The sequence below is a fragment of the Lissotriton vulgaris genome, chromosome 7 (assembly GCF_964263255.1).
Source record: "Lissotriton vulgaris chromosome 7, aLisVul1.2, whole genome shotgun sequence".
Lineage (NCBI taxonomy): Eukaryota > Metazoa > Chordata > Amphibia > Caudata > Salamandridae > Lissotriton > Lissotriton vulgaris.
The window spans coordinates 389,867,872-390,156,229 of record NC_141695.1 but is presented as its reverse complement, the minus strand read 5'-3'; the positions used below and the strand labels follow the sequence as shown (position 1 = coordinate 390,156,229).

Below are 288,358 nucleotides of genomic sequence, written 5' to 3'. Positions count from 1 at the left end.
GATAGGATGGACAACCTGAGACCTATTTCCCTTCTCCCTTACATGGCCAAGGTAGCAGAAAAGGTGGTCAATCTTCAACTTATGACCTTTGTGGATGAATCCAATCTTCTCCACCCCACTCAGTTTGGATTCCGCCCACGCCACTCTACGAAGTCTGCGTTGCTCCTGGCCACTGAGACCATCAGGCAAGGAGTAGATGAGGGACAAACTATGGCACTCATCCTGCTCGACCTAAGTGCCGCCTTTGACACTGTAGCACATTCCATCTTGCTACAGTGTCTTAATAAGGGCGGAATCAATGGGAGGGCACTCAGGTGGATACAGTCCTTTCTGACAGAGAGAGGCTTTCAGGTTAGACAGGGTGAACACTACACCAGGAGGTGCAATCTCGATCAAGGGGTTCCCCAGGGCTCTGCCCTAAGCCCCACCCTGTTTAACCTTTACGCCTCCCCTGTAGCCACTATTGTGGAAAGATATGATATCCAACCCGGAATTGCGGCCGCCGACTTCAGTGCTTGCATGCAGGAGCTAGCCTCCTGGATGTCTAACAACTGTCTGAAGTTGAACGGCTCCAAGACCGAAGTGCTCGTGGTGGGGGGGGGTCCATCTGTGTGGTCCTCAGCATGGTGGCCGGACTGTCTGGGCCCTACCCCTGTGCCATTTCAACAGGCCAAAAATCTCGGAGTACTATGTGACTCAGAACTGTCATTTGTGCCCCAGATTAATCGGGTAGTGGGACTGTGCTTTGGGATACTCAAGACCTTACGTAAGGTCCTTGACCTGCTCCCTGTTGGTGACAGACAGACCCTTGTGCACGCCCTGGTAACATCGAGACTCGATTATGCCAATCTCCTTTACTTGGGCAGTACGGCCAGCAGTCTCAACCGCCTCCAAGTATTGCAGAATGCGACAGCCCGGCTGGTGCTAAGGCTTCCTAGGCGAACTTCATCTAAAGCTGCTCTAAAGTCCCTCCATTGGCTGTCGATCCGTGAAAGGAACAATTTCAAAGCCCTTTGCATATGCCATCGCATCCTGGGAGGTAGAGCACCTGCCCCCCTTAACGCTCTTATCACCCCCTACAGATCAGAGCGGATGCTCAGATCTTCTGGCACTGGCCTGGTCGCAGTCCCTAAAATCCGTAGAGCCCGCATGGGGGGCAGATTGTTCAGACTTCTTGCAGCCAAGAATTGGAACCTATTACCGACTGCATTACGCCGTGAACCCTCTGAGGCCAAATTTCGCAGAGCCCTCAAAACACACCTGTTTCGCCTAGCATTGCCTTAAATTTCCACCCCAATCCCCCCCCCCCCCCCCCCCCCCCCCACATACCCAATCTCAGCGCAGGGACACGCCGGAGAGCGTAACTAAGCGCTTTATAAAATTCCAAAAAAAAACCAACAAAAAAAGAGTATATTGGATGCTTTGTTTGCTTCATTGTTGATGCAGCAATAAAAACACATTTAAACATAAATCAGTAGAGAGGTAAAGCTGCCAGAGGCCTCAATGTCATCACTATCACCATGTTCCAATTACAAGCTGTCCTTTTTTAGGTTGAGCCTGTACAGCGCTTGCGCTGTCAGGCAATCTGTTGTAGGTAGCTTGTGGGGTCTGACTCCTGTCACGCATTGGATTGTCTTTCGTGTGTTAAAAAACAGAAACCTGCAAATGGGTGTATGTCCCTCCTGTTTTTTAAAGGTTCACTCCCACGGAGTATTGACGCGGGAGTGTGCAGCCGCCTGCATGTGTCTGCTCAGGCAGGACGTACGCTCTTCTACGACATCTCCCCACTCCAGGAATAGGTATTTCTGTGGGCTGAACACCAGCGCTCGTTAAGGACTTGTGCCCCGTGTTTACTTGAAAACAAGGAAGTATGTTTTATTTCTTCGGTTTCTTGTTGTCTTTGCAGCCATTACAACATTCTAGCCTTATTTTCGTGACTTGAGCGTGGCGCCAATAATAGTGTGGACGGAATTTGTGCCACGAAAGCAGTGGAGAGGGGCATTGATCCCCGTAGCAGTGGAGAAGGCCTGCTGGAAACTAAACAGGGCGATCAGGGTTTTTTGTGCAACAAAGGATATTAAAGTGATCTCTCATGTGGGGCTCCGGCTGGGGGACTCTTTGTTGTTCAGAGATGATGGGGTGCACCTTTCGCAGCTTGGGAACGCATATTATATGATGGAAATGCGGGATATGATAAGCAAAGTGTGGAATGAGTCAATCTGGTGTCGGAGGGAGGTGAGAGAGTGAGAGCGAAAAGTGCTCTGGTCTGACGGGGGGTCAGTAACCTCCCTAAAAGTGGGTTCCCTGGTTGGCGGTACTTTGGAGGGGTGGGGAACAAATGAATGTCCAACGATCCGGTCCCCGGGCCTCCCACACAACCTATGGAAAGAAAAATATGTTAGTGCACGAAGTACGTCTGTCACCCTCCTCCTGACCCCCCACTCATGCCCTCAAAAAAACCCTGCCTACTTGTGCACATACCGCTCACAGCATTAGGATCTTCACCTCCCAATCTGACAAATCCTCTCCCATGACCATCCAGTGTGGCCACCTCAAAACGAAAGGAATGCCTGCCGTACTTCGCCCGATCCCTACTCAGGTGCCTCAATGCCAACCGCAGTCACCTGCACCCCGGACGCATGACAAAATACCACCCCCAAACACCTACCAAACATATGCAGGAAACCGCGCCACTCAGTCACTGGACACACACCCTTGCAACCACTCTCACAGAACCACACCCATTTCCCCTGGCCCACCTGATCCATCTTAGACTGTCCCAGCCAAATCCCCAAACGAGCTACTTCCAGTAGTATGTCATCAAACGTTCTCCCCTCCCGCCCCCGCGATCCCAACAAGTCCAAAACTTGAAACGCCCCGAAAAAACATCCACACCATACATAACTAAAAACCAAGACCTCAGAACTGTCTGAACAACAATCGGGCAACACCCGTAACAAACTTTGAAGCAACTCAATCGGAATCGCCTCTCTAAGTGCAACCCCACCCTCACCACCCCCTTTCACACCCCCAACCCTTCAGCATCCAACAGCCTACGCCACCAGCAATGGAAAGAACTCTAAGAAGGCAATGCGCCTCCCCTGTTTCACCCAATGTGCCGGCCACTCTTCCGCGTACCATCGGCCATCCCCAAAAATGCCAAAACCAGATGCTCCCGCCCCGTCAGAAAAAAATGTCACCTGCCAAATCGCCCTGTCATCATCAAAGTCCAATGACACCCCATTGAAGTCGGTCAAAAAGGTCTGCCACACCCTCAAATCTGCCCTGACCCCAATGAGATCCTGACCCTGTGATGCGGCAGCACCGCCCCAGACATGGCCATGCCAAGGCGCCTGCAAGAATTCCTCCCAGTTCTCCCCACCTGGCAGGCAAAGTTCAGGAAGCCCATGAGCTGCTGTACTGCCTGCAGATCAATCTTCTTTTCTATGATCACCCATAGTAGAAAGGCCTGAATGTTACCTTTGCTGCTGGCCACTGAGCCATCCACTCGATGCTCAGAAAAGTCAACTTACAGCTGGGCCCAGCTGTTTTCTCTGGCACCAGGGGAACTCCAAAAACGTGCACCATGTCCTGAAACTGTGTGTCAATGCTGCCTCACACTCCCCAGAACCTACCCTGCCGATAAACAGGCAATCATCCAGATAGTCAGATACTGCCCGATGACCACTGATCTTCACAAAATCCCACTGCACGAATGTGCTGAACATCTCAAACAAAGCACATGAGATTGCACAGCCCATAGGCAGGACCTTGTCCACAAACTGCATCCCCAGCAATGAGAAATCCGTGGGTGTATAGGAAGCAGAAGAAAGGCAGATTTGACATCACATTTTGCCAGTTCCGCCATGCCCACACACCTGCACTAGGTGGATCGCGTTGGTGGTCTACTGAAGCATACAGCACCCTAGAGTCCTCCCTCGCAATGAAGTCATTTACTGACTTCCCTTCTGGCCATGATAGGTGGTGTATCCTCCGGTACTCACCGAGTTCCTTCTTGGGGACCACACCCTGCAGTGAGATAATCAAATCGTTGACAGGCCAATCGATAAATGGGCCCGCTATCCTGCCTTCTTCGACCTCTTTCTTTAATTTGGCGGCCACCACCTCCGGCAACTCTTTAGCTGACTTCAAGTTGTCTTCCCAACTTTTTTCCCATGGACCTTGGTACCCCACCCGAAAACCTTCCATGAAACTCCATTCAATTTTTAGCACAGCTTCTCTATCAGGGTATATTGAGAGCCACAGGTCAATGGCCCCGATTCTAACCGGGGTAGGAGTCCTTCTAACCAGACTGTCCTCTGCCCTTAGTTGCCTCCCACTGTTCCGATGCAGTGGCCAAAGTGAAACACTACGTGAGCGCATGTCGCCCCCCACACTTGGAGCATTTGTGCTTGAATTTGCAAGGATAACAGGAACAGAAACCTTTGTTGTAGTTCCAACAGGCACTTGCGTTACCCCCCCTTGCTTTGGTGGTGGCCCTGTATTGCTAGTGGTACTTCCTCCCGCCCCAGCCTGGGCGGGCAGCGCAGGAAAAGACAGATATGTCACGGGTAGGCCGCTAGCTGTGTGAGTTGAGGCGAATGACTGCATGGATGACATCCAGAGCTCCTGATCCACCTCCCCCCAAGGCTTGTCCAGATTATTACTAATATGAGCCCTGAACTCCTCATCGTAACTTAGCCAGGCAAACCCCCAAATTGAGTCTTGTCTTTTCTGATAATGTCCATGTACTTCAACAAAGCTATGGCCCTGTCCTGATGCTTCTCGCAATATAAACTTGCATATATCAAAAAGGCAAAAGTCCAATTTTCCATGTTGACTGGGACCCTAGGTCTCCTAGTTAGTACCCATTCCTCCTCTTTTGACCCTTCTTTCGCCTGGATCTCTCTATGTAGAAGTTTGAACACGTCTACATATTTGTGTCACCAGATCTTGCCTCTCGTTTTCTCTGACAAATGGGACCCTAACGGAATGGCCAGCCCGATGTAAGGCAATTTTTTGTGATGTTTGTCGTCCCCTTTGTCCTCTTTCCCCTCCGTCCCTACCATCTTGTCAGTCAGTCGGCACGCTCGCCACTACTAACTTCTTGGACCCATTCTCCTTCCCCTCTGCCACTGTCGCTGCCGCCATGCCAGATAGCGCCCCCAGGTCCCTCACGGATCCCTCTCCCACACCTACCGACTGGTAGGCCTTTTTCCTTCCTCCTTTCGGACCGCAGTCCCAAGCAGCCCATCAAGCACCCTCACCTGTCAGGTTTGCTTGGGTCTCTCCATCCTGCTTCTGCACCACCGTCGTCTTTGAGTTGGCCAACCTTATTTTTCCTGGCACCTCACTGGGTTCCTGCACAACACCAATGTGTCTGGCTGCCTTCCCCCCTGCCCACCGCACGTCTCGCCACACCATCATCTTAATGCAACTCACCCTCTTCCAGATCCTCACTCTCCGCACCATAATCCAAAAGCAACTCGGTTTCACACTTTGCAGGCGCCCACAACACCTCCCGGACCGCTCTCTTCACATCTTTTCCTTTTGTGATATGCACACCATCAACTGCACACACCGCCGATGCCCGCTCCCGCGACAGAGGGAAGGCTGCCGCGGACCACCCAGCTGCTTCTCGCCGGCGTCTCGTAGCTGTCTTGTGCCCCCCGTCCTTTTGCCAACTACTGCTGGCTTGGAACCCCCCAGGCTGCTCGAACCTGGGTGGGACCCAGCGCCATCAGGTCTCACCGCCGTCATGGCTGCCCCTGACCCCGACCGGGGGTGGCTGCCTTCATCAACCCAAGCCCACTTCCCTTTAAGGTCGCCCACCTGGCTCTCCTGCTCTGCCCAGGTCTCCTCCTCCGATGTAGGCATGGGGGGGCCCTCCACCTCGTGGCTCCACCCTTCCCTGGCTGAGCAAAGCTCTCTCCTCCTGGCCTCAGTTTCCTGAATGATCCTCCTCTGGTCCCTTATTTTGTCCTCCAGGGACATGCCCTCCCACCTGTGCAAAAGAGGGGGGGGCAGTAGCGCCCTCCACCACAGGCCACACCCCCTCCAGACCCATGGCCACCCGCCCCTGACAAACGCCTGTGGGCCCATACCCCCACCCTTTCCCAACTGCGGGCCCGGTGCCCCCGTGACAGATCCAAGGGGGCATCGTCCCACTGACCTTCAACCTCATCCATGTGGGCTAGCATGATAATTTTTGTTCCAGCAAGCTCCTGGAATATTCCCCCGTGTCCCCCCTCCTGGAAACGCATGCCTACCCCTTCGGCGTTCCTCTTGACCAAATCCGCCGGTAATGGAAGGCCCAGCCCCCTCCCACTGCACACCGCTGAAGACTGAGGCCACTGATCCCCCTTGTGCTGCTCCCCCAGCCCTTCCGCCTCCCCAGCCAGCACATCCGGTGCTACGCAGCCTCATTCAATCACGCAGGTAGGCTCCGACACCTGCCCCCACACTTCGTTCCCTCTGACTTCACCAGGCCACACCCCCACCCAGACGTACCTGCTCCTAACGGTGGTGGCTCGTCCATGCACGCCACCACCGCCGCAGCTATGCCAGCCGACGCAGACCGGGGGGGGGGGGGTCCGCACCATCCCGACCCAGGCTTAATCCAATACGCAAGGCTGGAGCAGATCCTCCCGGCACACACGCCCAAGCACACGCAGAGCCTCCTGCATGGCCTGTGCGCCTTGGTCCCGCCATGAGTGCACTCCACAACATTTTTCACTGCCCCACCAATCGTCCGACTGGTTCTGAAGACTCTGCTGGCCTGATCTACCGCTAAGGTAAGCTTTATACCAAATTCCTACGACCCTCAAAATAAATCTCACAACCCTCCCTGATGGTGCTAGGATGCAGGAAGAGGAAGGGCCTTCCTCCCCTGCACCCTTATACCCCTCCCCAACTCCACCCCTTGACCTCCCAGCTTGTACTTCCTGCATGAAAACCCCGGGGGAAGACTGGTCTGCAACCCTGCTTCCCCCCGGGGGCCATCATTGTACCTTGGAGCCGCTCCGGAGCCCTCCGTGGCAGGCAGGTCAGCGCACAGACCAGTGGTCACCTTGCCTCTTACAAAGGCTGGCGCAGCTCTGCAGAGTTACTGCCCGGGGTGCTCCCGAGACGAGGGCTAAAGGCTAGGAGAATGGAGCGGAGGTTAACTCGAGGGCCCAGGTCATCTTTGCACCAGCTCATGCGCTTGAAATAGAAAGAAGGACGGGCGCCTAGCCCGCGGATGCCTACTAAATGAATCCTCTATATTCCCGACCTGGAGTCCATCGTGAGGTCCTAACCTTTTCCCTCTTGCTGGCACCCCTAAACGGGGCACCGCTCTGTCCGTCGGTACCCCGGGCGTCCCTCTGGGCTGTTGTGGGAGGTCCCACGACAGCCCAGAGAGACGCCCCGTTTTACTTGCGCTGTGTGCCAGGTGAGGTGGGATTTCTCTCTCCTACCGATTGGCCAGGAGAAAGATAGTATCACTGGAATTCAGGTGATATCTGTTTATTTGTTTAATTGTTCTCTTTAAAGTAGTAGCGTTTTGGTCCTGAAGAAGCAGCTAGATACTTTGTTGATCCTGTTAGTCTGCAGAAACATGTCGACCTCCTTTTTCCAACAGTGGTTATTTGTTTAGACCACTACGCACTCTTGTTTTATCTTTAGGAGTGAAGTGATTCTTTAATAAATTATCCCTTTTCACTTCCCTACCTAATTTTACATATATTCCTTTTCACCATTGCACTTTGCACCTCACTTTTTTAAGCACTGCTTTCGGTCACCATTTCTGTCGGTTCCCCTCATTTGGGACTCCACAGGCGTGATTAGGTTTCCAACATCTGACCAGTCCACTGTGGGTCCTACTTTTGTCTCTGAGGGCGACTGATCCCAGATGATGAAGGGCGGAATCGAATGGTGACTGATGGGAACTTTTTCCCTCAATGAGACTAGTGGCCTCATGTCTATCTCACTTTATACACATTGTTAGTTCTTCTCCTTAATTCCTCTGAGTCACCATATAGGGTTTTACTTAGTTTGTGTTGACCAATTGCTACCTTTTGTTGTTATAATAGTTTCTGGGGATAGTAGCATTTTGGGGTCGTTAAATTATCCCTATAGACCCTCTCCCCCCCTGGTTTATTGATTATTCAAGGGAGCAGCCAGAAAATAACGCTGACAAAAATTATTTATTTTTTGTAAATATTTTTGGGCACTCTCCAAGAACATCCTTGTAGATCCTTTCCTTCAATTTAAAACGCAAGATTGATTGTGCTTTCTGCAGCAGATTGTAACATAAAAGGCATCAGAACAGCTTTTGAATATGTTCATAATTGTACCAACAAGAACTTGAACAATAAAGCAAAGTCCAGTGATGACTATTACCTGCGAGTGTGCCACCAGTCCTGTGCCAATCCAGGCATCACTGTATGGGCAAATATGAGTATCTTGAACAAGCAAAGTAAACTCCAGGGTTAAATACTGATATTGATACCAAATAGCATAGCATGTTCCCCAAGAGCGTGTTTGTGCACTCCCCTATCTTGCACAACACCCTATATCTCACCAGCTAGGAGACAGTCATATATGCTCTTATGATCTCTGCAATCTTCTTTAGTCTCTGAGGCAGAGCCTATGATAGTGAACAAAATCAATGTTGTTTAAAAAACATTTCTAGGGATAAACTACTCGTTTGTAACATCTTACAAGTAATAGCAAAATGAGAACCAAAAGTATGTTTAAGAGAACTCTTTTAAATTGCACTCCTACCTGCTGTCACACTGGTGTGAGTGAATAATACAGTAAATATACTAAATGGTTTATGCTTCCAATATTTTCCATTTGTTGATTTTGATATAATTCATATGTTTTAACACCAAAAGGAACAACCTATAAGTAATGAGTAGCATTAATCAGAAAACCTCCATATGTTTTAGAACAACACTTCCTCATTCTCAGAACTCTAGACAGTGCTGCAGCTGTTGTCACAGTGGTGATTTCTCATTCTTAGTCCTCCAGACAGTGATACAAGCCGCTACTCTAGTCCTGTCGCCATTTCCCACATTTTAACTCCTCTAGACAGTGCTGCAGCAGCGTCTCTGGTCACAGTGGTAATTCCTTATTCCAAGTCCTCTATGCAGTGCTGCAGCTGCTTCTCTGGTTCCATCAGTGACTCCCCCATTCTAAATCCTCCAGGCAGTGCTGCTTGTGAGAAGTTGGCCTGATATGTAGTGCTCACTATTCTAGTGATCACTGTGTAGCATTCCAAACGACCCTTATTGATGATTGGTTGTAAGTCAACCTTATAGACCAGCTATCCTAGTAGCATGGACAAGAGCAGTCTTTAGGCTAAACTCTAGAGGGCGTGTTAAGCCAGCTGTTATACCATCACATATACCCCTTGAACACCAAGTGAAAGGACACCACACAAGTTGTTATGAAAATAAAAGGATATTTATTTATAACACAACAGCCCTGGACTCTTTATGAGGACAGGGCGCTAAGCACAATACAAAACTCTTAAAGAAATACTACAAGTCGCACAGTTTACGCAAATGCCAGAGGGGCACGAAAAACTATATACTACAAAAGTGGAATGCGAAATTACTAGCAGGTAAGTACTACTCTCAGAAACTTTAGAATCGCTAGGCCTACAATGCTGAACCCTTAGATTAGGAGCAGGAGGCCTAGGAACGTCGTGTGCAGAGTGGGAACTCTCACGCGTAATGCGGGGCAAAGTCTATGGATACTAGTAAATGCAAAAGTTAGTGTTCTCGGGCGAACCCGACTAGGTAGGTCAAAAATGAAAGTGGATCTAGACACTTAGAGAGTTGTTCTACGCTGGAGCACCGGGTACTCGGTTTACCTAGCCCAGGGGCTGCGGCTGCATAGGGTTCAAGTGTCGTCGGGAATCCTCGTTGACGAACTAGGAGCCTGAAGTGGAAGTTGCTGGCAGGCGACCAGTGAAGATGTTCCGGGCTGATCCGGGGACGGATCAGTGAAGAAGAGTACCTGTAAGTAGAGGGGACCAAGTTCTGAATCACTAGCCAGTGATTAGGTGGGCACCAGGATGAGGTCACTCAGCCAGGTGAAGAGGTGACACTGGATTCTGCTGCTGCACGGACCAGGGGCGCTGATGTCGACCAGGCTGGAGGTCTGCGAGCTGTCCCACGTCGGATGTCTGCTGCTGGCGATGCTGGATCCGGTGAAGGAGGCAACAAGCCTTGGCTACGGCAAGCCCGCGTGGCAACACAAAATGGCGTCTTGAGTGGACCAGGAGGGTCCGAGGAAGGTCCCCTGCAGGAGGAGACTAGGGCCAGTCTAGAGGAGCTAGACCAGCGGTGAAACAAACGTATGACGTCCTCTGGAGGGTCACTAGCCAACGGGCAAGTGACCGGACAACGTGGCAAGCGACACAGAAGCAAAAGGGCCCCACGCAGATCTGGTGGATGCTGGGGGGCTGGTCTTCGGTGCTCGTGCTGCTTTGGGTTGGGGCTTCTCTTACCCCAATGCACCCACTCGAGGGTCCCTCGGCGGTCGTGCTGGGTCAGTGTCGTGCTGGTTCCGATGGTCACCGGGTCCTCTGGTCTCGTCGCACCCACGGTTCTCAGCTGTGCTGTAGAGACAGGTAGAGGTCGGAGAGGGCAGGGAGTCCGGGTCTCGTCGTGCTGGTCGGTCTGGTTCCGGAGGAAGGACGTCTTAGCCAACCGCAAAATACTTAGTTGGTGCCTGCTGCTGCAGGGTGACTACTCCTTAGTCACAAGGGAGAAATCTTGAGAAGAAGTCGAGAGTTCCTTTTGTAGAAAGTAGTGTCAGGATTCAAAGATGATCTAATTTGGAAGGGTCCCCGCTCCCACCTTTATTCTAAAGAAAGGGGCTGGTACGCAACTAGGTCCTGCCCATGGGTGGGACCAGGAAGGGGGGTGGTTACACCCCTCTCTCCTGTCTGGACTTTCCCCAGCTCAGGGGCTGGTGTGCCCCTGGAACTGGTTCAAGCCGGCAGATGCATAGTGAGCACCGGGGTGCCACTTGCAGTCACCTTCCTATTCAGTTCTGCCTACCTAGGATACACAAAACCCTGTCTGGGATGGTGCTAGCACCGCCCCTGACAGGAAACCCTTTGTCCAAGCTCTCCTCGCTGGAAAGAATCCCAGCAGCAGGAGGTCAGACTTGTGTCTGTGGTGGCAGCATCCATTTTGTGATGCTGAGGCTCGAGTTTACTTTAACCGGGGTTCACAGTTACATACATGTCGTGTCCCTCTAGAAGGGTGGAATGCTAACCCCGTCACCAGAATTGGCGAGGGGTTAGTATTCCAATTCGTATGACACCTTACTCGACATGTTTTGATAAAGCGATACCAAAGATAGCAAATAACCGCGAGGATTATAATGCACTTAAGAGTATATGGTACGCGTTATCATAGAACAGCTATTAGGACTTGGTTCCGTAAGCTGCAGACGGGCTCAGCTCATGCCAGAGCGCCATCTCACATAATTCCAAGCACTCTGCCTTCAGGATTGTTAAGGCCTGCCATAGGAGTGACTGATAGGAATACATGTGTCCATTTTAGGGTTAGATATAGGTATACTATATCTAAAGCAAAGGGTGATTACACCACCTTGCCCCAGCTGTCGTGCAGCCAGTTGTGTCAGATTTAGATGGCCAGCCAGGGGTGGCATAATACATGCTGCAGCCCCTGGTAGGCCCTGGGTACACCTATGCCCTGGGTACAGGGACTGATAAGGTGGCCCAGTACCAATTGGTAAATGCACCTAAGGTACGTGGAATCCATTTTACAGAGAGAGCAGTAGGCCTGGGGCCCTGAATAGCAGGGTCCCAGGTCAACTAAATCGAAAAACCAGCAAAACACCAGGTAAAAAGTTGGGGGTAACCATAGTCGGGTATCCACCTTCCTACATAACCCCCCCCCCCAAACGAAAGGAGATAAGGCTATCCTTGGCCAGGTAAGCCTATATTGCCTGAGTGGCCATATGAGGTGATACATGCACTGGCATGGTTACCCCCTGTATTATGGTCCACTAAGCAATCCCTCACCCTAAGGGTATCTGAGGGTCTCCACCTTAGGGAATCACTACCTGTGGTGTGTTTTGGCAAAGTAAAAGGCTGGTGCTGGGATGGAGTACTGAAGTGAGGCTCCACTAATGTTGGACTCAACTTCCTCCAATCACTATCCACCATATGTGCCTTTCTTTCCATGACTGAGTTGCTGTGAGCTCTCAGGGTCAACCTCTGGCTACCTAAAGCTGGAGGCTGGGTCCCTCTGTTTGGCTTACTGGAGGGACAGGTCAGGTTTGGGGTTTTTAGGCCCCAGGTTTGGCTGTGCCCAACAGTGTCCAGCTGTGGGAGGTCCCTAACTAAGTTTAAGGGGGATCCCTCAGGAGTCTGTTTTATTTTCACTTGGCTAGGTCTACTAGCTTCAGTGACCCTAATCTGCTGATTGGGGAGTTATTTTGGTCAGGGGGGCCTTTGGGGTTCACCACTGACCACCCTGACCTCTACAGCCCTGGGCTGACTGAGGCAGGGTAGAGAGGGGCAGGTTACCTGCTCCAGTATGGGTCCCACCTTGGAAGGGTCCACTGACATCAGGGGTTCTGCCAGGCTAGGCCTGACTATCTCTGGGGCAGTTCCTTCACAAGGGGTCAGATCAGTACCCTGAGGAGGCTGATCCTTTCCTAGAGTCTGGTGGGAGGGAGATTTCTCTTCCTCCTCAATGCTCTCTGTCTGAGTGGAGTGATCCATAGTTTCAGGCTTCACAACACTATTATCTGTCTGAGTTTGAGCTGTGGCCCTCACAACTCCACCAACCTTTTCAGAAAGGGACTCAGTTTGGGTATGGGCTGTGACCATCACAGCCTTGCCAACCTGTTCAGGAAAGGCATCTTTCTGGGATAGGGCTGTGACTGGCACAGCCCTCCTGACCTGTTCAGGGAGGACATCTTGGACTGGGGCTGTGGCTATCACTGCCCCACTAACCTTACCATGGAGGTTTACCATTTTAAAATGGGTTTCTTGCTCTACCTCAGCCCAGGCTGAGATCTCTAAATCATTCCCCAGTAGGCAATCTGCAGGCAAGTTTGGTGACACTGCCACTCTCTTGCGGCCAGTGACACCTCCCCAGCTGAGATTTACCACTACTATGGGATGATCTCTCTGTACTCCATCAATCTTAATTACCTGGTATGTGGCTCCAGGTACAAGTTGCCTTGAGGGGACTAGGCTCTCAGTCACCATGGTGATGCTAGCCCCTGTATCTCTATAGGCTTCAACTTTTGAACCATTGATGAGGGGCTCCTGTCTGTACCTGCCCAAAGTGTTGGGACAAGCTGTGAAGTTGGCAAACCCCATGCCAGTCTCACAGACAAGAGTATCTAAGTCTGGGGACCTGGTTAGGCCAGAGTCCCCAGGAACTCCCAAAGTAAATGCACCCAGATTCTTGGGGGCACTCCCACCACCTGGGGGATTACTACTAGTAGTAACAGGAGGCTGGGAAGCTTTACCTGGGGGGATGTTCTCCTTATTGTTGTTGGCCTTTGGGCAACTGCTGTCACTTTTGTAATGGCCTACCTGTTTGCAGGTATGACAATAAGGTTTCATTTGGGTATTGGAAGGATTTTGGGACCCACCCTTTTCAGAGGAGTTTTGGGGCCCTGGGGTTTGATCAGAAGATTTATTCCCACCCTTCTCTTGAGGCTTGGTTGATTCCTTCTTTTGGTCACCACCCTGGTTCTTAGGCCTAATCCTGGTTCTGACCCATTTGTCTGCCCTCTTACCCAATTCTTGTGGAGAGGTCAGATCGGAGTCTACCAGGTGCTGGTGTAATAACTGGTTCTGACAATTACTTAAGACTTGCTCTCTCATAATTAGATTGTACAATCCTTTGAAATCAGTAACCTTACTTCCCAGTAGCCAGCCTTCAAAAGCCTTAGTGGCACAATCAACAAAGTCAGCCCAATCCTGAGACTGAGTTTTCTGGGTGTCTCTGAACATCAACCTGTACTGTTCAGTTGTTAAGCCAAACCCATCAACCAGTGTATTCTTCAGGACTTGGTAATTGTTAGCATCCTCAGCTCTAATAGTGAGGAGCTTATCTCTACCTTTGCTTTCAAAGGAGAGCCACAAGATAGCTGCCCACTGACTCTGGGGGATGCTCTGGACAGTGCAGGCCCTCTCCAAAGCAGTCATCCATTTGTGGATGTCATCCCCTTGTTTAAAGGGGGGCACTATCTTACTCAGGTGTCTAGTGTCTAAACTCCTGTCTTTTTCTCTAGGTAAAATGCTGCCACCAGTGGGGTCTGCCCCACTCAATTTCTGCTCTCTAGCAAAGGCAAGTCTCTCTTTGGCCAGGGCAAGTTCTTCCCTTTCAATCCTCAGATTGACTTCCCTCATCTTTGCTTCATGCTTTCTTCTCTGAGGGGATGTCATCCCTCTGTGAGAAGAGGTCTGAGAGCCATTGGTTCGAATGGATCTGTTAGAACCTCTGGGTAGAGACCTAACTCGTCCATTCCCAATGTTAAGCCTGCCTGAGAGTGGGCCTGGTAACACAACAGCCCTGGACTCTTTATGAGGACAGGGCGCTAAGCACAATACAAAACTCTTAAAGAAATACTACAAGTCGCACAGTTTACGCAAATGCCCGAGGGGCACGAAAAACTATATACTACAAAAGTGGAATGCGAAATTACTAGCAGGTAAGTACTACTCTCAGAAACTTTAGAATCGCTAGGCCTACAATGCTGAACCCTTAGATTAGGAGCAGGAGGCCTAGGAACGTCGTGTGCAGAGTGGGAACTCTCACGCGTAATGCGGGGCAAAGTCTATGGATACTAGTAAATGCAAAAGTTAGTGTTCTCGGGCGAACCCGACTAGGTAGGTCAAAAATGAAAGTGGATCTAGACACTTAGAGAGTTGTTCTACGCTGGAGCACCGGGTACTCGGTTTACCTAGCCCAGGGGCTGCGGCTGCATAGGGTTCAAGTGTCGTCGGGAATCCTCGTTGACGAACTAGGAGCCTGAAGTGGAAGTTGCTGGCAGGCGACCAGTGAAGATGTTCCGGGCTGATCCGGGGACGGATCAGTGAAGAAGAGTACCTGTAAGTAGAGGGGACCAAGTTCTGAATCACTAGCCAGTGATTAGGTGGGCACCAGGATGAGGTCACTCAGCCAGGTGAAGAGGTGACACTGGATTCTGCTGCTGCACGGACCAGGGGCGCTGATGTCGACCAGGCTGGAGGTCTGCGAGCTGTCCCACGTCGGATGTCTGCTGCTGGCGATGCTGGATCCGGTGAAGGAGGCAACAAGCCTTGGCTACGGCAAGCCCGCGTGGCAACACAAAATGGCGTCTTGAGTGGACCAGGAGGGTCCGAGGAAGGTCCCCTGCAGGAGGAGACTAGGGCCAGTCTAGAGGAGCTAGACCAGCGGTGAAACAAACGTATGACGTCCTCTGGAGGGTCACTAGCCAACGGGCAAGTGACCGGACAACGTGGCAAGCGACACAGAAGCAAAAGGGCCCCACGCAGATCTGGTGGATGCTGGGGGGCTGGTCTTCGGTGCTCGTGCTGCTTTGGGTTGGGGCTTCTCTTACCCCAATGCACCCACTCGAGGGTCCCTCGGCGGTCGTGCTGGGTCAGTGTCGTGCTGGTTCCGATGGTCACCGGGTCCTCTGGTCTCGTCGCACCCACGGTTCTCAGCTGTGCTGTAGAGACAGGTAGAGGTCGGAGAGGGCAGGGAGTCCGGGTCTCGTCGTGCTGGTCGGTCTGGTTCCGGAGGAAGGACGTCTTAGCCAACCGCAAAATACTTAGTTGGTGCCTGCTGCTGCAGGGTGACTACTCCTTAGTCACAAGGGAGAAATCTTGAGAAGAAGTCGAGAGTTCCTTTTGTAGAAAGTAGTGTCAGGATTCAAAGATGATCTAATTTGGAAGGGTCCCCGCTCCCACCTTTATTCTAAAGAAAGGGGCTGGTACGCAACTAGGTCCTGCCCATGGGTGGGACCAGGAAGGGGGGTGGTTACACCCCTCTCTCCTGTCTGGACTTTCCCCAGCTCAGGGGCTGGTGTGCCCCTGGAACTGGTTCAAGCCGGCAGATGCATAGTGAGCACCGGGGTGCCACTTGCAGTCACCTTCCTATTCAGTTCTGCCTACCTAGGATACACAAAACCCTGTCTGGGATGGTGCTAGCACCGCCCCTGACAGGAAACCCTTTGTCCAAGCTCTCCTCGCTGGAAAGAATCCCAGCAGCAGGAGGTCAGACTTGTGTCTGTGGTGGCAGCATCCATTTTGTGATGCTGAGGCTCGAGTTTACTTTAACCGGGGTTCACAGTTACATACATGTCGTGTCCCTCTAGAAGGGTGGAATGCTAACCCCGTCACCAGAATTGGCGAGGGGTTAGTATTCCAATTCGTATGACACCTTACTCGACATGTTTTGATAAAGCGATACCAAAGATAGCAAATAACCGCGAGGATTATAATGCACTTAAGAGTATATGGTACGCGTTATCATAGAACAGCTATTAGGACTTGGTTCCGTAAGCTGCAGACGGGCTCAGCTCATGCCAGAGCGCCATCTCACATAATTCCAAGCACTCTGCCTTCAGGATTGTTAAGGCCTGCCATAGGAGTGACTGATAGGAATACATGTGTCCATTTTAGGGTTAGATATAGGTATACTATATCTAAAGCAAAGGGTGATTACACCACCTTGCCCCAGCTGTCGTGCAGCCAGTTGTGTCAGATTTAGATGGCCAGCCAGGGGTGGCATAATACATGCTGCAGCCCCTGGTAGGCCCTGGGTACACCTATGCCCTGGGTACAGGGACTGATAAGGTGGCCCAGTACCAATTGGTAAATGCACCTAAGGTACGTGGAATCCATTTTACAGAGAGAGCAGTAGGCCTGGGGCCCTGAATAGCAGGGTCCCAGGTCAACTAAATCGAAAAACCAGCAAAACACCAGGTAAAAAGTTGGGGGTAACCATAGTCGGGTATCCACCTTCCTACATAACCCCCCCCCCCCAAACGAAAGGAGATAAGGCTATCCTTGGCCAGGTAAGCCTATATTGCCTGAGTGGCCATATGAGGTGATACATGCACTGGCATGGTTACCCCCTGTATTATGGTCCACTAAGCAATCCCTCACCCTAAGGGTATCTGAGGGTCTCCACCTTAGGGAATCACTACCTGTGGTGTGTTTTGGCAAAGTAAAAGGCTGGTGCTGGGATGGAGTACTGAAGTGAGGCTCCACTAATGTTGGACTCAACTTCCTCCAATCACTATCCACCATATGTGCCTTTCTTTCCATGACTGAGTTGCTGTGAGCTCTCAGGGTCAACCTCTGGCTACCTAAAGCTGGAGGCTGGGTCCCTCTGTTTGGCTTACTGGAGGGACAGGTCAGGTTTGGGGTTTTTAGGCCCCAGGTTTGGCTGTGCCCAACAGTGTCCAGCTGTGGGAGGTCCCTAACTAAGTTTAAGGGGGATCCCTCAGGAGTCTGTTTTATTTTCACTTGGCTAGGTCTACTAGCTTCAGTGACCCTAATCTGCTGATTGGGGAGTTATTTTGGTCAGGGGGGCCTTTGGGGTTCACCACTGACCACCCTGACCTCTACAGCCCTGGGCTGACTGAGGCAGGGTAGAGAGGGGCAGGTTACCTGCTCCAGTATGGGTCCCACCTTGGAAGGGTCCACTGACATCAGGGGTTCTGCCAGGCTAGGCCTGACTATCTCTGGGGCAGTTCCTTCACAAGGGGTCAGATCAGTACCCTGAGGAGGCTGATCCTTTCCTAGAGTCTGGTGGGAGGGAGATTTCTCTTCCTCCTCAATGCTCTCTGTCTGAGTGGAGTGATCCATAGTTTCAGGCTTCACAACACTATTATCTGTCTGAGTTTGAGCTGTGGCCCTCACAACTCCACCAACCTTTTCAGAAAGGGACTCAGTTTGGGTATGGGCTGTGACCATCACAGCCTTGCCAACCTGTTCAGGAAAGGCATCTTTCTGGGATAGGGCTGTGACTGGCACAGCCCTCCTGACCTGTTCAGGGAGGACATCTTGGACTGGGGCTGTGGCTATCACTGCCACACTAACCTTACCATGGAGGTTTACCATTTTAAAATGGGTTTCTTGCTCTACCTCAGCCCAGGCTGAGATCTCTAAATCATTCCCCAGTAGGCAATCTGCAGGCAAGTTTGGTGACACTGCCACTCTCTTGCGGCCAGTGACACCTCCCCAGCTGAGATTTACCACTACTATGGGATGATCTCTCTGTACTCCATCAATCTTAATTACCTGGTATGTGGCTCCAGGTACAAGTTGCCTTGAGGGGACTAGGCTCTCAGTCACCATGGTGATGCTAGCCCCTGTATCTCTATAGGCTTCAACTTTTGAACCATTGATGAGGGGCTCCTGTCTGTACCTGCCCAAAGTGTTGGGACAAGCTGTGAAGTTGGCAAACCCCATGCCAGTCTCACAGACAAGAGTATCTAAGTCTGGGGACCTGGTTAGGCCAGAGTCCCCAGGAACTCCCAAAGTAAATGCACCCAGATTCTTGGGGGCACTCCCACCACCTGGGGGATTACTACTAGTAGTAACAGGAGGCTGGGAAGCTTTACCTGGGGGGATGTTCTCCTTATTGTTGTTGGCCTTTGGGCAACTGCTGTCACTTTTGTAATGGCCTACCTGTTTGCAGGTATGACAATAAGGTTTCATTTGGGTATTGGAAGGATTTTGGGACCCACCCTTTTCAGAGGAGTTTTGGGGCCCTGGGGTTTGATCAGAAGATTTATTCCCACCCTTCTCTTGAGGCTTGGTTGATTCCTTCTTTTGGTCACCACCCTGGTTCTTAGGCCTAATCCTGGTTCTGACCCATTTGTCTGCCCTCTTACCCAATTCTTGTGGAGAGGTCAGATCGGAGTCTACCAGGTGCTGGTGTAATAACTGGTTCTGACAATTACTTAAGACTTGCTCTCTCATAATTAGATTGTACAATCCTTTGAAATCAGTAACCTTACTTCCCAGTAGCCAGCCTTCAAAAGCCTTAGTGGCACAATCAACAAAGTCAGCCCAATCCTGAGACTGAGTTTTCTGGGTGTCTCTGAACATCAACCTGTACTGTTCAGTTGTTAAGCCAAACCCATCAACCAGTGTATTCTTCAGGACTTGGTAATTGTTAGCATCCTCAGCTCTAATAGTGAGGAGCTTATCTCTACCTTTGCTTTCAAAGGAGAGCCACAAGATAGCTGCCCACTGACTCTGGGGGATGCTCTGGACAGTGCAGGCCCTCTCCAAAGCAGTCATCCATTTGTGGATGTCATCCCCTTGTTTAAAGGGGGGCACTATCTTACTCAGGTGTCTAGTGTCTAAACTCCTGTCTTTTTCTCTAGGTAAAATGCTGCCACCAGTGGGGTCTGCCCCACTCAATTTCTGCTCTCTAGCAAAGGCAAGTCTCTCTTTGGCCAGGGCAAGTTCTTCCCTTTCAATCCTCAGATTGACTTCCCTCATCTTTGCTTCATGCTTTCTTCTCTGAGGGGATGTCATCCCTCTGTGAGAAGAGGTCTGAGAGCCATTGGTTCGAATGGATCTGTTAGAACCTCTGGGTAGAGACCTAACTCGTCCATTCCCAATGTTAAGCCTGCCTGAGAGTGGGCCTGGGGGTCCCCCAAATCCATTCTCATGCCTACTTAAGTTGGTCCTGGTGAGTCTACTGACTTCTACCTGACCTTTGTCTGCCTCATCCCCTGATAACTCCTGATCCTCTTCCTCTCCTTCACTAACTGTTCCATTGAGTTGGAGGTCAGGGTCCCCAAGGGTTCCCTCTAAAGGGGGCATGGTCCCATCTGGATTAGGAGGGCCTGTGTTAGAAGCCCTCCTGGCATCATAAGTCTCTAAGAGACCAATCAGGAATGGGATTGTAGGGATAGAACCCTGTTTTAGCTTCCTGGAGGTACACACTTGTCTCATCTCCTGGAAGATAAGAGCTGCATATCTTGAAATGACCTGTGGAGGGTCAACTGACACAAGGGGGGCCTCTGAGTTCCCTCCTTTGTCTGACATGCTTTTCTAGTGAGGTGTAAGTGGTGCACTTACCTACACTATTTGTTTGCCTACTGATCCCTTGCTAAGAGTTGTAGTCAGGGTGTGCTAGGCCCTGTTGAACTACAACAGCTGGTTCAGTAGAACTCAGAGTATTCTAAGCTAAGTTATATGTACCTTGGTACTTATGTGATCTTTCAAATGATATTCTTAGGATACGTGTGGTAAAACAACAGCAAGCTCAAATCCCACCCGCTGCTCACCAATGTGAGAAGTTGGCCTGATATGTAGTGCTCACTATTCTAGTGATCACTGTGTATCATTCCAAACGACCCTTATTGATGATTGGTTGTAAGTCAACCTTATAGACCAGCTATCCTAGTAGCATGGACAAGAGCAGTCTTTAGGCTAAACTCTAGAGGGCGTGTTAAGCCAGCTGTTATACCATCACATATACCCCTTGAACACCAAGTGAAAGGACACCACACAAGTTGTTATGAAAATAAAAGGATATTTATTTATAACACAACAGCCCTGGACTCTTTATGAGGACAGGGCGCTAAGCACAATACAAAACTCTTAAAGAAATACTACAAGTCACACAGTTTACGCAAATGCCCGAGGGGCACGAAAAACAATATACTACAAAAGTGGAATGCGAAATTACTAGCAGGTAAGTACTACTCTAAGAGACTTTAGAATCGCTAGGCCTACAATGCTGAACCCTTAGATTAGGAGCAGGAGGCCTAGGAACGTTGTGTGCAGAGTGGGAACTCCCACACGTAATGCAGGAAAAAGTCTATGGATACTAGTAAATGCAAAAGTTAGTGTTCTCGGGCGAACCCGACTAGGTAGGTCAAAAACAAAAGTGGATCTAGACACTTAGAGGGTTGTTCTACGCTGGAGCACCGTGGTACTCGGTTTACCTAGCCCAGGGGCTGCGGCTGCATAGGGTTCAAGTGTCGTCGGGAATCCTCGTTGACGAACCAGGAGCCTGAAGTGGAAGTTGCTGGCAGGCGACCAGTGAAGATGTTCCGGGCTGATCAGGGGACGGATCAGTGAAGAAGAGTACCTGTAAGCAGAGGGGACCAAGTTCTGAATCACTAGCCAGTGATTAGGTGGGCACCAGGATGGCACCGGACGAGGTCACTCAACCAGGTGAAGAGGTGACACTGGATTCTGCTGCTGCACGGACCAGGGGCGCTGATGTCGACCAGGCTGGAGGTCTGCGAGCTGTCCCATGTCGGATGTCTGCTGCTGGTGATGCTGGGTCCGGTGAAGGAGGCAACAAGCCTTGGCTACGGCAAGCCCATGTGGCGACACAAAATGGCGTCTTGAGTGGACCAGGAGGGTCCGAGGAAGGTCCCCTTCAGGAGGAGACTAGGGCCAGTCTAGAGGAGCTAGACCAGCGGTGAAACAAACGTAGGACGTCGTCTGGAGGGTCACTAGCCAACGGGCAAGTGACCGGACAACGTGGCAAGCGACACAGAAGCAAAAGGGCCCCACGCAGATCTGGTGGATGCTGGGGGGCTGGTCTTCGGTGCTCGTGCTGCTATGGGGTTGGGGCTTCTCTTACCCCAATGCACCCACTCGAGGGTCCCTCGGCGGTCGTGCTGGGTCAGTGTCGTGCTGGTTCCGATGGTCACCGGGTCCTCTGGTCTCGTCGCACCCACGGTTCTCAGCTGTGCTGTAGAGACAGGTAGAGATCAGAGAGGGCAGGGAGTCCGGGTCTCGTCGTGCTGGTCGGTCTGGTTCCGGAGGAAGGACGTCTTAGCCAACCGCAAGATACTTAGTTGGTGCCTGCTGCTGCAGGGTGACTACTCCTTAGTCACAAGGGAGAAATCTTGAGAATAAGTCGAGAGTTCCTTTCATAGAAAGTAGTGTCAGGATTCAAAGATGATCTAATTTGGAAGGGTCCCCGCTCCCACCTTTATTCTAAAGAAGGGGGCTGGTACGCGACTAGGTCCTGCCCATGGGTGGGACCAGGAAGGGGGTGGTTACACCCCTCTCCCCTGTCTGGACTTTCCCCAGCTCAGGGGCTGGTGTGCCCCTGGAACTGGTTCAAGCCGGCAGATGCATAGTGAGCACCGGGGTGCCACTTGCAGTCACCTTCCTATTCAGCCCTGCCTAACTAGGATACACAAAACCCTGTCTGGGATGGTGCTAGCACCGCCCCTGACAGGAAACCCTTTGTCCAAGCTCTCCTCGCTGGAAGGACTCCCAGCAGCAGGAGGTCAGACTTGTGTTTGTGGTGGCAGCATCCATTTTGTGATGCTGAGGCTCGAGTTAACTTTAACCGGGGTTCACAGTTACATACATGTCGTGTCCCTCTAGAAGGGTGGAATGCTAACCGCGTCGCCAGAATTGGCGAGGTGTTAGTATTCCAATTCGTATGACACCTTACTCGGCATGTTTTGATAAAGCGATACCAAAGATAGCAAATAACCGCAAGGATTATAATGCACTTAAGAGTAGATGGTACGCGTTATCATAGAACAGCTATTAGGACTTGGTTCCGCAAGCTGCAGACGGGCTCAGCTCATGCCAGAGCACCATCTCACATAATTCCAAGCACTCTGCCTTCAGGATTGTTAAGGCCTGCCATAGGAGTGACTGATAGGAATACATGTGTCCATTTTAGGGTTAGATATAGGTATACTATATCTAAAGCAAAGGGTGATTACACCACCTTGCCCCAGCTGTCGTGCAGCCAGTTGTGTCAGATTTAGATGGCCAGCCAGGGGTGGCATAATACATGCCACAGCCCCTGGTAGGCCCTGGGTAAACCTATGCCCTGGGTACAGGGACTGATAAGGTGGCCCAGTACCAATTGGTAAATGCACCTAAGGTACATGGAATCCATTTTACAGAGAGAGCAGTAGGCCTGGGGCCCTGAATAGCAGGGTCCCAGGTCAACTAAGTCGAAAAACCAGCAAAACACCAGGCAAAAAGTTGGGGGTAACCATAGTCAGGTATCCACCTTCCTACACTGCTTCTCTGGTCACCTTGGTAACTCCTTCATTCTATGTCCTCTAGGCAGTGCTGCAGCTGCGTCTCTGTTCTCAGTAGTAATTCCTCATTCTAGGTCCTCTAGCCAGTGCTGCTAGCTGCCCCTCTGGTCTCATTGGTAATACCTCATTCTCAGTCCTTTGCGCAGTGCGGCTATCTGCTTCGCTGGTCCAGGTGGTAATTCCTCATTTTAAGTCCTTTAGACAGTGCGTGGTTCTCATATCATACATCCACTATACTCCAACCAAAACACATAGAGAAAAGACAGTCATTTATAATGCCAATAGCTGTAACTCTGACAAATGCGAGACCTATTGCATTACAAAAGCTTGTCTAATCTCTGTTTTAACTTATTTTAGTTTGGTTTCGTTGGTTAACATTCACATTGCAGTACGTTTTGTAGAACACATCTCATCACTCTCTTTCTCGCCAATCAATAACTACTCATCCTTCTCTCAAGTCACTTCTCTATACACACATTTTCCAGTTACCTTGATGTCACCCTTCCCTATTGGGCTACACTTCTACTTCACATATCTGTTTGTATCATGACTCTCTCCTTTCATCACTTCGCCTGGTCTACCACTTCCCTCTCTCTTTATCTTTTTTCCCTACCTGTCTCTGCATCACTGTAGGAAGGGGGAGGCTCTAGTTGGCGCAGTGGCGACACTAGCGACAAGCAGGGACTTTCTCTTCCTCGTCAGGGCTGAGGGTTACCTTCCAGATAACCTCTGCTTACCCTCTAGGTAGTGTGGCTTAAGCAGTCATAGGCTAATCTTTGGGGCACATAGGGTTAAACACTTGCAATATTACACCGTCACAACCAACCCACCACACAATGAGACCAAACTGTATTCGTTGAAAATATATCTCTTTATATAAACTTCAAGCAGGTAAGTGAATACAGTTATCAGACTTTAAAATAGCGGTTTCAAGTTACTTAGTTCAAGTTGCCACAGTTCTTTCGAGCAATAAGTGTTCTTTCGGGCCTTCTGGCCGGTTCAACCAAGTTCTTGTAGAACGGGCGGCTTCCAGGGGAGCTGTCCCATGTCGCGTTGCCTTCCCGGGGTCGCTGTTCGTTGCGGCTCTCAGCCGAGCAGGTCACGGGTCATCCGGGGCAGCGGTGCTCTGTGGCGGCAGGGTCCTTTCCTCGCCATTCGCTCCGTCCCTGTAGGTGGCGGCTGTGGGGTGACGGCAAGTGGCAGTACGGTCCTCAAGTGCAGGACGTACCCAGCCAAGTGCCACTGCAGCTGTGCGCTCACAGCTGAGCTGTCGGGCAAGTTACCGACCCAGAGGACTCTCACAGGGCGACTGTCCGTCTTTGCAAGTGGATTGGCTGCTCGTGGCGCAGTCAACTCGAGAGCTCGGACCGGACGGGTCCTCCTTCGCTTTGCTCTCGGGCTCCCGGTGCAGTTGCGGTCACGGTGTTCGGGCCAGCGGCGGCTGGACCTCACTTTGCTTTCGCGGTTGCTTTGGGCCCCGGTCACGGTGGTCAGGTGGATGTCGTTGCCTTGGAGGAGATTCCTCCGTCGGTACTGCGGCGATCAGCAGCACCCACAGTCGCTTTCTTCAGGGGGTAGCGCCCACTGGTCCTGGGGCGCTGGTCAGGGGGCAAGTTCAGAGCAAGCCCTTGGAGATCGTTTCAGCAGAGTTTGGCACAAAGTCTTGTCAAGTAAAAGTCTTCTCGTAGTCTTTCCTTTTTCCTCTCCTTCGGCAGCAAGGCACCGGACACAGGCAAGAGACCGTACCCTTCCTTGTCCTTCACGGTCCTTCTCGTCGGGCAGAGTTCCTTCTGTAGCCCAAACTGGATCTAACTTTCAAGGAGCAGGGCTCCTTCTTTTATATGGCATTTCTTTTGTTCTCGCAGGCCAGGGGGGCCTTTGCATAGCCACTTTCAGTCCTTGAGTACTCTGGAGGGTGTACTCCGGCTTCTGCTTTCAGTGTGAGGGGCAGGCGCATCAGACGCCCCACAGGAGGTGGAGCCACCATTGTGTGGACAGGGGCAGCCAGAGTACCTTGTTGATGGGGGCTTCGCCCTTCCTGGGCCAGGTGTCGGCTGAGTCATCAGTCGCTCCCCAGGAGGGTGGAGCTGGCATTGTGGTGGTAGAGCACAGCAAGATCAAGAGCCACTCCTACCTCCCACTACGGTGTAATCTGTGCATTCACCACCTGTCATCCCCCCAGCCCTGTCACTCACACATCCCAGACAGTCAGATACACATACCAGCAGAGGCGGGCTGAAAGGGTTAGGCAAGCAAATGCTAACTTTCTAAAAGTAGCATTTGCAAACCCAGGATACTAAAATAAACTTGACTACAAGAAAAATTTTATCATCCTGAGTTCAGGCATACTAAACACGACGCGCTACCATGCTCCTTGAGCCTGCTGGGATTATAGGGTGTAATAATTCCAGCAGCTAAGTCTGGCCTAATGGAAGCAGGTAGCCTTCAATAGTGAGATACGATTTTGGTTGTAAGTCACTACTAGGACATGCCACACATATCAGGGCCTGTCCTACCTTACACCTACAACGCACCCTGCCCGCAGGCCTACCATAGGGGGGACTAATATGTAGTCCAGGGAAGGTTCGGGCTGGCAAGTGGGTGCACCTGCCCAGCTAGCGTGACAGTACGAGACCGCACGCGGGTTCTGCGGTCGCAGTTCCCAGACACATCTTTACGGCTGCTTCGGTGGGTGGCGCAACCAGCGCTGCAGGCCCACTAGCAGTATTGGCATCTACCAGCCCCGGCACTTCTAGTGCACTAACAGGGACTAACAGTAAATCCAATGAACCAATCATGGATACCAATCGCATGTACAGTTTACAGTAGGGAGCACTTGCACTGCGGCACGGGTCAGCCGTGGCGCAGTGCCCTGAGTATCGGAAAACCAGCAAAACATCGGAGGCACATCAGCAAAAAGTGGAAGGGAAAGTCACGCCAAGGTGCCAGGTCAAACATGTGTCCCCTCCAGCTGAAATGTGGGGGGAACTACCCTTCCCCAGGGAGTTCCACATCACTAAGGCGGAAAAATCTGGACAGACCGTCAGCGTTGGCGTGATCGGTGCCAGGGCGGTGTTCCACCGTAAAGTCCATACTCTGTAGAGAAATGGACCACCTCAACATTTTCGGGTTCTCACCCCTCATTTGCATCAACCATCTGAGGGGCCTGTGGTCCGTCTGAACTCGGAAGTGAGACCCAAACAAGTAGGGTCTTAGCTTCTTCAGCGCCCAGACCACAGCAAATGCTTCACGCTCTATTGCACTCCACCTACTTTCCCGTGGAAGTAACCTCCTACTTATGAAGGCTACGGGTTGGTCAAAGCCCTCCTCAGTCATCTATGAAAGAACAGCCCCTACACCATGCTCTGAAGCGTCTGTTTGCACTATGAATTCCTTGGAGAAATCAGGAGCCAGGAGCACGGGCGCCGTGCACATGGCAGTCTTCAGGGTGTCAAAAGCCTTCTGACAGGTGTCAGTCCAAATCACATTCCTGGGCTGCTTCTTCGAAGTCAGCTCTGTCAAGGGGGTCATGATCGTGCCATAGCCCTTGACAAACCTCCTGTAATACCCAGTGAGCCCCAGGAAGGCTCTCACTGCAGTCTGGGTCTTGGGGGGTTCCCAAGCCAGGATGGTCTCGATTTTGGGTTGCAAGGGTGCCACCTTGCCACTCCCCACTTGGTGTCCCAAGTACACCACTGAACCCTGCCCAATCTGGCACTTGCTTGCCTTGATTGTGAGGCCTGCTCTGCGCAGGGCCATCAACACTTCCCAGAGGTGTCGCAGGTGTTCTGGCCAGGTGCCACTGAACACCGCGATGTCATCCAGGTAGGCGGCACTGAACTCGTCCAGCCCAGCCAGCACCTGGTTGACCAATCTCTGAAAGGTGGCAGGGGTATTCTTCATCCCAAATGGCATAACCCGGAACTGGAAATGCCCATCTGGTGTCGAGAATGCCGACCTCTCTTTTGCCCCATCGGTCAAGGCGATCTGCCAGTACCCAGACGTCAAATCAAACGTACTGAGGAACCGGGCAGCCCCCAGCCAATCAATGAGCTCATCAGCTCTGGGGATGGGGTGCGCGTCAGTCTTCGTGACTGAATTGAGTCCTCTGTAGTCCACACAGAACCGGAGTTCGGGTGTGGCTCCCGGCGCAGCAGCCTTTGGGACCAAGACCACGGGGCTGGACCAAGGACTGCTGGAAGACTCAACCACCCCCAGGGCAAGCATCTTGGAGACCTCCTCCTTGGTGCAGGCCCGGACCCTGTCAGTCACTCTGTAAGCCTTATGCTTCACAGGTAAGCTGTCTCCAGTGTCCACATCATGGACGCACCAATCTGTGACACTCGGAACCAGGGAGAACAGATCTGGAAACTGCCCCAGCAGCTGGCGGCAGTCTTCCTGTTGTTCGGGGGTCAGGGTGGGTGAGAGGTTAACTCCATCCACTGACCCATCTTTCTCACAGGCCACTAAGAGGTCAGGAAGAGGCTCAGATTCCTCCTCCATTCCATCATCAGTTGCCAACAACATGCCCACTTCGGACCTTCTTAAGTGGGGCTTGAGGCGGTTGACATGTAGGACCCTCAAAGGGTTCCTGGGCATCTTCATGTCCACCAAGTATGTCACGGGGCTCTTGCGCTCCATGACCTCAAATGGACCTGTCCACTTATCCTGAAGGGCACAGGGCTCCACTGGGGCCAGGACATACACCTCTTGTCCAGGCTGAAGCTCGACCAGAGTGGCATTCTGGTCGTACCACCGCTTCATCTCCTCCTGGCTTGCTTCCAGATTTGCCTCGGCAAGTTGTCTGAAGCGTCTGGTTTGGTTTCTGAAGGCCAGCATGTAGCTATATACATTCTGGGGAGGTTTCCTGGGAGATTGCTCCCAGCCTTCCTTTACCAAACTCAGTGGTCCTCTCACGGGGTGACCGTACAGCAGTTCAAAGGGGCTGAACCCTAGGGACTTCTGTGGTACCTCGCGATATGCAAAGAGTAGGCATGGTAAGAGGACGTCCCACTTACGCCTCATTGGACCTTCCAGGCCCATGATCATGCCTTTCAGGGTTCGGTTGAATCTTTCAACCAACCCGTTTCCTTGGGTATGGTAAGGTGTGGTGAACTTGTACGTTACGCCACACTCTTGCCAAAGGGACTTCATATACTTGGATATGAAGTTGGTCCCCCTGTCGCTCACCACCTCTAGAGGGAATCCTATTCGTGAGAAAATTCCCATCAGTGCACGTCCCACCACCGGGGCCGTCACTGTCCTCAGAGGGATAGCTTCAGGGTACCGGGTGGCATGATCCACCAAGACCAGGATGAACCTGTTGCCAATGGCTGTCTTGGGGTCCAGAGGCCCAACGATGTCAATACCCACTCGCTGGAATGGCGTACCGACCACAGGGAAGGGTTGGAGGGGAGCCTTGTTCTTCCCTCCGGTCTTCCCACTTGCCTGGCAAGTCGGGCAGGTTCTACAGTGAGCATCTGAGCTCTTGTGCATTTGGGGCCAGTAAAAGTGGGTGACAAGCCTGTCATAGGTCTTGTCCATCCCCAAATGTCCTGCTAAAGGCACATCGTGAGCCAGACCCAGTAGGAAAGCTCTGAACTTCTGGGGTACCACCAGCACACGGGCTGACCCAGGTTCAGCAGCTTTAGGCTCTGAATACAGGAGGTCGTTCTCCCAGTACACATAATGTGTTTTGGCCTGAACACCATTGGCCTGGTCTGCAGCCTGCTGCCGCATACCCACGAGAGAAGGGCATTCTTTCTGCTCCTTGCAGAATTCCTCCCTGGAGGGTCCTCCTTCTTGCTGCCAATGGGTCAGCTCAGGCAGGTCCCCCAGTTCGGCGATCTGCTCCCCTGTAGGCTCCAGGGCATCCCCCTCAAGGTCTGCTTCCTCCTGGACCGTGGGAACTTCAGGGGCCGGTTTCCCGCGCCCCCTGCGCCTTCTCCCTAAGGCCGGTTCCTGGGCCTCTCCTTCAGGCCCCAGGACCCCTTGATCACCCCTACTGGCTGCCATTGACCGGGTAGTCACGCACGCCCAGTCAGGCAGACCCACCATCCGCAGGTGAGTCGTTTTCTCCACCTTTTCCCAAGGGGAGTGCTCCAAGTCATTCCCTAGCAAACAGTCAACAGGCATGGTTTTCCTTACACAGACCTGCAGAGTACCAGAGACCCCCCCCCACTCGAAGGGAACTTGAGCCATCGGACACTGACTCTCTGAATTATCAGCGTTGATAACCCTACAGTAGGCATGGGGTACAACCTGCTCTTGAGACACCAGGTGCTGCCTCACTGCAGTCACACTGGCTCCTGTGTCTCTAAGAGCCTCAGCTTCCTTGCCATTGATGATCACCACCTGCCCATATTTCTTAGTGTTAGAGGGCAGGTAGTTCGTAGGGATCATCTCACTGTCTCCTAGCGAGACCAGGGTCATGTGAACGGGATCTCCACCCCCCGGGACCATCACTTCTTCTCTTAAGTGAACACTAGTCACTTGACGGGGCGGAGCACCAGTGGGTGCGGGTTTTCCAAACAGGCGACACTTGGGGTCACTGGATATGTGCCCAGGCTCGCCACATTTGTAACAATTGAAGGGCCCCTTTGGAACAGGTTTACCTGTCGGGGCCCCATTCTGCTTCGGGGGTGGGGGAGGCTGAGAACCCTGCTGCGGATTCCCCTGGGAACTACTTTGGGGGCCTTTTTGGAACCCTTTCTGTTTTCCCCCTTGTCCCCCCCAATCTTCTGCTGGGGACCCTGCCCACTCTTGGCGGAGTCTCCCACGGGACCCTTGTGGACCCTGGTGCTGAGCCAGCGGTCCGCCTCCTCAGCAAGCTTCCTCGGGTTGGACAGCTTGCTATCGATCAGGTGTTGGCGTAGCTCAGGAAAACAGTGATCAGACAAGTGCTCCCATGCAATTAAATCAAAGAGACCTTGAAAATCATTCACTTTGCTACCCTTCACCCAACCATCCAGTGCTCTGCAAAAGTAAGTCACATACTCCACATACGTATTCCCAGGCCGCTTAGTACATCCCCTAAACTTCTGTCTATACATTTCAGGGGTAAGCCCGTACCTGTTCATTAAAGCTTCTTTCATGTGGGAATAGGATCTCTGATTTTCAACGGGCAAATCTAGCAAGGTATCTCGCCCTTCGCTAAGGAACCTTCCCCACAACCCCGCTCCCCAATCCTTGTCAGGGACCCGGTGGGAGGACATGGCTACCTCGTATGCCCTAAACCACTGTCCTATGTCATCCCCCTTAAAGAACTCCTTAACTACGTCCTTCGGGATGTGCACTCTTGACTCTACCTGCACTGGCGATGTGCTGCCACCAGAGGGAGGGTGATCCAAGCCTCTTTCTTTCAGGCTCATCTCCCTTATTTTCACATCGTAATCCATTTGGTGCTTTCGCTCTTCCAGCGCCATTCTTTTCGTTTCAAGCTCCAGTTGGATTTTTAATTCTGCCAGCTTTCTCTCGTGATTCCTTGTTTCTTTCCTATCTGCCAGCTCCTCTGGCGACAGGCCTTTTCCAAAGCTGTGCACGCTGTCTTGCCTTTCGAGATCCACCAGATCCCCAAGTGCATTCTGCTCCTCCGTTGCAACTTGCTCCGCAAGGGCGTCTTGATCTTCCGGGGCCTTTCTGGACTCTACCCAGGCTTTCAGGGCCTTGTAGAGCTCTGGCTTATTCCGGCAACCAGTGTGCGGAACCTTGAGTTTCCTGCAAAAAAACTTAAGCTCCGTTCTGGAGTGCGTATCCAGCTTCGCGGCGTCCCACTCGACCTCCAACACCTCCGAGGTCGTGGACTCCGCTCCATCCAGGCTCTTCGCGCCCGGCATGGTTCTCACACTCGGAATCTTCTTTTCGGCAAAAAGCAAAGTCTGTGGCTAAGTAACCGGACTGTAATCACTGTGCAATGGTCAGAAGCTCAGGTATAAATATTGCAAATGTAGATTCGAAAAATCCTCACCGCTGCGTCCAATGTAGGAAGGGGGAGGCTCTAGTTGGCGCAGTGGCGACACTAGCGACAAGCAGGGACTCTCTCTTCCTCGTCAGGGCTGAGGGTTACCTTCCAGACAACCTCTGCTTACCCTCTAGGTAGTGTGGCTTAAGCAGTCGTAGGCTAATCTTTGGGGCACATAGGGTTAAACACTTGCAATATTACACCGTCACAACCAACCCACCACACAATGAGACCAAACTGTATTCGTTGAAAATATATCTCTTTATATAAACTTCAAGCAGGTAAGTGAATACAGTTATCAGACTTTAAAATAGCGGTTTCAAGTTACTTAGTTCAAGTTGCCACAGTTCTTTCGAGCAATAAGTGTTCTTTCGGGCCTTCTGGCCGGTTCAACCAAGTTCTTGTAGAGCGGGCGGCTTCCAGGGGAGCTGTCCCACGTCGCGTTGCCTTCCCGGGGTCGCTGTTCGTTGCGGCTCTCAGCCGAGCAGGTCACGGGTCATCCGGGGCAGCGGTGCTCTGTGGCGGCAGGGTCCTTTCCTCGCCGTTCGCTCCGTCCCTGTAGGCGGCGGCTGTGGGGTGACGGCAAGTGGCAGTACGGTCCTCAAGTGCAGGACGTACCCAGCCAAGTGCCGGTGCAGCTGTGCGCTCACAGCTGAGCTGTCGGGCAAGTTACCGACCCAGAGGACTCTCACAGGGCGACTGTCCGTCTTTGCAAGTGGATTGGCTGCTCGTGGCGCAGTCAACTCGAGAGCTCGGACCGGACGGGTCCTCCTTCGCTTTGCTCTCGGGCTCCCGGTGCAGTTGCGGTCACGGTGTTCGGGCCAGCGGCGGCTGGACCTCACTTTGCTTTCGCGGTTGCTTTGGGCCCCGGCACGGTGGTCAGGTGGATGTCGTTGCCTTGGAGGAGATTCCTCCGTCGGTACTGCGGCGATCAGCAGCACCCACAGTCGCTTTCTTCAGGGGGTAGCGCCCACTGGTCCTGTGGCGCTGGTCAGGGGGCAAGTTCAGAGCAAGCCCTTGGAGATCGTTTCAGCAGAGTTTGGCACAAAGTCTTGTCAAGTAAAAGTCTTCTCGTAGTCTTTCCTTTTTCCTCTCCTTCGGCAGCAAGGCACCAGACACAGGCAAGAGACCATACCCTTCCTTGTCCTTCACGGTCCTTCTCGTCGGGCAGAGTTCCTTCTGTAGCCCAAACTGGATCTAACTTTCAAGGAGCAGGGCTCCTTCTTTTATATGGCATTTCTTTTGTTCTCGCAGGCCAGGGGGGCCTTTGCATAGCCACTTTCAGTCCTTGAGTACTCTGGAGGGTGTACTCCGGCTTCTGCTTTCAGTGTGAGGGGCAGGCGCATCAGACGCCCCACAGGAGGTGGAGCCACTATTGTGTGGACAGGGGCAGCCAGAGTACCTTGTTGATGGGGGCTTCGCCCTTCCTGGGCCAGGTGTCGGCTGAGTCATCAGTCGCTCCCCAGGAGGGTGGAGCCGGCATTGTGGTGGTAGAGCACAGCAAGATCCAGAGTCAAGAGCCACTCCTACCTCCCACTACGGTGTAATCTGTGCATTCACCACCTGTCATCCCCCCAGCCCTGTCACTCACACATCCCAGACAGTCAGATACACATACCAGCAGAGGCGGGCTGAAAGGGTTAGGCAAGCAAATGCTAACTTTCTAAAAGTAGCATTTGCAAACCCAGGATACTAAAATAAACTTGACTACAAGAAATATTTTATCATCCTGAGTTCAGGCATACTAAACACGACGCGCTACCATGCTCCTTGAGCCTGCTGGGATTATAGGGTGTAATAATTCCAGCAGCTCAGTCTGGCCTAATGGAAGCAGGTAGCCTTCAATAGTGAGATACGATTTTGGTTGTAAGTCACTACTAGGACATGCCACACATATCAGGGCCTGTCCTACCTTACACCTACAACGCACCCTGCCCGCAGGCCTACCATAGGGGGGACTAATATGTAGTCAAGGGAAGGTTCGGGCTGGCAAGTGGGTGCACCTGCCCAGCTAGCGTGACAGTACGAGACCGCACGCGGGTTCTGTGGTCGCAGTTCCCAGACACATCTTTACGGCTGCTTCGGTGGGTGGCGCAACCAGCGCTGCAGGCCCACTAGCAGTATTGGCATCTACCAGCCCCGGCACTTCTAGTGCACTTTACTAGGGACTAACAGTAAATCCAATGAACCAATCATGGATACCAATCGCATGTACAGTTTACAGTAGGGAGCACTTGCACTGCGGCACGGGTCAGCCGTGGCGCAGTGCCCTGAGTATCGGAAAACCAGCAAAACATCGGAGGCACATCAGCAAAAAGTGGAAGGGAAACTCACGCCAAGGTGCCAGGTCTAACAATCACTATGTGCCCACCTCAATTCTCAAGCTCAGCTCTGGCTCGCCTGTCTACCTCACATCTTCTGCAATATACCTCACTTTGTCCCACTTCTGTCTGTCTCTCACATCATCTTTCTCTACTACTCTCTACGCCTAGATTTACATATCTACTCCTTCTATCTACCCCAGCTCAATAGCCCACATCTCTTTACACCTGACTACTGTATCCATCGTACGTGCCTGTATCTCTCCTCCATCTACTTCCCCTCTCTCCCAGTTTCATCTCTCAACATCTCTCTAAGCCCCACTTATCTCTACATCTACTCTGATTCCCTCTGTACATTACAAACGTTTATCTCACTGCTCTCTCTACCTGACCCCTTTCTCTCTCTGCATACCACTCTCACTGACTCGTCTATTTCTTCCCCACATCCCTCTCCCTCACTAACCTCTCAATTTACCATTCATTCACAACCTCTCCTCCTGCCCTTGCTTGTCTTGTCTCTATTCCCTCTGCCTCGACTCAAAATGTACCTTCATTCTGTCTCTTTCTCATTTTTATTTTATTTTTTCTTTACTTCCATTCACACTCACCATCACACTCTTCTTTCTATCTCTATATCTCTATATGCCACCCTAGCTCACCTCTTTGTTCTGCCTCTCCCTCACCTTCACCACATTCACTCTACGTCAGCCTTTGACTCAACTACACCTCAGTCTCTCCGCTTCATCTCCGTCTAGGTCTATCGCTGGCTATATGCAAAAACAACAGTTGATGGACAAAATGCAGAACAATGTCATACATTCACCCCAGTACAGAGATCTGGGCCTAAATCCATCGTTTTTTTGCTCACCATGCCATTCCAGTTTGAACCCAGCCACATGCAAATCAGTCTTGACCCTGTGCCCCAAGGGAATAGTCCATCCCGAACTGCCAAGCCAGGTCCTCCCTGGACTGGAAACAAGCATCCTAGGACGGGTTTCGGGCTTTCAGCCCTCATCAGCCAGGATAGCTTGATTTCAGTGGCATGGAGAGCACAGGACTCACGTCTGTGCACACCCATCCCACTGGGTGTGACAAATGCAAAAACAACAGTTGATGGACAGAATGCAGAACAATTCACATTCACCCCAAGACAGAGATCTGGGCCTAAATCCATTGTTTTTTTGCTCACCATGCCATTCCAGTTTGAACCCATCCATGTGCAAATCAGTCTTGACCCTGTGCCCCAAGGGAACAGTCCAGCCCGAACTGGCAAGCCAGATCCTCCCTGTACTGGAAACAAGCATCCTAGGACGGGTTTCGGGCTTTCAGTCCTCATCAGCCAGGATAGCTTGATTCCAGTAGCATAGAGAGCACAGGACTCACGTCTGAGCAAACCCGTCCCACTCGGACAGTGACAAATGGAAAAACAACAGTTGATGGACAGAATGCAAAGATATCCCGCCCTTCTTTATACCACTCAAGTCTCTTCATACCTTTATTTCTGTTGTACTACTCTCTTTTCCTGGCCTGTCTTTCTACAGCCCCTCCTCACTGTGTCCCGCTCTTCACTTCACCACTCTCTTCCTCTCTCTACTTACATCTTTCAATACCTCTCTCGCTACCTCATCTCTCCACTTGTCTACCTTTAATTGTCTGTGCATCTACCTGCAAGAAATCTTTTTTCTCCCTTTCCTGTCTCTTTTGCCTCTCAGTGTAGCCCACCCCCTCCCAACCTCAACATTTTCTCTTTCCTACTTCTAGCTCTCTCTGCCTCTCTAAATCACCCTAAAGTCTTACCTATCTCTCCACATCCATTTCTCTACCTACCTTATTCTGTGTATCTTTCTTTTTGATTATGTCTCTTTTGTTACTTTATATTACATCTTCCCCTACCTCAGCTCCCCCAATACTTTATCTCTTGTCTCAGTCTCTACCTTCCTTCTCTCTCATTTTACCACTCTGTCCTTCTGCTGACCACTTTCATTTACCTTAATCGGCAGACCCGGGGGTCACCATGTAGCCAGTGAAGTGCCCACAAGGAGAGGAGGAGGTACAAGGTGCAGAAAGAGGCTTAAGGAGAAAATAAAGTATTCTGTCCCGCCCCACCAGACAAAGCAGCACTAAGGCATAGAGGATATGGCCTAGCATCCAGAGCGGTCGGCCTCGAAGATGGGGAACAGGGTTCAAATCTCTGCAGGGATGTTCAACATCCTGCGATTCTGGGCAAATCACTTAATCTCCCACCAGTGCTTAATTTGTAAAGAAAGAACTGCAGGTGCTGAAAATTTTGCCAAGAAGGCCACAGCTCACTTCTTCCTCGGGTGAGCCCCACTTTCAACACTCCCACTGCCTTAGTCTCTATCTTCTAACCTTGATCTGTTGTCTGTCCCCTAAGTCTTTGCTCTAAGAGTCTATCCTCTCACCTCTCTAATCGTTTTCTATCATCTCTGTCACACCTTGTGGGTTACCTTATTTCCTGTATTTCTGATTTGCCCTCTATTCATTCTAGCCCTGTCCCTTTTCCTCTTCACTTTTATCCATGCTCTGCTCTCTCTACCCTCGATCTTAGCTCTTTACGATCACTCTTCTAACAGTGATTAGCTGTGTTACCATTTTATCATTTGTCTACTATTTTCCCTCATTCCTGTCCTCTACATCCTTTCATTCTATCTTCTTTCTTCTTAATGCTCTCTTCTCCATATCATGGCTGCTTTCTCTTTGTACCTGATTTGCTCTCCTTTTCTTCTACTTAGCTCTGTCTTATCTCTCTCCTCTCCTATTGTTTCTTTCTCCTCTTTACTCCTGCTCTCTCTCTCATCTATAACACTGCTGCTGCCTGGGACCCCTGTTGTCAGCCTGTACCCTGCTATTTTGAATTCTATTACAGGGCCAGAGGCTTCGTATTATGCTTCTCTTTCTTTTCAATGCTACACACAGCAGCCAATTAAATCGTTGTATATGTAAAACAAACTACATTTTCCATGATGCAAACATACATCACTTCCTGTCATAGCCCATAAGAACTAGGCAACACCGGATATAGTCCTCTTTCTTTGCTGCTCACGCAGCCAGTTAAGTGCCTTTACCCTCTATCTGAGTAGCGAATTAGTATTTAAGTTGTTATTACTTATATGCTATTGTGTGGCATTGTGGGCGCTTTGTCCCTCGGGACTGTGTGTTTTCTTATGCTCGCGCTGCAGCGCGCTATTGCTTTTGGTGCCTAAATTGCTAGCACTCTCCGGCACCGGGTGACATCGCGCCTCTCCTTCGCTTCAGACGGAGGCCGCGATCTCGCCGGGTCACCGCGCGGGTGCTTCGGGAGCAGCGCTGACGATCGCGCCTGCTCCCGTGAGAGGCTACGGTGGAGTTACACTTGCGCTGTAAGGCGCGGTGGTAGCGGCGGTTGCCGATTACTTCTGGGGCATTTTTGGTTCGATGTTTGTGTTGGGCACGGTACCGACTCGCCGACGGCGAGATATTATAGCATTATGAGCGCGTGGACCCCCTTATTGGACTTTGATGCTCGGAGCTGGTTTTTAGGGTTATTTCGATAGTTTCAACGTGCGTAGCCCAATTGGGCTAGTTTCTAGTAGGATTGGGCTACGCACATCGCTACTACCAGTTTTTTAGCTAGTTTAGTTAGTTTTCAGGCAGTTTGGGGATCTCTTCCACCGGAGGAGGTTCAGTGACGCTTGGCAAGCTGCAAGAACTGCTGGGCCTAGAGGGTGCACACCTCTTTGGACTTGTTTATTCTTCCCAGAAACGTTTTGGCTCCATTTGACGCCTGTGGGCTGCAATAACTTCATACAGCCTTTGGCTGAGGAGCTAGGTACCTGGTTGCCCACTTTACTCCCTCTTTTTAGGTCTCGGCGTCAACGCGCGGAAGCGCGTCTCCGCCGAGATCTTTTGTCAGCGACTATGCTTCCCAGGAGACAGTGTCGGCCACGCGCATCCTTCGAGGCGATTTGTAACTGGAACGCGCGCTGTGGCCAGGCGCTGTCTCCTGGGAAGCGCAAGCACCCCACACGCATGCGCATACACACACACAAGCGCCCATGCACGCACGCACATACATACATACAGAGACTCCCCCCCTGACACATACACACACGCGCGCACACACACACAAGTGCACCGAGGCCCCCCCCTCCCCTCCCTCCCTCCCTCCCTCCCCCGCCGTCACCGTCGCACGCATACATACACACACGAGCATACACGCACGCACACACACACACAAGTGCACCAAGCCCCCCCAGCCTTTTTTTGAACTTACCTGGCCAATGTCGGGGACTCTGCTCAGCACGCGGCGCCCAACCTCAAGCTGGCGCGGCCCCGGGGCTCCACACCGCTCACAGGAGCCCCGGGCGCGAGACGCATTTCACTCCGCCTGCCTCCTCTTCCGGTCTGGACGTGGCCCCGCCCCCGTCACAGGCGACCGTGCCTGACTTCCGTGGCGGCCGCGGCGGCATTCCGGGGGCATACTCAATTCTATATTTAAAGTGCCTCCTACTGTGTAATGTGACAGGCGGCCTGAAATTATGTTTTGCGAGACATTTTTATGATGTAAACTTTTAAAAGATCTCTTTGAAAGAAGAATTTGCAGACTAAACAAAACGACGGCATTGGAGACAAACAGGAAATGTACCAGAAATTTACAAACAAAAGACGAAGTATGGAACGAAATAGTGACAAGGAAATAGAACAGTCTCTCACAAAAGTATGCAGAAAACGGTGAGACCTATTAAATGAGTGCAGAGTGAGTGCAGAGTGGTAATGCAGAGTAGTGAGTAGTGAGTGCAGAGTGGTAATGCAGAGTAGTGAGTGCTGAGTAGTGAGTGCTGAGTAGTGAGTGCTGAGTGCAGAGTAGTGAGTGCAGAGTAGTGAGTGCAGAGTAGTGAGTGCAGAGTAGTGAGTGCAGAGTGCTGAGTGCAGAGTAGTGAGTGCAGAGTAGTGAGTGCAGAGTAGTGAGTGCAGAGTGCAGAGTGCAGAGTGCAGAGTAGTGAGTGCAGAGTAGTGAGTGCAGAGTAGTGAGTGCAGAGTAGTGAGTGCAGAGTAGTGAGTGCAGAGTGCTGAGTGCAGTGTAGTGAGTGCAGAGTAGTGAGTGCAGAGTAGTGAGTGCAGAGTAGTGAGTGCAGAGTGAGTGCAGAGTTGTAATGCAGAGTAGTGAGTAGTGAGTGCAGAGTGCTGAGTGCAGAGTAGTGAGTGCTGAGTAGTGAGTGCAGAGTAGTGAGTGCAGAGTAGTGAGTGCAGAGTAGTGAGTGCAGAGTAGTGAGTGCAGAGTGCTGAGTGCAGAGTAGTGAGTGCAGAGTAGTGAGTGCAGAGTAGTGAGTGCAGAGTAGTGAGTGCAGAGTGCTGAGTGCAGAGTAGTGAGTGCAGAGTAGTGAGTGCAGAGTAGTGAGTGCAGAGTAGTGAGTGCAGAGTAGTGAGTGCAGAGTGCTGAGTGCAGAGTAGTGAGTGCAGAGAAGTGAGTGCAGAGTAGTGAGTGCAGAGTAGTGAGTGCAGAGTAGTGAGTGCAGAGTGCTGAGTGCAGAGTGCTGAGTGCAGAGTAGTGAGTGCAGAGTAGTGAGTGCAGAGTAGTGAGTGCAGAGTGCAGAGTGCTGAGTGCAGTGTAGTGAGTGCAGAGTAGTGAGTGCAGAGTAGTGAGTGCAGAGTAGTGAGTGCAGAGTGAGTGCAGAGTGGTAATGCAGAGTAGTGAGTAGTGAGTGCAGAGTGGTAATGCAGAGTAGTGAGTGCAGAGTAGTGAGTGCAGAGTAGTGAGTGCAGAGTAGTGAGTGCAGAGTAGTGAGTGCAGAGTAGTGAGTGCAGAGTAGTGAGTGCAGAGTGGTAATGCAGAGTAGTGAGTAGTGAGTGCAGAGTGGTAATGCCGAGTAGTGAGTGCAGAGTAGTGAGTGCAGAGTAGTGAGTGCAGAGTAGTGAGTGCAGAGTAGTGAGTGCAGAGTGCTGAGTGCAGAGTAGTGAGTGCAGAGTAGTGAGTGCAGAGTAGTGAGTGCAGAGTAGTGAGTGCAGAGTAGAGAGAGTAGTGAGTGCAGAGTAGTGAGTGCAGAGTAGTGAGTGCAGAGTAGTGAGTGCAGAGTAGTGAGTGCAGAGTGCTGAGTGCAGAGTAGTGAGTGCAGAGTAGTGAGTGTAGAGTAGTGAGTGCAGAGTAGTGAGAGCAGTGAGTGCAGAGTAGTGAGTGCAGAGTAGTGAGTGCAGAGTAGTGAGTGCAGAGTAGTGAGTGCAGAGTAGTGAGTGCAGAGTAGTAAGTGTAGAGTAATAAGTGCTGAGTGCAGAGTAGTGAGTGCAGAGTAGTAAGTGCTGAGTGCAGAGTAGTGAGTGCAGAGTAGTGAGTGCAGAGTAGTGAGTGCAGAGTAGTGAGTGCTGAGTGCAGAGTGCAGAGTGCAGAGTGCTGAGTGCTGAGTGCAGAGTGCAGAGTAGTGAGTGCAGAGTAGTGAGTGCAGAGTAGTGAGTGCAGAGTAGTAAGTGCAGAGTAGTGAGTGCAGAGTAGTGAGTGCTGAGTAGTGAGTGCTGAGTAGTGAGTGCTGAGTGCAGAGTAGTGAGTGCAGAGTAGTGAGTGCAGAGTAGTGAGTACAGAGTGCAGAGTGCTGAGTGCAGAGTGCTGAGTGCAGAGTGCAGAGTGCTGAGTGCAGAGTAGTGAGTGCAGAGTAGTGAGTGCTGAGTAGTGAGTGCTGAGTGCAGAGTAGTGAGTGCAGAGTAGTGAGTGCAGAGTAGTGAGTGCAGAGTGCTGAGTGCAGAGTAGTGAATGCAGAGTAGTGAGTGCACAGTAGTGAGTGCAGAGTAGTGAGTGCAGAGTAGTGAGTGCAGAGTAGTGAGAGTAGTGAGTGCAGAGTAGTGAGTGCAGAGTAGTGAGTGCAGAGTAGTGAGTGCAGAGAAGTGGGTGCAGAGTAGTGAGTGCAGAGTAGTGAGAGTAGTGAGTGCAGAGTAATAAGTGCTGAGTGCAGAGTAGTAAGTGCTGAGTGCAGAGTAGTGAGTGCAGAGTAGTGAGTGCAGAGTGCAGAGTGCTGAGTGCAGAGTAGTGAGTGCAGAGTGCTGAGTGCAGAGTAGTGAGTAGTGAGTGCAGAGTAGTGAGTAGTGAGTGCGGAGTGCAGAGTAGTGAGTAGTGAGTGCTGAGTGCAAAGTAGTGAGTAGTGAGCGCAGAGTAGTGAGTGCAGAGTAGTGAGTAGTGAGTAGTGAGTAGTGAGTGCAGAGTAGTGAGTAGTGAGTAGTGAGTGCAGAGTAGTGAGTAGTGAGTGCAGAGTAGTGAGTGCAGAGTAGTGAGTAGTGAGTGCAGAGTAGTGAGTGCAGAGTAGTGAGTAGTGAGTGTGCAGAGTAGTGAGTGCAGAGAGAGTGTGCAGAGTAGTGAGTGCATAGTGAGTGCAGAGTGGTAATGCAGAGTAGTGAGTAGTGAGTGCAGAGTGGTAATGCAGAGTAGTGAGTAGTGAGTGCAGAGTAGTGAGTGTGCAGAGTAGTGAGTGCAGAGAGAGTGTGCAGAGTAGTGAGTGCAGAGAGAGTGTGCAGAGTAGTGAGTGTGCAGAGTAGTGAGTGTGCAGAGTAGTGAGTGCAGAGAGAGTGTGCAGAGTAGTGAGTGCAGAGTAGTGAGTGCAGAGTAGTGAGTGCAGAGTAGTGAGTGCAGAGTAGTGAGTAGTGAGTGTGCAGAGTAGTGAGTGCAGAGAGAGTGTGCAGAGTAGTGAGTGCAGAGTAGTGAGTGCATAGTGAGTGCAGAGTGGTAATGCAGAGTAGTGAGTGCAGAGTGGTAATGCAGAGTAGTGAGTAGTGAGTGCAGAGTAGTGAGTAGTGAGTGTGCAGAGTAGTGAGTACAGAGAGAGTGTGCAGAGTGAGTGTGCAGAGTAGTGAGTAGTGAGTGTGCAGAGTAGTGAGTGCAGAGAGAGTGTGCAGAGTAGTGAGTGCAGAGTAGTGAGTGCAGAGTAGTGAGTAGTGAGTGCAGAGTAGTGAGTAGTGAGTGCAGAGTAGTGAGTAGTGAGTGCAGAGTAGTGAGTAGTGAGTGTGCAGAGTAGTGAGTGCAGAGTAGTGAGTAGTGAGTGCAGAGTAGTGAGTAGTGAGTGCAGAGTAGTGAGTAGTGGGTGCAGAGTAGTGAGTAGTGAGTGTGCAGAGTAGTGAGTGCAGAGTGAGTGTGCAGAGCAGTGAGTGCAGAGTGAGTGTGCAGAGCAGTGAGTGCAGAGTGAGTGTGCAGAGCATTGTGTGCTGTTGAGTGCAGAGTGCTGTGTATTGGCAATGTTAATGACAATGCCATTTATTTTTGAATTAAAGAAAAAAAAATGTCATGAACAATGCCGAGACCATTGCATTGCAAATGCTTGTTTCTTGTGCTGTGGGTTGGTTCCCCCCTTTTTACTTCTCTGATATTGCTCTTGGCTGCCCCATGAGCAAGTCTATGTATAAATTTGGTGCCACCATGGAGGACTTGGTGACATATGATGCACAGAATGTCTATACTGGGGAAGTGGTCACTCCCCCTTCTGTTGAAGAAAAGATTGTTGAGGCTCTGGACGCCTCGGTCCAAGATTCCGTCAACAAGGCCCTGGAAAAGGCAATTCCAGGAACTGTTCAGCAGGCTCTGGCTAATGCTCTAAAGCCAATCAGTAAACAACTGGAGAAGTTCGTGAAAATGCATGGTTTTACCTCAGCTGGTACTGCAAAGAAGGGCGCAGCTGCCTCTCAGGCACCTTCGGAGGCTTGGCCTCATTCGGATTCTATGTCCTCCCTGCCTGCTCCAGACTCGGGTATGAAATCCCAGGCACATGACACAGATACCGACACGGATACTGCTACTACTAATCTACCCAGTCTCTGTCCACTCACTTTACTTTCGACCCGGCAGATATTGTCCACCCACGATCTTCTGATTGGCTTCCAGCACCAGAGGTCGCAGCCTATATTCATGACAACCTCCGCAAGAGTTTCGACAAGGAGGTCAGAAATAGGCTCCGTTCGGAGTGCCCGCGTCCGGACATTACCGACAAGGTGGCGGAGACTCCCGATATTGACCCCAGCATGCTAACTTTCCTTAAAATGTTTGCGAAGGACCCTAAGAAGGGTATAGATCGCGCATGGAGCTGCTGCCAGGATAAACTCATGGACGTGGTCGGTCCCCTAGCCAAGATCCTCGATATGGCTTTGGAGGCCCAGGAATCCGGTTCGACTATGGATCCGCATGTTTTGGTGGGCTGGACCCAAAGGGCTATCTGCCTATTGGGCAACGCAAACTGTGCAAATTCCACAGAACGGCGCAAGTCCCTCCTCATGAGGATGGATGCAAATCTCACTGAGCTTGCCACCGCAGAACCTGGCCCCCTAGCGGATGGCAATTTATTTGGCGACCGCTTTGTCAAGGATGTGGTGAAGTATGTGGGTACTTTCACTACTTTAGATAAGGCTCAATCCGGTATCAAGCGTGCCCTGCAGGCTGGTGTTTTTCACAGGGCCGGACGAGGCCGGGGACGCTCGTTTGGCCATCAGCAGTTCCAAGCCCCCCATAGAGGCGACTTTGGACGTGGCAGGGGCGAGTGGGATTCCACAAGAGGGGGAACCTTCTACCCTACCAGGCAGCGATTCAACAAACGACGGTTCAACAAGGAATCTTACCGTGGTGGCTTCCAGGCCTCAGAATCAGGAGGTGAGTGCTCCGGATGTTTACCCATTGCCTTTGGGGGGTCGTACTCGTACTCGTACTCGTACTCGTCACTTCTTTCACAATTGGGTTCAATTGTCTCAGGACTCTTGGATCCTGGAGACTGTTCGAGGTTTTCATCTGCATTTCTTTCAGGTCCCCGTGCAAGACAGGTTTCCCAGACAGCTGTTTTTTTTCCTGAGCAGAGGGCGCTTTTATCGATTCAGAAATAGGAGAATTGCTGCGGAAACGCGCAATAGCACGCTGAGACGCGGGCCCTCGCGGTTTCTGCAACAATAATTTTCTAGTACAGAAGAAAGGTGGAGGTTACAGGTTAGTACTAAATTTAAAAACCTTCAATCAGTACATGGTTTACAAGCATTTCAAGATGGAGGGCATCCATCTTTTGACGGATGTGTTGAAGCAGGGAGACTGGATGGTCCGTTTGGACCTGAAGGACGCCTACCTGTCCATTCCGATTTTTCCCCCCCATCGGAGGTTTCTGCAGTTTCAGTGGAGGGACCAATGGTACGAATATTTGGTCCTGCCTTTCGGTCTCTCATCAGCTCCTTGGTGTTTCACCAAGGTGTTGAAACCGGTGATTGCGTATCTCAGGGAGCAAGGGCTCTGTATGATAGTGTACTTAGACGACATCCTGATCATGGCCCAGGCGCGAGATGTGGCATCCCAACATCTGCGCTGGACCATTGCTACGCTTCAAAACCTAGGTTTTGTCGTCAACGAGAAGAAATTAGTTCTCTGCCCAACCCAGAGGATAGACTTTCTGGGTTTTGTCATAGACTCGCAAAAGGCTCAGTTGAGCCCCCCTCTGTCGAAACTGCGCGACATCCAGAAGGAGTTGCGCGTCCTGTTGTCCAGAGTGTGACACTGCGAGCTATTGCCAGGGTGGTGGGTCTCCTGGCATCATCTGTGCAAGCAATATTTCCAGGGACCCCTTCATTATCGGGCCCTTCAGAGGTTGAAGATTCGGCATCTACAGGAGGGTCTCTCGTATACAGATCTAGTTCCTCTGAGGAAATATAAATTTTTGGTCAAGTTATGTTCCCTATCGTGTACCCCACCGTCTCCATGTACGAGTTAAAGTGCATGTAACTTCCCTCCTGTGCCAGCTATGAAGACACAAATACATTTGCGTCCAACGTTAACATGTCCTCTTTCAGACCCACCCTGAATGGGTTGGATAGTCCGTTCCTAAGTATGCTATGCCAACGTCTTTTTGTAGTGTACTCTACATGTTTTTCAGCTCTGGCAAAGTAGGCCCAGAATTTCTGCCATCGAGCCTTTTCCTTCCTTCTGACTCTGAAAGCCTCAACCCAGGCTGCCCCCGTACCCGTGAACTCTGCCTTACTTCCAGCGCGGCCCACCACGCTCAGCTCAGCCTGCTGCCTGCCAAGACTGACTACAACCTTCGAGTTATCTGTTCCGCTCCTCGAAGATACATTCCTGCCTACTAGTTTCAGTAAACATTCCCCAGCTGCAGAGCCAAAGGGCCGGCCTGTCTCCGTGCAAGTAATTCATAGCCTCTGTTACCATGCTCCCATGGAAGGCCCATGCCCCCACGCTTCTCATACAGACACTCAGGCGCTTATACACGCACTCACAGTCAGTATAGAATAGCTTCTGCCCCAGAGACCTTTCCGCCCAGAAAGCTCAGTTCCTAAACATCAGATATCAGATATGATAGAAGCACAAGTCGATCTGACATGCCAGACTTCTGTCTCTTTCTGTCATTGCAAATGTCAAGCCCCCTGCACCCTCCAGTTTCACGCCAAATCACACGTCATGCAGCTGCGCGCGCATCCAAGCTTCCGATTTCTGCTGACATTGCAACATTTCTGTTTTAGTGCCACCCACATGTGACACCTACCTGTGACGTTTCTAGAACACACCTCCAGTTACGCCTAGTCCACGCCTTCTGATTACGTACTAGTAACACGTGGATGCTGTTATCTTGTCTACTCTCAGCTGTTACGCCTACTATATTGCTTCCTATGATGTAAATTAAGTATATAAGCTATGTATTGTCAATAAAACATTGCTCTATCCCTTCCTGAACCCCGTGTGGTTGCAGGAACATGATATCCTATTCCGGAATAATTCCTTTTTAAGGAATAAAACCCCTAAGAACTCTAACACCACGGACTCTGTTTTCTTTCTTTCCGATTGAGTTATTATTGATTAAGTACTTACCTGCATAGAAATTAAGATAGTAAATTAAATATTTACGACATTTTGGCGCCCGAATAGGGACCCCTCCCCCACCTCACGCGCCGGTTGGTGCATTGCAAGCTCTGTCCCCTGCCATCAGTTAGAAGGAAACTACGCGTACCGGCAGGATTTCCTGTATCTCCCTCTGGCCCACGGAGGTGACGAAGATTACGATCAGTACCCAGACGAGGCGGTGAGGAGTGCGGAGGATCCCGACCAGAGCCTAGCCGAAAGAAGCAAGGTCCGAGGTGTCAAGAGGCCCACCAGTTTTCCGAAGTATCCACGTGTCGAGTCGAGTCGAGTCCGGTCCAGTCCAGTCCAGTCGAGTTTTTCCGAGGCCTTCTGTTTTCCGTGCTTCCCGGTGAGTACCATTGCTGGGACGTATCTAGACGGGTTTGGGTACACAAGTCCGGTCTGCACTGTTTTAGGCAGTGTATCTGTACTGTTTAGCAGTACATCCGATGATTCAAGTTCTTGCACTGTTTTCAGCAGTGTGTCTGTGCTGTTTAGCAGTACATCTGATATAGGGGGTAGTCGTATATGTCGCAAATGTCTTTTTTTGTGATTAATGTCGTGGTATGAATGTGACTGTTTTTATGTGCATTATTGTGTTCTTGTATAACTAGCTGTATCTAGTATTAAGTAGCAAGGATTGAGCGTTCAGTATCGAGTAAACAAGATGCCGTTTTTCAACAAGTTAAAGCAGATAGGAACTAGGAAAGGGATACTAGAGGAAGAAATCCCTATCCCCCCTAAGGATACTCCTGGAAACTTTATGTACCACAAGCATGGCATAGATGCCATAGTGTATCTAGATTTATGGGCCGACTATACTAAACATCTAGACGAGAGACACAGATGGCCAGTTACTGGAACATGGGATGCCGAGTGCATCATGAAGGTAGAGGAAGCATTATGGAAAAAGAAAGCCAGACAATCTCAGAAAGACGCCATAGAGTTTTGGCGTAAGGAATCACGTAAGCGTGCTGAAAAAGAACTACGTAGAGAGGACAGACTTAAAGAATCAGAGAAAGCCCGAGAAAACGAATTAATTACTGAGGGGATCCGAGTAAAGTCAGAACAGATAGACCGTGCACGAAATAACCTCGTAAACGGTATGTATCTCGCGGCCGAGGGTTCGCCTGAGGCCATTTCAGAAATACCGAAAAATCTACCGTCACCATTGGTTCCAACTAAAGTAACTCACAAGACTACTAAAGACATATTCCTGAATTCCTATCTAGAGGATGTAGCACCCGCTTACACCAATCTGCCTGTCCGCGCCCTGCCTAACGACAGGGATGGGGGTGGTAACCCGCCCCAAGATCATATTCCGCCTGTTCCACCCCCTCCACCGCCTCCCATACCTAAAGTTAATCTACCGAAGCCACGTTTACCTGACCCTACTAAAGGACAAATTCAAGTACCGATACAGACTCCACAGAGAGATAATGTCCAAGCTTCCGCCTCAGGGGGTGCGATGGGGGGTCACCAGACCCCGCCATTAACACGCAGGTTACAGCTCGGGGACTTGCAGAGTCCCTACACGTACAAATCACCCCGTCTCGATATATTCAAAGGACAACTTACAGTTTGCAGATATGATCCAGTATCCGGCAAAGACGATAAAATGATAATGGCATCACTACGATTACGATCTGCTACTGATTTCCTGCTGATGTTTCCAGGAATGAACGAGCACCTAGATAGAATATATCAGTTTATTCAGACTGGGAAAGACCCCGACAGTATTAAGGATGCCATGGAGCATCAGAAAGTTGACGTTCAAGGACAGATACTACGCTTTTTCATAAATTGCCTAATAAGAGAACGAGACAGGCCTGAGACAGATCAGGGTGAATTAGATGCACTCAACAGGTGGGGTCAAAATATATCTGAAGGAAAACACGACAAGGGGACTTGTATAGCCAGTATGTACAAGAAAATAAGAAAGGCAGTGATAGACGTACACAAAGAAGAGAAAGAAAAGGCTTCCTCCGAGGGGGAAGAAGAACCTGAAGAACCAGAAAAGACTACAGACACTATAGCGTATGTAGGTAAGGGAACTTATCTTAGGAAAGGCATCCGTCCAGAAAGCAAGAGAGTTCTTTTCTCTGCCTTGACAAACCCGAATTCTGCTGAACATCAGTTCCAGGAGACTGATAAAAGGCTTCGAGATCGAGTAGGGTACCATGTACTCAATTCTATGGATGAACAAGAACTAGCCCGGTCAGCCATATTATGGACTGAAAATCCGGATATATACGATGATGACACCGTAGCACAGACATTCTTGAACCTTTCCCCAGACGAGCAGAAATTATCAGGTGTATACATGATTCAGCACCTTCTCACGAAATACAGAAATCAACATTCTGATCCAGGTCCCTTACACGAAACATTAGAAGAACTACTCATGGACAGATGGAGAGGTTTAAGTACCAAATTAATTCAAATAATTCTAGAACAACGCCATAGATATGACACATTCATAAGCTCCGAATATGTCCCCGCCCCGCCCCCAGAAAGGAAAATGTATCATATGGAACATCGGCATGGCATTGAAAGTCAGAACCCCTTACGAGAAGTGCCCCCAGTTATGGGTGACGATCATCACTTGAAACGAGTGTATGTACACACGCCTCTGACTAAGTTAGAACTGTTAGAAATGAAGAAACTAGTCCCGTGCCATGATAAAGACCCTGCAGGTTTTCATAGAGAGCTTAAAGACATGTTACTGATGGGGGATTATACGTACGAAGATATCACGAAAATGTTAAAGGTATTGCTGCCCACGGGCATTTACGAGAAACTAAAAGAAAAAGAATGGGAGGTGGGAGAGAAAAAGATTGTATGGACAGAAATAGAAGACGAAGAGAACAAACGGGTCCCAGGGGTAGGCCTTGGGGAGAAAACTAAAGCACTACCAGGTCTGATAGTACAGGTTCTGCCAAGATTATTGACAACTAGAAAGGAAGACTGGGATGCAATATCAGCCTGTAAACAGAAACCCGACGAAGATACTAGTGACTTCTATTCAAGATTCGAGAAATGTTTCATTATTAATAGTGGTCTAAAACCAAGTAGCGAATCGTACCCGCATCTTTTTGTATCAAAGTTAGTCGAAAATTCCCTGTTAGCAGTTAAAAACCGTGTATACAAGGTCGAGAGTACATGGCAAGCCAATACGCCATCCCAGATGTTACAAATGTTACAATATCATCAGAACAGAATTAGAGAAGAGCAGGATCAGGAGCAGAAACGTATGAAAGACACGAAAATGAAAATGCTAGTAGCCCAATCGGTCCCAACCGATGGCCACAGAAAGGGTACGACCCAGACAGGTCACACGGCAGCTCCCGTTAAAGGGACATGCAACTATTGCAAGCAGCCAGGTCACTACGTACATGAATGCCCAGTTCTGAAACATAACATAGCGACAGGTAAAACTAAAGAAAGACCGCATCCGCCTAGACAAGACCATAACCAGCATCAGTCTTCACAGAATATGCAGCCCATGCAGAATACACAGCCTACGCATGCTTCATCACCTACAGCACAGACAGTAGCGGTATCACAGCCACAGCCCATTGCCGCGTCTCAGCAAGTTTCACAACAGATGTACCAGTATGCCCAGTCCGCTTACCCCGATTATCCACGATATACATGAAACAGCCTAGAGAGGGAGGGTGGCTTGCCTCTTATTGAGATTCCTGTAGATCAAGAGGGTCCTTATGTACACAGTCAAGTATTGGGAAAAGACAGAAAGTTTTTAATTGACACAGGGGCAAGTCGCACCACAATCAGTCATGAGGAAGTTCCAGGGGCACCCCTCTCAGGCTCACAGAATGTTTCCCTTGGTTTTTCAGGAAAGCCCATTGTGAATGAGGTATCAGAACCAGTTCCCCTGGCTGTGGGTCCATTATCACGTGTTACAGACTTGTTACTTACGAAATCATGTCCAGAAAATCTGTTAGGAATTAAAACATTGAAGGCTCTAGGAGCCGTGATCTGCTGTTCCCCAGAGGGAGTCAGACTCTTTTTGCGGGATTTCAAGGGTCATTATATGTTGCGTGAGTTTGATGTCGGATTGAAAAATGTACCAGACCACCTGTGGGCAAAAGGCCCAACTGATGTAGGTTGTATGCACATTACCCCATACCGTGTTACACTCAAGCAAGGTGTAGTTTTACCCAGAATCAGACAATACAAGTTACCACCCGATGCTGTAGTGGCTTTACTGGAAATCATTGAAGAGCTCATTACCCAGGGAGTGGTCGTAGAGACCGACTCCAATATCTGTAATTCACCCATCATTCCGATTCTTAAACGTACTGATCCCAATGCACCGCCAGTATATCGGCTGGTGATTGATCTAAGAGAACTGAACAAATGCATTATTCCACAATACCCTGTGGTTCCCGACATCTCATCCTTATTGACTGCTATTGATTCAGAAGCAACGTTCTTTACTGTAATTGACCTCAAGAACGCCTTCTTCAGCGTACCTATTGATCCAGAGAGCCAATATCTCTTCGGATTCAGTTTAAATGGACGCAGTTTCAAATTTTCACGCGCACCTCAAGGATTCACAGAAAGCCCCAGCATCTATAGCCAAGCACTGAAAAGACAACTTGATTGTATCACAATGCCAGTTAACACCGCTTTACTGCAATATGTCGATGATCTGCTGATCACCGCACGAAGTGAGCCCGAATGTGAACAAGCATCACTGACAGTTTTACATTTTCTGGCCGACAAGGGACACAAGGTGTCCCCTTCGAAGCTACAATTCTGTGTTCAGCAAGTTGTGTACTTGGGTCACTTGCTGTCCAAAGTGGGGAGACAGCTCACTCCCGATCGCATTCAGTTAATTGCAAATATGCCACAACCTCAGACAAAAAAGGAAGTGCGGGCCTTCATAGGCCTCACCTCGTACTGTAGACAATGGATTCCTCAGTATGCATTTCTAGCCAAACCACTCATTCAGTTAACAACACAGGAGGCAGCGACTTCGACTGTCCTTCCCTGGACTCAGGAACATACACAAGCTTTTGAGGAATTAAAGAAAGCATTATGCCAAGCACCAGTTCTAGCGACACCATGTTACAGCAAACCTTTTACACTTTTTGTTACAGAACGTGAGGGTACAGCACTGTCTGTCCTCACTCAAGACCAAACAGGTTCATATAAGCCTTGCGCTTATTTTTCGAGTACATTGGATTCAGTAGCCCAGGCACTCCCTGCGTGCTTAAAGTCAGTAGCAGCAACAGCATTAGCAATCAGACAGAGTGATTCAATTGTTTTAGGACATCCATTAACAGTTCAAGTTCCACATTCTGCAGAGGTTCTTTTAAACAGAACCCAGACTCAACACTTGACCATAGCACGATTGACAGGTTATGAATTGACACTATTCCAGCCACACATAGAAATCAGACGCTGTAGCATCTTGAACCCCGCAACATTGTTACCTGCAAGTATGACCGATCCAACACCGCATGATTGCATAGAGATCATTAATACAGTAACAAAACCTCGACGAGACCTAACAGATGTTCCACTGACAAATCCAGACCTGACACTTTATGTGGACGGTTCATGCATGAGAACAAGTACAGGAGAATTAGTGGCCGCATATGCAGTGACCACTGAAACTGAAGTTAAAGAAACACACCGTATTGACACACTGTCTGCTCAAGCAGCAGAGCTCATCGCTCTGACCCAAGCTTGTATTCTAGCAAAGAACAGAAATGTTAACATATACACTGATTCCCGCTATGCGTTCGGAGTCGTACACGACTTCGGCATGTTATGGCAAGAAAGAGGGTTTTTGACCTCTCATGGTGCCAAGATTCAACACGGTCCCCTCATTCAAGCATTATTAGACGCAATACATTTGCCCTCAGGCATATCAGTCATGAAGTGTAAAGCACATACTAAGGTTACAGATTCTGTTTCCCAGGGCAACGACCTGGCAGACCAGACAGCGAAACATACAGCATTGACTCACACCCAGACTACTGATGTGACAAAGACAATAGTACCAACTCAGTGTATGTCAGTCAGGGATCCCACCCTAGACGTAATCGATATCCAGACACATGCCACTTCAGATGAAATAAAGAAATGGACCGAACTAGGAGGGATCCAGACAGATCAAGGATGGGTCACAAAGGGAAAACCTACATGGTTCCTCCCCGACTCCATGGTTCAAATCATGATAAATACAGCACATAGTCCTGCACATCTAGGAGAAAAAGCTATGTTAGACAGTTTACAGAATCTCTGGTACAACAAACACGAGCAGCAGCAAAACAGAAAGTGCGTACTTGCATGATCTGTTGTCAGTTCAATCCAGGTAAAAGCGTCCCCGTAGAGCAAGGTGGATTTCATCCTCCCGATCACCCTTTTGAAGTCCTCCAGATGGATTATATCCAGATGGACCGTTGTCGAGGATTCAAATATGTCCTCGTAGTTGTTTGTGCACTCTCTCGTTGGACCGAAGCCTACCCAGTCTCAGATTACACTGCCCCAACCACTGCCAAGCAGCTGGTTCGAGAATTCTTCCCACGATACGGCCTGCCTCGTGTCGTGTACTCAGATAACGGACAGCCGTTCTCATCCGAACTTATGAAGCATGTTTCCCTTTTTGCTAGGATATCAGTGGAAATTCCACTGTGTCCGACATCCCGAAGCCGCAGGCCTTGTAGAGAGGCATAACCAGACACTCAAGATACGCCTTGCTAAAATATGCCAGGAGAAAGGGGTCGACTGGATAGTCGCCCTGCCAGTTGCGCTGTTCTATATGAGAATGGTTGCACATTCGAGATCAGGATTATCCCCGTACGAAGTGGTCTTTGGCAGACCACCGAATATGTGGGGGACGCCCATTCCTAAGAAAATTACCGATGTTGATTGTAATATGTTGACAGATTACCTTGCCTCCTTGATGTCTGCACTCCAATCATGTCGTTCACAGGTTGCCGCAGCATTTCCTGACAACACTGATGTAAAGCCACATGATGTCCGTCCTGGCGACATAGTCCTTGTGAGGAACTTTGACAGGAAAAGCCCGCTGGAGCCCCGCTGGAAAGCGCCGAAGACCGTCCTTCTTACTACGAGGACCGCAGTGAAGCTGGAGGGCAGAAAGGGGTGGGTCCACACGAGTCATATTAAGTTATGCAATGAACTGAAACCAGACCTTGACTCGCCCACCCCCACCAAAGACTGTATTAAACCTAGTGACTTTAAATTATCTGAACGAGAGAAAACTCCCCAAGAGGAGTATGTTTCTGCTGAACATTCTTTTAGCGAGTTACCTCCACATGAACTTTCTTACAGACTTGCGCTGCGCAACAACACATTCATTAGTATGTTACATCACTCCCATCAGACTAATAACGCTACAAATTGCTGGATATGTGGCCGACTCCCTCCCTACCAGAATTACAAGGGAGCTCTGCCCCTCTTTCCGTACCCGTTCACTCATAACGGCTCCTGTGGTGCATGGTTCAAAATAATTAATTCCTTAGATCCTGATATTGCTGTTCTCGACGGGAACTGGGTTTGGGGAAACCTGAACTTAGTCCTGCTCAACGTCTGTTACCCTGATAAGGAGGGACTCCCCATTAGAATAGGAACTGATCTAGAAAATGAAGTATATGGATTAAGTAATTACACAATTAACCTTATGATTCTTACTGTTGAATCCGAAGCTGCACCAGTTCTGCCCGCTATGTCAGTATTACCAGTCACTGGTGAATTATGTGTCAGAAAGAAAGGTTCAGTACACTTAGGTCATAGTAAATGTACTACTGTGGTCGAATTCAGTGATCATGGTAAATCATCCTTTAAAGCTACCCGTCATTCTTATTTTGTTTGTGGTCATACCGCATACATACGTCTGCCTCCAGATTGGGATGGTACCTGTTATATTGCATTCCTTCTGCCACCTGTTTTTCTAGCCCCTCCTGATTACCACAGGAACACAAATCTAGTAAAGAATAGACTCCGAAGAGATCTCCCGCTTGTCGACTATACAGAAACGGCATGGGAACAATACACCGATTTTAATAAAGGATTCTTTTTCTTTTTAGGCCCCGTCCAAAACAGTAAATTAATACGTAGATTAACTAGAACCCTTGAAGCTGTAGTACATGAAACTGCCTCCGCCTTAGGTAACCTAACAGAGGAACAGTCCGCCATGCGGGTTGTTGTCCTTCAGAATCGTCTTGTTATTGACGTCATCTTGGCAGACAGAGGTGGAGCCTGTAAGGTCATCGGGTCAAGTTGCTGTGTTTTCATTCCAGAAAACGCGCCATCTGTATACAAAGCTATTACACGTCTTCACAAAATTGCAAGTTTAATACATCAGACTCCAGGCACCTGGACTTGGTCCGGTTGGTTCTGGACAACGTTGTCCGCTTGGGGATGGAAGATCCTATCCTTCCTAGGCTTCGGCCTTGTCATAGTATTCAGTTGCTGCCTGTGCCTACAGTGTGGGCCGGCGATATGTGGACTGTGTGCCACATCGTGCATTGAACATTCCAGTTTTCTCTCAAACAGACAACGGAAGAGAGACGAACAAATTATGTTACAAGAACAGACTGATCAATTTATGATGATCGATATATCATGAAGGGTCCGTAGGGAACAAGGAGGGAATGAGGAAATATAAATTTTTGGTCAAGTTATGTTCCCTATCGTGTACCCCACCGTCTCCATGTACGAGTTAAAGTGCATGTAACTTCCCTCCTGTGCCAGCTATGAAGACGCAAATACATTTGCGTCCAACGTTAACATGTCCTCTTTCAGACCCACCCTGAATGGGTTGGATAGTCCGTTCCTAAGTATGCTATGCCAACGTCTTTTTGTAGTGTACTCTACATGTTTTTCAGCTCTGGCAAAGTAGGCCCAGAATTTCTGCCATCGAGCCTTTTCCTTCCTTTTGACTCTGAAAGCCTCAACCCAGGCTGCCCCCGTACCCGTGAACTCTGCCTTACTTCCAGCGCGGCCCACCACGCTCAGCTCAGCCTGCTGCCTGCCAAGACTGACTACAACCTTCGAGTTATCTGTTCCGCTCCTCGAAGATACATTCCTGCCTACTAGTTTCAGTAAACATTCCCCAGCTGCAGAGCCAAAGGGCCGGCCTGTCTCCGTGCAAGTAATTCATAGCCTCTGTTACCATGCTCCCATGGAAGGCCCATGCCCCCACGCTTCTCATACAGACACTCAGGCGCTTATACACGCACTCACAGTCAGTATAGAATAGCTTCTGCCCCAGAGACCTTTCCGCCCAGATAGCTCAGTTCCTAAACATCAGATATCAGATATGATAGAAGCACAAGTCGATCTGACATGCCAGACTTCTGTCTCTTTCTGTCATTGCAAATGTCAAGCCCCCTGCACCCTCCAGTTTCACGCCAAATCACACGTCATGCAGCTGCGCGCGCATCCAAGCTTCCGATTTCTACTGACATTGCAACATTTCTGTTTTAGTGCCACCCACATGTGACACCTACCTGTGACGTTTCTAGAACACACCTCCAGTTACGCCTAGTCCACGCCTTCTGATTACGTACTAGTAACACGTGGATGCTGTTATCTTGTCTACTCTCAGCTGTTACGCCTACTATATTGCTTCCTATGATGTAAATTAAGTATATAAGCTATGTATTGTCAATAAAACATTGCTCTATCCCTTCCTGAACCCCGTGTGGTTGCAGGAACATGATATCCTATTCCGGAATAATTCCTTTTTAAGGAATAAAACCCCTAAGAACTCTAACACCACGGACTCTGTTTTCTTTCTTTCCGATTGAGTTATTATTGATTAAGTACTTACCTGCATAGAAATTAAGATAGTAAATTAAATATTTACGACACCTCTGTCATCGGAGGTTCGGCAGGAACTCCAGTGGTGGTTAGGTCACGTGGAAGTTTGGAACGGCCGGGCCGTCTTCGGCTCCGTTCCAGAGGTCATCATAGAGTCCAACGCCAGCCGTTGGGGCTGGGGAGCGCGTTGTGGAAATATTTCCTCCGGCGGCAGGTGGTCTCTGCAGGAGCTAGAGCTGCACATATATTGTCTCGAGCTGCTTGCCGGTTTGTTCGCAGTCAAAACTCTGGCACCCAGGAAGGTGTCCTGTTGCATCTTCCTCAGGATGGACAACGTATCGGCGGTGCGCTATATCAACAAACTGGGGGGCACAAGATCCTCCATGTTAGTAGAGATAGCGAAAGATTTCTGGCATTACTGTCTGACCCATCAGATTTCGGTCACGGCAGAGTATATCCCGGGTCAGTCAAATGTTGTGGCGGATCGGCACTCGCGTCACCTGAAGGACTACAGCGATTGGCAACTCAACCCAACGGTGGTGCAATGGTTGCAAAAGGTGTGGGGAACGTGTCAGATCGACCTGTTCGCGTCCCGAATGAATCGTCAGATGCCTCTGTTCTTCAGTTGGAGGCCGGATCCGTTGGCTCTTGCGACGGATGCTTTTTCTAAGGACTGGTCTCAGTCGCTGAATTATGCGTTTCCCCCCTTCATTCTGATTCCCCGGTTGTACTCTCGGGTACTGCGTCAGAAGGCGGAATTGATTTTAGTGACTCCCCTTTGGAAGTCACAGCCGTGGTTCCCGAGCCTCTTGGAGCTGTGCTGGGACCTTCCCAGGAGAATCCCGGATTCTCCGACGCTGCTCCAGGGCCCTCTGGGGGATATGCACCCGATGGTACTGTCGGGGCATCTAACTCTGATGGCCTGGAGACTTTCAGGAAACGTTGGCAAATGCCGGAGTTTTCGGAACAAGCTTCAGCCTTCATTGATCAAGCCTGGGCTCCCTCCACCAGAAAACGTTATACTTCCGCCTGGAAAGGCTGGGTTCGTTGGTGCGTGGAACAGCACGTGGATCCCGTAGGGGCAGGACTGCATTATAAATTTTCTTTCTTCGAAAGCGTCAGAAGGGTTAGCTTATCGTTCTGTTAATAACTTCCGTTCCGCGATTTTGGTGGGCCATTCCAGATCGATGGTAAGCCGGTAGGAATGCATCCTATGGTATGTAACCTCTTAAAGGGGATTCAGGTTGCGAATCCACCTAAGCCAAAATATACGTCCTTGTGGGATGTCTCTAGGGTACTCGATTTTCTCGCAAACTGGCCCCATAATGGTGAACAACCATTACAAGGAAACTTTTACAACGCAGTGCCTTTACAACGCGGTATTTACAACGCAAACCATTACAGCGCATTGCGCTGGGGGGGCGCTCTAGGATAGGGAATAAGTTTAATTTACTATCCAACACCTTCCCTAGTGTCCACGGGGACTGGTGTTGGAATAGTAAATTTAACTTTTCACTATCCAGCACCCCAAAGCGCTATGCGTTGTAATGGATTGCGATGTAAAAACCGCGTTGTAAAGGCATGCGTGGTAAAAGCATGCGTTGTAACGTCATACATCCCCCATAATGATCTTTTGTCCAGGAAACAACTTTCGGCCAAACTCGCTATGTTAATGTGTCTGTCGGCTTGCCGACGTTCTTCTGATGTGAAGGCCCTGGATGTTACGGGTAGAGTATTCACCCCTGAAGGGGTTTCCTTTAATATAACGGCCAGAACCAAAACAATGTCTAGATGTGTTGATTACTATGCTTTTCCTAGCAATGCTACACTTTGTGTGGTTCAATGTCTCAAAGCATACGAAGAATGTACAAAAAATTTAAGACCTCAGGGTGTTTCGCAATTATTGATTGCTTTACAGAAGCCTTTCAGACCTGTTACTGCGGCTACTATAGCCAGGTGGTTAAGATATATCATGCAGGAGGCGGGCATTGATACCCAAGTGTTTGGGGCTCATTCTGTTAGGGGCGCCATGGCGTCTAAAAGTTTTATGCTGGGTTGTACTATTCAAGATATAATACATTTTTTTTTTTTTTCAGCTGATTGGTCTTCCGAATCCACTTTCAAACAGTTTTACTACATGCCGGTGGGTGATATTTTCTCTGTAGTGTTTCAAGAGCGTTAAACTAGCATAATGCGAAGCCTCCGGTCCTGTAATAGAATCAAAAATTAGCTAGCTATCGTGCCAATAATTTACAATTCTATTAAGGACACGGAGGCGAGGATTATCCCATCCGGTTGATTACATGTATTGTAATACTATCACCACCCTGATATGATCTGTTTGACAGATTTTACGGGCGTATTTTAAATTTTTTTCCAGGATCTGAAAAGAAGATGTACTGAATGTCTTGCGGATTGATGGAATTCTTTCCAGTTGGCTGTTCTTCCACGTTGGAGGCGATTCATGTTGGATCAATGTCATTAATTGACTCATGTTCGTAGCAAAGAAAGAGGACTATATCCGGTGTTGCCTAGTTCTTATGGGCTATGACAGGAAGTGATGTATGTTTGCATCCTGGGAAATGTAGTTTCTTTTACATATACAACGATTTCATTGGCTGCTGCGTGTAGCATTAACAAGAAAGAGAAGCATAATCCTCGCATCCGTGTCCTTAATAGAATTGAAAATTCTTGGCGCGATAGCTAGCTAATTTTTGACAATGTGTTTTCCTGTTGTCATTCCTAAAGAAGTGGAAGATGACGTGTTTTACTTTCATACCTACACTGAGTGCAAAAAAAAAAATGTACACCAAATGAAAATGCTTTTTTTGCATATATTAATCAGTGTGGTATGACTGGGTTTATTGCGGAACATACGGCTGCTCGAGCACAGCAGGTGATGTCACTGCTAGTGCTGCCTGTAATTAGTAGGTCTAGGGATGGCGATGGCATCGGTTCAGCTTGCTGTGACCCTGCCTGCTACAGCAAAGGCATTGTCCCCAGCTGCAATGCTGCCAATACCGGTAAGTATGGCTCTGGTGCCTACTGGACTCAAGCACGCTCAGCAATTACCGTGCTGGGGTGCAGCGCACAGATTCTACAGGTGACGCCATGGCGCACAAAAGTTGTGTTGGTCCACAGCCGCATCGAGCACGTTGAGGATAGCAGCAATGCAGGGCTGCAGGATATGCTACTCTGGCTACGCAGCAAGTGGAAAGTCCACACTTACTTTCATTTATTCTTCCTCAAGAGCCCTCACTCCCAAGTTCTAAATGCGCTCTTGCAGCTTCCTTGCCTCAACTCTGTCATGAGCAAGCCCCCAGCTACAATTATCCAATGGGAGGCTTAGACTCAGGCAGTGGCAGGGTGCAGTAGACTCGGGGAATAGAATGCAAGCCATAGTTTCTCGAGGACGTCTTGGATTTGTGATCAGCGTGATGACATCATCACTAACGTGGTGATACACAATCATGCGTGCCTGGACAGTCGTATGCTGGCCTATGAACATTTACCAGCAAGTCACCATGCAATATATGTCATTCTTTTTATTTTTAATTTGAACAATTAATATTGAGACCACCACCTGCAGGGTCAGAAATTGTAGCCCCGGCCTTGTAAAAGAAGTTCTGATGCTGAGCACCAGAAAGCACCTGCTCAAATTAAGTCCCCATACCTAACAAAATGAATGTGTTATGTTAAGCTCTCTGATACCTTGGGGTCGATTTCGCACTAAATAAACTCTAAAAACAATTGTAAAAAGTTGCAGTCACTATGGATCTGTTTGCCTTTGGCACAGTAGGTTAGCTACAGTAGCAAGGACCCTACGTGCCTCACTTCAACTAATGCAAGCGAATAAAATGAGCCCCTCTGGCTGAGACAGACGTAAAGGGTAAGTTTCCTAAAACCCTTTGGGCCCTGGTGGCACTGCGCCTGCTGCACTGATGGTAGCCACGGCTTGGCTGCCAGGTTTCCCAGGGCCCCACGAGACCAGCTGCTGCAGGACATCCATTTCTCTTTGCATTCAGGAACGCGTAGCCCTTGTTTTGTAATGATGCAAATAAATACACAGGTCCCACGATGCAAAGGATAAGCCTGGATTAAAAGTAGCCCGGGCAAAAATATTCAAAACAGCCCGCTCATTTCCTTTCTCTTTTCATTCACAGATTTGCTCTTTCTGCGCGCGCTCGCTCTCTTTCGTTCTGCATGCGGCTGTGAGCAAGCTGGAGCAAGCTGGAGCTACGAGAGTGAACTTTGACCATCAGAACTGGACTCAAGATTCTTCCAGCGGCTACAATCTTCCTCCGCCCACGATCCCTCCCTCGTCTCCGCCTACGACGATCCCTCCTCTGCCCAGGAAGTGCTCCAGTGAAAAGTTAAGCCATTCCCGACCCCGAATACTGTTTATGTTGAGACTGTTTAGGTTGAGCGTCAAATAAACATTGTGCGTGCTAAAACGAGACACCACTGTACGGTTATTCAGACCCCCCTCCCCCCCCCCACCATCACTTGCCCGGGCAGAAAGAAGTATGCCACGTTCGGGTAAACAGAGGCTGACTCAGTTATCAGGCCTCTCGTGTGGTTAAAATCTGATTCCTTTTCTTTGAAGTCAGCCCAGGGACTTTCACTATTACGTCACCTCGGTGCGGGGAAAGGGGAAGAGCAGGTTTGCCTGCGGCTCTAACTTCCCACAGTGCACACAGCCAGGGCCTGCCTGAACACAACCTCCCGCGGGGCTGCTGCGGGCGCAAAACTACAAGGTAAGAGCCGCAATACAATCTCGCTATTTATGTCTATGCTGTGCCTCCCGTCGAGCCCTTAGAAAATACACTCGATACATAATCAATGTGCTGCAGCTCCATAGCTCGTGGTGTAGCCCTCCGGATCGAGCGTTCCTTTAATAACCTACTGCACTCTGGGAACTGTAGTCTTAGTCAACTTCGGCTTATCCACGTGAGTTAAGTGTACAATGTTTAATGACCAAGAAGCCTTTACTGTAAACCGAGTGTCCAGGCCTCATGAAGCCAGTGAGGTGATCACAGCATGGGTGTAGTAATCACCCGTGGAGCGCAGAGTGACTGGCTTATTGTGCGCTCTTCCTGGGTATTCAGTTTAAATGTAAATGTAAATTGATACTTGTATAGCGCACTACTCACCCACAAGGGTCTCAAGGCGCTTGTACGAATACCGCTGTGGAACCCATCCTGGCATTCCCTGTGAGTCGTCCACTCCTGGGCACCCCCAAGGTGGAGGCCAGGCATCCTTAGCGTTGTGGGGGCCGTTGTGGAGATTAAGCAAGCTATTGCCCAGAGTTGCACTCCATGATTGGAATAGGCACCGAGGCAAGAATTATCAGGTCCGTGGAATTTTGAGCCCAAGATCCGCCTAGGCGGGGAATTGAACCCTTGTCCCGGGCTAGACCTCTGCATCAGGGTCTGCCGCTCTAACCATTGAGCTACACTTCTCCCGTGCAGTCACTCCTGTAAGTAACTGACTTTTATTTTACTTTACCATAAATTATTCGGAGGTAGACTGATTAATTCTTGTAACATAAATTACTTTACTATTTAGGTGGTGAGTAATGCATTGGTTGATATGATGCAGGTTTGGTAGTCAGATGACTATGGCCCGAAGAGTATTTTACAAATAGGAGGGAGAATAGAGGGGGGTTTGTCCTCCTCAAACTATACACATACTAAGAGAGCCCTACTCTACCATATGGACTGTGTAGGCTGCGTTCGAAAGCGAACAAAAAAATGCTTATTTATATATGTATAACCCTCACCCACCGGGGTTGCCCCTTGGTGGCATGCTACCCTCACCCACCGGGGTTGCCCCTTGGTGGCATGCTTCTTCACAGGGTTTCTTCCCGTCCTGCTGTGAAAAGGGGTGCGCTGCAACCATTTAGCTATAAGGGAGCTATCGAATTATTTGTAAGAGGATAGGAGTTAAGGGCGGGGGGATCTTTTATGTTAAAAATACCTGATTGATAGCAACTCTTACATTAATCAATGCTCCTGTTGGTATGATCAGTTAGTATGATTAACACGCGCTGGTAAATGCAATAGGTTTCACCTATGTGATTAATATTTTTTTGTTGTTGCAATTTTTAGCTTGTTGAGCAGGTGTAAAAGTGATATGGTAAACTAATAGTTGAACGGGGGTACATAAATGCCAGGCACTATGTTATGTGGAGAGAGAAAGGGATAAATAACGAGAAAATGAAATAAAAGGTAATCATGAAAGAAGGAGGGACTGAGGAAGGAAGCAAGACGATGTGTAAGTATTTTAGAAAAAAGAAAGGGAGGGTCAGTGAGCAAGTTCCAAATCAAAAAGAAAAGAAATGTATGAAATCTGGATAGTGAAAAAGAAAGAACAGAAATGTAGAGTTTTGGATGAATCAAATAAAGGTTTAGGATGTTCTGGTCACACCACCTACTCTCTGGGCAAGATAGCTGCAACCAAGATGAGTCACTCACTAGTGCAGTTAGAATCACGTGCAGCAAAACTGGGCTGTCCCCAGTGCTTAATTTGAGCCGGTGTTTTCCGGTGCTCGGCACCAGCACTTAATTGTAAGCACCGGTGATTGTGAGAGACTGCCACAAGGTGGCGCTGTCTGGCCATATTAGGGATACTCACAACAACAGTTAAGTATTAATTAAATATTAATCACAGCAGCAAAGGTGCACCACAACATTTGACATTTGATTTATAAATTTCAAAAAGTAAGATTCCTCAATCTGATATCAAATTGAGGAATCTTACTTTTTGTGACTTTTAGAAATTTATAAACCAAATATCAAATGTTGTGGTGCACCTTTGCTGCTGTGATTAATTAATTTGGTTCCTTAGGGAACAAGCACTGTTACGGTGGGTGCTACTCAGTGTGCACATGTTTCCCATTAATTAAATATATTTTAAAAATGACTATTACCTGCCACCCAAGTCCTTCTTATACCTTTGGGTGCAGGAAATAGTCCAAATTGTCACACTTGTAGAAGGGTGATGGTTAATAGTTGAGTTGTTACCATCACTGGCAGTGGCAATCTATGGTGCAAGCTACAGTAGACTCCTGACGAGAGCCCCAGGAGTTAATCTTTTTACAAATTAAGCACTCAAGTCAAGCAGAAGGAATGGTAAGCAAAGATAAAGGAACAGCAGATGTTCAGACATCAGGGTCCTCCACTTGACTGCACAGACAAGGCACACAAAAAAGTTGAGGTACAGTGCAGTCAATGGAAGTACAAGCAGAAGACATGCGGTTTGGAAGAGCTACATCTAATGGATGTACATAAGCAGCGATATAACAAGAATAGGTGTGAGGGTTGGGGGGGTGCAGGCTTTGGAGGTAGGACAGTAAGGGTACAACCTAAGCATTGTAGAGATTCTGCCCGTCTACGTACACAGCAGTAGTATAAATAAGCGGAGGCACATGCAGTAATGCTACCGTGTGCAGCGTTACAGCCAGGATACGTTCAGGCAGCAGCAAAATATTGGCCCACCAGAGCTGCACAGATTTGCACTCCTTTTCAGGTGGGTGTGTACGTGTGATCAGGCTAAACATGCTGTTGCTCATAGTGCACAAGAAGCAACAGCCACTGCCTTTGCTGGATATATTTATTTAATTTGTTTTTAATACTGATGCTGAAGACATAGCTAAGACATGGCAGACCTAAAATCGTCCCTCCGACCACCCCCTCAAGTCTGTGACAATACTAAAGATGCAGCTTGAATAAAAATAAAAAAATCAAAAACAGCATTTGCAGTGCTATAGGTCTCGCATTTGTGAGGGTTAGAGCTATTGGCGTTGTAAATGACAATTTTTTTTTTTTCAGTTTAAGAAAGTTTTATTGAGCAGAAGAAAAAAAAATGTTACATCATAATATCACAACATAAGATAACGCAAAGTCAATAGGATATAATCATGAAAGACATTTTTTTGAGAAATAGAGAAAGAGAAACAGTAAAGTAAAATCATGTAATGGGAGCGAACCGTATAAAGAGGAAAGAAGAAAGAAAAGAAAAAAGAAGAAAAGAGAAAAAGATGAAGAGAGGAAGAGAAATGAAGGAAGGGGGGTTAAGGGGGAGGAGAAGAGGATAAGAAGGTGGAGAAAGGTAGCCAGGTAAGATCAGACTTAATTTTTAAGGTGACAGAAGAAGAAGAAGCAATAGCAATTCTATGCTCATCACACACAAAATTCCACCATGTCTGCACAGACAATTTGGAGTTATCCTTCCAGCAAGACAGGATTACTTTGTATGCAGTTGCAACGAATAGGTCAAACAGTTTTGCATTATAAGAATGTAAGTCCAAAACATCAGATATAGAACCTAAAAAAATATGCAATGATGAAAATGGTTCAGAAAAATGAAAAATACGCATACAGTATTTCCAAACTGATTCCCAAAAGGTAATAACTCGTGGGCAATCAAATAAAAGGTGTTTAAGTGTGCCTGGGTGAGATGAACAGGACCAACAAAGGGGAGAGGAGGAAGTGGAGAATTTGGTAATGCTTATAGGGGTAAACAAAGCTCTATGGTAAATGAAAAAAAGTGATTGAGTAATACGGGCCGAAACCGAAGTCTTAAACAGTTTGGACCATAATCGATCCCAAGTATCAACGGATAACGATAAAGAGAAATCAGTTTCCCAAGCAACATAACAGTTTTAGGTCTAGGACCAACATTCTCCAATAACATTTTATAGATCAAAGCAGCTTTGGGTATTTGCTGAGTGAACAACGGGTAAAGCGGGTTGGAAGGAGTAAGGGAGGGAAGGATGTCAAACGTAGGGAGGGTAGATAGGTGAGACACAATGGCATTAGTAATAATATCAAATTCATTACGGTGTTGTACAGATAAATCAAACTTAGTTAGCATTTCATCAAATGAAATAATGGATGAACCTGAAAAGAATTGGTAAACAAACATAATATCCTTTTCTTTCCAATACTTGAAGTAGAAAGATTTACCCTTGTATTTAAGATATTTGTTGTACCAAATACTGGAGGAAAGGAAAATTTGTAAGGGCGATAAGTCTTTTGAAAAAATATTGTGTAGCAGTGTATGGGAGTATTTCAGCACAGGGTAATGCGTCAAAAAGGAGCAGTTGGACATAAAAAGGGATTGTTGAAAATTGAAATCCTTCAACAGAGATCTCTCAACTGCAATCCATCTGGGTAATGGGGTATCAGTGAAATCAAACGCCAATGAAAAGGCTTGTTTTAGTAAGAAGGCCGAATGGTATGATTGGAAGTCAGGGAAGCGAACCCCCCCTTCAGATTTAGGGCGTAGAAGTTTTGGTAAGGAAATTCGGGGTCGCTTATTGTTCCATAGAAATTTAGAGCAGATGGAGTTTAGTCTATTGAAGTACAATTTAGGAATTTTTATAGGAAGCATGGAAACAGTATATAGTATGTGTGGAGAGATCATCATTTTGATGGTGTCTAAACGACCCCACCATGAAAGGAAAAGAGGAGACCATGTTTGAAGGAGTGAGTGAAGTTTTTGAGTAAGGGAGGTAAAGGTCAATTTGAGTGTGTCACGCAGGGTGGAAGAAAACCAGATGCCCAGATATTTGATCTTGGAGGGACACCATGCAAAATCGGTAGATTCAAACATATATTGATAGCAGGATGAGTTAAGGGGTAGTACTTCCGTTTTGGAGAGATTAAGTTTATAGCCAGAGACAGATGAATAAAGGTGGACCTCTTCTAAGAATGGGGGAAGGGATGAGACAGGGTTGGCCATGTAGACCAAGACATCATCAGCATATGCTGAGATTTTTGTCTCAATCGAGGACTGTTTGAATCCCTGGATGAGGGGGTTGGAGCGGATTTTAATAAGGAAGGGTTCAAGACACAGAATAAAGAGTAACGGGGAGAGAGGACAGCCTTGTCTTGTCCCTCTAGATAAGGGGAAAAACTTAGAGAATTGATTATTTACAAAAACACTGGCACGGGGGGCAGAGTAAAGGAGTCTAACCAAGGAAATAAAGTGGGGGCCAAAACCAAACCATTGTAACGTCTTAAACATGAATTTCCAATTAATTCGATCAAACGCTTTCTCTGCGTCAAGTGAAAGGGCAGCTAGAGGGGCCTTAAAACGGTTGCTGTGGGAAATAATATTGGTAAAAACACGGGCATTGTCTGCAGCAAGTCTACCTTTCACGAAGCCAACTTGATCGGTCGTGATTAACAAAGGTATAAGGGATTCTAGACGGGCAGCTAAGATTTTGGCAAAAATTTTACAGTCGTAATTAATAAGGGATATGGGGCGGTAGTTTTTGCAAAGAGAATGGTCCTTTTCCGGTTTGGGAATGATGATTATAAGGGCATCCAAAAATGAACCCGACGCTTTGGCATTTGCAATAAAGGAATTAAAAAGTTGCAAAAGGTGAGGAACAAAAATGGAATGCAAGTTGGCATAAAATTCGATAGGGAGACCATCTGGTCCAGGAGCTTTTGCTTTCTTAAGGGAGGTAATAGCCTTGAGAATTTCCTGAGGGGTAATGTCAGCTTCTAATTGCAGAAATTCAGTAGGAAGTGATGGAGGAGGAGGAAGGCCTGCAAAGAAATGAGAGAGATCCTCATCTCCAGGCCGTGTGTCATCTGTATATAAGAGTTTATAATAATTATGGAAAACCTGTGCAATATCCTCATCAGAGGATACCTTCGTATTAGTGTCTTCATTAAGAATAGAGCCAATTGATTTGCGTTCAGATTTGATTTTAAGGTAATTTGCCAACATTTTCACCGCTTTATTCTGACCCCCATGAAATTTGGATTTGATCTTTAAAAGGGTGTTGCAAGCTTCAACTGTGGCAATTTGATTAAGTTCAGATTTGGCTTTAATGAGGAGACGGAGGGTGTCAGGGTTCTTGGAAGAGAAGTAGGAATGTTCTAGTGTCTTAATGTTGGCGAGTTGGGTAGAGTATTTGGCCCTGTTGAGTTTCTTCTTCCTAGATACATAGGAAATTGTAAACCCTCGCAGTGCAGCTTTAAAAGCATCCCAGTTGTTTGAGACTGATGTGTCTTGGGGTAAGTTGAGGGAGAAGTACTCAGAAATGAAACTCTTTACTTTAGACATGAAATCCGAATCAGAGAGAAGGAAAGTGTTAAATTTCCAGCGATTAAAAGAGGTGGTAGTATGGGAAAGGTCAAAAGTGGCATACACAGGTGCATGGTCCGAAAGGAAAATAGAACCAATTTCAGAATTTTGAATAGCAGGGAGAAGAGATTTACTGGCCATAATATAATCAATTCTGGACCTGGTATGGTGCACACTAGAGTAGAATGTATATTCGAGTGAATCAGGATTACATGTTTTCCACACATCAAACAGAGGGCGGGAGGCAATTGCAGACTGGAAAGCCTTATGAGTCTTATCCGGCTGGAATTTGGAGGAGGATAATCTATCCGAGAATGGGTCCAACCATTGGTTAAGGTCACCGGCTATGATAATATTAGGGCAATCAAAAGATGAAATGAGGATTTTAATATCATTCCAAAATTTAGGGTCAGGACGGACAGGACCATAAATATTGAGGAGCACCATAGTTTTGTTTTGTATAGACACTTTTGACATAACCCAACGACCCTCATCGTCCGATTTAGAGGACAAAATCTGAACATCGAGACCTTTACGGAATAAAATAGCAACACCCCCTTTCTTATCAATCGCAGGAGAAAACACCACCTGACCCACCCAGGCCCTTTTAAGTTTCAGCGATTCGACATCCGTACAGTGTGTTTCTTGGAGAAAAGCAATCTGAGCATTCAATTTGGACAGGTGAGACAGTACCTTTTGACGTTTAACTGGGTTGCCAAGACCACGAACATTCCACGTTACGAAGTTACACATGATGGGAGGTATGGGATGAGGGTAACAGTTGGGTCCAATACACTGCAGGTAGGGAACTGATGGGAGAGACAAGAAAGACAAACATGTTAGCAATACAAATCGGAAACAAATGGGAAGACAAAATATAAAGGAACAACACCTTTGATATAGCGAGATAAGAATAACCATGAGGAACACTAGAGACTACAAGAAGAAAGACAAGAGGGGAGACAAAGAAGATAATTGAACATGAATGAGCAAGGAATATGCAACAATGGCCTGTGAAAAGGAAAATAAAGAGAAAGAAGGAAAAGAGAAGGAAACAGCTAAGAAACAGATCAAGGCAAGAACACCAGACCTGAGAAGTAAGAGAAGAACCGAGTAAAGGAAGCATGGAGACGCCAACGCGGGCGCCTAGCCAGCAGAGCAAGGAAAACGCGGGAAAATAGGCAAGATATATTCAATAAAAAGGGAAAATTTAACAAGACAGGACAGGAAAGGAACCGGGACTAGGCCACAACAGTCGTCAAGACATTAGAAAAATGATTGCAAAAATTAGAAGAAAGTTAGTTTCAGCCATTGGTGTCCATCGTTGGTGGAGAGACGGTGAGAAGATAATCACGGAGCTTCTGAGGATCATCAAAGGTACGGGAACGGCCATTGTGGGTTATTTTGCAGAGGCAAGGATGAAGAATTCCATATTGGATGTTGAGATCCCTCATGCGAGGACGCAGATTAAGGAATTCTTTGCGACGAGCATTTGTAGCATTCGAGAGGTCCTGGGATATGTAGATGGTGTGACCCGACCATATGAGGCGACGTTTTGCTCTTGCAGCCTTGAGAACAGTCATTAATTCGGTGAATTCCAGAAACAACAGGATGATACCTCTGGGTTTGGTCGGGTTGGACGTTGGGCGACCCAGACGGTGTGCACGCTGAATGTTCAGTGGAACAGATTCTGGTTGGAGACCCAAAAGCTCGTATAGGAGTTTGCGGACGAAGGTCACCATGTCGCCCTCCCCATGAGACTCCGGTACACCATAAATACGGAGGTTGTTCCGCCTGTTACGGTTTTCAAGGTCCTCAGTGTGAAGTTTCAGCTGTTGTATCTCCTTTTCGAGAATAGGAATTTTTGTGGATACATCTTGGACATCACTAATACGTTGTTCCAGTTGTAGGACTTTGTTTTCCATGACAACCCATCTGTCTTCAATCTGCTTAAGCTTCTCATTTGTTGCCACCATAAAAGGTTGTAAGCCACGAACCTCTTCTAAAATAGAGTCCAGCACTGGGTTTTGAGAGGTACGAATTGGGGACGGAGGGTCATTCTTGAGGCGTTTTGGTTTTGTTCCGGTGACAGACGCTCTCGCATGACCTGCGTCCTGAGACATGGTGCCTATATAGGGGCAGACTAGTAGGAACGCAGGAATGAAAGTCAATTCAAATAGAAAAAACTGTGAGACCCTAAAGGTATATATGCAAAGAGTACTTGTTAAGATATGACCTGGGCGAGCTATCAGGTGACACTGGAGAAGCACCAACTTCAATCTATGTGACAGGTGTCAAGAGGCAACAAAAATCCTAAGGTCACATCTTAAAGGCCAACCAGGACGGAAGTGTAGGAAAAAGCAGCATAGCGTCCATGGGGAAAGGAAAACATGTGGTTTATGCGATAGGCAGCTGAGGACAAATGGTGACAGAAATGGAGGAAAATATCAAATGCGCAGGTAATTCCTCAAAATGGCCGCCGATAAGTAATGCTAGTAGCAGCAAAGGAGCTGAGGTGGAGTCTGGCGCCAAGTGTCACAAAAAATGCAGTAGAGACATAGTTTGCAGTAGTTATGACATACCTCTGCAGAGTGCGACCTGTAGCGGCAATATATGGGCATGGACAGTGCCGAAATCACCAAAAAACGGGACGCGAGCGCGGCGGCACAAAATGGCGGCCGCTCGCGTCCCTGAACACGGAGTAGAAGCTGCAGCCCAAAAGATGTCAAAGCAGCAAATTCAGCCGTCGCCGCCGCTCGCAATGCACGGGGACCATGTTCCGCCGTGCAAGACCAGCTTTTCCCGGTGTCCGTAGGCGGTATATCGGCAGGAAGCCTGGAAAGAGTCCCGCGTTGTCACGGAGCTCAGCCGGGCAGCGCCATCACACGCCGGCGCGTAAGCCACGCCCCATGACAATTTATTTTACCCATGTGTTTTGCTTTGGAGTGTAGTGAATGTATTGGGGAGAGGAGTTGGCCTAATAGCTCGGCGGTCGACCTCGAATCTGGGGAACTGGGTTTGTGTCTCGGCAATGACGCTGAACATCTTGTGATTCTGGGCAAATCACTTAATCTCCCCGTGCCTAACAAAAATGGATGTGTCCTCTTATAATTCAACTAGTGCTATGTAAAGCACTCTGATACCAGATATGGGTCAAGTTTGCGCTATATAAAACTCTGTAAAATAAATAAAATAAAATGTATGAACAGAGACACAGATGCATCATTGTCTAGAGGGCTAAGAATTGGGAACTACCACTGGAAACAGGGACACAGCTGCAGCACTACCTTGAGGATTTAGAATGGAGGAGTTACAGACGGGACCAGAGAAGCAGGTGCAGCACGGTCTACGGGCTAAGAATGAGGAATTACCACTGGGAACAGAGACGCAGCTGCAGCACTGCCTGGATGACTTAGAATGGAGGCGTTACTGACCGGACCAGAGAAGCAGCTAGCAGTCCTGCCTAGAGGATTAAGAATGAGGAATAACCACTGTAACCAGAGATACAGCTGCAGCACTGCCTAGTGGACTCAGAATGGGGGAGTTACTGACAGGACCAGAGGAGCAGCTAGCAGCACTGTTTAGAGGACTAAGAATGAGGAATTACTGCTGGGAATAGAGACACAGCTGCAGCACTGCCTGGATGACTTAGAATGGAGGAGTTACTGACCGGACCAGAGAAGCAGCTAACAGCCCTACCTAGAGGACTAAGAATGAGGAATAACCATTGTAACCAGAGATACAGATGCAGCACTGCCTAGTGGACTCAGAATGGGGGAGTTACTGACAGGACCAGAGGAGCAGCTAGCAGCACTGTTTAGAGGACTACGAATGAGGAATTACTGCTGGGAACAGAGACACAGCTGCAACACTGTTTGGAGTACTTAGAACGAGGAATCACTACTGGGAGCAGAGAAGCCACCAGTAGCACTGCCTAGAGGATTAAAAATGAGTAATTAAAGCTGTGACCATAGACACAGCTGCAGCACTGCCTTGAGGATTTACAATAAGGGAGGTTACTGACCTGATCTGAAAAGCAGCTGTAGCACTGTCTAAGGACTTAGAATGAGGAATTACACATGAGACCAGAGAAGGAGCTAGCAGCACTGTCTAGAGGATTTAGAATTAACAACGGTACAAGAGTAGCAGTTAGCAACACTGTCTGGACGACGTAGAATGAGAAATTACAGAAGGGACCAAAGTGGCAGCACTGTCTAGAGGATTTAGAATGAGGAATTACCTCTGGGACGAGAGAAGCAGCAAGCAGCACTGTCTGGAAGACTTAGAATGAGGAATTGCCAATGGGACCAGAGTTGCAGCACTGTCTCGAAGACTTGGAATGAGGAATTACAGACAGGACTAGAGAAGCAGCTAGTAGCACTGTCTAGAGGACTTAGAATGGGGGAATTACAGATGAAACCAGAAAAGCAGCTAGCAGAACTGACTAGAGGACTAAGAATGGGGAATTGCCACTGTAAACGGAGACACAGCTGCAGCGCTACCTTGAGGACTTAGAATGGAGGATTTACAGACGGGACCAGAGAAGCAGCTGCAGCACTGTCTAGGGAGCTAAGAATGAGGAATTACCACTGGGAACTGAGACACAGCTGCAGCACTGCATAGAGGACTTGGAATGAGAAGTTACTGACAGGAGCAAATACGCAGGAGCAGCACTGCCTAGAGGACTTCAAATGTGGGAATCACTGACTGGACCAGAGAAGCAGGTGCAGTGCTGTCTAGAGGACTTAGAATGAGGAATTACCACTGTAACCAGAGATACAGCTGCAGCACTGCCTACTGGACTTAGAATGGGGAAGTTACTGACAGGACCAGAGAAGCAGCTAGCATCACTGTTTAGAGGACTCAGAATGAGGAATTACCTCTGAGAACAGAGACGCAGCTGCAGCACTGCCTACAGGACTTACAATGGAAGATATACTGATGGGACCAGAGGAGCAGCTAGCAGCACTGCCTAGAGGACCAAGAATGAGGAATTACCACTGTAACCAGATATACAGCTGCAGCACTGCCAAGTGGACTTAGAATGGGGGAGTTACTGACAGGACCAGAGAAGCTTCTAGCAGCACTGTTTAGAGGACTATGAAAGAGAAATTACTGCTGGAAGCAGAGACGCAGCTGCAGCAGTTTGGAGTACTTAGAATGAGGAATCACATCTGGGACCAGAGAAGCAAGTAGTAGCACTGTCTAGGGGACTTAGAATGAGGGAATTACTGACGGGACAAGAGAAGCACATAGCAGCACTGCCTAGAGGACTTAGAATGAGGAATTACAGATGGTACCAGAGACGCAGCTCTGCACTGCCTAGAGGACTTGGAATGAGAAGTTACTGACAGGAGCAAATACGCAGGAGCAGCACTGCCTTGAGGACTTCAAATGTGGGAATCAGTGACTGGACCAGAGAAGCAGGTGCAGTGCTGTCTAGAGGACTTAGAATGAGGAATTACCACTGGTGACCAGAGAAGCAGTTAGCATTGTCTGGAGGACTAAGAATGAGGAATTACCACTGGTAACAGAGACACTGCTGCAAGACTGCCTAGAGGACTTAGAATGAGGAATTAGCACTTACGATCAGAAAGGCAGCTGCAGCATTGCCTAGAGGACTTAGAAAGAAAGATTTACCGATGGGACCACAGAAGACACTTTTAGCACTGTTTGGAGGGCATACAATTGTGAAATTACCGATGAGACCAGAGAAGCAGCTACATCCCCAGATCCAAATTTGATTTAATTTAAATGTCTGCAGATCAGCAGCCCCCTATCTCTTCCTTCAGCGCCTTGAGACCCTCACAGGTTAGAAGTCGGGTTATAAAGGCCATGATTATTTGAAAAATTGCACTCCCTCTGTTTTACATAGAATAGATGTGAAACATGTCCTCAAGCAAGAACTATGTGTCTGAGGAGACAACGTAATCCAGAGCTGTACAACCCTACACTCTCATTGGATATCAATGCAGGAGCTGTACAGCCCTACACTCTCCTTGGATATCAGGAAGAAGGGGGAGGGCTTAGAAGAGCAGGAGAGCGGAACGGAGGAGGAAGTGGGAAGCTGCTGCTAAGGAGAATTCGGCAGGCAGAAGCAGGTTGCCTTGTCCTCACTCCCGATGTTTACATCTGGAGATACCAGTGTCTGCACAGCCAGGGCTCAGCTGTGACTGCCCCATGGCATTGCTTTACATGTAGTCTGGTGTCCGTGCTATGGAATTTTATATTTTAGCCCTGTGACTTCCCCTTTACATGCCTGTTTAATCTGTATTTTCAACACACAATTGACCATCTGGGAGGGGTGAGGAGGTGGGTTGCGAAGACAGTTGAAGGTGCAGAGCAGGCAATGGAGTGTGACTGCAAACAGAAAAAAGCCACAAAAAATAGACAACAGAAGGTTAGCATGAAGTGCGTTGTTGTTCAAGCAGCTGGCTAGCCACAAAAAAGAAATAGTGCTCACAAAGTATCATAAATAACTGTAAAAGGAAGAGCACACGTAACGGGGACAATCCCTATGGGAGGTTTACGAAAGCCCAAAAGGAGGGACTAGTTGGCTGTTTAACCAATCAAAAGCGGGCATTTACAAAGGACAGAAAGAGGAACCAATTGCAGTGCTTCAAGCCCATAGTCTAAAAACCTCATGCCTCGCAGAGCAGCATATGTGCTGCCTGGCTCGACCCAAAAACCGTGAAGTACTTTTTATTTTCACAGCAAGAGAAATAGCCATTTATTCACAGTAATACACTTGGGAGGTGAGTAGTCTTTTTTGTGCATTTTTCTTGATGGGAGCAATTTTACAAAAGGAACATTCTGCTAGAAATGGTCCACACTAAGCTGCAATTACGCCTCTCGCTTAAGACTGCTCCTATTTTGTTTAAAGTAGAGGTGTCTTAGAATGTGCAGACATTGCTCTGGCCTTCACCACCAACCACTGAAAGCAGAACTCATATGTCCTCTGTGAACAATCGCAGACCAATGCTAGCGGCTCTACCCTTGATTTAGGGGTGGAAAAAACACTCAAAGGAGGGGTGGAGGGGTGTATAAATGAAATATTTCATTTCTATTGCACACTGCCTTGTTTTCCACTTTTTATATTCCCAGACCTTCAAGTTCTTTGGTAATACCATCCAGCAGCTTCGAAATTTTTACAGAATAAGATTTAAAACATGTTATTGGAGCCAAATTTTGTTGCAAAGCTTTAATGAACAGACACATCAATCCTACTGACCACACTGACGTGACCAAGTGGAAGCAGCACACTTGACTCTTGGTGCCTATGAGAGTGATTCGGGTGAGGACTTGTCTGGCTCTCATCGTGAGAAAAACTCGGGCGATGCAGTATCACATAATTTTTTTCAAACAATGATTGGTTTTTTATTAGTGGCGTGTTTTAATGGGACTCAGGAGAATTACAAATTGCAAGTTTTCCTGTTGAACTGCACAAGTGGCAAATGGGATGGCAGGTGTGATTTGTGAGAGAATTATGCTGCAGAACAAATATAGTGCAGCTCTCCAGAGGGCATGAATCTGTAAGCTGTAAGGTATCAGAAATCGTTCCAGCTGAAAAAATCATGCAAACGGACACAAGATGAAAGTATTGGTAAAAATGTGGGAGAAAAACAGAATAATTTAAGAGTGCTAACACATTAAAAATGTGGCGCTGTTCTTGCTGTCTTGCCATTAATGGCACACTTTTCTATTTCTTGGTCTGCAGCAGCTTATTCTGTGATAAAAGGTGGAGGGTAGCAACATTTTATACATTCATAGAGTTCTAGCCCACAATTGTTGCTCAAGTGTTTACCAAATGTGGGAGCACAATACTATTGATTAATTCAACAACAGGGCAATTTGTTGACGAATAAAACAACAGGCTTGTTGGAAATGGGTTGAGATGCTCTGTTTGCAAACAAAAAGGAGCACTAGAGTGGGTCACTGCTTCTGCCCCGCGGGGACTCGTGAATGCACTGCTCGGTTTACAAACACAAGGGTGCACTAGAGTTCGTCCCTGCTTCGTCCTGTGGAAGGGGGGAACTGGTGAGTGTGCTTTGCGATCGGAGTGCTGGCTTCACACAAAGCATGCAGAGGTGCTGACATGCTTATTAAGAAGTTCCAGCAAAGTGGATGAAAACTCTATTTGGGCATGGGAGCCTGATAAGAGAAACATATGAGAAACAACCGGAAATAGACTGCTACAGCCTATATGAACAGAGGAAAAGTAAGTGGCAAGCACGCAAACCAATGAAAATCAAGGGCAGAATGTAAGCCCCTTTTAATATTTATATTTAATAACATGGATTTCACAAGTATAGCGCAAGCACTGTGCAGGCGAAACCTAAAAACGTCAACTCCTTCTGCAGCAATTGTGAATCCCCAGAAGTGAGAAGGAGTCTCACACACACACTCACTCTATATATATTTAGGTAAGAACAATTAATGAAATCGAAGCTATGTATTGCTCTTCCTTGATGTTTATGTCTTTCATGGAAAAAAATCTGGATATCATGACAATAGCAAATGATGAAAATAACACATTCTTCCAAACAAAAGAAAAGCTTCTTCCTGAACCAGAATTTCAACATTCCAACTTGGTTTTGACAGTGAATGTATCTTTCTATAGCTTGAGGCACATATACGTATTCCGTGAGTGAGAATGAAAGATTTAATAAACCTAAAACTAAAAACTAACGAGCAAATGGCAATCATATTAACCTGGTTTAGGGCGCATCTGCTTCTAAGTAATCCCATCCCGCTAAGTTTGAAACTAACTTTGCTCACTTTTTGATTTACGTTTAGTTCTGCTCCTATGTCCTAAAATTCAACAAATCTACACTTCCGGTCTTGAGTAAATGAAATAGTGAAATGCGATTGGAGCATTTGGCTTCCCACAAAGCAGAGGTGCTTAAAAGAAGTTCCACCAAACCACATGAAAACAGTTCTTGTGCCATGGGATACTGTTAAGATAAGAGCAACAACAGCAAATAGCATCCTACAGCCAGTAGAAATAGAGGAAAAGTAAATGGCAAGCACACAAACCAATGTAAAGCAATGACGGGACGTAAGCCCCTTTTAAGATTCATATTAAATAGCTTTTAAAAGCGTGAAACCTAAAAATGGGAAAGAAAAAGTGGGAAGTTCTTAGAGGTACTGTGGCACTAACTTCTTCCTATGAGCTCGTCAACATGTTTCTGCTACCCTTCCGTCAGGACTGAAAATCTCACTCCCTGTAACCACTTATACACTTATATGAATTGTGCGTAGTGCATTCCAGTCAAGCACTATACATGACCAAAAAGTTTGTCAACTGCTTGGTGTTTTTTCCCACTGGATCTGCAACAGTGAAGAGAAAGTTTAGCCTCAATCGACCCAGCACACTGGGAAGGTTCCTGTGTGCCCTTTGTCAGGCATGGACATAAAAAGCCTTCTAGTTTAATGCTGACTCTAGCCATTAGCTTAAGCAACGTGTCATATGCAGCCCATGAGACTTTAGGTATAATGGTGGTAACGTTTAGTAGGTGCTGTGTTCAGCAAATTTGTGAACACTTCTAATATTTACACAGGACACTGCCCTCATGATCAAACACTCACATACAGCACACCATACACCTGCTGCACAGTACATACATTCTAATAATTAGTAGTGTGTCATAGGTCCATGGATTTGAGACGAGCCTGTAGTAAAACACTGTATGTTCATATAAATAAAGAGGCAAGTGCATTAGCAATAGTGTACTTGTGCTCACAAAATCAGGAAATGTGCGGCTACACCATACTTATGTCATCAAGGTACCCGCCTGGTCCATTAACCTGCAATTACCGTCATCCGTGCCTGCATCTTAATAAACTTACTCGATCCCCAAGCTTTTAAGCAAACACTCCTAAGTTTCCGAACGCTAAGTAGGAACGTGTACCACAAAGGACGCTGGGTAACGGACTATTAGAATGCATACCCAGCAAAGATGGTAGGTTTCTATGGAACCACTTCTTTTAGCATGTTCCCATCTATACAGTAAACCAGCTTGTTGTTAATTATAATCTCCTGCAGAGGATTTCTTGTCAGAGGATTTAATGTGATGATTCTGCATAAAAAAACGAATTGATCCAAGCTTACTTAAACATTTATTTAATTAAAATGGTGGGAATCCAATAATGCCAAAATCAAATGTTCAAGATACAGTGATGTATAAAAAGTATAGAAAAAGGTTTGATCAGCACTCACTAACTTGTACAGTCAAAAGCATGGGACATGTGTAATAATAAACAACTTCAGGGAAATAGTTTTTATAAATGTTCATATATTCTTTATTCTGATTTTCTCCACAGGCTAGCCAACGCGTTTCCTCATTATATAGGACTTCTTCAGGGCTCATCCATAATTCTTTCAAGTGCACAGATGTATGTGCTCCACAGGTTCAATTAGAAACTAGAGGTTTCTTCAGAGCACATTTGAAGTTTCACAGATCCAGTGGTATAAGTACATGGTGTGACCCTGATACTAATATCGTATTAAAAGATGTACTCTGTACAAGAGTCCTATTCTGAGCAAACAGTGTTTGGACGCGAAAAGTTGGAGGACGACGAACACATGCCTTGAATTCCATTGAATAGATGCGGAGGTCGACACTGACTATTAAAACCGGAATCCGATGACAGTACACCGTATATTTAAATAGCGGAACTTTGGAACCTAACATGTGCTCAGAATAGGACTCTTGTCCTGAGTACATCTTTCAATATGATAATAGCATCAGGATCACACCGTATACTTATACAACTGGATCTGTGAAGCTTCAAATGTCCTCAGAAGAAGCCTCTTGTTTCTAATTGAACCTGTGGAGCAAATACATCTGTGCACTTGGAAGAATTTTGGATGAGCCCTGAAGAAGTCCTATATAAGGACGAAACGCGTTGGCTACCCTGTGGAGAAAATAAGAATAAAGTAACATTTATAAAAAAATTATTTCCCTGAAGTTGTTTATTATTATACTTGTCCCATGCTTTTGACTGTACAAGTTAGTGTGTGCTGATCAAACCTTTTTCAATGTTGTTAATGTGAATTTTTCTATGAGGTCTTGTTTCTTTTGATTCTTGCACCACACAGTAATAATTTCCTGAGATATAAATAAGTGCGGTTATTTATCCAAGAACTCAAGTGTAAATTTTTGATATGTATAAAGTACATGATACCAAGATCAGTACAAATTTGGCAGTTAGACCTTTAAACGCACTGTACTGCGGAAAATGTCTGCGCATATCTTGTAAATTGCCACCAAGATATGTTGTTGCTGAGGCCTACCAAATGAGTGTTCAGTTTCAATCCTAATGTTTTTCCTTTTCAGGAGTCTTCTATCACAGTTCTTAGTCTTTCTCTGGTGTGTGTTCTAGGACCAGCTATTGGTAATCTGAGACCTAATGTCCCATCTCCATGAAGTGAGTGGACATCTTGGTCGTGTTTCTCCCACATCTAAGATTACGCCGGTGTTGTCCAATCCATACTTTAACTTTCCCTATGGTCATGTAAATATATTGGAGTTGGCAAGGGCTTGTAAACATGTATACTACCATTGGAGTAATGCAGCTGGTGAATTGTCTCAACAACCCATTGGGTGTTTTTACCCAGATCGATCATTTTTGTGATCTTTGTCAGATGGCAGACATTGCATCTTCCACATGGATGGTGTTCTACAACACGTGGGAGTGCTACTGATGTCTGTCTACTTTCAGGTGCTGGCTTCTCTGGTCTTCTATGGGCTAACATCTCTTAGGCTTCTTCCACTCTTATGCGAAAAAATTGTTTTCTGCAAATTTAGGGGGCCGCTATTCAAGATGCCCCAGTTCTTGTTGATTATTTTGCTGACCTTGTCTGATGCAATGTTAAATGTTGTGACTCGGATCAGACATTCCTCTGTATTTTTCTGTGGGTTGTAAACCAGAAGGCCATTCCTGTCATTGTGCTCTCTTCATTGATTTTCTTTACCACTTTATCCGGATATATCCTGGCTCTGAAATTGGCGGCCAGACTTGCTGCTTGTGTTTTGTAATCGCTTATATCTTTGCAGTTACGCCTTTACTTTAAAAATGACCAATAGGGAGATTCTGCCTCCGGTGACGAGGGTGGAAGTTGTCATACTCTGGATTTTTATGGCTTGATGTTTTTAATTTGCCTTGTTCTGCTCTGATGTTTATGTCCGAGAACACATTCTCTGTGAAACTTATAGAATAGGTGAACTTCAGGAACGCATTCTGGGTGTTAAGCCAGTTTATAAAACGAATTGCTCTGGTGTCTTCACTTTCCCATATGGTCAAAACATCATCAGTATATCTTTTCCAAATATTTATGGATTGTTGGAAGTAAACATTTTATGTGTCTTTAGATGGTGGACGTGCAAACCATCTACAATAGGAACTAAAGTAACTTAACACTTTTTCTTTCCCATTTATTAAAGAAAAGTTGCTCTCAGCCAGGGATTTCTAACTTAAAATACCCCCCAACTCCTCTTACAAATTATTTGTTACTATTCGGTGCTTCTGAGTAGCTCATTGATTGCAGCACCCGCAGTTTCTCAGTGAAACGGTAAGAAACCCGTTGACGAAGCATTCCATCAAGGGACATCCCAGGTGGGTGAGGGGTCTGATTGTTAGGATCTCTTCATGACATACACAAATTAGTAAGCCCTACTCTACGAAATGAACTGTGTAGACTTCTTTCTTAAACAAGCAAAAAAGTGCTCATATATATATATGAGCACTTTTTTGCTTGTTTATATATATATATATATATGTACCACGTGACTCCTCTGGATCTCTCGGTGTTTCCAGCGCCCGCTTAGCACACCAGCAAACAGAAGGGAGACGGACCACAGAACTTCAGCATATCGATTTATTCGGTACACAGAAAGCAGCTACGCATTTCTGGCAAGGTATGCCCTTGATCACGCTGCAACATGTACTCAAGACATAATGCTTGTTTTAAATGCAAAGTTCAAAAGTGAACACCCCTTCACAGTGACGTAGTGTGTCATGTGACAAGTAAACAGTGAAGACATACTGCCACAGTTTATATATATATCTCAACACAACAGACAAACATGATTGATAACTGGATAAATCCCAGATGTTAAAATGTACATTTATAACGGTAAATAAACTTCTCCAACTTACACCATATAGTATCAAAGTGTAGAGACCCAGTCTTCCTGTATAAATACAGACAACTTGTATGGCTTGGAAACACTTATATCAAAATGTACATAAGGTTTGTCTGATCGCATAACCAGGGCAGTTAATAAAGTGCTATGTGAAGGTGAAATAAAGTGCAAAAGTCATAGAAAGTGCGAGGGAGAGAGAGCTGTACGAGATTATGTGCAATACCATTCATTAAGCAAAGGACGGAAAATATCAAAACACATATAAATTTCACAGATCCCTGGAAACAGCTAATTATCACAAAATTCTATGTGCATGATTCGTCACTTCATAATAAATAGTATAAATAGGTTAAAATTTAGTATTATAAAATCTAATAAATACACCTAGACATGTGATATACTCATAATGCTATATATACAAAATAGATATTAAATTGCATATATATACACATATAGTGAGAAATATAAAACCCCAAATAAATATGGCAAATTCATGTCAATACTTATGATATTCCTCATCTTATCAAAGTAGAAAACAAAGTAGAAAAATAGAGATGCATATGGATATAAACATATAAAAATATATATATGAATATCTATATACAACTATGTACAACAGGAAAGAGTTACATCAAATTATATGCAGCAGGCAGATACAAATATTAATACCAAACCAAATGGTTATTCTACAACCAATACACAGTGCGTCACTAGTCAATAGAGACGGCCATATGAGTAAACCGCAATGAACGCTGACCGACCCGACCTCAACCTCGAAATAGGGAACCTAACTAGGAGGGAGGAAAATTGTTCATGCGGGTCTTAGGAAATATAAAGGCATTTGGGACGGGAGAACAATATATTACATTACAAAAAGTGATGCATCTCATCAATATTGTTCAACCCGTTGGGCCAACGTGTGTCGAGCTCTAGTATCATCCTGGTTTCCAGCTGTCTTAAAAGTGATTCCCTGTCACCTCCTCTTTTGAGGGGTGGTATGGCACCGATCACAAAGTATTTTAAACAAGATAAATCATTGTTATGTGCTCTTTTAAAGTGACGGGCCACCGGATAGGCAGGGTCACTGCGCAAAATCGCGCGTAAATGTTGTAAGATCCTGACGTGCACCTGTAGCTTGGTACTACCAACATATCGTAATCCACAGGTACACGTCAGGACATACACGGCAAAGTCTGTTTTACAATTGAAATTGCCTGTGATCATTTTTGGCTCTGCATCAAAAGGAGTAGAATAATGCAAGGTATTGATGCCAAATCTGCATGCGCGGCAGCTGGAACATTTGAAAAAACCTCTAGAAGGTTTTAACCAAGAAGTTTTGGACTTCAATTCAGGGGCAGCTTTGTCCAAAGCGGACCCCATACTTTTTGCCAGTCTGAAGGTGATAATAGGATTGGCCGGCAACTTGGTGTTCAAGATATGGTCACTCAGTACTATGGGCCAATTCTTTCTCAAAATTGCCTTTAATTTTCTATCCTCAATGCTGAAAGCAGTGATCATCCTTGGGCCATCTTCTTGAATATCAGGAATATTACTAATTTCTGACTGCGACTGGGATGAAGGAAATAGGCTTTCTCTAGATCTAAATTCTGATTTCTCAACTGCTTTCTTAAGAATCTTATCAGAATAACCCCTATCTTTTAATCGCGCTAGCAACTCGTCTAAACATTGCTTGTAATCAGAAGGGGAACTGCAGATTCCTTTAAGCCTTAATATCTCTCCATAGGGTATTCCCATGATGGTATGTTTAGGGTGCATACTGGCAGCATGCAGAGTCATGTTGCCAGCAGTGGACTTCCTATGGAGTGTAGTATTGAGCTTGGAATCAGACACATAGATCTCTACGTCCAAAAATTGCATCCTATTTTGGTTAATGTTGGAAGTGAGCTTTAAATTCATGGAGTTATTGTTCATGTCATCTATAAACAACAAAGCCTCATTTTTAGACCCTTTCCACACCATGAATATGTCGTCTATATACCTCAAATAACAGACAACATGATTTTTCATAGTAGTGGAGTGTAACGCGGTGAGGACCTGCTCCTCCCACCAGCCTACGTGTAAACACGCATAGCTGGGGGAGAAACAGGCCCCCATCGCCACCCCTCTCAGTTGTCTGTAAATGTCTTTGCCAAACGTGAAAAAGTTATTGTGTAGGCACCAGTGAATTAGGCCCAATATGACCTTATTATGCTCATAAAAAGCCTTGGGTTTTTTATCTAAAAAATACTTGATAGCATTCAAACCCTGTACATGATTGATACTCGTGTATAACGATTCTACGTCCAACGAGATCAACCACATATTTTCTTCCCCTTCAATATTGGCAATCTTAACTAAGAAATCACTGGTATCCCGGACGTAACTGGCAAGATTTTTGACAGTGTCCTGGAGAAAGAAGTCAATATACTGGCCAACGTTTTCGCCCATACTTTTGATGGCAGATACAATTGGCCTTCCGGGCACTGGTATGACTTCTTTATGCACCTTAGGAATCAAATACAGTGATGGCATTATAGGAAACTCCGTGTGCATAAATTTGTATTCCTCAGAAGAAATGAGACCTTCTCTCTTCCATTGGGACAACATCCGTTGTAGCTCACCCTTGGCATTGAGGTATTCTTTCTGGCTGGAAATTTTGTAACAAAGGGGATCCGAAAGTTGTCGTTTGGCCTCTAAAATATAGTCCTGCTTGGGCCAAATCACTAGGTTGCCCCCCTTGTCAGACTTTTTTATTACTATTTCATGATTTTCTCCAAGTTTCTTTATTAATTTTCCATATTCTTTTCTCATGTATGCAACCTTCCTTTTTGATTTGGTATTAGTCTGCTTGTATAGTTTTTTGATGTCATTTACTACACAGTCATATATATATATATATATTTGGCATGTGGAGTCATTTAACATCGTCTTCCACCCACTGGGGAAATAATTTTGGACTATCTATTTGCTGGCACATAAGGGGCGGACTACAATAACCAAGAGGCATTGGGCCTCGCCACGCCAGTGAGGCAGGCTTTATTTAAAGGTGCGCAATAACCCGAAGTGCTAGCAGCTGTGACTCCAACACGCCGCAGATGAAGGGAGGAGGTCCCGAAACGCGTCCGGTGTACAAGAGTTTGGAGAGGTGCTTGTGAACTGCCGCATGCCAGCAACATTGCCATTAAACCCTGCTGAAAAGTTACCTTGTGGTTTTCCTCAATTGGAGCGCCTGAAACTGTGTGGATATATATATATATATATATATATATATATATATATATATATATATATATATATATATATATATATATATATATCTATACCTTTTTGGTTGACTTGTGCAATTAATACTAAGGAATGGTGTACTAGTCTATGCTACCTTGATATGCAACTATTGTAAATTACGTAGACTGTACAGTGTCTTGCTTTATGTATGTTGTAAATAAAATCACCATTGGAGCAATACGTCGTCTGCACTATGATCACTCCCTTCTTGCTGTTGTTGCATATGACTTGACAATGCAATTTGGATGGAAACAAAACTTGTCTTGTGCTTTTGTTTTTTTGTAAGTTAATTTTGTTCTTTGGTCTCTATAAGTTACACGCGAGATTTCCACCTGTGAATGAGTTCCTTGGGACAATTGTTTTAGAAATTCGTAATTATAACAGATAGCACCTTCCCTTCTGAGCAGCTAGAGGTGGACCAGCCCCTTAAGTCGTGAGCCAAGCTGAGCTCTGGCTCCGCTGAAGCTTCTCTTGGACCGTCAATCCCAATCCCAAAATAATCAGAGCTTTCATGTGGCTTCTGCCAGCCTCCCATGCTCTAACTTCATACACAATGCATTAATATAGCAGTGACCTTTCTTGCAAACAAAAAGGAGAAATTCAACTCGCGCTGAATTGCACAATGTGAAACCACATGCGAGTGTAGCGATCAGTCCTGGGTTCCTGCCTTGACGAAATTGTGTAAACCTAGTCAAATATTCAATTTCACCGACCCTCCTCTTTTAGGTCTTGGCTACTAGACAGCTCTCTGTTGTGAGACATTTTGTGGGCTCACCAAGAACATTCAGGGGGCTTGGAGCCTGCCCATTCCGTAGCTTTGGTTGGCTTTCCTAGCACTCTCATTTGCCTGCTAATTATTCCTGTTTCACCACTATAATTATAATGGAAAGTGCCTGTGTTTCTCTGCAGGGCGTCTATAGTTAAACGGACATTATCAGCACTTACCAGAATGGCTGGTATTCTTCTAATTAACAGTGCTTTTTAGCAGGCCTGTTATGATTGTTATAAATAGGTCATACGAACCAGTGGTGGCTCGTTGAAGACTGGGTCGCATGAAGGTGGGGGGAATAAAGAAAAAAGAAAACTTACCTGCTGGTGCTGTCGCAAGACGCCGCCTCTCCTCTGCAGGCCAGGAACAAGAAACACCCCGGCGTCCAGACTCACCTGACAAATCACGACACTGCTGATAATGTCGTGGTTAGTCTGAGTGCTGTGGTTCGGCGTTCAAAGACAGAGTGGAAGCCTGGGCATTTTCTCCACCCAGGCTGTAATGCAGCCTGAGTGGAGAACTGGACCGAAAAGGCCGGCTAAATAGTCATGTGCACTTTAGGTGCAGCAGAAGCAGCCACTCCTCCTACCTGTGACACGGGGAGCCCAGTCCCACCCCACCCTGACTGCAATACAAAAACTAAAATGCTAATAAGACTCTGTTATTATCATTTTAGTTTTTCTTTTCCCTTGCTTTTAAGCAGTGGGGCGACGCTCTTTCACCTTAGCGGAGGAGCCGCCACTTATACCAACACTTCTTACCAGTGCTGTGGCAGAACTTCCCAGAAGAGCTGCTATTATTGTAAGAAACAGTGCAAATATTTCACAGCAAGCCTGATGTACTTCAAATGGACAGCACCCGCACTCACCAAAATGGCTGCTGTACTGGGAATGGCTAGTGCCAGTTATTCATTCTGGGGATGCCCAATGTTGCAATACACAGTTTAGGCACTTGTTAGTAGAGTTCTATAAGTACACGGAGAGTGCCAGTGCCTCTCGTTAGGGCTGCTGTACTCTCTAGTGAAATAGTCCTTAGCTGGACTAAGTTGATTGTAGTAGGTCACTGCCTGAGCTTCTCAGCAGAGCTCTTGTACAGTTAGTGGGACAGTAACAACCCTTCTTTTGGGAGTTACTGTCCCAGAGTGCTGTACTGCTCACGGGTAGTACAGCAGTTGCTGCATGACTGCCACACATCATTTGGTTTGGCCTGTTCTATTGAGCACTCCTTCGCTAAGCCATGCACGCTACAAACTGACAGGCATGCTGTAGAAGTCATGCCTAGTGTAGATCACTAAACTAAGACACACATAATACAGGCTACTCTTCTACGCCATTTATTGCACCCAGTTCCTCTCTTGCACTTACAAGATAATTACCCTCAAACCATTGGCTGATAAAGACTATTTTACTAAACCAAACACATCTTCAACTGCTACAGTAAATAATGCATTCTACAATTTAATTCCACATGTGCATGATGATGATGCAACCATAGGGTACCAACCACTACTCCACTAACTTATGCAAGATACAGACAGATCCACTAAGCTATGATTGGTGCAGGCTACTCCACTGAATATTACACGATACAGACTGATCCATCAAGCAATGCCTGGTGCAAGCCACTCTACTAAATGTTGCACAATACAGACTGCTCTGCCATGCCTAGCGCAGACTACTCCACTAAATTTTATTGCAATAAAGACTGATCCACCAAGCCTGGGATGCTATTTTCTTGGCCAGAAGATGCCCTCAGGGAATGCGGCATTCACTAGCCTATGGGCTACTCAGGCCCCTCCCGCCTGATGACAACTTCCAGCAATGTGTTCCATCTAGCATTCCCAGGATGCAATATTCTGCCCACTCCCAAGATAGTGTAACCTTTCTCTTGTGTGTGGAGCTAGGTAGCCCAACCTAGAGTGTTGTAATCTTAGTAGGTTGTTAAGTTATCATTAGTGGCACATTCCGCCCACCCCTCTGGACTTCCACCTGTTGGTATGTTCCCTTGGAGGCAGCTTTGGAATGTTGGAATTCACCTGACAGTCCGAGGAGTTGGGTGACAGAATAAAGGTTGTTCTTACCTTTTCCTGGTGTCAAGAGTCTTCTTACAACACTGGCGACGAAATTTGGCGTATGGGGCCAACCTGTCACCTCCCCTTTCTGTGCTCTCTCCGTTGCTGCAAGTTCCTTGTACATTTAAGGTGCCGTTGAAAGAATACTTGTGTAAGGTCCTGGTGCGGTGAAAGACTTGTATCTCTCATGTCAGTGCCTTGGAGCTGATAGTGAAGAATCAGCGGAAAGTGGAAGTGGCGTGTGGTATTGCACTTGCTGGGCCAGCGGCTGATCCTGGAGGTTCTCTACCCAGGCTCCGTGGGCACTTCGTGAAGTCAGCCGGTGAGTGCAGTAACCGTGAAGCCCTGCCCAGGGGTCTAAGAAGCAATTAAACTCCTAGTACCCTGCTCCTTCCTGTACCCGTACCGTCTGCATCATCTACACTTTGGAGGTGAAGGAGGCAGTGACGGGAGCAAGGACCCACTACTCCTCTGGTATTGGTGCAGTCTCTAGTACCGTGTTCAATCAGTTCCCTGGCCTGTGTTCTCGTGTGCCGTGGTCCGACCGTTCACCTAGGATTCCCCAGGGTTGCTCCATTTAGGGATCTGCCTCCACCGTTGCCGCGCTGCCCTCCCGCCCATTAGCGCTAAAATCTGCTCTCCTCAGAGCGTCCCGTCAGTCCTGTCTTGCAGCGTGGAGTAATACCCTGGGGCGGGGGGGGGGCAGCCAGGCGGTTATTCCAATCAACCTAGAGGCACCTTCCCTGCCTCACAGCAACCTCGTCAGTTTCCTACTCTGCCTACGGAGAGAGTCTGTGGGGAGTTCCTGTCAGCTTCGGGCAGGCGCCAACCTCAGACACTGTTCTCTTGGTACTGTGTGGTGCTGGGCTTGCGCAGCCGCATTGAAGAGAAATTCCTGTCAGGAAGCCCTGCAATTGACGTGGAGGCGCAAGTCCGGCGCTCCAGCTCCTTCAGGGCCGACGTACATTTACCATCAGCTGTTCCCTGTTCGGACAGTAATTCCTTTGCTGAAGTTTACTTGAGTGCCAACTGAGGATCGAAGAGAGGTTATCTGGGACCTCAACGCCATTTCTGTGGAAGAAGGAAGCACCGGGGCCGGCTTGTTCAAGTAAGACGGCTGAAGCCTGCTCGTCTTCATGCGCCGATCATTGCCACATATATTGCCTGAGTTTTTCGACGTTCTGCAGGAGGTGCCAACCGGTATCTGCGGTGTTGCAGTGGTGTGTGAAGCACCCCATGGTGTTGGAAGGATCCCACAAGTAAGACTGCCTTCGTGAGTCTGACTGAGTAAAAGTATTCTGCCCAAAGTACTTCCTATGCTTCCATGGAATTGATTTGAACCCTCAAGTAAGATGGTCCCACTTTGTTAATCTTCCACTCCACCTTTATCAACAGCATTTTGGAAGTGACAGTGGTGGCCCACACCTTGTGTGAGTACTTTTTCTGCTTGGGTCACAGTGTCCTCGGCGACACTCTATTTTCCCAAGGGACATAATATAAAATTCAGGACTTGTGGGGCAGTATACTATTTCCCTTCATGGTTTACTCCGTACTGTGGTTAATCTCTAATTTACAGGTGGGACAAATATTCTTGATCTGCAGTGCTTGCATGTAGCATACTTGGTTTGCATGGGCAGTATACTATATCCTTGCATGGTTAACTCTGTACTATGGTAATTTCTAATTTACAGGGGGGGCAATAAGTCTTGATCTACATTTATTACAGATAGCATACTTTGTTTGCATTCCTTCCTTTTAAAGTCGTAATATCAGGGGAATTGGCATTTGTTCTCGCTGTGCTCCTCTTCAAACTTCTATAAGGTGTCAGGGAGCATTAAGGGCAAGTTTGTTTTCAGGTTTTTACAAGGTTGTTTTCCCCTGCGTACAGTCCTACTGATTCAGGGTTGGGGTGGTGATGACCCTTAGTGCTCTACTATTCCAATTACGTGGTAATGTGCTTTTATATTTACGGTCTGGCCTTACAGCCGCGTCACCCAGTACTGTGGGTTTATGCTGCATAGAGTGTACTTTGCCATCTACTAAAATTGACAGTTACATGTGCCATCAGACACCATTGCAAGTACAGGTAGGCTCATCTACAGTAGCAAGTGTAGCTGTATTAAAACCATAGTTATTGTACATCTTCTCTACCCTCCGCCTTGTCTAGTGGTGCCTTTTCTGTATTCCCTTTCTCATGGCGGCATCATCCATGAACCCACCCCCCTCTTTCTTAAACGACATTGGCGATCCAGATATACACTGGAAGGACTTGATCAATTTATTTGATTCATACCTCATAGCCATCGGGGGAGAGAAATTTTCGGCCGTACGGAAGCAACATGTCTTGCTCCATAATTTGGGAGTTCAAGGAAGAAAAATTTATGACACCCTTCCAGACCCTGCATTAGAAGATGATGAGTTAGACTTAGATGTGTTTAAAGTCACCATGCTAAAACTAGAAACCCATTTCGGGGATAAGGTTAATGTTGTTCTTGAGAGACACAAGTTTTTTTCGCAAGTTCAGGCAAAGAATAAGTCTATTACCAATTATATAGCAGCACTCCGTGGTCTCACCCAGCTGTGCGAATTTGGGGAGGTGAACGATTCCCTCATTGGGGATCAGCTGGTGAGGTGTACACACAACCCTAGAATAAAGGAGAAGTTACTTGCAAAGAATCCCTCTTTGAGGGAAGCTGTCTCCATGGCCCAATCCATCGAACACACTGCGAAGTGTATTCTGGAAATGGACTACCCTAAAGAACCCAGTAGTAGTGTGAACAAAATCAAAGGATTGGTTCTGGAGGATAGTAGAGAGGGAGATGTGTACAAGGTCAGGTCCAAGGAAATTAAAGGTGAGAAACCCATAAGCATCACAGAGGGTTTGAAATGCTTCTGATGTGGAAGCTGCAACCATCTAGCCAACAGTGTACATTGTACTGCACGTAATTCAACTTGCATGAAGTGCAACAGAAGGGGCCATTTTGCTAGAGTTTGCAAGGAAGGGGAGATGAATCAGGTGAAGGTGGTACACCGCGAAGACGTACGGAATCAAAACTATGTGTTCTAGTGAACCTCAAGGTGAGCTCCTGTTTGCTCGCATGTTTCTCTGCATTGGGAGGTTTGTGTTATTATTCCTCTTTTTATGAAGAGTGGTGCCTATGCCAGTTACACCCTTTGCCTTCATTGTTCCCTTTTGTCCCTGGTTCCTTTTTGTTCTGGCCAAAGCCTTCCCGGAGCTGGTGTATTGCTGGTTAAGTGGTTCATCCTTGTGTTCCACCCGGGGTTCGCAGGCACTCTTACCCGTCCCTCGCTTCCACAATTTCCCCTCCTTTTCCCTTTCCTTCTATTTATCTTCTGGGTCGAAGGGAGATGTGTTGTAATCTAAGTAGGTTGTTAAGTTATCATTAGTGGCACATTCCGCCCACCCCTCTGGACTTCCACCTGTTGGTTGTTCCCTTGGAGGCAGCTTTGGAATGGTGGAATTCACCTGACAGCCCGGGGATTTGGGAGACAGAATAAAGGTTGTTCTTACCTTTTCCTGGCGTCAAGAGTCTTCTTACAACATAGAGGTATGGCTCCCAAGAGCTGCATGGCCAGAGAAAAAAAAACGTTTGACAACTGTTTTTCCCTCTTTGTCCCTGCTGCCAATTTGTCTACTGGAACAAAATGACAGCCCCTCCCATCTTTGTACACTCTTTGTCCTTCAAAGGTGGCTTTGCATTTGAAGGTAGCTCAAAACCTGTTTGACTTTCCTGCCTGGAAGAGATTCACACCTCTTCCAGTGGAAGGACCTTGTTGTGGCTGCCTGGGAGTCATTCACACTCCTCCTCAGGAGGGCAGAAAGCTGTGGCCAGCAACCGTAAAGGCCACTAGAAACATGGGCAACAGAGTGGCAATTTTCTAAAGTTGCCTTTTACCGAAAAGTTACATTAAATTTGACTTAAGCTTTAAGTCCGATTTAATGTCCTCATTTTTTTAAATACCTTGAAGTATCCTTTTTAGTAGTGCCACTCAAAAGTTAGCACTGCTGAGTTGTCAGTATGTCACCCTGCACACTGCAATGGGCTCCTAACCCTGCACACAGTAAAAACAGCAATTTAGGGTTTTAACCCTTCGATGCTGATGACGAGCTCAGCTCGTCATCACCCACGGGTGTCGTGTGCTGATGACGAGCTGAGCTCGTCATGGAAACAGCAAAATGGTAATTCCCAGCACAGGAGGGGGAAAACGCCTAGCAGCCAAGGTGTTAATGTCAGAATATGTGAAACTAGCAGCCCGTCCCGACCTTGTCCGGGAGCATTCAGGCTTCCCCTACCCCCGCCTGCCCTGACATTGGCAAGCAGCCCGCCCCGTCCCCCGCCTGCCCCGACCCCAGCCTCCCCCGACATTGCCTTTCCTCAGCTGATCTGTTTTTCCGCCTGGCCCGACCCCCGCCTGGCCTGAGGTCAATGGAGGTCGGACAGTACTACCTGCAAAATGTTCCACCCGTCACCTTGTTAGTCCCTGTCCCCCGCCTGCCCCGACATTGCCTTTCCTCAGCCGATCTGTGTTGTTGTAACTCCCAGTCCCCCGCCTGGCCCGACACCCGCCTGCCCCAACATTGTCCCCGGATCCTTACCTCAGCCGCCGCTCCTTAGTTCACCACTCCTCGCCGCTCTGCTCCTCACCGCCTGTGTTGTTGTAACTCTCCGTCCCCCACCTGGCCCGACACCCGCCTGCCCCGACATTGTCCCCGGAGCCTTACCTCAACTGCCACTCCTCAGGTCACCGCTCCTCGCCACTCTGCTCCTCATCGCCTGTCCGCCGCCGCTCCTGCGCCGCGCCATATCCGCCTCTCCGCTGCTCGCACTGCCGCTGGCCTATCCGCTGCTCCTCAGGTCACCGCTCCTCCCCCGCGCCATGTCCGCCGCTCCTCGGACGCCGCTCCTCCCAGTGCTCCTAACGTGAGCATGCACGTCGCGGCCGGCGCTACTTTGGAGGGACTACTTTTTTTTATATATAAATTTTGTAAATAACGTTTATTTTTTAAATTTATATAGCCTATGTCCTTCTGCTTGCCCTGACGTTTTCAAACATGTATTGGGTGTTTTGGATTGGTGATGTACTTTTCGAGTTTACCTGGCTCAAAGGACACAGTTCTCTCTTTATAATAGTAGTATAGATATATGTTCTGCTTCTTAATATACTACACCCTGCCCTAGGACTCATTAGGCCTACCTGAGGGGCGACATATATGTTAAGACGCGAGTTTTGGGCTTTTACATTACTTTAAATGGCAAAGTCAAGTTAGCAATTCGTGAACTGCTCTGCCAGCCTGAAGTGGTGGGCTGGGAGTCGTGTTTTGCGTTGTCACACTCGTATTGGCACAATAAGTGCTGCAGTCCATGAGGGACACCCTAACTTGCAGGCCCTAGCTGCTCCTGGAGCCATATACTAGGGACTTATAACAAAGTTACATTGTGCCAATTGGGTGTGCGACAATCAACTATATATGTTTAAATGTTAGAGCACTGTCACTGAGGCCTGTTTGGCAGGGCTCCATGCACTCTCAGTGTGAGATAATCACAATCCCCTCATGTTATTTATAAAATAAAGGTCTTTACCTCTGTCGAACACCTGTCAGGGGCCATAGAGCGGCCAGGGGGTATTGAGCCCCACGTGTGACTCTGAGGTCATTTGTGACTGAGGGCTGTCTTATTATGGCTCTGCCAACTGGGCCAAATACACCCTTTCTGCACTCAACTCTAAGGGCAGCAAAGGGACAGTAGTCAAGTGGCTTCTCAGGGAGGTAGTCTGGGGGGATGAGCTCAGAAAATAACTCGCACAATAATGCCTTGTCCAGCCCAGTGATTCACTTTGTAATAATACTGCAACACTTAATGCAACACAATTCAATGGGGCTCTGCTACAATGTTGTGATTCGAACTCCAATATCCAGGCAACTCTGTATGATGCCTTCTTCCCTGTCTATGGGACTTTTAAACAAGTGTAGACCTAGATTAGGCATGATTGCGCCTGACTAGGTCTGTACTAATGTGAAGTATTTTGTTGTTCAGTTCAACAGGTTGCATCCAGAATTGAATAGGTTAAGCAAGTCAATATCCACCTGATAGAACACTGTCACCTTCCTGCTCAGTTTTTTCAGTTTGAGGCCCCGTGATTAATTTGTGCAGTGGTGTGGGTGTCATCCTGACAGGTCTTGAGTGGCTTCTCCATTGACACAGAACTGTTACAGCAGCTTCCCTCAGGACTTGGACCTCGGCGGATGAGCAGCATGGCAGGTCTGCTCAGTGGATTTCTTTCCTAGCAGATGCAGCCTTTGGGCGTGGTCTGGATCAGGCTTCCACGTCCGAGGAGATGGCAGCTCCTTCTCTGGATTCCTTTGGAGTTCGGCAGCAGCAGCTCCAGGCCTTCAGTGTTGCAGGGGATGGCCTGTTTATGAACATATGTATCAGCAACCGCGGCTGACCGAAGAAAACACGGAGCAACTTGGAGCCTGGAGGCCTGGTTTGGAGAACGAATGTGACGCTATTATTAAGTGATAGTGAACCTGATCAATGAGGCGAGTGCAACCTGGGAGAATACAAGCACCAGGCACTCGACATTATTGCCCAATCTGTAACCTTTCAGGCTCAGAAAGACAACAACCACTGGAAAGCTGTAATGTCCTACACGAAACTAAAGATGCCCTGGTGAATACCTTCATTCGAAACTATCCCTGGTCCAGCTTTGAAGGTTGAAACACGCTTTTGTTCTCTGTGAGGCCAAGAGTAACCACAAAAAACCGAATACACAGAAAAGTGCAATGTCAGGACTTGAGTAAACAAGTGTAGGCGTAGATCAGTACTCTGACCCCTGTAGGACCTCTGAAGTCAGCTGGCATCGAGGATCTAGATAGAATAGGTCCCGGTAATGCACAAAAAACTATAGGACAAAGGATTTTCTTCCCCCCTATTCTTTTCAATTATGTGTTTTGTGTAATACCACATTCAAATGTATATGTCCTGTCATGCACTGATTTTGTCTTTAGAATAATAGGATGTATTATATTTGTGATTTGTAAATCTTGTAATATGTGTCTACACTGTGAAAAAAGATAATGAGGTGTATGTTATAAATATTGAATAAGAAAAAAAATCAATGATTATAAGAACGAGTTACAAAAAAGAAAAACAAGCCCAAAGTTAATAAATATGACTTCTGGAGACATTAAGAATAATGTTTGATTTGTGGTGAGAGAGGTTTTCTTTGAAAAACTAGCAGGGGATGGGAAGGCACAGGTATTAGTTTGCAGGCTTGATTTCTTTACACAGTTCACTCTGGAGGCCTGGATATGATGCTCGACATGATATGGGTCAGCTCTGGCTTTACTCTCACATGCAATGAGCAACTGCTGTTGTTTCTGCATTCTGGGAAAACAGGTAGCTTCTCCGCTTGGACAGTTTCTCTTCCTGCAGGGCCAACACTCTCCACCCATCTTGCTCATCATTCCTTAGAGTACTCTGTTAAAAGCCCTCCTTTTCTTATCCATAAAAAATGTTGAACTTAACGAACTGGGGTGGTTTGGATCTCACCTTTATACACATTTCACGAAAAAGATATGTGTATCCACTGTCTAATGTTTCAAAACCAGTTTAGTGTGGTTCTCTATAAAATGTTATTTTCTGGCTTCTCCTCAGAAATAGCCTTTGTATAAGGTGATGGCTCTCACAGCGGATAGCAAGGAATCTGGCTATGAGTAGGACCGTTAAAAGAAATTCCGGTGATGAGCGAGAACTCTCAACCTTACTGTCATTAGCCTTCCTGAAGTAGTGATCATGGAGAGACAGAAGAACCGGTCCTATCTAGAAATATCCTCACCTTGAACAATAGAAACTGCAGCCTCGCTCATACATCTGCCACATGGCGGTGCTCAGGAAAATTAATCCGCAGCCCTTTGCTAAGAAGAGCCTCCTTGAATTTCTAAACGCAGCCCTGACTCCACCCTCCCTCACTTCAGTGTCTGAATCTCCACCTTCCAACTGCAAGAATGTCCCGGTTACTTACTGGTAATCTTCATTACTTCGAGTATTGTCTTCCTCACCACATGAGTTACAAAGTGGTGTGGAGCCGGAGCTCACTCTGTAACTCTGGTGGCGCGAACGGCTTACGAGGAGGTAATGCAGGCAACACATTTCCCCCCCCCTCTCTCTCTCTCTCTCTCTCTCTCTCTCTCTCTCTCTCTCTCTCTCAACTGCATTGTTATGTTAAAAAAATTTTTAAAGCGCACTTACACCAGACGGTTTCATGGCGCTGGCATTACCCCCCATCTTGTAGCAGGCTAAACAGTGAGGCGCTCAATGCAAGGGTACACACCTGTTTACCATACAGGGGATATTCCCATTCCAATAAAACCATAAATGGGAATTATGTATGTATGTATGTATGTATGTATGTATGTTCTTATATAGCGCTCGATGTTACCCTTGGGCATCTTGGCGCTTGCCTTGGGAACTCGTCCTGGTTTTTCCCTGTGAGATCACCCGTGCTGGGCATCCCCAAGGTGAAAGCCAGGCATCCCGCCGCAGGGGGGCCGTTGTGGAGATTAAGCAAGCTTGTTGCCCAGAGCTGCATAGTGTGAACTTGTGCTTAGAGTGGGCACCGAAGCGAGAATTATCAAGTCTGTGGACAATTGGGTTCAGGACCCTGCCGCGTCGGGAATTGAACCCTGGTCCCGGGTCTGACCTCAGCTTCAGAATTCTTCTTTCCCTAGTGCCGTATGTAAAAGAGGAGGGAGTACAATTTTTGGTCGTAGCCCAAGATGATAGATTACCAATACACAGCAGTTGTTGAAAATGCTAGGTATATTTTCTTTACTCAGAGTCAAAATCCGCCCATCTCCATATCTTCTTGCGAAAGCCACTGTGGTTTAGGTGTGTGGATTATATCAACAAGGTAAATATGGAGTAGGAATGAGTGGCATCGGTATAGAGTGGGGTCGATTGGAATAGGGTAAATTGAAGTGGTGGATTGGGTAGATTGGAGTGGGATAGATTAAATTGTGGTAGATTGGGGAAAGTTGGGCAGATTGGAGTGGGGCTCAGTAGATTAGGGTGGTGTGGGGTAGATTAGAGTGGGGTGAGGTGGGCTTGATTGGATTGGGGTAGATTAAGGAAGAGTAGTGTGGGGTGGATCAAGGTAGATTGTAGTAGAGTGGCATGGGACATGGGGTGGAGTTGGGTAAAATTATGGTAGATTAGGAAATAGTGGGGTGGAATGGGGTATGATTGGAGTAGGGTGGCGTGGAGTTAGTTAGATTGGAGTGGAGTAAGGTAGATTGGAGTGGAGTATATTGGGAGGATTATAGTAGGGTATAACGGAATGGAGTGAAGGTATAGTAGGATGAATTACGGTGTGGTGGATTGAAGTACAGTAAATTAGAGGGGAGTAGATTGGGGTAGATTGAACTGTGGTAGATTGGAGTGAGGCGGATTGGAGATAGGTAGTTTGGGGTGGAGCTGTGGATTGTGGGGTGGATTGGGGTGGATTGGGTTAGATTGTACTGGAGTGGAGTACATTTGTGTGGAATTTGATAGATTGGAGTGAGGGGAGTGTGGTAGATGGGGTAGAGTAGAGTGATCTAATATGAGGTTATTAGCTTTGCTTGACATGGGTGTGAATTATAGGACTTAATCCCCCATTGCCAAAGCCACTTAAAAGAGGGAGGGGTGTGCAGCCCCACTCCCCAAGCCTTCTTGCACTCCGGGGTCCTGAATCCCATGGCCAAATATTAAAAAGGGGGTAGTGGGGTTATGCGGCTTCCTCCCTGAACCTTATTGGGCTCTAGGGACCCCCTTCCCCAGGGGTGATTAATAAAGGGAGAGGGCGGGCGGCCCCCATCCCTCAACCTAATTAGGCCCTGCGAACCCCATAACCCCCAAGCTGCACCTTTTTAAAGGGGGTTGGGGCCCCGGCAACCCCTCTGCCTCCATCCTGTTCTGGCCCTGGGGACCCCATGCCTTGGGCCCGCATTAATTGTAGGTAAGTGTGCCGTGCCCATTCCGGCACACGCCGGCCTAAATGTTTGGGGGCCTTGCTCCTGCTCGAAGGGAGCAACTATCTATGCTTGCTTCCTCCGGACGGGAGCAACATGGCTTCTTTTTCCCTGCCTGCATCACTGCGAGCAGGGAAATGGAGAAAAAAGTCTGATGCCAGCTAGCGGAAGCATTTTTAAGCCTCCCACTGGCTAGAAATAAACTTGTTTACTCCCATATGGCTGGAGATTTGAAAGTGCTCTCAGCAGACTGGAGCACACACGTTTCCATGCCCATGGTAATGCGGGCAGGGAAATGTGTCCTGCAGGTGGGCTCACAACAGTGTTGCAGCACAAGGTTGGTAACATTTTATTATATTCTTACTCTCCATACTGGGCCTTTTACGATTTGACAATCTGCAGAATTTCCATTTACCGCATAGGCAATAATCCTCTCATGAATCCTTCCTCGCCAACAGGAGGGGTGGAAATTAAGGTGGCCAAAACACCATGGTCGCTCTCCAATAAAGGCGATGAATTGTCTTCTAACTCACAAATTTGAGAAAAGATTTAGGTACACCACCTTTAAGATCATGCTGTAGAAATAATAAATAGCAACAGGAAGACCCAACCTCCTAAAGAGGTTAAGTTGGCCAAGAATTATGCAGACCAAAAGCTCAACAATACAGAAAAAAAAGTAATACTTGATGTTCTGACACAGCTTGTTCATTCTCCCTACAGTGCATTTGTCATTAATAAAATAGCACAGTTTAATTGGAAGTACCAACAAGACTCAATAATAGACTCAGACAGGTATTACATTAATGAGGTTAGTGTATTAAAGATTCAAAATGCATAGCAATCTTGAAGAATTTGAGTTGAGAGTATCATAGCTTGCATTAAAGTGCCAAACATTTAGGCAAGGCTTTATCGGGTGGTTATTATAAAATTCAGTTTACAGAGTTACAAATTCCCACTACCATTAAAGGCAGAATGATAGTTTGTTTGTGTAACAGCTCAAATTCTAAAGAGAAGGGGAAAGGGTTTGCATTTCAAGTCCATTAAGGGCGAGCCCATTAGAATAGAACAAAAGGAATAAAGAAAAATGCAAATCAAATGGTTTGGCAAAGATTTCAGTCCATCAGCTACCGACTGTAGCCTCAGCAAAGCAGTCCACAAGTAAAAGGATAGTTCATAGTAATCCTCAAAAATCGATCAGCATAGCCTCCGGTCACAAGGGGAAAAGAAAAAGTATGGCACCACCCCTCCTTTGTGGCTTCTTCTTTTATAAAGTCTCTAGGAAGGTCCCAGTGATGTAGCAATACATCAACATTGAAAGACTGTCATATGCTTAGATTCACATAATATCACCTAGGAGACTTGCAACAGTAGGATGCTTTCCCATGCTAGTCATGACAAACAAGAGATTCGAAAGTCCACACAGGCCTAACATCGGTGAAAAAGAAATACAAAGTAACTATCTATTGAAATAGCTGAAATCCTGTTCCCACAGGAATAATTCACTATGAACATTTAAGAAACATGTAGGAATGTGGAAAGTTACACATGTTCTAAACTACATGAAAATAACTAGCATTTCACAAGTTGCAAAAGGACCATTGTATTTGGTCGGGGGGAAGGTCAGCATTAGAGACAAAACACTTTGAAAAAAGCCTTTAATTTGGCATTTCACATTTTTGATTAAATAAACTGTAAATCAATATCAAATATAATGTAATAAAATCAATTCAAGTATGGAAAATGTATAACTGTCACCAGACATTTTTACATGGCAATGGTTAATGTTTTTCACTTTTGATACACTATAGAATCTCTAGTATTATGCGAAATATCAGAATCGTACATAGTTTCTACACATTTTTGCACTGACTTTTCTAAGTGGTGCGTGCTAGCAGAAGGTATTAGAAACACCAGGCCACTTTACAAATAGCATTTTATTTTCATCAATAAATCCTAATAAACAACATGTTCATAAATCCATTAGTGCAACTCCTTTATATGTATTAGTATTACTTTGTATGTATATTTTCTTCACCTCGCATTTTAAAGCACGCTTTTAAAGTGCTTCTACTTCACTTGTCTCAGTTTCATATGTCACTGTGTCTATCATGTGCAAAAGTGCACCTTCACCTTTTCGTGTCTTTAAAAATATCATAATACATTACATATTTACTGATTAATCGTGCTTCATCAAGAGTAAGTGAGCCGGCTCTGGGAGATGTGTTCCCAAAACCATTAAAGCCTATGGAGGGGCCGTGCGGCTTGCCTCCCCTTTTGTTACATTCGGCCCAGGGGATTGGGGTCCCCGGGGCCTAATTGACTCAGGAATCCCTTGATATAATTACATGCCCCACAGCCTTTTTAGACTTTGGCAGGGGAGCTGTGCATCCCCCATCCCCTTCAATAAGCTGTCAACCCTGGGGTATGGGGTCCCCAAGACTTCTTGGAGGCTTAGGGAGCATGCAGCCCCCACCCCAAAACATACTCTGCTCCTTTGCTTTTTTTAAGACTCTGGACTGGGTCTCGAGTCCTAAGATGGCCACCACCACTTCCTGGTTGATGTGGTGGCAGCCAATCAGATCTTATCTTGAGATCTGTCAGCTCCACGGATCCTCTATGGAGTGATATATAAAAAGATTTTGAACCTTCATTTTTCCAAAACTACTGAACAGATAACACCAAATCACGAAAAGCACTCTTTCTGGACCAAAATCTAGCTTTCAGCCAAATTTTTATTATTATTTTTTATTATTAAATCTGTTTACCGTTTTTGGCTGTTGCTGTGTCTGAAGTTCCTATAGAAAATTGAATGGGGTAAATGTTTTTTGGGACCCCCTTTTTCTCAGTACCTGATTGACTGATCACTCAAAACTTTCCATGCCCCAACTAGTCAAAAAGTAGCACATTATTTTTGAAAGTTACGTTGAGATTTGGGTGTCAAAGTTATTAATAATTATAATTATTAATAAGACAAAAATATATATGTGTATGTATGTGTGTATGTAAGTGTGTGAGAATATATATATATATCTATACTACTATTATAAAGAGAGAAGTGTGTCCTTTGAGCCAGGTAAACTCCAAAACTACACCACCAATCCAAACACCCAAAACATCTTTGAAAACGTCAGGGCAAGCAGATGGACATAGGCTATATTAAAAAATAAAAAAATAAAACATTCTTTAAAAAATTAATATAAAAAAAAGTAGTCCCTAGGAAGAAGCGCCGGCCGCGACGTGCATGCTGACATCACGAGCGCGGGGAGGAACGGCGTACAGGAGCAGGAGGAAGAGCGGGGGATGTGAGCGCGGGGAGGAGCGGAGAGGACTGGCGGACAAGCGGGAGGAGCAGTGACGACCGGTGAGGAGCGGCAGAGCGGGGAACTCAGGAGCAGGTAAGAAAGACTCCCACTGCTCAGGGGCCCTGAAGCAGGCTTAACTTCAGGGCGGGCGGGGACCTGAAGCAGCCTTAACGTCGGGGCAGGTGGGGTGACGACTGGCGAGGAGCGGAAGAGCGGGGAACTCAGGAGCAGGTAAGAAAGACTCCCACTGCTCAGGGGCCCTGAAGCAGCCTTAACGTTGGGCGGGCGGGGCCCTGAAGCAGCCTCAACGTCAGGGCGGGCGGGGGCCCAGAATATATATATATATATATATATATATATATATATATATGAAATAAACAATGCGCCCCTGCGCAAACAAAGGCTGGATGGTCTGGGGTGCCGTGGTGATCCCTCCTTAAAGCTCGGTGGCGCATTGTTTATTTCATATGCAAACGGTTGGCCTTAACCGTAGGAGGAGACCCGCCTCGACGGGTGTTCAGTAATGCTGCACCCGAAGAGTACTGAGGCGAGGATTCCGATCTTTGCATGCCAGCGCGACATCCCACAATAATATAACAACCTCGGAGCCTGCCCCCAACTTCCTACTAAAGGAATGAATGAAGGATACTATAGAAAGCACAGAGGCACACAACCTACTTAAGGATTACAATGAACTTACCTTAGGACTACAGTTACCAGCAATCCTGGCAACAGAACCTCGTGAGCCACACCCACTTAGGGCGGACCGATTTAAATAAATTGCATTTAAATCTTCAAGGTGAGCTGAGTCTGCCTCTGTGAATATGTCCCTGAGGAAGGGCGTTTCTGCCCCGAAACTCGTCGGACCTTTTTAATTAATTTGGAGGGAGGCTGTGAGGTCTTCGGGAGCAAACAAAGGCTGGATGGTCTGGGGGTGCCGTGGTGATCCCTCCTGAAAGCACAGGGGTGCATTGTGTATATATATATATATATATATGTGATCAAGTCCCACGCCTGGGATGAAACGCGTTATGGCTGCTCCATCCAGTTGTACTATGGATTAAATTTTAAACGAATAAAATTGAAGGAATTGCACTTTCGTGGTCCGTGCTCTTTGTGCCCTATGGGAAAGGGATTTGCGAAGCTGAAGAGTTCTACCATATATATAGATATATATATATAACAACGCAGAAATCCCCCAATCCTCGGGATTTTTCAAATAAGAGCACTCAAAGCCAGTGTAGCGTAGGTTCGCCAGGTATTTTATTCACAGAACCTTTCTGCAGATAGATCAGTTTACAAACGCGTTTCGGCGTTGCCGCCTTCGTCAGTGTAAACTGACGTTTGTTTCTACCATTATTTGAATAAAACCATGGTGACCATATGTCACGTGTTTCCAACAAAATAAACATAAACATAAAAGAAGGCACGTAACTTGTAATTCCATCATTACTTTTGCGGCGGCCATCTTGGAACGACTAATACGGTGATAACAATTTGTCATTCGCAATACATTAGATACCATCATGTTTGTCAAAATATGAATTGAGTGTGTATCACAACGTAATTATGTCTAAAAATTAAATTTTTAACAGTTTGCGGCACCTTATGCTGCATATTTACATTTTGTGTCGCCTATGTTAGTAGTGCCTTTAAATCGTGATGTTCATTATGGTTCCTCAATGAGCCATCACGAGAGGTTCACAGTTTCATGGCACATTGAAAGACAAACCACAATTCTAGAAATGAAGTACAATCAAGCCCTGAATGGGCATATCATTATTCAATTATACATTCAAACAGACATTATTTTGGAATTGTCATTGTGATTTACCATGAACAAAAAAGATCTTTTAAAAGATATAGGGTAGTGTGACAGGCATCACTGATTTTTAGAAAACTATATATTGGTCTATTTTTCCAGGTTTCTAAGAAAACAAAGTTGGGGCTGGATGAAATTCTTTAGATGTGAGTCCACATCTCTTCCTCATTATTCATCCCTCCCGGGGTCTTAGTCTGTAACTGGATGATGAATCTTGATTCTAAGGTTCTCAGTTTTTTCACCCAGTTACCCCCTCTCTCTGTCCTGACTAGTTGATCCAGAATGAAATAGGTCAAAAGATTACTGTTACTGTTATGTGCCTGCTCGAAATGACGAGCTACTGGGTAGCTTGGATCCTTTGAGGCAATTGCCCTCATGTGTTCGAGGACCCTTAGTTTGGTGGGTTTTACTGAACTCCCTACATCTTTCTTCCCACAGGGACATATCAAGCAGTAAACCGTGTTGAAGCCTCAATGATTAACTGCAAGAATAAAAAGATCAATGACAACAGTTCAATAAACAATTCGCTCTCAGCATGTTTGAGTATGCAAGATTTATTGGGAACCCAATTAGAAAGTAATCACAATGCAAGATACGTGCACACGGAGACCTCAGCAAAAGCTCACTGAGTGCCCAATTGGTATGACAGTGCAGAGACATTTTATAGGTACTTGCCCCCACAGGATGGGCATCATAGCATACGTAATCTGGATGAGGGTATGACCTGCTAGACCAATCAGTGAAGTGCACATATGGTGTGATACCCTTTTAAGGCTCGAAAGTGTGCCTACATTACCCACGTGTCATCTACAAGAACAGAATTGGGTTTTTCCATAAAGGTGAAATCGGCGTTTCTAGTGTACGTGGGTTCTGCACGTATTTGACCAGCAAGGGCAGGTCATGTCATGTCGACATCTTTTACTGAAAGATATGAGGTTTGGCAATAGCAAGCTAAAAGCTGGAAGCTGGCATGTCATTTCTCGGAAGCCTTGCGTTCGCTCTGCACGTTGCAGCTGACTGACACACAGAGTAGAGCGTGCGACCACTCTGTGGATTTCTGCTGGTGTCTTTCTTTCGTAGTTCAAAGAAGCCTATAGGCCTGAAAACATATGTATTTGGTATCATATAAATGTCTGCTTCGTCATCCCCAAATCTGATACTAAATCATATGTTAATCAGAAGTCATTCATCTTTATCATCTCCTGTTCCTCATCCTCATCCTCATCCTTGTGAGTGTGGTGTTGTGAACCACCTTTCCTGAATATGCAGTTAGCGCAGGACCTAAAAATTGCTGTACAACAAGATGGGCATATTCTTATCAGGAGGCACAGTGTCAAAATAGCTGCTATCACTATTATAACTGCCTCAAGTATCCATGATCCCCAGCCGGTGAACCACTTAATCACCTCTTCCCATAGACTACCTGTGTGTATCCCGTGGGCTTCATCTCTTATATCTTTAATTTTTTTAATAGCTTTTATTATATTCCCACTGTTGTCCGGAATGAATACACAGCATTGGCTCGGAGCCAGGGGAGATGCTTGGGAAGATGCCTCATGGAGGACGGAACAGACTCCTCCCTCCTTTGCCAGAATCATATCGAGAGCAATCCGGTTCTGAATTACGACAGCCCTCATGGAGGTGAGCTCTTCTGTTATGTTCCCTAAGGCGTCAGTGGTAGAGTCCGCTAGATCTTCAATCATCCTGGACAACTGGTGTATCCGTTCTGAAGTATAGATATTGCCTAGTATTGGAACCATTGCCCCAACACCTGTTAACACGTGGTCTACCCAAGCGGGCGTTCTCTTGGCTCTCGCCAGTGTCATCTTTGGTTTTTCTGCTGGCACTAATTTTGTGAAGTGGGTCATTTTTGGGATGATGGAGGCTAAGTAGCAACTTCCATACCATCCTGGGGGCAGGTAGAAGTATGCCCATGGACCACAAACAAAGAAAAGGCCTTTGTAACCTACCAGACCTGGTGACGGCTCGTCACGACTCCTAACTCGAGTTAGTCTGGTTGTGTGGTTACAGCTGCTCATTCCCATGTAAATCTGGGGAACTGTCTTTATGGGTGGTATGCCTTTTATCCTGTTTATCCTGTCCTCGCAATCAAATAGGCCCTGTTCTCCTTGAGCGACCTCCTCGAAGGTACATCCAAATGAGATGCACTCCTTCCAATTGTCTTTGGACAGCAGTTCTGAAAGGGTGCATGTTCTGGTAGCCCCCTTTGGAAGAACCGGCACTCTCTTGGGTGTTACTACTTCTTCCTTGAGGATGCAGGAGGGGGCTGGGACTTCCCCTACCCTGAACCTTGGTATTTTCAAGTGGCCTGTTTCTATGTCATCCCAACCTGCTCTGCCATTCCATTCCTTGTTTCTGGACGCCCTGTCAAATCCCTTTAGCATCTCTAAGTCTCCTTTGGTTGGCTGCATATTCATACAAGGGATCCTCTTAGGTCTGTGAGGGGGGTCTGTTGTCTTCCTGCTATAGCTATAGCCCTTGCTGCCGCGGGGATCAACAGTCAGTATTTCAGAAGAGGGTGTGCCTATGGATACTGACGCAGACATGCCGTGTTGACTTTGGAACATGTCTCGCAAGAGGACACAGCCTACATATTTGGATAATGGCAGGACGTTGTACTTTAAACTATGTGTGGTGTCTGTGGGCAGGTGTGTGCAAACATAGCAGTCAGATATATTCAAAATTGTCACATACAGTTTCAACATTTCCACATATTGGTTCCCTTCGTAGGTATCCCACAATCCTTCTTTGTCCCCTTTATTCATATCCACCCCCACACCAGTAATGTTCATTGTTATATTTTGTTCATAGTCTCTTGGCATTTTTGTTGGCTCAGTTCCATCACTACCATCCCCCACCCTTCCATTTAGGTGTGGTATTTCAAGCTCATTAGAATATGTTATTATAATTGCCGTCACCATCACCGCTGGAATTGGTAACAATATTGCAAGAATCACTGCTCTCCAATTACATGTATGTCTCTCAGTGGACTGCATGACTCTGTACAAATCTCTCCCTTTCCTATGCTATGCAATCTTCTTGTGAATAGGCCCTAAGTTGGTCCACTTGGCGCTATGCTGGCTTGCCCTTAGAGTCAAGCATTTACCCACTGCTCTTCTCTCAGTTTTCAATGTCTCGAACAGGTCTATGACCAGTGATCTCTGTTGCAAAAGCGGCACAATGGATGGTGTTCAAGGTTTTGAATAATGCTAGAACCAGAACTCTGTATCGCAAAAATAGAACTATTGAGAATGTCAAAACGTAGGTCTGTTAACTCTTGCTCAGGAATTTGCTCTTGGCTCGCTGGAAAGGAAATATCATTGAAAATCAAATGTATCAGCTCACTGAGCAATAGAGGCCTCGGTACCAGGAGGGTCAGAGTTGCAGTTATGTTTTTTCCTGGACATAAAATAGTTAATTGTATCCTGGACCGTTGTCCGCAGGCTTGTATTGACACAGATCGAAGTCTATTTGTCAGGAGCATTGCATTTAGCCAGCAGCCCGTTGATCATTAACTCCCTTGGTCATGTTTCTGTTTGCTGTGGGAGCGAAGGTTGTATCCCTGGCTGGGCCCGGTGGCTGCCACCTGAACCGGTTGCGTCTTTTCTCCGCCCGTTACTTTCTTTGTGTGTGAGGCATGAATCCACGACGCTACGCCTTCACACTTCACAGCTGTGGCCGTCGTGAGGATGACCTGCCTTGGCCCCTTCCACCTCGGCTGCAAGCAGTTTCTCCGTGTGTGGGCTTTGATCCAAACCCAATCACCAGCCTTTAGATCATGGGGTGGCGGTGTCACTGCATCTGGAAGGGACGTCAGCACCTGGCAGTGGAGGTAACGTAAGACATGTGTTAACTCTTTACAGTAACATAGCAATAAGTCGTCCATTACTGACAGGGGGGCTGTTGACATATGCCCTGGTATTTTCATGGGGCGGCCGAATATGATCTCATGGGGGCTTAACTTTGTTATTCTGTCTGGCGTACATCTCATTGCTAAAAGTGCGAGAGGCAACGCGTCTACCCATGAAAGGTCAGTTGACGCACAGATCTTTGCAATTTTACTTTTCAAAATTCCATTTCTGCGCTCGACAGCCCCTGCCGCCGGCGGGTGATAGGCGCAGTGTAGCCTTTGCTTTATTGCCAATCCCTTGCAAAGCCCTTTTATGACATTGGAAATGAATGCAGGACCATTGTCGGATGCCAGGACGGAAGGTACCCCAAATCTGGGTAGTAGCTCTTTAAGTAGACACTTTGCCACACTCTGGGCGTCACAATTTTTGGTGGGATAGGCCTCTACCCATTTGCTAAACATGCAAACAATTACCAAAACGAACCTATATGACTGGGTGGGGGGCATGTCTATAAAATCAAGCTGAAGGCTTTCAAATGGTCCATGGGGGGGTGGAAAGTGGCCAGGCGCAGTTGGGATACCTTTTCCAGTGTTGTACTGCGCACAGACAGCACACTGCTTGCACAGCCTCTCTGCTGTCTGGCGGAATTTCGTGTTGTACCAACACTGGGAGAATAACCTGACCATGCCATCCCGCCCCACGTGTGAGGGTCCATGGAACAATCTACTCATTGAAGGGAGCATGGTTGAAGGCAAGCATATCCTGCCATTAGGTCCTACCCATAGCCCCTCTTCAGTTTGTTTGCATCCCTGTTGGTTCCACTCCTCTCTTTCACTGTCAGCTGCCTCCCTCTGAATACGTATTGGATCAAAATGCAGTGAACCCTTATCCTCTTCCGTGTCTGTCTTGTTGCCTACTAGTTGTACCATAGCTTGCTCGCAACCTGTAAGCGCTATCCTCTTTGCTTCTTGGTCAATGAAGGCATTGCCTCTGGAGATGGGGTCTTTTGATGAAGTGTGGGCGGCACATTTTATTATGGCCACCTTGCAAGGTAATAGCAGTGCTTGGAGGAGGTCACAAATCAATTGTGCATGCTGTATTTGCTGGCCTGCTGATGTAAGGAACCCCCTCATTGACCATAACTGGCCAAAATCGTGGACCACCCCAAATGCGTACTGACTATCTGTGTATATATTTACTTTCTTCCCTTTAGCCCATGCACATGCTCTGGTGAGTGCCACAAGTTCAGCTGCTTGTGCACTTTTTGCTGCTGTCAGTCTCCCTCCTTCCAACAATTTAGTTGCTGTGCCCACTGCATAGGATGCTTGTAGTACTCCTGTGTCATCCCTTAAACATGACCCATCTACAAATAGATCCCCTTGAGCATCTGGGAGCGGTGTGTCTTTAAGGTCCGGTCGTATCTTAGTGTGCCTGTCTATTGCCAATGCGCAATCATGGAAGGAATCATCTGAGTCAAAGTCTTCCAGCTCATGCTGCGTGGGTAACAAGCATGCAGGGTTCAAAGTGGTGCACCTCTTGATGATAATGTGTGGTGTCAGGAGTACCAACTCATACCTGGTGAGGCGTGCATTTGTGAGGTGCTGTGTCTTAGTGGATGTCAGAAGTGTGTCCACGGCGTGGGGCACGTGCAGCACTAGTGTGTGTCCTAGCACTAAGTTGTCTGATTGTTCCACGGCGAGTGCTGCAGCAGCTACTGCTTTCAGACACGGTGGGAGCCCTGCAGCCACTGGGTCTAGAGTGGCAGAATAGTATGCCACGGGGCGGTAGAAAGCTCCATGTTTCTGAGCCAAGACCCCCGTCGAGCACCCCCCCCTCTCGTGGCAAAACAAATGAAAGTTTTTCCCATAGTCTGGTATGCCTAATGCTGGTGCTCCTTTTAATTCCCTTTTTAGCGCATTGAAGGCTGCCTCGCATTCTTGTGACCAGGGTACAGTGTCAGGTATGCCTTTGTGTGTCAGTGCCTGCAGAGGTTTTGCAATGAGAGAGAAGTTTGGTATCCAATGGCGACAGTATCCTGCAACTCCTAAGAAAGCTCTAACTTCCTTCTGAGTGCGGGGTCTGGGAAAATGTGTTATTGTCGAGATTCTGTCTGGCAACAGCTTCCTTGTTCCTTCTGTTAACTCGTGGCCTAAGTATTTCACAGAGGTGAGGCAAAACTGTAACTTCTTTGGGGAGACTTTATATCCCTTTAATGCTAAGTGGCATAGGACAGCGATGGTGTCCTTCACACAAGCCTCCTTTGAAGGTGAGGCCAATAGCAAATCGTCAATGTACTGGATAAGTGTGGATCCCTCCTTCAGTACCAGGGAGTCTAAATCTGTTTTTAGGGCATGTGTGAAAATGGATGGTGACTCTGTATAGCCCTGAACGAGCCGTGTCCAACAAAATCTTTTTTGTCGGAAGCAGAAGGCGAAGAAGTGTTGGCTATCAGGGTGCAAGGGGATTGTGAAGAAGGCGGAGCTAAGATCCATCACAGTGAAAGTCTTAGCCCACACAGGTATATTAGATAATATTGTCGCTGGGTTTGGGACCACTGGGAAAGATGGTAAGACTATTTTGTTCAATTCTCGGAGGTCCTGAGTAAATCGATAGACAGGGGCCCCGTTCGGGCCCTTGGATCCTTTTTTCACAGGAAGTATCGGGGTGTTACATTGACTGTATTGAATCTCCCTTAAAATTCCTTGCTTCAGGAGGTCTTGTATCACTGGTGCGATGCCCTCCTCCCCTTCTTTTGAGATTTTGTATTGTGGCACTCTTGGGAGAACTGCCCCTGGCTTCAGTTTTATCTGTACCGGTGGGTAGTTCAATACCCGCCCTACGTCATTGGCACTTGTTGCCCAGACCTCTGGCGGCACACAATGTCGTAATTCTGGCGGTATTTGGAGGTCGGGGCATGTCATGAATGCTTGTACCATTAAACCATTTGCCTTGCTCTCTAAAAAGACCCCTGTTGGTGAGCAGTGTATGGTGCATTGTAATTTGCATAACAGATCTCTCCCCAGCAAATTCACGGGGCAGAACCTGCTAAGGATGAATTGGTGGTGCACTGTTATCGTGCCTACTACAAACTGTAGTGGCTCAGTAAGGTATTCTGTAATCGGTTGGCCAGTCATGCCTACTGCGGTTATCGTAGTCCTAGAAAGTGGAGCTTCAGGCGTTGTTAGTGCCTTCAGCATTGATCTTTGAGCCCCTGTGTCAATTAGAAATGGAACAACCCTGCCCAATACCTCTCCCTCTACATATGGTCCGGATTGATCTACTAATATTGCTGGTGCTGTTATTATCACGCAGTTTCCCACTTTCAGGCATCCCTAGAATGGTGGTGGGGGTGGGGGTGGGGGCCAGTCATTCGTTACTGGGGTCCATCCTTCCCCTCCTGCCCATTGCTGCTGGGACTCATTTTCATGTGGCGTGTTGTCTCTGTACTCTGTGTGCTGAGTGTAGTTGGCGTGCTGGTGTCTGCCCTGTTGCCCGCTGTTCTGTTTGTACCTACTGTCCTCACCTCTTTTCTTTAATATTGGACAATCTGCTTTCCAATGATTAGGATCCTTGCAATAGAAGCATGCTGTTCCTTGGGGTGGCAGGGAGGTTGATCTGCGGGGTAAGGAAGGTGTCCTACCGGTCTGCTGTCTTCCTACGCCTCGCCCCCCCCCCTGCTCCTTTCCCTGCCTCTGTTATTGCTATAGAACCGTTCCTGTGCCACCATTAACCTGACTTTTTCTTTCTTCAGTTTTTCTGTCTCCATTGCCTGAGCGCTAGCCTGGAAATCTGCGCAATATTTCGCCGCTGACAGCACTTTTTCTATTTTCTCCTGCTGCCAACAGACGAAAGAAGTCTGAAGGTGTGTCCTGATGGGTGGTGCGAGGCCTTGTACAAATGTAGTTACCAGAGCTGGCATTGCATCTCCCATGGGGTCTTTCAATCCACTGTTCTGCCTATATACTTGCAGGAGGCGATCAAAGTATGCATTCACACTTTCATCCTTTTCCTGTTTGGTGCTTGTAATTTTGCTCCAATCAACCCTATCTTCCGGCACCCTCTCCTTCAAATGTCCCACTACTTTTTTGTATAACTCATCTACCTCTGGGCCTGGTGTCCCTCCGTTCCCCCGCTTTGGTTCAGCCTCTGGCCACTCAATCGCTCTTTTACAATCCTCCCACAGATCTTTTGGGATGATAATGTTAAAGAGCGTGTCGAGGTCGCGCCACAGTAAACCTCCTAATGATGTCATTCTGCTAAGCTCTTCGTACCATCTCCTGGGCTCCTCGCGTAAACGGGGGAAGTCTCTGCTGAAGGCGCTAATGTCTTGCCTTGACCATGGGACATAAACATATGCTACATCGTTTGGCGCGCTGCCAGGTGGTGGTGGTATCTCTCGTAGGGGCATAATAAGTGATGGGGCCTCTGTTGTTGTAGAGTTGCCTGTTGTGTTGGCCGCGGCGATGGAGTGGGCCAGGGAGTGGGCTACGTCAATTACTGCACATGTGTGAATTAGCTGCTTCCATTGCTGCAATTTATCTATAGCATATTCAAGCGTGTCCTGCAACTTAGACTCCTCCCATGTTACTAAATCTGGGTCCGTGAATCCGAACTTCCCTACTTCCCAATCATATTTTTCTGGAAGTTTGGCACGACTACCTGTGGTCGTCTGGGCGTCAACTTGCTTTGCATATGCTGAGTGGGCCTGGGGTGCTTTGTTCATTAACTCTGCGCGTGCTAAGGACAGTGTCTTCTCTAAATATCTCCTATGCTGTGTTTTTATAAAAGAGTCCACAGTTAGTGAGCCCTCAACAAGCTGCTGTAGTAGCGCCTGACACTTTAAAGAATCACTTTTTAACATCAGTTTTGGTGAATTTGGATTTGATGCTGAAGCCCCTCCCACCGTTCCCCCAAAACTGCCTCTTCTTTTGTTCTCTGGAGCTGGCTCTGTTTCTGTCAAACACTGCTCTAGTGTGGAAATGTCGTGTTCTGTGTGATGGACATATGTAAATGCATCCCATATTAGCGAATGCCATTGTTGTTTGCTGAGTGAGTCATCCTGTGATCCATCCTCAAACAATTGCTGCCACGGACTGTCTATTAGCTTAGGTATTTTAATCTGTTTTTTAATACATTGTTTGAGAACGCTATTTTTCTTCTCGTTGTAATCTGAAGCGGCTTTGACAGCTATCTTTCTCATCAATTTCAGCGTAGCCAGGTCTTGGATAGCTTCCAATTCTGGTTTCGCAACCTTATCTTTCAATGCTCTGCGTACAAAGGTTATGGCTGCGTCTCGTTCCCCGGGAGCTAGCTCAGTGTGTTCTGGCTCAGGTACCTGCTGCAGTGACTCACTGCCCAGGCATCCCAAAAGAATATCTTCTAAGACTTGGTCTTCTGCCTCTTCTTCTTTAACTTGTACACATGGAAATGCGCCTATTGTATCTAATTGCTCTTTTCTCCATCTCCCCTCCAATTTTGCCTGTAATATATTTTTTTTAATTTCCATAAGTTCGCTGTGGACTTTAGATTTTACTGCGCTTGTTGAACGCATATCGCTTAACACGGAGTCCCAATTATGGTACGCCTCCCATTCTAAAGTTCTAATTTTCCTTCCTTTTATATTTAACATTTGGCGTAAGTATGATAGTTTGGCCATGTCATATGTGCCATTGCATGGGAATTGGAGATCCTTATTTTTAGATGTCAGATCATGCCACTTATGTGTGTACATTATTGAGCTTAAGCCTTTTTTTATAGCTACATTATATGCAGGTGAGTTTTTGGGTGGGGCTGGCTGAGTCGTATTTAAATTCTTTTTACTATTGAGGTTTCCCATGGTTGAGTCGTGTGTAGCAGCTAGTCCTAACCGCTTTACAAATAACTGTTCAAGTATACCAGACAAATGGGTTGCGGGGTGGACGTCAATAGAGTAACATGTGACACAATAGGTTGACAAATACTTCACTTATATTTCAGCCGTACAGTATTTGCAAGAGGGCAACAAGAAAGCCATACATCAATCACCCCAACAGGTCATGTACGCCAATTCACCGAAGCATTTTCACAAGGGAGAAAGAAGCCAGATCCTATTTTGTTTGTTTGGGCCTTGACGGCCTGAGAAGCAGGTAAGATAGGAAAACAGACCCTGTGTGCGGCTGTGCCACAGGGTGCTGGCATTCAACAATGTAGCGATAGTGGTGAATTGTTTCACTCTATTCAGTCAATCACAAAAACATCTAGGACAAATACGGGGATCCTACGCAGCAGCGCTGTAGAAAAACCCTTCTGTGCAGAGAATGTGTGTAGGTCTGCTGTGCTTAGTCCCAAAGAAAGTGAGGGGAATATTAGAACTTTTATCAGAAACCATCAAATTTTTTTTATTTTTAGGGAGGTGCACTTTAATCGGTCTTTCCAGCCAGTCCCTTGCAGAGGCCAGGGGTATTGTGGGCGGGAGTACTTATTTGGCAACGTTGGTAACTGGGTGTGTGAGATGGATGTTTTCTACCAGATCTCCTTCAGTAATGTTCTTAATATACGTTTTAAATGGATAAGCCGGCAATGGTAACCTAGGACCTAGCCAACAAAATACTCAGCCGTTCCTAGCAATATTTGGCCACTACATAGGCCAAGCACATCACAAGTACACAATAAAAAAATGCAATGAAACCTATAATGATTGAGAAAAGAAACACTGTTGTACTAGGCGTCACACCCCCCTCCTCGTGCCGAGTATGTCCCCTTGGCACGAACCTAGAACCACTCTGGCCCCTAGGTGGACGTCTCCAGGGGGAGGGTGGAGGCGGAACCCAGGCAGGGCGACTGGCGTTAGCAAGAGAGCCAGGAGCGCCCGGGGCGTTCCTCATAAATGCCAAAATATTAGGCCAGCTGCGCGTTGGTGATGGTGCTGGACCCAGGCCAGAGCTCATGAGAACAAATAAAATCACAATCTATCAGATACACAGTATAAACTAAATCTAGTAGCCAACCTGGCCACTCGTATCGCGATATTCAACAGGCACAAATACTATGTGCCGATCTGGGGAGCGAAACTGCCACGTCCTAAAACGGCGAGCTACCTGCTACCACCCACAGGGGAGCACAAACTGCCACAGCTCACAATGAGGGGCCAACTGCTACAACCCAATACCGGAGGGTTAAAGTCCCCTCCCAAGTGTACTCACCGGGCTTCGTCCAGTCTGTTAGAGCCTACCGACGTCCACTGCACCCGCTGGGAATGGTCTGGCGATGGTATCCCGCATTCCAGCTGCCGGTGACTCTCTGCGGCGGGGTAGGGGTTGCAGACCTTCGCCCTCAATGGCTGGCCAAGGGCCCACTGACACGAAGTCACCAAAGAGTTACTGCTGGCCAGGAATCCTGCAGAAGCTTGCCGTCACCAGCCAGCCAGGAAACGCAGGGGACCAAGGTCAGACCCTATAAGATAAAAAAATGTATGTGAGAGACGGCAGTGGACTTCAGGCAGCAATGACAGAGGTGAACACACGCCCGTGGCACAGAACGTCAGAAAGGTGAACAGCACCGAGGGCTGGAGGAAAGGAAAAGAGAGCTAGACGGGAGCTACCTCCCGGGTCGTGCGGTGACAAAAACACACGTAAACCATCAGAGCCAGAAACAGCAGAATGAAGAAGGTGATCAGAAAAGGAACCACGAAAGACATGGAGTCTGAACAAGCCTTGTAAATATCCCCAGGACACAGGCACACCTCGTCAGACATAGAGAGCCAAGAGTGGGAAGAGTCAGCAGAGTCAGAAACACAACACAAGCGTGCCGAGAGCGAAAAAAAGGAGCAGGACAAGACCAAAGACAGCGGAGAGGTCACACACGGATCATCCACAGGATCCGACCCCCTCCAGCAACCAACCAGGCCGGGGAGAGATAAACAAACGGAACGTTATCACCTCAAATCCCGCCCTCAGAAGGGTGCCAAACGGGTCCGACCCAGTGTCCGCTCCGTCGGTGTGGCCAGTCAGCTGTATTGGGCCCGCAGCATTCTCCACCAAATGTTGAAGCCTCAATGATTAACTGCAAGAATAAAAAGATCAATGACAACAGTTCAATAAACAATTCGCTCTCAGCATGTTTGAGTATGCAAGATTTATTGGGAACCCAATTAGAAAGTAATCACAATGCAAGATACGTGCACACGGAGACCTCAGCAAAAGCTCACTGAGTGCCCAATTGGTATGACAGTGCAGAGACATTTTATAGGTACTTGCCCCCACAGGATGGGCATCATAGCATACGTAATCTGGATGAGGGTATGACCTGCTAGACCAATCAGTGAAGTGCACATATGGTGTGATACCCTTTTAAGGCTCGAAAGTGTGCCTACATTACCCACGTGTCATCTACAAGAACAGAATTGGGTTTTTCCATAAAGGTGAAATCGGCGTTTCTAGTGTACGTGGGTTCTGCACGTATTTGACCAGCAAGGGCAGGTCATGTCATGTCGACATCTTTTACTGAAAGATATGAGGTTTGGCAATAGCAAGCTAAAAGCTGGAAGCTGGCATGTCATTTCTCGGAAGCCTTGCGTTCGCTCTGCACGTTGCAGCTGACTGACACACAGAGTAGAGCGTGCGACCACTCTGTGGATTTCTGCTGGTGTCTTTCTTTCGTAGTTCAAAGAAGACTATAGGCCTGAAAACATATGTATTTGGTATCATATAAATGTCTGCTTCGTCAACCGTATAGTCAGAGTTACAGTTTACCAGTTTTGTTATTTTACTCTTCGTTTTCTAGCCTGGAATCTGATATTCCTTGACTTTTTTCGAGTTTCTACAGGCCTTGCACTTCATGCAAGGAAAGAAGCCTGAAACAGTTGGTTTCTTCTTTCTCTTCTTCTCATAGTGACTGTTCACTAGATGATCTTTAAAAGAATTTCCCTTTCTATATGTAATGAGAGGATAATCAGATATGGACTTTCCGATTACAGAGTCTGATTTTAAGATTTTCCAGTTTTTCCGCATTATGTTAAAAACTTCTGGAGACTTTTCCGAGTAATCGGTGATCAATCTAATCTTAGAATCTGGGGATCTGGGTTTGTCAGTTAGCAGGTCTTTTCTCTCCACTAGATTACTTCTCACTTCTGCTCGATCCAAAATTCCTCTCCCATATCCTCTCTGTGAGAATCTTCTTTTAGACTGTTCCTTTGCCTTTTCAAACTCCTGTGTGGTTGAGTAGTTGCGTTTGATTCGCAAAAACTCTCCCAGGGGGATGTTATTTATGACACTACGGGGATGATAGCTACGTGAGTGCAATATAGTATTGCCCGCGGTTGGTTGTCTGTAGACTGCGGTTTGTATTGTATCATTTTCCACATAGACCCGAAGGTCCAAGTAGAATACCTCACTTTTGCTAATATTGCTTGTGAAACTGAGGTTCAAATTGTTTCTGTTTAATTCAGCAATATATTCCTCAGCCTCATTCTGTGGCCCCCGCCACACCAAAAACAAGTCGTCGATGTAGCGGGTCCACAGGATGATATTGTTCATCCACCTGTCATTGTCCCCCACCCAGGCCACATGCTTCTCCCACCAGCCCACGAAGAGGTTCGCGTAGCTGGGGGCGAAGCACGTGCCCATTGCGGTCCCCTGCAGTTGTAGGTACAATTTCCCTGAAAACAAAAAGATGTTATTTCTTAAACAGAAGTCTGTTAGTTCTAACAACATAGTGTTATGGCTTCGGTACTTGATCGGTCTGTTATCTAGGAAGCTTTTCATTGCCAAAAGACCGTCTTCGTGTCTAATAGACGTATATAAGCTGGCAATGTCCAATGTTATTAGGATCATGTCCTCTTCCCATTTGACATCCTGTATAATCCTTAAAAAGTCCTTCGTATCTTTTAGATACGAGCTGAGATCTTTGACGAATGGGGCAATGAAGCTATCGATGTAGCTCGAAGTGTTTTCCAATAGGCTATCTTTTGCAGACACAATAGGTCTACCAGGAGGCCATATTTTACTCTTATGCACCTTTGGTAGGTGATAGAACATTGCAATTTGGGGGAACTCACATTTCAGGTTATTCCAATCTTTGAAGTCCAGGATTCCTTTGTCCTTCCATTTTTCAATCAAGTCATTGAAGGCCTTGATGCTCTCTGTGTATTTTTCCCTTTTTATCGCAACATAATGTTCTTTATTGTTCACTTGGAAAAATGCCTCATCTTCATATTGGCTGCGTCTTAGGATGAGGATATTTCCCCCTTTATCGCTGGGTTTAATGATAATGTTCTCATCCTCTTTGAGATTTTGAATTACAGCCCATTCTTCCTTATTCAGATTTTTCCTGTTACAGTTGAATTTCTCCGCCTGTAGGCCTTTCAGTTCTTCAATGACTATTTCTTGAAATGTGTCAATTCCATCATGTGGTGTCCTCGGATTGATTTTGGATTTGATGATCATTCCACTTTTACAACCCTGCTGTGTGATTCCACAATCCTCCAATGTTTGTGTGGGTTGTATATCCCAATCCTGCGAGTGGCTTGTTCCAATCATAGTCTGTGCCACCGCAATCGCTTGTAGATCTTTACCAGTTATCATTGCTAGTGGATCAATCTCTTCCATTCTAGTTCCATCATTCAATTTCGGGTTCAGAGTATGTATCTTCTGTAATTTCATTTTCCTGATAAATCTAAATAGATCTCTCCGTGTCTGCGTGTAGTCAAATGCCGGAGTTGGGCAGAAGGTTAACCCAAGTTGTAGTAGTTTTTCTTCCTTTGATGTTAGTTCTCTATCCGATAGATTTATTATAGTATTTTCTTTCGGCATTGTCGCATTCATTTCCAGTTTTTCCCTCGGGTGCTCCTCGTCACTACCGGGGTAGATCTTCCTTGTGCGCCCCCGCCTGCCCCTCCTCGTTTTCCTCTTGGGGTTTTTGGTTGGTGTGTAGTTGCAGCGGATCGCTGTCTGAGTCCTCTGATTACCTCATATTCCTCGAAAAAAGAATCGGACTCTGGGGTAGCTGCTTTTGCTACTGAGTGGTCGCCACCACCCTCTGCACCTCTGGATTCTCCTGTGTTCTTGGCCCTAGTCGATTCGTCCTCAGAGATTTCCGACTCCTCAGTACTGGCTGGAGTTCTGTTTTTTAATTTCTCTTGTTGGAGTGTTTTCCTAGGAGCATCATATTTCCGAACAAATGTTAAAATTCTCCAATTTGCATAATCTTTTTCATCACGGATGAACTTGGATTGTTTCCTCAATTTGATTGTGTTTTCATAATCAATCAGCCTTTTTTCCATTAAATCGCGCAGCTCCTCGCACTTCTTTGTGTCTTTATCGCCGTTAATCTTTTCTTCAATGCCCTTGATTTCTTCTTGTAATTTTGTCCTATCATTCCATGCGTGTTTTACCAGCAGTTTTAGCATCCCTTGCATAACATCATTCATAAATTCTGACCACTCTCGCAGTAGGTCATTGTTGGGTTTTTCATACGATGGGACTAAAAGGATCCTTAGTCCCCTTGGGACTCGCCCAACTTCCAAATACTTTTGCAGGCTGGTGGCCTCCCACCACTTGCGAATTTCTCGCTCGTACGTTTTTTCAAGTGTGGAAAAAAGTTTCGTGAGCGTATCGGGTGCTTCCGCTTTCTGTGATGGAATGTCTTTTTTTCTTGCCCCTGTTTGGGGTATGAACAGTGTGTCTGCCGCTCTCTCCCTTTCGCTATCTGTGAACATTTCCTGCTGTAGAAAGTCTGATTGTTTCTGTACTAGGCTTTTCCTTTCGCTCAGGCTGTACGTGGTCTGCCGGGTTGTAAAGAAGAAGAAATACCAGCGTCGTCCACTCACCCGTTCCGGATTTTTCCAATCGCCGAGTTCCCTCGCGATCGGTCGTCCTTCCCCGGTTTGCGTCAAGATATATCGCTCGGTTTTCGAAGTTGTGCTTCTTGCACGCCTTTCCGGCGGGGTCAGTCGGTATTCCAATTTTATGGCACACAGGTTCCACCAACCGCCGCTCCACTCGTCCACGGGTGCCTCTTGCCGCACGGTGGTATGCGTGATGTATTGAACAACGCAGAAATCCCCCAATCCTCGGGATTTTTCAAATAAGAGCACTCAAAGCCAGTGTAGCGTAGGTTCGCCAGGTATTTTATTCACAGAACCTTTCTGCAGATAGATCAGTTTACAAACGCGTTTTGGCGTTGCCGCCTTCATCAGTGTAAACTGACGTTTGTTTCTACCATTATTTGAATAAAACCATGGTGACCATATGTCACGTGTTTCCAACAAAATAAACATAAACATAAAAGAAGGCACGTAACTTGTAATTCCATCATTACTTTTGCGGCGGCCATCTTGGAACGACTAATACAGTGATAACAATTCGTCATTCGCAATACATTAGATACCATCATGTTTGTCAAAATATGAATTGAGTGTGTATCACAACATAATTATGTCTAAAAATTAAATTTTTAACAGTTTGCGGCACCTTATGCTGCATATTTACATTTTGTGGCGCCTATGTTAGTAGTGCCTTTAAATCGTGATGTTCATTATGGTTCCTCAATGAGCCATCACGAGAGGTTCACAGTTTCATGGCACATTGAAAGACAAACCACAATTCTAGAAATATATATATATATATATATATATATATATATATATATATATATATATATATATATATATATATATATATATATATATATATATATATATATATATATATATATATACATATATATATTTTTTTTCATTATTATTATTATTATTATTTTTTTGTCAGGCCATTTGTGTTGCGAAATAAATATTTGAACCCACCTCCTTGTGTGCGCCTCACTTTATGCTCCTGAGGAAAAAGGAGCAACGCACAGGAATATATATATATATATATATATATATACTACTATAATAAAGGAGAAACTTGCAGGCTTTGAGGCAAGTAAACGCGGGAACCACTGCGCCAATCTACACACCCGATGCACCGTAGAAATCGGCAGGGTGTGTAGATGGTTATAGGCTATATAAACTTTAAAAAAACACCTTATTTAAAAAAATTAATTTTAAAATAAAGTAGTCCCCCCAAAGTAGCGCCGGCCGCGACGTGTGTGCTCACGTCGAGGAGCGGTGTCAGAGGACCGGCCGACATTGCGCGGGGAGGAGCGGTCACGTGAGCTGCAGTGGACAGGCCAGCGGCGGTGAGAGACCAGCTGAGAGGCGGACATGGCGCGGGAGAGGAGGGGTGGCAGACAGGCGGTGAGGAGCAGAGCGGCGAGGACCTGCAAACAGGAGCGGAGAATGAGGTAAGCAGGCGGGTGTCGGCCCAGGCGGGGGACGGGGAGTTACTAAAGGCAATGTCGGGGCAGGCGGGGGTCTGGGTAGGAGGGGGACGGGGACTAATACCTCCAGGCGAGGGTCAGGCCAGGCGGCAGGCGGGGGACGGGGCGGGCCGGTTCACAGGCTGCTGGGCAATGTCGGGACAGGCGGGGTTAGGGGGAAGCCTAAAAGCACCCGGACAAGGTCGGGGCGGGCTGCTAATATATATATCTTTACCTACCTACTGGCGGTCGTCAGTAGGTAGTTATAGTTAGGACCTATTTTCCATAACTTTGGCGTCGGTTGACGAATCTTTGCGAAATTTTCAAAACTAATGGCCAGTCCCGGTCCGCTCCCATCCTGAAAGTCTTGGGGTGATTCGTGAAGCGGGGGCAGAGAAAAAAGGGGGGTCCCAAAATGTGTTTTCCCCCTGCCGAGGCACAAGAAACCTATAAAGAAACTGTGAAAACGCGAAAAGGGGGCAGGGTAGAAACACCCTGACCCTCTAGGCCTGGTCAGGGGGTCCCACAAGGACCCCCAGGCCAAAAAAAGCATTAAAAAAAAGAAAAATCGGCAAAATCCACGCAGGATGCGCGAATCCTACCAATCAAAAAAAACGTCAATGCTAATTAGCTTACGGAGGGGCCAAATCCCCGGGGCATGATGAAAAAAGCGTGGGGGGGCCCAATCTCCCCCACACTGCCCCGGGGATCGCCACCCCCAGGGCTTTAACATAATATAGGAGGGGGGCTCACGCCCCACCCAGCCCCGGGGACCGCCACCCCCGGGCTTCTTAACATTTGGTGTGGGTTGGCTCTCAGGCCTCCCCAGCCCCAGGGACTGCCACCCCCGGGGCTTCTGGTAATGTGTTGGGAGGCGCTCTTAGGCCCCAGCCTTAAAAAATGAATGGCGGGGGGCTCACGGCCCCCTGCAGCCCCTGGGACCGCCACCCCCTCTGGGCTTCTTTAAATTGGGTGGGGGACTCTCAGGCCCCTCCAACCCTGGGGACCGCCACCCCCTGGGGCCTTATTTTAAAAAAAATACCCTGTGTGGGGGGCTCCAACCCCACCACACGCCCCGGGGACCGCCACCTCCCCGGGGCTCTAAATATTCAAATCGGGGGGTCTGTGACGGACCCCCAGCCCCAGGGGACCACCACCCCCGGGGCTTTGGAAAATATGGGAACGGGGCCACGTGACCTCCCTCCTGGAACCTTGTCGAGGCCCTGGGGACTGCCACCCCCCAGGGCCGGCTCCTGCAGTGTCCCGGGGTGCCCACCCCCGGGACACTGCCATTTGCAATGACAGGGCGGGAGTCTCGCTGCTCCCTCCCTGTCATTTCAAATTGCTTTGCTATTTGGAAGAGAGAGCAGGAAACCTGCTCTCTCTTCCAAAAACCAAAGCCGATTGCTTTTCCACACGGGGAGCAGAATGTTAGCTTCTCCCCATGTGGAAAAGCAATGCCGGTTCCCGCAGGACGCAGGGAGCCGGCTGGGGCCGTGGGGGGATTGGGGACCCCATGGCCCCCAACAGAGAGTGCTAGCCCCAGGGGATGGGGTCCCCAGGGGTATTAGTGGCCCAGGAGGGGGCCATGCGGCCCCTTCCTCAAAAAATAAATAATAATAATAAAAAAAGCCGGCCCCGGGGCCATGAGTGGACACAGGAGGGGGGCAAGGCAGCCCCTCTCCTAAATAATAATAATTTAAAAAAGGCCAATCCCCGGGGGATGGGGTCCCCGGGGCAAATTATGGCCCCCTTCAGGATTTCTACATTTAAAAAAAAGAAATTGGGGGCAGGCCCTGGGGGATGGGGTCCCCAGAGCCAATAAATTAGAAAAAGAAGGGGGGCTTCACAGCCCCCCTTCTTATTTTTTTTTGGAAACGGGATCGCACCAGATGCCACGCCCCCTCCTTGCACCACTCTGCAAACGCACCTCCTGGCACGTTTGCAGATGGGGAACAAATTCCCCTTGAATACTGGGGTTCCCTGGGGGCCGACTAGCCCACCAGGAACCTCCAGTGGCCTGCGTTGCAGAGAGGTGTTCAGAGTCCATGCCCCTTTTTACACTTCCCTGCAATGCAGCTCTGTGGCGATTACTGGAGGTACCTGGGGGGCCAATTGGCCCCCAGGGGTCCTCAGGATTGAAGAGGAATTAATTCCCCAACTTTGCACACATGTCACATCAGGCACCCCCCCCCCCCCTTCCTTCACCATTGTGCAAACGTGCCCTGTGGTGCGTTTTAAGTTGAGGAATTAATTCCTCTTCAATCTTGAGGGTCCCTGGGGGACAACTAGCCACCAGGTACCTCCAGTATGTGCCAGGGAGCTGCGTTGCAGAGAGGTTTTCAGAGGCCACGCCCCTTTTTACACATCTCTGCAATGCAGTTTGTGGCGCTTACTGGAGGTACCTAGTGGGCTAGTTGGCCCCCAGGGGACCTCAGGATTCAAGGGGACTTAATCTCCCAACTTAAAATGGACACATGGCCTGTTTACACAGTTGCGAAGGGAGGGACGGGGCCTGAGGTGACATGTGAAAGTTGGGGAAAAATATTTCCCCTTCAATCCTGAGGGCCCCTGGTGCTTCCAGTAAGCGCCACTGCGCTGAGTTGCAGACAGATGGCCCAGGCCGTGCCCCTTTTTACACCTCTCTGCAACGCAGCTCTGTGGTGCTTTCTGGAGGTACTTAGTGGGCTACTTGGACCCCAGGGACCCTCAGGATTCAAGGGGACTTAATCTCCCAAATTAAACAGACACAGGGCACGTTTAGACAGTTGTAAAGGGATGGGATGGTGTAGGAAAGTGGCTCTATATATTGTGGACCAAAGTAAAATCAGCCAAACTACGAATTCCGATTTACTCACCTGTTATCAGGAGAGACCTCAGTGCTGTATCTTTGAGCATAGTACTGATCCTGAAAAGTAATTCTAACTGTACTTACCAGTAACTTGAATTTCCTTCCATAGGCTAACATTGACTAGTTTCACTTGGAAATTCTTCTAAGTGTGGAATTTTGGAACTTACAAATATTCCTCTAAAATCAGCCGAACTATGAATTCCGATTTCCTCACCTGTTATCAGGAGAGACCTCAGTGCTGCATCTTTGAGCCCAGTACTGATCTTGAAAAGTAATTCTAACCGTACTTACCAGTAACTTGAATTTACTTTCATAGGCTAACATTGACTGGTTTCACTTGGAAGTGTGGAGTTTTGGTACTTTAAAAAATTCACCAAAAATCATCCGAACAACGAATTCCGATTTACTGACCTGTTAACAGGAGAAAAGCTAGTGCTGCATCTTTTAGCCTAAAGCAATACAAAAGGGGATGATGGACGGAGCGTTTGAGCAAATCAAACACTCACCCCAGTCAACTGATGTGGGTTTAATCCATCACCATTCTTTAGCTCACACAGCCACCCCAGTTCAGACATGGCCATATGCAAATCAGTCTGACTCTGTGCCTCATGGGAACAGTCCAGCCCGAACTGCCAAGCCATGTCTTCCCTGGACCGGAAACAAGCATCCTGGGACCGGTTTCGGATTCATAATCCTCATCAGCCAGGCTATCTTGAATCCAGTGGCCAAGTGAGCAAGGGACTCACGTCTGAACATACCCTGCCAACTTAGGGCGAATAAAGCGATACAAAAGGGGATGATGGACGGAGCGTTTGAGCAAATCAAACACTCACCCCCAGTCAACTGATCTTGGTTTAATCCATCACCATTCTTTAGCTCACTCAGCCACCCCAGTTCAGACATGGACATATGCAAATCAGTCTGACCCTGTGCCTCATGGGAACAGTCCAGCCCGAACTGCCAAGCCATGTCTTCCCGTTATCTTTTAGCCCAGCACTGACCCTGAAAATTAATTCTAACAGTACTTGCCAGTAACTTGTATTTCCTTCCATAGAAATCCATTGTGTGGTTTCCACTACAAAAGTTTTTAAGTGTTGATTTTCACAAACTACAAATATTCCTTAAAAATCGCCTGTATGACTTAAACACATTCTTTTAACTGTTTACCGGAGATGCACCAGTGCTGTATCCAGGATCCACCACTGAGTAAGAAAAAGTAGCAATAACACTACTTACCTGCTAAGTGAATTTCCTCCCATAGGATAACATTGGTGATTCTATGTGAAAACATTTTTGTGTCAAATTTTACAAATACAATAATATTCCTTAGAAAATCACTACTGTAACCAAAACGCTTTCACTCAACTGTTTACAGGAGATGTCACGGGACTGAATCTAGGATCCAGTCCTGTGGTTAGAAAAGTAATCCATAAAGTAACGAATTGCATTTAACTAGAAATCCCCATTGAGCTCAATGTTGCATTGTGTTTGAAATTGTGTTGCCCATTGCAACAACTGTAACTACTGTACTTAAAAGTCTATTGCTTATTTGCACACTATTTAAACTAAAGTAATTCATTCTGAGAAATTCTTTTGTAATGTAATGTATAATGTAATTATAATGCAATTTAAAAAATAAAATATCTAAAAATAATAGTTTAAAAAAATGTAGTAAATCAGTATCAAAAAAATAAGTATAACAATTAATACATTTAAAAATTGTCATTTACTAAACCTTTGAAATTCACTGAAAAAAACATATGTTTCAAACATGTTATAGTTAGGAATTAGCATTTAAAAAACCTTTGAAATTCACAGAAAAAAACATACGTTTTAGACATGTTATAGTTAGGAATTAGCATTTAAAAAACCTTAGAAATTCACGAAAAAACCATAGGATTTAGCTGTGTTATAGTTAGCTGGACAATTCACTCGTACAAAACCATCGAAATTCCTCCGTTATAGTTAGTTCTGCTAACTATAACTCGAGCGCCCGTTATCCACTGCTGATGATGTCACATATTACATCATTCATGACATGGTCAGTGACATCACTGACGACATCTCAAATTACATCACTGATGACATCATCCACTTGACATCAGATACACCTCATCATACACTAGTATAACCTTTCATCACCCAGTGTAAAATACAGAGTACCATATTTGAATCCATTGACACACCAGACCAAGTTTCTAAATACCCACTCAGTGATTCCTAGATATACACACACATCTAATCACTTACCTATAGATTCACTCATACATGCTGTCAATGATCAATAGAACACTATCAAATATACTTATACACCTATATCGACATTACACACCAGCACACATCCTATTCACTTATGCAGTCATCCTACTCACGTATGCAAACAATGGATCATACTTACATTTACTCAGCTACACACTTATACAAACACCACTTCATTTATTCATATAGGTAGTAACTCATACTTAGTGTGTTATAAAATCACTACTATACAGTTATCCATACAGTCACTCATACAATCACTGACTCTTATGTATACTTATTTATATACAACAAAACACACAAGATGATGGACGGAATGTTGCACAATGGCAAAACATTCACCCCCAGTCACAGATCTGGGTTTAATCCATCGTTATTTTGCTCACCAAGCCACAACAGTTCAGACATGGCCATATGCAAATCAGCCTTGACCCTGTGCCTCATGGGAACAGTCCAGCCCGAACTGCCAAGCCATGTCTTCCCTGGACCGGAATCAAGCATCTTAGGACCGGTTTCTGGCTATCAGCCGTCTTCAGCCAAGGTAGCTTGACTCCAGTGGCTTAGTGAGCACGGGACCCACATCTGGGCATACCCTTCCCACATAGGGTGAACAGCAAAACACACAAGATGATGGACGGAATGTTGCACAATGGCAAAACATTCACCCCCAGTCACAGATCTGGGTTTAATCCATCGTTATTTTGCTCACCAAGCCACCCCAGTACAGACATGGCCATATGCAAATCAGTCTTGACCCTGTGCCTCATGGGAATAGTCCAGCCTGAACTGCCAAGCCATGTCTTCCCTGGACCGGAATCTAGCATCCTAGGACCGGTTTCTGGCTATCGGCCGTCTTCAGCCAGGATAGCTTGACTCCAGTGGCTTAGTGAGCACGGGACCCACGTCTGGGCATACCCTTCCCACATAGGGTGAACAGCAAAACACACAAGATATCAGCCGTCTTCAACCATGATAGCTTGACTCCAGTGGCTTAGTGAGCACAGGACCCACATCTGGGCATACCCTTCCCACATAGGGTGAACAACAAAACACACAAGATGATGGACGGAATGTTGCACAATGGCAAAACATTCACCCCCAGTCACAGATCTGGGTTTAATCCATCGTTATTTTGCTCACCAAGCCACCCCAGTTCAGACATTGCCATATGCAAATCAGTCTTGACCCTGTGCCTCATGGGAACAGGCCAGCCCGAACTGCCAAGCCATGTCTTCCAAGGACCGGAACCAAGCATCCTAGGACCTGTTTCTGGCGGTTCGGACTGGACTGTTCCCATGAGGCACAGGTTAGGTGAAAGAAGTGAAAAAGTGAAAACACTGGCTGGAAAATTCTTCATTATGTTGCTATGAATGGAACTTTTCAGATAAACTTTGCTTTGCTGAAAAAGGCATTCTGTTTCTAGAAAGGGTAATAAGGCTGTTGTCTGCAAGGTGCATTTATCCATGGCCATTGCTTGGAATTAGAATGTTATCTGCTTGTAAAGTGCACTCAATATGGGCATCCTGGTACTAGTAGGCAGTAGAACTGAGTATCTGAAACTATGACATGAAGGTATAAAAAGGTAGATCATAAAGTTTTATGAAAGGATAGTTGCCAATCTGCCTGGCACAGAGGTAGCAGAAGAGTATTCCATATTCAATGCTCTAGGCATCATGTAGGAGTAGGAACGACCTCCTGAACAAATGCAGCACATTTTGGAAATTGTGAGCAGAGTTTGATACGATGATATAAGGGATTGAACATTTTTAAAGTGAACAAACCAAGTTTGTAAAACTCTTGTATCAGTATGATGAAAAGCCTTGTAAATCAGGCACAGAGCTTTGATTGGGGTGCTCCTAGGAAATGGGGAGCGAATGCAAAGAAGCTGAATAGTGTGAGAGATGAAAACGACAGACTATGTGAAAGTAGGAACAGCAGCATTCTGGGCAGCACAGAATGAGTGGATACTGAAAGACCACGATACAATAAGGGAATTGTAAAACAATGACTTCTTGAACCACTATTTGATAAGCTGAAATTGGGAGAGAAGGTATGATTTTGAAAAACAGGCATAATTGATGAAAACAAGAACAGAAGGTAGACCGTAGCAATCTGAGCGACAAGGAAGAGAGGCTTGTCACAAATAAAACCATTGATTTCTGACTGGGGATACAGGAGTTGGAGAGGAGGCAAGTTCAGAAAGCCACCAATAGGAAGATCAGATTGAAGGGTCTTTGGAGATGGTAAAATAAATGTAGTGTTATCTGTGATTATTTGCGAATTCATGCTCATCTAAACTAAATGCTCCTAGAGACAAGTAACTAGTTTGAGGTGGGGTTATGGCTCTGTAGAGTCAAATGGTGTAGGTCTTAAATCTATAGCCATTTGGGTGGGTAATAGGATAGATTGAGAGTGATTGTGCAAATGAGAACTGATCCATGATATTGCCTTATCAGTAACATCTATAGGAGGGTACAGGAGAGTAAAATCTGATTAGAAACAGTATCAAATGCACCGGCATATCCAAATGCACCCGCAGATCCAAACCCATCAGAGTGGCAGTGCCACCCTAGTCCACAATCAAATGGAGTTATTCTAAATCAGAACACGCATATTCAGTACTGTAGAAAGTATGAAAATCAGACTCATGAGTCAAGTATAAGAATATTTTCCAGAAAAAGGAGAACCTGCAAATAATTTATTTATCAAGAACTGTAATTGGTAAATGCAGGAGTGAAATGGGATGAAAGTTGCTAAGAATACTAGGATCCACTCTGGATTCTTAAAGTAAAGGTATAGCAAATGTCTCAAGGTTGTAGGTGCGCTGAAAAGCTGGATTACATAACTCCAGCAGCACAAGACAACTTTGATCCTAGGGAGAAGTTGTGCAGTGGAGTTGAGATAAAGACATGAAGACAAAGACTACTGAGCCTTTTGAAGTAATGTGTTTGAAAGAACAAGACTGTAGAATAGAATAATAAAAAAGAGGAAAGATCTCAACAAATATTACCAGCTTTATCATGGAACAACTGAGAAAGCGCATCACAAAGAGACTGACAGAGGGTTACTGAACTTTTGCAAGTAGAAGTGATATGGTTGATATAGTAAATAGAGCGGGCCAATATAATTGCTTTATGATCAGACCTTAGAATGACATGATAAGCATCATGGCTAGTGGGAGAGTAGTTTTTGTGGCACATTCTTTCTGCCCTTTAAAGTTCTTGCGTGTACCATGGAGCTCATGCAGGTCAGCAGTGTGCATAGACTACTTAGGGGAATGAAAGACGCAAAGGCAATAGTGAACCATGAGTTGAACTGCATCAACTACCACTTTAATAGAAGAGTCATTATAAGGACGAGAGTTGTGCAGTGCAGTTTCAATATGAGAATTGATCTGTTCGGGCCAGGGGTTCTTAAATAGGCCGCACAAGGGGGTTGGGGCAGGGTGGTGGGAAGAGGGAAGAAGTCAATTAAAAAAATATAGAAGAATGACCTGATGAGGGCTGCGGAGTGGAATAGAGCAAGGTTTTCTTGTTAAGAGGGACTAAGTGTGTTACCTACTCTGAGTGGAACCAGTAATGAATTGAAAGAGACACAGAGCAGTGTAAGAATCAACAAAACTAAGTGTGTATGGAGCAGCACCCGTTTCTATCCATAAGCTTCAAATGCCCAACTATAATTGGACACAGTGCCCAAGAATTAAATTGGAAATAAAATAGGATGTTGGACCCAGCAGGCGATAGACTAATAAACTGAAGAGAACAGGAAGGACAGCAGCTCAGCAAGTGGGAAAGGATCAACAAAAGCTGTGGATACGGCTAATGAGTGCTTGTGAAGAACCACTAAATCACCTCCAGTCCTCTCTGCACTAGGAAGATGATGAGAGAGGTACCTGTAGGGTGGGGGGAATGGCAAGTGCACGGTCCAGTTATTTGTAGAGGAACATGCGGTCCTTTCCAACAGAATACTATACAAAAATGTACATAGAAGTCAAATAGTTTCTATGACAATGAAAATTAAGTAATAAAAGAATGTAATAAATGTTGAAAAAAACTAAACAAAATATGGTAGGAAACATACGGGACAACAAGCTGTTCGGTTAACACAACTGAGACATTTGCAAAGTGACTGCATAAGTAATAAACAATTAATGTCATGTCTATTGGAAGGTACCAATTACTACAATGAAAAGAAATTTGCAATAGTCATGGTACTACATGACGACGTTATGATCCCTATTAAAATATGGGGATTATCATCAGGACTAAAATATGTATGATTGACACAAGAAATGCCTGTGAAGGAGAGCCCTCAATGCAGAAATGACAATTGGTGGTCAGGTCAGTTAACGGTATGGTTGCTGGTGGAGCAAACTGTAAGGATACAGGTTCCATTGTATAGGGAGAACCACATGAATAATTGTGGAGCTGCAGAATCTGGACGTAACCGAAACCGTAACCGATACCGAAGTATCCAGGTCGAATTGCAACAAATAAATTGGGTGATAGAGCAGTAGACAGACTCTGTCTGTACTGCCTAAACGTGAAGAGAGAGTAGCAACAATATGCGACTCTCTACTGCAAAAGACACTGGCGGCACCTTGAATCAAGGTATGTGTAGTACCACCTTCAAGACAGCACTCAAACAAAGAACAATGCCCTAGCAGACTGCATAGATGCCAGTACAAACTGCAGCAAGGAGCTCTTTGCCATCATGAAGGAGTTTTGCAACCCAGTAGCCACTAAGAATGACATCAACTCCTCCCCAAGTACTGTGTGACACCCTGGCGGACTTCTTCCATGACAAGATCTCAGTCATCTACAAAAACCTCAAGCCAAACCCTCCACCACCGACAGCATCAACCTGCTCACATCCACGAACACAAATCCCTAACACCTGCTAACTCATTGGGACGTCTCACAACGCTAGCCATAACCTCGATCATGAACGCTGAGCACCCACAGACCCATGTCCCCTCCAAATCTTCAACCTCGAGAGCAAGGTGATTGGCGACAAGCTCAAGAAAGTCCTGAACACCTACATCACATCTGACTCCTTCCCTGAAGACTGAAACATGCTGAAGTGAGGTCCCTTCTGAAGAAACCACCTGCCAAGCAAGCAGAACTGAAGAACTACTGTCCCATCTCCCTGCTCCCCTTTCCAACGAAGGTCCTTGAGAACACCTGGAGCAAAGCAACATCCTGGACCCCTCTCAACCCGGATTCCGAGCCAATCGCAGCCACCAACATCAGCGCCATCCTGGAACACGGTGAAACTGCAGCCCTCATCCTCCTGGACCTGTCAGCTGCCACCATCTCCCATCATATCTTGATCTATAGACTCCACCACATCGGATTCCAAGGAGACGCCCTCAAATAGATCAACTCATAACTCACTGGAAGAACCCAATAAATCCGTCTCCCACCGTTTACCTCGGAAACAAAGAAGATCATCTGCAGCGTCACCCAGTGATCATCACTCAACCCCATCGTCTTCAACACATGCAGACCCACCTGCCCAACACTGTCAGATCATACAGACTCAGCACGCCAATGACACCTAGCTCATCATCTCGCTGTCAGAAAAACACTCCACCACCAGAGCCAACTTCCACCGATGTATGATGAACGTCGCTGACTGGATGAAGGACAGCTGTTTCAAGCTCAACACGGACAAGACAGAAGTCTCATCTTTGATAACAACACCTCACTATGGAACGACACATTGTGGCCTGCTGAACTCGGCCCATCCCCCACCCTGACCGATCATGCCCGCAACCTCTGCATCATCATGGACCGTAAGCTGTCTATGAAGAAACTGGTAAACACAGTCTCATTCGCCTACTTCCACATCCTACGCATGCTTCAGAAGACGTTATGGTGGCTTCCCCTCAACACAATAAGGACTGTCACTCAGGCCCTCGTCATCAGCAGGCTGGACTACGGGAACACACTCCACGCAGGAGTCACTGCATGCCTCCCGAAGAGATTACAGACAATGTAAAACTCAGAGGCAACACTTATACTTGATTCTCCAGAAAGGCCCACCTCAAGAATCTACATTGGCTCCAGATCCAGAAGAGATGCCAGTTCAAGATGCTGACCCATGCATGCAAAGCCCTGCACAATGATGGACCAGTATACAGCAACAAACGCATTACCTTCCACCAACCAACCAGGCACCTATGATCCCCCTCCCTCTTCCTCACGTGAACTTCCCGGATCTGGGGCAGCAGCAGAGGAAGCTTAAAATAAAGTCCAGGATGCGGAAGATGTAAATCCAACAGCATTTTCTTTAGGTTCCAGAAATACACTTCAGCCTTATCTCCTCCTTCATTTCAAATTACAATATTCCAGCACCATGGAAACTAGTGCATCAGTCCATGTCCCACAGGCAAAATGTTATACACTCATACTATCTCAGAGGCAAGTAGGATGCTGACCAAACTATACATAGAGAGGTTACCACACACCTCCCTATTCTTAAAACAACATATAAAGAATTACATCATCTTCAAAAAAATAACTTTACAATATGAAGAAAACAATAAAATTAAATAAACTCATTCAGTTTTTTTAGCGACCTGGAACTCTTCTTCACATTTTCACTAGCAACTGCACTTCCTTTTTTTAACTCGATGCACATCTTGTCACCAACCCAGTTTTCCTCAAACACTACAAACCCACTCCTGATCTTCACCACTCTTCCCAGGTTCCACCTCTTATGATCTTCAGTTCGTACAGCATTCCCAACACCTTAATGACCTTGAGTGGGACAGATAGCCTTGACTGAGACTTTGAGAACACTAACCGGAGATTCCTGACCACATCACCAGCATAAATCGCCGACTTCTTTACCGCCTTCCGACTGTCATACAAAGCTTTTATTTCAGATTCCTTCTTGACTTCTATAGTTTCTTTCTTCTCTACATTAAAATCCACACTCACTCCCGGTCCCTCTTTGTCATTTACCCAAGAGGGGCAAATCAACGTATTTGCCTTCCTCCTCTTAAACAATTCAAATGGTTAGATTCCTGTAGTGGCGTGTTGCGTCATCCTACAATTTTTTATTTTACCTAGAACTTCTGTCTTCCAGCACCAATTTCTTGCCACGGCCCTTTGTATGGTCTCATTTAAAATCCTGTTCAGTCTCTCCACCATACCATTTGTTTTGGGATGATAAATGGCCGGCCTCTTGTGTTTAATACCTATGTCCCTGAGAAATGTCTCCATCTCATGTGACACCAGCTGAACACCATTATCAGTTAAAACAGAGGAGAGAAACCCTTCTCTTTCAAAAACCTGTTCCAGAAAACTCATCACATCACCTGTTTCCACTGAGTTGATTAACGCCACCTAAGGCCTCCTTGAATACATATCAATTAAAACAATGATGTATTTATTCATGCTGGAGTGTCCTATTGGGCCATAAATGTCCAAGGCTACCTCTTTCCAAGGTTCCTTTGATCTTTCTCTCAATAACGTATGCTAAACCCTGCATGTAACAGGTTTGTCAGCACTGGCACACTGCACACACTCTCTCTCACTTCATTCGACCTGGATGTCCATCCCTGGCCAGGAGTCTCTCATTGGTCTTAGAAATCCCAGGATGACTCTCATGTGCAAACAAGATTAATCCTTCCTTCAAAGAAGATGGAGGAACTAATCTGATCTCTCTCAAACGTACCTCACCATGAATGGACGACTCACATTTAACCCTCAGAAATCCTTGTTATAGATCCTGATCCTTCTCATGACCACTCCAGTTGTTCTTAATTCTATGCAACATCTGCTCAATCACATCATCCTTCCTCAACTCCTTCCTTAATGATTCCCTCTCTGATCACGCGCACTTCAAAATCCTCATCGTCAGCTCCCATATCATTTTGAATTCAACACTGTATAACAACAGGCTTGTGATATTATGAACTTGTTGCCCCAAATAAAAGTTCTTAATTTCTGCACAGCCCAGAACACCGCCAAAGCCTCCTTCTCAATAACATAGTAATTCAACTCTGCACTCTTCAGCCCTCTTGAAAGTAAAAGTTTTGTCCTCTCCACACCATTATGTTTCTGCAATAATATCGCACCAAGCTCCTTTGCATTGTCATCAGACATTATAATAGTTTCCTGACCCGGCTAAAAACTCTATAGACCTAAAGCTTTCGTAAGATTCTATTTCATTTCTTTAAACTACAATTCACACGCCTCATTCCATTTGAACATGGTACCATTTTTTTTTACCAACAGCCTCATATTCTTAGTCTTTTTATTAATATTGTTAACATATTTATTGTAATACTTGGTCATCCCAAGAAATGTGATCACTGCTTCCTGAGACACCGGACTCGATAAAATGTCTTTGTCCACTAACTCCTTCTTCAGTTCAGTACCCTCTGAAGTTATCTTCTGAGCAAGATAATTGATTTCATTTAAATTTAAACAACTCTTAGCCTTTAAAGTCAAACCCCACTCTTTCAACCTGCAAAGAACCGCACACACATGTACATTGTGATCTTCCACAGTCACTGCATACACCAGAATGTCATCTTGATGTATATTAATGCCCTGTTCCCCTTTAGCACACGCTCCAACACTCTCTGGCAAACCGCCATTGCAAAATCAAACCAAAAGGCATGCAGACAAATTTATAGGTGCCAAAAGGCGTGATAAGCTCTGTCAAATCTTGCGAATCTTTGGGTAACCTCCCCTCTTAGCAAGCAGAGGTTAAATTATCAGACGAGAAACATTTTGCTCCCTTTAACATTGGCACATTTAGTTTCTATTCAGTAAAGGATAGTGGTCAACTACTACACACTTATTCAGCTCTTAAAAGTTAACACAGAGGCGGGCATAACTATTAGCTTTTCTCGGTATGACAACCGGATCGAGCCACTGTGTGGCCTCCACCTCCTCAATTGTGGCATTCTCTTCCAGTTTTTATAATGTAACCTTCATCTGTTATCCTTAACCATCAATGGTATACCCCTCACTTTGCTCACTTCCGGTGTCACCCCTTTCTTCAACCTGATTTTGTGTATGTAATCTGTCTTAACACCCCAGTTTTTCCTGGAAACCTCAAGGAATTCTTGTTCTTTGTGTGGTCTACCACCACTTACAGCATCAACCTCCTCCACCTGCTTGATTCTAACTCTTGAGTTTTTCTGGGATCTAGATAAACCCTTATATTATATTGGTGAAACCAACTGATGAGGGAGTCACCCCTCATGGAAACATACATCTTGCCTGCTACCGACCTATCCTTGAACTGTATAGATCCATTGAAATACCCCAACATTTTGATGGGCTCACCACCAAATTCATTTGGATAAATGTCAGGCTTGAACAATTTGACCCTGTCAGCTAAGGCTTTATCGAAAAAGTCCATGGGAATCAAACTTATTTTTGCCCCAGAATCGAGTAGCATAGAGACCACAACATCATCAACCTGCACAACCTCAATGGGATCATTTGTTCCATCCTTCATCTGCAAAACAAACTCTTTACCCGAAGAATCATCCTCATCATACACAACTTCCAGCAATTATTTTCTTCAAGTTGGAGCTTCTGCAACACTTGGTTACATGCCGTTTTCTACCACACACTTTACAAATAGCCTTCCTACCCACACAGTCTTTCTAATTCGCAAATTGACCAATTTCTTCACACTTGTAACCTCATCCCTGACTTTTCCTTACTTGTATTTCATCCTTCACAAAATATTTCTTCCTATTCTGACTAATTGCTTGATCAACATGCTTTTTGTAATGACTGATAGGTTGTACAGAACTTTCTTTTCCATTTGCTCCACCCTGTTTTATCTCTTCAACACATGCTTAACTGTCTTCATAGGTGTTTGCCATAGTCACACCTCAGCAAGTGAGGAATTGTCCTTTTGCCAACGTAACTCTTTCACCTTCTCTAAACAACATCCCAACATTAATTGGTCTCTCAAATGTTCTTCATTTGTTCCCCAAAAATTGCACGTAGAGGCTTGTTAAAAATGGGGTACTCTAGTTTGCATTGGCTGGCACCAATGTCCAAATAGGGACCCTTCTTCCTTAATCAGGGCAAGTGGACGACCCCCTTTGATAACCCCTACTCAACCCTGTGTTAACGAGCAGTTCGGCTTATCTCAGATGCAGTGTATGAAGCATGTATGACCATGCACAATAAGGCAGTAACTACACCACAAAAGGACACAACTCAAGACGGTACAGAAAAATAGTATCTTTATCTAAGGTTTAACACAAGACTCCAAACAGTTTTAACAAGCCACAATGTACGTAAATCAGTATGAACTTAAAAAGGCAATAATGTATTCACCAGAACGTGGCACTGACTGAGTTCAAGGCCTGTGTCTACGTGACCCGTTGCGCACCAGATACCTGCCGTTGGATGGGAACACAGCATGCAGCTTCTCGAAGAAGCAGAGACGGTGATGGGCAAACTCCCAGTGACCACAACTCTTGACTGCAGTTGTCCGCAACGTGCACTCACAATGATTCGGGCACTCTGGGACAGGCGGGCTCTCTGCGGCAGCAGCACGCGGCTGCGGCGGCCTGGGCTAGTGGTGGCGATGTCTCTCGTCGTGCAGCTCCGTGGTGAGCTCACAGCGGCATCAGCTCTCTCTTAGCTGCAGCGGCCCACAGGACGATTCACGGTGATGCAAAGTTGGCAAAGGTGCAGGCACTCAGTGGCAGCAGCTCTTTCTTAGTTGCAGCGGGCCAAGGAAAAATCACGATGATGCAAAGTTGGCCAATCTGCGGGCACTCAGCGGCAGCAGCTTTCTCTTAGCTGTGGCGGCCACAGGACAAATCATGATGATGCAAAGTTAGCAAAGGTGCGGGCACTCAGCAGCAGCAGCTCTCTCATAACTGCGGCAACCCACAGGACAGATTACGATGATGCAAAGTTGGCAAGGGGTGCGGGCACTCAGCGGCAGCAGCTCTCTCTTAGCTGCAGCGGCCCACCGGACGAATCATGATGATGCAAAGTTAGCAAAGGTGTGAGCACTCAGCAGCAGTTCTCTCTTAGCTGCCGTGGTCACAGGACAGATCACAATGATGCAAAGTTGGCAAAGGTATGGGCACTCAGTGGCAGCAGCTCTCTCTTAGCTGCAGCGGCTCACAGGACGAATCACGATGATGCACAGCTGACACAAGTGTGGGCACTCAGCGGCAGCAGCTCTCTCTTAGCTGCGGCGGCCCACAGGGCAAAGGATGATCTAGACCAGGCTGGCACAATGGCAGGCACTCAGTGGCTACAGTTCTCTCTTAACTGCGGCCTCCCACACCGATTCAGCGAAGGTTCAAATTAAGGTGGGCTCTCAGCGGCAGCAGCTCTCTCTTTGCTGCGGCGGCCCACACAGAGTTAACAAGGGTTACCAGTCCTGGTTCCTTACAGTAGAACTAGAGGCTCCGGATTACTCAACGGAGGCCTCACATGCAAGTAGAATCCCTCGCACATGAATTCAGATGGCTGACGGGGTGAAGTCTAATGTCTCTGAGACTTCAGCAGGAGGCGCTCTCAATTCAGGCCCTCAGTAGTTTCTTCAGCAAGCTTGGTGAAAGTTTCAAAGTCCTTTACTCTGTTCACTCGGACAGAGTTTCGTCTTGACATCCAGAAGAAACACACTTGCAAAAGGTTTCAGCTCAGCGTTTTATACCTAAAAAGTCTTTCTTCCTACAGTCAGAAATCACTGAATCCAGCCAGAACCATTTGGGTGGGGTCGGGGAGCACTTGGTTTACGAGGCAACATCCTGCCCTTTGAGAATCAGGGGTCAGCTATCAGACGCCCAGTGGGAGTTGGAGCCATTATTCACCTGGCCAGGCACGGCCCGCTCAGATCAAAGAGTCACCCCTCCCCAAGCTCTGAATGCCGATCTCTCTCTCTTTGGCCCTGCTGCTTCAAAGCCAGACGGCCAATACACATACTAGCAAAGCCTACAGGAAAGCGTAGGCAAGAAAATACCTTGTTTCTAGAAGAGGCATTTTCGAACACGGAATATGCAAATGATTCTTTGCTAAAAGATGTATCTCAATGTCCAGAGGTTGAACATAGCAAATTCGAATTTCCTATCAGGTTCCTGGGGGCAGGTAGGATTATGGAATGTAATACTCAGCCTGCCCATTCTGGCCTATGAGAATGGATAGCCTCACAATAGTAAACCGTGAAATGGAGGGTAATTCGCTATTAGAACATGCTTCACAGACATACTTTAAAAGCTGCTTCGGTAGATAGCGCACATCAGCGCTGCAGGCCCACCAGCAGTATTTGGTTTACTAGCCCTGGGCACACACAGTGCACTTATACTAGGGACTGACAGGTAAAGCAAACGAGCCAATTACGGTTATCCCCATTCATGCAGTCATCTTTACACAGGGAGCATTCGCGCTGTGGCACTGATTAGCATAGAAAACGTAGTCACACAGAAAGACCACACAAAATGAAGTGCTGACAGGGATTGGGCTTGTGACAGAATCTTGCCTGCTGTTATTGCTCAATGCCTGCTGTTGCCGCCACAAGAATGCTGCTACACCATGTGAACACAGAGGTAATCAATGCCCGCTCGTGCTGCCACAAGAGTGCAGAGTGACAGCACAAATCCACAAGGAAATGATAATCCGTTAAACATGTAATACCACCCAAAACAGTCCTTTGGACCCACAGCAAAGTGTCCGCTAAATGATATAAGGTCACAGCTAGGTGTATAGCCAAATACACACCCAGTAACGTTTTGAGCAAACCTGATAGCTGATAATTAGAAGTTCTGGCTTACAATTCCAACAACCAAGGCAGAAGTTTCCTGAAGAGTGAGAGTTAAGATGCTCCTGGTAGGGTAATTCACTCCAAGTCGTCGCCAATTAAATAAAGTCACGGGCGCAGAAGGTGTAAATCCAACAATATTTAGGTTTCGGAGATACCCTCAGCCTCCACACTTGCCTCTGCACAGTGGAAACCAGTGCATCAGTTCCATGTTCCACAGGCAGAACGTCACATACTCATACCGGCACAGAGGCAAATGAGATGCTAACCACACTACACATTACCACATAGAGAGGTTACCACAACGCTCCTTCTCACGCCTGGCAGCCAAAGCTTGGAACGACTTTCCCCAACACCACAGGATCACTCTGGCAATTCAGGAAAGGACTCAAGACCTGGCTGATCGAATGAACAGATCACCACAAAGCAGCTAGCAACCAGTGCCTTAAGACCATCACGGGTGATATGCTGCACTTCATAAATCCTGATTGATTGATTGATAATAGTTAAAGGAGGAACCCGTGGTGTTGCATGCAGGCCTAGGAGGAGTAGATAGAACATTAGAGAGATTAGCATGGCCACTTAAAGTGGCACCTAATTTAGGGCCGGTTAAAGGCAATATAAAGGAAACAAAATGGAGAGTATCACTTTGCCCTATGAAAAGGGCACAACAAGGTCTGGAAGAAAATGGGTGAAGTAGTGATAAGGCAAGGATATTGAGGCCTCATAGTTAGAATTAGAGGAAAATGGCCAGAGAGTGATATTTATGAGTGACACTGACCTTAGAATGAGCAGAAAAACCAGGAGCAATGTAGGCGCAGGCTGCTCCAGGCCACGCTTTGGTGTATTTGCTGCACGAATGAGAAGTGTGGCTCAGGGGTTAGAGGCGGCAGACCCGGAAGCTGAGATCAGCCCTGGACCAGGGTTCAATTCCCCGCCTCGGCGGGTCTTGGGCTCAAAAAATTCCACGGACTCGATAATTCTCGCTCCGGTGCCTTCTCAACTCACGGGTTCACACTCTGCGACTCTGGGCAATAGCTTGCTTAATCTCCACAACGGCCCCTCGCGGCGGGATGCCTGGCTTTCACCTTGTGGATACCCTGACGGGGTTATCTCGCAGGGGAATACCAGGACGGGTTCCCTAAGCAAGCGCCGGGAAACCCTTTGTGGGTAGCTGTGCGCTATATAAGCTCAAATACATTTACATTTACATTTACATTACACAAAAAGCCTTCATTTGGTATATCTTCTGGGCGCTGCTGTCACTGTGGGTCCACTGAACAGACATGCTGACCGTGAGCAGTAGAAGCAATAATCCTACTAGCATGGTGGTGGGAATGTGAGGAGCAAAGATTATGAGGAGAGTGAAAAAAAAGACTGTGAGAGATGGTGAACATGAGGTTATAGGCTACTTACACCGACCCGAAGGGAGCAAAAAGAAGAGACTCCAAAATGTAATGGGAAACAGTAGGTATTTGTAATAAGTGAGCAGGCACGGGAGCAGCATCAAGTTAAGGTGCATTAATTGTCAGCGAAATACCACAACGCTCCTAGGCTTCCGGTCACGAACTCCCAGCAGCAGGAACAGCCGTGGAACCGGACCGTAGCCTGGGAACCCAGAGGGGACTCCTAAGAATACATATAAGGGTGCGCGGGGAAGTCCGCCCTTCCTCAACAAATAACGTATGAACGAATTGTACTTTGTATTGTACTTACTGTAGCGGCGGGGCCTGGGGGTGATTAGGCCACAGTAACGCAATAAGGATACACAACACAAGTACTTTCACTATCGTGACCGGAAGACCTCGAGTGGTCTTTGGCCGTTTATTTATGCCCTCGGGTCGAGCCCACCCAGAGGGGTGTAGGGATGCATGAGAAACTGCAACAATGTAGTAGAGGGCCCGGGTGGCTCTCTACATCCCTCCTTTCTTTCGGTTCCGGAACATCAAGTCCTCCCAGTTCATGGAGAATATACAAAGTCTTTCAGTCTCTGACTTGGCACCGGATATTGGCCTGAGACCATACTTCTGGCTCTGGGAACTGGGACCGGCCAGAGCGCTGGACGGGACACTCTCGGACGACTCAGTTGCTGAGTTTTGCAGAGTTGACCTGGCAGCGTCAACACAACCTTGGCTGACTTCCCGGGGTATTTCCGGTGGTGTGCTCCCCATGCTGGGTGAGGCAGGAGGGGAGAAGCTCGGAAGTGTGTCCTGGTAGTCTAATGTTTCTTGGTCCAGCTCCCTCTCAGCCATCTTCTTGAAACTAGACACATTCCTCGTGACGGAGTGATGTCCCTTTTGAGCAGTGATCATGGTCCCTTGAACACCTATAACGATCCATACTTCTGACTCGTAGGGTATCCGGAATTTCCACCGGGGTGTCTGTCTTTGATCACTACCCGGTCTCCCACTCTTAACTGAGGTTCTTGTGCCCTTCGGGCTTTGCTGGCCTTCCGGTTTGTTCTCTCCCTCCTTGCTTGGATCGCTTCATCGTCCCGCTCCATGGGCACCCACATCGGGTCCGACGGGATACTGTCTCGTGGGGCCCGCTTGAGCAGTAGATGAGCCGGAGCACACTTGGTTGTGCTGTGAGGGGTCTGTCGATATGCACCAAGGAATTGGTCGAGAGCTGTTTGGGCGTCTTCTCCCCCATCCACGCCGATGTGCAGCGCTTGGTTGAGTGTCCTCATCAGACGTTCCACTTCCCCATTTGCTTGTGGCCATAGCGGGGTGATCTTCAGGTGGCAAATCGCCTTATTCTCAAGATACTCCTGGAACTCTTGGCCCTGGAATTGGGGTCCGTTATCAGACTTTACCTCTTCCGGCAGTCCCATCATTGCAAAATTCTTGTCCAGGACTCTCTTTACCTGGGGAAAGGTTGTTGACGACACTACTTCGACAATGGGGAACTTTGAGAATGAATCAACCATGACCAGCATGTGACGTCCATCTGGGAAGCTCCCAAAGTCCAGGCTGATGTGTGTCTAGGGGGTCTTGCTCGGTTGTTCCGTGATCACGGGTGTGGGTGTTGGATCTCCTCCGGTGATCGTACAGATGTGGCACTGTCTCACCATTTCCTCCTCCATGGAGTCCATCGCTGGGAACCAGATCTTGTCCCACAACCGGGCCTTTGTCTTTGCCATAACTTGATGGCCAACATGTGCCGGCGTGAGGATCCGTTTCTGCAAACTCTCCAGGGCCACTATCCGATGTCTTCTTAAAACAACTCCTTGTACCCCCACACTGAGTTCATGGTGGACTTGCCAGAGCTGTTGTCGGTCGTGGCTGACTTCGGGCCGGAGAACGCGGGCTCCATCCATGGAGTGAGCCCATCCATTGCTCTCCAGTGCTTCTCTCACTCGGGACAGAGTGTGGTCTTCCTGGCTGGCCCGGCCAATTTCTTCGAGCATCATGGCTTGGGGACATGCCCCTTGCAACACCATGTCGACGAAGGCTTCGGTGTTGCAGGCATCCGCCGGGGGGACGATGGCGTTGTTGACTCTGGGTGATGAGACAGATAGCCTGCTGGGTTGTGGGCACCTGGACGATAGATTACCTTGAACTTGTACTACTGTAACTGCACTGCCCACAATTCAATCCTCGGGGCGCCAGCAAACAGCGGGAGTAGCGGTTTGTAGTCAGTCACAACGTGGATCTCCTGGCCGCACAGATACAGGTGGAAATGTTGGCACGCCCATTTGATAGCCAGCACCTCTCTAAATTTGAGCGTACCTGGTCTCTGTGTCAGTGAGGGCCTTGCTGGCGGAAGAGACTGGTTTCCAGACCTCCGGACCATGTTCCTGAAGGAGGACCACTCCTATGCCCACTGGGCTGGCGTCGATGACCAGTTCCGTGCGTCGCCTTAGATGGAAGTAGGCCATCACTGTCTTGTCTAGCAGTCCTGCTTTGCTGTCCTGGAATGCTTGTTGACCGCTGCCGTCCACTCCTATTTGTGATCATGGCCTGTGAGGACCCGAAGTGGCTCCCACATGGCCACAAGGTTGGGAATGAAATACCCACAACACGTGGCCAGCCCGAGGAAACTCCTCACTTCAGTGTGGTTCCTTGGCGTGCTGGCCGCGCAAATGGCCTCGGCCGTCTTAGGGTCCACTAGGAGCCCCTCTCGGGTGAACGTATATCTGAGGAAGTTGGGTGTCTCCTGATAGAATGTGCACTTGGACTTGTGCAGAGTCAACCCACAGTCTGCTAGTCTCTATTCCTGTCTGCAACAATTGTATAATGTAAACGTTGATATCTCTACCATTGCCATGATGTATACAAATGCTGCCCTGGCACCACCTGGGCATATTGTGTCTGTCAACAATAAAATATGTTGTGAAAAAGAAAAAGAAATCCAAATGAATAACAGCATAAAAGGAGGGCATTGACATCAGTCCATTCGAACCAGCATGCAGCCTTAAGAGGTTTTGTATACCTTCATGAACAGAATGTTGATTAAGCTATGAACAATGGTAAAGCTGCACCTAGTGGCTTGGTACTGTCACTATGAATTTGGGATTGTGTGCCATACAAGCATTTCAAACATGATATATATATATGTATCCCTTAACGGAAGAATGGGACCTGATAACACGTCACTATGTAGGACAATAAGAAAGTGGGAATTGATGCTATGTCACGGATGAGAATAGGATGTGATAGCATGATGTGATTAAGGAGGGTGAGAGAGTGGGATGTGAAAGCAACATATTCCCATAAGCTAGCTCCTGGATGACACCAGCCTCCAATTCACCCTGGCCCATGGTACGGGTCGCCCTATGGAATGAGTTTAGTGAGTTGTAACTTTCACTTCCCCCTTTCGCTCAAAGCTTCAACTTCTTTTCCTGTTAAGGAACTATTGCAAAAGATCCCAGGGAAGTGTGCAAATCAAACAAGTTATGTAATAGGTCGTTCTGGAGGTGTAAGCTATTTTTATAACAAATCAATCCCATTACAACCAGTTATTCACTCTTAGTCAGATAGATTTGTCCAGGTCTCAAGTGGGCCAAATCGCAGAATCTGGCCTTTTGCGACCGGAAAATGACTTTTTCCATGTACCAAAGATTTTTTGCGATTCAGTATGGTATTACCGAATCTCAAAATGGGTTAGCGATTTGGTATTACTAAGGGGTGTGTTTGAGGTGTCCCTTCCTAATAGAAACTCTCAGTGGTATGTGTAAATGTTTTGCGACCGAAATACGGTTGCAAAATATTTGCATTTTACCGCCTACTTCAAGTAGGTGGTAACCCATTCGCAAATAGGAAGGGGTCCCCAATAGATCCCTTCCCCAATTGGAATGGTTGCTAAAATGTTTTTTAAGAGCAGGCAGTGATCCCAAGGACCACTGCCCACTCCTAAAAAATGAAAAGTGTTGCTTTATTTAAAAGCAAACACAGACATGATGGTCTGCTGTCACAATCAGACCACCATTCCTGTATTTTTAGCGATTCCCAATGGGTCACAAATTGCGACCTACCTCATGAATATTAATGAGGTAGTTCAATTGTGATCCATTGGGAATCGCAAACAGTGTAAAACACACTGTTGTACGTATGTGTTTGTGATTTCCTAGTAGTGCATCACAAAAATGCGCTATTAGAAAATCGCAAAGGAAGTCTATGTACATCTGGCCCTAGTTGTGGGCTGCTGAGTTTTCTAATATTTTGTGATCCGTTTTTAAGTCTCGGCTAGAAGCGCGTTCTCGCCGAGAACTATAGTTGTCGGCTCATCCGACAAAGGGAGACAAGAGCTGGCCACGCGCGCTGCATTGTCAATGGGAGAGGGAGAGACAAGAGCTGGCCATGTGCGCATGGGATTTGGTCGCGCGCATGGGATTTGGTCACGCGCGTGAGTCAGTCTCGCGTAGCAGCTGATGTGCACGCTCACGGCAACGGCGTCTCCGCCGCGTGCCGTACTAAAATGGACCACACTTTATCTGCTAAAACTAAGAAAAGTCAGATCCATCTGAAAACCATGTTTAACCAGCGAGCAGCCTGTGTTCCATTTCTTGCTAACTTTACCAAGGACCGTGCATCTGTGCGCAGAGCCACGGGGATGGGGAAGAAACGGGACAGACTGGAGGTCTCAGGGCAGCTGCAGAGAAATGGGGCGATAGCTCCTCTCCAGACTCCCGCCCCCTAACCTCTCCCCCATCTGTGCACAGCGCCAGGCTCCACTGGCGAGAAACTATTACTGAACCCTTCCCGTGCGGGGGGGGTGCAAGGGCTTTCATAATCCACTTTAATGGCAGCGCGGCGCACATCGTGTATAGAGGCCAGAGACTTGCTGTGCTCCTTGGGGTCTCTCCTGCCTCTCCCTCTGAGCACAGGACACTTCGCCACAAAAAATAAAATACACTTGCAGATCGCGTGACCGGGAGCAATCGTCCACCGCGACGTGAGCACTGCACACACCGCCATGTGTGCTCTGGTGCACGCACTGAGCCCATCCCGTCCATAATCAGTAAAATAACATGCAACCCGTGTGAACGGGAGCAGTCACCCGTTCTGTGAGCGATCTACACGTTAGCATGTGTGCTCCAGTGCATGCACCAAGCAGGCTCGTCCATAAGCAGTAGAATAATGCACAGCCCTTGTGCACAGCTCTATGAGCGCCGTACCGCCATCATGTGTGATCTGGTACACGCCCTGAGCCCACCCCGCCCATGAACAGTAAAATTGCGTGCAGGCCCTATGAACGGGATGGAAACTAGGAATACCCTAACCTTTTCTTACTGCCCTTCTTCTGTACTGCCTCCTTCCCTTCTGTTTATTTCATCAACCATATGATTCTCCACTCGCCTGTCTCTTCCCCCAACATTCTGTTTTTCCTATACCCTTCTCTCCCCATACCCTTCTGTCTCCTCCATGCCCATTGGTCACTTTCCTTGCCCGTCTGTTTCTTCCCAGCCTTTCTGTCTTTAATACGGCTCCTGTTTCTACCTTTCCCTTCCTTCACTCCACCTGCCCTTCTGCTTTTCCCCTTGCCCTTCTGTTTCTCCCCCTGCCGTCCTGTCTTTCTGTCTTTACCCGTGTTTGCCTGTACTCATGCCCTTCTGTTTCTCCCCTTGACCTGGTGTTTCTTTCCTGCCTTCCTGTCTTTCCTGTGCTTCCGTCTCTACCTCTGCCTTCCTGTTTCTCCTCGACATTTGTATCTTTACCCATGCTTCTCTTTCACCCCTGCACCTTTGTCTGTTCCCCTCCTATTCTGTTTCTCTCCGGGCTTTAGTCTTTACCCATGCGTCTGTCTCCACCCCTGCCCTTTTGTTACCACGCCCTTCTGCTTTAGTCATGCCGGTCTATCACTCCCCTGACCCCCTGTCCAGGGCACAAGTCCTAACCAAGCATTTGCAATGCAATAGGTCTTGCATTTACACAAGTTTAAGCTATTGGCATTGTAAATCACAATGCCTTTTATTTATGTTTTAAAAACGAAAACAAAAATAAAAGGCATTGTCGTATGCAATGTCAATAGCTCAAACTCTCATAAATCCGAGACCTATTGCATTGCAAATGCTTGTTTTAGTTTCTTGCTATGTCTGCTTTCATAATATTGTCTGTGAATCTTCTCCTTGATGAACTGAGACACAGTAATAGTGAAATGAAATGTCTTCCAATAACAAGTCAGTTGTTGGCAGTACTCTTTCCCTGAGAGTTTCCCAAAAACGTGTTGGGGGCCAGTCGAGGGAGTGTCTTGCAGGTGTGTCGGACACATTGCTATAAGTGGGCCAGGACCAGGCACTGGCAAAAAATTAAGGGATACAAAAAAGTGATTAATGGAATGCATTAAATTAATCTCAGCCACCAGTATTTATTCAGTGCAGCATGCCAGTCCATCGTTTTTCTTTTTTCACACCATGCCACCTTAATTTAGACTCTTCTGTATGCACGGAAGTCATGACCCTGTTCCAATGGGAGCAGTCCGGCCAGAATGCCAAACCATGTCATCTCTGAACCGGAACACAAGCAACCAAAGGCTGGTTTCGCCTTGGATAAGGGCTCATCAGCCGGGTATAGGTTTGTTCCAGGGATACAGTGTGCACAAGCCCCACGCCTAGGCTTACCGGTCACACTTAAGGCGACACATCAAAGTATACAACAAGCATTGGTAAATGCATTAGGTTTCGCCTGTGATTAATAGGAAGCTATTTTTTGTTGTAAGCTGTAGCTTGCTGAATACTTGCACAATATGTTAAAGTGTTTTGACTTGTTTATGTACAAAAAGGCAATATATTGTGCTGTCACTAATGTTCAAGTGCAGGTAAGTATTACCAAATGTTTGAAAACTGAAAGCAGGAAATAATAGAATTAGTTGATGTAATAGCAATAATTTGTGTTTAGAGGAGTTATGCCAAATTTGGGCCCCGGTGCCACTGCACCTTTCAAATGATGACCTTATTGCCTGTAAGACCACTGCACTTGTGACTACCTGTTTAGTAGTATAATATTGCAATATTTGGTGTTTAGAGTGGTTCCTAGAGCTTTGGGCCCCAGGTTCACTGCACCTGCTGCACCATTGAAATCATGACCCTAGATCCTGCAAGATTCCTGCACTTGTTTATTTAGTAGTTAAATCTAGCAATAATTTGGTGTTTAGTGCGCTCCCTATAGCTTTGGGCCTGGTGCCACTGCACCTGTTGCACCATTCAAATAATGACCCCATTGCCTGCCAGATAAATGCACTTGTGACTGTCTTGTTTAGTAGTAAAATTTAGCAATAATCTAGGTGTAATGGGGTTCCCACAACTTTTTGCTCTAGTGCACTGCACCTGCTGCACCATTCAAATCAAGCCCCTTTTAACTGCAAGGTAACTGCAATTGTGACTGCCTGTTTAGTAGTAAAATATAGCTGTATTAGGTGTTTAGAGGAGTTCTAACAACTTTTGGACCCGGTGCCGCTGCACCTACGGCACCATTCAAATCATGACCCTAGTGCCTGAAAGAGTACTGCACTTGGACTGCCTGTTTAGTAGTAATATATAGCAATATTTGGTGTTTAGAGGAGTTCTAACAACTTTCTGGCCCGGTGCCACTGCACTTGGTGCACCCTTCAAATCATGTTTCTAGTGCCTGAAAGATAACTGCACTTATGACTGCCTGTTTTGTTGTAAAATATAGCAATTTTAGGTGTTTTTAATGGGGTGCCTAGAGCTTTCGGGTCCTGGTGTAACTGGGCCTGCAGCACCATTGATATCATGACCCTGTTGTCTACAAGGTAACTTCACTTGTGACGGCCTGTTTAGTTTTACATTTTAGCATTAATCTGGGATTAGTGGGGTTCCAAGAGCTTTCGGCCCTGGTGCCACCGCACCTGCTGCACCATTCAAATCCAGCCCCTTTTAACTGCCTGTTTAGTAGGTAAATATAGCAATATTATGCGTTTAGAGGAGTTCTGACAACTTTTGGGTCCGGTGCTACTGCACATGCTGTAACATTCAAATCACAACCCTGTTGTCTACGAGGTAACCGCCAGGTGGCTGCCGTTTTAGTAGTAAATATAGCATAGCTCTTATATATTAAATTTATTTTTCCCGCACAATGTTTATCACAACATTTAGAATTTGACCATAATGACCAAATAAATGAAGTTGAAAAAATCAATCCGATAATGTCTACAAAGTGCAAAAATAGGTACTTAGGCATGAATAGGAAATGCCACAAAAGTTCTAAGGTTAAAGGGTCTACTTGAGACAACTAAGTAATAATAAAAAGCAAGCATGCTATTAGAAGCTGTCTGCCTTTTCCATGAGAAGAGAACTTATCTTGACAGTTAATGGGGAAACATCCTTTAGGACAAAGCCAGAATCACGCTGTGCATTCACATCACCGGCAACAGAACAAATTAGTCTATAGAACTCATTAATTCTGCATGCAAGTCGTTACAACAGCTTGCTTTAGGGGGGCGCAATGGTGGAGTGGTGTTGGAGTTAATGTCCAACACTTTCCCTACTGTTGCGCAGACTGGAGTTGGAATAGCAAATTAAACTAGTCTAATATGCAGCACCTCCCCCCCCCCCCAGGCAAGTCATTAAAATGTCTTGCGTGCAGAACAAATGTGTGCTTAAGAGGCATTGGTTAAAATGATGGAGTTCCGAAGGCATGCATGAAAAATGCAGTCGGAATTCTGTCATACATTCCAGTTAATGGGGTTTAAACAGTGTGAAGAGCTTATGTAGAAGTACCGTAAATGGGTGCAGCCACTGTAAGTTATCAAATAAAAGTTCCACACAAAAGCGAATTAACACAGTAATTCGGAATTGGGAACTGATAAGAGCCCCATAATAGGATATCTATCTATATCTATAAAACTATTATAAAGAGAGAGCCCAAACCTTTGAGGCGGGTAATCTCAAGAAGTACAGCACCAATCACAACACCCAATACAGCATTGGAAAGGACAATTGCAGCAGATGGACATAGGCTATACAAGTGGCCACCATCTACATTACAAAGGTAAAAGAACATTAGGGGTAAAGTAGTCCCTTCTGTCAGCGATGGGCGCGGCAAACAAACCTTCACAGGACTCCCTTGTGGGCGTGGGCATTGTGAGAGGGGCGTGGACAAACAACAATATGCGCGGCATTCACAGGGCGCGAGGCGCGCCATTCACCATCATTAGTGCTACAAGCGAAAACGGCATTGTAAAGTAAAACATTCACGTAACACCGTTGTGGGCCTGGCCGTTGTCAGAGGGGCGTGGCAAAACTTGAATGGGCGCGGCATTCACAGGCGCGCAAACACCAATGGGCAAGGCTTAGAGGGGCGTGGCCAAACACCATTGGCCAAGGCTTCACGGGCTGCGGCATTGCTATGGTGCTCAGGCGGGGGCTCAACACACTCACACTAATAGCCAGGAGCAGAAGATTCGCTTATTGCTCCGGTGCTCAGGCGGGGGATAAAGCCACTCAGCCTACCAGCGGGGATCACACCCTTCGCTTTTACCACGGCACAATTTGCTCAGGCCCTCAAGCGGGGGTTAAGGCGAATGAACGGACCAGCGGACATTACAAGCGTTTGACAAAAGAATATTTCACGGGCCGCGGCATTGCTACGGTGCTCAGGCGGGGGCTCAACACACTCACACTAACAGCAGGGAGCACAAGATTCGCTTATTGCTCTGGTGCTCAGGCAGGGGATAAAGCCACTCAGCCTACCAGCGGGGATCACAACCTTCGCATTTACCACTGCATAAATTGCTCAGGGCCTCAAGCGGGGATTAAGGCGAATGAACGGACCAGAACTTTGCAAATAACGTTACCGTCTATCACCAAGTTCAATAAACAGGTACATAACAACGTGTAAGGTCAATGGTAAATAACGCTACTAAATTATTTTACCTATTGTGATACTTTGTGGTATACCGTGAGATCTTACAATGAATTTTGCTTGCCAATTACAACCCTTTACGCACATTCTATTTCAACCCTGGACAACGGCGGGATGGGCTGCTAGTATTAAATACAAGAGATTTCACAAGCACAGTGCAAGCGCTGTGTAGGCGAAAGCTAAAAAAGTGATGAATGAATTGCTTGAATTAATCTGTTACTTGTAATTACTCGGGAAACAACCCAATCCACTGTTATTTTGCACACCATGCCACCTCAATTTGGACCCAGCTATATGCAAATCAGTCTTGACCCTGCTCCAATGAGAATTTTCCAGACCGAACTGCCAAGCCAGATCCTCTCTGAACCGAAACTCCAGAAACCCTGGACTTGCCTTCTTGAGTTTCTTCTTGGATGTCAAAGCTGCCAAAAGGGTAACTCTTAGCTTGTAGCTAACATTGTCCCATAGTTAGCTACAAAGATTTTGTAGTAACCAGTGAGTCCCAAAAATGTTTTCACTTGTGCCTGAGTAATGGTCGCCACCCACTCTGACTGTTTCTTGGCATCCCATGGGCAAATCTTCCCATTACCCACATGTGCAAAATTTTCTACAGTGGACTGCCCCAACTATTCTTGGTAGCTTTGTTAGTCAGTTTCGCCCTTAGAACAGGTGATGACCAGTGTACATGAGCTTCATGTGGTCCTCCCATGAATTGCTAGACATTGCAATGTCATCCAGATACAAAACACAGAACTCTTTTAGCTCTTATAGATCACAGTTCACCAGTTTCTGAAAAGTGCTAGGAGCATTTTTCAATCCAATCCATTACCTTAAACTGGAATTATCTGTCTGATATAGAAAACGCGGTCTGTTCATCATTGACACTAGGCACTAAAGCAATCTGCCAGTAGCTACTGGTCAGATCAAAGGTGCTCAAGTACTTTGAGGCCCCCAGCCAGTCTACAAACTTAATAGCCATGGATATCAGACCTGCATCTGTCAAAGTGATTTCTTTAGGGCCCATCAGTTCAAAGAAAAGCACGAGTCTTTGGAACAGTGTTGGCAGAAATATATGATCTCTCTCACTCACTCACAAGTCCAAAATCTTGACCACCTCCATCCAAGTGCATTTGTGGATCAGTGAGACCCTTGATGTCTTGCTTTTGTGTCATTCTCCCGAACTCTGACAGGCGTCAACCCTGCAGCCAGTGAGAAAAGGTGTGAAAATCATACAGGAAGTCCCTGCACACTAGTGAAACCTCTAGCATCTTTCAAATACCTGGACTAGTATCACAACTCACTAGGCACCAACCCATTTTTTCAGACAACATAATGCATTCCACCAAAATTGTGCATTGCAGAATTCCTTCTGAGCAAGTCATGGTAGCAACCCCTGCAGCTCTGGCTGTGACCCATACTTCAAAACCCGGTCTACTTTAAGTATCTCATTCCACTCTGTCTGGAGCAGGGGCAATGAATGCCAGAGCCTTCTCAGTCTGCCCTGAGCTGCTTCCTTGCTCTGGTCTCTGAAATGGGGGATGGTTCCAGTCTGTCTCTACCACTGACATGCAGCCTGTGCTTTGGTAAACACAGCTGATGTTGTCTACGCAATGTAGGCTTCACGTCCTGGTACTAGACCATGGGCAATCAAATCATGCCTACTCGACATATGGCTTCTTTATTCTCTCACCCTTTATCAACAATGGCTGGCTCGCTATTGATTTCCACCTTAGCTCGGGCAATCGGACACTCCATGTCCTCTCCACTGGCTGCTACGCTTGTGCCCATGGCACAAGGAAGAATCCCCTCGGGTTTGAGATTCTTCCTCTCAGCCATAGTTCTAGAACCCCTGTTTAGCTCTCGGCAGGAACCCATTGTGTGTGAATAGGTACTATTTAAGGTACAGCAAGGCCCTCTCGGATCCCTTCACATACAGCCAAAGCACTGGCTGGTACAGAGTATATCACCTGACAGTGTCTTTTGTTATGCCCCACCTTGTGACACTGAAAACAAGATATTTTGAGCCCTGAAGAATCTTCATGTCCTCCATTTTCCTTGTTCTGTTCCTAATTTGAAACCCAATTCTCTTTCTGTTTTTTCCCCTTTTTGAACCTTGGGAATTTTCCTAGTTCTCAGCCACCAAGTTTGAGCCATTCTGTTAAGAGTTGCTCTCTCCATTTGGCTTGGAGCCATGCTGTCCCAGCCTTTTGTTAACCGTTAGCTTACAATTGACACGTGTCAGATCTGACTGGTATTGCCTAAGTGAGGTAAAGCAATTCTTGAGTCTCTTTACAATTAACTGGTATATGGAATGGAAATCCTTGGTCTCTATCCCTTTTACCTACTCCTTGCAGTCACTTAACACATCATGATTCCAGGTTTGCTCTCTTCCTGTCATTACACCTTTGCCGGTACGGAGTTGGCTTCAGCTCAAATCTTCTAATTCATCTGCTCGCAATTCATTTGCTCAGCCACAGGCATCCTTCCAATGACTGCTGTACCTTCAGTGGGCAAGAAACATATCAGAGTAACAGTCTTAGACACATTATGTACAGCCAAAGCTCCACAAGCAATCTCAAAATGCATAAACTGTTCCAAAATATATTGCCCTTCCATGTATATGTGCACAAGCTCCTCACAAACCATTCCAAAGTATCTGCTCTTTTCAAACCTTGGCAGAAACTTTGCTTTTTCCAGATGTAGCTGTCTGCACTGCCATCCTGAGCTTCTCTTTTTCTAAAGCTATGCTCTCTCTCTCTCTCTCCAATCCTTTCTCTTTTTCCTGTCCTCCCTTTCATGTTCATCACTCTCCCAATATATTTTCCTAGGGCCATTCTTCTTCTTGTTTCTGGTGAGCAAATTTCAGACCTTCCCTCTCAGAATCCCTGGCATTCTGCTCTTCCTCAGGCTTAGCTTTCTGGAGAGCCAGTTTCAAATTCAGCTAGTCTTAACTTCCCCAACTGAATTACTCATGAAGTCGGTAAAAATGGTACCTTGGAAATCAGTGGTATTATTCATCTTAGAGAAACATTGGAAAGCAAGTGTGGGAATACACACATGTGTTTGAGAGAAACCTGTGCTAAGGGTAAGATAGTCTGACACCACAGTAGTTCATCCCTGGGTTCCTATTAATGTACTGTCCAAGGAGTCCATCACATTTCCCCCCCTCTCCTTCCTATTCATTTTTTTCTAACTGGTCTCTGTCATGTTACTTTGTAGGATATATACTGTACAAGCTGAACTTATTATTCTGTTGTTGAAAGTTAGAACTGGCCTTCACAAGATCTCCCACCACTTGGCACCAGTTCTCAAGACCCTTTTCGAGTGGCCTAGAGCAAGCAGGGGCCTCCAACGTGCCTCCCAAAGCAAGCATCAAGGCTTAGGTGCATACAACCCTTCAGTTCAGTTCTTAGTGTTCAGTTCCTTTACCAAGCCTCTGGTTTTACAATCTCTCCACAGTGCAGGTCTCCTGCAATCCGGAGAAGATCTCATCAGAACAATAGCTGGAACCGACGACACCTGACTTGCTCGCAGATGCGGTATCAACTCTGGTGAGTAAAGGACCCCCCTAATGGTCACTAATAACTTGGAGTCAGTGAGCTGCAAAGGTCCGAGGTCAGAGCAGCGCAAGAGGACAGTTGTTGAATGGCAGTGGCACGATCCCTCTTGGCACAAACATCCAAATGGCTGCACTCTCCTCCTTAGACACAAAACATCTTGGTGATGATGCACTCTGCCTTGGGCACAAATATCTTGGGGTCAGAGGCGACGACTGATGTCTGAGATTTCTCCAGGAACTGTCCACATGGAGCTTGTGCAGCCAACATGCCTCAGGGTAAGCAGATTGCACACCGCACCTGGGGTTTAACTGCTCAATCGCTTTTCCAGTTAGTCATCCTTCAGCAGGATTAGTAGGGTCCTTCCGTCTCTCAGTAATAGGTTAGCTGTTGTAAATAATACAGGATCCAATGTAGGTAGAAGAGAAGTCACCTTCTTCCATTTATTGCAGTACAGGTACAAGAACATGTAATCCACTAGCTGACCAGGCTTCAACTGACCAGCCTAGAACATTAACTAGATAAGAACATTACATACAGAACACAATACGATTCTATGAATGAGTCACACAAGAAAGACTGTAGACAGAACACTAAAGGATAGGAGATGATAAAATACGATTTACAACACATCTCCTTCCCTACAAAGTACTGAAAATAAAAGGTAAGAACATTAACAAAATCAGCAAACATAGTCATTCAGATACACAGGTGGACGACGTAACTTTGGATTATTTGTAATGGAGTTGTTCACAACTTCATCAACATTCATGTTGTTAGAAGAACAAGAAGTACTCTCTAAATGTTGAGAAGCATCACCACCACCATCCTCCCCCCTAAGAAGAGGAACTCACTTTGAGTTGAAAACATGTACCCACTATTATCAGACGAGTGTCCTGTCAACCTATCATTGCTTTCACCATACAAAATCTTGTTATTTTTCTTAAAAATTGCAATTCTCCGATAATTCCATTTTTCACCGTTTTACAAGACAACATATTGAGGATAAACCTTCTTCACTAAGAATGGGCCTCTGAACTTGGTTAAACCTTTAGAAATCCTGCCAGGTTTAACTTTTACTAGATTTCCTGCACAAACACCACAAGAGAACAATCCAAAAGAGCTAGAAAATGACCTCTCATCAACAAAATTCTTTAGCCAAGAGGAAATTAAATTTGTACCAGGAGACCTTCCCCGCATCATCTCAAATGGAGACTTAATGTCCTGCTTATGTGAAGTAGATCTATATGCCCAAACCATTTCCATTACTTTCTCCTCTGAAAAACAACCTAAAACACTAGTTATTTGTATGATACCTTTGACCAACCGATTGTCTCTCTCACACAAGCCATTTCCCTGTGGATTGTATAAACTAGTGCGATGATGTCTAATACCACAACTGTCCAAGAATGACTTCATTTTATTAGACGTCAATTGTTTTCCATTGTCCGTTATAAGAACAGGAGGGAATCCCTCATCATGAAACACATCTTTAAGAAACTTTATGGTATTGTCAGTAGTTATCTCCCTAACAAAACTCACAGTTAACCATTTGGAAAATACATTGATGACAACAATAGCAAATCTCTGATTGTATGGCAGCTCATCCATCGGACCAATAAAGTCCAAGCATATACTATGCCATGGTACTTCTGGTGTAAGAATGTTACCTACTTGTTGACTAGGAACCAACTTGAGTCTCTTCTCACCTTCTATGCAACTCTTGCAACGTTCTACACAGGATGCAGCATCAGAGTCAATAGAGGGCCACCAAAAGTTAATTATAATTCTGCGTTGAGTGAGTGTCTGCCCAAGATGTCCTTCATGAGCTATTTTGAGTAGCTTAGGTCTCAATAGACACGGAGGAACAAATCTATCTCCTCTCATCAAAATCATGTCACCAGAAACCGACAACTCATCTAAGACTCTTATGAAAGGTCTCACACTCGGTTCAACCGAACTCTTAAGTCTAGTCCCTTTCCTAACCAAGTCAATCACCTTCAATAATGCTAAGTCTTTCTCCATGTTGGAAATCCACTCACTTTTGGTAAATGAACCTTCGCCCAAAGAAATTACATCGTGAACAAAAGTGTGAAAAAGTCACTTTCCAGGTTTGTAGGTGTAGAAGTCTTCTTTATTAGGATAGATAGATACAGCGTCCTACCCACAGAGAACTCAGCTACACCTGACTCAAAGCTAGGCAACATGTCATGACATTCTAGATCATACAACCAGCAAGGTTCTCTTAAGGACAGGCATTGATTGTATACATTACTACAAAGCATTACTACACACCTTCCCCAAACAACATATGAAGAGAAATGAACTTGAATAAAATGCAAAGAGAGATTACCAGCAAAAGAAAGAAAAGAAAACAAAAAAAACCCAAAGTAAATCAAATGTAATTATTTAAGAATATAGTCAGATAACTTGGCAGGCTTATTATGAAAGCGTGTGCTCCTTCGAAGAGGAATTTCCCCTTTATGAAGAACAGAATTTTGAATGTTACAATCAGATACACCTTGTCGTAACGGAGAAATCCTATTCAAATTCCAAATGCGACCATTTTCTATCTTGACAGCATTAAGAAACAATTTAGTGACTAAGAAAGGAGTAGAAAATTTCTTGCCTCCAGCCCTAAGAGGTAGCCTGACTCTAACGTAATCTCCAACTGCAACCTTAGTGCGTGAAACAGCATGTCTCTTATCAAAATTAATCTTTCTTTTTAGAACTTTAAGCTTCTCTTTTTCCGCCCAGTCTTGATCACTATCAATTTCTGAAGAAACAAGATTCCTTCTTATCCAAGGTTGGAACATGTATGTGTTAGGCACACGACCCCTGAAAAGCTCAAAAGGGATCTTTTCAGTAATAGTGTGTGGGGTTAAACGATAAACCATTACCCTCTCAAACATAGCAGCCTTCCAGTCCCTACCTTGTTGTTTTGCCAGTTGAATAGACTCCTTAAGTACGCGGTTAAACCTCTCCACCATCCCATTAGATTCTGGGTGGTAGAGAGAGCACCGCTTGTGGACAATCCCTTTTTGACACAAGAAATTCTCCATCTCTTTTGACACAAATTGTACACCGTTGTCAGTCAACAGTGACTCTGGAAGACCTTCTCTGCTAAAAATATCAAGTAGAAACCTTACAACATCTTTGGTCTCAATACTCTGAGTAAACTTTACTTCCGGCCAACGAGAAAACATGTCGATTAGTACCAACATGTAAAATTGTGAGCCTTTTGAGGAAACAGGACCAAGAAGATCCAAAGCAACATGTTGCCAACAACGAGTAGGGGCCTCACGTATTAAGATGGGCTGAACCCTAGTCTTACAAATTTTGTCACAAGCAGTACATTCTACACAATCCCTTACCATGCGTTCGACTTGAAGATCAATACCCGGCCACCAAAAATGTAAACTGATCTTTTCCTTGGTTTTTGAAATGCCCTGATGTCCCATGTGAGCTAATTGTACGATTTAGCATCTCAAGGAACTAGGTGGAATTAACCGTGTACCCCTCCAAAGCAAGTCGTCTCTAACTGAAAGTTCATACCTGACATTCCAGTATTTTTTAACCTCTTCACCTAAATTTTTTATGTTAGTCCAACCACCAGACACCAACCTACATGGATCAATAAAACTGGTCAAGTTTAAATGCCTCCCTCCAATCAGCTTCAGAGGCAACGCTATCCACGACCTCACAAACCTTGAATTCATCAAATTGCCAAGTGTCATCATCATCAAGAGTTTCATCAATGGAACCACTCACAACCAAACGAGACAAACAATCGGCAACTTTATTTTCAACGCCTGGCAAATATTTAACAAGAAAATCATAATCTTGTAGGGAAATGACCCATTTACATATCCGAGAAGAAATGGCATCTAAAGACTTTTTCCCAAACACATCCTTCAAGGGTTTCTGATCTGAATGCACAACAAAGTTAGTACCCCACAAAAACTTCTTGAGTTTCTTTATTGCCCAATAGATGCACAAGGCCTCTTTCTCTATGACAGAATAAAGGAGCTCTGGACCAACAAGAGCTCTAGAGAGAAAGAGTATGGTCACTTTCTTTCCATCTTTCACTTGTTTAAATACCGCACCTAAGACGTGCGAACTTGCATCGGTAATCAAAACAGAATCTAAAGCAGAATCAAAACTGTGCAAGGATGAAGCCGATACCAGAGCTTGTTTAACATCATCAAACTCCACCTGACACTTAGAGGACCAAGAACATTTCACACCCTTCTTTAGACGAGTCCTTAACTCAACAGTACGTGAAGCAAACTGAGGTATAAACTTGTTATAATATTCCGTCATCCACAGGAATGTCACCAACTCGTCTCTTGACTGCGGAACAGGTAAGTCAACAATAGTCCTAACTAAACAATCTTTAGGTTTAACACCATCACCAGTCAAACAATGACCTAGATAGTCGATCTCTGTGAGATTAAATTTACACTTGTTTTCTCTTAAGGTGAGACCTCTTAAACTGAAACGCTCCGGAACAGACCTTAACCTAGCATCATGCTCAGTTTGGTCAGCACCAAAAACCAACACATCGTCTTGATAAATTTTAACACCGCTTAGCCCTGCCAAAACATCCTCGATTACCCTTTGAAAGACAGAAGCGGCGGAGATCAACCCAAAGGGGAGACGAGTAAACTTGAAAGTTCCAAAAGGAGTTATAAAGGCTGGTAACTCCATAGATTCCTCATCGATCTTAACCTGGTGATACGCAGCACGTAAATCTAAGGAAGAGAACACACAAGCACCTTCCAACTGCGTCAGCATTTTTGTTATATCGGGAAGTGGGTATTTGTCTGAGACAACCTCCCGATTCAAGGCGCGGAGGTCAACACAAAAACGAATCTCACCTAAAGCCTTGCGGGCTAAAACAACGGGAGAAATGCACTCACTTGCTTCCGTTTCAACGATGATGCCCTCTGACTTCAATTTCTCAATCTCACACAACATGGAGTCTTTCATGGCCAAAGGAACGCTACGAACTTTACACGTGACCGGCTTGAAATTGGGTTTCAGAACAATATGATGAGTGTACCCTAATAAACAACCCAATTTTTCTGCAAAAACGTTCTTAAACTCTGCACGCAACATGCTGCTTGAATCAGAAGGCGATTTCTTCGTACATTCTTTTTTTACAACAACACAGCAATGGGGTGTGGCACAGGTTGAAGTGGTAGAGATCTATCTAGCTTGGAACTGTCTTTATTAGCTAAATCTCTCAAAACAATGCATGGATCAGCACCTGGAACCAACGATATACCCATATCCGCTTGATGGTACCAGCTTATGATACTATCACCCTTGCATGAAATGTATATCTTCCCAGTTGTAAACCGACCCTTATAATCAATATGTCCTCGGAATTAGCCAAACAGTTTAATTGGTTTGTTATCATAGGCAAGAGGTCTTATGTCAGGCTTTTGAATGGTTACCTTTCCACACAACTGAAGGTCATAAAAACTCTTAGGGATTAAAGTAATTTTAGCCCCAGAATCAAACAACATTTTAACTTCTGAATCATTGATTTTTACAAAGTCAGGAGGACCCTTACACTTGTTCTTATCGTTAATGATGACGATTTCTCCACAATGCAACTCATCATCATCAGACTGAGAGTCAATTTCACCATGTATTATTACCTCTTTTACACGTCTATTTGGCTATGGCACTTTCCTCTTGAACATCACTCATGGAGTCACACACCAAATCCTCAGCCACAGGAAGTCTGGACAGACAGTCTGCTTGAATATTACGCCAACCCTGAACAAAAGACAACTCAAACTGAAAATCTTGTAATCTTGAAGCTAGTCTAGCAAGCCTGGGAGACCCTTTACCTGCCCCTCCAGGAGCCATGACATTCACTAATGGCTTGTGATCAGACCTCAATATGAATCTAGTACCCCATAAATACGTTCGAAAATAGTAAGTGCCCCACACAGCTGCTAACGCCTCTCGCTCAATAACAGAATAAATCTGCTCTGAGATAGTCAATGGGCGAGAAGCAAAAGCCACAGTCTTTTCTTCATTTCCATGTTTCTGCAACAAGACTGCACCTAATCCAATACTGCTGGCATCTACCATTAGAACAGATGTACGCTTGATGTTAAAAGGTGTTAGAACTCCTGCATTGCATAAATCTAACTTTATAAGATCAAAGCATTTGCTATGTTCCTAATTCCATACAAACTTTACTCCTTTTTTCAAAAGACTTCTCATGACTGCCGTCTTGTCTGAGAAGTCTTTCACGAACTTCGCATAAAATTCAATCAGGCCCATAAAAGACCTCAACTGATCTTTATCCTCTGGATATGGGGCTGATTCAATGGCAGATAATACGTTTATTTTTGGTCTAATACCATCGGCTGTAATGACATAACCTAAATATTCTATCTCCTTAACTAAGAAAGAACACTTCTCCTTGCGCAAGGTCAACCCTGCATCTTGAATCCTCGACAACACGATCTTTAGCAAATGATTGTGTTGCTGTATACTGTCCCCAAATAATAGTATGTCATCTTGAAAGAACAGTACATTACCAATACCTCTGAATATTTCTGTTACCATCCTTTGAAATACACTGGCTGCCGATACGAGACCAAACGGCAATCTAGTGAATTGATATGTTCCTTTACTTGTGATAAATGCTGTTAGGTGTTTTGAATCCTTATGCAAACATATTTGATGGTATGCGTTCTTTAAATCAAGTTTACTAAAGTATTTTGCACCATGTAATGTGGCTACCAATTCACCTATATTAGGTAAAAGAAAGACATCAGCCACAACACTCTTATTCAATGACCTAAGGTCCACACAGAATCTTATTTTTTTATCTGCCTTCTGTGTGATGACGACCGGAGAAATCCACGTAGCCGCTTCAACTGGTTCTATTATGCCACCCTGAAACATCTCCTCAATCACACTTTTCACCTCCTCTCTTACAGCAATGGGTACTCTCCTTGCCTTGTGCTGAACTGGGATGGCACCCTTCTTCAAAATAATCTTGTGTTCATATCCTACCAATTCACCTAATTTATCCCTGAAGATCATCGTAAAGTCTTTCAAAATGTCATCAACACTGCAATCATCAACAACCATCACCTGCTCTACCATCAGACTAACATTTTTCCTATCAATTATGAAATCAGCTCTTGGCCTTTTCTCCCTCACTTCTTGACAGGAATTAACACTCATGTCTTCTATAACTAAAAGTTTGTTAAATTCTCTTTTTATCTCACAATAATTTCCATTAATAGTTGTAACCCTTGATTTTTACACACTCTTACACATCTTCGCAAAATGTCCTATTTTGCCACACTTTAAACACTCTTTGTTATTAGCAAAGCAAAACTTCGCATCTGAACTGTGAGAATAGCTACCACATTTTGTGCAACTTCTGCTTCTGGAACTAATAATAGGGTTCTTTATTTGCAACATGGAACCTTTTTTTTTTTACTGATGCCACTGCATTATCATCACTATTGTCACTATCTATTACATTCTTTGCAGATATTTCGCCTACATTTTGATCTGACGCACATTTCTGAAGTTCCCTCATACATTTTTCCGACTCTTCAACAACTTTAGCCAGATCAATAGCAGTTTTAAGATTATGGTTTTTGGCTGCCCATAACCTTTCTTGGATTTTGCGATTATTACATTGAACAATCAACTGATCTCTTATCAATTCGTCAGTCATTTGTCCAAAGTTACACTTTACATACAATTCTCTTAACCTAGCGACAGAATCATCTATAGTTTCTCCATTACGCTGTTTGTTAATGTAAAATTTGTACCTATTCATTACAAGATTTTCTTCCTTCGCAAATCTTATTTCTAGTCTTGATATCGCTTCTTTGAATTCATCTAAAGGGGATTGACTGCTTGCTGCTAATACTTGAGGAAGAGGTACTTAAATATTCTTTGACCCTCCTTACCTAAAGTGGTCATCAATATGGCTTTTTTCCTTTTAGGAGAAAAATCCTCACCATCTAATGCATCAAGATAATTGTAGAACATCAGCACCCAATCCTCCCATGCTAGTTGAGGATTGCCAGGTTCATTCAAAAACTGGGGTGGTAATGTAACGTTGACTTGCTGCGACATAACTAAGATCAGACACCTCAAAAACAATTAAAGAAACTACAGTTAGACAAGCGAATAATAAAATAAGTTTGAGTGCCCTTGTCACTGTAAAAGAAATATAAAAACATAAAAAGGTTTCAATTTACATAAAAATTGGTAATTGCGCGTGAAGAATATTTCGAAAATGCACAAAAATTAGCCTTTAAAAGTTTTAGTTTTCTTAAATGTCGATAGTTTAAAAAGATACACAGTCACCTCAAACTGGTTTCTAGACGCTATGAAGATGGACACATTTCCATTAACTCGAATGATGAAAAAACAACTAAACACTGTGAAATCGTTGATCCGTTAACTCCAATGACGAAGAAAATAGCTGAACACTGTGAAATCGTAGTTTGTTAATTCCTTCACAGATGATTGTGTGACAGCGTAACTTATGGCCGGGATGCCTGTCACCCCCTCCCAACACAATTCCCAAGAATGGGAAGTCGGACGCAGTTGCTGAACTTTTGGAAGGCGGGAGGGAGTCACCCTCCCGGCCGTATTTATTAAAATATGAAACAAAATTAAAACATTAAATAAAAGTTTCATATCAAGTACAATTTTCATTTATTACATTTCGATGAAGACATGTTCATTGGCTAACCTTAACAGATCTCTAATACAAAGGTTTCCTAGCCGAGTCCAACATCCTCCAAATGCACATTTCTAAATTAAAATTGTACATCCTAGCATTAATGGCCAACGGCAAGGTCGCAACCGGTGTCAGATCCCTACTACCAAAAACTCTCGCCCTCACGCTGTGAGTGGCGGCCGCGCAGAGGACTGTACCCTCTGTGCCACTCCGATTTCCCTTGTCTTGTTGGGGGCCCCCATTTCCGCTCGACGCCATCTTAAAGGTCGTCCGAGCACCCGTGTGAGGTATCTGTAGGAAGGCAGCGTGGACTCCCCCCCACACTCTCTATCACATCCGCCGTCGCGGATATCCGGGCCCCGGGAAATTCATAGGAGGGGCATATAGCCGCCTCCTCCCCTGGAAGGGGCCTATGGCCGTCTCCCCCTAGGCGACCCATTCTTAGTGGGTGCCGCCTCCCAGTGGGAGGGGCCAATGGCCGCCTCCCCCCGGGCGCTCCCATCCATAGTGGGTGGCGCACCGTCTAGGGACCTTGAAATTACTGCTCACCGTTCATGACCTTACCGCCCGACCAAAAAATAAATACGACATTTGTTCACCTACTAAGGAAGAAAATATCAACATACTTAATTGTATCAAGCTGTTTACTCCTGAAAGAAAAAATAGACAGAAAAAAGTCATATCGTCCATCTAGACATTCAATCTCCTGCTATACGGAGGGAAAAAGATGTTATCAGAGCAAAACTTTATTGCAAACGAACATTGCCATAAGGGGCTGGTGGGTGGGTCAAAAATGGCTCCTTGTTCCGTCGAGGGCTCACGTGCAACGAGTGGGTGCAGCTTCCAAGCACAGGAACAAGAGGACGCTTCTTCGGGTTCCCGCTCTCTTTATTCTTCTTCAGGAGGGCGTGAACCCTCCGCCGGTCGGCCTACTGGGCGTGGCCATCGGTGTAGGTGTCTAGGACAACCCCTCTTGGGCGGGAAAAGGCGCGCCCCGGCTACGCCACTTCGGGCATACCAGCCGGGACACGCCCCCCGCCCAAAATGGTTTCCCGGGAGGATCGGGCCCCCAACCATACGTTCGGGGGGACCGAGTGGTCGCCCCTTTCCATATGGCCGGGATGCCTGTCACCCCCTCCCAACACAATCCCCAAGAATGGGAAGTCGGACGCAGTTGCTGAACTTTTGGAAGGCGGGAGGGAGTCACCCTCCCGGCCGTATTTATTAAAATATGGAACAAAATTAAAACATTAAATAAAAGTTTCATATCAAGTACTATTTTCATTTATTACATTTGATGAAGACATGTTCATTGGCTAACCTTAACAGATCTCTAATACAAAGGTTTCCTAGCCGAGTCTAACATCCTCCAAATGCATACATTTCTAAATTAAAATTGTACATCCTAGCATTAAGGGCCAACGGCAAGGTCGCAACCGGTGTCAGATCCCTACTACCAAAAACTCTCGCCCTCACGGTGTGAGTGGCGGCCGCGCAGAGGACTGTACCCTCTGTGCCACTCCGATTTCCCTTGTCTTGTTGGGGGCCCCCATTTCCGCTCGACGCCATCTTAAAGGTCGTCCGAGCACCCGTGTGAGGTATCTGTAGGAAGGCAGCGTGGACTCCCCCCCCACCCCACACTCTCTATCACATCCGCCGTCGCGGATATCCGGGCCCCGGGAAATTCATAGGAGGGGCATATAGCCGCCTCCTCCCCTGGAAGGGGCCTATGGCCGTCTCCCCCTAGGCGACCCATTCTTAGTGGGTGCCACCTCCCAGTGGGAGGGGCCAATGGCCGCCTCCCCCCGGGCGCTCCCATCCATAGTGGGTGGCGCCCCCCTCTAGGGACCTTGAAATTACTGCTCACCGATCATGACCTTACCGCCACAGGCCGGATAGTTGACCGGCTATCCGGCCCCCCCACAAACTCCTCCTAAAGGTCATGCTTCTTCAAACCCTTTAGCCATGCTATGAAGTCTCCTATGAGTAAGACATTCCCCTCCCGGGACAGGTGAACCCCATCATTGAGATACATGTGATCACCCCGAATACACCCATGCGGAATGCTATGCAACTGCGCAGAGCGAAACAATCTACCAATTTTGTTGTTAACCTTCTTCACGGAATGGTTTAGAGCTGATACTGAAAGGCCCCCCCGCCAAACCCTTCTGGGAATAATGTGGGACCAGGCAATTGTGCACCCCGGGATTCTTTTCGCTAACCAGCTAACGGCCGACAAAACTCGCTCGAGTAATACTCGTCTACCGAGTGTCACCAAGTCATTGCCCCCCAGGTGTACTATGATTACAGATGGCGGTAACCTCTGCCGCCCTAAGAGACCCTCAATAAAAGATTCGAACTGGTCAATACAGAGCCCGCCCCTGCCGTGGAAGGCCACTTTGTACCTGTATTCCCCAGCTGCATGAGTCACGTCACCTGCCTTGAATACGTCCCCGGCCCGCCTCACGTATGAGTGGCCCACGACCCACACCACTCGCTCCTCAGCAGGTGATCTCTGACCGCTGGTCCCCTGGTGCAGGGTCGACTGCCAATTCCGCCCCGCATGACATGCTCGCGAAACTGTAAATCAAACAGAAGACAAGAAGCGTGAGTGCATGTAACTTGACTTCACAACATGTGCAATCGCACATACCTTTTAAAACAATTCGAGGACCATCGTCCTAACTGTTTCACCTCTTCCGCACTCTGACCCCTGGCTGTAGCCTCAGTAGCAGCCCCTATCCTAAAGGAGTGGGTCCCAAAATCGCACGGGTCCATGCCCGCCGCCGCGATTGTCAGTGCTAGCACCCTCTGGAACTGAAACCTCGTCAGTGGGGTGGCATCCATGTGCCTCAGCAAACTCCCCCCATGTATCCGCCCTCAGTACCAAGTATTCTTCAATGCACCTTATCGGGCACGTGGGGGACCCTCGCATGCGTTGGACAACAACACTGTTTCCCATAGCTCCCTGGTCTGTCTTGAACCTAGCTATCGTGATTACCAACGAATCACCCCTAATTAGGATGCGATCCCTGCACAAGCCTCCCTCCACATCTTTCTTATTCTTTGCGACCTGTTCGCTCACCCGCATAGCCCCATGGAATGCTAAAGCGAAAGCTGCCCGGAACAGAACTGCTTCGAATTGGGAGGAGCATGTCATGGGTAGTCTCGCCATAAGTAGGGACAACCTTTCTAAGCCAATCGAGCGCCTCTCGTCTTGCTTACGGCCCTCGAGGCGCTGCCAGCCACAAAGGGCTTTTCTTGCCAAAAATGAAGCTGTTGGGTCTTTGATGCCATGCACCTGCGCCATGAATGAAATGGCGGCCCTGTGTCTATTGGCCGTTGCTGCTGATCGGCCTTCCCTGTGCAATGCTACTAGGAACCCCAAGAAGGAATCCTCCTGACCCCATTTCTGATTCCCTGCTGGACCCAAAAATGCACAATAGGAACGAGACGCTCCTTCGTATGCCTTCCTCGTCCTGGGGGCTAAACTTCCTGCCACGAGGTCTTGTAATCCGGGGCACCGATTAGCCAGAGTGCTTCGGGGAATGGTGCCGCCGCTAGGTCCGCTGTAGGTAGATAACCCCTGAACGCCTGCATATGTGAACGAGAGAGTGCATCAGCCGCATGATTCAGTACACCCGGCACGTGTTTTGGCCTGAACTGTACATTCGGTCTCATGCAAAGCAGCACAACTTCCTTCAACAATCTCAAGATCCATTTGCAGCGTGCTGCCTGATTGTTAATACATTCGACAACAGTCATATTATCAGACCAAAATACCACGGAGCGGTCTCTGAACTCGTCCGGCCATGCCATCAGAGCGACAAAAATAGGGAATAGCTCGAGGAACCCTATGTTACCTGTGAGACCGCTGGTGTGCCACCACGTCGGCCATGTTTGCGCCGACCATCGATTACCAAAGATGGCGCCAAATCCCACGCTACCCGCTGAGTCGGTCCACAAGCCCAGCTCCTCTGACGACGCTGGCGGCTTGTTCCACACTACTCGACCGTTGAAGTCCGCCAGGAATGCCAACCAAATGCGCATATCCTGGCGAACCTCTGCAGACAGTCTCGTGCGGTGGTGTCCTTCCTTGAGACCAACCATAGCTTGTGCAATAGAGCGTGAAAAAGGGCGGGCCATTGGTATTACTCTCAAGGCAAAGTTAAGCTGACCCACTGCTTGCTGTAACTGGTGCAGGGTCACTTTCTCCTTACTAAGGCACAGTTCCAGGGAAGCCCTAAATTTTGCTACCTTTCCCGCTGGCAAACGGAAACATCCCTCCCCAGAATCGAGCTCAATTCCAAGAAACTCCAGTGAAGAAGATGGTCCGACCGTCTTACCTGGTGCCAATGGCACTCCAAATTCCCCCATGAGGCTGCAAAAATCCTGTAGCGCCTGCGCACATTTCGTGTCGCCGGCTGATCCCAAGAACAGAAAGTCATCTAGGTAATGCATAACATGCCTATGCCCTGTGGCCTCGGTGAAAGCCCACTCTAAAAAACAGCTGAATTTTTCAAAATAAGCACAAGAGATGGAGCAACCCATCGGCATGCATCTATCCATGTAGTAACGTCCTTGGAACACAAAACCTAGCAGACGCTGATCCTGTGGGTGTACCGGGAGCAACCGGAACGCCGACTCGATATCTGATTTCGCCATCAGCGCTCCGGGGCCCCTGGCGATTCAACATGGTGACGGCATCATCGAAGGATGCGTACCGCACCGAACAGACTTCTGGGTCAATCGCCTCGTTCACTGAGAAACCCCTTGGAGCTGACAGATTATGGATCAGCCTAAACTCCCCCGAGTCTTTTTTGGGGACCACTCCTAATGGGGAACAGACGAAATTCGCCACTGGCGGGTCCTGATATGGGCCAGCGACCCGGCCTAGGATGACCTCTTTTGCAATCTTTTTCTCCACCACACCTGGATTATGTTGTGCCGAAAGCTGGTTTTTACAAAACGGTTCCCCACGAAAATCCCCCGCCGGGATGTGGAAGCCATATAGGAATCCCTTCCTCAACACCCCAGCGGAGACATAATCAGGGTATTTGTTTAGCCAAGGAGTCATAGCCATGATATCAACGGGGGTAGCCAAAAGTACACAATGATCCCAATCAGTCTTGTTTGGACCCTCCTCAACCTCCCGACCCGCTATTTTTTGACCTGCATGAACTCTCCGGGTGCGAGGAATTCCCACAACCCGCACACGCATGTTTGAACTTACATGCCCCTTGCGGTCTGGTACAGTTGCCTCTATTGAAGCCCCAACTGACCCCCCCGCTTTTCCCCATTCCCGCCGGTTCTCGGCTGTGATCGCCACCGGCGCCCGCTCGAAAGGGCACCGCAGGCTGTTGGCGGGAAACCCCTGATCCACTCCCACCCGGCGAGGACGTCCTCGCCGCACCAGGCAGGAGCTGCTTTTGCCAAGAAATCGAGTCGAGGCAATCCCATGTCAGAGATGAATCGTAATCTTTCGCTTTACGGAATTTCATGTCGTAACCCATCCATTCATTCCCCTCATATGTTTCATAAAAATCCATTATACGTGCCTGATAACAAGACAGTTCGGGTAATACCTCGGGCTTACGCTCGCCAATAATCGCAGTAAACATTGCAAAGGCCTTGGCCCAATTTGTTATCGTCTCATCCACCCTGAATCCCGCCATTTTGGCTCGCCAGACACTCGGGTGCCACAAATCTTTCTGCGTTTTAGCATACTCCATCTCGCAATGGTCAGTCAACAATGAAAACATATTAACATACTTGTCTGCCCATATCAATTCTTTCGTGGCCAACGGGATATGTTGAACCACCCTCTCCCGTCTAGAGGGCAATGAGCCCTCCCCTGCCACTGGCAAAGCAAGCTTACCCGGTTCGGTCGCTGTTCCCGCCGTTTTCTCGATGCCAGCTGCCAGTCCTTCCTGGGTCACCTGTGGGGGGACAAGAGGAAGATTCGCCTTCGCGGCATCTCGCGACTGCCGCAACTGCTTCATTAGTAACTTGGCCTCCTCGGCCGCGTCTCCGGGCGCCGTAGCACCCCCTGACTTTTTGTTGAGCCATGCGGCCAACTGGGTGGCCAATTCGGGAGGCATGTCCTCGTCGCTGGCGGGCGTAATCACAACCGGAATCGGTTGACCCGCGTCTGGGGTTGGCACCAGGGTATCAGCTGGTACGTCCGGGCTGACCGGGGGCACCTCGGGGACCGGAATCTCCCCTGCCGCCCTCCTCTTGACCCGTTTCCCTCTACCCTCGGGGACGATTCCCGGCAATGCCGGGCCTATTACCTTCTTCGGGTTACCAGGCTTGTTCATTGCGGCCAGTTGCTTCTTAATGCCCGCCATATCACGACCAAGCGCTCGAACTTGACCGAGGCTTCGTTCTATTCTCGTCATTCTGTTCACCAGCATGCGAAGCACCTGGTCATTCTCGGTACCCTTTCCTGCCTTCTTGCCAGACATGGTTATCGATTATCCACTCCAAGTCGATCAAGACGGTCCGGGACTCTCCTCACGAAGTCACTGAAAGAGAAACACAAGAATTACAAGTTCTCAAAAATGGCTCCTTGTTCCGTCGAGGGCTCACGTGCAACGAGTGGGTGCAGCTTCCAAGCACAGGAACAAGAGGACGCTTCTTCGGGTTCCGGCTCTCTTTATTCTTCTTCAGGAGGGCGTGAACCCTCCGCTGGTATGCCTACTGGGCGTGGCCATCGGTGTAGGTGTCTAGGACAACCCCTCTTGGGCGGGAAAAGGCACGCCCCGGCTACGCCACTTCGGGCATACCAGCCGGGACACGCCCCCCCTTCCCAAAATGGTTTCCCGGGAGGATCGGGGCCCCCAACCATACGTTCGGGGGGACCGAGTGGTCGCCCCTTTCCATTCGTCCTGTTGTTTTCCGATTATTTTCCCTTCTTAAGATGGCCGCCAACGCTGTACGTCATAACGCTCTGCGTTAATACCCAACAAGCACTCTGCTTACGCTGGCGTCTGCTTACGCTGCTCGAGATGTGCTGCGTGTGGATTTTACTTCGCCTGCATTCGGATGTTACACAGACGTCACTACAGATGCATCGATACTCTTTTGTGCACGTTCGGATTCTGAACAAATGTCACTGCAGATGTGTTATGTCCATGACACAGGCAATCTCAAGGAAGACTCGCGCAGCTTTTAAATCAACACAGTATTTAACTGACACACCGTATCACACCGTGAGACTTTAAAATATATCAATTTCGATTTTTTTTTTGGGTTGCTCACAGTAGCTTTAAAGTCTGTTCAGAATAATCCTTCTCATGCATGGATTCTTTCCTAGGTGAATACTGCTCATTTCCTGTGAGTGATTCCTTGAAAAGTCGCTCACTGCAATCTGGATTTCTTATAAATTTCTGGTCAGCTTCATAATCTGTCGCCAAATGTTGTAAATAATACAGGATCCAATGTAGGTAGAAGAGAAGTCACCTTCTTCCATTTATTGCAGTACAGGTAAAAGAACATGTAATCCACCAGCTGACCAGGCTTCAACTGACCAGCCTAGAACATTAACTAGATAAGAACATTACATACAGAACACAATAAGATTCTATGAATGAGTCACACAAGAAAGACTGTAGACAGACTACTAAAGGATAGAAGATGATAAAATGCTATTTACAACATTATCTTTAAAGAATTTCAGATCTGAGATTGAGCTTCTTCCAGCAAGGCCCGATTCCAGATGATGTCCCCCCGACTCTGGAAATCTAGACATCATGCAGACACCAGGCCTGGTTGCACAGCAGTTCTCTGAGCACTCCATTCCTTGTTTGATGAGAATTTGGAGCTGGAATAAGTGGTAGAGTGGTTTCCAACTTTACACAGTCAATGCAGACAGATGATGTGGATATTGTCTGCACTTTTAGAACCTTTTTGTGGCGGTTTTTCTTACATCTGCCTTCCCAGGCTGTTCTCCAGGCACCATTTTTGTGCACAGTGATAATCCTCACAGCAGAGTAGTCCCCGGTGTGGAGGAACTGCTACCGAGGTGCCAAGAGGTGTGAGCATTCTGCACCTAGTTCGTTAACAACCACACTTGCAGTGATCAGGAAAGCGATGAAAGGCTGTCCTCACCTAAACAAACACCCTTATTAACAAAAAGTCCTACTCTTCACCACCTCCAGACATCAAATGGCAGTGCTCAGGAAGACTAATCGAAAGCTCCCCTTAGCAAAATGACCCAATTAAATTTCTAAAGAAGCCCCATATCCATTTTCCTCTCGTTAATGTCTCAGTTTCTTCCTTCTAGCTTCAGGAACATCAGCAATTCACTTCCACTGCCTGGGAAAAAACTTCCCCTCGTTTTGTGCACAGGAACAGGCCATGGGCTTCCCTAATGGACCCCTCGGGCCTCCTTTACTCTGGTTTAACTCCTACACAAAATGCATGTATCACACAGGCAGATACATGCACACACTTGACATACACTTTATATGAGTGGGCCAGCAGGCATCCATGCCAGTGAAGCAGATAAAAAGCTACTGATTCACAAGACATAGTATGAAGCCATCACCACGCTAAATCCATGACCTGGGTGGTAGTCCTGGGTCAGTTTAAGAAGGGCTTGTTTATTACAGACCTTTAGGTCATCGGCAGGTCCAGGACCTCACTCCTGTTGAGGGACAGACCTAGCTTTCTCACACATAATAGATTAGTATGAGGCTGGGGCCAACATAAAAAATGAGGACATCTGGGCCAGTATTTAGTACCATGTCACTGTTCGTGTTTGTGCCACAGTACGCCTTCTAACAGGGCACAAACAGAAACAGTACATCGGATTACAATTAATGTGCTGCCATAAGCGCCTGGAAACACTGTGCGCATAACACGCGGAGCAATTGGAGCGGCTCCAGTGCCATAATTACACAGCATATACAGCTTGGGCGCATGCCATAGCAGATCGGGCGGGTCGGATGCTCGCCTGGCTCAAACGACAAGAACATGCCCGCCAGCCCATAGGTGCGTTACGTACTGACACGGGGAACATGCTATACATGCAGTGCAAAATACATGCAGCCATGACACACCATTATGCCCTGCTATACCAATCCGAGGATCAATGCAGTGAGCAAAGCTTGGGGATGTTTTTAGGCACCATACAATTGCCCGAAGGAACACCAGTACACAGGGAAATGCTGAATGAACCGATCTCGATGGAGGAGATCAGCAGGCCCGGACTGGCCGTTGAGGGCACCGGGCAATTCCCCGGTTGGCCGCATGGTTGGGGGCCGGTTTTGGGCCCCTGGGGCCGTTTTTGTTACAGGGCCGTTATGCTGCAAAAACGGCCCCGTAACAAAAACGGCCGAAAACCGGCCCTGTCACAGAGCGTGGTCGCACCTCTACCCCCCTCCCCTCCCGGAGGGGGTGAGGGGGGCCGGCCGAGCACTTTGCCAGGGCCGGTTCTGGTTCCCAGTCCGGCCCTGGAGATCAGGAACGCAATTGCTTCCCTGGCCACGGGAAGACACCAGGTCCGGATGGGCTACCAGCAAAGTATTATAAAGCATACCAGGTGTCGCTTAAGCAGCGCCTGCATACACTGTATGAGACAGCTCTGGAGGGGCGGCAGCTCCCTCCCTCCCTGTGGGAGGCGCATCTGGTGACTTTGCTTAAACCCGACAAGGACCCTAAAGAAATCGGTTTGCACAGGCCTCATGCCTTACTTAATACCGATTACAAGATACTAGCAAAGGTTCTGGCAGACAGGCTCACCCAGGTGGTTCCCATGCTGAGACATGCTGATCAGAATGGCTTCGTACTATCCTGTAGTGCTGCACTTAACTTGCGTTGCTTCTTTAGGATCGTTTCTGACTCTGCGCACACTTTTCCGTGCGCAGGCTCGCTAGTACTGGACCTAGAGAAAGTATTTGATTGCCTGGAATGGGGATTCCTGTTTGCGGCACTATAGAAATACTATTTGGGCGCCACATTCCTGCAGATGACCCGCCTGCTGTACACTGAGTCGTCCGTTAGGGTCAAAATGGGAACCTACATATCAGATGCGATCCCATTGCGGAGAGGGACTAGGCAGTGATGCCGTCTGTTCCCCTCCTCTTCGCACTTGCCGTAGAGCCACTTGCAGATACAATCCGCACTCAGCTGGTAGATGGTATTCCCCTGGGAGATGGCATACATAGGGTGTCGCTGTATGCAGATGACCTGCTGGTATATCATAGTGACACTGAAAATGTGCCTCAGCAGCTGGCGCAGAGCCTGCAGGATTTCGCCGCTCTCTCTGGGTTGAAAGTGAATGCTGACAAATTTGACATATACTCATTCAGTGAAAGGAACCGTGTCCCAGGCCTTGTCCCTAATGGTGGGAGGGTGCAGTGGAGGGCGGACATGTTCCGCTATTTAGGCATAAGAATATATCGGCAGTCCGCTGACCTGTTTGATGGCAATCTGGGTAGAAAACTAACAGCTATCAGATCCCAGATGCGGTTTTGGAGTACTCTCCAACTCACTATGACATACAGAGTGGCACTTACTAAAATTGACATTCTCCCAAGTCTCTTACACTTTTTCGCGAATCTGCCACTATACATCCCCACTCCCTTTTTCTGCACACTGGAGAAGGTGATCAGTGATTTTATATAGGGCAGCGCCTGGCATAGAGTAGCAATAAAGAAACAGTATCTGCCCACAGATCGGGGAGGCTTAGTGACCCCGAATTTTGAGGAATACTAATTGGTCGCCCAATTGCAGTGGATAGCTAGGTGGATGGCCATTCTCCAACATGATGATACTGCAACCATGCAACCGCCCTAAACTATGCTTCAACTGATAAGACTATTTCATCTGAGTGCGAACCAAAGACCTCCGTAGCCCCTACTGCTCAGGGTGCGCATAAGTGTTTTTGTAAGAGCCTCTACATAGCTAGACATTTAACCCCCTACGCCCCTGCGTTGCTTCTGGAGGGATCTTCGAGAGGCTGGACACTGATTACAGTTGCTGAATTTCGGGACTGACATGAGGCAGGTGTTCAATTGCTAGGTGACTTGTACCGGGATGGGCGCTCATCCCATATATGACATTAGTAGAGGAAGTAGGGCTGTCCCCAGGCCAATTCCTTTTGCACTGCTCGCTAGTAGCAACACTCAAAACTAAATTAGGTAACCTCACAACTAAGCTACAGACATACCTCACTATGCAATACCTACACATCACGGGCCAGGGTAGGCATATCATGGGGTGGTTTGCGGCCTTGCTCAGGCAACACGCGGCTGTCAGCCTAGACCCACTCCGGCACAACTGAGAGCAGGACTTGGGCTGCCTATCCTCGGATATAATTAAACACCAGGGGGTGGTGATGGACAGAGTTTCTGAATTAAGCAGAATACTCTCACCCAGTCAAGAGATAAGAGCTTAATCCAACACCGTTTTTTAGCTCACTGCACCATCCCAGCTCAGAACCTGGCTATATGCAAATTAGTCTGTCCCTGGCCCAGTGTATCATGGGAACAGGGCAAACCAAACTACCAAGCCAATTCTTTCACTGGGAAGGAAACAAGCTACCGGGGACCGGTTTCTGGCATTTCAGCCGTCTTCGGCCCGGCTTGCTTGAATCCTGATGGTGCAATGAGCTAGGGACTCACATCTGAGTATACCCTTCCACGCTTATGGTGGACAAAATAATTAAACAACAGGGGGTGGTGATGGACAGAGTTTCTGAATTAAGCAGAATACTCTCACCCAGTCAAGAGATCAGGGCTTAATCCAACACCGTTTTTTCAGCTCACTGCACCATCCCAGCTCAGAACCTGGCTATATGCAAATTAGTCTGTCCCTGGCCCAGTGTATCATGGGAACAGGGCAAACCAAACTACCAAGCCAATTCTTTCACTGGAAAGGAAACAAGCTACCGAGGACCGGTTTCTGGCATTTCAGCCGTCTTCATTGCACCATCAGGATTCAAGCAAGCCGGGCCGATGACGGCTGTAATGCCAGAAACCAGTCCCCGGAAGCTTGTTTCCTTCCCAGTATAAGAATTGGCTTGGTAGTTTGGTTTGCCCTGTTCCCATGATACACTGGGCCAGGGACAGACTAATTTGCATATAGCCAGGTTCTGAGCTGGGATGGTGCAGTGAGCTAAAAAACGGTGTTGGATTAAGCCCTGATCTCTTGACTGGGTGAGAGTATTCTGCTTATTTCAGAAACTCTGTCCATCACCACCCCCTGTTGTTTAATTATCCTCAGATATGGCGAGGGCTCTTGTATTGGAAAGCCCAGTGTGCATCCCCAGGAACTTGCGTTTTTGGCAAATTCAATACTACATTACTCAGAGAGCATATCTCACACCCATTAAAATTAACTGGTACTTTAACCGCACGCAATCTGCCTGCCCAAGATGTGCCACCATCGATGTAGACCTGCTACACATGCTTTGGGGCTTCACTTATCTTCACACATACTGGAGGGGAGTGACGGATGCCCTGTTCGCCTGTATTGAGTGCGTCCTTTGAGTGGCTAACTTACATCCTACAGCAATACCGCCTAACCCGCAGTAACAAAGTATCTTCCAGATTCCTAGATTTAGGGATAGTGGTAGCCAAAAGGATAGCCAAAAGGATAATTACCAGGAGATGAAAGGAACAAGACCCTCCACTCTATGCTTGCATGGGCCAAAGCAGAGTATTGCAGTCAGGCGCGAAGACATTATGGGCATACGAAAGGTCCCAATAGCTGGAATGTAATGTAATCTTGACTGAATTGCAGCAGATCACAGGAGATGTACACGGGAGTCTCCCAGGGACTGACCCAGCAGACAGAAAGCAGATGTACGCGCCTACAGCACTAGGTTAACTGAGATACCTGGTCAACTGCTGTGGGTGGCACATATACGCACATGCCTACATGACACCGAGTGATGGGAGAGCGCGCAAGTAGTGGTCCTAGAAAGAACATGTAAGAATCCGAATAGGGGCACTGATGGGGTGCTCTGAGATTGTTTTGTTTTTTATAGACCCCGTTATGTTTTAGTTATCCCCACACGGTTGCTGCCAATCATCACACGCCACGTGACAAGTAATAGCAGTACACTGTAGTGCTAAACCGCATTAAACGCAATGGAATTAAGGGACATTCACACACGCCTATCTCGGTATTGTGCATATCTTAAGTATATCCTGCCTATTGCACTTCGGTAATGCCTACTTTACAAATCAGTACAGTACCTGGACCCATCCCAGTCCGAGTTCCACAGCAACCACAGCTCCGAAACTACCCTCATCGCCGACAACAATGACATCAGGGTCCTTCCTGGACAACAGAGAAACTGCTGCCCTCATCCTCCTGCACCTGTCAGCCGCCCTGGACACTGTCTGCCACCGCACCCTGTGCACACGCCTACATGGCTCTGGAATCCAAGACAAGGCTCAGGACTGGACCACCTCTTTCCTCTCTGGCAGAACCCAGAGCGTTCGGCTCCCCCTTTCCACTCCGAAGCCACCGAGATCATTGCGGCTTTACTACAGAGCAACTAGTGCTAACATTCAGAATTTATGGCAAATGTGTGACATATCTGAATACCTTCTTGATGGAATCAAAGTTAAAAACTGAACGCATTTCCTACTGAGGAGACAGCAGTAAATGAGGAAATTAGGAAACTTGATAACAAATCAATCTCCCAAAGATGGCCACCGGGGACAAAAGAGCCCAAATGTTGCACAAATATCACCCAGATGTAGCCCAATGACACAAGTGTGCAAAACACTTTTTATTTTTTGTGTTTTTGCAGTTTTATATAGTGCAGACTTGTCAGGTATTGGAGTGCTTTACATGAGCATTGGTTACATCACACAAGAACAAATTCATTTTGGTTTTTAGACACTGGCAGATTAATTGATTTGACCAGAATCACAGAATGTCGAGCAGAAGCAGAAACTCCAACCTGGTTTCCCAGTTGCAAAGTCTGCAACTCTGGAAGTAACACCACATCCTCTCCCCTTAAGTGCAACATTTAATCAAGTGGTCAACTGGATAAAAAACATGAAGATAACAAATAATTTAAAAGGGCTTTGTCGTTATTTGAAAACTCAGAAAAGATGTCCTCGTTTTAGTTTTTTAGAGCACTAACCAATAATTTTGATGCAAATAAGACCCTCTCATATATGTAATTTCTATAGGAAATGCTCGAGGTATTACAGTTTTGATTACATCAAGATGACGTCAGGCGTTCCACACTTTTGTAATAAATATAGAATGTTAGCAATCTAGTTGTTCATTAGGATACTGTTGAGCGGCAGAGGCCAGGGGCACAAACTATGAAAATTGAAGGCAGGTAGGAGGGTGCAGAGGCAACAATTTGACCACACAGGGCAGGCAGGAAGGGCAGTGGCAGCATAACAGACTATGGAGGGCAGTGGGAAGGGGGCAGGGGCAACAAACCAACAATACAGGACTGGCAAGAGAGGCTGTGGGCAGCAGGAAGAGGCAGTGTTAGCACAACCATACATGCCAACAGACCCGATTCAGCCAGGAAACGTCCAATGTGTGTAAGCCCAAATGGGCTTTATTTGATCTGTCTCCCGTCTACAATCTCCTCTTTTTCAATGTAAGTCAAAGGAGAAAATCAATACCCCAGTTGTTTTTCAAAATCTCCCTCTTACCAAGTTCAAAATGTTAGCAAGTATGGTACATTTGGTCATGGAAGGCAGGAGGAATTGGGGTAGGGACATGGACTCGGATAACAGAGGACAGGAGGGGCACGGAGAGGTGCACCAAACTGACACTACAGGGCAGGCATCAGGGTTTGCAGCAGCACAATACAGCACGCAGGGCATGCGGGACGGGAGTGCAGCACAACAATCCATAGAAAGCAATGGGGAGGGGACAGGACCATTCACACGGACAACAGAAAACAGAGGGGAAAGAGGCAATGGTAGCTATCTTACCATAATGGACAGACATGAGAGAAAGCTGCAGCATAACGGACCATAAAGGGCAGGAGGGACGGATCAGGGGCATTAAAATGGAACAGACAATCCAGGAGGGAGGGAATAGGGGTCTGCACATGAAAACAGAGGGCTGGGGGGCCAGGGGCAGGGCAGGAGCAGCAAGATGACCATGGAGGTCAGGCAGGATGGGCACTAGAAGCAAGACACACCATGGAGAGCAACAGTGAGACTATAATGGTATACACACAGACCATGGAGGAAGGTGAAAGGGGGTCAGGAGCAGCTAGCTGACCACACAGGGAAGGTGGGAGGGACTGTGGCAGCACAGAAGGCCATGCCTGGCAAGCAGGAGGTTTAGAGGCAGCACAATGGCTATGATGGGCAAGAAGGAGGGTGCAGGGACATGCACTGAGGACCATGGAGGATAGAAGGGAGGGTCAGGACCTGGGCATAGACAAGAGAGTTCAGGGGAAGGAGCCTCACAACAGACCAGGCGGGGCAGGCAGGAGGAGCAGTTGCTGTACAACAGACCAGGGAGGGAAGAAGGGTGTGGCAGTAAAATGGACCATGGAGGACAGGAGGAAGGGGCTAGGGGCATGGAATGTGGACAGGCACTGTGGAGGTGGCAGGGACAGGTTACAGTAATCTGACAATGCTAGGCAGGTGGGAGGGGAATGGCAGCTCAACAGAACACTCAGAGTAGAAAGGAGTGTCAGGTCCATAGAACATGGTGGGTAAAAAGGATGGAGCAGGGGCATGCACACAGACATCGGAGGGCAGGGGGGAGGAGAATAGGGGCAGCAGGCTAAGCACAGAGGCTAAGCAGGAGGTCAATGATGGGGCATAGAATTGGGCAATGGAGGGCATGTGGAGTGGACTGGTACATCATGCTAAATGGAGGGCAGTGGCAGTACATCAGACCATGCATGGCAGGAGGGAGGAGGCTAGTCCATGGATTCAGACAACAGAGGATAGGGAGGAGGTGGTTGGGGCAGCAAGCTAACTGTTCAGAGAAGGCGGGAAGGTCAGTGGCAGAACAACGGCCACACAGGGCTGTAATAACGGAGCAGGGATATGGACTTGGACAATGGATGGCTAGGAGGAGGGAAGGCAGGAGCAGCAAGCTTGGGTGGAGGCAGCACAATGGCAGGCCCGCCTTCCACCCCCCACCATCCATTGTGATATACATCGTACTTAAAGTTACAAAAAAACTAGAAATTTGCTGAAAAAAAGAAAGATTACAGGGACTGTATAGTTAGACTCAGAAATCATTCATACACAACCAGTGAAATTCAGCAGTTATAGTTACCTGAGCTAACTATAACTTAACCCCCCCAATTTACTGCTAATGACCTCAGACATTACTTCATTCATGACATGGTCAGTTACATCACTCATGACATCTCAAATGAGCTGTGAATGGATGGAACTATAATCGCTAGAACTTTATTTAGGGATAATGTGTGTGTATATTAACCACCCCTTTTTTTATTTTCTTTCGTGTAGGAACCATTAGAATAATCAACGTGCCCAGATTAATATGGCCGATAGCCTTTCACTTTAAAGTAATGTGTAGTCCATTGTTTATGCTGATGTTTGCAACCCTAAGTAGGTTTATTATGAATGGCGGTCACGGCGCAAGATACGCTGAAATTACATTGTGTGCATATTAACACTTTTTTTCTTTATTGTATCAATTCCTGAATTTTCACATTGTGACCAGGCCAATATGGCCGCCAGCTTTTTGGATTAAAGTAATATGTAGTCCTTTGTTAATGTTGGCAACTTTAGGCATTTGTACATTTAAATAAGGATGCTACAATGACGTCTTGTATCGTTATCAAGGTTCGGACGAGCCAAAACACATGTATCACGTCCTTTGCAGATTAAATCCTTCAAAACTACAGCCTGAGTGCTGATTCCTTCCTTGTAAGAATAAGAGGAGATTAAATACATATATATAAAATTCACTGAAAAAAATAGAAGTTTCAGGGACATTATAGTTAGAAATTAGCATTTTAAAAATCTCAGACATTCACTGAAACAACCACAGATTTCATGGACGTCATAGTTAGTTGGACATTTCACTCATACAAAACAAGAGAAATTTGGCCATTATAGTTAGTTGTGCTAACTATAACTCGCGCCCCCGTAATGCACTGCTGATGACGTCACATATTACATCACTCATGTCCTGGTTAGTAACATCACTGATGACATCACTGATTGCATCATCCACGTGATCATCTGATGCACCTCCTCACACCCTAAAATACAGACTACCATCCTCAAACTCATAGACACACCAATACTAGTACAGATACAATATCCTGTGCACTATGCATGCAGACCTCGAACCAGCTACATACTATTGATGCGCTCTTCTAAATACCCAGTTAGTGCCTATGTAGTCTAGGAATCCTTCAGTCTGTCCCATGCACTTCTCCATTCACCCATCCAGCACTATCTACTTATCCTATTACTCCACCAATACCTAAGCACTTATAAATTCACTGTACACTCTGTTTGTAATACTGTAATTATTTTAGTTACTATTCATGAACTTATGGAATGGCACGCACTTTCTTTGCAACACTGAAATTACTCCAGTTATTAGTCGTATACTTAAGGAATGGCGTAGTCACTAACATAAGTGCAGGTACAATATTTTGTACACTATGCATGCACACCTCTAACAAGCTACAAACTATTGATACGCTCTTCTAAATACCTAATTAGTAACTATGCAGTGTAGGAATCCTCCTGTCTGTCCCATGCATTTCTCCAGTCACCCATCCAGCACTATCTACTTATCCTATTACTCCACCAATACCTAAGCACTTATAAATTCACTGTACACTCTGTTTGTAATACTGTAATTATTTTAGTTACTATTCATGAACTTATGGAATGGCCTATCTACTAACACAAGTACAGCTAAAATAGTTTGTGCACTATCTAAGCAGACCTCTAACTAGCTACATACTATTGATACACTCTTCTAAATACCCAGTTAGTACTCATGCAGTGTAGGAATCGTCCAGTCTGTCCCATGCACTTCTTTAATCACTATCTACTTATCCTATCACTCCACCAATATGTAAACACTTATAAATGAAGTGTTCACTCTGTTTGCAGCACTGTCATCATTCCAGTTACTAGTGGTATTCTTATAAAATGACCTAGGCACCAACAAAAGTACACAAAAAATATACTGTGCATAATCCATATAAATCTCTAAGCAGATACATACTATTGGTCCACTCCATTAAATACTGAAGTAGTACCCATTCAGTGTAGGATACCTCCTGTCAGTTTCATTCAATTACTCAATCAACCATCCAGCACTATGTTCTTATTGTATCAGTCTGCCAATACCTAAGCACTTATGGGGCAGATTTACAAGCACCCTGCGCCACCAGTACGTCACTTTTTGTAAAGTAGTGATGCGGCAGGCACTCCTTCATCTTTACAAGGAGAGAAAAAGCCACCCTGCATGGTATTCCTCTCCTTGTAAATACGACCCCTTCATACACAGAACTTTGCGTTGAAGGGGCATTCCATAGGTGTTGCTGTGTGTGTTCCCACGCAACACCCTTAGAACAAGACACATCTCCAGATTTATGAGAAATCGTAAATCTGTAGATGTGTGTGAATGCTGCGCGATCCTAGAGATGGTGTAGCAAGGCGCAACAAGGAGAATTGTTTTCATTTCTCCTCATAGTTTCCTCTTTCAATGCATGCTGCATTCCACAGCATACATTGAAAGAGGAAAACGCCTTTACTGATTGTTTTTGTGTAGGAAGGTGTCCCTTCCATGGTGCAAGGGTACATGTTTCACCGCATGATTGCAGTTTGTGTAACAGTGCAGAGGGAAGCACAGAGTTGCAACATATTCATGTACATATGTCACATCCCTGTGCTTCAGAAGTGCCACAGTGCCTTGCAGCTAAAGAGCTTACAGTGTCACGCTGCAGTACTTCCTCATAAATCTTCACCTATAAATTCACCATACACTACTAATGCATTCTTTCAGTCAATCATGCTGTATACATGTATTCAACCAAACTTTCACAGAGTACCTTGCAATTATAGTTCTTTCTTTAACCAGATAAGGTAGTTCTGATAATAACTTTTTTTTCTTCTTTTTTCTTTTGTATTTTTTTTAACAATGTTGTCTTTTTTTTGGTGTTTTTTCAAAAAATGAACAAAAAAACAAATAAAACAGGAAACTTTTGAAATTACTTATGATTGCGTTGCGCAGCACAAACTACATCCACGACTGCTCACCGAAGCATATAAGTTTCTTACACTTCACGCAGTGTTGCTTGAGAAAGGCGAATTCTGGCCTAATGTCCATTGCATGTGTACCTGAGGATGCTCCAGACGTACTTGCCACAGCAGGTGAGGGGTTCAAAGCAGCTCGCCTCATTTCCTCCCGAGCAAGATTGAGAGGATGTATGGTCCAGAGATGCTTGTACATAGAAGAAGTGCCACAAGAGTATTTTTTTTCAGTGCCTCTTGACAGGACTCGGTCACAAATTTAGCACGTCACCTTTCTCGCATTTACTTTCTTCTCTCCAGGTGGAAAAGTAAAGAATTTCCAAAAGACAGATTCCGGCCACTGTGGACGTGGTGCCTCCTGCAAGATACATCTTCCTGCTGCTGCTGCTGTCCAGATGCCATTTGTTTGATATTTTTTGAAAAACACCAAAAAAAATAAGCAAAAAGGGTTCTTGTAGGAAAAGAGATGTCTCTCTAAAGATGCTCCAACAAGAATGATTAAAATGGGTGGGGTCCTTCAATAGTTGCAGTGGGAAATGTTATGAACCAATGAAATCTTTTTTTTAGGTCACATGGGATCCGCGCACTCTGCGCTCACGAAGCACGCACCCGACGCAACTTCGTGAAAATATATTTAAAAATAATATGTTTATTATAAGTACAAATATGATATTTTTAGGAATATCTTAGATAATCTCTTGCCCTAATATGTATAAGACACGTACATATAATTTTAGTACATAACATAATTTTGCGGGAGTTGCCCCCCCAGCGCGGGACCCGCCACTGCGCAAGCGCCGCGTACAGTAATGGGCATGTGTCGCGAATTGGGTGGAGCAGGAGTCGCGGACTAGTCGCATACTAATCGCGCACATCACGTAATATTAAATGTATATGATGTAACTGAGAAACACGCAACCATCGCACATCGTACGCGGATCCTTTACGACTTTTCTAAAATGGCGGCTAGAATCCACGCACCCACTGTGATGTGTACGCTTTGGGTGCTCGACTAAAATAATATAAATATATTAAAATAAGAAAATAAAAACAAAAAATGAAACAATATTTCAGTTTGAATTTTTTAAAAAAAGTTTTCCAAAATTTTCAGAAAAATATGTTATTTAATTAATAAAACATGTATGAATAAACAGTTGAAAAACTGTAGAAAAGCAGTACAAAAAAATAGGTATAACTACTATTACACTTAAAAATTAGCATTTAAAAAACCTTTTAAATTCTCTGAAAAAACCATAGGTTTCAGAGACGTTATAGTTAGAAATTAGCATTTGAAAAAGCTTTGAAATTCCCAGAAAAAAACGTAGGTTTCAGGGATGTTATAGTTAGCTGGACATTTCACTCGTACATAACCATAGAAATTTCTCCGCTATAGTCGGTTCTGCTATCTATAACTCGTGCACACGCAATGCACTGCTGATGATGTCACATATTACATCATTCATGACATGGCAAGTGACATAACTGATGACATCACTGATGATATCTCAAATGACATCACTGATGACATCATCCAAGTGCCAATCTGATACACCTCATCATACCCTAGTATTACCTTTCATCACTCACTGTAAAATACAGAGTACCATATTTGAAACTATTGAACCACCAATACAGTCACTACATACCCACTCACTGATTCCTAAGTCTACACACACTTATACATGAAGACAATAACTAATAGAACACTGTCAAATGCACGTATACACATATCTCACTCATGAAAAAAATTAATCACACTTACATTTACTCACTTACACAATTATACACACAACACCTCATTTATTCAAACACATAGTAACTCATAGTTAATATGTTAAAAAATCACCATTACAATTAAACACTCATTCATATAGTTCCTCTCACAATCACTGACTCTTACATATACTTATTTATATACACCAACTCTCACATACAATGCCTTTTGTTTTTTACTTTGTTGAAGTTGTACAACTAAAACATATATTCGCTCACAACACACAAATAAATACTCAGTCACCCAAACAACTGTTTCCACGTGCACTCTTAAACCTATACACCTAGTCAATCAACCATTCACACATCTATTACACACACCCCATCCAACCTCACACAAACTCAGTGTACCATACAAATACCCAACTAATCAATAACTAATATACACACTCATGTAGTTAGTGACCAACTGATCCAGCATGTTATACAACAATAGAGACAGTGATGCACACATTCACATAGTTTAGTTACTAATCTATGTATTAAGTGAGATACTTTTAATTACTCACTTAAACAGACAGATCGCTACTAAACCCTCCATCTAGACAGTTATATATCCACTTAATCTTCAATACAGATTGGTTTATAAATATAATACATATTTAAATTTCAAACTAAACCACATTCGCTGTATGATGTCATCAGTGATGTCATCAGTGATGTAATTTGAGATGTCATCAGTGATGTCACTGACCATGTCATGAATGATGTAATATGTGACATCCTCAGCAGTGCATTACTGGTGCGCAAGTTATAGTTAGCAGAACTAACTATAACGGAGGAATTTCTATGGTTTTGTACGAGTGAAATGTCCAGCTAACTATAACACCCATGAAACCTATGTTTTTTTCTGTGAATTTCTAAGGTTTTTTAAATGCTAATTTCTAACTATAACGTCTCTGAAACCTTGCCAGTAGGTAGTTATAGTTAGGACCTTGTTTCTATTCCAAAAGTGTTTTTTCTTTTGCCAATATCTTTGGCTCCGTTTGACAAATCTTCAAGACATTTTCAAAACTAATAGAGCGCTCCGGTCAGCTCCTGTCTTGAAAGTTTCAGGGTGATTCGTCAAGCGAGGGCTGAGAATAAAGGGGTGTCCCAAACATGTTTTCCCCATGTTAATTTCCATAGGAAAAATTGGAACAGGCTACAACCCGAACGGAATTACGCCAAATTTGCAAAAAAAAAGAGGTAGTTTGCAGAGAGGTGGTCCAAGGCCTCGCCCCTTTTTACACCACTCTGCAAACGGGGCTCCTGGCGCACTGCTGGTGGGGCGATGAGGTCCTCTTGTGTCCTGAGGACCCCAGGTCAAATATGGACTTCATCCTCTAAGCAGCAGTGCACCTGGAGCCACTTTTGCAGAGTGGTGTAAAAAGGGGGTGTGGCCTCGGACCACCTCTCTGCAATCCAGCTGTGTGGTGATTACTGGAGGTACCTGGTGGGCTAGTTGGCCTGCAAGGACCCTCAGTATTCAATGGGACTTAATCCCCCAACTTAGAATGTGCCACAGGGCGCGTTTGCAGAGTGATGGAGAAAGCGGGTAACCTATGTCCACCTCTCAGCAATCCCACTATGTTGGGCTTACTGGTAGGCTAGTTGGCCCCTAATGGACCCCAGCAGCGAAGGGGACTTCAATCCCCATCCAAGAGTGCACCAGGGAGGTCGTTTGCAGAGTGGTGGCCAAAGGAAATCCTACTGTGGGGTACTTACTGGAGGTAATAAGAGGGGTAGTTGGCCCCCAAAGATGTCCTTTGGGGCCAACTACCCCTCTTGTTACCTCCAGTAAGTCCCACACAATAGGATTGCTAAGTCTTCTTCGGAGGCCATGCCCCTTTTCTCCACCACTCTTTAAACGCGCCTCCTGGCAGACTATGGGATGGGGAATGAAGTCTACTTCCCTCCTGAGGGACTTTGGGGGCTATGAAGCCTCCATGAGTCCTTTAAATCCTATGCAGCGGAATTCTTGAGCGATGTTCCAAGGCCCAGCACCCACTCTTCACCACTCTCCAAAGGCAACTACTAGTTAAAGAAGTGTTTGCAATTTGATGGGTTTCGCATTTGCAAGAGTTAGCGCCTTTGGGGTTGTAAATGTTTTTACTAATGTTTTTTGGAGTAGATGTGGAATTATGTGGTATGTTGTGCAGTGAAATTATGTGGATCGAAAGTATGTGGTATTTAGTATATAGGATATATGTAGAGTGGGATTATGTGTTATGGAGAGTAATTATGCAGTATTGTAGTCTGTGTTGTGGAGTGCTAACCTCAGGTTTAGTCTTCCTCATTTCTCTAGAAGCTCAACTATGAAGTCAGTGAGACAAAAAAGAAGGAATCACTGATGAGCACATGTGGACCTAGTCAGAGGTATGATCAGGGCCACAGGAATTATGTGACTGTTTGGCTGCACTGAGTTTCGTACAATTATACAATTTCCGCTTTGACCACATAATCCATCATCTGCTCCCTAATCTGCAGATTTGAACAAAAAAAGCATTGTTTCTAGCTCAAAAAGCTCAAACGTTACAAAAAATGCAGCGATAAGTGTTACAGTATGGTAGAAGGCCCTTTGCAAACAAAGAATTGTCACCTGTTACTTATTGCTAAATGTGAGTGTTAAATTGATACTAATGGTGTGCAAGCCACTCTTGCTTCTTTCTGCGCCTCTCTTGCACTTCTCTGCATTTCTGTTGCTTCTTTCTGCACATTTCTTTCTTTTTCAGAACATCTGCCTCTTTCTGCACATCTCTTCTACTTTCTGCACCTCTCTTCCCTCTTTCTGCACGTCTGTTGCCTCTTTCTGCATCTCTTTTGCTTCTTTCTGTACCCCTCTTGCCTCTTTCTGCACATCTCCTCTACTTTCTGCACCTCTCTTCCCTCTTTCTGCACATCTAATGCCTCTTTCTGCACCCTTTTTGGCTCTTTCTGTACCTCTACTACTTCATTCTGCACTTCTCTTCCTTCTTTCGGCACCCATCTTGCTTCTTTCTGCACCTCTCTCTCGACACCTCTGTTGCTTCTTTCTGAACTTCTCCTGCTCTTTCTGCACCCTTCGTTCCTCTTTTTGCACCTCTATTGTTTCTTTTTGCACTGCTCTTGCTTTTTCTGCACCTCACTTGCCTCTTTCTGTACTTTTCTTGCTTCCTTCTACACCCCTGTTGCTTCTTTTCAGCAATTCTCTAGCCTCTTTCTGCACTTCTCTTCCTTCTTTTTGCACCCCTGGCCTCTTGTTGTACCTATTTTGCCTCTTTCTGCAACCCTCCTACCTTTTTCTGCACCCCTCTTGCCTCTTTTTGCACCTCTGTTGGTTCTTTCTGCACTTAACTTGCTTCTTTCTACACTGTTCTTGCTTGTTTCTGCACCTCTCTTACATCTTTCTGCAACTATGTTGCCTCTTTCTGCACTTAACTTGCTTCTTTCTGCTCCTCTCTTGCCTGTTTCGGCACCTCTGTTAATTCTTTCTGCACCTCTCCTGCCTCTTTCTGCACACCTCATCCCTATTTGTGCAACTTTCTTGCCTCTTTCTACACCTATATTCCCTCTTTCTGCACCTTTCGGAACCTCTGTTGCTTCTTTCTGCACCCCTCCTGCCTCTTTCTGCAACGTCTTCCCTATTTGTGCAACTCTTTTGCCTCTTTCTACACCTCTCCCCCGCACCACTCTTGCCTCTTTTTGTACCTCTGTTGCTTATTTTTGTACTTTTTGCCTCTTTCTGCACCTCTGTTGCCTCTTTCAACACCGCTGTTCGTTCTTTCTGCACTGCTCTTGCTTCTTTCTATATTTCACTTGCCTCTTTCTGCACATCTCTTGCTTCTTTCTAAACCTCTGTTGCTTCTTTCAGCAATTGTCTTGCCTGTTTCTGCACTTCTCTTGCTTGTTTCTGCACCTCTCTTCTTTCTGCACCTCTCTCACCTCTTTTGGCACCTCTCTTGCCTCTTTCGATACTGCTGTTGCTTCTTTCTGCACCCTTCCTGCCTCTTTCTGCACCCCTTTTCCCTATTTGTCCAACTCTCTTGCTTCTTTCTACACCTCTCTTCCCTCTTTCTGTACCACAATTGCCTCTTTCTGTACCTCTGTTGCTTCTTGCTGTACTTCTTGTGCCTCTTTCTACACCCTTTGTGCCTCTTTCAGCACCTCTGTTGCTTCTTTCTACACTTCTCTTCCTTCTTTCTTCACACCTTGTGGCTCCTTCTGCACCTCTGTTACGTCTTTAAGTATCTCTGTTGGTTCTTTCTGCACTGCTCTGTGGCTTCTTTCTGCACCTCACTTGCCTCTTTCTGCACTTCTCTTGCTTCTTTCTAAACCTCTGTTGTCTTTCTGCACCTCTTTTGCCTCTTTCGGCACTTCACATGCTTCTTTCTGTACCCCTCTTGCCTCTTTCTGCTCCTGTGTTGCTTCTTTCGTACCCCTCCTGCCTCTTTCTGCACCCATCTTCCCCATGTGTGCAACTCTCATGTCCCTTTCTACATCTCACTTCGCTCTTTCTGTACCACTCTTGCCTCTCTGTATCTCTGTTGCATCTTTCTGTACTTCTCTTGCCTCTTTCTGCACCCTTCATGCCTCTTTCAACACCTCTGTTGCTTCTTTCTGCACTTCTCTTCCTCCTTTCAGCACCCCTTGTGCCTCCTCTGCACCTCTGTTGCCTCTTTCAGCACCTCCATCGGTTCTTTCTGCACCTCACTTGCCTCTTGCTGTACTTCTCTTGCTTCTTTCTAAACCTCTGTTGCTTCTTTCAGCAATTCTCTTGCTTCTTTCTGCACTTCTCTTGCTTGTTTCTGTACCTCCCTTGCATTTTTCTGCACCTCTTTTCCCTCTTTCTGAACTTCACTTGCTTCTTTCTGCACCTCTCTTGCCTCTTTCGGCACCTCTGTTGCTTCTTTCTGTACCCCCTCCTGCCTCTTTCTGCACCCTTCTTCCCCATTTGTGCAACTCTCATGCCTCTTTCTATACCTCTCGCCTCTTTCTGTACCACTCTTGCCTCTTTCTGTACTGCACTTGCCTCTTTATGTGCATCTGTTGCCTCTTTCAGAACCTCTGTTGGTTCTTTCTGCACTGCTCTTGCTTCTGTCTGCACCTCACTTGCCTCTTCTGCACTTCCCCTGCTTCTTTCTAAACTTGTGTTGCTTCTTTATGCACTTCTCTTGCTTGTTTCTGCACCTCTCGTGCCTCTTTTGGCACCTCTGTTGCTTCTTTCTACACCCCTTCTGGCTCTTTCTGCACCCCTCTGCCTCTTTTTGCACTTCTATTGCTTGTTTCTGTACCCCTCTGCCCTCATTCTGTACCACTCTTGCCTCTTTCAGCACCTCTAGTGCTTCTTTCTACACCTCTTCTGCCTCTTTCTGCACCCCTCTGTGACTTTCTGCACTTCTCTTGCTTGTTTCTGTACCTCTCTTTTGTCTTTCTGCATCTCTTTTGCCTCTTTCTGCACCTCTCTTGCCTCTTTCGGCACCTCTCTTGCTTTTTTTGCTACACCCCTTCTGTCTCTTTCTGCACACTTCTTCCCCATATGTGCAACTCTCATGCCCCTTTCATACCTCTCTTCTCTTCTTCTGTACTTCTCTTGCCTCTTTCTGCACCCTTCGTGTCTCTTTCAGCACCTCTGTTGCTTCTTTCTGCACCCCTCATGCCTCCTTCTGCCCCTCTGTTGCCTCTTTCAGCACTGCTCTTGCTTCTTTCTGCACCTCACTTGCCTCTTTTGCACTTCTGCTTCTTTCTAAACCTCTGTTGCTTCTTTCAGCAATTCTCTTGCCTCTTTCTGCACTTATCGCTTGTTTCTGTATCTCCCTTGTGTCTTTCTGTACATCTTTTGCCTCTTTCTGCACTTCACTTGCTTCTTTCTGCACCTCTCATGCCTCTTTCGGCACCTCTGTTGCTTCTTTCTATACCCCTTATGCCTCTTTCTGCATCCCTCTGCCTCTTTCTGCACTTCTCTTGCTTGTTTTTGTACCTCTCTTCCCTTATTCTGTACCACTCCTGCCTCTTTCAGCACCTCTGTTGTTTCTTTCTACGCCCCTTCTGCCTATTTCTGCACCCCTCTGTGACATTCTGCACTTCTCTTGTTTGTTTCTGTACCTCTCTTTTGTATTTCTGCACCTCTTTCTGCATTTTACTTGCTTTTTTCTGCACCTCTCTTGCCTCTTTCGGCACCTCTATTGCTCTCTTCTGCACTGCTCTTGCTTCTTTCAGCACCTAACCTGCCTCTTTGTGCACTTCTCTTGCTTCTTTATAACCCTCTGTTTCTTACTTCAGCAATTGGCTTGTCTCTTTCTGCAATTCTCTTGCTTCGATCTGCACCTCTCTTGCCTCTTTCAGCACCTCTGTTGCTTCTTTCTGCACCCCTCCGGCATCTTTCTGCACCCGTTTTCCCTATTTGTCCAACTCTTTTGCCTCTTTCCACACCTCTATTCCCTCTTCCTGTACCTCTGTTGTTTCTTTCTGTACTTCTCTTGCCACTTTCTGCACCCTTTGTGCCTCTTTCAGCACCTCTGTTGCTTCTTTCTGCCCTTCTCTTCCTTCTTTCTGTACCCCTCGTGACTCCTTCTGCACCTCTGTTGCCTCTTTCAGCACCTCTGTTGCTTCTTTCTGCACCCCTCATGCCTCCTTCTGCCCCTCTGTTGCCTCTTTCAGCACTGCTCTTGCTTCTTTCTGTACCTCACTTGCCTCTTTCTGCAGTTCTCTTGCTTCGTCTAAACCTCTGTTGCTTCTTTCAGCAATTCTCTTGCCTCTTTCTGCACTTCTCTTGCTTCTTTCTGCTCCTCTCTTGTCTCTTGCACCCTCCTGCCTCTTTCTGCATCCCTCTTCCCCATTTGTGCAACTCTCATGCCTCTTTCTGCACCCGTGCCTTTTTCTGCACTTCTCTTACTTGTTTCTGTACCTCTCTTGCTTCTTTCTGCACCTCTCTTGCCTCTTTCGGCACCTCTGTTGCTTCTTTCTGCACCTCTCTTGCCTCTTTCAACACCTCTGTTGCTTCTTTCTGCACCCCTCCAGCATCTTTCTGCACCCGTTTTCCCTATTTGTCCAACTCTTTTGCCTCTTTCGACACCGCTCCTCCCTCTTTCTGTACCTCTGTTGTTTCTTTCTGTACTTCTCTTGCCTCTTTCTGCACCCTTTGTGCCTCTTTCTGCACCTCTGTTGCTTCTTTCTGCATTTCTCTTCCTTCTTTCTGAACTCCTCGTGACTCCTTCTGCAACTCTGTTGCCTCTTTCAGCACCTCTGTTGGTTCTTTCTGCACTGTTCTTGCTTTCTGTACATCACTTGCCTCTTTCTGCACTTCACTTGCTTCTTTCTGCACCTCTCTTGTCTCTTTCGGCACCTCTGTTGCTTCTTTCTGCACCCCTCCTGCCTCTTTCTGCATCCCTCTTCCCAATTTGTGCAACTCTCATGCCTCTTTCTGCACCCCTCTGCCTTTTTCTGCACTTCTCTTACTTGTTTCTGTACCTCTCTTGCTTCTTTCTGCACCTCTCTTGCCTCTTTTGGCACCTCTGTTGCTTCTTTCTCCACTTCTCTTGCCTCTTTCTGCACCCCTCTGCCTTTTTCTGCACTTCTCTTTCTTGTTTCTGTACCTCTCTTCCCTTTTACTGCACCACTCTTGTCTCTTTCTATACCTCTTTTGCTTCTTTCTGCTCTTCTCTTGCCTCTTTCTGCACCCTTTGTACCTCTTTAAGCACCTCTGTTGCTTCTTACTGGACTTCTCTTCCTTCTTTCTACAGCCCTCGTGCCTCTTTCCGCACCTCTGTTGCTTCTTTCAGCAATTCTCTTGCCTCTTTCTGCACTCCTCTTCCTACTTTCTGTACGCCGCCTGCCTCTTTCTGTACCTCTCCTGCCTCTTTGTGCACCCCTCCTACACTTTTTGCACTCTTCGTGCCTATTTTTGAACCTCTGTTGTTTCTGCACTGCTCGTCTTTCTGTATCTGACTTGCCTTTTTCTGCACCCCTGATCCGTGTTTCTGCACCTTTCCTGCCTGGTTATACACCTCTTTGCCTCTTTCTGCACTTCTGAGTTAGAGGTAGTTTTAATCCCCCTGCCCTATTATGTACTAGGGCCTTACATGTGAGTTCATGCCAATTTCAGGGGTATCCCAACCCATAGTGTACCCTAGTGCATGTAGGTGTTTTCTCTGTATTCTAAGTGTCTTTCAGCATAGCACTGGCTCCGGGCCTGGTTAGTCAGTCAGTTACCATCAGTACAGTTAGTAAAAGGTTGGGGGCACAGTATGACTTTGCAACAAGGCCTCTTTCTGCAGCAATGTTGGTTCTTTCTGCATATCTCTTGCTTCTTTCTACCCTTTTCTTTGTCTTTCTGGACTTCTGTTGCCTCTTTTTGCATTTCTCTTGCTTCTTTATGTGCCTTTCTTCCTCTTTTTTCACATGTCCTACCTCTGTAGGCATAGTTAGAAATTATCATTTAAAAAACCTTAGAAATTCACTGAAAAAACACAGGTTTCAAGGACGTTATAGTTAGAAAATATCACTTAAAAACCTCTGAAATTCACTGAAAAAAACATAGGTTTCAGAGATGTTATAGTTAGAAATTCAAGAATACACAATTTGCCTAGACCACTCGGTTTTAAACACAAACACAATTGCAGGTCAAGAATATCATCTGAGATCGACCGGTAGTTGGATTATTCAGTCGAGAGACTCGAGGACCAGAACGGCAAAGGGTGCAGCGTAGAGGCATCACATTAATTACTGAGGCAATCAGCCTCCCTTTTTGGAACTTCCAGACATGTTACAGCATTTCGTGAAGTTGGCAATTAAACCCATTGGCTAACGTGAATAAGTGAAAAGAAGCCGGATATACAAGCATAATAAGCCCTGCACGCCGCATACCTCCAGAACGCTTTTGTCTGCTCACGAAAGAAAGACCATTTAAGAATATAATAATACAGTCTTTTATGATCCATCGTTTAAACTTGACAAAAGAAAAAAAAGGCCCTGATGAGATTCCAGGAACTGGTTTCCTGGTTTCGAAACGAGTCTGCATATTGGGAGGCACACTTGGAGGATTAACTTGTATATTAGTTATTTATCAGTATTAGTTCATTTAGACGTCATCAAATAGTTCTATCAACTAGACTGTATTCCTCCTGTCCTTCCTTTTCCCTTCTTCCCCCTTTTTTTGATTCTGTCTTTTATTGATTGAAAACAAATATATATTAATTGTGTATGTGTTTTGTTGTGATGATGTTGATTTGATTTATTTTTTTGAAATATTGAGATATGTTTTGTTTATAAGTCGCTGTGTTGAGTATTGTAAATATGTGTACAGTTGGTCCTATTTTTGCTAATCAATGTAGAAAAAATCTTTAAAATAAAAAAGAAAGTCAAAGGTATAAAATATAAATACCTGGTCAGAATTCAATAAAATATTCTTGACCTGTAATTGTGTTTGTGTTTAAAAACGAGTGGTCTAGGCAAATTGTCTATTCTTGTATTTATAAAAGGTCCAGCCTATTCTACGTCCAAATACGGACCTAACTCCTTTGGGTTACATAGTTAGAAATTAGCATATATAAAACCTTTGAAATTCACTGAAAAACCATAGGTTTCAGAGACATTATATTTAGTTGGACATTTCACTCATACAAAACCAGAGAAATTCAGCCATTATAGTTAGTTGAGCTAACTATAACTCGCGCCCCCGCAATGCACTGCTGATTACGTCACATACTACATCATTCACGACATGGTCAGTGATGTCACTGATGACATCACTGATGTTATCTTCCAGTGACTGTGTGTTTCTGTGAAGCTTAAATGTGTTTTATAATATATATATATATATATATATATATATATATATATATATATACATATTTCCAGTATACCGCGTCTCCACCCAGCGAGCTGAACTCTCGCACAGGAAGGGATTGCACGGACACAGACCAAATAAGTTCTAAAGGTTTATTAGTGCAAATTCAGCCACATATATATATATGACAAGGTTTCTTGAAATATGAGTGGGTGTATGAGTGTCTGAATGGATGATTTAATAGGTGCGTGACTGACTGTATAAGTAAGTGATTAAACGTGTTTTACTGAATGCATGGGTTAGTGAGTAAACTGCAAATAATTGTATCAGTCTGTCAGTTGGTGTGTAAGTGGCTGCATTGGTTGTCTGAGTACCGTATGGGGGAGACATTGTTTCCATTTCAAAGTGGTACTATTACATCGTGGTTTTCACTACACAAGTCGTTACACTGACTTGCACTGGAGGGCGCTGTTGACTAAGGAATAGTGTAAATTACTGTTTCCAACACCTTCCCTACGGTATGTAGACTGGAGTTGGAATAGTTATTCACACTATTCCTAAGTCCAGCGTCCCTCCTTGCATTGTGAAAACTGCAATCTAACAGACCGCATTGAAATGGCCCTCGTTGTATCAACATACATCTTTGTATAGGTGCCTGAGTGTCTGTATGGGTAGGTGGGGGGTATGTGACTCTGTGCATAAATGTGTGAGCAGGTAATTCACTGGGTGTATGGGTTCAAGAGTTCATCTGTGAAGGGCTGTATGGGTGGGTGAGTGTGTGTATGGGTGTGTTGGTGAGTGACTGGATGAGTCATTGGTACATGTGGGAGTAACTACATATGTGAAAGGCAGTATATGTGAGTGTTGGAGTATATAAATCACTTTATGTGAGAGTGTGTGATTGTGAGAGTGGATTTATGGATGAGTGTGTGCTTGTATCAGTGATTGTAAACGAGTAAGTATAAGTTAGCATCTGTATGAATAAATGAGGTGGTGTGTGTATAACTATAGGTGTGTAAATGGGAGTGTGAATGATTCTTTGCATGATTGACACGGTGTGTGAGTAACTCTATGGATGAGTGGCGATGTGTGAGTGTCTGTATAGGTGTTTGAGTGCAAATGATAGTGCTGTATTGATAATGACTGCATGTATGATTGACTGTATGGGTGAATGAGTGGATGTGTGTGTAGACCTAGGAATCAGTGAGTGGGTATGTAATAACTAGCATTGGTGTGTCTATGGTTTCAAAAATGGTAATCTGTATTTTAGAGTGGGTGTATTAGAGGTTATATTAGGGTTTGAGGAGGTGCATCAGTAATCACGTAGATGATGTCATCAGTGATGTCATTTGAGATGTCATTAGTGATATCATCAGTGATGTCACTGACCATGTCATGAATGATGTAATATGTGAAATCATCAGCAGTGGATTGCGGGGGCGCGAGTTATAGTTAGGTCAGCTAACTATAACGGCCAAATTTCTCTGGTTTTGTACGAGTGAAATGTCCAACTAAATATAATGTCCCTAAACCTATAGTTTTTTTCAGTGAATTTCAAAGGATTTTTTAAATTCTATTTTCTAACTATAACGTCCCTGAAACCTATGGTTGTTTCAGTGAATATATATATATATAGCGTTTCTTTGGACTTTGCACTTAGAGCATTTTAATTTCATTAAAGCCATTTCTAGTTTATCCCGGAGCTGTGTCGCACTTTGTTCTTATCTGAAGGGAGCCTGGTCTGCATGTTTTGCCAGCCTGCAGGTGCTGGCTAAGCGACACGCCCTCTCGGTTTGGAGCTACGCGGGATACCTGCATCGTTTGGTCGGAGCACTGTCTGCAAAGGTGTCACCCCCCCCCCCCCCCGCCCGGTGCTACTGATTTCCACATGGAGGCAACTGGCACATGGGGAAAGAGGAGGCAATATCGAATTGCCTGAGAAGGGAGACTGGAAGTGGCTTAGAACCCCCCCCAAGCAATGGCTGGGTTTGGGGGAAGCTGCCAGCTTGGTTTGGGACATCACTTGGTGTGCTGAGAGGCCCCCGTCACTGAATGGGCTCTCAAAGAGGACTCCAACACCCACAATGCAGCAGCTTGGAGGGAGGAGCGCAAAGTGCCTAGTAGTCCCTAAAGATTGAGGAGGGGCAAGAAATCACCTGATGGGAAGCGGTCATAAGCAAACATCTATAAATCAACTGACGCCCCAAGAAAATGAAATTCCACAGAAACAGGCACTGATGAAGCTAAATAGAAAGCAGAAACGTGTCTGCCGAGCGTTTCTCTGGACTTTGCACTTTGAGCGTTTTAATTTCATTCAAGCCATTTCCAGTTTATCCCGGAGCTGCTGTGTCGCACTCTGCTCTTACCTGAAGGGAGCATGGTCTGCATATATGTATATATATATATATATATATATATATATATATATATATATATATATATATATATATATATATATATATATATACATATACATAAGATCCGTCACACAGAGCCAGGTATATCTTTTATTAGGAAACTATCAGACATGGTGCACCCCAGACAAGGCTCCCTTTTGTGACTGCGATAACTGTTCAATGCAAAACACCACCCATTTTATGTTCTTTTGTAAGCATTACTCAACATTGAGGAAAAAATTCATCATCCCACTCTTAAGAGGGTTGGGGTTCCACCAGGTTAAACCAGCTCTAATGTATCTTCAACTGTTGAATAATACGTGGACTATATTTAACATCGCAAGTTATCTTGTCGCAGCTGTAAGATCCAAGAAACTTAGAGAGTACAATATAAATGGTTTATGAATTTTCTCCCCTTCTGTAAAGTAAATCTAAAAGATTTGAATTCTGTAAATAATTTTTTTATATGCACAATTGCTGGGCTAATTTTTTAGTATTTTTACTGTTTTTATCATCATGTTTTTATTGTGTACTTTTATGATTTTAATTAATCGAATAAAGTGATTTTGACTTGACTATTAGGAAGTCAAACGCTTGTTTCCTTAGGAAGAGTTTTTCGACTTGCTAATAACTTTGGCGCTGTTTGACGATCTTCAAAAATTTTCAAAACAAAATGCCCCATTTTCCCTAGCTGTGCATGGGAAGTATCGGGGTGATCCATCAAGTGGGGGCCGAGAGACAGGGGAGTACAAAAAAAGTGTTTCCCATGTTAATTCCTATTGAGATTTTAGACATGACTACCTCCCGAACCGCTGAATGGAATTACTTCAAATTTGGCAGAAAGCTAGACCTTGGTCAAGAGAGTGTGCTTTTTGTGATTTGGTGTAAATCTGTTCCTTAGTTTTTGAGATATTAAAGAAAAAAGAAATATAGATATCTAGGGACGCGGACCCTTCGCGGTTTCCTCACGGGGGATCTGGAAGCCATGCGCCACCAGCAAAGCCGTTATTGGCTTATCACAACCTGAGCAGAAAGTTGCAGCCCCCATTTTAGATATCGGAGAACAGTCCCTGGTTGGAAAAATTCACATGTAATGAAGTATAAGGGGTCAGGTTAGAGGTTCCCTGATCCCATGGAAGCAATATAGGGGTTTGTGAGGGACTCCCTGATGGATTAGAAAACACCCCAAAATGTGTTTTTTACCACGCCCAAGTATTCTCAATTCCACCCTGACCCTCAGCGTGGCTCCCGGTATAAACTCATGGATGATTCACAAAACCTGCCTTGGAAAAAAAAGCTCTCATACACTGTCATACAGCCCTCACAGACCTGCTGAGATACTCTTATACCCACTCACCGATATGCTCAGACACTCACACCCCTACTCACAGAGCCACTAAAACACTGTTGCACCCACTTACATACTCCCACAGCCCTCAAACACCCATTAACAACCCACTCAGACACTCATTCACCCACTCAGACACACACACACCCTCTGGTAGACTCACTTAGACACTTTCACACCCACTCACAGACCCACTGGGACACTTTTATTCACTCACAGACCCACTCACATACTTATACACCTTCTCACAGATCCACTCAGAAATTCTGACACCCACTTACCGACCCACTCGGACATTAACACACCCACCCAGAGACCCACTCACTCAGACACGCACATCCACTCATAGACCCACTTAAACTCTCTTACACGCACTCACAGCCCCACTCAGACAATGTCACACACAGTTGCAGACTAACTCAGACACTGTCACACCCACTCACTGAGCCACTCAGACACTGTCAAGCCCACTGTTAGATTCACTCAGACTGTCTTACACCCATACACTTATACACCCAGTCATACATCCACTTGGACACTCAAGCATCCACTTGCATACCCAGTCAGACACACATACATCCACTCACCGACCCACTCAAACACTCGTGCACCCACTCAGACACTGTCACACCCACTCACAGATCCACTCTGACACTTACACACCCACTGGTAGACTCCCTTAGACCCTCTCGCACTCACTAACAGATACACTGGGACACTTATACCCATTCACAGACCAGGCCCACTCACACACTTGTACACTCACTCGCAGACCTACTCAGACAATCTCATATATATATATATATATATATATATCAATACCAATTGCCCTGAAGCATTTGAGAGCGCACTCGACACCGCTCTGACCATCCGTCCTTCGTTAGCAACCTGCCATCCCGCTTCACTTTGTTTCATGTGCCGACGCGTTTCGAGGTCTCCACCTCCTCCTCGGGGCTGTAAAGAAGTCATGGCTGCAGTTTGTTGGAAATGCTCGTTTTATTTCACGTTCCTCCCATGGGCGTGTCTTGGTTACACAGTTCTAATGCCTCCTGGGAGATGAGGTCCATTGTTGCAACCATCACTCGTTTTTCATATATTATTTACAACATTATTACCTTGAGTAGGTTATGGAACGTTCAGACAGGCTATTTTGCATGAAGAGCGCTGTGCTTGTTACCTTGGAAAAGTTCCGATTACAGCCTCAATTAACTGGCGAGAACACTTGCTGTCCAGTTACTGATGGTGCAGCTCCCCACGACCAGGCTGCCGTGTGTGAAATAACAATACCAATTGCCCTGAAGCATTTGAGAGCGCACTCGACACCGCTCTGACCATCCGGCCTTCGTTAGCAACCTGCCATCCCGCTTCACTTTGTTTCATGTGCCGACGCGTTTCGAGGTCTCCACCTCCTCCTCGGGGCTGTAAAGAAGTCATGGCTGCAGTTTGTTGGAAATGCTCGTTTTATTTCACGTTCCTCCCATGGGCGTGTCTTGGTTACACAGTTCTAATGCCTCCTGGGAGATGAGGTCCATTGTTGCAACCATCACTCGTTTTTCATATATTATTTACAACATTATTACCTTGAGTAGGTTATGGAACGTTCAGACAGGCTATTTTGCATGAAGAGCGCTGTGCTTGTTACCTTGGAAAAGTTCCGATTACAGCCTCAATTAACTGGCGAGAACACTTGCTGTCCAGTTACTGATGGTGCAGCTCCCCACGACCAGGCTTCCGTGTGTGAAATAACAATACAATTGCCCTGAAGCATTTGAGAGCGCACTCGACACCGCTCTGACCATCCGGCCTTCGTTAGCAACCTGCCATCCCGCTTCACTTTGTTTCATGTGCCGACGCGTTTCGAGGTCTCCACCTCCTCCTCGGGGCTGTAAAGAAGTCATGGCTGCAGTTTGTTGGAAATGCTCGTTTTATTTCACGTTCCTCCCATGGGCGTGTCTTGGTTACACAGTTCTAATGCCTCCTGGGAGATGAGGTCCATTGTTGCAACCATCACTCGTTTTTCATATATTATTTACAACATTATTACCTTGAGTAGGTTATGGAACGTTCAGACAGGCTATTTTGCATGAAGAGCGAACTGTGTAACCAAGACACGCCCATGGGAGGAACGTGAAATTAAACGAGCATTTCCAACAAACTGCAGCCATGACTTCTTTACAGCCCCGAGGAGGAGGTGGAGACCTCGAAACGCGTCGGCACATGAAACAAAGTGAAGCGGGATGGCAGGTTGCTAACGAAGGCCGGATGGTCAGAGCGGTGTCGAGTGCGCTCTCAAATGCTTCAGGGCAATTGGTATTGTTATTTCACACACGGCAGCCTGGTCGTGGGGAGCTGCACCATCAGTAACTGGACAGCAAGTGTTCTCGCCAGTTAATTGAGGCTGTAATCGGAACTTTTCCAAGGTAACAAGCACAGCGCTCTTCATGCAAAATAGCCTGTCTGAACGTTCCATAAGCTACTCAAGGTAATAATGTTGTAAATAATATATGAAAAACGAGTGATGGTTGCAACAATGGACCTCATCTCCCAGGAGGCATTAGAACTGTGTAACCAAGACACGCCCATGGGAGGAACGTGAAATAAAGCGAGCATTTCCAACAAACTGCAGCCATGACTTCTTTACAGCCCCGAGGAGGAGGTGGAGACCTCGAAACGCGTCGGCACATGAAACAAAGTGAAGCGGGATGGCAGGTTGCTAACGAAGGCCGGATGGTCAGAGCGGTGTCGAGTGCGCTCTCAAATGCTTCAGGGCAATTGGTATTGTTATTTCACACACAGCAGCCTGGTCGTGGGGAGCTGCACCATCAGTAACTGGACAGCAAGTGTTCTCGCCAGTTAATTGATGCTGTAATCGGAACTTTTCCAAGGTAACAAGCACAGCGCTCTTCATGCAAAATAGCCTGTCTGAACGTTCCATAACCTACTCATGGTAATAATGTTGTAAATAATATATGAAAAACGAGTGATGGTTGCAACAATGGACCTCATCTCCCAGGAGGCATTAGAACTGTGTAACCAAGACACGCCCATGGGAGGAACGTGAAATAAAACGAGCATTTCCAACAAACTGCAGCCATGACTTCTTTACAGCCCCGAGGAGGAGGTGGAGACCTCGAAACGCGTCGGCACATGAAACAAAGTGTAGCGGGATGGCAGGTTGCTAACGAAGGCCGGATGGTCAGAGCGGTGTCGAGTGCGCTCTCAAATGCTTCAGGGCAATTGGTATTGTTATTTCACACACGGCAGCCTGGTCGTGGGGAGCTGCACCATCAGTAACTGGACAGCAAGTGTTCTCGCCAGTTAATTGAGGCTGTAATCGGAACTTTTCCAAGGTAACAAGCACAGCGCTCTTCATGCAAAATAGCCTGTCTGAACGTTCCATAACCTACTCAAGGTAATAATGTTGTAAATAATATATGAAAAACGAGTGATGGTTGCAACAATGGACCTCATCTCCCAGGAGGCATTAGAACTGTGTAACCAAGACACGCCCATGGGAGGAACGTGAAATAAAACGAGCATTTCCAACAAACTGCAGCCATGACTTCTTTACAGCCCCGAGGAGGAGGTGGAGACCTCGAAACGCGTTGGCACATGAAACAAAGTGAAGCAGGATGGCAGGTTGCTAACGAAGGCCGGATGGTCAGAGCGGTGTTGAGTGCGCTCTCAAATGCTTCAGGGCAATTGGTATTGTTATTTCACACACGGCAGCCTGGTCTTGGGGAGCTGCACCATCAGTAACTGGACAGCAAGTGTTCTCGCCAGTTAATTGAGGCTGTAATCGGAACTTTTCCAAGGTAACAAGCACAGCGCTCTTCATGCAAAATAGCCTGTCTGAACGTTCCATAACCTACTCAAGGTAATAATGTTGTAAATAATATATGAAAAACGAGTGATGGTTGCAACAATGGACCTCATCTCCCAGGAGGCATTAGAACTGTGTAACCAAGACACGCCCATGGGAGGAACGTGAAATAAAACGAGCATTTCCAACAAACTGCAGCCATGACTTCTTTACAGCCCCGAGGAGGAGGTGGAGACCTCGAAACGCGTCGGCACATGAAACAAAGTGAAGCGGGATGGCAGGTTGCTAACGAAGGCCGGATGGTCAGAGCGGTGTCGAGTGCGCTCTCAAATGCTTCAGGGCAATTGGTATTGTTATTTCACACACGGCAGCCTGGTCGTGGGGAGCTGCACCATCAGTAACTGGACAGCAAGTGTTCTCGCCAGTTAATTGAGGCTGTAATCGGAACTTTTCCAAGGTAACAAGCACAGCGCTCTTCATGCAAAATAGCCTGTCTGAACGTTCCATAACCTACTCAAGGTAATAATGTTGTAAATAATATATGAAAAACGAGTGATGGTTGCAACAATGGACCTCATCTCCCAGGAGGCATTAGAACTGTGTAACCAAGACACGCCCATGGGAGGAACGTGAAATAAAACGAGCATTTCCAACAAACTGCAGCCATGACTTCTTTACAGCCCCGAGGAGGAGGTGGAGACCTCGAAACGCGTCGGCACATGAAACAAAGTGAAGCGGGATGGCAGGTTGCTAACGAAGGCCGGATGGTCAGAGCGGTGTCGAGTGCGCTCTCAAATGCTTCAGGGCAATTGGTATTGTTATTTCACACACGGCAGCCTGGTCGTGGGGAGCTGCACCATCAGTAACTGGACAGCAAGTGTTCTCGCCAGTTAATTGAGGCTGTAATCGGAACTTTTCCAAGGTAACAAGCACAGCGCTCTTCATGCAAAATAGCCTGTCTGAACGTTCCATAACCTACTCAAGGTAATAATGTTGTAAATAATATATGAAAAACGAGTGATGGTTGCAACAATGGACCTCATCTCCCAGGAGGCATTAGAACTGTGTAACCAAGACACGCCCATGGGAGGAACGTGAAATAAAACGAGCATTTCCAACAAACTGCAGCCATGACTTCTTTACAGCCCGAGGAGGAGGTGGAGACCTCGAAACGCGTCGGCACATGAAACAAAGTGAAGCGGGATGGCAGGTTGCTAACGAAGGCCGGATGGTCAGAGCGGTGTTGAGTGCGCTCTCAAATGCTTCAGGGCAATTGGTATTGTTATTTCACACACGGCAGCCTGGTCGTGGGGAGCTGCACCATCAGTAACTGGACAGCAAGTGTTCTCGCCAGTTAATTGAGGCTGTAATCGGAACTTTTCCAAGGTAACAAGCACAGCGCTCTTCATGCAAAATAGCCTGTCTGAACGTTCCATAACCTACTCAAGGTAATAATGTTGTAAATAATATATGAAAAACGAGTGATGGTTGCAACAATGGACCTCATCTCCCAGGAGGCATTAGAACTGTGTAACCAAGACACGCCCATGGGAGGAACGTGAAATAAAACGAGCATTTCCAACAAACTGCAGCCATGACTTCTTTACAGCCCCGAGGAGGAGGTGGAGACCTCGAAACGCGTCGGCACATGAAACAAAGTGAAGCGGGATGGCAGGTTGCTAACGAAGGCCGGATGGTCAGAGCGGTGTCGAGTGCGCTCTCAAATGCTTCAGGGCAATTGGTATTGTTATTTCACACACGGCAGCCTGGTCGTGGGGAGCTGCACCATCAGTAACTGGACAGCAAGTGTTCTCGCCAGTTAATTGAGGCTGTAATCGGAACTTTTCCAAGGTAACAAGCACAGCGCTCTTCATGCAAAATAGCCTGTCTGAACGTTCCATAACCTACTCAAGGTAATAATGTTGTAAATAATATATGAAAAACGAGTGATGGTTGCAACAATGGACCTCATCTCCCAGGAGGCATTAGAACTGTGTAACCAAGACACGCCCATGGGAGGAACGTGAAATAAAACGAGCATTTCCAACAAACTGCAGCCATGACTTCTTTACAGCCCCGAGGAGGAGGTGGAGACCTCGAAACGCGTCGGCACATGAAACAAAGTGAAGCGGGATGGCAGGTTGCTAACGAAGGCCGGATGGTCAGAGCGGTGTCGAGTGCGCTCTCAAATGCTTCAGGGCAATTGGTATTGATATATATATATATATATATATATATATATATATATATATATATATATAGATAGATATAGATATAGATATAGATATATATAGATAGATATACACACACACACAGTGGCCGCCTAATACAGTGGCAACCGAGTTACCATCAGAAATATATTTTGTAATGTGCTAATAACTTTGGCGCCATATGCTGCAACTTCATGAAACGTTCCAGTAAAATAGTTCATGCCCTGCAGCTCTTTCCGCAAAATCCAAAAGGGCTAAACCGAAAGACACAAGATTACCCAGAAAACATGATTTTTGTGATTTACTAAAATTCCGTTTGGTAATTTTTGAAAAATTAAGGGTTTAATATGTAGATATCTGAACCTGAAATTCAAAAAATCAAATCTTCTGATTGGTTGTGAGATTTTTCACAGCTAGCCCTTTGATTGACTGGTTGCAACATGGAAAGAAAAGTTGTTGTGGACATTACAAGACTCGGGCACTTGGTTTTTCAAAAAGGAGATAAATGGTCAGGGTAGGGATACCCTGACCCCGCCTTCTGGGGGGTTGGTACCTAGACCAGTAGGAGATCCACATGACCATCTGGCACAATTTTGTAAAGTATGCAAGAAGTCTCCTTTTGATTTTAAGAACCCCACAGGGTCGGTGAATTACTTTATTTTTTTTAAATGATAGGGAGGGGTGTATGCATGGAGCTCCCCTCCCTTAGCTGACTTCGAGGCTTGGGATCCGAAGCATCGCTGTTTTGAGGACCCCACTTCACAGGACATAGTCTGTTTTAACTTGGAAGCAGGGGCGTGCTGCTGCCAGCAAGAGGTACATAAAAAGGTTCTCCTACCCGGCAGGGGCTCACAGAGAACGGGCCCAGCTCCAGCACGGCTCCATAACATAGAAGCTTTATGCGGGGAGCTGGTGGGGCTGCGGGGACCTTGTTGCTCTCCTGCAGTACCCAACATTTATTAGAGATAGTGGGTGTCCCGGGAAAGAGCACCCCAGAATGCCCTTCATGGGTTAACTTACTTTTTTCTGCTTTGTATTGCCCCAATCTGGCATGGGGCACCACCAACATGCTAGAAAAGTTTAGCCACCAGAAAACATTGATTAAAAATTAACTGTATGTTTTCTGGGGTTTTTAGAATTTGACCCCAGGAAAGGTTAATCATCTTTTTAAGCTTTTCTCGAGCTTTGTTCTTCTGATGAAAATTACAGAGACCCTTTGAGGTTGTTTACGCATGCATTCTGTGACCTGAGGAGTATAAAAGAAAGACTTTGATGCTGTTTATTGTTGTTGAACAAGCGAGTAGTCTTGTCTTCATACAGTGTTGTGATTATCCATTGACAATATCAGTTGGCTTGCCCTGTATATTTATGTAGTGACCCTTTAACAAAGCCAATAGGCTTGTTTTGTATAATGATGTGATGACCCCTTTACAAAGCTAATGGTCTTGTCTTCATATAATGATCTCGTTACCCCTTAACAAAGCTATTAGGTTTGCCATGGATATTGATGTGATGACCCCTTGGCAAAGCCTATGGATTTGCAATATATATGCTCCCATGTCAAAGCTAATAGACTTGACATGTATATTGATGTAGTCATCTCTAGACAAATCCAATAGGACCACCATTTAATGTACTGGTGTGGTGACCCTTTGAGAAACCCAATAGACAAGCATTATTTAAATTGACACCCATTTATATTGTGATGAGTTCTCTCATTGTCTGGTCATGCTGGGGGCATTGGCCCCCCGCTCGGTGGGTGAGCACAAGTGTTGTCTGCCTATGCTTGGGAGTGGGTGCAGGGCTGCCGTAGGCCATGTGTGGTGTGGGGTTGGCATACTTGAGTACGGTAATAGAATCTAATAAAAACGAAGGATAATGCAATATTATACTTAGGTGAAAATGTCAGTTAAAATGTAACATTCCGTCAATGCTCAGGTAGGGATAACCCATGCCCCCTCTCCACAAAAACACAAATCCGCTCCAGGAGATGAGATCCCCGGCCCTTAAGTGACTCGGGGAGGGGGGCTACACCTCCCCTCACCAAAACATCTGCCCAGGGGGTAGAGGTCCCCCGATTTCTTAAGTGGCTTTGGAAGGGGGTTGGTCGCACGCAACATCCCCATTTAATTATAAAAGGATCTGCCCCAGGGATGGAGTCCCATTGGCCATGAAATGGTTCGAAGAGGGGGCCGCACGCTCCCCTCCCCAAATCAAAAATAAATAAATGTGAAATGAGTGGAGAAGCTGCTCATTTCACATCCACTGCACCTGCAAGGAATGTCTCATATTGCCCTGCAAGGGCTTTAAAAAAAAATTGGGATCCTAGTGGTTTCCCTAGAAAGCGTAGGGGCACCACCAAGCACTTTTGTTAATGCTGTGGAGAGCTGCAGGCAGTGCAGCAGACCCCCAGCAATATTAAAAGGAAAAACCACTGTAAGTCTCCTGCGTAATTGAATCCATGACCCCAGGAGAGCTTACCATCGTTTTTAAAAGCACTCTGAGCTGGAGCTGTATGCTCTTCAGTTAAAGTGTTGGGACCTCCTCTGGTTGGTTCCAATGCTGCATTTTATGGCCTGAAAAATGTTTAAAAAAGATTCATGTTAATGTTTTTCAACAACTTTATTGAAAATATTTTATGATAATCACTTGTATTAAACATTGCTATGTGTAATTTATAAACTATGCATTTGATTATTGTTATTGGTGACTATTTGACAAACAAAAGGTCTGCTTTAAATAGATTGATGTCTTACTTCTTGATAAAGCCAATAGGCCCATTTTTATATTTTATATTTTTAGTGCTCTGACCAATACTTAGAATAACATCCATTATATGTTTACATCATTTAGTCAGCTGTGCGCGCTCAACCACATGGCGCTCATGGCAAAAGGATGCTCAAAACAGGGTTGGACATCTGTGGGAGGTTGGGTGCAAGGAAAACCCACGCTGTGCACGGCCTAAGGCTGTGTGCAGTGGGGGGTTGAGTGCCCGTGGAGGGTTGGGGAGAGGTGTTGGGTGGGGTGGTTGGGCCAAAGGTCTTGTGCGGTGGGCGGGGATTGGGTGCCCCACGAGGTACCTGGGGATGGACATCTTACTTTACATTTTTTTTAACTATAGAAATTAATTGAAAAAAGTTAGTGACGTTACAGTTAGGGATTGTAATGTTATTTTACTTTACAGTAAAAAACGTAGAAATTCACTGAAAAGATCAAACATCACAGGCAAACTATAGTTGGATGAACATGTCAACTAAGACATACCGTTTTAAACTAACAAAACCACTGAAATTCACCAGTTATGATTATCTCAAGTAAATATAACATGTGTCCTCGGCGTGCACTGCTATATATCTCCCATATTACATCACTCATATCATGTTCTATGACATCATTGATAACATCACTACAACATCTGCAATGACATCATCAATGACAATGTTCTCGTGGGGCCTAAAGTATAACTACATTAGGCCACAAGCGATAATTACTTGAGATAACTATAGTGTATTTGAGTGGTTTTGTTAATTTGAAATGGAATGTTTTAACTGACATTTTCACCTAACTATAATATCCCTTTAATCTTTAGCTTTTTTAGTTAATATTCACCTTTGTAGTTTCCAGGAAGAGCTGCACTGCTGGTTTCTTTTCAAATGCATATCTATCTAAAAAAAAATCTAAAAGTTTTAACTCTGATTTATTTCACAGGGTTCCAGTTGCAGAACCTAACATGCAATGAATCTTCAAGAACTTCGACCCATTGAACAAAACACATGAAGATAAACCAATATTTATGATGCAGACGCCTCATCCAAAAACCACTCTCCTGCTTTCTTGGGCTCTGTCGGTCGCTGTTCAGGCTCTGCTGCTTGAAGCATATGGGTACTCCAAGTGTATATTCAACAACACGGACGCAACAGGTGCTAACTGCACCGGATATGGCATTGTTAACTTAACAGCTGCTATAGATCAGCTCCCAAACAGGACCAGATGGTTGGATGCTTCCCATAATTCGATTAGAATGTTGGAAGTAGAAACATTTTCCCACTTAAGCAGTCTCCAGAGATTATCACTGGCCAGTAACCGAATTGGTGAAATTCAGGAAGGAGCATTTCAACATCTTGAAGGACTCAATTTCCTTGATCTGAGCAACAATCGTATTCGCTCACTGGATCCCTTGTACTTTGCAGGACTTCAAAGTCTCCAGGTTTTACAAATAAGTTACAACAATATTTACAGTTTACATACAAATTCCCTAAAGCCATTTGTTACTTTACAAGAGCTTGATCTGTCTTTTAACCCCATCTCTAATTTTTGGCTTGTGGCAGAAGCTATCCAAGGCTTGACCAAATTATCCACACTGCATCTGACATGTATTGGCATTTTTGACTTAAAAGCTGGCCAGAACCTCACTCTTTTGCCAAATATCCAGCACCTGTCCTTGGATAAAAACAACATTACCATTCTGGACTTCACAAGTTATGTGTTGCCCAGCCTACAATATCTAGATGTAACACGGAACAACATGACTGCAGTGAACGTTAGTTCATTCCATAATGTACCCAATCTGGTAGAGGTGGTCTTTGATCAGAACCCACTTAACATATCGCAGATCTATGGATTCCCCCTAACCAACCTCACTGCCCTACACTGGTCGAGCATGCGACCTGCTTTCGGAGAAGACATAAGTGCTGCTTGTCAACTGCTCCAGACTTTGCCTAACCTGAAACTCTTGGATATTCAACACTCCAAAATTAGATCTCGTGATCTTAACTTCATTGGCAACTGTACTAAACTCACCACTATCAATTTGTCCACTAGCTCACTTGGAAAGTTAGAAAAGAATGCTTTCCAGTCCTTTAGATCCCTTGAGACCCTTTACCTAAATAAGTGCAAATTGACTCAGATAGACCCTGGAGCATTTAATAATCTGAAATACCTGCACACTCTTGTTGTGGAACGTAATCGGCTTAAAGAACTTGAAAAGTTGGTGTTCAGACCACTAAAGAAGCTCCAAAATCTGGACCTCTCAAAAAACTTTTTAACCCTTATCAACCCAAAGGGATTCCTTGGCTTATCAGGACTCAAGAATCTGAGCCTGCGGAACTGTAAAATAGTGATTGTAACTCGGGACACCTTTACGTATGTGAGGAAACTTGTTTTCTTAGATCTTAGCAGCAATAGCCTGACTCTGATTAAGCACAGAACTTTTGAGAAACTAAATAAACTTGAAATATTACTACTGACAGGAAATAGGATCTCAGCAATACAAACCTTAGGCTTCAGAGGCCTTCATTCTCTCCGCTACCTCTCCCTATCGAGGAACCACATTTATAAGCTAGACTCTGACCGGTTCCAATTTCTTAGGGGCCTTTCTGCTTTAGACCTTAGTATGAACAAACTAATCTCATGGAACAAGTATCCGAACCCCAGTCCTTTTCAGGAACTTCAGTCTCTCAAAGTACTAGATCTAAGTTTTCAGGAAAAAACTGACCAGTTTAGTTTTCCAAACCAGCCGTTTAAAGGGCTGCAGAGTCTTGAAAATCTAAACCTCCGTGGTAACCCAAGCATATTTTTCCAAAACCTTTCACTGCTCCCTCTTGATAACCTCACTGAACTGGATCTGTCTGACATGTACCCAAGTGGCCTATTCAAGTTTAGCTCAGATCTACTTCGGAGCACCAGGAAACTCAAGTATCTTAAGCTGGATAGCAACTCTTTTAACGACCTCCCCGAGGACGCTTTTGCCAATTTGGATTCTTTGGAGATCCTGTCTCTGAGAGACAATACTTTGACAAATATCAGTAAGAAGTTGGTGGGAAATCTGGCTGCACTCACATACCTGGATGTTTACATGAACCCACTCTTGTGCTCTTGTGAGAATGTTTGGTTCCAGAATTGGTCAAACAGTAACCCCCGTGTGCAAGTGCCTTTAATTCAATCTTTTAGTTGCTTTGGAAAATTTGAGGACACCATTAGCTTCACAGAACAGGATCTGTCCTTCTGCAACAATGACATTCCAAGGATCTTATTCCTTTGTACTTTTACATTCACTCTGTTGACCATGATTGCCTCAATTCTAACGGTAAAGTTGAGATGGGTTTTAATTTATTTCTACTGCATGCTTAGAGCTTGGTGTGAGAAGAAATTCCATAAGGAAGTCCGGGCTCATCAGTTTGACGCCTTTGTATCATGTTGTTCGGAAGACGAGCCCTGGGTGATGGAGAACCTTCTGCTCAACCTTGAGACACTAGGCCCACGGAACTACCGCCTCTGCTTCAAGCCCAGGGATTTTCTGCCTGGGGAATTCTACATTGACAGTCTCCAGAATGCCATTAACAACAGCAGGAAGACCCTCTGTGTAGTCAGCAGTGAGTATCTCAACAGTGACTGGTGCAGGCTGGAGATTGAGATGGCGTGCTCCAGGATGTTCTACCAGCATGAAGATGTTCTCATCGTAGTGTTTTTAGAAGACATTCCCAACTACAGGTAAGAGCAGAAATGTGCATCTTAATTAGTAGGCAGAATTGCATGTGGTTTTGCACTCCAAAGTTTTTGAAATTGCAGACTCTAAAAATGCTTTTTTATTCGATCTCAATTTGGCGCAAAAGTCACCATCCAGCAATGAATACCCATGTTTGTTTCCAGCAAATGAAATACACTGTAAACAAACGAGTATCTGTAAAACAATCTTAACTTATTGTAAACATAGTCTACATTTATTTAAGATCCAAAGGTACTTGTCATATTAAAGCATCACCTTTCAAAAACAAATAGTTAAGTAATAAAAATCATGAAAACACTGGCTTTTGGGGAAAAAAACCTACAACATTATAAAGATTTTTTATCGATCTTTACTTGTCTGTTTTTTCAGTTACTCCAGGGCACTACATGAAATAGAGACTCGGGCAGAACAAGTGAGAACAGTGAATAGAGGGTCCCAGTCCTTAGAGATGTGGGATTTAGTAGGCACCATCAGGTTTTGATGCCTTTCCTGAAATAGTGGAACCCTGAGGCTTTGAGTCTATAATTTCTCCAGCCTGGGTACCTGGACTCGAAGAGAACAGAACCCTTTTTATTCTCTCTGAAGGCTTATTTTACAGATCCTTGCCGCACCCCCGCTCCCAATTCAAATTAAGTGGCATGCGGTGTTGGAAGAACCTCTAATGGAATCGGAATGGTGCATGAATGGTGCATGAAGGGGTTAAGAAAATGAGTTTTAATACCAGACTTAAACTAACCCAATTCAATAGTGTCCATCAAATTTATTTGACTCCAAATGTACTCTACAAAATATATCCCTGACGGCCCAGCTAATTGTCCCAAATGTGGATATATCGAAGCCCAGTTCTTGCACATGATATGGGATTGTCCACAGTTAAGTCACTTTTTGGGACTGATATTGGAGCATTTACGAGTGGTGGGGTGGGCGCTACCCCTCCATTAAGTAGGTGTTGTTGGGTCTTCTCCATAGGACCAAAGGGAAAAAGCTTACACGTAGGTTGCTCCAGCTCGTTAAAGGAGGATTGCAATTAGCTGAGTGGGTTTGGGGCCCCTCACAGTAGTAAATTGGGCCAGGGATTTACAGAGAATGGTGCGGCGGCAGAGCTCATCCAAATGAGGCGTGTTCATAGAGAGGAAAATCTAGAAGAAGATGTGATGGCCTGGTATACTATGCTCATGGAGATCCCCATGGGAGAGGGCCTCACTTCCCAAATGTCAGGGGAACTACACATTGACAGTGACAGATCAGAATGGGAGAGGCGGACACAGAGCACTCTAGTCTAAGAACAGTGTAGAAACGTCTGTTCAGACATGTAAGATAACCTGTGTTACATGATTCGAAGAGGAGATTTTTTTTGTGTGACTCGGGGGGGGGGGGGCAGGGAGGTGGGGATAGTTGGTAGTCAGCATGTTACGATTTCCTTCCCTAAGACTTGGTTGGTGTGTCCGAAAACAGAACTATACAGATTAACACAAAAAACTCAGTTGAGAACAATGTATCCCTTTACAGGATTATATTATATCCTAGAATGTACATCACTTACTCACGATTATTTGAAATATGTAAATTCTGCTACGAATGCAATGTACTGTGTTTTTCTGGACGTGTATAAATCATAATGAATAACGGACCCTACATGCAATAATAACATCAATCTTTTCCTCAAACACTCAGGGACCACTAACGTATCGCTTCTCCTCATAATCCTATTCACAACCGATAACTCCTCCCAAACATCCTTGTACCATACTATATCATCATCAAATCTCCAACTTCTCTGCTGAGGCAACTTTTCCACAAATTTCTTCTACTCCTTCTCATCAATGGCATCACACACATCCACTATGTTAGCTACTATGCAGTCTTCCGTTGCCACACAATCTTCACTTTTTCCCTCAACAGGTAAACGTGATAAGCAATCCGCATTAACGTTCCTGGTGCCAGGAACGCATTTCAAATCGAAAGAAAATTCTTGAAAGCAGTACAACCACTTATCTATGCGCGGAGTAGCTCTTGTTGCACCCGCCTGTGGTCCGTACAGAGCTCAATCTTTGTGCCCAACACAAAAACCAGAAAATGTTTAACTCCCCACCAACAGGCTAAAGCTTCTTTTTCCACAGTGGAATATGTTCTTTCTGCACCTCTAAGGGTGTGTGACACAAAGGCTATGACTCTTTCCTTCCCCTTACGTTCCTGCATCAATGCAGCTCCTAGTCCATATCCACTGGCATCTGACACAATTATGGTTTTATCATTTGGATCAAACTGTCTCAAGGCAGTGGCATTTACAATTGCTGTCCTAATAGCATCGAATGCTAACTGGCATTCATCAGACCACTTAAACACCACCCATTTTTTCATCAACTCATGCAAAATGATGTACCTTTTCCGAGAAATGATGCACAAACTTAGCATAATATTCGGCTAAACCGAGAAATTATATTGGTTGATCCTTGTCACAAGGGGCAGGAGCCTTTTCCAAATCTTCCACTAAATTCAGCTTAGGTTTAATTCCACCTTGTGACAAAGGGCCCGATGTAGGTAGGCCGTTACCGATCGGTATACAGCCATCGTGATGTAGGGCAAGGAAAATCGTCCAAATCGGTATATATACCGATTCGGTATGGCTACCGATTCGGAAATAATCCGATTCGGAAATACCCCGAATCGGAAAGTGAACGAATCGGTAACATACCGAATCGATAAAAATACCGAATCGGTAGATGTACCGATTCGGTAGTGACACCGAATCGGTAAAAAAAACGATTCGGTCCATGTATCGAATCGGTAGAGACAGTGATTCCGAAAAATGCCGAATCGGCTAACCTACTGATTCGGTTGAGTTACCGAATCGGCAAATCTCCGATTCGGACAGAGAGAGATATGTAGGGAAGCATAGAAATACCGATTTTGGCTCAAAATCGGTATTTCTAAATCGGTATTTACCATGGATTACAATCAGGTGGTAACCAACTTCAACCTATAAAAATAGACCCAAAATGCATTGCAACTTGCAGGATGGCTGCTTTTTATGTCATTGCAAGGCGGCTACGGCTACAGCAGGAAGGAGAGAGGGAATGGCAAAGAGAGGAACAGGTCTACAGACAGAGGATCACCCTGTTCATGCTCACAGTGGCAGAGATCCTACAGAGGTACAGGCTGGACTCAGACACCATTCTGGAGCTCATCAGGGACCTCAAACCACTGTTGGACCACCCCACCCCAAGGGCACACGCCATCCCAACGCACGTGCAGGTGCTATGCAGCCTACACCTGCTTGCGTCTGGCAGCTATCAAAGTGGAGTCGCTGCGGTAGGAGGGGTGACCCAGAGCAGCCTGTCAAGGTTTTTCCACAAATTCCTTGACGCCATGATACACAGGATGAACCAATACATCTCTTTCCCTGCAACCCACGCGGAACTGGTACAAACAAAAGCTGACTTTTACCAGATGGCACAATTTCCCCAAATCATTGGCTGCATAGATGGCACGCACATTCCGATTTGCCCCCCTGCTGACACAGAATACATATACCGCAATCGGAAGTCTACGCACACCATCAATGTTCAGGTGATCTGCAATGCGAAGTGCACCATCACAGACCTGGTTGCAAAATTCCCAGGGAGTACCCACGACTCCTACATTTTTCAACAGAGCGGCATCTATGCACGGCTGACGGCTGGCGAATTTGGTGAAGGATACCTCCTAGGTGAGACACATTGTCAGAACCCCATAACACAAAGTAGCTAAGTGAAATACATGTATGCATGTGAGTAATGTTACCCCTTTTCCTTCTAGGCGACAGTGAATATGCCCTCCGCTCATTCATACTCACCCCCTACCTCAATCCCTCCACACCCAGCCAAAGGAGGTATAACCGGGCCCACAAAAGCACCAGGAATGTAGTTGAACGGACCTTTGGCATCTGGAAAAGCAGATTCAGATGCTTGCACAAGAGTGGAGGTGCAAGGCAGTATACCCCCATCACCTGCTGCAAGATCATAGCTGTCTGTGCTATGTTGCACAACCTTGCGGTGAAGAAGGGCACTGAGGTGGAGTTGTCAGACTACGAGGACCATGACGACGACGTTGCTGTGCCACAAACACAACCTGCTGGGGTGTCTACGCCAAGTGATGGCAGATACAGACGTGAGGAGATTACAGAAAACTATTTCTGAGTGAGTACAGATGCACAGACAGGTCAATGGTTGTAAGGAAAAGAAATTTTTAATAATGTTGCAACACCGTTACTGCACTGATGTGCAACAAAAAAATTTAAACAAAATGTGGTTCAATGTCAATAGTCCGGGTTGCCTCACCCGCCCTGGCTAGCTTATTTTTTGCTGCGCTTAGCAGCCCCACTGGGATGGCCCTCTCCCCCTTCTGCATGTCCAGCAGCTTCAGCAGAGCGCCTGGTGCTCCGGCGCGGCTCCGACACTGCGCTGGCCGGGCTGCTGCGGCTGCTGCTGTCCCCAGCCTCGCCCAGGTCCAGGGCTGGATTGACCACAGTGTTTGAAATTATTAGTGCCTCCATGGCGGTCGTAATGCGGGCCATGCCCCTGGTGACCTCTGCGGTGTTCTGGGTCAGGCTGGCCTCCATATTTGCCCCACGTTGGCAGAGCTGTGCGGTAGCAGCAGCAAGGCGGTTTATGGACCTATTGTGCATGCGGGCATTCCTGCGGCAAGAGTGCTCGTGCTCGTCCAGTTTTGTGCATAGCTGCGTGATGGCTGTGGTCATACGGCCAAGACCTGTAGCAATTTCCTTATTGCTTTCCACAAATGTTTTAAAGCCCTGCGCCTTCTCTCCCATTTGCAGGTTATGCTGCCGCAGCTGGCGCTGGCAGGCCAAGATGGATTTTGCCTGCATCCGCTGTATCTTAACCATGCTGCCCTCCAGCCCTTGGAAGACGCTGCCCTCCCGTGCTGGAAGTGCAGTGCTGGATGTTGTACGCCTCCGGGGATTGCTGCTGCCCTGCTGTGTGGGCTGGGGTGCCACAGGTGTAACAGTGTTCGTAGCTAGGGCCTCACCCGCTGCTCCATCGATGGGGTTCACTGGAGCTACAACAATACTCCTGGCAGGAGATGTGGCAGGTGCAGGGTGGCTCGGGTTGGTGAGTTCTCTGGGGAGAACAGCAATGTGGGCGTGCCAGATATTCGGGGGGAGTGTAGGAATGTGAAGGATTGTCCAAGGTCTTCATCATTTCCCTGGGCACTGGTGTTATCCTCCTCCTCCTCCTCCTCCTCCTCCAGGGCTGCTTGACTAGTGCTTGGCCCTGCCACCGCACTGGAAGAAGTTGCTGGTGCTGGTGCCTCAGTTGCTCCTGCTCCTCCGCCTGATGGTGCCCCTAGGTATAAAGAAGCATTTGTGAATTGAGTGCTGATGTATTACAGTCACTACAATTAAAGCATTGCACATATCATTACTATTTCTTTGATTCAGTTCCACTGTTCTTTTAATTATGCATCTGCACTGGCATTTTTGCCTACTTCTGCTGACTACATTTACCATGATGCTTTTCTCTTGTCTGTTGGTAGCAGTACTGGGCTGGGGTTTGGCTGTGCATTGTGTCTAAAGGGGAGGTGTCTGGTAGGGTGTGTCATGATGCGCATGCTTCTTACCTTTAGCTGTAGCTCTGGCTGAGCTATCCAGGTTTCCCACTCCAACCACACTCTCCCTCTCGATGGTAGTCGCCACTAGTTCATCCAGCTCAGTGAGGGGTGGCGCCGGGTTCCTGCCTCCACCAGTCAGTCCAGCTTGCCTCTGCAGCACTGCCAATTTCCGCTTTGTTAGGCTGCGGAGATCATAGAACCTTTTTTTGAGGTCATCAAGGCTCCTGGGGGTAACACCAACTGAGTTAACTTTCTCCCCAATCTCGCTCCACAGCCTCCTCTTTGTGCTCTCAGGTACAGTGAGGGACAGCCTCCCAAACAGCTGCCTGTGTACCCTCACCACCTCCTCCACCAACACTTGCAGCTCCATGGTACTGAATTTAGGTTTTCTCTTGTGCCCAGCTTTCTGGCTCTCACTGCTGCTAGCCATCTTTCACAGTGCTCTGGATCCTGCTTCCACTGCTGCTCACTCTGAATGCTCAGCTCAGGCTGCCTCTCCAGAAAGTTCTTAATGAGCTGCACCTGCCTGGGTAGCCACTCCCTGCTTGGGTGGGGGAGGGTGGATCCACCTCATTGGCTGTTGTCTCTGGTTTCAGTTTGACTAGCTTGCCGAATCGGCATTCACCGATTCGGATTTTACCGATTCGGATTTTACCGATTCGGATTTTACCGATTCGGATTTTACCGAATCGGAATTTGCAATGCATTCCTATGGGCCTTTTGGCCATGGGGGTGTATGGCAATTACCGATTCGGTATTTGCCGATTCGGTTGTAGCCGAATCGGTAATTTCCGATTCGGTGGATGCCGATTCGGTACGTATCGAATCACAATACCGATTACGACCGAATCAGTATTTTTCCGATTTTTTTTCCCTACATCTCATTTTCCGATTTCAAAATACCGATTCGGTGCAATTCGGTATTTTGAATTCGGAAAATGCGTTTTACCTACATCGGGCCCAAAGTGTGTGTCCCAAATACTCGACTTCCTCCTTGCAAAATGTACATTTATAGTCAAACCCGCTTCCTCCAGTTTGGTTAATACATTCAACAAGATTTTATCGTGTTGCGATTTGTCTTTACCTCAAACCAAAATATCATCTTGGAATACCAAAACTTTGTTCATTCCCATTATTGTACCTTGCATTACTCTTTGAAAAACGGCCGATTCCGAAGCATTACCGAAAAGCATTCGAATGAACTGGAATGCCCCTTCGAGCGTTATGAAAGATGTCAAGTGTTTAGATTCTGAATGTAAACGCACCTGGTGGTAAGCACTGGATACATCCAAAGTGTTAAAATACTTCCCACCAGCCACACTGGACAACATATTATTTATGCAAGGCAAAGGGTGGATAACCGTCCAAATACAATCATTAAAATCCCTCAAGTCCACACACATGCAAATATTTCCTGGACCCTCCTTCAGTCCGGTTGCTCCCCCACGCTCCAGCTGACCTGCACGCTGGTATCGTTGACCTCCTGCTTTTCCGTTCCTAGCGCTGCATTGACTCATTTATTTATTTAATTGTTAGCGCTGCACGGTCGCTTTATAGCGCTGCACTGTCGCTTTATTTATTTAAATAGTAGCGCGACGTCGCTGAGGCAGTAACTCTGATTTTGGCTACAATATAGCTGGTTTGTGCGTGTAAGGCTCTTTTCCCTAAAACACGCTGTGCATTTGCTGCCCCTGGCTGTGCTCGCCTTTGACCCTCCATTTTGTGTTGTTGTTTCCCCCTGGTCCGCCCCTCCTCCCGCCACCGCCTCCCAGCTGCTGCCCCTCCCACGCTCCGCCCCCTCCACCATCCATTTATGACCAATGACCTCACTCGCAGCGTCCACGCGCAGCGCTCGCGCCCCAGTCGCGCCGAAGGTGCGCCAAAGGTAAGCCCGTCTACGCCCATCCGCGCCTGGACCGCGCCCAGCGCCAGACCCCCTGGCCCCCGTACCTCCCTCCCCTCCCGCATTACGTACGATGCCACCACTCTCCTAGCCCTAAACCCCGGCCGTCCCCCCAACTGCGTCCAAGCCGCTCCTGGACACACCCATGGACCCTTCTCTTGCAACTCCTGCAAGTTTGACGGCACCAAGAACAACTCCTCATCCACCAACGCGACACAGAGACCCGACACCAACCACCTACAATGCATCCTGCTCAACACCCGCTCGGTCCACAGGCACGCCATCGACCTCTGGAATATACTAGACACCATCTCTCCGGACGTCGCCTTCCTAACGGAAACATGGATGAACGCCACATCTGCCCCAGACATCACCATTGCCATCCCGGAAGGCTATAAGATCATCCGCAAGGACCGTACCGGCCAAACAGGAGGAGGCATCGCTATTGTCCATAAGAATTCCATCCGCATCTCAACCAGCTCAGACGTCAATCTCGCCAACACTGAACACCTTCACTTCCAGATCCACATCGACCCCAAGACCACACTCAGAGGCACCCTCCTCTACAGGCCACCAGGACCCCGCGCACAATTTAGTGAAGACATCACGGACTTCATCACTCCACACGCGCTCCTCTCCGAGGATTACATCCTTTTGGGAGACCTCAACTTTCACCTTGAAAAGAACAACGACCGCAACACCACCACCCTTTTGGACAACCTCGCCAACCTCGGACTTAAACAACTTGTCACTACCCCCACCCACATTGCAGGTCACACACTCGACCCTATCTTCACCTCCAGCAAACATGTCTCCTTCAGCCACACCACAGCTCTCCTTTGGACTGACCATAGCTGCGTTCACTTTACCTACAACAAGTCCACATCCAACAACCACCCCCAACCCACTCTGCGAAGAAACTGGAACAAAATCACCATCGACCAGATCTCCTCATCGCTTCTTCAAAACCCCCCCGCCTTCTCCTCAAACCCCGACCAAGCAGCCACCAACCTCACCCAATGGTTATCCTACAGCGCCGACATCCTAGCACCATTGAAAAAACGACATATCAAACTAGGCAGCAAGAAGGCCTCCTGGTTCAACGGTGATCTAAAGAAATCCAAGAAACTCTGTCGCTCCCTTGAGAAGGCCTGGAAAAAAGACCCAAACACCAGCACCAAGGACGCCTTCAAAAACGCCACCCGCACACACCACCAACTGATCCGGAATGCCAAGAAAGCCGCTTTCAAGGACCGACTAGATAGCAACGCCCACAACAGCAAGGAACTATTCAAGATCGTCAAAGAATTTACCAACCCCGCAGCCAACTCCAACGACATCACCCCCTCTCAAGCCCTCTGCGACTCCCTAGCCTCATTCTTCCACAACAAAATGGCAGACATCCACAACAGCTTCGACAACCGACCCGAAGACCAACCCTCCCAACCCCCTGCAGGACCCCCTCCCCCCTTGAACATCCTCAATGACTGGAACCCAATCTCCACTGAGGACACCATCCGTCTGATGAACTCTATCCACTCAGGATCCCCCACAGACCCATGCCCTCACCACATCTTCAACAAAGCTGACTCCATCATAGCACCACACCTCCGAGACGTCATCAACTGCTCCCTCAACTCCGCAACCTTCCCGGAAAGTTGGAAACATGCCGAGCTCAGCGCCCTCCTGAAGAAACCCACAGCCGACCCCACCGAACTAAAAAATTACCGCCCTATCTCGCTCCTTCCATTCCCGGCCAAAGTCATCGAGAAAGCGGTCAACAACCAGCTCGCCGCCTTCCTCGAAACCAACAAATCCCTCGACTCCTCACAGTCCGGCTTCCGAGCCAAACACAGCACTGAAACCGCCCTCATCGCAGCAACAGACGACATTCGGACTCTACTGGACAATGGAGACACAGTCGCCCTCATCCTCCTCGACCTCTCCGCAGCCTTCGACACAGTCTGTCATAGCACCCTTTTACAGCGCCTCAGAAATGTCGGAATCCAAGGAAAAGCACTGGAATGGATCACCTCGTTTCTCACCGGAAGAACCCAGAGAGTCCGCCTCCCACCATTCAAGTCAGAGGCCACTAAAGTCATCTGCGGCGTACCACAGGGATCCTCACTCAGCCCCACTCTCTTCAACGTATATATGAGCCCCCTCGCGACCATCGCACGCCAACACAACCTCAACATCATCTCCTACGCTGATGACACTCAACTGATCCTCTCACTCACCAAAGACCCAAACACCCCCAAAACCAACCTGCATGAAGGAATGAAAGAAGTAGCCGAATGGATGAACCACAGCCGTCTGAAACTGAACTCTGACAAAACAGAAGTCCTCATCCTAGGCACCTCCCCCTCCGCCTGGGATGACTCTTGGTGGCCAGAGGCCCTTGGAAAAGCACCCACCCCGACGGACCATGCACGGAACCTGGGCGTCATCCTGGATTCCTCACTCTCGATGAACAGACAAGTCAACGCCGTTTCTTCATCCTGCTTCAACATTCTACGCATGCTCAAAAAAACATTTCGCTGGATCCCCACCGAAACTAGAAAAACGGTCACCCACGCACTGGTCACGAGCCGCCTGGACTACGGAAACACCCTATACGCCGGTACCACCGCAAAACTCCAGAAAAAACTCCAACGCATCCAGAACGCTTCAGCCAGGCTCATATTAGACATCCCACGTAAAGAACACATCTCTGGTCACCTGAAAAACCTCCACTGGCTCCCCGTCAATAAGAGGATTACCTTCCGCCTCCTAACCCACGCACACAAAGCACTTTACGAAATTGGACCCGAATGCCTCAACACACGACTGTCCTTCTACACCCCCTCCCGCCATCTACGATCATCCAACCAAGCCCTTGCCACCGTACCTCGCATCAACAAAACCACCATGGGAGGTAGATCCTTCTCCTACCTGGCAGCTAAAACCTGGAACTCACTTCCCACTCGCCTTCGCCTTACTCAGAACCACCTAGCATTCAGAAAGCAACTTAAAACGTGGATATTCGACAAGTAATTCCCCACCCTTCTTCAAGCGCCTTGAGACCCTCCGGGTATGTAGCGCGCTATATAAATCTCCTGACTTGACTCTCCTGACTTGACTTGACTTGTGTGCGATCACAATGGGACTTAACCACTCTGATGCCTCTATTGGTTCTATAATTTTTTCCTTTGCACAACCTTTGGAACTCACTCTTAAGTTTTTCTGTCAGAGCCATCGGGGTATTGAGCACCTTGTGCACTTTGGGTATCGCATCCTTCTTTAAAAAAATTCGATGCTCATATTCCTTGAGACAACCAAGCTCCCCCTTGAACAAATTAGGAAACTTCTTTACCCATTCATCCCCTTGATGAGGTGCAGTTAACAACACTTGTTTAGGATGGTTGGAATCAAAATGATGCCCAATGCCTTCTGCTCCCTCCAACCTAAAAGAGCGCTACCTGCCTCCACCACATGCATTTTCGTAAGAGTTTTTCTCTTTTGTTTGCGTAGCACTTTTCACCCTAAGTGGAATGAGTATGCCCAGACATGGGGCCCTTGCTCACTGTGCCACTGGATTCAAGCTAGCCTGGCTGATGAAGGGTAATACCCAGAAACCGGACTCAGGATGCTTGTTTCCGGTCTAGGGATGACCTGGCTTGGCAGTTCGGTCTGGACCGTTCCCATGAGGCACAGGGTAAAGACTGATTTGCATATGGCTCGGTCTAAACTGGGGTGGCATGGTGAGCAAAAGAACAATGGATTTAACCCTCTTGTCTGGGAGTGAATGTATGATTTATTCAGCATTCCGTCCATCATTTGTTTGCGTCGCACATTTTTCTTTTGCAAATCCATTTCTATTTCAAAATAACCCAACACAGGTAATTTCTTACCGCAATACCCTTGCGGCTCGACAGCAGTAGTACTTAATGTATTGGCTCCCAAACTTTCCCAAGTTTATCAATTAACATGAAAGGGAAACAAGAATCCTCCCACATATGTATGTTTATATCATTAATGGTCACAGTACACTTTGGAGGGGCGTACTCAACAACAGATTCTTAGTTAGGCATGACCACATTGCTAACGACTTACACTTCATTATCAGCGTCTTCAGCAGCATACGATTCTTCAGTATTGGACACCACAGCAGATTTTATCATGTTCACAACTTTTTAATTTCTGAAAAACTCATCTGCCTTGCATACCCTTTAAGAATGGCCCATTTTTTTACATTTAAAACATCTGCTTTTAGCAGCTGGACACTGGGCAAGTTCAGCAGTGTGCCTATTACCCACGCATCTAAAGCATGACTAAGTCCCCTCTTTTTTTGTAGGAGGAACCATATTCTCTTCTAGTGCTGTTCGCCCCAATTTCGTATTGAAATTTACTAAACACACCGTATGTTGTTCTGAATCAACCTCGGTAATAGAACTAGAAATTCCTTAACATATAGAGATGTATTCTCTATGCGTCTGGCTATTTCTATTGCTTTTTCTAAGGTAGGATCATTCAGGTCAAGTAATTTCTCCTGTATTTTAACATTATTAGTCCTATTAATCAATTTGTCTCTTATAATCTCATCTCTGGGATCTTTGAATCTACATGTCACTGCTAATCTCAAAGCTGCCACATATTGCCCAATCTTTTCGCCCTTAATTTGAGCATGAGAAAATAATTTGTGTCCCTGTACCACAATGCTTAATTTTTTCCCATAATTCTCAGCCAACGCTGACATGGCATTCTCGTTAACATCTTCCTCCTCCTCATCTGAACCAGCATCCATATTTCTTATTCCAACGTGTGGGTTAGGTAAAGTATTCAAAACTCTTATACCCTGGACCCCAAACTTTGTTAAATAATAGCCAACTTTCTTTTTGCAATGAACACATCCTCACCTATGGCCTCATGGTAAGTTATAAATGACTCTCTCCAATCCTCCCACTCCATACAAGTAGGACCAGGTTCTTGTAAGAACGTTGGAGGAGGAGGTATGGACTTGGAGGTCATGGTTGGTAAGGTACTAACATGCGTTTAACAATGTCTGAATTACACTAAATTTCTATAACTTACACCCAAAATGATATCTGCTTTTACATAGTCAGTAGAATTGTTCAAGATAAATAATCTCAGTCAGCTGTGACACAGTGTGCCTGTGACTGATGTTTATATAATTTTATTGCGAAATCCACCTCACCCGATCAAAATGAAGACACTTGTGTAAATAGTGCACAACAAAGTACCTTGAATACACTGACTTTCATCACAAATACTGTTGTGGGATTCTCAACCAAATGCCAGAAACAGTACCACAACAAAGTACCTTGAACACTGCCCAAATGGAACAACTGCCGGAAACAGTACACGCTGACTCGCACAACTTGCAACTCTCACCGCCTCACTCTTGCGTAGAATTGCAAGGTGCTTGTCTCGGTCGGGCACGTCCAGTAACTGCTCGGGCAGCTGTACCCTCCCCATCTACACAGGACGATTCCCAATTCAAAATGGCGGCACGCACGACGTTGCTGCGCCACGTCGTCTCGCCAACCGCATCAATGAGCTTGCGTCGTCCATGCAATGTCTCTTCACGTGACCCACGTCTCCAGGTTCATCAAATCCAGAACTCCAGCAGCGTCACAGCAGTCCTTCCTCGTTCGACTGCCTCATCACGGATGGCTTCGGTGATGGTTGCCAAGTCCAGGATAAGAACCGAGGTGTTGCCAAGCACTTGCACACCATCGGTGAGTTGTGTACATTCAAATTTGAATGCTAACGGCGCTCGCAGTCCCGCATAGCACATCTCACATAAGAATTGCAATTTAATTTTGCCACGCTGTCATTGTTGAGTATAAAGGAATTCAGGAGTCATCAAAGTTCGTGCAGGTCCTTTATTCAAGTATCCAGGTAAGGAGGTCAACACAATCACACTGGGGAAGACCGCTGCCCCAACTGACCATTGATTACACCAACATTCCAGGTGTCATCAAAAACATAACAAACTAAGTCAAAAAGGGGCACGCATAAGAGAACATAGAATAAAGAATGCAATGACCCAAGCAAACATACCTTGCATAGTGTAACATAGTAACGGAGCAAGATGTAAACACAACACACCTTCCCCCTTATACAACAAAACTACGAAAGCATTAAAAAAAAAGTACAAAAAACTAATGTTCAATAAAGTAATCTTTAAGGTAAGCTGGCGGCTTTAGCAACCCACCAAATTTGTTGAATGAGCAGTCCTTACATTCAGGTGCAGAGGATGTAGAAGAATCTGCTACTTCTTGTGTGACAAGGTCTGGAAAAGCAACTCCTGAAGGAACCTCAATTTGATCACATTCAGTATACAACCAATGAAAACTCCTTTCTCCTTAAACTTCTACCCACTTGTCCAACTTCTCATTAAATTTAACAACTCAACTAAGGTCACACTAAATCACTTAGAAAACAAACTCTGACCTTTTCTTACTTTGAAAGGCAGCTTCACACGTACAAAGTCACCTATTTTTTATACAATCTTTTTAGCCTTTCGTTATAAATCAGAGTTTTCCTTGTACTTCTCCTCATGCAACATAATGTTATTTTTAACTTGGTCAGGGGACCATTCTGACAATCTGGAATGTTTCAACCAGCATTGGTTACCTTTAGTAAAAGGTACACTTCCCTTCATAATTGTAAATGGACTGTACCCATTGACAGTGGGAGTCACATGATACATCCACACCATTTTCTTAACGCCAACAACCCAGTCCTGACCTCTGAGATTAGCTAACTGAATGGCGTCGTTGATCACTCGACTGAATCTCTCAACTTCGCCATTCCCACTGGGATACATTGAAGTGTATCTGTTAAATGCCATTACGCTTTGAAAAATCTTCAACAAGATGACACTTTAATTGAGCTCCATCGTCTCTTATGACAACTTTTCGAAGGCCTTCTCTTTGAAACAACTCATACAAAAATTCAGCACATCCTACAACTTTAATTTCTGGCCATTTAGAGAAAAAGTCTACAGTCACCAAAATGTACCAACTACGCTCATTCCTAACAATAGGTCCAGTAATGTCTGAACACAAAGTTTCCCAAGGCATATCTGGGCAGGGAACAGAATACATGGGTGGAGTGACCATTTTCTGGGATTTGTCCAAATTAAGGCATAGAAAAATTCTCTCACTACTTTCTCCACTTCGGTGTCAACTCCCGGCCACCAACACATTTTTTGTTTTAATGATACCCAAATGTCCTTCGTGACATACTAGAATAGCCTTCACTCTCAGATCCTTAGGTGGAATTATTTTCCCACCACGTAAAATATTGTTCTCTACTAGAGATAACTCATCACGTACTTCCTAAAACTGTTTCAATTCATCCCACACATTTTTTTAGGCCAACCTTGAGAGCCACACTCTAACTTTAGTGAGAATTTCATCCTTGGCTATGGACTCATTCCATTACTGAAAACCCAAGGTGAGATTTTCACCACCTATATCTATCCCTGCTATTTGAATGCCATCCCACATTTCAGTGGAGGTTGATAATTGTAAAGGTAGTCTACTCAAACAATCCGCTACTTGATTCTTTGCTCCTGGAATATAACACTTGGTGTATCGATAATCAAGTAAACAAATAGACATCCTGGCAATCCTGGGAGTAGCCTTAAGTAGTCCATCAGAAGAATGAACTTTGATTAGAGGTTTATGATCACATCTTATTCAACATGAAAACCCCCCCCAAAAAAAACTGAAGTGTTCAATACCCAAACTACAGCTGGAGTCTCTCTTTCGATTACAGAGTATCTTTCTTCCTCCGGAGATAGAGCTCTGGAGGCATACGCTACAGCTCTCTCATTCCCACTTTCTTCTTTTTGTGACAATACGGCAACTAAACCCTTATTACTTATATCAGTAGTAATAATACAAGGTAAACAGGGATCAAAGCCAACCAATTCTTTTGCATTACATAGTTTATTTTTCAATTGAGAAAAATCAGTCTGAAGGCTATCAGACAATTGACGCATATTGAAAACGTTTTCAGAAAAATTCAGAATAAATGTACTATATAATCTAATGAGGCCTAGAAAAGACCTCAATTTGTCCTTGTTGGAAGGAGAGGGAGCATTTCTAATTGCATTTATCAACTTTAGCTTTGGCTTAAAACCATTAGCAGAAATTTCATGCCTAAAATAGCCTATGGAATTAACACCAAATGTGCCCTTTGAGAGTTCAGCACTCAACCCTCTCTTTCCTAATTTCTTAAAAACTGAACAAACTTTGTCATCATGTACACATTTAGTCTCACCCATGATAAGAATATCATCCTGGAAAAATGAGACACCAGGTAGGTCTTGAAATAATTTGAACATGAGTTTTTGAAAGCGAGCAGCTGCTGACGTCCTTCGCAAAAAGCAATAACATCCTGGGGGAGTAATGAAAGTAGTGAGACTTTTACTATTATCGTGTAGCATTACTTGATGATAAGCCGAAGTCAGGTCGACCACAGAAAGCCACTTCATACCTTTAGTAAGAGAAATTAACTCATTTATCTTGGGTAAGGGGAATCTCACAACAATGATATTGTCATTGAGAGACCTCAAGTCAATGCAAAGGCAAATCTTACCATTGGCCTCGCGAGCAGCGACTACAGGTGCGACCCAATTAGAAGCTTCAACTTCTTCAATAATGCCATCATCCAAAAGACGTTTTAATTCTTTTGTGACTTCCTTTCTGACTACCCAAGGAATATGTCAAGACTTATGGACTATAGATTTAGCATCGTCGTCTTTAAGGATAATCTTTTGTACATAACCATTTAATCGACCAATCTTATTTGAAAAGACTTCAGGAAATTCTTCTTTGAATTTATGATGGTAATCTTCACTCTAGTCTATCACCGTGACTTGCTCAACTCCATTCGGTTTAAAATGATGTTCAAATATCTTTGATCTATCCACCCTAATACAGGGGGACCATTAAGGGCAACATACAATTTCCCTACAGATGATCTTCCTTTAAACTCAAATTTAAGTTCTCTGTAACCAATCAAAGAGATTTTTTTCTCCAGTAAAACTTTCTGAAAATACATCAGGGGATAATAATGTAGGACCAAGAACATGGACAAAGTCTTTTAACCATTTTTATCCTTTTCCAAGTAGTACCCTCTCACCTAGGGTAGGACACATCTAGTAGCCCTTGCGACACCCAGTCAGTGTGCTCGGAATTTGCAAAATCTCTTTAGAGGCATCCTTGGCTGAACTCCAGAAATGTAAATCCGGGTCACCTGGCGATCCTTGGCCAGCGAAACAATATTGTGCTCTGGCTAAGTGGCTCAATCCCCCTCTTAATGCTTTCTGGAACTCCTCAATTAGACAGGGGATCTTTCCATCAGCCTGGAAACATTCTTTTCTTCTGCCTATTCTGAAGAAAGCAGATGCTGACCCCGCAGTCACCAGTAATTACAGGCCCATCTCTTTGCTTCCTGCCCCGCTAAAATCTTAGAGAAGCTTGCCCATCAGCAACTGGCATCTATCATTGAGTCTAATGGCATATTGCATGAGTACGGAATCGGCAATGATTGAGATGGCAGATGCCGTTCGCTAGGCGGTGGATGGCGGCTCTGCGGTCATGTTGGTGCTTCTCGACCTGTCAGCTGTGTTTGTTACGGTGTCCCATTCCATATTACAGGATTGCCTTAAGTGGATTCGCATCCAGGGGACAGCGCTGGACTGTATCGCGTCTTACCTACATGGCAGAGAACAACAGGAATCGATCCACCCTTTCACCTCCTCGCGAAACCATTGAAATCGGGAGTTCCGCAGAGATCGGCCCTGAGCCTGCTACTTTTCAACATCTATTTGACACCGCTTCTGAAGCTCATCGCCAATACTGGGATCAAGGTGATATCTTACGCAGATGACACTCATCTGATGTTTACCTTCAGTGAAGTGTCGGCATCCTCCTTTGACTCACTGAAAGATTGCCTTAAAAGCTTTTCTGCTTGGATGAGCACTAACTTCTTAAAACTTAATGCCGACAAATCAGAGGCCCTGTTCATTAATCAAGCCGTACCATCTCCCTCAGCGTTATGGTGGCCAGCTGAATTTGGATCTTTCCCCACACTTAAGGACTCATTTAAGAATTTTGGCGTCTGGTGGGACAAAGAGCTGTCCCTTGCTACCCATGTTCAACAGGTATTGGTGACCTGTTTTGGCAAATGAAAACCGTTAGAAAATGTATTGACTTCTTGCCTGAGTCAACTCGCAAAACCGTTGTCCATGCTTTAATCACCTCCCATCTTGACCATGCTAATGGTACATGTGTCTGCCGATCAGATTGATCCATAGGCTCCAGATAATACAGAATACAGCAGCTAGACTGGTCTGCAAGGTCCCTCTTCGCCAACGTATTTCTCCTCACTTGAGACATCTGCATTGGCTACTCATAGACAAGGGCATCGAATTCAAGGCCCTTACGTTTGCTTTTCGGGCATATCAAGATTGGGGGCCCAGCTACCTGAGGAAGAGACTCCGTCCTTACCAGCAGGACTGATCCCTCAGGTCTAACCACAAACGATACCTTACCACCCCCCGGTTCGCAAAGGCCAGAATGGGGGGAAGGACATTTGAGATGGGGACCACTATATGCTGGAGTAACCTACCTGCTCAATGCAGTCCGAATAGGAATTTAGAAAGGCCTTGAAACCCTGGCTTTTTAGTCTACTGACCACTTTTTCTGCTGCTGTGCGCATTGGCACCGAGACACCCCATCTGGGGTAGCTGTGCGCTTTATAAATATATTTTATTTAATTATTAGTAATAGTGTATGGAGAGCATGAGTCGGCTACTATGAGCATCTTGACTCCACCTAGACGTATGGAACAAACAGGTTTAGACTTAACACTGTAAGTTTAGAAGTCAAACACACCTAAAAACCAATCAACATTCTTGATTGGATCTTCAACATGTGATGAGTTTGAAGAATTATCGTTATCTTCTCTAATCAAAGTAACTTTTTTCTTCTTACCTTTGTTACGCCGACAAGCTTTGGTAAAGTGACCAAATAAACCACATTCAACACATTTTTGATTTCTGGCAGGGTACTTTTTAAAGTTAGCTAAATTATTGTTGCTTCCACATCTATAACATTTTAAATCTCTACTAGCATTATCCCTGTTGGTAGCAGCAGGAGAATTTACAAATGTATTATTAGATTTATAGTTGACTTTGCTCACAATAGGTTTGCCAATATCCTTAGGTGCTTCAGATATGGCTTAAGCACATTTATTAGTAAACTCAGCTTTTTTAACCAGAGCTGCAACATTGGATAAAGGGGCTTCTCCATTTACCCATAAGTGTTCTTGAACATGTTTATTGTTGACATACATAATCTGGTCAAAGATGAATTTTTCTTCCAGTAAACCAAATCTGCAAGTTAGAGCAAGTTTCTTTAAATCAGAAACAAAGTCTTGGACAGGTTCTTGTTTGCTTTCTTTCCTTCCAAAAATCAAGGGATGGTCAATAGCTATGCAAATAGAAGTGGAATAGTATAATATACAAATCTTCTAGTGCATGAAAAAAAACATTAGTGTCATCGACTGGGCAAATTTTTTTGTTAAGAGAATCATAAGCTTTAAACCCTTGTTGGCCAAGAGAAGGAAGTAGAATTTATTTCTTTTTAACTTGAGATAATTTGCTTTCCCATCTTCTAAAGTATCAATGTAATTTAGAAATTATTCTCTCCATTCTAATCATTAAATGGGAGTATCCCCAGTAGTCGACAGAAATGGCTGTGGAGGAGTTAATGAAAATTTTTGAACAGCACACATGGTGAAGAAGTAATAATAAAAACGTATTAGTTTATAATTGGTGTTCAAGCAACGTTGATGACAGGTGGAAATTTAACAAAAAGAAATGGTGTGCTTGTCACCGAAGGTAATACAAGATTAGGTATGGTGTGCCTGTCACCGTGTGTAGTACGTAAGTATGGTAATAAGAAATGGTGTGCCTATAACCGGGGGAGAACAGGCAATAAGTAAATATTGAAGAAGTATGCGTGTCACTGAAATTTACATACCAGGACGATAGTAAAAAAATCGGCAGAGCATTACCTTTAAATTGGTGAACGAACAGTTGCAAATTCCGTTGGATTTGTAGAATATTTTAATAAAGTGGTGTGCCTATCTCTGGTGAAGCTATGCGAGATAACATTCCTCTGATCGCCGCTCCGGAAGACAGCACTCAAAATGGCTGCCACTTTGTGAGTGTGACGAGAAAGGTTAACGTGATGAGTCACACGTTGTTGCGTGAGACGCCAATGAGTGGAGATCTAGCGCTGGCAAGTGCAAAAGTGGAACGTGGAATAAAAAATTAGCTAGCATTTGCGCCAAGAATTTTCAATTCTATTAAGGACACGGAGGCGAGGATTATGTTTCTCTTTCTTTTATTTGCTACTCACAGCAGCCAATGAAAAAGTTTTGTATGCAAATATAAACTAAATTTCCCATGATGCTCATGAATACATAACATCCTGTATGGCCCTATAAGAGCCACTGCATCCTGTTTCTCCTCCTCTTTCTTTGCTCGAACCTTGTTGGTGAAAAAACATGAACGATTTCAGTCAAAAATTAAGGAACTAATAGTCCCAACAGTCATCCTTCAACATGGAAGAACCACAATCAAACTGGAAAGTGTACGTCTCCTAAGCCAGAAGCACTTCTGCTCCATCTTCTTTTTCAGAACCTGAAAGGGTGAGACAGGGAAAACCCATAACTTCCACTTATACAGAATAACGAATACATGTGGGTGGGTAATTATTACTAACATTGTCATAAAAGCGGGTGGGATCATCCTCGCCTCCGTGTCCATAATAGAATTGAAAATTCTTGGCACAAATGCTAGCTAATTTTTTATTCTGTTACAGGACCGGAGGCTTCGTATTATGCTAGTTTAAATCTTATTAAACACAACTACCATCATATCACCAACGGTTTATAGTAAACTGTTTAAATGGAGATTGAGAAAAAAACAAACAGTAGATCTTGAAATGATGTAAACATTGGAAATCATCAAACAATATTGTGGTATGGCCCCACGAACAGACAGTGTCACAAACATATGGTTATGAATACCATCCTCTGGCATACCTGCCATCAACCACCGGCTATCATAGCCGCAGACACATATTTTAAAAGATTCTTGTAATGTAATCAACAAGTATATCAAACCTCAGGTCGTAAAAGCTGAGTACCTCCCTTGTAAACCTTAAGGCATTGAAAAACCACACATAAATTGCATATTTGAAAAACTTAATTTGAACAGATCTTTACAAGATGTAGTCTTGACATTAATTATCATGAAAAACTTCCTGAAGTAGATACCGTATCTGTAAAATCAAGGGCTTGTCACGCCGTAGGAACACCGACAGGTAGAAAAGACCTCGTAACACAGCCTGACGATAATCGATACCTTGTCAATGTATTATTAGTTAACCATTTACCAAATAAGGAAAAACAAGAGAACCTACCACAGAGAGGATTATTCTGGTCTGGGGTTTTATGCTACCTATTATCTTTCAATAAGTACCAGAAAAACCGGTGCAAGCCCACCGGTTTGCCCAGCATCTGAGGGTGACTTGCAGGAAAAAACGGCCGAACAACAACTGCGAACTGAGCAATACGCCAAGTCTTATAATCGTAGTGCTGATAAATCCTCCACAATGTGGGAATTCAGCCCCCCATAGAACCATGCGTTGTGTACTTCCCGGCGAATAGCATTCCCATGTTGAAAATATAGTGATCGGAAGGACTCAGATTTACGAAAAGAACGCCTGCAGCGTGTCCGAACCCCGGCCAGTGCCATTGGTGCCGGAAAAGATATCTATGCCATAATGAATAAATGCCCCATTGACTATTGGGCGCTGTGCATGAGGGCCCTGGAGTATCATGGAGAGGCTCGGAGCAGGACGCAGCCTGTCACAAGGATTACAGGAAACCAAGATGGGGCATCCATAAGGGAGATGCTAAGCTTGCCACTGCTACATGGCGTGATATTTGCTCATCAACAATTGGCAGGCAGGGAGGAAAGCATAGGTCATTCCCACCGACAGTCGCAGAACACGGCGTCCATCGGGTCCTAATAGATCCGGTCCCAGTTGATAACAGTCGTAAGTGATGACGTAGACTTGACACTAAAAGGCCAATCGGACAAAGACCCTGAAAATCCAACAACCACTGAATCTCAACCGGTCGAAACTGCTATCTGCTGCAATGTAGGATATCAATCTGCCACAGAGCGCAACTGTTGTGGAATGTATTCTGCAATGACCTAACTCAGATGACTGAGGCAGAATCTCTAAAGGCCTGCACTATCTCCACCAGGAAGATGAACTCATACCTTCCGACTTGTTGACGGACCTCACTGCCAAGAAATTGAAAATCAGAGAAAATATCAGGAATTGAACACATAACCTTTGATTACGAGTCTGTACCTTATGGTATATTATGTTGTGAGCGATTTATCTCGCACGTACTTGCTCAGCAGGGCATTCCGGCGCGAACCCCCGACAGAGAACGTGAAACAATGAAGAAGGAAGTAGATTCCAAAGAGGACAAGTTTAAATGAACTAAGAGGTTTTGAGTCTGAATCTGCAATCGTATCCACTAGACTACAGTGTCTCATCGCATAATGGGTAGAATATGTCAAAGACCTGTGAATGAAAACTCCTAAACGAATGGAGGGGGAGAAAATAAACTTTGGTAAAGGATGCTAATAGCACCATTACTCTGACAGTTCATAACCAAATCAGAACTCCACCATCACACGGACAAGGGAACGAGATAATCCTGGTAAGTTCTAATCCAATCAGAAGGATACTGAATATATAGTCGGAAAACTGTGAGGCTAAGAGTTAAGTCTGTGCTAAGAGGAACAGATATATACATATCCCAATAATCACAATCAGAAGGCTGCCCTGTCCCCTGAAGGGAGAAGTGCCGAATTTAGTAAGGCGGTGAAGCAGGAAGGTGCGAAGAAGCCCGAAAGGGAAGGAACAAAGACTCTAAAAATCTGCTGCGCAGCGGAACAGCCAGAAACGATGAAGGGCAGGAAGGGGGCCTAGCTGGCGCAATCCTAGGAACGCTTGCATGTTAAGAAGTGGTCGAATAGTGATGGCCGCAATGCGACGTGCTTCACAGTGCTCGACTGTAAATTCTGAGACCCTGTGGACGACTCTAGGATGGGAACATCCAGAGTGTCAACAACTTCTTCTAGGAGACATTCTGCGCTCCGTCAGAATAGATCACATCCTCCTTATATCTCACCCATGCAAAGTTTAAGGGTGTCTATATGTAATATTGTAGTGCTAAGCACAAAATCACTGAGGAGTTGAGGGGGAGCCAACCTTATGCACACAAGAATAGAAAATAATGTACCTAGCTCCTCAGCAAAGCTGTAGTCTATATTATTCCAGCCCAAAGGGCGCAAGAGCCATAGAGAAATATCAGGAGCGTCTGCGCACTCCAAGGGCCAGCCTGTTGTTGCAGCCGGGAAGGCGTAAATGGAAAAACTGCTCCGTCTAACGTACAAGGCATGATGAGCCTCGGAGCAAACAGGGGACGCGTGCGATGTGCCTGGCTCAATCGTCCAAGTATATCTATATATACATCCCAATTGGGTTACGCACCTCGGAGCGTGATCAGCTCCATCCCGCCCACAGCCACTAGGCAAAGCCTTTGTCGGTGAAGTGCGTTGTCGCGCAGTGTACATCACATATTCTGACATATCAGAGAAAGTACTTACCTAAAAATTTGCAACCTTCAGAAACAATAGCATGGAAATCACATTATTGAAACACATAACCTTTGGAATCTGAGTCAGATACTTCAACCACTACATCATAGTGACTCGCAAGTAACGCTGTTGAGCACAGCGCGCAATCCCCGCTCTTGAGGGAGCATCTTGATTTTGTGCCTCGCTTGGCAAAAATGTGTAATGTCATAGCACATCCCGCGGGAGCCACATTTATACTGTGCTCGGGGCAAAACTACTTAGCGCTATTATGCATGAAGGAGGCGGATATTAGTTTGCACTTGTCGTGGGACTCAACCCACAAGCACTGACTTAGGAGGCCTGGGCCTTATCCACTAGGCCACCGAGGAACACATATACAATGCATTGGAGTTACGTAGCGCGCCTTGCGGGATCGCGCTTATGCACCCAAATTGTCTATCAAGTGCTGTCGAAAAATACATAGCCCAATCTCACTTAACAGTAACCAAATGGGTCTATGGACAGAAAACTTGGAATAAGCAGGCTCAGGGAATGTCTGGCCAATAAGGAGAGCCTCAGCGAGTTAATCACCCGACGATCGCTGCCGCAGACAGCATGGTAGTAACCTCTTCAGTGCTCATGACAAGGTCAACTCGTCATGGGTTTTACCTGGGCTGTGCTTATGACGAGTTGACCTTGTCATGAACAATGGGAAAATGAAGGATCCAGCACACAGAGGGGGGAAATCCCTTAGCACCCAAGTTAAAAACCCCCAGAGAAGCCTGAATGAAGGGGGCCAAGCGGGCCGCATACGCACTGTCAACTGTGAGGTGGGATGGTTATACACGGTTATACACGGTTCTGCACATGCTAGTCTTAACAAATGTGGCCTCTGTTCAAATGCATTTACCTAGTAAATATCCCGCGCCAAACTCCCCACTTGTGAGTCTACGGTGTATCCCTTTCTGACGGAAGATGAAAGCGTTGTACGTGCTGCCTGGGTATTTTGCAACAATGTCTGTGATGATGTGTTTGGCATCACACACCACCAGTATGTTCAGGGAATGGTAGCTTTTGCGATTCCGGAACACGTAATCATTGAGGGAGGGAGGTTATATTGCAACATGTGTCCATCTATGCATCCTATGACGTGGGGGAATTGGGCTATTTTATAGAAGTCCTGCTTGGTCTGGGCTAGTACCTGTGGTGTGCTTGGGAAGTGTATGTGGTGATGCAGCCTCTGTACCATGGCATCAAGGAATGCGTGGAAAAAGCGCGAAAGTGCACTTTGTGACACCCCTCCTGCTGAGGCTATCACCCCCTGGAAACGACCTGAAACCAAGAGGTGCAGTGAGCACAGGACCTGGATGTTGGTGGGGATGGATTGTGTCCTGCGTGTGGGGTGTTCAAGGAAGGGTTTGAGTTCTTCAATTAAATCAAGGATACTCTCTTCATCCAATCTGTAGTGGGTGTAGATGTCCTCCTCAGTGTGCTGGAAGATGGAAATGCGCGCACGGAATATCCTCTCCTGGCGTCTCCTCCTCTGTGCAGCAGCTCTAAGTCGCAGCCTCCTGGCTATCACGTACAACCCAGCCATTGTGGAGAAATGTCTGTTGCATTCTGGGACTCCTTGAATAGTTTGCACCTGGTTACCACCTGCTCCTACTTGGTGGTAATTGCAATTCTCAAAATTGCAAATTTCGTGAATTCGCAATTTGCAATTTTTTCATACATACCATAGCGATTTCTTACTTTGCGATTTCCCGTTTGAGAATTTCGCTAACTGAGAAATCGCAAAATTAGAAATCGCAAGGAATATCGCAGATTTTTGACTCTTGCAATGTAAGGAATCGCAATTTTTGCGATTTCTAATTTTGCGAGGCTCTTTGGCTTCATACATTGGAAATAGCGAAATTTTTATTAGCAAACGCTGTTTTTTTGTGATTCGCAGCATTTGCGAATGAAAATTGGCTTGATACATATGGCCCTTAGTGGGGTCCCTGACAGCAGGAGGGGACATAGATGCTCCTAAGTTAACAGGCCGCAAAGTACCTGCGTTGATATTCGCAGATAATACCCTCCTGCTGTTGAGGTCACCGATGGGCATACAAAGGGTTTTGGACATTTTCCACTTATTTTGCAAGAAAAGGGGCCTGGAAATGAACACCCAGAAAACTAAATATATGGTATTTAACGCAGGGTACTCAAAACAACCTAATCCCCAATTAAATGGGGAATCTATAGAGAAAGTCCCTGTATGCGAATACTTGGGGTTGTCTCTAAACAAGAAAATGGAATGTGGGTTCATATTAAGAAGGTCTCTTTGAAACTGGCACAAATGTCCGGGGGGGCTTGTGAAACAGGAAGTGTGTTCACAAGATGCTAGGGCTGGTGTTAGAAATATATAAGGCACAAGCCAGAGGAGCTGCCTTACATGCTGCAGAAATGTGGGGTCATCGACAACAGGAACAACTTGCTAAGATCGAGAACTCATTCCTCAGACAACTCTTGGCAATTCCCATAAGCACACCACTCACCGCACTCCGAATGGATCTTGGAGTTAGCCCAATTGCACTTGAGGTTGCCCTTAGACCCCTGCTATACTGGCGCCGCTTATGGAGCACCCCTGAACTATCCATGTATAGAGAGGAACTGAGGGAAGTGGAAAACCTTAATGGAGCAAGCAAAATATCTTTGCTTACTCATATCAAGAATTCTCTGATATCCATTGGAATGGGATAGTGCCGAAGCTAGATGTCCGTTAACACCTAGGAAGGTTTTTATCAAGAATTTCAAAGACCAAAAACTTAACCTACTACTGAGGGGTCCCAGGACAGGCACACGTACAACATCTTTCCTAGAAGTCAAACTGCAATATAGTTTTGAATCTATCATAGACGATATACAGCCGTCCTTTGGCAAAAACTATATTTGCAATTCAGGTATGGTACACTTCTCTTACGTGCCGTTACATATAGGTGGGGGGCCAGCTCCACAAAAGATTGCCCATCCTGTAATAACTGTACGGAGACTGACCTGCTTGTACTGTTTTTCTGTCCTGCATATAAGAAATTAAGAGTTTGTTGGTTACGTCAGCTATGTAGGAATCTTGAAACTTCCCACATTTCACAAGCTTTCAGGTGCCTAAATTATGATAGTAGTATGCCTATTGCATATTCAGTGTCCCGCTATCTGTTTTCAATGTGGTGTGTATGCCGTGCAGTTCAAAAGAAAGAGCATGCTCAACCAACTCTCCTTACTTCCGCACTAGACCAGTGATTCCACCTTTTTTATATGTGCTTTTGTACTGAATGATTGGGATACTTTTATTTTTTTATCGATCAAATATTTTAATGTGTATGCTGAATTTTCATGTTGAAAAAGCTGTATTGATTGGACTGTATTTTCTACATGTTTATCCATGCCTTTATGGCCTTATCAGACCGAAATAAAGTTTCACTTGACTTGAAAATGCCAACTTTCGAAAAGTGACCTTTGCAAAATTGTAATTCACAATCTGACTTCACCATGAGTTAGGATTTTCCATTACATTTTCAAAAAAGTGAATTGGTCACCTGCTCCCATTTGGAAATTACAGCTTATTAAATGTAATAAGGTAACCCTAAGGTTACCGTATGGTGGAGGTAGACCTTGCAGTATTGAAAAACAAATGTAAGAGGTTTTTTTAGTACAAGGACATTTAAAACTTAAAAGTACATGACCCACTTTTTAAATACATTGCACCCTTCACTCAGGTCTGGGCCTACCCTAGGGTGCCTTGTATGTATTAATAAAGGAAGGTTTGGGCATGGCAAATGGTTTATTTTGCCTGGTCGACATGGCAGCTTAAAACTGCACGCATAGGCTGCAATGGCAGGCCTTAAACATATTTAAAGTGCTACTTAAGCAGGTGGCACGATCAGTGATGCAGCCCCACTAGTAGCATTTAATTTACAGGCCATTGGGTAGTGCCACCTTACCAGGGATTTATAAGTTAATCAAATATGCTGATTGGGTGTAAGCCAATCTTGAAGCTGCACAAAAAAGATGGATGGAATGCTGAACATTGTCAAGCACTCACCGTCAGTCACAGATCTGGGTTAAATCAATCGTTCTTTCCTTGCCATGCCACCCCAGTTGGGCCCAGCAATATGCAAATCAGTCTTGACCCTGCTTCCCATGAGAACAGTCCAGCCCGAGTGCCAAGCCAGGTCCTCCCTGGACCTGAAAACAAGCATCCTGGGTCCAGGTTCTAGTATCACTCCATATCAGCCAGGCTAGCTTGACTCCGGGTGCATAGCCAGCACAGGACCCACGTCTCGGCATAACCTTCCCATTAAGGGTGACTTATACCAACACAGAAAGATGATGGATGGAATGTTGAACATTGTCAAGTGTTCTCCACCTCACAGATCTGGGTTAAATCAAACTTGACTCTGCTCCAACAGTCCAGCCCGAACTGCCAGGCCAGGTCTTCCCTGGACCGGAAAACAATCATCCTGGGATGGATTTCGGGGTATCACCCCTCATCAGCCAGGCTAGCTTCAATCCAGTGGCATAGTGAACATGGGGCCCACGTCTGGGCATTATAAGCCAATGTTGCATGTTTTAAGGAGCAAGCACTTAAGCACTGGTTAGCAATAGTAAAGTGCTCAGAGTCCTAGGGCCAGCAAAAAACGAAGTCAACAAAACAGGAGGTCTGAAGGCAAAAAGTTAGAGGGAAAACCACACCAAAGTTGCCAAGTCTAACAATAACCTACCAGCAGAACAAAACTAACACATGCAAGCATATTACTTTATTCCACAGACTTGTAATAGAACAAGCATTAAAAAAAGTAATGCTGGTGAGCAGCATGGGTCACCCATGTTCTAATTGGGTTTGAGATGTGTGATGCAAACAACACCATGGTACATCATGGGGTAGGCAGAGAACAGGACAGTGGAGACCAGTTGTTCCCCTTTAGTGGGAACAGCAATTGGGGGAGAAAGACATAAATCGCACAGAGTATCTCCAACTTGCATGATTGTTGACTCACTGAGGAAATACACATTTCAAATGCTTGAGACGTTGCTTAACCTCTTAAGCGCTGCTGACGGCCAACGGTCGTCACGAGCGCTACCTCCCCAGTACTGCGCAGGACCATTGGACGTCCATTCAGCACTAGTTCCAATGGACAGCGCAGCACTGGGGAGGGATATTTGCGCCGCAGCTAAGGTGTTAACAAAACTATGCAGAGGACTTTCATCCAAACAAGCGTAGAAGAGAAGAAGTGGTGTCACAGGCATGGAATGGAACATAATGAAAGAGAGCACTGCATCCCTAAAACTGCACCTGTGAGAAAGGCATCTGGCCCTGCGGCTCTTGGGTACCCTGCCAGTGAGGTAGCATATTTACTTTAACATCTTAGCATCATGTGTATCTCAGTCAGGAGAAAGACCTTGTTTGTTTACAAAATAAGTTGCTTACGTTTTTTTTTTTAGTTCAAAGACATTTTATTGAGATTTATGTGCATATCAAATATAAGAGAAAACAATAAGCAGAAACAAAAACATAAGCCATTTGAGCAATCAAAGAAAACCAGAAGGGATAAGGAAGTCAGAGGGGGCTGCAAGACAGCTAACACGCCTCAAGAAAGCGAGAAATGATGATGCTGTCTATTTTTCATAGGAATCCTTTGACAATGGAAGGTCTTGCCAGATGTTTTTCCCTCTACTTTTACGGAAGTAAAGCAAATTTGTTCTGCAGGGCATGTGTAGAGTGTTTAGGCAGCTTGTCATCCCCTTGCCTAACACCTCTGGCAAACTGAGGCTTCCACTAACTTTCTTCAGTGCCCCCACTGCCCTCTTCACCCTATGCCCGCCCCTGATGCCCATGACCACCGATGGGTACAGCGCCAGTGGTTATAGAACTTGAGAGGCTCCCATTCCTGCTGTGTCCTGGACCACCTGCGAGGGGCATGGGATTCAGAACAAAAGAGCTGGAGAACAGGAGTAATGTGGAGAGGGATACACAGGAGAGTCTTAATACAAAGGCACTCCATGGTTAACAGATATGGGGACGAGGGAAGAAACTGAGGCAAGATACACTAACGTTCTTAGCTTAGCACGAGGTCTCCCATGACCGCAATACTGGAAGAGGCAACGGGGCATTCAATCACCGCAAGGCCCAGTATTTGTAGGATTTGAGATCTCTCTCTCTCTCTCTCTCTCTCTCTCTCAATCATCACTGGAGTTAGGGACATCAAAAGGGGAAGTCAATTGGATGCACAATACATATGAAGACCCCAGGCCCTGCTCCAGCATGCAAGGTGTCTGGTGTCTCCACCTGAGGCGGATAGAATATCTGGAAACCTCCAACCCCTTCAAAGGGGACACTGCAAGGAAAGAAAAATGAGTAAACAGAAGCATCGTGCGGAGATACCCGAGAGTGCAGCAAGACAAAAAAGGGGAGATACAGAGCAGTGTCTCTAGGCTAGAACAGGGCAACAGGAGTGCTGTGATCAGATCAGAGCAGCTGGAGGCTTATTATGGGATTCGAGCACACTCCACACTTGCAGAGGGCCTCCTTATTGTTGAATATGTATGTCAAGATGTCAGGGGAGCAAGGTGCACAAAGCTACAAAGATGCTTTGCAGAAGTAATCTCAGATATATGTTGAAGAAGAACAATTGTTTAACCATGGGGAACAACTAGCTTTTGTGGAAATAGCGAAGGTAGGAAAGAAAGTGATGACAATGTGTTCTCTCAGTGAGGTATGACTAAACCCATTTTAGTGCACTGCCTTGTATCCCTGCATCATTTAATCTTTTAAGTAGCAGTTCGTGGTTCACAGTATTAAAAGCTGCTAGAAGGACAAGCAGTAGTAGTGCAGAAACACAATTGGAATCTGTGGTGTTCCTTTGTAAAGTCCAAATAGCAATTAGTGCTAGCTCTGTGCCTTTTCCAGGGAAGATTATTCTCTGTTGGGTGGAGAGAATTGTTTTTGCTAAGAAGTATGTAAGCTGAATGAATGCTGCTTTATCAATTAGTTTACCCTAAAATGGTCCTAAAATGATATGTCTCTGTACTCTGTTCGGTTCTCTGGGCCTAGCCTTTGCTTTTTTTAAATTGGTTTGATCTATAGATTTTTTTTCACTAGAAAATCTGACGATAGTGATTTGTTGAGTATTGCTTTGATTGTTGTCATTGCACAGCTTTGAGGATGTCCTTGGATACAAATGGAAGCTAGAGGTCATCCAGTGATACTCAAAGACATAATTATCACCTTTGATTCTTCAATGGATAGTTGATTAAATGAACCTAGTTTTGGGTCTGTGTTGCTGATATCGTATTTTGTCCCAATTTCTGATAGAAGTGGTTATTAGCTTTTGTTAGGAAGTGCATATCAAGACCTTTGGCTTTTTCAGTGAAGTGTTCTGCATTTAGGTTGAATGTGTTTATATTGGTTTTCAAACTGATAACCCTAAACTAACTCCCAGAACTCCCGTCAAACCCTCCCCCCCCCCCCAAATATGGTCCCACAACACCCCATCCGCTCCCCTGCTCCACATTGTACAACATATATCGACATCTGCCAGGGTGGCACTAAGCCCCAGTGTCTTGCCGATCAGGTGGGCCGCAGTGGTCATTTGGGTTTCAAAATTATCCATATTAGTCATCGAGTTTCGAGTGATCCAGAGTACGTAAAGCCTGCAATTGTTTTGGGCATGTGAGTAAATCCCGCAATTGTTTTGGGCATGTGAGTCCGACTGAAAGAAGTTCAGCAGGGGCCTCCATTGTTTGCTAAAGTCCTTCCATTCCTCTAGCTAGTTTCTCCATCCCCACTGGCCATCACAAGCGTTCTATCCATTTATTCTCCGCGGGTATAACATCTTGTCTCCACATTGCCAGTATGGTCTGCTTAGTAACCAGTCATAGAAGGGTTACGAGACTCTTCTTTCTGCCTCCCAGCAGGTAGCTATCATCATCAAGTCGGCCCAACGGTATAACCTCAGGGCATTGTGTCCTTGTTGAGCCCAAGATCTGGCAGAGCATCGACAAGACTGCCCCTTCCCCAGAATGGCCTAAGCTATGGGCACCACCATATAATTTGAGTAAGTGTGACCTCCTCCCCGCAGTCTCTACAACACCCTTCATTTCTCGCCCCCTATAGCCTAGCAAGTCATTGTGGGGTGTAATGTCACCACTAGAGAAGTTTGAGTGTCACCTCCCTCCCCACCGTGTGTGTTGCCCCTCAGGTGGTGCATTGAAGTATCTCCTGCCACTGGTCTGTGTCTAAGGTGACATTTAATTCCCTTTCACACGCTTTTTAAAAGGTGAGTTTTTCAGTGTTGTGTCATGGATTTAGCATTTGATAGATTTGGGAGATCACTTAAGCATCGTTGGGAGCTGTGATGTGGTGTTTCTCAAAAGACATGAGTGGTTTAGTAACCCCATGCTGGATGTCTGGGTGGAAGAGCCGATGGCGTAGCTGGCAATATCAGTATCTCTCCCCTCTCGGGATTCCCGTATTCCTCCTGAAGGTCCTGAAAATATTTGATTTGGCCCCCCTCAAAGAAATCCCAAAGGGTTTTGCAACTGCTATTCTGCTACACCGGATAGGGCTCCCTACTCCTCCCTGGGGTTTTATTTTATTTTTATTTGAAAGGTTTTATATAGCGCTAGCTGCACCGAAGAGTATTAGATCGCTTTACAGGATCTGGTTAAACAAAAAGACCGGTCAAGCTAATTACAATTGCTAAAATAAGGTAAGTGAGTTGAACTATAAGAGTGATTTAAGGTTAGGGAGTTCAAAGTCATGTAACAAATAGAAGAGAGTAGAATCAGGAAGACAGAGAAGAGTTGTATAGAATAGTATAGTGCAGTTGTGGAAGGGAGGGATGAAGTGAGTTATCAGCAGAGGGGAGCCTGTAAAAGTAGTGAAAAGAGGAGGAGTTCAAGGCCAGAGACAGTAAGTGTAATTAGGGACCCCAATATTTGTTGAGAAGGAGCAGCTTGAGGTTTTTTTTGAAGCAGGGGTAGGATGGGTTACAGCGTAGGTCTTTAGGAAGAGTATTCCAGATAGAAGGGGCGTTACCTGAGAACGAGCGAATTGTTTTCTTTTTAAGCTGAGGAGGGACAAGAGCGTTGGTGCTCCTCAATGTTCTAGTACACCCAGCTTTATGGAGTTTGTCAGATAGGTAAGAGCGGGTATTTTGGTGAAGGGCTTTGTGTGTAATGCAGGCAATCTTGTAGGGGGACCTGCCTTCGATTGGAAGCCTTTTAAAGTTTTTAAGAACAGGGGAGATGTGATCGTATCGCTTACAGTCAGAAATGAGCCTGGCAGCAAGGTTAAGAGCTGATTTGATAGGGGCTAGGTGGATTTTAGGGGTGCCAGCAAGAGTGGCATTGCCGTAGTCCATCCTAGACAGGACCAGTGATTGTACAACAGATTTAAAGCCCTCAGCTGGGATGAAAGGTTTAATTTTTTTAAGGTGATGTAGTGTGAATAGCACACCTTTTACAGAGTTTTTTACAGGGGGGGTGAGGTTGAGGTTTGGATCAATGCTAATGCCAAGGGATTTGACCGAGTTGGAGAGGTCGAGATAGCAATTGAGAGCTTTAATGTCTGTGAGCCAATGTTGAATAGGAAGCGAATTGTTTTTGGGAGAGAATAGGATAATTTCAGGGTTTTTTGGGTTTCGATGGAACCATAATTGAATCTTAGCCAGGGTATCTTTGAGATGTAAAATGTCGTCGTGGGATTTGATTTTGTAGTATAGTTGAGTGTCATCAGCGTAGAGGTGATAACTGATTTTTGCTTGTTTAAGAATAAGGGTGAGGGGTTCCATGAAGAGGTTGAAGAGAGTTGGAGAAAGGATAGAGCCCTGTGGAATGCCCAAAGAGACAGGTTGAGGTTTGGAAAGGCATCCATTGACTTTGATTTGTTGAGTTCTATTTTGGAAATAAAAGGAGAACCACTTGAGAACATCCCCGTCAAAACCGAAACGGTCTTTGAGAATGTTGAGTAAGGTGACATGGTTAACAGTATCGAAGGCAGCAGAGAGGTCAAGAAGAATGAGGAGGGAGGATTTGCCTTTGTCCAGGGATCGATGAATGTCATCAGTAATGTTCAGCATAGCTGTTTCCGTGCTGCACCCCTTTCTAAAACCTGATTGGAAAAAGTCTAAGAGGTTGAATGTGTCGATGTGTTTGTCCAGCTGTAAACATTTTTCGAGAGCTTTGGATAGGAAGGGTAGGTTGGAGATGGGGCACAGGTTACTTAAATTTTTGCGATCAGCCGCTGTATTTTTGATGATGGGGTAATTTGTCCTAGTTTTAGCTGGGGGTCGGTGGGGTAAGGTTCATAGTGGGTGATAGGGAGCGAGAGTTGAGAGGGATCGAGGGGGGGGGAAGTGGAAGGAGGTACAGGGGGAATGCTAAGGAGGGTGTGTTGGCAAAGTGGTGGGGGAGTTGGGGCAAAGGATTGATCAAATTTTGTGACTTTATCAGAAAAGAAGCTAGCACTTTCTTCACACCTCTCAACAGTAGCTAGTAGTTTTGGGGGGGCTGTGATAGTTTGGTTTTTGAAAATGTTAAAAAGTTCCCTAGGACAATTTTTAGCCTGATTAAGTTGGGAACAGAGGAAGGAAGCTTTTTCGTTAAAGATGTGTTTTTTGTAGTTGGCCCTAGCAGCTCTTAGGAGGACAAGATTCGAAAGTCTGTGTGTCCCCCATAAGGGGTGAAGGGTCAGGAAAAGGACGTAAAACCCTTGCCTACCTACCACCCATCAATCTGAAGCCTCCCATGTCACCCTTGTTACCGGCAATTTATAAAGTGTTGGGGATCTCTGGGTCAACCTGCTCAATTAAACCTTCCGAAATGGGCCCGCCGTCATTGTATTGTCCACCATACACCACCCTTTGTCAGTCTGTTTGCTGGTCCAGTGGTAGATAAAATGGAAATGGGAGGCCGCGTAATACTAGGCAAGGTTGGGGACTCCATTACTGGGTTGGAGGAAACTCTGATGTCCCGCCACTCTTGCTTTCTTGCCCTGCCAAATATAAGTCTGGCAGGCCTCCTGCAGGTCCACGATGTAGTCTCTGGGGATCGAGAGGACCAAGATGGGGAGGATCAACATTTCGAGTGCTGCTACATGGCCCAAGAGTTAAAGTGGTTTATGTTTCAAACTATTGAGATTTGCTCTCACAGATCTTTTAAGTCTCTGGAGATTGATGTCTTTCATCTGGCGCAGTGTGGGCACCAGAACGATACTCAGGTGTTCTATATGTGATGTAGATTATCTTATAGAGGTGGAGTGCTGCAGTTCTCCCGTCTGGTGCGCAGGTACCGCTATGTTGACGATCTCCAATTTCATGAGATTGATTTTAAACCTGGATACTGCCTGATGATCAGTGAGTGCCATCAGCAGCTGAGAAACCGAGGAACTGGGGTACGTAAGGGAGACCAGAATGTGATCTGTGCACATAGTCAACTTAACGTTCTGTGCCCCAAACTGCATCCCCTGGATATAGGGTGCTGCCTAACCTTCTGTGCCATAGGCTCCTGCAGTGATAGTGGGCAGCCCTGTTGCATGCCACGAGTGATGAAGCCCTGTTGCATGCCACGAGTGATGAAGAGCCACCCTGACAGCAACCTGGTTATTCAAATGCATGCCCTGGGGCATACATGTCACACTAATAGCCATCTGACAAACCAGAAGCCCAAGTTGTGGATAACATCACCCAAAAAATCCAGTTGAAGGCTTTCATTGTATCCAGGGAGACTAGGATAGTCTACTTAATCTATCAATTTAGTGCTGTTTTAGTGTTATCACTAGTTTGGCGCCCCAGGATAAACCCCGTTTGATCCGGGTGAATAAGGTCCTCCATCACTGACTGTCAGCAGAAGGAGGCGATTTTAGTGAAGATATTCACGGTAATAACTATACTGACTGGGATCCTTACCCGGTTTTAAGATAAGAGATATTGTTGATTCGTCATGAGAGGGATGACCCATTTCATCTTTGTAATTTCCACGTACACTTTATATAGGACCAGCAGGAAATAGGTGCAAAGCATTTATAGAAAGGGGCTGTGAAGTCATTTGTCCACAGTGCATACGCCCACTTACGTTTCGCTATCACCTCCAGAACCCCCTCTTTCGCTAGAGGTTTCTCTAGTACATCTTTATTGACTGAGGAAGTGTGGGGAGCTCCACCCCATCTAGGTTTGCTGTCCATCCTTGGAGGTCAGTCTAATGTCCTGTGTAGAGGTCCTCCTAATAGGACCTAAAGCATTCTGCCTTGTCTTGATCTACATCAATGGCTTCCGTGGGGTGAACCTGTAACCCAGGCCTTCATCAGGACAAAACACAGTACAAAGAGTGTATATACATCCAACCTATTTATTTTCCAGTTTATTCATGGCATCCACCGCTACCTGAAATATATCAAAATGAAATTTTACATCCTGTAAGATTTTTTTAAGTTCGCATTCACACATCATCTGCTAGGTGATTTTTATCAAATGGTTGTTGATGTAATCTAGTCAGCGCCTTGACACCCTTTCGGGTGAGTAGCTGCGCTTTAGAAACCCATGATTGATTGAGTGATACTTTGAGCCATATATTAACTTCATGTGAAGTAAGGATGTGCGAAATTTGCATGATGTGGGAAAGACAAAGAGAAGCGGCTAAGAAAAGCAGAAGTGAGATTTCTAGAATGACGAGAAGCTTCAGTTAAAAGAAACAACGTGATGGCACCGCATGAACACGTGTACCAGCTGAAATTCTTCTTACTCCATGTTCTGTTACATATCGCGGCTTAACGGCTTGAGCGACCGACTTTAAAGCTGGGCAAATTACTTAATCTCCCATCCCCCAAAAAATGAATGTGTCCATCTGTAATGCAACTTGTGCTGGTGTAAAGCACTATGACACTTTTGGGTTGTGTTGGTGCCATATAAAGCTGCAAATAAAAAGCATGAGTGGCAAGAGGGGTTAGCAGGTAAAGTCGAGGTGCAGGGCTGTCGCATGTGTTGGGCTGTTCTGTACCTGTTTGTAGATACATTTCATAAAAGTAACATTTCTTTTGCCAAATTGTGCATGAGGGTAGTAACAGTACTAATGGTTTCAGTTCTTGGAAATGTGACCTCTCGAGAGTGCAGTTTGGACATGTTCGATACAGCAGTATTAGAAGAAATAACAGATGGACCCTCAGAGATTGACCGTGAGATTCTTCTGTGCCTGAAGTGAGCAAAAGAGAAAGGGCTTGGCGCAGTTTGGTTGATAATGTGTTTCACATATTCCGGTGCATCCTTTGATTTATAACAGGTTTACTTTTATAGAACCTGTGTATCTCTCCAGTTGAAGTAAGTCCCTGTTGCAGAGTATCAGACTGCCATATAGGACAGGGAGTGTTTTTTTGCCAAGTTAAAACAATATTTTAAATGGCATTATCAACCTCAATACGGAGACAATGAAGAGCTATCACAAGTTATTTTGTATGCTAATGGTGTTGAGTATTTTATTTTAATTGCATTTATAAAGAGCTTACTACCCCTGATGAGGCGTCGAAGCGCTTTTATGGGGAATAGCAGGCTACTCCAGAACCCATACAGGATTAGTGTTGAATTAGTATAGTGAAAATGAAAGTAATTTGAGTGGTGGAATGGTTAGGCAGTTTTTTGGATTCAGAAGGATAGCGAGGTATTCAAGAGGGGAAATGGTTTGCATTATATAGCGCTCAATTAATGGTCAGATACATGCGTTTTTATAATATCTAATCTGATGATATCTGATCTATTTTATCTCATATTTATAAAATAAAATAGCACTTGGAGAAACTGAAGCATCAACAAGACTCATCAAATATGGTGATAAATGCGTGGTATTGATTTACATATAGATAATATGCTCCTATAACTAAAACAATAAAAACACGTCACCTTCCAATGCAAACCTCCATGACAACGCCCATAATGAAAACAATAATGAAATGCCACCCTAGATAGGAGGGGGCATAATACTAATGCTTCTACGTCTGTCTTAAGCATCACACTTTCTGGTAAAAGAATTTAAAGAATTGAAGCAGGCTCCTAATGAACACAGCAGAGGTCTGAACGTGCCATGTCACAGTGGTTCACCATTTTGTTGCAATATGGTGCCCTCCTGTGGTCATTATGGGGATATTGTGTGGCAGCTGTTGAAATAAGCTCAAAGGTAGTGTCAGGCCACTTTGCATTGAGGGATAGATACAAGCATGCAATTTGGGGAGCTCGACAATATTCACTTTCGTTAGTTGTATTACTATTAGTGTCGATACAATTATTGTCTGGTCATGGAGGCGTATATTTGTATTCTTTTTATGATGTCTGGCTGCTGCTTCTATCCTGCATGTGAATACAATATTCCTGGAGCTGAAATGTCGTGCTGAATGTGAATCTCTATAGAAACACTGATTGACCTGAAAAGGAAAAATAAGAGTTTTTTTTTAAATAAAAAAATCCATACATATCAATCACATGGCAATACTGAAGGTTCGGTCGCACATGCCTTGCAGAAAATGGACTTTCCCCTGAATTTGGAAAGAGGTTAATTGAAAAAGGAAAAGTGCGCATATCAAAGCTTTGTAACAATGAGTGCGAAAATAACAATTTTGGAAAATATTTCGAATGAAAAATAAAAACAATAACGGTAATAAATCCCATTTGTTTCAAGTAAGATTTTTGAAGTTTCATAAAAATGACAAACGCGGACAACCATAAAGATACAACTACAAGCACTCCCAAAACTAGTAGGCCTGGCCTTGCAAAGCTGATGGGACGGTTTTCACTTACTTTGGTTTTAAAAGGAAAACTATGGAAATCTGCATCACGTAAAGGCTGCCGCCTTATTCTTGAATTATAACTGCTGTTTTACAAGTGATGTTTTTCAAACAAACACGTTTCAATTTCACCATGCTTTTTATTAATATTGTTATTAATATTAACATTGGCAGAAAGGCAGCAAGAATAAATCACCTCTTAACCAATGGCCAAATCATGCCTACAATGTTCCCTCATGCTGCTCGCTGTGGGCAGAATGGAAAATACAATTTAGCAGAACATTTCAACATATGTATGTTATGTATGATATTTGGAAATTGTTAGAAATGGGGGTCTCTAGTTGGCAGAGGTTATTCCTTTAACCAAATAAGGACTATTGCTTCTAGTCAGGGTAAGGGGGAAACACACTGTTGAGAACCCCTGCTCACCCCTTTGGTAGCTTGGCACGAGCAGACAGGCTTATCCCCAAGGCAATGTGTAAAGTATTTGCATAAACACCCACAGTAATACAGTGAAACACCACAAATGGGCACCACACAGGTTATCTGATTAGGCAAGCTCAAAACGACATAAAGTCAACGTACATAAGTAATCCTTTCTTAAGAAATGTTCTTTGGAATGCTCTTGTAAAAATAAATGAACTTGTAGAATTTGTATTTTGCACTCCTCATGAAAACTTGATAGAAATATCACCACTTGGTTCTCCGGAGTTAATTACAGGGTCTAACCCCTGAAACATGACCAGCAAGAAGTGTCACACGCAACGGCCCCCGGTATCGCCGCTAACAGCTGTACGAGTACGGGCCGGCTGATGCAGTCCCCAACAACCGATTTAATCGGTAGGACACAGGGAACTGTCCTCACAGCTCTGCCGGACCAGGCCGTCACCGGGTAGACCCTCAGCAGCAAGACCGCTCTCGTAAGGTCCATACCCCACCCGCAGCACTCCCACCAATACAGTCTCGGGCGCAGGCTCTGATTGCTGACCGGAGCCTTTACCTGTGGTAATGACGTCTCAGCTGTGGTCCGTGCTTGGGCCGCTTCCTGGGGGCGGAAAGTCCTCTTCTTGTCGACACTGCTTGGGGGGAACCGGGGCGTTCTTCTCCCGACTCGAGCACGGCTTCTCCCTTGATGCGGGGTTGACGTTCTGCTGTGCAGCTTCCTGATCCTTTGGTGACGCATCTTGGGAGAAGAACCGGTTGCTAGGCTACGCCTCGCGGCCACGGGTCGCAGCACGGCTCACTTCTCCTCCCACAGCAGCTTTGCTGACAGCACACCCGCCGCACTTCAACGATTCTGCAGACGGGCACGGTGCTAACCGAGTTAGGGGCACCACAGGCACACGTGTGGTGGAGCACTGGCTCCACGGTGCTTGTCGATGCAGACAGGGCCGGCTGCAGACGCAGACATGCAACGTCGAGGTTGGGGAACCTTGTACCCTCCAAATAATGTGACATTCAGAGAACACCAGCTATATGTGTAGACATGGCTACAGCTTTATAGGGATGATCTTGGAAAGAGGCTTTCTTGGGAACTTTGATGTGCCTGAGTTCCACGACAGGAGGTCAGCTCTCTTCAGGCCCTTGGAGAGACTTGCCTTCAGAGGAACGAAGCACACAACACAGTTCCTCTTCCAGTAGGAGGACACAGCACACAACAGCAAGTCCCTTAGTCCTCTTCCTCAGCAGAAACAGCAACAGCAACTGCAGATCAGCCCCCAGACACACAGCAATGGCAGCACTTTTCCTCAGTCTTCTTCAGCTGTTCTCTTTGGCGGGGATTCCTTCTTGATCACGAAGTTTCCTAGTCTAAAGTTTAGGTGTTTAACCTCTGATATTTATACCCCAAACATCTTTCTTCTTCATGTGTGAGGGGTCCTGAACCCAGTCCAAACCAGTTCTGGGTGCACTCTGCCAGTGTACATCTTATTCCTTTGTGAGTGTGGGCCAGGGCTATCAGACACCCCCCAGGAGTTGAAGCCAACATTGTGTAAGGCAGGCACAGCCCTATTCAAGCCCAGGTGCTACTCCTCCCACCACTCCAAATGCAGATAGGTCTATTCAGCCTAGTACTGACTCACCCTGCCTCCTGGAGCCACCACAGCCCCTGTCACTCACAAACCAGACAGTCAATTCACACAAAGGCAGAGGCACACAGAAAGGTTGAACAAGAAAATAGCCACTTTCTAAAAGTGCTATTTTCAAACACTGAATTTAAAAACCATCCTTCCTAAAAGATGTGCTATTAAATTCTGAGTTCAGGGGTACCAGATTTCAATTTTATATCTTGCTTCTAGGGGAAGATATGCAGGTAAACATGTTACACAGCATTCCCCGTTCTGTCCTATTGGCAAGATAGCCTTTCAATAGTGAACAATGAAATTGGCAGTATTTCACTATCGGAGCATGTCACCCACACTAGTACATGTCCTAATTTTCACATACACTGCACCCTGCCTAGGGGGTACCTTGGGCCTGCCATAGGGGTCTCCAATGTGTAAGAAAAGTGTAGGGCTAGGCCTGGCAAGTGGGTACACTGGCCAGGACAACATGGCAGTTATCTAAGTTTTCAGCTCTACTCATGTGGATGGCACAATCAGCCCTCAAGCCCATGAGTAGCATTTGAATTACCAGCCCTGGCACACTCAGTGCACTCAACTAGGGACCTACTAGTAAAACAAATAAGCCAATCATGGATAACCAATCACAATAACAATTTACACAGACAGCATATGCACTTTAGCACTGATCAGCAGTGGTAAAGTGCCCAGAGTCCTATAGCCAACAACCACATGTCAGGAAAAAATAGAAGCAAGAAGCAAAATAAATCTTGGGGCTAAGCCTGCAAAAAGGGCCATTTCCAACAGAACTACAATAGACTGGCGATGAAAAGAATGAACAGGGAATTGTGTCATTGGGCTAGGATTAGGGATCAGGCAGAGAGAGACATTGTTGTAAAGGCACAGGCCATGTTCCCATTGTAAATCAAAGAGTTAAAGGCAATGGGACACAGGCAGGTGATGTGAATGCCTGAGCAATGGGTATGGTTGCCTCTCATAATGGAAAAGAATGTTTTAATTGGTACATAAGAGAAGGTGATTCAACCTCATCCTTGGCAGAAGTGCCAGTGTGTGTGAGAAGAAGATAAAAAAATTAGTAGTGCACATAAGACATGGAAATAAGATGCAGAGCCATAGCAAACCTATTAACGAGAAAAACTGTTTACACATTTTGGAAAATTCCGCTGTTTTGTTTCAAACGTTTTTGTAATTAATTGAAACGTACTGCTTGTCTAAGTTTAAAGTTCAACTTTTAAATGACCTATCCAAACAAATCCTACCTGGATAATGAAAATGACCCTTTTCTCATGCTATGTTTATTGATTTCGGGCAGGGCCCTGCTCCTCTTCCGTTTTGAAATGCGCCAGGGTTGTACCTGCCTTCTCATGTCTCATTCTCCTCTTTTCATCATTGTGTTGTTTCAGACTCTCAACCTACCACCGGCTGCGGAAGCTCTTAAGTAACCACGCCTACATCAGCTGGCCCGAGGATCCCGCCCAGGCCGAGCCCTTCTGGGTGAAGCTTCGAGCAGAGCTGGACTCGGGGCTCACCCGAGAGCAGGCCATGCAGCTTGGCATCACCATATGACTTTGAAACTCAATTTCATGACAGGAATCCCCAATGCTCACAGCATTGGCAATCCTGAGGATATTTGATGTTTTCTATCAGTGTCATAATGGACCGCGGACTTTATTTATAATGTGCAAAGGCTTCGGATTTTGGGTAACTTTGACTAATAGCATAAAGTCTTGCAAACTTGAATTGACAAATTGCACAATGGTTTGTACCTACAGCATTTGGTCTGCTGTTCTCCACTAAGCATGGGCGAATTTTGCTAATCTGGCGTTCGCGAATTTTGCGAATTTGCGAATTCGCAATCCGCAAAATCCGCGAATTCTCGCGAATTTGCAGATTTTTTTTTTGTGTTCGCAAGGATTTCTGCCAGTTCGCAAGGATTACTGACAGTTCGCGAGGGTTTTGTAACAGTTCGCAATCGCGAACTTACATGTCGGCTCGCAACGGTCACGATTATGTTGTTTCTACGTCTGGTTCATCATCATAGGTTCCCAGCACCCTCTGTTTCACCCCTGCCACCCTCTGTTTTACCCATGCCACCCTCTGGTACATCAATGCCTTATGCCACCCTCTGGTTCATCATCACTGTAGATTATGGGGGGAAAAAGCAAGCACACCTGCCTGCTTCAACTGACATGAATTAATTTGGGGTTGATTTATTAATGTGTCACTGTTTTAAAATTCCAGTCTGGCACCTGCATCCTTATCTGTAATTTGCTTTCTGTTGCAGTGCAATTTTTTTTCCAGGACCTTTGTGGCCTACTTGTAGCTATTCTATGAGCCTGCTGTGAGGGTCAGAGCAGGGTCATACAATTGTTGCAACTAGCAACTGAACTTTGGAGGGGCCCTTGTCAGGAAGCACTACAGGGAACGGTTACTAATGATGAGTTTGAACTTTTGAACCTGCTTTCACTTTTGCAAAACTCGTTTTTCTGCAGAGCAGCATTACAGCAACTTTAATGCCCCACCAAGCTTATATGAGAAAGTTGATTTCTAATCCAAAAGTTATCCAAATAAAATCAAAAGGCCTCAAATCTAAAAAAGTGCAGGCAAATGTCAACCTGAGGAGTTATTCTGATAAAAATAATAATTTTCAGAAGGTCTATGCTGCTTGTTAGTAGATTTCTTGTGTGGAATTGCAATTTTTGTAATTTCGCGAGTGCGAGATTGTTGCTGCCCGCCGCACCTACATGTTCGCAAAGAAAAAAAATCCGCTGCGTGCGAATTTGCGGATTTTGCGGGAAATTCGCGAATCTCGCGGATTGCGAATTTACCGAAAATCCGCAAAATCCGCGAGCGTAACGGATTTTCCGCCCATGCTTATTCTCCACCGTAGAAGCCTCTTCACGTCGCCCTCAGTAAGCATCTCGTTTGGATTTATGATTCCTTCCTGAAGACTTTGGCAATCTGCAAGTTGAAAATAACTTTATTGGTGTGCGGTTGACGAGTATCTTTGAATAGTGCAATCATCATCAAAGAAGGAGGTGTAATATATTGGCTACGCTGCAATCTTTGGGCTAGGGTTCGAGTCACAGCTTTGGCACTTGGCTTAAATGTGTGTGTTTCTTCTTGGGAAATCTCTCAATCGCTCTGTGCCTGTATAGGTACTTCTTAAATTAAAAGGGAAATAGGTGAAATGTAGTCGTGTTAACTCCAAGATGTATAATCCCCATTTGTTGTGCATCATCTTGTATCGTCTGTCAGAACACCTGATAATGTCCATCGCTCCATTCTATAGAAATCCTGACACATACTTTCATCAGCATTGCCCTTTATGTGTGAACCACAGCAGCAAACTCCTCTTTCATAATTCCATTCTCTAACTTTACATACACTTACAGATACATCTAAGAATAGATGTATCTGCTTGAGGTTTCTGCAGCACAGTTTCTGTAATTGGTGAATCTTTTGTATATGATCTAGAAACCTATAATAGAGTAAAAAAAAAAAGATTTGGCTAGAATAAAATGTTAATCCTCCTGCAAATTCACCTGCATAATGCAAATCAACATTCTGAATGTATTCCTGGATTGAATGTCTATTTTAAAGTCTAGGCTATACACCGCATACGGGTAAGCAAGGGCTTTACTACATTTGAAATATCTCGGGAAACTAGTGGTAAGGTGGAGCTGCAGGTAAGTCCAAGTTTATGGACCCATTACATATTGAGGTTCAAGAATTCATAGAGTTCTTTAAATTTAGAACTGATTGTAGTTTATGAATCATTTAAACCGGGGAACCCGATGTAAATTACATTACAATAATCTAGCTGAGCTGGCATGAATGCGTTTAGAATCCCCACCTCATGTGTAAGAGAATCGGCACAAGGCACATTCTCCTCAAGGCTTGCAGCTGAGGGGCCAAACTCGACAGCACGTTTTACCTGATTGGGTAAGGTTACTTGAGCGATAGGTATTGGTTTCCAGCCCAAAGACCCAGGCCAAAATTGAGTAGGCCTCAAAAGACAGGGGGCATATTTACAAGCCCCTATTGCCACAGGAACATCACCTTTGTCTTTGTTCCTGTGGCGATTATGGCTTATTTAGAAGGTGTTGTTAAGCCTCTTAATGTGGCTTAACGCCGCCTTGTATATAAGGCACCCTTTCATGCTATACTTGGCGTGAAAGGGGTTGGGCAATGGGTGATATGGTGGGCATTCCACCACTGCACTCATTGATTTTGAAGCTTACCCCAATTTACAGGGGTGGTGTGAATAGGAGGCAGCAACCAAATTAAGATTTAAAAAAACCTGGTCTTAACATGGCGAAGCGAAGAGAAATGCTTCATTTCTACTCGATTTTACTGTTTCTATGTATGGTGAATTGTTCAGCACACATAGAAACTGCATAATGCCATGAATGATTGTTTATGTGCAGGAAGGTACTCCTTCCTGCACATAAACAATCTTTACCTGCTACACAAGCACGCTTGCACAATGGTGTAAGAGTACCTGTGTTGGAGCTAGGCAGCTACATTTAGCGCCAGTGCTAAGGGAAAGGCCGGGGTGCACCGTATTCTTGTGAATATGGCGCATCCCTGCGTTTGTAAACTGTTGGAACGAGGCATTAGCCTTCTTGGCTGAATGACACTCTTCAACAGTTTCCTAGTAAATATGCCCCAGATAATCTTTGTCTTGTTTAGCTTTAAATGATGATTGTAAATCCATTATTTGACATGTAACGAACCGTGCAAAGTTTAATAGCTGTGTCACTCAGACCGTTACAGACCTTGAATGCTCTCTGGGCGCCATTGGCAAACATAAAGAGATCAAACCCATTCGATCAGATCAGCCAGAGGAGATGTGTAAATATTACATAACATTGGGGAAAATCCTAGGAAGAGGCCAATCAGCAGTTGACTTTACCAGAAACACTCTAGTGAAGACATCCGTGTGTCCTGCTTCCACTGCCATCTAGACATTCCTCTAGGCACAAGTTGTTCACAATATCTACAGAGCTGTTTGATCTATATGTTTAATTGAGACTGTTGGTTTTCTCAGCTCATCTGAACTTGGCCAATATTGTTTAATCAAGAGAATGTAAAATGAAATAATTAGGTTGTTAAAACATAGTAAGATTAGAAGTAACACCCACCATCTGCTCCCTCGAGAATAAGTGTTCACTTTTCTCTCTGGCTATAGTCAGAACCCCAGATATACATTTAAGTAGGCTCTCCATGCATACACTCATGTTGTCTAACTCAGCCTACTATCTCGACCTCACCACCATAATCCAACCCCATCCTCAGCAGCTTCCAGCGCACTGGGCTCTCTTCCAATTCTTTAGCTCCCTGCTGCCCAACTTAGAACAATTTCTCTCCTAGCAACTTTCCCTTATAATTCACCTAGAAAATCACTATCATCAGGTACACTCTTAAAACCTTCTTCACAGCCTTTATACTCTTATATACTTCTCTTCTTCCTCCCTCCCAATCTTTGCAACTCACTTTCTTTAACAGTGCTAATGATATCCAGTTACACCAGCATGCCATCACTACAGCTGCAATAGAGGAACACACGGGCATATTATCAAGGGGGAAGACAGGAAATTATCGCCTCTTTAGCGGCAGTTTTTGGCCGCTAAGTGGCGATAATTCTATCGCTGTATTAGCAAGCTGTCGCTAACAGCAGTTATCGACAGCTTGTAGGCGATAGCGAGCGGTTTGGGGCTCGCTTTGCATGTCAGTGATATTTATCGCTAATGACATGCAAAGTGGGCGTACCCAACCTGTTAGCGACTGAAAGCAGTCACTAACATCGCTATCGCCTATTAACAACACAGGCGTAGTGAAGGACTGGGTTATTTAGAACCCAGCGGTGCCAGGGCACAACACCTGAAACCTTCGTGGGTAACCTGCTCCGGCGTACTAATCACAGAGACACGGGACACTTCCTTCGGCGTCAAAGATTCAAGGTTTATTTGCTGCAGGGAAACACAGAGATCACGGAAGTACAACCAGTGTAGTTCAGAGTGTCTGCTTCAAATTGGTTCTGCGGATCGCTCCTTTTATACATGGTTTTCCCATAGAGTTACATTGAACACAAAAGTTTATGACCCGGTTCCCACAATTATCCCCCAGAGGGGCCGCTTTGGTCACTTTGATACACACAAGGCCCGGAACATAAGTGCGGAAACATTTGGCGGTTCCCAACTGTAAAAACCCATCTTCCCAACATTAGTGCATTCCAATCGGTAATAAACAGATCGAAATAGGAACAAAAACAGGTGTAGAGGAAGACGGAGACAGTGGGGAAATCGGAAAGGGTGTAAAAAAGGGGAGGTATCGAGAAACACGAGATACAGGCATCAAAGGGACGTGCCTAATGAGATGCACGGCTAAGACAATAAACCGGCACGACAAGATGAGCCTCGAGCGGGGCCATCAGCCTTACAGTATCATCCCCCTCATCATAAAGACACTTACAAAAGACATGTGTCTTCCGCAAATATCTTGGGAGTCCCAGGGTCGCGAAGCGGACAACGTCCGTTCGCTGGCTACTTGAGGGCAAGAGACAAAATGGATGCTGTATCTAAGATGGAACCCGTGGGTACAGATAGAAATACCCACGTAACAGATGAACGGTTTAGGTTAGCACAGCGAAACTGCGTACACCCACTAAACTCGTCATTTGCGGTTCATAGATACCAGACTCGACTATATTCGTACGAGTCGAAAACACCACTTACAATTATCACGGAACCTCAGACGCTCCTTTTGCCCTCATGTAGGCAAGCACTAGTCGGAATCATACTCAATATTCATCAGACCATCTAGATGTTGCTGTAGCATAGCTCTGTCCAACCGAGTTCCATTGGTAACAGGCGGCTGTCTCATACACGTTGTAGCACAGAGGCCACATAAGGCAGGACCGCACTGCACGCAAAGGCAACACGTGAACAGGAACGCCATGACAACTCCGATAATCATCAGAATCTTCTAACCCCAAGTCGACATTAGGCCCCAAAACCACCCAAGTAGCGTCCAATCCCCTACATCCACGTGTATGGATTCAGAGATCTTATGCAACTTAGAGATGGCTTGATAGACAGTCGGAGCATTATCTGGAATGAAAATGCAGCAGCTCGAATGGATCACCTTACATACCCCACCTCGATCTGCTAAGATGACATCTAAAACCATACGGTTTTGTAACGTCATTAGCCTATCCGCCTGAAGTTCTGTGGTGATATTACCAAGGGCACTGGCAGTAATATTAGCTGTCGATTCTACCACTCGAGTCAACTGTCTCAGGTTCCTACTATTAACCATAGGTCCCCAAAACGGGAGGAAACCCATGAAAAAGTCTCCTGCCTCTTGACCGGCAGTATCCTCTTCGCTAATTACGCCGCGCACAACTCTAGTCTTATGATAATCGGCATCTACAGTGAACGTCGGAGGCAACAAATTTGCAATGAAGCATGAGCCCATGAAGTCAGCGGGCAACCATGCATATGCACGATCATGGCAGATAAAGTATGTACCCTTGGCTGCCAGGAACACAGGGGACGAGACCATCGGCAGAATGTAATTTTCAGTGCAAGCACTCTCTCCAAGTCGGGCTTTCGATCTTCGGCCACGACCCATTAGACAAAAATTACCAATGTGGGGTACGACCCATATCGGAGGTGAGCTTTTAAGCTGCTTTTCACTAGTGAACACACTATACTCGCCTCTACTCAGGACCCTGTAAGCTTGTACCTCTTCTTCGGGAATAAGCGAGGGATCATAGATATCGCTGTCTAAGTCCTCGATTACTATCGACAAAGGTTTTTGATACGAGGTAGGACCAGAGTAGGGGGAACGTGGTTCTCGAATGGGGTGGAAACCTAGTGCGCTTTGAAACATTGTTTGAAATGCTCGAGCAGACCCTTGGGAGCTATACGGTAACACCAGATACGGAATTCCCTTATCCGTAGTATGTGGCATCAACCCACACACCCAACAATTAGTAGTGTTAACCACTAACTGATGCTGATGAAGGAGCTGAATAAAGGAATTATTGCGGAATTCTGCACGTCTAGCCTGCTCGTGTTTGGGTAATACATGAAAGGAATGGGGAGAAGCAACAGTAGTAAGTTTAGGATCAGGTGTAGGAGTAGGTAAAACAGGAGATAGAAAACCAGAGATCATATAATACACCCCACCCGCCAAGAATGCAGAAACAGTCAAGAATAACACAAACACTTGAAATATAAAACATTTCGTACGACTAAGTTGTTGCAGCTTGAATCTTTGTATCTGAGCTTCTTCCAAGTCCATCAGCTTCGAAAATGCCATTCCCTACGACCGTCCGCAACGTTTCTTGACGCACTCCGTTCTGTGTAGCAATAGTCAATCCCTAGGAGTTCCCAGGAACCGACGGTCTTTAACCTAGCGTCAAGACCTACTATGCAGAAGGAAGTACGCGCGCGGCCGTACGGCCTTTATTTCACAAATATATATATATATATATACAAAAACAATGTCTCTCGGCTGTGGAAGCAAAAAGTATAAGGAATGAAGCTTCAATGTATATACACACAGGAATAATCACAGTAATATGAATGTTCAAACTGATCACGGAAAACGGGATAATGTAGTTGTCAATACAGCAAAACAGGATCTTTTATTAGTCTTTAGTGCTAGATCGCAAAAAGTATCGGGTTTTCCCAGGACGTGTCTGCTCGCCAAACAAAGGATCCGTTGAAGAGACAGCGTCCTGCTGATCAGTTGAGTGTTCTGGTCTTGAGTCTTTTGATGACAATTGTTCAACAGTGTCTTTCTGCTGCACTGAGGATTCTCCGACAGGTTGTGCGCCGCTAAAAGGTACAAACGCCGGCAATCCTTCGGTTTCAGTTGATGCAATGCCTCTCCTCACCCACGGGTCTGCCGGCAAAGGGATAGGGACTTTTTTGGTGTGGGTGGCGTGCACCCAGTTTTTCCGTCCCTCAAGACGAACAGCAGTCCTCGTGGCAAGGAGAACCTGGTAAGGTCCAGTAAACCTCGGGTCCAAGTTGTTCTTGCGCGAAAAGTTCCGCGTCACCACCCAATCTCCGGGCTGGAGTTGGTGGCCTGGACCCTCCGTCTGCGTCGGCAGTGCGTCGTGAACCTGTTGGTGAATTAACCTCAGTTTAGCAGTCAAGTCATGAAGATAATCGATCAGCATTGGATACTCAAGATCACAAAAAATACCTGGCCTAGGAACCCCCCAGACATTCGCAGGACGACCGAACACTATTTCATAGGGACTAAGCCCTACTCGGGAGTGTACAGTCGCCCTAGTTGACAGTAACGCTAAGGGTAAAGCGTCAGGCCACGAAAGACCAGTCGTAGCCTGAATCTTTGCTAGTTTTAGTTTAAGGGTGCCGTTATACCCCTCAACCAAACCAGCTGACTGGGGATGATTGGCGCTGTGGAATTTCTGATTAATTCCAAGGCCCTTGCACACACTCTTCATCACACTTCCCACAAACTCACTTCCGTTATCTGACCACACGACTCTAGGGATTCCATACCGAGGAAAATACTCCTTCAGTAGGATTTTCGCAGTAGACAAAGCAGTATTGTCTTTGAGAGGATAGGCCTCGATCCATCGGGAGAATGCGCAAACCACAACTAAAACGTATTTCAAGTTATTGCATCGCTCCATATGGATGAAGTCCAATTGAATCACCTCAAAGGGACATGAAGGGGGAGCAAAACTGCCAGGAGGAGTTGGGGTTCCTTTGCCAGGATTGTACATCATACACACCATACAATTCTTCACCAGACGTTCAGCACATTTCGTAATACCATCATTCTTCCACACAGGAGACAACAACTTACAAATACCTTTTGCGCTAATATGTGCTAACCCATGCGCCATTGTCACAACGGCCAGCACATACGCATCGGGCAACAACCATCTTTTCTGATCCGACAAATCAATCCAACAACCATTCGCCTCCAACTTTCCCGTGCTTACTTTCCACTTCGCCTTTTCAGTCTCGGTGGCCTCATTCTGAATTTCTTTCACACTTTCAATAGTGTCTTCACACATGCTCGACTCTGTAGGCCACCTAACCGAACTCGTCACATACATTCGAGTGCTAAGGTTCCGGGCAGTCTCCTTAGCGGTCTCATCCGCAAACGCATTACCACGACCAACATCATCCGTCACCTTACGATGCGCACTACATTTAACAATCGCTACCTGCTTAGGCATCGTCAATGCATCCAAAAGATCATTCACAAGCTGACCATGTTGAATCTTCGTACCATGCGACGTCAAGAAACCTCTCTCTCTCCACAATCGTCCGAAACTATGTGCAACGCCAAATGCATATTGGCTGTCGGTAAACACATTCACACGTTTCCCTTTCGCTAACACACACGCTCTGGTGAGAGCGATCAGCTCTGCAGCTTGGGCAGAATTCTGATTCAATCTTGCAGTCTCAACGACAGTATTTAATGTTACAACAGCATAAGCAGTAGTCACATCGCCATTCGGCAACTTAAAACATGACCCATCCACATACAGTGTTCCATCCGGGTCTTCCAATGGAGTGTTTTTAAGGTCCACTCGACCTTTTGTTTCCTCTTCTGTCCTCAAATAACAATCATGTTCTGTTATTTCATCTGACTCTGAGCTAATTGGTAACAAAGTTGCCGGGTTCAGGACATTACAACGTTTTATTTGAATGTGGCTTGCCAACAGCGTCAACTCGTACCCAGACAACCTTGCACTCGTCAAGTGCTGAGTTTTCGTACGATTCAAAAGAGTGTCGACTGCATGCGGAACCATCACCGTAAGCATATTATCCATGACCAATCCTGCTGATTGTCGGATGGAGACCGCAGCTGCCGCTGTTGCTCTCAAGCAACTCGGCAATGCTCTAGCTACTGGGTCCAAGGTCGAGGAAAAATATGCACATGGACGCTGCTTACCACCAAAAGGTTGCGTTAAAACACTCAAAGCACAACCTTCCCTTTCGTGAACATATAATGTGAACGGTTTACTGTAATCAGGAGTACCTAACACAGGAGCCGAACACAATGAATCACGCAATTCAGAAAAACTTTTCTGACATTCTTCCGTCCATGGTAGAGGAGTTGAAACATCCTTGCACGTAAGAGACACTAATGGTTTCGCTAGCAATGAAAAGTTAGGAATCCATTGCCTGCAGTACGACGTGATACCTAGAAAGGCACGCACATCTCTTTGGGTTGTTGGCACAGCCATTCGCGCAATCGCTGCAATTCTCTCTGGGGTCAACCGCCTTCCCTCCTTTGACAATAAGTGACCTAGATAGGTTACTTCTTGACAACAATATTGGAGTTTAGAAGGTGACACCTTGTGATTTAACTCGCAGAGATGTTGCAGCAACGACACCGTAGCAATTTTACAAACGTCCTGAGTATCAGCAGCCACCAATAGGTCATCGACGTATTGGATTAAGGCCGCACCAACCGGCAACGTAAACGCATCCAACTGACCCTTCAAGGCTTGACTGTAAATCGATGGACTCTCACAGTAGCCCTAAGGAGCGCGTTTGAACCGGAAGCTGCGTCCACCGAGAGAGAAACCGAAAAGGTCCCTGCTCTTCTCTGCAATCGGGATGCTGAAGAACGCATTCTTCAAGTCAATCACCGAAAACCACGATGCAGAAGCTGGAATCAGAGTCAGTAGCGCCGTGATGTCAGGCACAACGGGGAACTGAGGAATCACTATTTTATTTACTTCCCGTAAATCGATAACAAAACGATAAACGGGTGGCTTCGAAGGATCAGTACGTTTAAGAATGGGCAGTACAGGGCTGTTGCACACGTTTCCCCGAGTCTCTTCAATAACGTCTTTCTCGATCAAATCATAAATGATCGCTAACAATGCTCGTTCACCATCAAGAGAGATACGATACTGGGCAATACGTGGCAATCGCACATTAGATTTCAACTGAACGACATAAGGGGAGATGTCAAGCAGGCCCACATCATTGGGACCTGTTGCCCACAAAGACGCAGGAAGAGAACTCAATTCCGGTGGAAGCTTATCGAGAGACAAATACATAGGAGAGACAACCCTCTCTCCTAACGTAAGCTTTACACCCGCAGGAGAACAATACAAAGTTGCATACAAACGTTTAAGCAAATCCAGGCCCAAAAGATTCTCACCACAACCAGTAGTCAAAATCAACGGTGCTTCTAGCTCACAATGCCCAATTTTAAGGGGCAAAGGGCGCGAAACTGGATTGCTAACGGGGGCGCCAGAGAATCCAACGGAAACATTTGTTAAGCCAGACAAAGGTGCGCCAGGGAGTTTCGAATGCATAATAGAACTTTTCGCTGCACCAGTGTCCAACAGAAAAGGCTCAACGACGCCCGATGTAGCAACTGCGACGTAAGGCCCTCTCTGATCAACCGGAACTGATACCACTCCCTCTCCTTGTCTTTGGCTGTCCTAGTAATTACTGTCGTCAGTTCCCTGATCGACGTAATAATCATCTACATTGTACTGCGCAGATCGTCCTTGCGATGATCCTCGTTGATCGAAACAATTATTAGAATTAGAGGAGTTATCAGAACGATCATTCTGAGCACCACGACCCCTACCACGTGATACCCGATGTGAACCACCACGACCTCCTTTGGACGAATTACCACTATTGCGATCATTCAGAACAGGGCAATTGAATTTAATGTGTCCCTCCTGTCTACAATAAGCACATTGATTGTACCCTAACGATGATCTTTGGGAGGAGGAATCATTACGCGGCTGCGATCGATTCGATTGCGACTGCGATCTATTCTGTTTGGATGCATTCTGATTTGAACGCGGAGGATACGCTTGTTGAAGCAACACTTTAGTTTTAAGCTCTTTCGTCTTTTTATCAGCGCGGTCGCTCTCTTCTTTCTCTCTGTTCTCATAATATTGTGCTGTGGCCAATATCTGAGCTGAGGTAGAAACGGCCCATGCACTTTCCGAATTCTTTAATTTATTGCTCAAATCGGGCAGTAAGTTCGAAACAAATTTATCCACAAACAATCGCTGACCACCCTCAGTACCCATATCCTGTCCACTATGGTCAATGAATGCTTCCTCGAACCTCGTAAAGAAGTCGGAAACACTCTCGTCCTTCTTTTGCTTACAAGCTGACAATTTGTCCCAGTTCACCCTCATAGCTGGCATAAGAGTTTTCATTAAAGTTATTATTCGTTGAGGAAGATCAACAATCAGCTGGTCGGGTTTAGCACCACCAGTTTGTCCGGCATCTGCCGCTACAATGGCAGCCCAAGCACCACCTAATTCATTCGGATGGTTTTCCTGACGAATCTTAGCCCATACCGGTTGCGGTACGACATTGCCGAACAACATATCGATATCGGCAAGATTCATTACCGTAGCATCTACGAGCTGCGATAATTCTTTGTAATACCCTGTAGGATTTTTGCGAGGGTCGGGCAAAGACTGCTTCACCTGTAACACTTCCGAGCGTTTCCATGGGAGATGTATCCATACTCTCTGGAAATGCCCCAGTGTCGGAGGAGCAGCATTAGGATTAGGTGGCATCCAAACCGGTGGAACCTCTCGCATAGGAAATTGGCCAGACTCATCTGGCTGTCTTTCAATATCCTCAACAAACAATGCTTGGGGTATCGGAGTGGGACGAAAAGATAGCAACCGCTCAACAGCACGTCGAACGTTGGTATCCACTATCAGTCCGTTCGAGAACTGAAGCTGAAGATCAGACAGGGCGGTCAGCACCTCGTCAGGTGCATCGGCCGATATCTGATCGCGAAGGACCTTACACATTTCCTCGAACACATATCTCTGGGTCGGCATATTAAATTGACAAAATGTGTCGAGTACAACGCGTGGCGGATTTCGAAGAGGATGCATCATCCAACCCATCGCCATATTATATAGCGAAGCGCGTTCTCTGTTACCAGGAAGCTGACTACGTCTCTGAGGACCATCGGAACCAGCGGACCCAAGAACAGGTCCGAGCGAATGAAAGAAACTAGCCGCAAGAGGGGAATTACGAGAACGAGTAGAGGGAGAAGTATAGGACACAAGACTAACAAGCGAAGGAGTAGAAACAGTAGCAACAGCAGGAGTTAACAAAACAGGAGCAGTAGCGGGAGCAGGAGTATGTGGAAGCGGAGGAGCAGTAGGGATAGCAGTAGGCAAAGGAGCAGGAACAGTCGGAAGAGCGGGTGCAGGTTGAGGAACAGGCACAGGAAGAATAGGCGGAGGAATAGGTACAGCAGGAACCACGGGAGCTGCGGTACCCTGTACATACGGAGGTGGCGACTTCATAAGATAAGACATTAAAGGATCCTCAACTGACTCTTCCTTCTTTTCCGACTCCGTAGGCAAAGCGGGATAACATTTATCTACGGTCATACGCTGTAGTCTATCAAACATTTCCTTATCCTTAACCTCCTTGTCGCGCTGAAATTGCTCTGCTTTCTTCACTATGGTAGCAACATTATCTCGCTGATTTCGTTTAGTCTGTCTGATTTCTTTCTGTCGGGCTTCTTTACGCCACAACCGAAAGGCATCAAACATGGCCGGCCTTGACTTTCTCTCGAACAATTTAACCTCTAGATTATCTAAGATCGGGGCCTCGAAGCTACCATGAGGTGGCCAACGAAGGTCACCGTCCTTCTTCGTGTATTTGATCCAGTATTCATTAAAAGTAATCGGGCCTAGCCCATGTTTACTGTAGAGCTCATAAGTGGGAGTTCCAACCGGAGGTATCGGACCCGAGTCCTCCAGACGGGAATCCGTACCACAAGGTCTGAAACAACTAAACAAAGTACTGCGACCAGGCATCTTGCACACTAGCCGAGTTTCACAAACTTCAAGGGTTACGGGATTTACCAAGTCCCAGCAAAGAACAAAACCCTCGGTTTTTGGCGGCTGCAGTCGTCAAACAATACAACAAAGGACCAAGAACTACAAATGCAATGGAACCATGCAACCACTAAGCAACCACAACCAAGAACTCTGGGAGCGACCCACAAATACTTAACTCAAAGATCGATGGCGTCACCAAGAAGGCCCGTCAATCGTCTCGCTCTACCAAGGTCTACGCCAGGCGCCAAAACAGGTCTACAGTCAGGGCAGCAGTCCGTCGCAGCCGTCAGGAGGCGGGAATCTTCGTGGGAAAAGTCTTCGGGCCACTTATTTCGACAACAGGATCGATGAAGCGGGGTGCACCTTCCCTCGGAGATTTCACACGAAGTTCCTCACGATCGTCGGGCTTGGACCGGTACCACTGAAGCAGTCCTACGTTGGGCGCCAACTGAAGGACTGGGTTATTTAGAACCCAGCGGTGCCAGGGCACAACACCTGAAACCTTCGTGGGTAACCTGCTCCGGCGTACTAATCACAGAGACACGGGACACTTCCTTCGGCGTCAAAGATTCAAGGTTTATTTGCTGCAGGGAAACACAGAGATCACGGAAGTACAACCAGTGTAGTTCAGAGTGTCTGCTTCAAATTGGTTCTGCGGATCGCTCCTTTTATACATGGTTTTCCCATAGAGTTACATTGAACACAAAAGTTTATGACCCGGTTCCCACAATTATCCCCCAGAGGGGCCGCTTTGGTCACTTTGATACACACAAGGCCCGGAACATAAGTGCGGAAACATTTGGCGGTTCCCAACTGTAAAAACCCATCTTCCCAACATTAGTGCATTCCAATCGGTAATAAACAGATCGAAATAGGAACAAGAACAGGTGTAGAGGAAGACGGAGACAGTGGGGAAATCGGAAAGGGTGTAAAAAAGGGGAGGTATCGAGAAACACGAGATACAGGCATCAAAGGGACGTGCCTAATGAGATGCACGGCTAAGACAATAAACCGGCACGACAAGATGAGCCTCGAGCGGGGCCATCAGCCTTACAGTATCATCCCCCTCATCATAAAGACACTTACAAAAGACATGTGTCTTCCGCAAATATCTTGGGAGTCCCAGGGTCGCGAAGCGGACAACGTCCGTTCGCTGGCTACTTGAGGGCAAGAGACAAAATGGATGCTGTATCTAAGATGGAACCCGTGGGTACAGATAGAAATACCCACGTAACAGATGAACGGTTTAGGTTAGCACAGCGAAACTGTGTACACCCACTAAACTCGTCATTTGCGGTTCATAGATACCAGACTCGACTATATTCGTACGAGTCGAAAACACCACTTACAATTATCACGGAACCTCAGTAGCGATGGAAATATTCGCGCTAAGCGAGAATATCACCAAAAAGTAACGCCTGCTCTGACCAGTTCTTAGCCATTATATCCAATGGTAGGTGGATATAATGGCTTAGACCCTGTTAGCGATAATGCGTGAATATCGCTGTATTCTCAGCGATATTCACGGATTTTGCCGCTATCGCTGGGAATTTTAGTGCTTTTGAGGTAAACGTTGCTAATAGCACGTTATCTCAGCGATAAAATCCCGTGATGCGCGGCCATAAAAAAATTGCCGCTAAGCTGACTTAGCGATAAATATCGCTATTTGTTGATAATATGCCCCACAGAGTCTACACTGCTGTATTGTTTTGAGCAGTACATTGCGAGGTGCTACATTGTCATGAGTAAGAATAATTTGAACAAGCATTGGTAAATGCACTGTATTTCGTCTATGTGATTAATAATAATTTTGTTGTTGTTACAAGTTTTAGCTTGGTGAGCAGCTGTGCAATATAAGTTTCCGAAACTCCATAAAAGAGTAATGACTTGTTTATTGAGAAAGCTAATATGCTGTGCAGTAACTGGTGGTAATCTAATGTGGGGAGCTTAGGTAAGGGGCAGAGGACAAAGAAAACAATTAAAACGGTGTGAGGATGTGGCACTGTGGTCAGAGCTGCCGACCTTGCTCCTGGGGAGCATTCGAATCTTGGCTCCTGGTCAACATTCTGTTATTCCTGGCAAAGAATGAAAAGGAGCTGTGTTTTGACGCTGCAACATTGAAATAAATCGCAAACGCATGCACACATGCGACAATAAACATCCGCAGGCAGTTACTGGATTTTAGGTCCCCCATGGCATGCAATGATATTTTACATGAGTATGGTGCAGCTAGTAATGCGGTCACACAAGGAATGGTGCTGCCCAGGGTACGTGACATAGGCCTGTATCTGTTCGCAAGTTGAATTATTGGTAACCTTGGTTACTAGCATTCCATGTAAAGCACTCCAATACCTTCGGGTCAAGTTTGCACTACATAAAAACACCAACAAAATTAATTAAATAAAAATAATAGGGGCCTGAATGAAGGTGAAAAAGACATGAGGAAGGTGGGTGGGGGAAATGAGGGAGGACGCAGGAGGTGGATGAAGCCGGGGGTGGGTAAAACAACAAAAAGGGAGGAGGGCGTGGTGGGTTTATAGCACGTAGGGGCTCAATCAAAAGAATGGCGGGGTGCTAAGTTAACGAGTCGGGGAGAAGACAGCTGTAGATGCACTCTTATGGAGTGCTCCCTAGGTGTTCCAGTGTAATGCAAGTGGTGCTTATGTAAAGCACTCAAATCCTTTCAAAGTTCAAGTTTGCGCTCCAAAAAAGTGGCAAAAAAATATTCAAACAAATAAAAGGCAATGCGGTGCAGGAAGACAACAAACACATGCACTCATCTGCTGTGTGGAAAAGAAAGAATAAAAAAGTACCTCGGAAGCATGCGACCAATGGAAGGACACTGGCCACCAGCCGCTAACTGTACTTGGTCCAGGGAACAGCCAAGGAAAGTGAAAGCTGTCGACGTGACTCTGATGCTGCTGACCAGTGAGAAGCAAGAAATGCAAGTAACAGTGAAGCCTAGGAATGGTAAATAATGGGCAGGCTGTAAGCCCCTTTTTACATCTTATTTTTGTTAATTACAAGAGATTTCACAAACACAGCTCAAGCAATGTCCCGGCAAAACCTAAAAAAGTAACTTAGCACTGAGGCTATTACAGGATAACTGCAGACTACAGAAGGAGCTCTTGAAAACGCATTTTTCTGCCAAGCCTGTGAGAAGTTGGCCTGGCATATGCTGTCCACTATTCTAGTGGGCACCTTGCACCAGTTAAAATGACCCTTATTGATGGTAGGTTTAAAGATAACCTTTATATCCTAGTGGTAGCTGTGGAGAGCAGCCTTCAGGCTAACCCCCACATGCATCAAGCATTTTTGGAGTCGCAAACGGTGCGATTCCTTAAAATCGGCCGTTTGCGATTCCAAAAATGCTTTTGGGATGCATCATGCAGTTTTAGAAGTCGCAACATTTTTGCGATTTCTAAAATTGCGATTGCTTTTAAGGAACCGCAAATTTGCGATTCCTTAAAAGCAATGCATCATTTTTAAAAATTTGCGATTGTGAAAATTGCAAGTGCAAATTACCACGAGGTTGAACCTCGTGGTAATTTGCGAAATTGTTTAAAACTGCACAAAAATGCATTTTTTAAACTGTTAAGTTACAGACACACATGTCCTTAGGACATGTGTGTATGTAACTTATATGTAAAAGTGCATTTCATGGGTGCAGGGGGGGGTCATTTGGACCCCCCTCTCCACCCTTGAAATGCAATCATGAATTGCGATTTCAAATTGCGAATTCACAATTCCCATTCATTTCTATGGGCCTTTCAGCCCATAGGAATGAATGGGAATTGCGAATTCGCAATTGTTTTCTCGCAATTTATATGCGATTCGGTAAAAATTGCGATTTTTACCGAATCGCATAAAAATTGCGAGAATATTCATGCATAGCATTTTGCGAATTCTTATTTGCGAAGCGCTATTTTTCGCAAATAAGAATTTGCAAAAGCCGATAATGATGCATGTGGGGGTAAGTCTTGAAGGAATGTAAAGCAGCTTGTTTTACCAGTCTATAATCTCATGAATGATCAAATGAAAGGAGAACCACACCAGGTATATATATATATGAAATATATGTATTTATTCTAAACACACCCCTCTAGTCTCTTTATGAGGCTAGAGGTAAAAGTACAATACAATTTCTGAAATAGCAGACAGTAAATTAGCACGGTATACGTTTTGCCTTAGGGGTCTCACAAACCATATACTCAGAAAGTGGTATAAGAACCACTAGGAGCATAGAGACAAGGTCTAGGGCCTGTAGAACCGCTGGGGCTACCAGGAACCACCCAAGGCAGGGAGGCGGAGACCCACGGGGGACGCGTGCACTGTCTAAACACAGCAGCGAATCACCATTGATTTCTATGTAGAAAGTTGTGGTTAGATTTTTAAAGAATAAGGACACTTAGGAGTGGACTGGGAACAAGCCCCTTCAGTACTAGATACTTTGAGAGTCAAGACCCACGGTTACCTCACCCAGGGAAGCCGGTTGCATAGGTGCCTTTTCTTGTCAGGTTTCGTCGTCATTTCCTACGGAGAGCTGCAAAGAAGTGCTACAGGCGACCAGATGAAGAGTGTCCGGATGGATCCAAGGGTGGATCGAAGAACTTGAAAGCAGAGGGGGCAGAGTCTGGGTCACTTGCCAGTGACCGGGATGCAACAAGAAGATGCCAGCCGATGTCTGGTGATTTCAGGTGATGTAGGTGAAGTTTGACTCTTCAGCCACGAGGACCAGGAGCCGTCGACGAGAACCAGGAGCTGGATTCGAGCTGTCCCACGTCGGATGTCGAGTGCTGCAGTGTCAATATTCGGATTGGACCCAACAAACCTTGGCAACAGCAACCCACGCAGAATTGAAAGATTGGATTCGGTGCAGACTAGCAAGGTCTTAGGGACCCACCCTCTGGAGGGGAGTCAGTGCATGTCTAGAGTAACCAGGAAAGCCCAAGAAACAAAAAAGATTCCTCCGTGGGGACCCACCAGTCAATGGACCAGGGATCGCGAAGGGGCCTCAAGCAGAAATGCAGGAAGCGGGCCCACAGAACACTCGGGAGTGTAGCCCCACAAGCCTCAGTGCAAAAGGTGCTCAGGGCTTGGACTACAAGTAGCCCAATGCACAACCTCGGGAAAGCTCGGTAAGTCGATGCACTAGCAAATGGGCTGGATTTCCAGGAGTTCCGGTCCCAAGTCTCTTGTGATGGCTACAGGTCTCAGCTTTGCTGGGGACTCGTGTCGGCCTCGGAGATGTCTGGAAGTCCATGTCCTGTGTCGCAGATTCTTTGGGAGCCTCGAAAATGCAGACCGGCAAAATGCTTCTTTGGTGCCTGTTTCAACAGGGGAGTCACTCCCTGACCCCAAGGGAGATTTCTTCAGTCTTCTACTCAAAATAGAATGTCGAAGGTCCAAGATATATGTTGCAGAGTTTCATCCAGTGTGATCTAAAATCCTAGGGACTGGGTTCCTATACTTATACCAAAATGGGGATGGACTATCTCTAAGGTCCCACCTATCGGAGGACCTGGGGAGAGGGTGGTTACACCCGCTTCCCTTTGTCAAGTTTCACACCAGAGCTGGTGCTGAGTGCCCCAGCAACTGGTTTGAACTGGGAAATGCTTGGGGACACCTTGTGTGCCCCAGGCACTGTCTGAAAAGCATTCAGTGAATGCACCCACTCTGCCCCAATACACTAAAGCCTGTCTCGGGATGTGGTTACACCTCCCTGGACAGGAAACCTATTGTCCAGGCCTTCCCTGCTGGAGTTTCATCCAGCAGCAGGAGGTCAGACTCGTGTCTATGCAGCAGCATCCATTTTGTGATGATCGGGCTCTGTTTAACATTTACTGGTTAGACCAGCGTGTACATGTCTTCTCCCTCTAGAAGGGAGGAATGCTACCCCCGCTGCCAGAACTGGTGCGAGGGTAGTATTCCAAAGTCTTTGACACTATATACGACATGCTTTGATACAGCCATTCTAAAGTTGGCATTAACGGCGAGGTTATAATGCACTTAAGAGTATATGGTATGGCTGTATCACAGAACAGCTATAAGGAAGGGATTCCAAAAGCTGCAGAGGGGCTCAGCTCATGCTAGGGCACCCTCTCACACAAAACCAAGCACTCTGCCTCCAGGATTGTCAATGTCTGCCATAAGAGTGACTTATAGGTTTATATGTGTCTGTTTTAAAAGGTAGATATAGGTATACTATAGCTAAGTAAGGGGTGCAAGCACCACCTTACTTGGGCTGCAGTAGCAGACCTGTGGTGTCATTTTGGAAGGCTTCCCAGGGGTGGCATAATACATGCTTCAGCCCCAGGTAGGCCTCTGGGATATCTATGCGCTTAGTACCTAAGGTACCATATACTAGGGACTCACAAAGGTAACCAGTAACCACTTTGGAGTGTACCTAATGTGCATGCAATCAATTTAGAGAGGGAAACAGATAGGCTGGAACCCTGGATAGCAGGATCCCAGCCAAACTAAGTAAAAAACCATCAAAACACCAGGTAAAAAGTGGGGGTAACCATGCAGTCGGATTCAAACTTCCTACACAACCCCTCCCCCCCCCCCAAACGAAAGGAGATAAGGCTAACCTTGCCCATTTGAGCCTATATAGACTAAGTGGCCATAGAAGGAAGTACCTGCACTAGCATGGTTACCCCCTGTCTTATGGTCCACTAAGGCATCCCTCACCCTAAGGGTATCGGAGGGTCTCTACCATGGGGAATCACTACCTGTGGGGTGTTTTGATAAAGTAAAAGGCTGGTGTTGCGATTGAGTATTGAAGTGAGGCCCTACTAAGGTTGGGCTCAGCTTCCTCAAATCACTGTCCACCATAAATGCCTTTATTTCCATGACTGAGTTGCACTGTGCCCTCAAGGTCAACCTATGGCTGCCTACAGCTGGTGGTTGGATCCCTTTGGCTGGAACACTGGAGTGACAGGGCAGGTTTGGAACCACTGGGTCCCAGGTTTGTCTGTGCCCAACAGAGTCCATCTGGGGGAGGTCCCTACACAAGGGTAAGGGGGATCCCTCAGAGGGTTGAGGAATTTTCACCTGGCTAGGACTCCTAGACTGGGTGCCCCTAATCTGCTGATGGGGGGTTCCTCTGGACCGGGAGCCCTGTGGGGTCTACTGACCTCCGCAGCCCTTGGCTGACTGAGGCAGGGTAGAGAGAGGCAGGTTACCAGACTGGGTACCACCTTGGAAGGGTCCACTGTCATCATGGGTTCTGTCAGACCAGGCCTGACTACCCCTGGGGCAGTTCCTTCACAAGGGGTAGGGTCAGTTCCCTGAGGAGGCTGACCCCCACCTATAGTCTGGTGGGAGGGAGACTTTTCTTCCTCCCCGATGCTCTCTGTATGAGTGGAGTGATCCATAATTTCAGGCTTCACCACATTAAAATCTGTCTGGGTTTGGGCTGTGGCCCTCACCGCCCCACTAACCTTTTCAGGAAGGCCTAACATTTTGGAATGGGCCTCTTTTTTTTTTTTTACCTCAGCCCAGGCTGAGATCTCTAGATCATTGCCCAGTAAACAATCTTCAGGCAAGTTTGGGGATACTGCCACTCTCTTTGGGCCAGTGACTCCTCCCCAGCTGAGATTTATTACAGCAATTGGCATGATCTTTCCTTACTCCATCAATATATGTTGCAGAGTTTCGTCCAGTGTGATCTAAAATCCTAGGGACTGGGTTCCTATACTTATACCAAAATGGGAATGGACTAACTCTAAGGTCCCACCTATCGGAGGACTTGGGGAGAGTGTGGTTACACCCGCTTCCTTTTGTCAAGTTTCACGCCACGGTATCTAAACCCAGGTAAAAGTTGTTCTGGGGGTACTCGTTTCCCTGTCACCATGGTGATACTAGCCCCTGTGTCCCTATAGGCCACAGCTGTCTGACCATTGATGTGGGGCTCTTGTCTGTACTTACTCAAGGTATTGGGACAAGCAGTGAAATTGTCAAACCTTATACCACCATCACAGACTAGAGTTGCTGCAGTAGGGAACCTGGTTAGGCCAGAGTCCACCTTAGTTCCTCAAGAAACCCCAACCAAATGTTTTGGGGCACTCCCACCACCTGGGGGATTACTTCTAGTAGTACCAGGAGGTGTTGGAGTATTACTTGGAGGGATATGTTCCTTATTGCTGGCTTTTGGGCAACTGCTGTCAGTTTTCCAGTGGCCAGGTTTCTTACACACAAGGCAATAAGGTTTCTTGTTAGGGTAGGAAGGAGTTTGGGACCCACCCCCTTCATATGATTTTTGGGGCCCTGTTGTGGATTTATATGTAGATTTATCCCCACCTTTCTCTTGGGACTTGGTAGAATCTTATGGTCATCACCCTGATTCTTAGGCCTCACCCTGGTTCTGACCCATTTGTCTGCCTTCTTTCCCAATTCTTGGGGAGAGGTCAGATCAGAGTCCACCAGGTACTGGTGTAAAAGCTGGTTTTGACAATTATTAGGGATCTGCGCCCTCATAATCAAATTGTACAATCCTGTAAAGTCATGCACTTTGCTGCCCAGTAACCAACCTTCCAGAGCCTTAGTAGCACAATCACCAAAGTCAACCCAGTCTTGAGTCTGAGCCTGTTGGGTGTCTCTGAACTTCAACCTATACTGTTCAGTGGTTAGGCCAAACCCATCAATCAGAGCACTCTTCAAGATCTTGTAATTGTCAGCATCCTCTTCTCTTACAGTGAGGAGCTTGTCTCTACCTTTGTCTGCAAAGGAGAGCCACAAGATTGCTGCCAACTGCTCCTGGGGAACCTTCTGAACTTTGCATGCCCTTTCCAGTGCAGTTGTCCATTTGTGGATGTCATTCCAACTCTGATAGGGAGGCACAATCTTGTTAAGGTTTCTATGGTCATAAGACCTATCCCTACCACTAGGGAAGTTGCTGCCACCATGGGGCTCTAGCCCTTTCTTTTGTCTTGCTCTTTCAAGCTCTACGGCCTCGTTTTCTAAGTCTATTTGCTGTCTCCTTATCCTCAGTTGAGCTTCTTCCATTCAAACCTGATGCGCTCTCTGCTCCTGGGCAGTACCCCTCCTATGAGCAGAGACAGAGGACCCTATAGATGTACCAGAATGATCAGATTCCACTGAAGGTAATCTGGGTCTTCTGGGCACACCACCTACTCTTCCTGGGGGGACAAAGAGAGGGCTACTTTGGCCTTCCTCCTTCTCCAGGGGGAGCTGGGTTCACCAGGTCTTGGTCATTGTCACCTGCCTGGTCAGCATCAGAGTCTGAGTCCTGGTTGGGTTCCCCACTGGGATTCTCCTCCTCTGCTGTACCCACCCCACTGCCTACCCTTATAGGCTCTGTAGCCCGCCTAACGTCATCAAGCAGTAATGCCTCTATGAGGCATTGGGTATTGGGATGTTGTCCTGTCTTTAATTTTCTCATGGCACACAGAGCCCTTAACTCCTGGAAAAGGAATGTGTCATATTTAGATGTCTGTACTTAACTGACATCTGGCAGAGACCCACTAGGTCCTGCTCTAAAAGACATGACTAGTGAGAGTCATAGAGTTTACCAACCCTACTGCCAACTCCAACGACATCACTCCCTCTCAAACCCTTTGCGACTCCCTAGCTTCGTTCTTCCACGACAAAATCACAGACATCCACAACAGCTTCGACAACCAACCCGGAGACCAACCCACCCAACCTTCTGCCGCACCTCCACCCTTGAACATCCTTAATGACTGGAACCCAGTCTCCACTGAGGACACCATCCGCCTGATGAACTCCATCCACTCAGGATCCCCAACAGACCCATGCCCTCACCACATCTTCAACAAAGCAGACTCCATCATAGCACCACACCTCCGAGACGTCATCAACTGCTCCCTCGACTCCGCCACCTTCCCGTACAGCTGGAAACACGCCGAACTCAGCGCCCTTCTGAAAAAACCCACAGCTGACCCCACCGAACTCAAAAACTACCGCCCCATCTCGCTCCTTCCATTCCCAGCCAAAGTCATCGAGAAAGCTGTCAACAACCAGCTCGCCGCCTTCCTCGAAACCAACAAATCCCTCGACTCCTCACAGTCCGGCTTCCGAGCCAAACACAGCACTGAGACCGCACTCATCGCAGCAACAGACGACATTCGAACTCTACTGGACAATGGAGACACAGTCGCCCTCATCCTCCTCGACCTCTCCGCAGCCTTCGACACAGTCTGTCATAGCACCCTGTTACAACGCCTCAGAAACATCGGAATCCAAGGAAAAGCACTGGAATGGATCACCTCGTTCCTTGCCGAAGAACTCAGAGAGTCCGCCTCCCGCCATTCAAGTCAGAGGCCACTGAAGTCATTTGCGGCGTGCCTCAAGGATCTTCACTCAGCCCCACCCTCTTCAACGTATACATGAGCCCCCTCGCGGCCATCGCACGCCAACACAACCTCAACATCATCTCCTACGCTGATGACACTCAACTCATCCTCTCACTCACCAAAGACCCTAACACCGCCAAGACCAACCTACATGAAGGAATGAAAGAAGTAGCCGAGTGGATGAAGCACAGCCGTCTGAAACTGAATTCAGACAAAACAGAAGTCCTTATCTTAGGCACCTCCCCCTCCGCCTGGGACGACTCCTGGTGGCCAGAGGCCCTTGGAAAAGCACCCATCCCGACGGACCACGCACGGAACCTGGGCGTCATCCTGGACTCCTCACTCTCGATGACCAGACAAGTCAACGCCGTTTCATCATCTTGCTTCAACATTCTTCGCATGCTCAAAAAAACATTTCGCTGGATCCCCACCGAAACTAGGAAAACGGTCACCCACGCACTGGTTACAAGCCGCCTGGACTACGGAAACACCCTATACGCCGGTTCCACCGCAAAACTTCAGAAAAAACTCCAACGCATCCAGAACGCATCAGCCAGACTCATACTAGACATCCCGCGTAAAGACCACATTTCTGGTCACCTGAAAAACCTCCACTGGCTCCCCGTCAATAAGAGGATAACATTCCGCCTCCTAACCCACGCACACAAAGCACTTTACGAACTTGGACCCGAATGCCTCAACACACGACTTTCCTTCTACACCCCCTCCCGCCAGCTACGCTCTTCCAACCAAGCCCTTGCTGCTGTACCTCGCATCAACAAAACCACCATGGGAGGAAGATCCTTCTCCTACCTGGCGGCAAAAACCTGGAACTCACTTCCCATTCACCTTCGCCTCACTCAGAACCACCTAGCATTCAGAAAGCAACTTAAAACCTGGATTTTCGACATATAATTCCCCACCCTTCTTCAAGCGCCTCGAGACCCTCTGGGTATGTAGCGCGTTATATAAATTAATTGACTTGACTTGACTTGACTTGACTAGGCGTGGTGTATGCACTACCTACACTATTTGTTTACCTACGAAACCTCTCTTAAGTTGTAGAAAGGGTGTGCTAAGCCCTTGACACACAACTCTAAGTTCAATAGAACTTACTGTATTTTAAGCTTGTATTATATGTACCTATGGTACCTTTAGTAGTTTTTCAAATGATCAATACCCAAGATTATCTGGTGAAACAATGCAAGCTGGAATCTCACACGCTGCACATCAGTGTGAGAAGTTGGCCTGGTATATGCTGTACACTCTTCTAGTGTGCACCTTGCACCAGTCCAAACGACCCTTATTGATGGTAGGTTTAAAGACAACCTTTATAGAAAGCTATCCTAGTGGTAGCTGTGGAGAGCAGCCTTCGGGCTAAGTCTTGAAGGAATGTAAAGCAGCTTGTTTTACCAGTCTATAATCTCATGAATGATCAAATGAAAAGAGAACCACATCAGGTAAATATATAAAATATATGCATTTATTCTAAACACACCCCTCTAGTCTCTTTATGAGGCTAGAGGAAAAAGTACAATACAACAATTACTTAAATAGCACACAGTAAATTAGCACAGTATACGTTTTGCCCTAGGGTCCTAACAAACCATATACTCAGAAAGTAGTATAAGAACCAGAAGGAGTTTAGAGATGAGGCCTAGGGCCTGTAGATCTGGTGGTGCAACCAGGAACCACCCAAGGTAGGGACGCAGGAGACCCATGGGGGACGCGTGCAGTGTCTAAACACAGCAGCAAATCACCATTGACTTCCATGTAGTAAGTTGTGGTTAGATTTTGAAAGAAAAAGGACACTTAGGAGTGGACTAGGAACAAACCCCTTCAGTACTGGACACTTCGAGAGTCAAGACCCACAGGAGCACCGAAGTACTCGTGTTACCTCACCCAGGGAAGCCGGGTGCCTAGGTGTCTTTTCGACGTCGTTTTCTATGGAGAGCTGCAAAGAAGTGCTGCAGGCGACCAGATGAAGAGTGTCCAGATGGTTCCAAGGGTGGATCGAAGATCTGAAGAACCTAAAAGCAGAGGGGACAGAGTCAAGGTCACTTGCCAGTGACCAGGGAGGCAACAAGAAGATGCCAGCCGATGTCGGGTGATTTCAGGTGATGTAGGTAAAGCTTGACTCTTCAGCCTCGAGGACCAGGAGGCGTCCACGACAACCAGGAGTTGGATTTGAGCTGTCCCACGTGGGATGTCGAGTGCTGCATTGTCGGTATCCGGATTGGACCCAACCAGCCTTGGCAACAGCAACCCACGCAGAATGGATAGATTGGTTTCAGTGCAGACCAGCAAAGTCTGAGGGACTCACCCTTTGGAGGGGAGTCAGGGCACATCTGGAGCCATCAGGAAAGCCCAAGAAACAAAGAAGATTCCTTCATGGGGACCCACCAGTCGATGGATCAGGGATCGCGAAGGGGCCTCGAGCAGAAATGCAGGAGGCGGGCCCACTAATCACTCGTGGGGTGTGTGCCCACAAGCTTCAGTGCAAAAGGTGCTAATGAGCTTGGACTGAAAGTAACCCAATGATCAACTTAGGGAAAGTTCAGGAAATTGATGCACTAGCAAATGTGCTGGATGTCCAAGAGTTCCGGTACCACGGCTCTCGTGATGGCTTCAGGTCTCAGCTTTGCTGGGGACTCGTGTCGGCCTCGGAGATGTCTGGACGTCCATGTCCTGTGTCGCAGATTCTCCTGGATCCGGCGGGAGCCTCGAAAATGCAGACTGGAAAGATGCTTCTTTGGGGCCTATTTGAACAGGGGAGTCACTCCTTGACTCCAAGGGAGATTTCTTCAGTCTTCTAGTCTAAATAGGATGTCGAAGGTCCAAGATATATGTTGCAGAGTTTTGTCCAGGGTAATCTAAAATCATAGGGACTGGGTTCCTATACTTATACCAAGTTTAGGGGATGGACTAACTCTAAGGTCCCACCTATGTGAGGACCTGGGGAGGGGGTGGTTACATCCCTTCCCCTTTGTCCAGTTTTGCGCCACAGCTGGGGCTGAGTGCCCCAGCAACCGGTTTGTACTGGGAAATGCACGGGGAACCTTGCGTGCCAAAGGCACTGTCTGAAAAGCATTCAGTGAATGCACCCACCCTGCCTCAATACACTAAAGCATTGTCTGGGGAGGTGGTTACACCTTCCTGGACAGGAAGCCTATAGTCCAGCCCTCCCCTGCGAAGTTTCATCCATCAGCAGGAGGTCAGACTCGTGTCTGTGGCAGCAGCATCCATTTTGTGATGCTGGGTCTCTGTTTAACTGTTACCGGTAAGACCAGTGTGTACATGTCTTCTCCCTCTAGAAGGGTGGAATGCTACCCCTGCCACGGGGGTAATATTCCAAAGTGTTTGCCACCAAACACAACATGTTTTGATGCAGCCATTCCAGAGTTGGCATGAACCGCGAGGTTATAATGCACTTAGGAGTATATGGTATGGCTGTATCACACAACAGCTATAAGGAAGTTATTCCGAAAGCTGCAGAGGGGCTCAGCTCATGCTAGGGCACCCTCTCACACAAAACCAAGCACTCTGCCACCAGGATTGTCAAGGCCTGCCATAGGAGTGACTTATAGGTTTATATGTGTCTGTTTTAAAACGTAGATATAGGTATACTATATCTAAGTAAGGGGTGCAAGCTCACCTTACCCAGGCTGCAGTAGCAGACCTGTGGTGTCATTTTGGAAGGCTTCCCAGGGGTGGCATAATACATGCTTCAGCCCCAGGTAGGCCTCTGGGATACCTATGCGCTTAGTACCTAAGGTACCACATACTAAGGACTCACAAAGGTAAACCAGTAACCAATTTGGAGTGTATCTAATGTACATGCAGAATGGGGGTTGGGAGCACACTGCGCTACAGTCCTAGCACAGCTTGCCCATTTGCATCCTGGTAAATGCAGTACACAGTTCAAACTTACTTCAAAATTAGCTGGAGTTTTTCACCAAAGTTGGTGCAGACATTGCTGTATATCTCTAGACAAGTGTTTCTGGGTTGAGCCCTTCATCAGTAGAGAGCAGCAGTTTTAGAGAGCAAAGAAAAATCATCCGGGGTTGCTGAAAATGCTGCCAAGTTCCTCTCAGGTCACAGTACCACTCACAGGCACACAACACAGGTGCATCTCCAAAGCTCGTCAGCATTCTTTTTAAAAGGCTCCCTTGAGCCAGCAAGCTGAATACTGTAAACCATATTCTACAGCCAATAGAAATGGAGGAAAACTAAGTGGTAGGCACAGGAACCAATGACAGGCAAGGAAGCAAAGGGGTGGGATGGAAGCCCCTTTTAGGATTTATATTAAATACAATTGACTTCACAAGCACAACACAAGCTCTGTGCAGGCAAAGCCTAACAATGATTTAATTTAATTAAAACCGATTACAAATGGCATAGAAAAGCGACTTCTACGATATATAAATATATTTACTAAATATTTATGAAAAAATGCTTGGCGATGTCGTGACCAATGATTAGTGCAGGCGATATGTTGACTCACAATGTAGTGGGACACAATATTGTAACAAACAACATACCCAGCTTTTTGGCAAAATCCAATCAAGCCCCAATGATTACCAGGCCTTCCCACACTGTCCCCTACCCTGGTGATAACTGGATAATGCAACATTTATTGAAACTAAATCCAAACATAACTGATGTCCTGGTGTTTGAGGGTTTCCCTTCACTCTGAGCATCAGAAAGCTGGCGATCTCAATTGTGAATTGCTCATCATTTGTTGAATGCATCCACTATCAATGGGCAGTTATCTCTCTACATGAAGACATCTGACGACAAGAAGACCTACAATTCCAAGCCAAATGTTAATGCTACCTGTTTAGACTCTATTATGATCTATAATTTCTATTCTGACTTCCATCCTTTTCAGCTGCCTAACTCTTCGTTACCTACTACTTTTTATTTTCCTTTCCATCTCTTCTCTGCACCCTCTTCCTTGACCCTGCCTTCTGCTCCTTTTTCACCTTATAACTTGTCTTTACCCTCCATCCCTAATTTCCCCATTTCTTCAACGTTTGCAAATTCCCCCCCCCTCCCCTCTCACCCTCTCTTTTCTTATTCCACCTTCCAATCCCTGTCCCCTTATGCTTTCTGTCTTTCTCCGTTATAGTCCTCCTCTTTGATTCTGTCTCTCTTCTCTAATCCCTCTCTCTTACAAAGTTATCGTTTAACCCCTTATCAGACCGTCTCTCTTTCTCCTTCTACCCCCTGTTTTGTTTGGTGTTTCAAATTCGAGTGTAGTGTAGTTCAAAGCGCTCCAGATCACTTCATTTATATAGAGCAATATGGCTGCACCAACAGTTCACCTTTATTCTTCAGTGCAGTACATGATACCTCACCTCCCTTAGCATCTTTCACACTAGGAGCTTTTTACACTCGCTACTCTTGTTGACGCTGTCTTATCAGAGAGTCTATGGATAAAGCTCGTATGCAGGATCGGGCGGTCAAATTTGACCCACCATAGATTAGATTGTCAGCACATTCAATAGCATAATCGATTAAATAAGCTTTCTTGAGGCAGGTTTGATATGATTAAAGTTCATTGTATAAGGAAAAGTATGGTTAGTCTCAAAAGCAGTCAAAATACATGTTAAATCCTATATAGGGAACAGGGATCAGGCTCAAATAAATTGCAGACATCAGCAATGCAGCTTGAGATCTGACTGAAGAATATACAATTGTGTTGAGGGAGACCCCAAGTCCAGAGTATGCATTACATCCATAGGAGTCTGTTCTTCCACCTCCCGAAAGCCACACTCCGAAATGTGTTTTCATTTATTGCAAAAGACACAGTAGAAATCTCGCAGTCGGCATGGGGTGAGCAAAATGTTACGTGGGCTCAGCAAATTCCAATATAGAATAAAATACAATACCTAACACCATCGCCTAAATGAATCATAAATAGTCCACTTTTGCCATAGTGTTGTCAGATGTGACATTACAAGACTAGTTACACACAATATAATGAGCGACTTATGAAATGAATAGGTGAGGCTGGAAGAACAGAAGAAAAGAGCAACATTGAAGAGGGAAGCTTCCTGTTTAGCTTCCAGAACAGGACATAATTTACATTCATAGAGCGTAACAGGTGTTTTCAGAACTTATTACATTCAATAATGTTTCAGTGCACATTTTGCTGTGTTTGGAGTCGGTGAGAAAGGAAAACATGGTCACATTTGAAATACAAGATGGGGTCTGGGCCTAGTTTAGCCAAGATAAGCAAAATAATGTTTTCTACAAGTGCAACAAGTTGCTAATCATTCATTATTTATTATTTAAGAATTTGCTCTGTACCTCTCAAGAACTTGTATTCTTCATTCCATACCTAAACTACCCTGAAGAAAATACAAGTATATGCAAGTATATTACCACTACACTGGGGGAATATTTCATTAACAGCAAATCATGCACCGAGAATGTTCCACCATGAAAAGTTGTTATGAAAAGTTCAGCACAAACACTGCAACGGATTTCTGTTTTTTAGAATGGATGTCAGTATACACCTTTTGTTGTTGTAGCTTTATATTTTCGTAAGGTAAATAGTAGAGGTTATAATTAGATTTAGGTCTCATTGATTGGTGCATACATGATATGTTAAAAAGTTTTAGTTAGGGTTAATGTGATGGATGGTGTTAAGACAACCAATGTTCAAAGTATGGTGAGGGACGTGTGCCTCTGCCCTGGATGCTGAAGCTGCATCGCTAGCTTGATCACTGGTACTGATTTTTGGTCATGGGTGAACACTGATCATGCATATGTTCCATGACCTAGGCAGGTCTCCATGACCAAGGCAGTATTGCGGTCCGCTTAGACAAAGCGCCACTCCTGTGAAGGTAGAAGGCCGCTGTCTCTTCCTGGAGTGACACAAATACAGTGGAGTCAGAATACCCATTTTGTGTTCTATAGATTCAGTAATGTGAACAGGCCTTTTTATCTGTGCCATGGGTTTGGGGCCTACTGGCCCACTTGTGTTAAGATGCTTGGCTGTTTACTTAACTCACACTTGGCCTGCGTGGTATGCGTGTAGTGCCGGTCACCGTATGATACGTTCGTGTGCATGCTGAGTTGCATGTGTGTGCCTATGTATGGTGCAGCATGTGATTTCCATTTTCGAAGTCCAGGGCCTGAAGAGGCAGAGAAATGAGAACTGCTTCCCATATATAGGAAATATGTATTGCTGGCATTCCTGAGGGCTGCAGTGGGGTGGCAAGAGTGGGAGGAAGGACTGGTCTTGGCAGGCAGACTGATGCATATACACGGCAAGTGTTCTTGGCTGCTGGGGGATGACCCCTCACCTACATAGGCAACCAGCAGACCTCAGAGTCCAGTCTTTGCTCTGCTCAAGGTGGAGCAGAGCACACAGTAGGTCACAGACAGGGACAGACCTTTGATGTATGTGTTACTACAAGGCCTCCAACTCATGCCCCCTTTGGGAGCAGATGCCTTGTTAATGTGGGGTAATTCCTCTTGAAAACAGCAGCAAGTATTAAACTTGTTCCAAAAAATATTCCCTTTTATTATCACCCATGTAAGTTGCATGCTCACGTTCACTCACGTCTTCGGGGGAAGTGACTTTATCGTGTCCCTCCCTGACGTATGCCCAGGACCTTGTGTAGGCAACTAGGAAGGGCTGAAACATGTTGGTGTTCTAGTCTAGGGGCATAGGACCATTACATCCTTTAGCCCTACTATTTATTTTAACCTTCCCTCCCACTCCGCGAATAAAGGATACTTTAGTAGTGGGGAGTAATTTTTTTTTTAAGTTACGCCCCCATACACCAAGTCTTCACAAGTGCTTTCTAGAATATGGTTGAGTCCACCCAGACGTTTAGGAGTTGGGGTAAACCCGATGATGAAGCATGTCACTACTAGAGTGAGTCAGGGTTATATTAAGAAAAGGGTCTGGTTCCCTTCCCACCCACAAATGTGGGTCAGCGAATGACTAGTGTGAAAACCCTTGGTGTTCCTTCCCCCTACATTTTTCCTACTGGAACCAGCCTGGTTCCAGAGGGATACTTGTTTATGGTAGATTTCAAAATGTACATTTTTGCTTGGTTCCCCTAGGTTCCGGCTGAGCTAAGGCCCAAAATTCACAGCTAAACACATTACAAAAAAGGGTCAGTTTTCAGTGGAAAAATGTGATGTGTCAAGGTTGCGTTTTGGTTGGTTCCTGATGCAGGCCCTAGGCCTACCCACATAAGTGAGGTACCATTTTTATCAGAAGACTTAGCAGAATGCTGAGTGGATGGAAGTTTGTGCCTCCTCTCAGATTCCAGAACGTTCCATCACAGACATGTGAGGAAAATGTCCCATAACTTACCAGTAATCTTCATTACCCCAATTAAGGTCCTCCTTGTCCCAGTCATTACAATATCTGGCGGTCCCGCCTCCCGACAGGCACTCCAACACACTAGTATTTTTTCTATTTCAATAGAATAAAGCCCCTCCCACCCACCTCCATGCCTGCTATTTACAAGACCAGAAACAGTAAAAGAGGGGGGAGGGACATGACTGGGTCGAGGAGGTCCTTACTCAGGGTAATGAAGATGACCAGTAAGGAATGGGACATTACCCCCTCGTTATTACAATATGAGGACATACAAGTCCGAAACAAAAAAGGAAGCTTGACATAGCAGAGAAGTCCACTGCAAGAACAAGCTCACAAAAGGTGCAGTCCCAAAAACCCACCACGAAAGCAGCCATGAAAGCGAGCAACACCCCCAGCTGAAAATGCTGAACAAACAGTAAGGCGACAGCCAAGAGGCGGCAAGACAGACCTGCAGGAAGAAAAACGCCTGCAGCACCAGCCAGAAAGGGAAAACAAAGCACAGAGAGTACCACTGAGCCCAGATAGGAGGAGCCAGACCCAACAAACCACAAAGACTGATAAAACCCAGCCACACCCTCTCACCGAGAGGGAAAAGGAGCTACCGGGGTACACGAATGACCAAAATCCCCACCTGTTGAAAGAGACTTGTAAAAAACAGAAAGCACCTAGGTCGGACCCAAGAAAGGAGTCAACCAACAAGGCAAAAGCCGGAAAGAGGGACAGGACACCAGGAAAGGCCCGAACTCCCCCAAACCCTGAGCCGAAGAAAGAGCCAATAAAAAGCCAGTGAGAAAACACACACAGCAAGCCCAATACAAGAGAAAAAGGGAAAAGCAACTCACTGAAGAACTGGAGGGAAGCCGCAAGGTGAAATCACAACTGGAGCAAATACCGAGGAAGGCAACACCCCAGAACAAATGCCCAAAGAGGCACACATCCAGAGGAGCCCCAGAGCCTCGATAAGCAGAAAAAAGCAGCCCACAGAGGAGCCAAGAGGGCAAAGCTGAAACAACAACAACAGCCACCAAAAACACGAGAGACATAACCAGAGCCCTCGGAACTGATTCACCCCATGTACCACACACCATTGCACGAAAAGGAACCCTCTGTCACAGCAGAAAATGCAACAGCAGAAACCCAATTGAACCACCGAACAACAGGAGCCAACAGACAAGAGCTCCCAAGATTCCAATGCAACACGCCTAAGAGCAAAACCACCAAATTCAATGGATTGAGAAGGGGGAAAACAACACAGAAACAAAGCGGGGACGAGAACACCAGTAACCAGACAACAGCCCCAACACACAACAGGAGCAATAGAGGAAACAAAAGGCGAAAATAAAAAGTGTCCAACAAAAACAGAGACACCAGAGTTGCCACAACCAACAGTTGCCCCCCTGGAAAAGGGGAAAGGAATGAAACCACGATGGAGGACGAACAACCCCTGAAAAAGAACACTGGAAACAGGGCAAAAAACGGGAGAGGCAAAGATCCTCAGCCACAGAACCCCCCAAACAGTAGATAGAAAGCCCCACAAGGGTCAAGCCAGTGCGGCCAATACACAGCAGGGCATACAGCGGATCAACCAACCGGCATGAGAAGACAGGTGAACCCAAAAGAAAACAATCACCACACCAGAAGAGGCATCAAAACCACAGAACAAAATGGGGACTGCAGAGGAGGATGAGTGCAGCAGTTGGAGCAGCGTACTCCTTGTTGCAGGGACTACTTCGATGATCAGGCCCAGATCGAGGGGCAATTCTTAATTCTGCCATCATATACAAGGAGCTTTGTGCTGTATTGACCAACCTTAGAGGGAACACCTTCCCAGGACCTTACTGGATATTGTGGCAGTCCATTATTTTGGATTGTGAGTTACTCAGGTTTATTGACCTATTGGCCTCCTCTGAGTTAATTGACAATTAAGAGGTCATACAATCGTTTTCGAGATGGACCAATGCTGATGAATTTGTTGGGATACTTCCCAGTTCATGATGAAACATGTGTTGGCTAAAAGAAGGTTGTCTGAAATAAATAAATCAACACCGAAAAAAGAAAAGCAATCTCCTATGTTTATCAATTATTATGTTCACAACTGTAATTGAACTGAATAGCGTGTGCTTCAAAATCTATAGTACAGGGCGCACACGCACCCCTAAACATCCAAGGAGCACCACCACAGTCGGAACACGACAGCGGAATCGCTTGTGCACCGAAGCCGGAATTACCAAGACTGTCCCAAAATACCAGGCAAGTCCCAAACAAGAGAGGAAGTACTGAGTGCAGGGACCAGAGGCCCACTGCCACCAAAACACCCAGAGGACCCCCCGTCCCCCCTGTCCCCACAGACTGGCAACAGTGGAAACCAACAACGAAGAAGGGAGGTGGAACCAACCAGCCACCAACCCAAATCCTGAACCAGAGCAGGAGAAGGGCAAAAGGGGAGACAAACCCCCAAGGGTAAGATCCCAATAGGACAAAAGGAAAAGGAAGAAAGAGGACAGAAGGAAAAGAGCCCCAGGAACCACCACAGAAGTGGAAGTCAACAAGCCCTGGACCGCCAACTAACCCGAGGAGGATCCAATGGTGAGGACAAGAGAACTACCCATAGACCCAGCATGGAGGTCAGAAACAGCCCCCCAAAAAGTGAACAACCAACCAAGAAACCAAAAATGGCCCAGGAAAATCGGAGCAAGGAGCAGTACGAAGCCCAACTGCCCAAGCAACACGGGGACTCCACCGCCAGCAGAGACTGTCCCGGAGACTGGAAGCACAAACCAAACAACTGGTCAGTCCTGGCAACTCAGTGAGAGAACCCCCGAAGGTGCCAAACAGCCCCAGCCAAAATCTCAGAGAATGGGTGAGGAGCAGGCGACTGACCGAAAAGTGACCACCGGAAGCTGAAACAGTAGAGAGAAAGAGGGAGAGAGAGAGATACGCAAAACGATAGGACGGCTACTGGGAAAAAGATATCAAAAACAACCAACAAGCCAAAAGTGGGCAAAATTGCCCCCTGGACCAGTGGAACAACCAACTGCAAAAGTGATCAACAGATGATACACCATGTACAGCAATCTGGACAGATCCCTGAAGTACAAAAGGGACCAGAAGAAAGGTGGTACAAGAAGAGAATGGAGGAGCACCCGAGAACCCCAACAGCAGAGGCAAACCAGCGACAGCTGAGGAGCGGAGCAGCACTTCCACCACTAAGAACAAAGCTACCCGGCAGCGGATGACCAAGGAGATGGGGATTCCCCAAACCGCCCGAGGCATAAAGGAGTGAGCCAACATGACAACTTTGTCTGATGAACGACACCACAAGAGGGAACAAACAGGACCATCGACTCTGCAAACCATGAAGACCAGCCAACGCCGGGCCAGTAACAACCGGCAGACACCCAGGCACCTCAGAAGCGAGAGCCAAAAGAGAATGGCAGGCAGGGAACCCCAACCAGGAGTCCATAACTGACAGAAGAGGACCAAGAGCCACACGTCCACCAACCAAGGCGCTCAAAGGCAACTAATGGGCAAACAATAAACAGTTCCCCCACCTGATGTCATAGGGTAAACCACAGGTGAAAAAACAGAGAATACCAGAGCCTACACCACAAATCAAGCCAGCACCAGGTATTCCCCAGTGGTCACCTATCCAGGCACGAACCAGGCCCGACCCTGCATAACTTCTTAGATCAGATGAGATGATAGGTTTCATTTTCCGATGCCCCGCCCATTAACATTTACATATGTAAGTTAGCATCATGTGTCTAACTAATGAAGTATATACTTATGCCTTTGCGTTATTTTCACTCTTCATGTGATTATTCATTTATGCGTGTGGTGGTGATATTTAGTTTCCTTATCTTAGCTTGTGTGCCTCCATTTTGAGTATTCCTCTGTGCCTGCGAGTCGCACTCGTTCACTCCCCCTCCCGTAGGAATAGAAAAACCCTAATGCAGCAGTTTTTCGTTTCTCAGCTAGCTGTGGCCGAAACTAACAAGTTCCTTATCAGTAATGTTCTCATGCACCAGAGACGCTGAGGCCCGGCTCCGCGGCCTTGGGCAGAGATATCCAAATGTTGCCTTTGCAGGTGCAGATGCCTCTTGTATGATGCCATTGTTCCTCTCTCTGGGGTTCAGTATTTTTCCAGAAGGGGCGTGTTTTGCTTCACTGTACCATGTTATAATGTATTGCTGTGATGATATGAGTTAGTCCTCTCGGCGCACTCTTTGGGGTGAGGTCGGACAGGGCCTTCTCATATGGGAGTTTATGGCTTAATAAAATACCTTGTTTATTCTTCTCCACTGTCCGGCTGACTTCTTACTGAGTAACTATAGGTGAGTGTGGTAAGTCACTCGGGTGGATTTGAGCCACGCTTATCAGATGGCGCCCGAACAGGGACCCCGCGATTAGGATCTTTCTCACCCGTAAGTGGGTAGCAGAAGACCGGGGACCCTCTGGTCGGCACGGTGGGTCTGGGTACCCACTTTGATGCCGAGCTTGGTTCTCGCAGCGCTGCCCCACCTTGCTGATCGGGAGAGGTCCCGGTTCGGGATCCATCGCCGGGGTCCGGAAGGCGGAACTTGGAGCTGACCGTGTTGGTCCTGGCAGCCGGAGGTGGAGAACGGTAGAGGTCGGTACCGCATACGGAAGGTGAGTGGTCCGGCTGTTGTTTGAAGGAGCTGGGGTGCTCCGAGAGACCAGGCCGTCTTTAACAGTTGGAGGAGCCGGTGAGCTCCTGGGGCTAGTGTGCTCCGGGGAACTCAGAGTGCGGGCGGCGCTCTGACAGACTTAACAGGAGGTGTGGGGACGTTTGTTTGCGGTCATCCGACCGGGTGGCACTGTAGTGGAGGCGTGGCTAATTGCGGGTAGGTCCCGGAACTCACCCCGAACGCCTAGGGTGGCGATTTGGTAGGTGTGAATCCTGGGCCTCCTGTGGTAAAGTGCGCAGCGACCCGTAGTGCCGCTCGAGTGGCGGATGTGTCCTCTAGCCTCAGAACAGTTAGTATACTGTTCAGTCTGCGGTAGGGTCCAGGTTCCCCAGGACTTGGTCGACGGGCCTTGTCCCATCTTGGTAACACGTGTTTGGCAGAATTTTGATGTATAGAATGTATGTGTGTTTTTGATTTTAATGTATAAAATATATGTATGTATGTGTTAGGAGCGATTGTGTAGTAAGAGATTAGTGAGCAGATGCGAGAGAATTTGTGATAAGGTGCGATTGCATTGATGTGAAGATGCCGTGTTTCAGTAAGTTGCGGTGTTTCGGATGCTGCTGCCGCGCCTCGGACTCTAGATTGGCTGAAAGCCAACCCGCCCCGGTGGAGGGCTCCCCTAACTTCGATATGTATGTGAAACATGGATTGACTCCGATTCTGTTTGGTACTTTGTGGCACAGATATACCAAGGGCAATGTGGATTTGCAGTGGCCATTGACGGGCTCTTTTGATGTGGCAAAATTAGACTATTTACAAGACAGACTGTTCGCTAGGCGTAGTCGTCAGAGCATGTTTGATTCACTACGGATGTGGCAGAAGGAAGTCAGAGAACGTCAGTTGAGGGAGGAGAAGGTGGCCCAGAAGAGGGCGGCGCAGACGATGGCACAGAAAGCGAGGGAGCATACAAAGAAAGAGAATGAGCAGCGGATCGAGCGCGCAGATAGGCTTTTCAGGCTGCAGGAAAATAAAAGTTATGTAGTGCGAGAGGATGAGCAGGATGAGATGGAGGATGTTTTGAGTGCCCGGCCCCCTCCCCCTTATGCCCCGCAGTCATTGTATCCCACGTTGCCGGTTTCGGCTTCTTCCGGTGGGGTTTTGGACCTGCAGGCAATTGCCCCCCACCCGCCTGGTGCGTCGTCTTCTGTATTGTATTGTATTGTATTTATTATTTGTAACGCGCAACTGTCACCCTACGGGTATCCTGGCGCCCAAACAGGAAGTAATCAGATGGTAAACAATACACTAGCTGTCATGACATATAGACCAGCCGCCAGAGCTATTAAATAGAGTCAGGGGGATTATACTTTGGTGAACAGCCAGGTTTTCAGGCTCTTTCTGAAACCCAGCAGGGTGTCGATTTGTCTGATGTTCTGGGGAAGCTCGTTCCACAGCCTGGAGGCAGAGGTACAGAACGCTCTGCCTCCCATCCTCGATCTCCTGATCCTGGTAGTAGCTGCCAGACTCTGGCTAGCAGAGCGCAGGGACCTGGAAGGACTATACCAGGAGAGCCTTTCCTGTAGAGGGATAGGTCCTGTGTTGTGCAGGGCTCTGTACACGATACATAGGGACTTGAAGGCAATTCTACTCCCGATTGGCAACCAGTGTAGATCTCTTAGCGCCGACGTAGTGGAAGAACTAAGAGGTCTTTTGAGTGCCAGCTTGGCCGCTATAGACTGGACCCTCTGGAGCCCCTGTAGGATATATAGGGGGGGCCCTAGATATAAAGAGTTACAATAGTCCAGTCTGGCCAGAATCACACTCCTAACTACTAGTGGTCTAGATACGTCAGGCAGGAGGGGCAGAATCTGTCTGAGTGCCTTCAACAATCCATAACAGACACTGATGGTTTTATTGGTCTGAGAGGTCATTTGGAGATCCGCATCAAACAGTACCCCTAGATTGCCCACGGTCTTGACTGGGATGCAAGGTTCTGCTCCCAGCTCGAGCCTAATCTCATGGGAGGGTTGTTGACTCAGCTTGGCTGACGAACAGTAGACAACCTCTGTCTTCCCCTCATTAAATTGAAGGGAGTTTATTGTCAACCACCTGGACACCTTGTTCATGCAGTTTTGGAAGGTCTCCATGGTCACCGCCTGTCTTCCTTCTAAGGAGAACACCAATTGTGTGTCATCGGCGTAGTTTATCAGATCTATACCGAAGGATTTGATCATGGGGATCAGGGGCTGCAGATAAAGATTAAAAAGAATAGGGCTGATCGAGGAGCCCTGAGGTACTCCATGACTGACCAGGGACTTGGGCGATGAAAAGGGTGCTAGGGTTACCACCTGTTGTCTACCTGTCATGTAGGATTGTATCCACCTCAGGGCTTTGCCCTTCACACCCAGTTTTTCCAGCCTGCTTAGCAGAACTGCATTGCTGACCGTATCGAATGCGGCTGACATGTCCAACAGCACCAAGACTGAGGAGTTGCCATTGTTGGCTCGCATTCGAAGGGTGTCCAGCATGGTTGCCAATGCAGTTTCTGTTCCGTGGCCTGGGCGGAAGCCAAATTGGTCCTTATCCAAAAGGCAGTTATCTTCCAGATAACCTGACAAGGATCTACTGACCACCTTCTCCAAAAATTTTATCGGGTAGGGCAGGAGGGAGATGGGCCTAAAATGCGCCGGGATAGTAGGGTCAAGCGAAGGCTTCTTAAGCAGGGGGGTAACCACTGCCTGTTTCCAGGCTTCCGGCACTATGCCTTCTTCGAGAGATTGGCGACAGATCTGATGCATCCAGGGGAACAACTCTGGCCCATATTCTTTCCAGATCCTGTGCGGAAGGGGGTCTAGAGGGGACCCAGATGATACATTCTGGGCCAGCCTAAGAAAGAGCTCTTCTGTAAGAGGGGTGAAATTTTCCAGTGATGACAATATTGGTAAGGGTTCCTCTTCTTCTGTCTGTGCCTCTGCATCTTTGCAGCTATCCCTTTCCTCCTTCAGCCCCCCCACAATTTTAGCGATCTTTTCCTGAAAATAGATCGCAATCTCATCACAAAGTTCTTGTGTAGCAACCACCTTATTACTCGTACAGGTGGGATGTGAGAGATCCCTTATTATGTTAAAAAGGGTTTTAGTACTGTTAGGGGACTGAAGAATAGTAGTGGCATAGAAGAGTGCCTTAGCTTTGGCGATGGCTCCTTTGTATTTAGCCTGTTCCACTTTCAGCTGTTTTTTGTCCATCTCTGAATAATATCTTCGCCATTTCTTTTCTGCCTGTCGGCGTGCATTGCGTAGGGATTTCAGCTCCTCATTAAACCAGGGGGCAGATGGTTTCGTCTTATTTTTTATAATTTTCAGAGGAGCAATTCTATCCAGGATCTTTATGATGTCTCCCCATCGTTGCCTACGCCCCTTGTTTCTTTGCTCGCGGCAAGTTCACCCGCTCCCTCTCAGTTTCCCTCCGCACACCCTGCTGTCTCTGCTAGCGCTACTCCCAGTCAAGGGTTGTTGACACCGAATAGAGGTATGGGGAGTGGGTTGCTCTCCCAGGTGCGGAAATTGCTTACACGCTCTACAATTGGCTTAGATGAAAAAACGGTGGTGGCTAATCAAGCTTGTCAGTGGGCCAGGAATAATATTTATTCCTTTGAGGACATTTGGTCCACAATAAAAGATTTTGAACCTCTGATGCAACAGCATGCTTTGTGGCATATGTCGACAACGTTGATAACGCTATGGGAACAGGGGTATGGAGGAGCGGCACCCGCAATTCTACATGACATAAAA

General features: G+C 46.2%; 1 protein-coding gene and 1 long non-coding RNA gene across 5 annotated transcripts; one reads left to right on the top strand and one right to left on the bottom strand.

Moving 5' to 3' along the window:
- Positions 1 to 59,231: 59,231 nt before the first annotated feature.
- On the top strand, positions 59,232 to 249,901 carry LOC147701719 (uncharacterized). Of its 4 annotated transcripts, none has more exons than XM_086930350.1 (3): positions 59,232 to 59,751; positions 203,400 to 206,180; positions 247,757 to 249,901. In XM_086930350.1, the coding sequence occupies exons 2-3, from the start codon at positions 203,485 to 203,487 to the stop codon at positions 247,917 to 247,919; spliced, it is 2,859 nt and encodes a 952-aa protein (XP_086786476.1). In that variant the 5' UTR covers positions 59,232 to 59,751; positions 203,400 to 203,484; the 3' UTR covers positions 247,920 to 249,901. The 4 variants fall into 4 exon arrangements, with proteins under 4 accessions (XP_086786476.1, XP_086786477.1, XP_086786478.1 ...); XM_086930351.1 differs by lacking the exon at positions 59,232 to 59,751 and adding an exon at positions 104,078 to 104,383; XM_086930352.1 differs by lacking the exon at positions 59,232 to 59,751 and adding an exon at positions 121,697 to 121,734.
- LOC147701720 (uncharacterized) lies at positions 69,107 to 72,543 on the bottom strand. The gene is made up of 3 exons (XR_015297195.1): positions 70,805 to 72,543; positions 69,944 to 70,744; positions 69,107 to 69,709 (listed from the first exon to the last, which is right to left on the bottom strand). It is a non-coding gene; the product is annotated as an uncharacterized LOC147701720 (long non-coding RNA).
- Positions 249,902 to 288,358: the final 38,457 nt, after the last annotated feature.

Coding starts and splice junctions, on each gene's coding strand:
- LOC147701719 (XM_086930350.1), top strand. CDS start 203,485: ATGATGCAGACGCCTCATCCAAAAACCACTCTCCTGCTTTCTTGGGCT. Junction 206,181..247,756: donor GAAGACATTCCCAACTACAG/GTAAGAGCAGAA, acceptor GTGTTGTTTCAG/ACTCTCAACCTACCACCGGC.